Genomic DNA, 288358 nt, shown 5'->3' on the forward strand with positions numbered 1-288358 from the left:
GTATCTTTTCCCACTCTCTGACTTGCTTTGTCATACCCTTAATTGTCTTTGATGGAGGGACCTTTCTTTTTTCAACTTTTTACTTTGAAATAATTACAAATTCACAGGAAGTTGAAAAACAGGAACAGAGACAAGTGTACATTTGCAACTATCTTCCAACTACATATTTTTTTGTGGAATTTTATTATTTTTATTATTCTAATTTTTATTTAATTTTTTTTGGTATCATTAATATACACTTACACAAACAACATTGTGGTTACTAGATTTCCCCCATCAAGTCCCCACCACATACCCCATTACAGTCACTGTCCATCAGCGTAGTAAGATGCTGTAGAATCACTACTTGTCTTCTCTGTGCTATACTGCCTTCCCTGTGTTCCCTCCCCCAAAAAAATTATGTGTGATAATCATAATGCCCCTTTTTCCCCTCCCTTATCCCTACTTTCCCACAAATCCTCCCCAGTTCCTTTCCCTTTGGCAACTGTTAGTCCATTCTTGGGTTCTGTGAGTCTGCTACTGTTTTGTTCCTTCAGGTTTTTCTTTGTTCTTATACGCCACAGATGAGTGAAATCATTTGATACTCTTCTTTCTCTGCCTGGCTTATTTCACTGAGCATAATACCCTCTAGCTCCATCCTTGTTGTTGCAAATGGTAGGATCTGTTTTCTTCTAATGGCTGAATAATATTCCACTGTGTATATGTACCACATCTTCTTATCCATTCATCTACTGACGAACACTTGGGTTGCTTCCATATCATGGCTTTTGTAAATAGTGCTACGATAAACATAGGGGTGCATATGTCTTCTTCAAACTGGGCTCCTGCATTCTTAGGGTAAATTCCTAGGAGTGGAATTCCTGGGTCAAATGGTATTTCTATTTTCAGTTTTTTGAGGAACCTCTATACTGCTTTCCACAATGGTTAAATTAATTTACATTCCCACTAGCAGTGTAGGAGGGTTCCCCTTTCTCCACATCCTCCCCAACATTTCTTATTGCTTGTCTTTTGGATGTTGGCCATCCTTACTGGTGTGAGGTGATATCTCATTGTGGTTTTAATTTACATTTCTCTGATGGTTAGCGATGTGGAGCATCTTTTCATGTGTCTGTTGGCCATCTGAATTTCTTCTTTAGAGAAGTATCTGTTCAGCTCCTCTGCCCATCTTTTAATTGGGTTATTTGCTTTTTGTTTGTTGAGGTGCATGAGCTCTTAATATATTTTGAATGTCAACCCTTTATCGAATATGTCATTTATGAATATTCTCCCATACTGTAGGATACCTTTTTGTTCTACTGATGGTGTCCTTTGCTGTACAGAAGCTTTTTAGTTTGATATAGTCTCACTTGTTCATTTTTGCTTTTGTTTCCCTTGCCTGGAGAGGTATGTTCATGAAAAAGTTGCTCATGTTTATATTCAAGACAGTTTTGCCTATGTTTTCGTCTAAGAGTTTTAAGATTTCATGACTTACATTTCAGGTGTTTGATCCATTTTGAGTTTACTTTTGTGTATGCAGTTAGAGAGTAATCCAGTTTCATTCTCTTACATGTAGCTGTCCAGTTTTGCCAACACCAGCTGTTGAAGAGGCACTCATTTGCCCATTGTATGTCAATGGCTCCTTTATCATATTTTAATTGACCATATATGCTTGGGTTAATATCTGGACTCTATTCTGTTTCACGGGTCTATGGGTCTGTTCTTGTGCCAAACTCTCTTGATTACTTTGGCTTTGTAGTAGAGTTTGAAGTTGGGAAGCAAGATCCCCCCCTGCTTTATTCTTCCTTCTCAGGATTGCTTTGGCTGTTTGGGGTCTTTTGTAGATCCATATGAATTTTAGAACTGTTTGTTCCAGTTCGTTGAAGAATGCTGTCATCATTTTGATAGAGATTGCATTGAATCTGTAGATTGCTTTAGGAAGGATGGCCATTTTGACAATATTAATACTTCCTAGCCAAGAGCATCGGATGAATTTCCATTTGTTAGTATCCTCTTTAATTTCTCTTAGGAATGTCTTGTAGTTTTCAGGGTATAGGTCTGTCACTTCCTTGGTTAGGTTTATTCCTAGGTATTTTATTCTTTTTGATGCAATTGTGAACGGAATTGTTTCCCTGATTTCTCTTTTCTGCTAGTTCATCATTAGTGTATAGGAATGCAGCAGATTTCTGTGTATTAATTTTGTATCCTGCAACTTTGCTGAATTCAGATATTAGTTCTAGTAGTTTGGGAGTGGAGTCTTTAGGGTTTTTTATGTACAATATCATGTCATCTGCAAACTGACAGTTTGGCTTCTTCCTTAACAATCTGGATGCCTTTTATTTCTTTGTGTTGTCTGATTGCTGTGGCTAGGACATCCAATACTATGTTGAATAAAAGCTGGGAGAGTGGGCATCCTTGTCTTGTTCCTGATCTTAGAGGAAATGCTTTCAGCTTCTCACTGTTAATTAAGTATAATGTTGGCTGTGGCCTTTATTATGTTGAGGTACTTGCCCTCTATACCCATTTTGTTGAGAGTTTTTATCATGAATGGATGTTGAATTTTGAATGCTTTTTCAGCATCTATGGAGATGATCATGTGGTTTTTGTCATTCTTTTCATTGATGTAGTGAATGATGTTGATGGATTTTCGAATCTTGTACCATCCTTGCATCCCTGAAAAGAATCCCACTTGGTCATGGTGTATGATCCTCTTGATGTATTTTTGAATTCTGTTTGCTAATATTTTGTTGAGTATTTTTGCATCTATATTTATCAGGGATATTGGTCTCTGATTTCTTTTTTTTTGGTATCTTTGTCTGGTTTTGATATTAGAATGATGCTGGCCTCATAGAATGAGTTTGTAAGTATTCCCTCCTCTTCTACTTTTTGGAAAACTTTGAGAGTAGTTATTATGTCTTCTCCAAATGTCTGATACAATTCCGTGGTGAATGCATCTGGCCCATGGGTTTTGTTCTTGGGTAGTTTTTTGATTACCGATTCAATTTTGTTGCTGCTAACTGGTCTGTTTAGATTTTCTGTTTCTTCCTGGGTCAGCCTTGGAAGGTTTTATTTTTCTAGAAAGTTGTCCATTTCTTCTAGTATATCCAGTTTGTTAGCATATTGTTTTTCATAGTATTCTCTAATAATTCTTTGTATTTCTGTGGTATCCATAGTGATTTTTCCTTTCTCTTTTCTGATTCTGTTTATGTGTGTAGATTCTCTTTTTTTCTTAATAAGTCTGGCCAGGGGTTTATCTATTTTGTTTATTTTCTCAAAGGACCAGCTCTTGGTTTCATTGATTTTTTTCTATTGTTTTATTCCTCTCAATTTTATTTATTTATTCTCTGATCTTTATTATGTCCCTCCTGCTGACTTTGGGCCTCATTTGTTCTTTTTCCAGTTTCAATAATTGTGACTTCAGATTATTCATTTGGGATTGTTCTTTCTTTAAGTAAGCCTGAATTGCTATGTAGTTTCCTCTTAAAGCTGCCTTTGCTGTGTCCCACAGAAGTTGGGGCATTGTGCTGTTGATTTCATTTGTCTCCATATATTGTTTGATCTCTGTTTTAGTTGGGTCATTGATCCATTGATTATTTAGAAGCATGTTCTTAAACCTCCATGTGTTTGTGAGCCTTTTTGTTTTCTTTGTACAATTTACTTCTAGTTTTATACCTTTGTGATCTAAGAAGTTAGTTGGTACAATTTCAATCTTTTTAAATTTACTGAGGTTCTTTTTGTGGTCTAGTATATGATCTATTCTTGAAAATGTTCCATGTGCAGTTGAGAAGAATGTGTATTCTGCTGCTTTTGGGTGTAGAGTTCTGTAGATGTCTGTGAGGTCCATCTGTTCTAATGTGTTGTTCAGTGCCTCTGTGTCCTTACTTATTTTTTGTATGTTTTATCTGTCCTTCAGAGTGAGTGGAGTATTGAAGTCTCCTAGAATGAATGCATTGCATTTTGTTTCCCCCTTTAATTCTGTTAGTTTTTGTTTCACATATGTAGGTGCTCCTGTGTTGGGCACACAGATATTTATAATGGTTATATCTTCTTGTTGGATTGTCCCCTTTATCATTATGTAATGTCCTTCTTTGTCTCTTGTGACTTTGTTTGTTTTGAAGTCTATTTTGTCTGATACAAGTACTGCAACTGCTGCTTTTTTTCTCCCAATTAGTTTTTTTTTTAATTTTTAATTTTTAATTTTGGTATCATTAATCTACAGTTACATGAAGGACGTTATGTTTACTACGCTCCCCCCTTCACCAAGTCTGCTGAGAAGTCTGATGATAGCCTGATGGGCTCTCCTTTGTATGTGATCTTATTTCTCTCTCTGGCTGCTTTTAATAGTCTGTCCTTATCCTTCACCTTTGCCATTTTAATTATTATATATCTTGGTGTTGTCCTCCTTGGGTCCCTTGTGTTGGGACATCTGTGCACCTCCATGGCCTGAGAAACTATCTCCTTCCCCAGATTGTGGAAGTTTTCAACAATTACTTCCTCAAAGACACTTTCTATCCCTTTTTCTCTCTTCTTCTTCTTCTTCTGGTAACCCTATAAGGCAAATATTGTTCCGTTTGGATTGGTCACACACACTTCTCTCAGTATTCATTTATTCTTAGAGATCCTTTTTTCTTTCTGTGCCTCAGCTTCTTTGTATTCCTCTTCCCTAATTTCTTTCATTTATTGTCTCCTCCGCCGTATCTAATCTGCTTTTAATACTCTCCATTGTGTTCTTCAACAAGTGGATCTCTGTTCTAAATTCATTCCTGAGTTCTTGAATATTTTTCTGTATCTCCATGAGCATGTTAATGATTTTTATTTTGAAATCTCAGGAAGATTCATGAGGTTGATTTCATTTGAATCTTTCTCAGGTGTATTCATAATTTTGCTTTGAACCAGGTTCTTTTGACATTTCATAATTTGTCTATGGTGCTCTCTAGTGCCCAGAAACTCCTGTCTCTGGAGCTGCTTAGCCCCTGTACCAATGCAGAGGTTGCTGGGGAGCAGTGTTATTGCTTTGGGGGAGGAAAGAGCTGTTTCCTGCTTTCTGGCTGCTATGCCTGTCTCCACTGCCAGAACCAGTGGGCTGAACACACCAGTGTAAGCCTCTATACTTTGTTTCTAGCTGCCATAGGCGGGGCTTCTCTCTGGCTGGCCTGACGCCAGGGCATGGGTTGCTGGTTTGGGAGCCTGAGCAAGGTGTAGGCTAGCCCGAAGGAAGGTACCGCAGGCTGCGTATCACGGTGGATGGCCTTGGAGCTGTGTAGCCAGCCAGGGGGATGGAGCTCCTAAAGTTGGTTTAAGCTCCCAACCTGCTGGGCAGAGTGCACCCGGACAGTTCTGTCCATCTTTCCTTTCTCCGGAAAGGAAAGTTCTCTGCAATCCTTACCCCTTTACCAGCCCTCTTGCTTTTAGGAAGTCTCTCAGACTGCCCACCCAGAGCAGCCAGAGATGAATCCCTGTTTTCCACAAGCAGCTGGAATCTCCATCTCTCCAGGTATTCCGCCTGTCTTCGCTTTCCAACCACACCAAATGACCAGAGCACCATGTAATGTAGGTTCATTCACCCAGAGCAAATCTGCAGGGCTAGGTGTTTAGCAGGCCCAAGCCTCCACTCCCTCCCCACTCTGTTTTCCCTCCTCTTGCTGGTGAGCTGGGGTGGGAAAGGGCTTGGACCCTGCTGGGTCACAGCTTTGGTTCGTTACCCTTTTCCATGAGGTCTGCCCCTCTCTCCAGGTGTATATAGTCTGGTGCAGCCCTCTGTCCTGTTGCTCTTTCAGGATTAGTTGTATTAAATTATATTTTCGTAGTATATGTGGTTTTAGGAGGAGGTCTCTGTCTCACCTCTCATGCCACCATCTTTAATCCAATCCTGAAGGGACCCTCTTAAAGTAGAGAAATTTATTCTTTTCCTCCATGTTAGTGCTTTTTTTGGTTATCTAAGAAGTCATTCACTACTCCAAGTTCATTAACATATTTGTGTTGTCTTTTAAATACTTCCATGTTTTGCCTTTCAGTTTCACTCTAAAACATAACTGGAATGAATTTTTGTGCATAAGGTTTCATACTCTCTCTATTGGTTGCTTCTGCACAATTTATTGAAAAGGTAAGTCCTGTGTTTCACTACATTCAGGTGCCATCTTTGCTTGTAAATTAACTTCATGTAGGTTAGAGTTTATTCTAGGTTCTGTATTCTGTTTTATTGGCCTATTTGTCCTTCCATTCCCCAACACCACCTTGTCTTAATTACTCTAGAATTATACCTATTGATGTCTGGTAGGGAAAGTTCTCTGATCCAGTTCTTTTTCAAGAATATGTTAGCTAAGCCAGGCGGAGAAAGACAAGTACCAAATGATTTCACTCATATGTGGAGTATAAGAACAAAAGAAAACTGAAGGAACAAAACAGCAGCAGAATCACAGAACTCAAGAATGGACTAACAGTTGCCAAAGGGAAAGGGACTGGGGAGGACGGGTGGGAAGGGAGGGATAAGGGTGGGAAAAAAAGAAAGGGGGCATTATGGTTAGCATGTATAGTGTGTGTGGGGGGCACGGGGAGGGCTGTGCAACACAGAGAAGACAAGTAGTGATTCTACAGCATCTTACTATGTTGATGGACAGTGACTGTGAACGGGATGTTGGGGGGACTTGGTGAAGGGGGGAGCCTAGTAAACATAATGTCCTTCATGTAATTGTAGATTAATGATACCAAAATAAAATAAAAGAAAATAAATAATATGTTAACTATTCTTGTACCATTGCATATCCAGATAAATTTTATAACCAGCATATCAACTTAAACCCATATGCACGAACAATCACAATTTTGAATAGATTTTCTTGAAGTAATATAATAATTCTGTTGCTCTTGATGTTTTGCTGTTTTGGTTTAAGAGCTTCCACAGTTTTTATGTAAATTTTATTTTAAAGTGTTTGATGTTTTTTATTTTTTTCCACTTCTTTTATTGAGGTACACTTAACAAATAAAAGCAGTGTATATGTAAGGCATACATTCTAGTCCATGTGGGCTGCTGGAGCAAAATGGGGTAGCCTAGGTGGCTTAGCAACAGTCCTGAAGGCTAGAAGTCCAAGATACAGACATGAGCAGATTTGGTGTCCTGTGAGGCCCATTTCCTGCTTCCTAAATGGTGCCTTCTCACAGAGGAGAAGGGGCAAAGGGTCTCTCTGGGGTCTCTTACAAGGGCTCCCCTGTCATGACCTAACCACTTCCTAAAAGCCTGCCTCCAAACACCAGGACCATTAGGAATTCTGGTCCGAAACTCACTCACCCATATAACTGAGTCTTTGTACCTAAAAAAACATCTCATTTCCCCCAACCCTCAAACCCTGGCAGCCACCAGATTCTACATCCCAGGGAGAAGATTCAGTATCTACCTTGCTGCGGCTGGTTGACTTCACATGGCATAGTGCCCTCCAGGTGCGTCCGTGGTGTCACAAGTGGGAGAATTTCCTTCCTTATTAAGGAATAATTGTGTGTGTGTGCATGCCCCACATTTTCTTTATCCATTCACCTGTCAGGTTGTTCCTAGGTCTTGACAATTGTGAATAACACTACAGTGAACATAGAGGTGCAGAAACTCTCAGCCAATAGTCAGCAAGAAGCTGGGGCTGTCGGCTGTCAGTTCTACAAGGATGAGTCTGCCAGTACCTGAGTGAGCTTGGAGTGAAGCCTGCAGATTAGAGCCCAGCCCAGCTGACATGCTGACCACGGCTTTGTGAGATCCTCCACAGGAGACCCAGCAAAGCTGGACCCAAACTCCTGGCCCACTGAAATTGAGCTGTTAAGCTGCTGAGTTTGTAGCCATTTACTCTGCAACAACAGGTAATTGGTGTGTCGCTTATTAGTCGTATGACCCTGGGGAAGTTGTGCGTGTTCCCTGTGCCTTAGTTCCCCCATCAAAGAGGTTGACACTGACCTACCTCATATTTATTGTTGCTCTGAGGAAGGCATGAGTGACTTCACATGTGATCCCGTGGCAGTGCCGAGCCACAGGGAAAGCATGCAGCAATAGCGACCACGACTGTGGCAGACGCTTTTTCTTCATTCTCTTTCTCCCTCTTTTCCCTCATCACACCTCTGTTCTTTCTACCTGAAATCTTCCATCTCCTCTCCTTTCCCAAAATGTCATTTCTTTGCCCAATATAGTCTTGGCTGGCCAACAACTCTAGGTGGTCATATATCCAACTTCCTTAACCACTCAAAGTATAAGCAAGACACCTCAAAAACTGAATGGACTCTTTGTAGAAAAGGCACTAAAGTTATATTCTTGACAAGATTGAGAGCTTGTTTCCTAAGTTAAAATATACTAGTCAAAATTTTAAATGTTGAGGAAGGCTCTTCACAGCAGTGAGAACAGGATCCTGGCTACCCCAGAGGGAAAGAGCCTAAAGCCAGGAACCCAGCGGCAGGTCGCAGCCAGTAGGCTGCCCGTGACGGGCCCTCGATGGTCTCACCAAACAAATAAGATGTCTCATTTATTGGACGAGACACTCCTAAATTTCAATTTCCAACATATGTTTATAGTGACAATATTGTCTTCAAGAGGGCCTCAAATGAAGTGCATTTACTCTTTGAGAACAGAGTGTATATTTTATGTTTTCATACTTGAAATATATATATATAACATTGGACATATAATTCAAAAAGATTTCTTAAAAATTATTAAAAGATCTCATGTTCAACAACATAACTACAACCCAGGTGAAAAATGGACAAAGGGTTTGAATAGACATTTCCAAAGTAGAGAAAGAAATGGCTGATAGGGATGTAAGAGGATGTTCAAGATCATTAGCCATGGGGAAAATACAACCAAACTGCAGAGATACCACGTCATACCTATTAGGATGGCTATTACCAAAAAAAGAAAAACAAAAGAAAACAACAAGTGTTGGTGAGGATGTGGAGTACCTGGGAATCCTGTACAATCCTGTCCACTGTTACTGGGAATATAAAATGGTTCAGCTGCCAGGGGCAACAATATGACAGTTCTCAAAAAACAAAAATTGTATCATTTGATCCAGCAATCCTGCTTCTGGGTATATATCCAAAAGAAAAGAGAGCAGAATCTCAGCTTTATGAGCAAGAATCTCAAAGATTTATACGCTCATGCATTATCGACAACAAGAGGTGGAAGCAACTCAAATGTCCTTCCATTGACAGCTGAATGGAAAAATAAAGTGTCATAATACAGTGGAATATTATTCAGCCTTTAAAAAGCAAGGCAGTTCTGACATGCGCTACAACATGAATCAACCTAGGGACATGTAAAGTGAAATAGGCCAGTCGCAGAAAGACAACAAATATTGACTGATTCTGCGTAGCTGCGGCCCCTGCAGGAGTCCGACTCAGACACAGGAGCAGAGTGACGGGGCCCAGGCCTGGGGGCAGGGGAGAGCGGAGCGTCATTCCTTGGAGGGTGTGGAATTTCAGTTTTGCAAAATGAAAAGGTTCTGGAGACTGGTTGCACGACAGTGTGAATGTGTGTGCCACTACTGAAGTGTACACTTAAAGATGGTTGTGTTTGTGTATTTTACATATTTTTTAAATGCCAAAAAAAAAAAAATCCAGCCCCAAACTAACAAATGAAGCACCTGTGGTGGGCTACAGCTAGAGAGGGCTAAGCGATGGTGGATTCGACCCCTTGGAAGCAGAAGCATGCTCCCGACAGCGCACACTCCTGACGACCCCGCCCTCTGGAGGCGTCACCTTTGCCTCGCCTCTGACCCCCCAGGGGACTGGTCGGTGCTGAGAGCGGGAATGCACAGAAAAATACCTTGGGTTTCACGTCCAGTGTGCTGAGTCAGTTCACGTAGCTGAACCCCTGGAGCTTCATCGTGCCGAGGACAAGCTTTAACAGCAGTTGTTTTTCTAATGTTAGCAAGGTTGGGCATTGAAGTCTGAGCCTACGGTTTCCTTTGAGAGGCAGAGTAGCAACGGGACGGGCCAGTGAGCTGTTCAGCTTTCTGGGTGGCTGTTTATTTTCTTCTCAGTGTTTTTTATTTTCCAATTTAAAACATACTTGGCATTGGTTCATTCCGAGCCATGCCCAGTCTGCACCTTCTGGTTTAAAGTGTAAAATGTCCTCCCCAGTCTCTAGGGTCCAGAGTGCGGTTGGGTCTTGGCCCCTCAGGGGCCAAGGGTTTTGGGCTTCGGGGGCAGGTGTCCCCTCGTCCAGGTGACAGGGAAGAAGCCCCTGGTCCAGCCCAGCAGCTCAGAGTCCTCCACTCCCTGCCGCCCTGCAGTCTTCCCTCTCATTTGGAAAACCCTGTCCCCTTTGAGGTAAGTGTTGGTGGCCGACAGATGAGGTGAGGATTTGCAAGCTTCAAGCTTCCTGTCCTCTTAAAACAACTCCCAAACTCCTTTCTCAGAGCAGCTATTTCTTCCCCAATCCACAGGGTGAAACTGAGACTTGGACTCACAGTGACCCACCCCTCCACACAGGAGTGTGTGTGTCCACGACGGCCCGTGTGAGGCTGTCCCTAGAATCCCTGGCCTGGAGGTCAAGGTCAGTTCCTGTGTGACCCCAGGACATTCCTCATAAACTGCAGGACTTATATGCCCAGTTATTAAGCTGTGAGACCTTGAGCAATTATCTACCTCTAACCATCTGTTTTGCCATTTGTGAAATTGGGGCGTACAGCACTTTAATAGGATGGTTGTGAGACTGCACACAGCCAGGCACAGGCACTGAGCGACCCTTCTCACTCTGCTGTTTGGCCAGGTCTGTAAAGTGCTTTGGAAGTCTGGCTCTTTATAAAGTCTAATGAATAAACCAATAATTGAAACTATACTGGAAGTTCTACCTTCTGTGTTAAGCCTGGAAAGAAAATGAAGATCATGATCGTGTTAGCGTTTCTACCGTCTGTTTCACCAGAAGCCTATGCTGCTGATTATCTCTTTCATGAGTCCTTGTAAATCCTTCATTTTTTGAAATACCGAGAGCCTAAGGAACTTGCCAAGAGGAGCCTTGAGGTAGACGGGACCACCTCTTCCCTTACTCATTAGATCTGGGAGCTCAAGAGACGCCTGGGAGGCAGGAGAGGGCCCCTCCCCGGAGCGCAAACTACCCCTCGGAGAAAGGAGGGCGCCACCCGCTGGCTTTCTAAAATCCAAGTCAAGGAGATCACTAAGCGGTTTGTTTAATCCTAGAGGGTGAATCGTCTTGCCACGCACTGGTTTCCTGGAATGACCGGCTGGGCCCTGCTGGGTTTTCCCCTCCTCAGTGCCCAGCATGCTGGGGAGGCCCCCCGGCCCCCCCCCCCCCCCCGGTGCTCACCACACGGGGCGCTGTGTCAAGGTCTGTCAGGCCACAGTGTGGTGCCTGCGGCTTTGTGAGTTGAGAACATCAAATGATTTTTCTATAACCGTTTGTGATTTGTTTAGGCATCGTCTTACTGGTGCTGTTGAGTACACAGGCCTTGTGGTGATGGTTTTTACAGCCTGTGTAAAAACCTGGGACTCCTGCTGCCTGAGGAAGGAGCGCAGCTCAGTCCCAAGGTACCGGGCAGCGGCCGAATGGCCTGAGCTGGGACATGGCCTGGGGAAACCTGGTGCCTGTGGCAGTCGTGTCCCATGTGCCTTTTTAACAAGGTCTCCACCCTGAAGGTGTCATGTCTGCTGGCACAGAGTGTTGGGCATAGGTCTCAGCTGGAGTTTTGTCTCAAGCATGCATTTAGACAGGAGAAGAGAAGAGGAAGGCAGGAGATTGTCAGTGGTTTGCATTTCTCAGCTGCACATACCGGTCTCTGAGGCAGTTGTCATCACAGAATCAGACTGAACGCCAAACTTCTCTTTGTGCTTCCCTTCCCTTTTCCACTCTGCTGCTGCCTTTGGGTGAGTTCACCTGACCTGCTTTTTTGTTTTGTCTTGATGAATTTGACTATAGATTAACTCATACTTTGGATCATCATTGTGTTTTTGTGACTGGCTTGTTTCCCTTAGGATAATGTCTGTCCTTAAGGCTCATCCATCCTGTAGCAGGTGTCGTATTCCTGTCTAAGGCTGAGTAATCCATTGTAGTACCACATTTTCCTGTCCAGCCAGCCACCAAAGGGCACCTGTGTTGCTTCTTCCCCTTGGTTACTGGAAATAATGCTGTTATGAATGGGGTGTACAAATGAGTATGTGGCACTCAGCCCTCGATTCTTTTGGGTAGACACCCCAAGGTGCATTTCTGGCCACATGGTGGTAGCGTTTGTAGTGTTTTGAGGAATCCCCATGTTATCGCTGGCAGTTGTACCACTTCACATTCCCGCCGGTGGTGCACAGCATTCATTTCTCCACATCCTCACCAGCACTTGTTTTCTGACAGTAGCCAACCTGATGGGTGAGAGGGGATCTCACTGTGGTTTGGGTTTGCATTCCCCTCATTAGGGATGTGGAGCATCTTTTCATGTGCTTATTGGCCATTTGTATCTCTTCTTTAGAGAAATGTCTATTCAAGTCCTTTGCCCATTTTTTAAAATTGTATAGTCGATACGCAGTATTATATCAGTTTCAAGTATACAACATAGTGATTCAACAGTTATTTACATTATTAAATGTTTGCCCCAACTAGTATCTGGCAACAAAGAAGACACTACAGTATTATTGACATTGTCCATTTGTAAAATCAGGTTTTATAGTTTATTGGGAGTTTTAATTTCAGGCCTTACATTTACATCTGATTCTTTAATTTTTGTATATTATGTAAGAAAAGGTCTGCTGCGGTCTGAATGTTTGTGCCCCTTCCCCCAAATTGGTGCATCAAAATCCTAATCTCCCTGTGATGTATTACTAGGTGGGGCTTCTGGGAGTTGCTTAAGTCAAGAGGGCAGAGCCCTCATGAGTGGAATTGGTGCCCTTTTGAAAAAAGGCTCCGGAGAGATCTCTTGCCCCTTCCACCGTTTGAGGACACAGCAAGAAGGCACAGGCTTGAACAAGGGAAAGGCCCCTCAGGAGAACACGGCCTTCCTTACTGCACCTTGTCCTCGGACTTCCCAGCCTTCCAAACTGTAAGCCAAACCTTCTATAGTTAATAGGCTATTCTGCTTGGGGTATTTTGTCATATCAGCCCAAAAAGACTAAGACAAGGTCCATCTTTATCTTTTGCATGTGAATATCCAATTTTCCCAGCACCATTTGTTGAAAAGACTGTTGGGTGGTCTTGGCAGCCTTATTAAGTCATCTGACTCCACGTGGGAGTTTATTTCTGGCTCTCTTCTTTTCCACTGGTCTGTGTGTCTGTGTTCATGCCAGTACCACACAGTTAACTTACTGTAAATCTATAGTAGTAAGTTTTGAAATCAAGTACAAGACTTCTAGCTTTGTTCTTTTTCAAGATTGTTTTGGCTCTTCAGGGACCCTTGAGATGCCATATGAATGTTAGGATGGATATTTCTATTTATGCAAAAACTGCCATTGGGATTTTGATAGAGTTTGCGTTAAATCTGTAGACCACCTTGGGGCAGTACTGACATCCATGAACATGGGAGACCTAGCCATGTACTTATGTCGTCTTTTACTAATGTTCTGTAGTTTTCAGTGTACAAGTCTTTTGCCTTCTTGGTTAGATTTATTCCTTAGTATTTATTTTTGATGCTATTGTTGGGTGGAATTGTTTTCCCAATTTCCTTTTTGTATTGCTTATTGTTAATATACAGAAAACAATTGCTTTGTGTGTTGATTCAGCTTTGCTGAATTCATTTATTCTAATAGTATTTTTTGTCTTGTGGAATCTTTAGGGCTTTCTGTATAACAGATCATGTCTGTGAACAGAGGTTAATTCTTTCTAATTTGGATGCCTTTTCTTTTTCTGGCCTAACTGCTCCAGCTAAGACTTCTATCTAGTATTTATTCAATAGAAGTGGTGAAAGCAGGCATCCAAGTCTTGTTCCTGATCTTAGAGGAAAAGCTTTCATGCTTTCAATATTCCACAATGAATACAGTGTTAGCTGTGGGCTTTTCATGTATGGCCTTAATGGTGTTGAATTTTCTCAAATGCTGCTTCTGTACTGAGGGGATCATCCTCCCCACCCCCACCCCTGGCCATTCTGTGAATGTATTACATGAATTGGTTTTCTTATGTCGAACTATTCTTGAAGTCTGGGACTAAATCCTACTTGGGCATCACTTATGATCCTAATCCTTTTGTCATTATGTATAATTCTTTTAAAGTGTTATTTAATTCTGCTAATATTTTATTTAGGATTTTTGCATGGCTTTCAAGATTGATTTTCAACTGTTCATAGCACTTTGCTCCTCCTTTCCTTCTCCCCACACACTCTTGTGAATTTTGTCAAATTTTCTATACATTATGTTCTATGACTCATTCTTTCATGCTTTGATTTTTAAAATATTTGATTATGTACTTAAAATCACTGTACAACCAAGATATATTATGGACTCCTGAAGAAATGCAATTATTTGTCACTAAAAATTTTCTTAAATTTCATTCAAAACATTTTATTGGCATGGCTAGCCCTGTTCTAGGAGCTTGGGGGTACATCCATCAGTAGATCAAAATTGTACCTTTGGACATATTTTTGCATTATATGAGGCTATTCAGAATTGTCTTTCCTTTTTGCTTGTTGGCAGTAAAACAGTGTCACTATATTACTAAGATTTTCAGTTTCAGTACCACTGCCTTGCTGTGGTGATATTTTAAACTGCAACTTCTTTCCTATATCACCCAGTGTTTGTCCAGAGTACTTAGCATTTTCTAATCTTTTATAAAATTTACTTATTTGGCTTAATGTGTGTCCCTCTGCCCACCCCCAGCACTGGAATGAAAGCTCCTGGAGGCAAAGGAATCTCTTGTTCCGTGAACGGCGTGCTCAAATCCTGAGCATGACTTCCAGCTGTCACATAGTGGCCGTTCAGTTATGCTCCTTGTAACTAGTTTTCTGTAAAAAAAAAAAAAAAATCTCACTCTTCTTTATTTGGATCGATTGTTTTCTAGGTCTGCTTCAAACATAGAAGTCCTGAGGAAAAAATTATCAACACTTTTTGAAATACTCAAATTTTAGGACCTTGTATGGCAGGATGTATGTGGTGAGTGTGCATGATCTTTTTCCTAAACAGGGTTTCTCAACTGTGACGTCTGGGGCTGGCCTCGTACCCCCCGTCCTGCTCAGTCAGCAGTATCTCCAGATGTTGCCCAACTGCTCGGTATGGTAGCTACAGCTACGTGGAGCCACTGAGCACTTGAAATGTGATTAGTGTGACTGAGGTACACAGTCTTCATGTCATTTAAATCTTACATGCACTGAGGACAAAATGCTCCAGTGTGGAAAATTGTATTATTTGTGATACTAACAAGGATGCTAACATATTTCCAAACCTTTAAGGTTCATTCTGACTAGGCAGTTGTTGTTAAATCATAAGGAGAAGTTAAAAGATTAGGTGCTCTGAGTTCTGGTAGGTAACTCTTTAAAATCGAACTAAAAGAAAGGAAAGCCAAGCCAGGATTGAAGGGAAACATTTATTGAATCAAAATCAAATACTTTTTTTTAATATCTACAAGCCAACACTTAACTCACCTTATTTAAGAATGAACACAATGTACAAAAAAAGTATGCTTATATTATAAAAATATGTCAATTTTATCTTCTGGGTGCTGAACAGAAGTCATTTGCTTTTCTCTAATGAAACTGCTATAATTTAATAACAAAGTAAAAGCTAATGTACTCACAAAGTATCTTTAAATAAGGCCCACTGCTTAACGCACCCAGTCACCATTTCCACTCTGCTACTGGCACCACTTCACGTTGACATCCCAGGAAAGCACCTATGGCATCAGCCCTTCCACTTCCCTTGCTTATTAGCAGCTGTTAGCATGTATTTCAGCAAAGTATTAACAGTCAATCCTATTTAATCAAACTTGGAAGGTCACTGGTTCCCTTTATCTCAAGTACATGTATTTACATAGATAAATGTGGGAACACAGCCTCCCTAAAAAAATTTGTTCAAGGTGTTTATCTTGGACTATTTTTTTCACTGAGTGTATTGGCACCTTCCTTGGCACATGGTCCCAACCCCTGGGAATTGGGGCCCTGGCTCCTCCCTGGGGTGGTGCTATAGGGGTTACAGGACAAGTACCCTAGACAGCCTCAGTGCTGACAATGCCAGGATGTCATCATTAAAGTGCTTGCACGCAGCAGGCGCCCTCACACAGGCAAGCTGTGGTTTTGCTGGTGCACTATCTTGGTTAATAAGCATAAATGTTTTCCCTTGACAGAGTCTCTGGGATGGACAGCAGTGAAGGCTCAAAATTGCAGAAATTCAAGGACCAGTCTAGTGCCCCACTACTGGGTGAATTCCAAAGAACTGGGGCAGAATGGAGTATTACTTCCAGTATCTAATTCTTTCATAAGTCTTCAATTAAGCCTCATTTGCTGCTGCATGAAATGTTAACATCTAAAATTCATAAAATTTGTCAAGAATAAACATTTTGTAACCTGAGCAAAGATTTCTCCCCATCATCCTCACGGCCAAGTTCAGCCAGATTGATGTGTTGCTCTTGATAACTTATGCCGTCGCCATCCCCCAAATCATAGAAATGCCAGTGACTCTACAGCCGGCAATACAGGCCAGAATTCCAACAGACTGTTACAGTAGCTGGTCCTCTGTTAGGTACCCATTTAAAGATGATGGTGTTTACAATCCTAAGTCCTTGCTCTCCAAATAAATATACTCAACATTTACATATGTATGAGTGCAAGCCACAAGCTGCCTTTTTGTGGAACTGTGACCTGGCTCCCCACATGAGGCAGCGCCATAGAACATGCAGGTGTCCACCTGCCCAGATGAATAAAAATCATTGTGCCTGTGGGTCTCATACCTTCCAAAATATACATAAATGGTAGCCAATTAACAAATATTAACAGGTCGTGCTTACCAAGAAACCGTAAGGCAGAAAGGGTTGGAAGAAAATGTTTAAAGTGGAAAATAAAGGATGCAAAGTGGTGTTAGCATTCACAGAAAAGATCATGCTGAGCTCAGATCCATACTGATGAACATTAAGCCACAATCCAAACAAGTCCGCAGGTCCAAAGGCAGGCGTGCCGGCAGGAGGGGACGCAGGGCCCGGCTGCTGCGGGCAGAACAGCAATGTCTCACTGGATAATCACAACAGGGCGAACAAGATGCCACCACATTTCTCTTTGCAATCGAAAAGAAAAGCAATCACACACAAAAATGAATGACCTATAAAACCAAAAGAGAAATCCAAATTATCTCTATATTTTAGAGGTTCACACTTTTTACAAGTTTATAATGAAAGATTTATCAGTAACACAGTGTCACATATACACTCACTTCCTACATGTGGGATGCCCTGCAGGACTATCTCAAAATAAGCCTCTTGTCACCATTTAAAGTTATTCATAATGAAAAGAACCCACAACTAATACTCAAAATGCAATGGCCTCTGACACAACCAAGAATATGTTTGCACCTTCCAGTAATTCAGTTCTTAAAAAAGAACAAAATATATCCATTTTGAAGCCCAAGCCTGCCGCACTCACCGGGGAAGGGACCAGGGCTATCCCGCCTTCGTGTCCACGAGCTGCAGCTGTGCGCTGGCGGACACCCCGCCCCCGTAGCCTCCCTTGGACTGCATCTGGTTCTGGATGGAGCTGACCTAAAATAAAGTGAAGCAAAGGTCTGCAATTCTGGTCTCAACATCTTTTTCCTAAACATCATCCTCCTAAAAAATGTAGATTTTTGCCGTTTTCATAGACTTAAAATTTTACTGATTATAGGAGCAAATAGGCTAGTAATGGAAACATTTTTTGCCACAGCTTCCCAATTATGAAAAACCTGTTCTGTAATTCACAAGGTGTACGTGGCAAAAACAGCCAAAATACGAATCAGCTCACCTTTCTGTTCTCAACCTCAAGTATCTCAATTTACAGACACGTCACATGTGTGATCACCTAAATTACTTAGAAGTATGAATGAAACTGGACCAAAGATAAATTTTTTAAAGTCCATGTGACAAAATTTACATACTTGACATTCTTAATTAACAAAAAGCATCAAGGCTTATTCAAAAAAACACATCTTCATAGTTTCACATGGTGCATTCACAATGTCATGCCAATTTTAAGAAGAAAACATTTTCCTCCAAAAGTCAATTCTTTCATTTCAAAATAAGCATTTGGATTTTTTATTAAGTAACCCATCAATGTTGAGACTGAATGTATGTACAGCTGTGGCTATGTGATATTTTAGTAAAATAAGGCTGTATTATTAAAAGAGTCAGGGAAAAGGAGACTACAAGTCATCTGACCACTCAGGAAGCCTGTGGGCCCTGGTGCTGCACCCATGTTCCTAATACAAGCTGCTCAGTGCTTTGGATAAACAGATACATGGTTTTGCCTCATTAACACTATTACTGTACAGAGAACAGAATTCTCTCACCAAATCTGGCTTATACCAGTTAGAACCATCCATGACACTCCAGTTAAAGTTAGGGACTCCACAATACTCAGTCTACACCCAGAGTGCAGGGGGCCACAGCTGCGCACCACCGTGCAGACAAGGACTAGTGCAGGCAGCCCCAGGAGGCACGCCTGGTTCTCGGTCGTGAAGACCCCACTTCCGCCAGCCTGGAGGGCGACCTGGAGCCCCCGCACTGGCCCTGCGCCCCAGCCGAGGCGTTGGCCCTGCCAGGACAGTCCGCCAGCTCTACCAGAACGCATGGCAGGCATGAGGCACCAGCATCAATGACAGGCTATTTGTAGAGCCCGAATGCCAGGCAGGAATCTTTCTGAAATGTGCAGAAACAAGATTTCAAAAGTTCAAGTAAATACCATGAGCCCAAAATTCAATTCATCCTATGTGGTTAGGTTTTTAAAAACCTGAAGTGGGGAAGAAGGAATAAAATTGAGAAATGAAAGTCACCATATAGAATAAATTTGAAACCATTCATTCTATTCATATATATTAAAATAACCATAATAACGAAAGTCAGAGAGTCCTGTGTGCCCTTTCGTTCCATGCTGGTCCAGGAAACAAAGCTACTGATTTGTATTTTGACAACAACCTGACACCTCTTACATTTCTACTAATGCAGAGGGTGAAACCAAGTACTTTTCCTACAGATTTAAAACAAAGAAGCTGTTTCCTTTACAGGAAGCCTCAAATGTCATTCCTCTGCTTACCTAGTAACTGACGTGACAAACTTGTTTGCTGTATCCAGGATACCCACCCACCTATTTTAAAAGTCTCTGTTCTCTTAGGTGTTTGTTCATGTTTCCAGGGAGCACCATGGATCATAATTCTGTGTTTACAAAAGCCCTACTGACTGTCTCTAAACACTGCAGGGACCACCCAGACACCGCTGTTTACTTTAGATTTGGGGGAAACACACTCTGAACACTTGGTGGCTCACGTCACAGACAAAATGAGGCAGAGCCCTGGTTAAAAAGTCCTCTCTCGGTAGTTCTTCCACCACACTGCACTGTTTTTCTTGTGGACAAAAAGTAAGGAATAAAAGAGTTCGGCTGAGTAAATCCAACGTCTGTTCTGAATTCACTAAACCTCTGTAAAAAGACAGCAAATATGTACAAATTCTAATCCTTGACCCTCTGCTTTGCACATGAGAACTTACAGTAATGAATAAATCAGATATTCTAATGTCCTCGGGTAAAGGCTAATGTTTGATGAAAGTAAATGCAATAAACATGTTTGCAAAAGAACCCAGTGAACCTTGGAGAACAAAAAGACATTACTAGAAGGCTGATTTCCAAGTCCCTTTGCGGGGGTGGTGGGGGCGGGCAGCAGATTTGATGGGATAGTAACTTCCATTCTGAACTCAAGCCCTTTGAAGTTAGCTTCAGGAGAAGGGCAGCTAGGAAGAGTTTAGTACAAGCAATAGAAACATGAATAATGGCAAATGAAGTGAGAGACTGATTTTTCACATTCACCTCTCGTCTATGCTTACATTATGTATTTATATTTCGTGTCTACAAAGTCGTTTAGAATAGTGCAATCACTAAGGGTGTCATGCATCCATCACACAGGACGCGTGCGTCTGCGCCCCAAACCCCATCAGCGCGTCCCGCCGACACCTACTGAGTTCATCCCACTGAACAGGTCTCCCGATCCCACATGGGCCGTGTGCACAAAGTTTGTCGGCTCTCCGATCATACTTCGGTCTATCCGCCGGCGTCTTTTCTAAAACAGAGGGAAAATGTATTGAGAGAAACGACCTTGTTAAACTCATTCTGATGGACTTATGACTTATTATGTCAATACTTACATCTTGGACTTCTGCAATTACCTCTTATACACAAAAAACGATTGGTAAAGCACAACCATGGGTTATTACTTAGACCTTAAAAAGAGATTATTTGGTCTCGTTTTGGCCCTCAACATATTTGTATAATAACCACTTAAGTTTTACTTTAAAAATAAGACATGTAAAATTGTCATCAGTCACCATTACCGTTAGCAAAGAATACAGCTGTGATTTGAGTACACTATTCTGATTTTTGACATCACTTTCTAGCTTTCATCATAAACTTATTATTCTTTGATGGTTACTTAGATCACATTACACCCAGCTACCCTTCCACACTGGAACAGATCCATCCGCTGCTCTATACAGGGAAGACTTGGTCCTACTCCATTCTATCACCACGGGGAACAAAACCCTGCCCAAACTCAGTCTACTAGGCAGTGGCTGACTGACTCCTCCCAACTTTTGACAACTGCTTCCAGGGCACGGGGCAGGTCTCCCAGTAGCTTCTCTGCCAGCCGGAGTCCCTACTCCACCTCATTATGGCTATTTCCTTACTCTGTTGCTGTTTCACTGATCATCTGAGATTTTTCCAGAGACAAAGGACAATCAGTCCCAGGTTTCCCACGACCCCTTAGACATCCTGATGTAACTGGAAGGAGACACGGATGCAGCTGGCTTCATGTCCTCATGCCAGCTCTGCTTAGCCCCATTTACTACCCCTGTCAAAAAGCATACTGCTGCGGTGCAGCGGGCCTCAAAACAGAGACCGGTCATGAACCTGTTGGGTTAGGTTGCCTCTGAACATGAGACTTATGTCTACATATACTGAAATGTTAGTAAGACGCTGATAAATCCTAAAAACTTGTCAGGACAGACCTAGTTAGTGACAGTGCCCCAAAATTGTAACATGGTTTTCTACAAAGTCACAAACGTGTATGTAGTTCATGCATTAATTTTAGAAACCAGTAAACATTTTTACTGTCCTCTAGCTTCTATTGCTACAGATTAGAATCCCAAAAGCAGCTTGATGTTTTCCTGTGAAATACTCACGTTCAGCCTCAGAGTTCAACAATGCCACTGGGCTATCTCTAAGACTGCTTCTTTCCTTCCAGTATTCTGTATGGCATGTGGCATCCCTCTCTGCGTGAACACAGGGTTTACTGTGTTTTAGGAAAGTTTTCTTCTTATATTTCTTTGATATTGCTGCTTGTATTCTCTTTTGCTATTTCTTGAGCTCCTGTTATGTAGACATTTTTATTTCTCTTCATAGCTTTGCAGTATTGGAAGACAACTCCACTTGATCCTCCTCAGAAATCTACAGATTTTTGCTTACAGGCCACATGGTAAATATTTTAAGTTTACAGGCCATACAGTCTCTGTCATAGCTTTGACTCCACTCTCACTGCAGGTATAGACAATGTGTAAATAAATGAATACAGCTGTGTTCCAGTAAACATTTGTTTACAAAAACAGGTTGGCAGGCTACATGTGGTCTGATGACCCCAGCCCTAGATCAATATTTTCTCAGTGGTAGATAACATTTTTCAATTATAGTTAAACTTTTCAGAAACTCTTTTTTATGAGATTGTGTCACTGTAATATTTTTTAATCTCTTTGAGAATTCATATTATAGGTTTTCATTTCTTCCTCTCAAAGTGCATGACAGTATGAATTAATAGTCTATAGCAATAGGGAGCAAAATACTTTCACATTCCTTCACTTCTCCAAATTTAGTTATGCCAAGCCCCTTTTTGAAGGGTTGATAAGAAAGTCAATCTTTTAGGGCCCTGCTCTGTAGGATTATAGACAAACAGTGCCTTTCTGCCAAGGGAAAGTCTCTCTCCTTTATGTTCTTCAGTTTTCCTGTTTCTCAGCACAATGTGATGACTTCTGCCATACAGGTGCCAAGTGCAGGTGTCTAAGGGGCCCCCACAGACCCCGGCCCCACAAAGCCTGACCCTCAGCCATCCTTCCGGCCAGGATGCCACAAGCCAGCAGCGCACCGGTCTCACCCAGCCACTTCCAATCCTTCTCCCAGACTCAGTTTGTTTTCCCATCCCAGTCAACACACTTCCCTTCATATTCTTGTCTGGGAAACACAGCATAAATGAGCCTTCAGAAGCAATGCTACCTTCTCTTCTCTAGGACTAAGGTAGGGAAAGATGCTAACTGCTGCTCTGAGCTCTGTTTCTACTTGTTATTAGCTACATTTCCATTACGTTTGTCTTGCTGGTGAGCAATTGGGTTGTTCAGGCACATCCGAGTGTATTGCTACCCATCAGAGAATGTGAATTTTCCAACAACTTATTGGGGTTTCCTCCCCCAAAAGCCCCTTGACAGGCAGAGGAGGCAGCTGACGGGTTCTTGGAACATGGATAAACACAGGAAAAGGCAGGCGTCGCCAGCGGGAGGGCGAGGGGAGCGGCAAGTTCCATGGGGAAGTGGCCTCTGCTGGACTTACCCAAGGCCTCGTGCAGCCAGCCTACAGGGACAACAGCTCCTGACGTGCACGGGTGCCACTTGGTGAGAGGGACAGGCCTCCTCCTGAGAGTGAGATCCACCCCCAGGCTCCTGGGAGCCCTCATCAGCCCTCACCCCATGAACGCATGGGAGCAGCTCGAACAGGTCTCCTCTGCGTCACTCCCTCCGAGGCTGAGTCGGGGGCTCACAGCTGCACTACTCCATTACTTTGCAGCTGAAGTACTGCGGGATGGTGCTGGGAGAGAAGAGTCACCGGGGACCCAACTCACCCAGAAATGTCTCCTGAAAGAATAAACTAGTGAGCGGATCTGCCTGTTAACTGATGTGCTTCTGAAAGAAGGGTATTAATACACAAGTCGTAAATAATACAACAAACATTCTGAAGACTGAGGATGTTCAAAAGTACACGACTAAACTGGTTCTAAGAGACTTCTCACACTGAAAGGCAAAGGACAGGAAGAGGCCAACTTACTTCCATCATAATGCTTATGTTAGTTGACTAATAAATCTGAAAACTAAGTACCTTTCAACTGAATTTGATGAACTCAGCAGTCAGCCTTTCCCGTTAGTACCTCACGCCATCTAATCCTGCCTTGATTTTTAAAGTGGAATCTAGGAGTCTGCCCTCTAAGGCTAGGAGCTCCTTGTAAAGCAGGGGAACGACACGATCAAGCTGGGTGTGAAAGACGATGCCCCCACAGCCACGGCAGGCGGCGGGCGGGAGACCGAGGCAGAGGCCATGCAGGCCACGGCGGGGCAGGACATTCCTCGGATCCAACGAACGCAGCGGAGACGGACAAAGTAGACAGATCCTAGGTGTTCGGGAGGTTAACACGGACAGCACTTGCTTGCTGGCTGTACGTGAGAACTGAGGAGGGGGAGAACGGAGCGGCAGGTCTCAGGTCCGAGGAGAAGGTGCACGTCCCCAGGGCCAGGCAGAGACTCAGCGGAAGACATGCTGGTTCTGACATGTCTACGAGACGTCTGAGTGGAGGTACCAAGAAGGCAAGCTGGACATACAGACAGAGGAATGTGAACAACACTAGACAAGAAGGAGTGAACCTAGGTCATCAAGCTGTTCGGTCAATGAGAACTGCCAGGAGGGAACACGCACAGAGGGACTCCCTGCCATCTCAGGAGGCCGAACACAAACTGCCTGAAAGTCAGAGGAGGAAAATCAGGAGTGTCTTCCTGAAAGGGTCAAGGGTTAGGCAACACAGCTGAAAACTGGTGAGAGGTCCAGTGGGGTGCTGTGTCCAGGCGGTGGGGAGATGGAGCAACGAACGGACAGGGAGAAGCCAGGGCTGCAGCTGAAGGGAAGCGGAAATGCGGACACACTGAAATTTTCCCTGTGATGCCTTGATGATGCATAATTTCTGATGAAAAAGATCCAGTAAGAGATACAAGGGAGTGAAAAGGATTAGCAGCCTTACTATGGTTCCAGAGAAGGCAGGAAGGATGGGATCCAGACAGGCTGAGCTGGCCCTTGGACTTCTAGTGTAACATTGTTAATAAATCAAAACCCTAGATTCTAAGTATATTTGCATACTTTCCAAATTTTACATGTAATATTTTTCAGGCACAATGGAGATACTTTTTGCTGTGCAGAGTTAACAATACAAGATAGAGCCAAGATCTAAGTCATGGGCAAACAAGGGGAGTTCCTGAGCCGGGCCTCCAAGAAAGGCAGGAAGCAGGCTGCTCCCGCTGCCGCGTGCTCACTGCTATTAGCAGCGGTCACTGCTTCTCCTGGAAATATGCTTTATTCTTCATAAGGACCTTTACTAAGACTGTCAACAATGTGAATAATTCTTCCCATCCTTAAAACATTAACTGTTACTCTGCCTAAGGTCAGGGACTGGAGGTGCACAGAAACGAGCACTGTCTTAGGACGGAGACCAGGAAAAGCATCTCTTGCCACTTACTGTCAATCACACCTTATCAAAGCTGTTTCGGTCTTGGAGATACACACTATGGTATGAAGGGTGATGTCCATGATCTCTTGTAAATTCTCCAAATGGGGCAGAGGGAGGGGAGATACAGGTGAAACAAGACAGTGCCCACTGGTAATTATAGCCCAGTGCTACCTACATGTGGGGTGTCTCATCTCTCTGTGTATATCTGATAATTTTCATAATCAGACACTTCAAAAAAGTTTTCAAAAGATGTTAATTCACTTAGTTTCCTCCTACTCTCACCTTTACAAAAATTTATGCATTGTGTACTAATGAAACTGTTGTGACACAAGTGTGAATAATAAACATACAATTTTACACCTGACTTTTATCAGAACTTAATCTTTCCTCATTCTTTCTGATGCCTTACAATTCTAAAATCATCCCCTACCCGCTTCCTGTCTTCTTCCCAAAATTATCAAAAGATATATTTTAAGTTTTTAAAAATATCCTACAGAGCCATGGATATACAATGGGGAAATGACAGCCTCTTCAACAGCTGGTGTTGGCAAAACTGGACAGCTACATGTAAGAGAATGAAACTGGATCACTGTCTAACTCCATACAAAAAAGTAAACTGGAAATGGATCAAAGACCTGAATGTAAGTCATGAAACCATAAAACTCTCAGAGGAAAACATAGGCAAAACTGTCTTGAATATAAACATGAGCAACATTTCATGAACGTATCTCCCCAGGCAAGGGAAACAAAAGCAAAAATGAACAAGTGCGACTATATCAAACTAAAAAGCTTCTGTACAGCAAAGGACACCATCAGCAGAACAAAAAGGCATCCTACAGTATGGGAGAATATATTCATAAATGACATATCCAATAAGGGGTTGACATCCAAAATATACAAAGAGCCCACGCACCTCAACAAACAAAAAGCAAATAATCCAATTAAAAAATGGGCAGAGGAGCTGAATAGAAAGTTCTCCAAAGAAGAAATTCACATGGCCAACAGGCACATGAAAAGATTCTCTGCATCGCTAATCATCAGAGAAATGCAAATTAAAACCACAATGAGCTATCACTTCACACCAGTAAGGATCACCACCATCCGAAAGACAAACAACAACAAATGTTGGTGAGGATTCGGAGAAAGGGGAACCCTCCTACACTGCTGGAGGGAGTGTAAATTAGTTCAACCATTGTGGAAAGCAGTATGGAGGTTCCTCAAAAAACTCAAAATAGAAATACCATTTGACCCAGGACTTCCACTCCTAGGAATTTACCCTAAGATTGCAGTAGCCCAGTTTTAAAAAGCACTATTTACAATAGCCACGAAATGGAAGCAACCGAAGTGTCCATCAGTAGATGAATGGATAAAGAAGCTGTGGTACATAAACACAATGGAGTATTATTCAGCCATAAGAAGAAAACAGATCCTACCATTTGCAACAACATGGATGGAGCTAGAGGGTATTATGCTCAGTGAAATAAGCCAAGCGGAGAAGGACAAGTACCAAATGATTTCACTCATATGTGGAGTATTAGAACAAAGAAAAAAACTAAAGGAGCAAATCAACAGCAGACTCACAGAACCCAAGAATGGACTAACAGTTACCAAAGGGAAAGGGACTGGGGAGGATGGGTGGGAAGGGAGGGAGAAGGGGAATAAGGGACATTACGATTAGCACACATAATGTAGGGGGAAGGGCATGGGGAAGGTACTATAGCATAGAGAAGTAATGACTCCACAGCATCTTACTTCACTGATGGACAGTGACTGTAATGGGGGATGTGGGGGGGGGACTTGATAATGGGGGGAATCTAGTAACCACAATGTCGCTCATGTAACTGTATATTAATGATACCAAAATTTAAAAAATGAAAAAAAATCCTAAAGAGCTATCACATACCATGGGTACATCAACCTAGTTTAACACCATTGTGCATATGCATCATTTGTGACTTACATCACACATTCCTTCTTTGAAAATAAAACCCAGAACAGCCATAAAATTGCCTTCAACCCTCAGGCTTGGCAACACATGCCCGGTGTGCCTGGAGCTCCCGCACCTGTCACGCGCCCTCAGCAGCGCCCTCCTTGCGTCAGGGAGACCCGGGCTGGGAGCACAGAGCCGCAGAAGCCTGGGCCTTGCACCTGTGGGGTGACATGGGGACAGCCCTTTGTTACCAACAGGCAGTCGCCCTAAGGTCTCCACAGCCTGCGTCTGGTGTCCCCCAGAGTTCTGGGCCCTGTCTTGAACCAACCACTCTCACCCACAGACCGTCTACTCGGACCCAGTGGTCAAAGCCAGTCAGTGCTGAAGGGAAGGAGGGGCACCAGGCCTGGCGGAGCTGCCTCGGGGGTCACACGAGCACGAGGGTCTGTGGCTTAAACTGTTGGCTCCTTTCCAACGGGTGTGTGTGGGGGCATGGATGCTGAGGTTATAACAATGGTGCCCATCAAGGCAACCTAAAAATTGAAACTTAAAAAGGTTATGAAACTTAAAAAATTACTTTAAAAACCTGGAATGCAAAATTCAGAGAAAAGAATTATTTCGGGCTGTCAGGCCTGTGCTCCTGCAGTGCCTGTGGGATGTTAAATGACGTTAACATTTACACTTCACACCACACCTAAGCTACCACTGGAAGGTGGGGTGTGTCTATACCTGCACATAACATGGGACCCCAAGGGCCAGTCATATGTAGCACACAGCAATTCATCAACTTTTTTAGAATGAGTGAATCTATGAATTTATAAACATTACATTCACACAATTTTTAAGGCTTAATTTTTCAAACACACTTTTTGTTGCAATGTAAGTATTCCACCTCCCTTACATTTCTAGAATATCAATCAAGTATATTTATAAACAATAGCGGTAACTTAATCACATAAAAGTTAAAGCTTCCTCTTGCTCTAAGACTATTCTCTGGGCAGCTTATCGCATGAACACATGTCATTAAGGAGCAAATTAAGGCAGGTGCCACAGGGAAACAGGCCCAACGTGTTCCTGCCTAGGAATGGTCACAGAGCAAATGAAGCATCAAGGTGCCCAACATCTGGGGCAGGAGCAAAAAGCTGGTATTTTCAGGCTATAAGGCAGCAGACACTTACACCAACATGACCTAAGTAAATGAAAAACTGAAAGAGAAAGATATGCTACTGAACCTACTTTGTGACCTAGAGAAAGTCAGCTGAGTTTTATAACTGAAACCCCCACCATGAATTCTATCAAATAAACCCCAGATTCCCAGCAAGCAACCAGGGTCCCACAGGGTAGCTCCGATTTGAGGAAAACACAAAGACACTCAGCACATGTGATAATATGAACTAACTGGAGACAACTCAAAACGTCAACATCACAGTATACACTCTTTCCAATGGCCTGTCTTTATACAGAAGAGTTTTCAGTTGTGCTGTGAGAAAAGCCCAAATGTTACACAGAAGGAAGAAGGAAGAGAGGGCAGTGGCATCTGCTTGGGGTCCACGGCTGAGGAGTGTGTGATGCTACCAGGGACACACATGCTGTAAGGTCCACAGCTGAGGAGTGTGTGATACTAACAGGGACACACATGCTGTAAGGTTCACGGCTGAGGAATGTGTGATGCTAACAGGGACACACATGCTCTAAGGTCCACGGCTGAGGAGTGTGTGATGTTAACAGGGACACATATGCTGTAAGTGTGGTTATTTAAGAATCGAATAAAACATTTTTTCTTTTAATTTGTAGGCATTATTTTTTTTAATGGCAGCTAAGTTGTTCAGTCATAAATATTCACTAAGTTGTTTCCTCCCAACTAGTTAGTAAATCTGTAAAGTGTTGCTCGGGCCAGGGGTGACACACAAAAAAATTAGGTGTCAAGGGCACTAAGAACAACATTTGGGAGCCTCTGAAGTTAGTTTTTGAAATGGTGACAGTGTAATTAGGCACCTGGCATTTGTAAAACAAACAGTAATTTTTCTTTGATGCCGCTGACACCGACTCCCTGAGTGCGGGACCTGCCTCAGAAGTGCCCGCTTTCTACTCATCCAGCTCAGATGGCAGAAAAAAGGAGACTAACCAAAGTTACAATAATATAAAAAGGGATCTGGCGTTTTTCTGCAGTAAAGGAAAGGGTTTTCCTAGTAGGTCTTTAATTACACAAAAAATGAAAACAATACTTTCTTGGTAGTATTGTCAACAAACTACACGACAGTTTTCTCACCCAAACGCCCGCACACATGGCAACTGCGCATTCATTCCTTGATCCTCAGCCCAAACACACCCTTCTGAGTTGAGGCTGCTTGGTATTCCTTGGTCTGAGCACTCACAGCACAAGGTTCATACTTCAAGTATAGCACTTAAAACACTGTATTATAATTTACCTACTTAGAGCCTGTTTATATTTCTATACTAAGAATTCTTCTATGACCATAGCTATGCCTGCCCCATTAGATGATAAACAGCTACTGAATGAATAAATAGCTATTAAAGAAACATCAGTTCAGTTCTCTAAAAACTACTTGTCTTATTCACATTATAACCAAATATTTCTCAAGGACTTATTATATATGGAAGATGTAAAAATATATATGTAATGCCAATTTGTTTGGAGCTTATATTTCTGCACAAAAATTACTTACTTGGCTTTATTTTTTCTGCTCCACAGTAATGCTGTGCCCCCTAGAGCGGATCAACCGTGGTCACCGCTTCTGTCTGAAGATTGGTTGAGCCTTGAAAGCCATGGCTCTCAGACTTCAGTGTGCGTCAGAGTCCCTGGGGGGCTGTCAGAACAGGCTGCTGAGCTCTGCTCGCAGAACTGAAAATCCAGCACATATGGGGGAGGGCTGGAAATCTGCATGTCTGATGAGACTCGAAATGGTGCGTATGGCTCAATGATTTAGAAACACTGGCTCTGAAGGTTTATAGCTGAATATTTAAAAAGGAATAGTGGGTAATACTTAAGAGTCTTACATGCCAGATACACTTTTAAGCATTTTAAATACAGGAACTCAATTACCAATACCTTGAAGAGCAGCATATGACTGTGGGGGAAATGAAAGTTCCATGGCCAGGATCCTCACCTGATCCTAATCTATTCACAGTGTACGTGAAATGAAAACTTAGCCTACTGCACAGGCTTACATACCCACTGGGAAGTGCTTTTTGTTCCATCTGGTGCTAAGGGCAGAGCAGAAGACAGCAGGAGAGCAGAGGCTGGGGGCAGAGACAGAGCCTGGAGCAGAGGCAGAGACGGGCTTGCTACTTGCAGACTACCAGGTGCTGATGTGATTCTAACACTTGACCTCCTGCTGTGAGAATAAAGCTCAGTATGAGCCCCTTTTTACCCTCAACATTCCATTGTCGTTACAATTGTCCGCCTCACTGAACCCACAGTGAACTTGCCCAGGGCTGAAACCCCCTCTGGCCTGGAGCTACAGTGATGTTTTCATATTCCCTCCAAATCTGAGAGCCTTTGGCAAACTCTCACTTGGTATCCCTTGACCTTTGCTCAAGTCCCTACAACATCCCATCCGTTCACCTGTTGTACTCACTTAATGAAATTTTACAATTTTTGTATGTGTATTTTGATTATTTGGAAAGCCATTAGGTTGAATATTTTTCTCATTAATAACAACTCTACAAAAGCCAGGCCACCAAACCACATTTTTAAATCAATATATATATATATTGTTTTATCAGAAAGAAGAGCCTATTCAGTGTGCAAACAAAAAACACTTCCAATCAGCTGTCCCTTAAGGGCTCAGCACAGAGGTGGACATGCCCATCTGCCAGCACTTCCATGGAAGAGGCCTGTTTGCCTGCTCAACAAGCTGCTGCCTGAGGGACAGGCTTCTAACTTAGCACCTATCTACGGACAGATTAAGATCCTTCCTGGAGACTAGGGAGGCCAGCAGGTGTCATCACGTTTCCCCTCCTGCCTACTCCCGCTCATGAGTGTCTCCCTGGAACAAGCATGTACACATCTGGAGCCCAGCTTTGGCTGCTGCTATCCAGAAGCCAGGCACACCTGCTGAGGGCTAGTGATGGTGGCCAGCTCCCACAGGAGATCTTATCCAGCAATAGCCCCAGGGCTCAGTTCAGAGGGAGTAAACTGACATCCATCTCCAGGGCCTTCCTTGAAAGGGGTCTTGCATAAATTTAAAATCTGCTTGCTGCCTAAGGGTCTGTCTGCCAAGCAGCCTGCATCTAGGTGCTTACAAGCTCCTCCCCTTTGGGGCACTAACAGGTCTTGGCACAACCTCAATAACTTGGAACTGTAACAACAAGGAAGGCAGCTTGGACAATCCCAAGGTTTGAGAGACAGCTGAGAAATTGGGCCAGGCTGATTGATAAGATTCACTTCCATGGGGCCAGTCATCATGACTATAAGAGGTGGCTGCTTTACATAATGCACAGAAAGCAACAGAGAGTCAAGGAAAATGAGACAGAGGAGTATGTTTCAAGGAAATGAACATCTCCACAGACCTTAATGAAATGGAGATTAGTGAGTTACCTGATGAAGAGTTCAAATAGTAGTCATAAACGAAGGGCCCCCACCCATAAGATGGCGAAATTCCTGCTTCTCTTCCGGGTCCTCGGTTCCCGCCGGTGCCACCTGGAGCCCAGTCACCCCTCGCCCCCCTAATCCCAGCATGTAGCCAATAGCCACCAGCCCCGTAGAAGTGACACCACAATCAGCGCATGCCCCTTCCTATATAACCCAGCACCTTTCCCTATAAAGCGGAAGTCTCCGGTGAATTGCTGCTGTGTGTCGCTCCCTTCCTTTCATTGGTGCTGAAACCCGGGAGACGGGACACCCCAACTGGGCCCCGTCTTCCCCCCGACAACAGCAGCAGCTTGCCCTCGTCCTCTTTTTCCGGCGCTGGCTCCTCACACTCACCACTCCTCTCTGGCCTTTGGGTAAGTTTTCCCCCGGAGTGGGCCGCTCTTCCCCAAGCTATCGCAGCGCCATTGACCGTGATCATCCGGCAAGGCCCTGACGCTCGGGGACGAGGAGGGAGCTCTCCCCGCCTTAGGCCTTCACGGCTGCGGAGGACCCTCAGGCCCCTCCTCCAACAGCCATAAACGAGGTGACTCCTTAGCTGATGAGAACGCTCCCTTCCCCCCTCCTCCTTCCGTTCCTTCCGCTGAAAACTCCTAGTACAGGTACCTCGGACTCCGGCACTCTGCCTTCTTAGAGAAGTCTGGGTGACGACCCACACTTCCTAAGAAACCGACTCGTATATGAGTTTCCGCAGACCCCCAAGGATCATCGGGGACGCCCTTTGTCTCCTTGCGGTCTGCTCCCAGTCCGAGGGTCTCCGTTCGTCTTCCCCTGTTTGTCTCCTTCTCTGTCCTTTAGCCATGGGAGCCTCCTCATCCCTCCCTGGAGGTTCACCTCTTGAATGCCTGCTCAAGTATCTAGCCACCCTCTCCCTGACGCCTGATATAAAACCAAAACTTCTCCGCAAATACTGCTCCCAAGATTGGCCGACATACCCCCTGGACAATAACAACCAATGGCCCGCAGGGGGAGCTCTTGATCCTGACATCACTCGCGATCTCTTTAACTACTGCCAGCGCCTGAAAAAATGGAAGGAGATTCCCTATACCGAAGCTTTCCCCCTCCTCCCCCCGCCTCCCCCCAAGTTCTCCTAGCCTGCAAGCCGTCTCTCCCATAGAAGCCTCCCGCCCACTCCCTTCCCCCTCCTCTCCTACAACAGCCCCTCCCCCTTCCTCCACCACCATCTCCTCCCCCACCTCACCCCCCTGCAGATCAAGCCTGAGACTTTCAGCCCCCCTCTAAGTCCCAGGAGCCTCCTCTGTCTTTGCCCCCATCACCTGTTTCTCCCCCACAGACTGAGCCAGAACCCTTCAGTCCCCCACTGCCGTGGGTCTCCGCTCTCGAGATATCTTCACCTGCTGCTTAAAAGCACGTCTGAAAAACACAGCTCGTAAAGTAGTCAATTTTCAAAAGCTCCAAGACATAATTCAAAGGAGTGAGGAGACTCCCTCTGAGTTCTTAGACAGACTCACTCAAGCCCTATTACAGTGTACCAGCCTGGACCCAGAAACGCCTGACGGGAGACATGTCCTTATGACATACTTCCTGGCTCAAAGCTACCCCGACATTAAAGCTAAACTCAAAAAGTTAGAACAGGGCCCCGCTACCCCACAGACTGAGATCCTAACAGTGGCCTTTAAAGTCTTCCATAACCAGGAGGAGGAGAAAGAATGCTGTAAACAAAAGGCTGATCAGGCCAATTTCCAAATGTTTGCCCAGCTGATAAAACCACAACCTGGGCGCCCCTTTACAAACAAGCCCCCCCCAGCAGCTTATTTCAAGTGCAGAAAAGAGGGACATTGGTCAAGGGCGTGCCCCTCCCCCAGATCTCCTACCACCCCATGCCCCAGATGCCACAAAAAGGGCCACTGGGGGTCTGATTGCCCAGCCCCCCGAAGGGGAGGCTGGACGAACAACCCCCATCCTAAGCCCGCCGTAGTGGGGCTGGCAGAAGAAGATTGACGGGGCCCGGGGGCTTCTCGCCCGACCATTTCCATCACCAAACAGGAGCCCAGGGTTACTTTAATAGTAGACGGTCGCCCCATCTCCTTCCTCCTAGATACAGGAGCCACCTTCTCAGTCTTGCGAGAATACCGGGGCCCTACCACGCCTGCCATTACTCCTATAGTCGGGGTAGGAGGTAAACAGATTTTCCCATTAAAAACCCCCCCCTTTTATGCACAATCCAAGACAATCCCATACCTTTCTCCCACTCCTTCCTAGTTATGCCCCAGTGTCCCATCCCTTTACTAGGACAGGACATCCTTTCTCTCCGCCATGTTTCCATAACTATATCCACTCCCACAGCCCCCAGTACTCCCTTTCTGATGGCCCTCATAGCCGACGACCCCCCTCTACCCAATGAAAGCTCCAGTTCCGCCCTCATACACCCTGTAAATCCCAAAGTTTGGGACATTACAAGCCCCTCCATGGCTCTATGTCCTCCTGCCTCTATCAAATTACGTGACCCCTCTCAGTATATCTGTCAGGCCCAATACCCCCTAACCACTTCAGCCCTCATAGGCCTCCAACCCATCATTCAAGATCTTTTAAACAAAAATTACCTCAGACCCACTCACTCCCCGTTTAATACCCCCATATTAGCTGTTAAAAAAACCAACGGATCTTTCCGTCTTGTCCAAGACCTTCGCCTCATCAACATGGCCATCGTCCCTATCCATCCCTTAGTCCCAAATCCATACACCCTTTTATCGCGGATCCCTGCCTCGGCCTCCCACTTCTCAGTCCTAGATCTCAAGGACGCTTTTTTTTTTTTCTATCCCTCCAGACCCCTCCTCCCAAGATTTTTTACAGAAAACGGCTCCTCTCTGACCTGCCCATTCCCAAAACCAAGACAGAAATCCTTTCCTTTCTAGGCCTGGCTGGATATTTTAGAGCATGGATCCCTAACTTCTCCCTGTTGGCAAGACCCCTAATACGACCTCAGCAAGGGCCTCCCTGAAGAACCATTATCCTCCTCACCCCGAAACTCCTTCATTAAGCTCCGTCAAGCCCTTGTGGAAGCCCAGCTCTCCATCTTCCTGATTTGTCGAAGCCCTTCTCATTATACATTCATGAGAGGTCCAGTCAAGCTCTAGGAGTCCTAGGCCAACATTATGGCCCATCCTTTGCCCCAGTAGCTTATCTTTCCAAGCAATTAGACCCCACAGTTCGGAGATGGGCCCCCTGCCTATGGGCATTAGCCACTGGACAGTTCTTGCAGAAGGAAGCTCATAAACTGACATTCGGGGCGCCCCTTACCATTCTGTCCCCACATCACCTAAAGGATCTCTTAACCTACAAAAGTTTACAGACTCTCCCTCCCACCAGACTCCTGACCTTACTGTCCTCTTTCCTCCAAAATCCCGTTCACCCCCTTTGCCATCCATACCCGAATCATGACTTTTTCCTCCTTTACTGCTCCCTCGCTCTCTCTCGCTTTTTTTCCTCATTCCTATTGTCTTCCCCGCCACCCCAGCCTCCTTTGTATGGCGATTCAAAGTCAGACAGACTTACACACAGCGTCAAACAAAAATTACTGCCCTCATTGCCACATCAGACTGCCCTCTGAAAGGCTGCTCTGAGCCTTTATACCTCCACTTTCCTCCCTCCACTGAAGTGTTCACTAGCAGCTACCCTTATTCTCCCTACCTCTGCTTCCTCTATGACCAAAAACAAGCCTGTTGCAGGCGATGGCCAGACACCTACGGGGATGTCCCTACTGGTCTTGCGCAATTCACTACATGGGTAACTCCCGGTACCCACAGTATTACTCCTCCAACCCATTCTCTTCAATACTAACAAACCCCTTCCTTACCTGGCTTTGGCCCATTGCAGGCCCTATAATAATCATTCTCCTCGCCTGTCTCTTCTTGCCTTGTGAAGTTTATCAAATCCCAAGCTGGTAAAATCTCTAATCAAACTTTCAACCAGCTTTTACTCAGGAACTACCAGCTTTTAGCCACAGAAGATCCCTCACCCTCACGTAACCTCCTCACCACACGCTGAGATGGACCCCTCTCTCCGCTGGAAACTGTTCCCGGAAACAATGGCCACAGACGCCTGGCTTCTGGCACCCGTATCCTCTTGGCACCATTAGAATCAACAAGTCCTCGACCTGTGGTTACAGGGAACCTTCATTGATTTCCAACCTGAAGAAGTCCACATCTACTCGTCCTTACTGTGGGGAGTCCTATCAACCCTTTCCTCCCAGTCCTCAAGCCCTCACTCCCTTCTCCACCCCCATTCAGCAGGAAGCAGTCAGAGAGAAAGCAACGTCCACAACCCCATAGAGGAGAAAGGGGGGAATGAAGGGCCCCCACCCATAAGATGGCGAAAGTCCTGCTTCTCTTCCGGGTCCTCGGTTCCCACCGGCGCCACCTGAAGCCCAATCACCCCTCACCCCCCGAATCCCAGCACCTAGCTAATAGCCACTAGCCCTGTAGAAGTGACACCTCAATCAGCTCATGCCCCTTCCTATATAACCCAGCACCTTTCCCTAATAAGGCGGAATCCTCCGTTGAATTGCTGTGTGTCGCACCCTTCCTTTCAATAAAGATGCTCATGAGGTCAGGAGGGTGATACATGACAAAAGTAAGAATTTTAAGAAGAAAACATTAGGAAGTACCAAACAAATCAGAGCCAAAGAATATAGTAACTAAACTGAAAAACTCAACACAAGTTCAACCAAAGGCTAGCTCAAGTGGAAGAAAGGATCAGTGAACTCAGGAAAGACATTCGAATTTATGTGATAAGAGGAGAAAAATGATGAAAGAGTTAAGACTGCTAAAGGGAGTTACAAGACAACATCAAAACAGACCAATATTCACATTATAGAAGTCTCAGAAGAACACAGACAGGGCAGAAAGCTTATCTGAAGAAATACTGGCTGAAAAATTCCCATCCCTGGTAAAAGAAAAAGATACCCAGATCCAGGAGGCCCGGGGAGTTCCAGACAAACTGAATACAAAGAGACCCTCCCCAAAACACATTGCAATTAAATCATCAAGAGTTAAAGACAAGGGAAGAATCTTAAAACCAGTAAGAGAAAAACATGTTACGTACAAGAGAGCCCCTGTCTCATAAAACCATAGGAAATTTTTAAAATAAAAATACTGCAGGCCAAACAGGCACATGAAAAAATGCTCCACACATCGCTAATTATCTGGGAAATGCAAATTAAATCCACAATGAGATATCACCTCACAGCAGTAACGATGGCCAACATCCAAAAGACAAGCAACAACAAATGCTGACAAGGATGCAGAGGAAGAGCAACCCTCCTACACTGCTGGTCGGAATATAAACTAGTTCAACCATTGTGGAAAGCAGTATAGAGGTTCCTCAAAGAAATAAAAATAGAAATACCATTTGACCCAGGAATTCCACTTCTTGGAATTTACCCAAGGAAAATAAGATCTCAGATTCAAAAAGACATGCACCCCTATTTACAATAGCTAAGATATGGAAGCAACCTAAATGTCCATCAGTACATGAATGGATAAAGAAGATGTGGTACATATACACAATGGAATATTATTTAGCTGTAAGAAGAAAGCAAATCCTACTGTTTACAACAACATGGATGGAACTAGAGGGTATTATGCTCAGTGAAATAAGCCAGGTGGAGAAAGACAAGTACCAAATGATTTCACTCACTTGTGGAGTATAACAACAAAGCAAAAACTGAAGGAGCAAAACAGCAGCAGACTCACAGACTCCAAGAAGGGACTAGCAGTTACCAAAGAGGAGGGGTGGGGAGGGAGGGAGAAGGGGACTGAAGGGCGTATGATTGGCACACATGGTGTGGGGGGCGCCACAGGGAAGACAGTGTAGCACGGAGAAAACAAGTAGTGACTCTGAAGCATCTTACTAAGCTGATGGACAGTGACTGCAATGGGGTGTGGGGAGGACTTGATAATATGGGTGAATGTAGTAACCACAATGTTGCTCATGTAAAACCTTCATAAGAGTGTATATCAATGATACCTTAATAAAAAAACAAAACAAGAACAAAGAAACAGGCCAGAAGGGAGTGGCACGATATATTCTAGTTGCTAAAAGAAAAAGAACTGTCAACCAAGAAAACTCCACCCAGTCTACCCAACAAAGTTGTCCCTTAGAATTCAAAGACAAAGATTTTCCAGACTAGCAAAAGCTGAAGCAGTTCATCACCACTACAACAATGTTCAAGGGATTTCAAGCTGAAGCAAATGATGCTGATAGTGACAAAATATGAACATATAAATCTCACTGGTAAAGGTTAAGTATAGTAAATTCAGAATACTCTACTGCTGTAATGGTGACAGGTAAATCAGGAGATGTATACTTATAATCTCCTATGAACGTTTAGAGAGAAAAGCAGTAAAAATATAATTTGTTAATGCATAATTACTGGTAGGTATGGACTTACTATTAAGTAAAGAGATGTAAAATGTGAAGTGGAGGGCAAAAATATAGAGCCGTAGTATACATTTAAACTTTCACCAGCTTAAAATAGACCATTATAACTATAACTTGGTATATTACCAAGATGCCTAATAGTAAACACAAAGCAAAAACCTATAGTAGATACACAAAAGATAAAGAGAAAGGAATCTAAGATACTATTACAGAAAATCATCAAATCACAAATGAAGAATCAAACAGAAGAAAGCAAAAAAGGAATTACAAAACAGCCAGAAAACAATTAACAATGACATAGTAAGTCCATACCTACCAATAATTAAATGTAAATAAGACCCATCTAAACAGTGCCGACAACAGACTCCATTCAGCTTAAGGACATGCACACTGAAAGTGAAGGAAAGGAAGAGGATAGTCCATACAACTGGAGACCAAGAAAAGCAGGGGTAGCTATACTCACATCAGACAAAATAAATCTTAAGAAAAGACTGTAATAATGGACAAAGAAGATTATGTAATGAGAAAGGGGTCAAATCCAACAAGAGAATATAACATTTGCCCATATTTATGCATTTAACAAGGGAGCACCTAAATATATAAAACAAATATTAATAGACATGAAGGGAGAACGAGACAGCAATACAATTCACCAATACCCCACTTTCAACAATGGGCAGATCATCCAGGTAGAAAATCAATTAAGGAAATACGGGACTTATATGACAAGGTAGATCAGATGGACTTAACATTTACAGAACACTCCATCCAACAGAAGAATACACATTCTTCTCAAGAATACACGGAACATTCTCTGGGATAGATAGTATGATAGGCCACAAATCAAGTCTTAATTAATGTAAAAAGACTGGAACAGTATCAAGCATCTTTTCTGACCACAATGGTCTAAAACAACACGTTACTGAACAACCAATGGGTCAAAGGAAATCAAATGTCAAAAAACATCTTGAGACAAATAAAAATGGATATCCAACATACCAAAACAATGGGATGCAGTAAAAGTAGTTCTAAGAAGGATGTTCACAGCAACGAACTCCTACATGAACAAAAACAAACAAGTTCAAATAAACAACATAACATTATACATCAAGGAACTAGAAAAAAAAAGCCCAAGTGAATAGAAGGAAATAAAGATCTAAGGAAAAGAGAAATAGAGACTAAAAGACAAACGATCAATGAAACTAAAAGCTACTTTTTGAAAGGATAAACAAAACAACAAACCTTGAGCTTTTCTTCCCATGAATAAGAGACAGAACTCAAATAAAAGCAGAAATAAAAGAGAAGACATTACAACTGATATCACAGAAATGAAAAGGATCATGATACTATGAAAAAGTATACATGAACTGGACAAACGAGAAGAATCCGATAAATTCTTAGAAAAATACAACCTATCAAGACTGAATCATGAGAAAACAGAAAATCTGAAAGGACTTATAACAAGTTGATTGACTCAGTTACCAAAACCTCCCAATAAAACCAAAGTACAGAACTAGATGGCTTCTCTGGTGATTTCTACCAAATACTTATAAAAGAATTAATACCAGTCCTTCTTAAACTTTTATAAAAAAATGTAAGAGGAGAGAACACTTCTAAGTCATTTTATAAGACCAGCATTACCTTAATACCAAAACCAGTACAAAAACACCACAAGAAAATTACAGGCTAACAACGCTGGTGAACACAGATGCAAAAATTCTCAACAAAACATTAGGAAACCAAATTCAAAAGACATGAAGAGAATCATACACCATGATGAAGTGGAATTTACTACAGAGGTAGGATGGTTCAACATCCACACTGCCCAAAATGTGGCATACCACATTAACAAAATAATGGATAAAAATCATATGATCATCTCAACAGATACAGAGACAGCATTTGACAATATTCAACATCAATTCATGATAAAACTCTCAATAATCCAGGTATAGAGGAAACATATTTCAACATAATAAAGGCCATATATGACAAGCCCAGAGCTAACATCATACTCAGTGGTGAAACACTGAAAGCTTTTCTTTAAGATCAGGAACAAGGCAAGGATGCACACTCTTCACCACTTCGTTCCAACAGGACAAGTCCCAGAGCAATTAGGCAAGAAAAAACAAAAGGCATCCAAGATGAAAAGTAAGAAATAAAATTGTCTCCACTTGCAGATGACATATATAGAAAACCCTGAAGATTCCACCACAAAACCTTAGAAAAACAAACTGGAGAATAAAACTGAAGAAGACACCAATGAATGGAAAGATAGCCCGTGTTTATTGATAGGAAGAATTAATATAGTTAAATGCCCATACCAATCAAGCTATTTACAGATTCACTTGCAAGCTCTCAAAATTCTACTGGCATTTAATAAGTAGAACAAACCATGTTAAAATTTGTATGGAACCACAAAAACCCAAATAGCCAAAGCAATAATGAAAAAGAAGAACAAAGCTGAAAGAATCGCACATCCTGATTTCACACTAAATTACAAAGCTATAGCACTCAAAACAGTATGATATTGGCATAAAAACAGACACATAGACCAATGGAACAGACCAGACAGTCCCCAAATAATCTCAATCATGTATGGTCAATTGATGTGTAACAAAGGAGACAAGAATATACAATGGGGAATGGATAGTTTCCACATTTCCACAAATAGTGCTGGGAAAACTGGACAGCCCACATGCAGAAGAATGAAACTAGACTCCTATCTTACACATTGGCTAAAAAAGTCAACTCAAAATGAATTAAAGACTTGAACATTAAGAACTGAATCCATAGAACTCCTATAAGAAAGCAAAGCGGGAAGAGGGGCGTAAGATGGCGGCGTGAGTAGAGCAGCGGAAATCTCCTCCCAAAACAACATATATCTATGAAAATATAACAAAGACAACCCTTCCTAGAATAAAGACCAAAGGACACAGGACAATATCCAGACCACATCCGCACCTGAGAGAACCCAGCGCCTCGCGAAGGGGGTAAGATACAAGCCCCGGTCCCGCGGGAGCCGAGCGCCCCTCCCCCCAGCTCCCGGCGGGAGAAGAGCAGGCAGAGCGGGAGGGAGACGGAGCCCAGGACTGCCGAACACCCAGCCCCCGACATCCGGGCCAGAGTGCAGGGCCCTCGATACTAGGGAAACAGGGCAGCAAGAACAGTGAGCGGGCACTGGAGGCCGGGCGCCGGAGGACATAAGAAAAGCATGTGACCATTTTTTTTTTTTGCTTTTTTGCTGTTTTGTTTTGGCGAGTGCCTTTTTAAAGTCTTAAAAGGGCAGGGCGGGACACTTAATCCAGAGGTAGGGAATCCGGGGATCTCTGGGCACCCTAACCCCTGGGCTGCAAGGAGCAGGGAGGCCCCTTACGGAGATAAATAGCCTCCCAGCCGCTCCTGCTCCAACGCGACTCCACCACTTTGGAGTAGCTGCCCGAGCCAGGCCACGCCCACAGCAACAGTGGAGATTAACTCCATACCAACCGAGCAGGAAGCACAAACCCTGTCTGCGCGCAGTTGCCCAGCACAAGCCACTAGAGGCCGCTGTTCTCCCAGGAGAGGAGGGCCACAAACCAACAAGAAAGGAAGTCCTTCCAGCCTTCACTCGTCCCAGCTCTACAAACTATTCCTATCACCATGAAAAGGCAAAGCTACAGGCAGACAAAGATCACAGAGACAACACCAGATAAGGAGACAGACCTAATCAGTCTTCCTGAAAAAGAATTCAAAATAAGAATCATAAACATGCTGACAGAGATGCAGCGAAATATGCAAGAGAAATGGGATGAAGTCCGGAGGGAGATCACAGATGCCAGAAAGGAGATCATAGAAATGAAACAAACTCTGGAAGGGTTTATAAACAGAATGGATAGAATGCAATAGGCCATTGATTGAACTGAAATCAGAGAACAGGAACGCATACAAGCTGACATAGAGAGAGACAAAAGGATCTCCAGGAATGAAACAATATTAAGAGAACTGTGTGACCAATCCAAAAGGAAAAATATCCGTATTATAGGGGTCCCAGAAGAAGAAGAGAGAGGAAAAGAGACGGAAAGTATCTTAGAAGAAATAATTGCTGAAAACTTCCCCAAACTCGGGGAGGAAATAATCGAACAGACCATGGAAATACACAGAACCCCCAACAGAAAGGATCCAAGAAGGACAACACCAAGACACATAATAATTAAAATGGCGAAGATCAAGGACAAGGAAAGAGTTTTAAAGGCAGCTAGAGAGAAAAAGGTCACCTATAAAGGGAAACCCATCAGGCTAACATCAGATTTCTCAACAGAAACCCTACAGGCCAGAAGAGAATGGCATGATATATTTAATACAATGAAACAGAAGGGCCTTGAACCAAGGATACTGTATCCAGCACGACTATCATTCAAATATGACAGTGGGATTAAACAATTCCCAGACAAACAAAAGCTGAGGGAATTTGCTTTCCACAAACCACCTCTACAGAGCATCTTACAGGGACTGCTCTAGATGGGAGCACTCCTAAAAAGAGCACACCACAAAACACCCAACATATGAAGAATCGAGGAGGAGGAACAAGAAGGGAGAGAAGAAAAGAATCTCCAGACAGTATATATAACAGCTCAATAAGCGAGCTAAGTTAGGCAGTAAGATACTAAAGAAGCTAACCTTGAACCTTTGGTAACCACGAATTTAAAGCCTGCAATGGCAATAAGTACATATCTTTCAATAGTCACCCTAAATATTATGCACCATTCAAAAGACACAGAGTAACAGAATGGATAAAAAAGCAAGACCCATCTATATGCTGCTTACAAGAAACTCACCTCAAACCCAAAGACATGTACAGAATAAAAGTCAAGGGATGGAAAAACATATTTCAAGCAAACAACAGTGAGAAGAAAGCAGGGGTTGCAGTACTAATATCAGACAAAATAGACTTCAAAACAAAGAAAGTAACAAGAGATAGAGAAGGACACTACATAATCATAAAGGGCTCAGTCAAACAAGAGGATATAACCATTCTAAATATATATGCACCCAACACAGGAGCACCAGCATATGTGAAACAAATACTAACAGAACTAAAGGGGGATATAGACTGCAATGCATTCATTCTAGGAGACTTCAACACACCACTCACCCCAAAGATAGATCCACTGGGCAGAAAATAAGTAAGGACACGGAAGCACTGAACAACACAGTAGAGCAGATGGACCTAATAGACATCTATAGAACTCTACATCCAAAAGCAACAGGATATACATTCTTCTCAAGTGCACATGGAACATTCTCCAGAATAGACCACATACTAGGCCACAAAAAGAGCCTCAGAAAATTCAAAAAGATTGAAATCCTACCAACCAACTTTTCAGACCACAAAGGCATAAAACTAGAATAAACTGTACAAAGAAAGCAAAGAGGCTCACAAACACATGGAGGCTTAACAACACGCTCCTAAATAATCAATGGATCAATGACCAAATCAAAATGGAGATCCAGCAATATATGGAAACAAATGACAACAACAACACTAAGCCCCAACTTCTGTGGGACACAGCAAAAGCAGTCTTAAGAGGAAAGTATATAGCAATCCAAGCATATTTAAAAAAGGAAGAGCAATCCCAAATGAATGGTCTAATGTCACAATTATCAAAATTGGAAACAGAAGAACAGATGAGGCCTAAGGTCAGCAGAAGGAGGGACATAATAAAGATCAGAGAAGAAATAAATAAAATTGAGAAGAATAAAACAATAGCAAAAATCAATGAAACCAAGAGCTGGTCCTTCGAGAAAATAAACAAAATAGATAAGCCTCTAGCCAGACTTATTAAGAAGAGAGTCAACACAAATCAACAGTATGAGAAACGAGAAAGGAAAAATCATGACGGATCCCACAGAAATACAAAGAATTAATAGAGAATACTATGAAAACCTATATGCTAACAAGCTGGGAAACCTAGGAGAAATGGACAACTTCCTAGAAAAATACAACCTTCCAAGACTGACCCAGAAAGAAACAGAAAATCTAAACAGACCAATTACCAGCAACAAAATTGAAGTAGTAATCAATAAACTACCAAAGAACAAAACCCCCGGGCCAGATGGATTTACCTCGGAATTTTATCAGACATACAGGGAAGACATAATACCCATTCTCCTTAAAGTTTTCCAAAAAATAGAGGAGGAGGGGATACTCCCAAACTCATTCTATGAAGCTAACATCACCCTAATACCAAAACCAGGCAAAGACCCCACCAAAAAAGAAAACTACAGACCAATATCCCTGATGAACGTAGATGCAAAAATACTCAACAAATTATTAGCAAACCGAATTCAAAAATACATCAAAAGGATCATACACCATGACCGAGTGGGATTCATCCCAGGGATGCAAGGATGGTACAACATTCGAAAGTCCATCAACATCATCCACCACATCAACAAAAAGAAAGACAAAAACCACATGATCATCTCCATAGATGCTGAAAAAGCATTTGACAAAGTTCAACATCCATTCATGATAAAAACTCTCAGCAAAATGGGAATAGAGGGCAAGTACCACAACATAATAAAGGCCATCTATGATAAACCCACAGCCAACATTATATTGAACAGCGAGAAGCTGAAAGCATTTCCTCTGAGATCGGGAACTAGACAGGGATGCCCACTCTCTCCACTGTTATTTAACATAGTACTGGAGGTCCTAGCCACGGCAATCAGACAAAATAAAGAAATACAAGGAATCCAGATTGGTAAAGAAGAAGTTAAACTGTCACTATTTGCAGATGGCATGATACTGTACATAAAAAACCCTAAAGACTCCACCCCAAAACTACTAGAACTGATATCGGAATACAGCAAAGTTGCAGGATACAAAATCAACACACAGAAATCTGTGGCTTTCCTATATACTAACAATGAACCAACAGAAAGAGAAATCAGGAAAACAACTCCATTCACAATTGCATCAAAAAAAATAAAATACCTAGGAATAAACCTAACCAAGGAAGTGAAAGACTTATACTCTGAAAACTACAAGTCACTCTTAAGAGAAATTAAAGGGGACACTAACAGATGGAAACTCATCCCATGCTCGTGGCTAGGAAGAATTAATAGCGTCAAAATGGCCATCCTGCCCAAAGCAATATACAGATTTGATGCAATCCCTATGAAACTACCAGCAACATTCTTCAATGAACTGGAACAAATTATTCAAAAATTCATATGGAAACACCAAAGACCCCGAATAGCCAAAGCAATCCTGAGAAAGAAGAATAAAGTAGGGGGGGATCTCACTCCCCAACTTCAAGCTCTACTATAAAGCCATAGTAATCAAGACAATTTGGTACTGGCACAAGAGCAGAGCCACAGACCAATGGAACAGACTAGAGAATCCAGACATTAACCCAGACATATATGGTCAATTAATATTTGATAAAGGAGCCATGGACATACAATGGCAAAATGACAGTCTCTTCAACAGGTGGTGCTGGCAAAACTGGACAGCTACATGTAGGAGAATGAAACTGGACCATTGTCTAACCCCATATGCAAAAGTAAACTCAAAATGGATCAAAGACCTGAATGTAAGCCATGAAACCATTAAACTCTTGGAAGAAAACATAGGCAAAAACCTCTTAGACATAAACATGAGTGACCTCTTCTTGAACATATCTCCCCGGGCAAGGAAAACAACAGCAAAAATGAGTAAGTGGGACTATATTAAGCTGAAAAGCTTCTGTCAAGCAAAAGACACCATCAATAGAACAAAAAGGATCCCTACAGTATGGGAGAATATATTTGAAAATGACACATCCGATAAAGGCTTGACGACCAGAATATATAAAGAGCTCACACGCCTCAACAAACAAAAAACAAATAACCCAATTAAAAAATGGGCAGAGGAACTGAACAGACAGTTCTCCAAAAAAAGAAATACAGATGGCCAACAGACACATGAAAATATGCTCCACATCGCTAATTATCAGAGAAATGCAAATTAAAACTACAATGAGGTATCACCTCACACCAGTAAGGATGGCTGCCATCCAAAAGACAAACAACAACAAATGTTGGCGAGGCTGTGGAGAAAGGAGAACCCTCCTACACTGCTGGTGGGAATGTAAGTTAGTTCAACCATTGTGGAAAGCAGTATGGAGGTACATCAAAATGCTCAAAACAGACTTACCATTTGACCCAGGAATTCCACTCCTAGGAATTTACCCTAAGAATGCAGCAATCAAGTTGAGAAAGACAGATGCACCCCTATGTTTATCGCAGCACTATTTACAATAGCCAAGAATTGGAAGCAACCTAAATGTCCATCGATAGATGAATGGATAAAGAAGATGTGGTACATATACACAATGGAATACTACTCAGCCATAAGAAAAGGGCAAATCCAATCATTTGCAGCAACATGGATGGAGCTGGAGGGTATTATGCTCAGTGAAACAAGCCAAGCGGAGAAAGAGAAATACCAAATGATTTCACTTCTCTGTGGAATATAAGAACAAAGGAAAAACTGAAGGAACAAAACAGCAGCAGAATCACAGAACTCAAGAATGGACTAACAGGTACCAAAGGGAAAGGGACTGGGGAGGATGGGTGGGTAGGGAGGGATAAGGGGGGGGGAGAAGTAGGGGGTTATTAAGATTAACATGCATGGGGGGGTAGGAGAAAAGGGAGGGCTGTACAACACAGAGAAGGCAAGTAGTGATTCTACAACATTTTGCTATGCTGATGGACAGTGACTGTAAAGGGGTTTATAGGGGAGACCTGGTATAGGGGAGAGCCTAGTAAACATAATATTCGTCATGTAAGTGTAGATTAGTGATACCAAAAACAAAACAAAACAAAACAAAAAAAAAGGGCAGTTCCTGTGTGGTAACCTCCAATGAGTTCTACACAAGGGTATAAAGGGCATATAAAAGTGTAGGCAAAGGGTCTCTTTGCGTTTATACAGAAGATCAAAGACTAATTGGGCTACCCCGAAAATGAACAGGATACGATATGAAAGAGAACTTCCAACATCAGCACTCTCTGGAAGACTCATGCCAGAAGATGATTATCAAAAGACCCCAACAAAGATCCACGCACTGCTACAGCTGTAGATGCACTCATCCCACCAGCTCCTGGTCTTGCAATGGGAATGAAGGAGATATCTAAGCTGGCCTGTGCATACAGTAAAACAACAAATTTGACTGGATCTATACTGTTGGAACTCAACCAAGAATTAGGAGAAGTGCAAATTGTAGCGCTCCAAAATCTTACAACTACAGACTATTTACTGTTAAAAGAACATAAGGGATGTGAACATTCCCCAGGAATGGGTTGTTTTAATTTGTCTGATTTCTCTCAGACTGTTCAGGTTCAGTTGGACAATATCCACCATATCATAGATAAGTTTTCACAAATGCCTAAGGTGCCTAACTGGTTTTCTTGGTTTCACTGGAGATGGCTGGTAATTACAGGTATGCTTTGGTTATGTAACTATACTCCTATTATGTTAATGTGTGTGTGCAATTTAAGTAGTAGTTTAAAACCTATACATGCTGAAGTTACTCTACAAGAAGATATGTCAAAGAAATAATCAATCTTCCCATGTTTTTTTCCACCTGCTACTTCTATAGCTTTTCTTCTTCCTTCCTAATTACAACCCTTAAATAGAATTCGTGCCTCATATCAAATTTACCGAGTATCATAATTCTTCCAAGTGGTAAAGATACCTCAAGACAAATGCTGGGCATAGAAGCCACAGGGCATAAATATGGAAAGAAGTAAAAAGCTAACCTTTTCAAACAGTAAGGCTTCTCTCTCACTTACCAACTTTACAATTCCCTGTATGGCCCCGGAAGATGACTGGTTAGCCAGAGACGGGTAAGATTCCTCAAGGGAGGAACAACCTAAGACAGGCACAGTCGCAGGGGGGCCATCAGGTGAGAAATTGGGGATCAACAGAGGTGAGGCTTAGAACCTCCCCCCTCATGTTCTGAGAGAAATCTTCTGCATACGTGGATGTTTTATTGCCCTTGTCTAGCTTGGATTAACACATAGTCTACAGGCACACACCTGATCATCTACATTTGCTCTCTTACAACACTAAACTATGTTTTCTACCTTTATCTTGTATCTACCTACCACTTCAGCATTTTATTAAAAATAATAATAATAAAGAGAGAAAGGTGGTATCCACATATAAATCAAGTATAAAAATTAAATGAGTATCCATATTTGAACTGACTGTTTATAGTTCATAATGCATGAGCAAAACCGAACGTTTCTGTGATGACTGCCCTTGTACTGTTCACTATGTAACTTATTCATTATGTAAGAATTTGTTCTCCATGTAAGAACTTGTTTGTTATGCCTCAGAAGATTGGAGAGTGACAAAAATTAGGCTTGGGGTGGATTAATGATTGTGCATTGAGCATTGACTCCCCTATACAGAATTTTATTGTCGTTAACAACCATTTGATCAATATATATGAGAGATGCCCTCACAAAAAAAAAAAAAAAAAGACAGACTTCCAATGGTAAAATAAATAAGTAACCAGGATGTAATGTATAGCATAAGGAATATAGTCAAGATATTGTAACAGCTTGGTAGGGTGATAGCTGGAACCTAGAATTATGTATATAAATGTTTTATCACTGTGTTGTACACTTGAAACTAATGTAATGTAATACTGTGCATCAACTACCCTTCAATAAAAAATAATTATCTAAAAAAAAAAAAAAAAGCAAGCAAAGCGGGTAAGCTCCTTGACATCAGTCTGGGACCACATTAAACTGACAGTTTTTTTCATAGGAAAGGAAACTATCAACAAAATGAAAAGGTAGCCTACAGAATAGGAGAAAATATTTGGAGATTGTATGTCTGATAAGGGGCTAATATCCAAAATAGAGAGAATGCATACTCAGCCAAAGAACAACCAACCTGATTAAAAGGTGGGCAGAAGAACTGACATACCAATGGCCAAGAGATACATGAAAAGGTGCTCAACATCACTAATCATTAAGGAAATGCAAGTCAAAGTCACAATAAGATTATCACCTCACACCTGTTAGAATTTCTATCATCAAAATGACAAGACATAACTAATGTTGGCAAGGATGTGGATAAAAAGGAATCTTGTACACTGTTAACTGGGAATATAAATTGGTATAGTTGCTATGGAAAACTGTATGGAGGTATGATACAGCAATTCCACTCCTAGGTATATATCCACAGGAAATGAAACCACTCTCTCAAAAAGAGAGCACTTCCTGGAGGGCATTATGCTAAGCAAAGTAAATTAAGACACAAGTACCATATCATCTCACCTGTATGTAGACTCTAAAACAATGAATTCCCAGAAAGGACTGATGGTTGCTAGAGGTGGGTGATGGGTTAAGGTGGTCAAAATACAAACTTATAAGTTCTGGGGATGTAATGTACACCATATAGCATGGTGACTCTGGTTAACAATGCTGTATTGTATTATTTGAATGTTGCAAAGAGAGTAGATCTTAAAAGTTCTCTTAAAATTCTCTTTAACAAGAAAAAAATTGTATAAACTTATGGTAATTATTTTGCAACATATACAGATATCAAATCATGACATTGTATACCTTGAACTAATACAGTTATATGCCAATTATATAATAAAATTGGTGAGGGAGAGAAGAAAAGCCTATTCTTACCTCAGACTGGACAAAGTGAATAACCTTTAACTTCATCGCTCTCATATGGCCTGCTTCTCACCACCCTCATGCCCTGCCTCTGGGCCCTAATCAAATTTTCTGCAACACACCTCAACTGTGCGTCATGATTTTATTCCAATAATGATTTGAGAAATCCTAAGCATACCAGTATGATTATACAGAGATCACACGTACTGCTCAGAGGTATCAGTGATGATTTGAGCTATTAAATCCACTATCTCCCATCTGTGCTCATGAACTTTACTGCTCAGTCAGACCAACTCTGAAGGTTAATATAGAAATTACAATATATTACATGCTACAAATAGTAAGCAAAACATATTAAAATATTGCCAGAAAAGTTTTCAAAGGTCATTAGACATAAAAAAGTAACCTTGAAGAAAAGGCATTAATTCCCATAACTTCAAGATCTACAAAAAGAAATGATTTGTCAGAAGATTTCATTATCTATTAATTAATCAACATGTATCTGAACAGTTCTGATACAGTGCTTAAAATGATGTAGCACTTATGATTTTGGGGGTAGAAGGATGAAAACCATATGAATAAACTGTGTAAGATAATATAGCAGTCCCTACCTTTTGTTCATTATCTTTCATACAGAATTTATTTAAAATGACCCAAAAGTCACCGATAACTGGGACTAAGAGTTACAGATCCTAAGCTCTCGCTGGAACCCTGCCAAAGGTACACAACTAGCACGAGGTCTTTAGTGATTCTACTTTTTCATTTTGGTTATTCTATCAATGTGGTGTGAAATAGCCTCAAAGATTATTTCAGAATTTGGTAGAGATTCAAGTTTATAACGTTTGAAACATTTACCAAAAGAAAAAAAGAGTTGCCTGTACAATTCATATATCCTTGTAGCTTTTATTTTACTGATTTAACTTTTTTAATACTGAAACAATAGCTTAGGGAATTCCTTACATAAAACAAGTAATAAATTCTTTATTGCTCTTCAAGAATTTGAGGCAGCTTTATAACATTTTTACCAGGGGGGTTAACAGGTATTCAAACTGACCAATTGAAAAATCTGCTTTTCAGTAATACTACTTTGGATCCAAATTTTCATTATTTAGGTGAAACTTCAGAAAACAATAAACTTTTCCAGTATACCAACTTGTACTCTGTCTTCTCCCACTCTGGGAACAATGATTAATCCCACTCTGGCTTCTAGAACCTGATGCACTCACTGGAAGGCCAGTGGTGGCCCTCAGGTAAGAGGACTTATATAAGGGGCCATTTCTGTAAAGAAAAGATGAGAGCCACACCATAGGTCAGCACAGAGAAATCCAAACGGCAGCTAGAGTTACAAGCAGGCAATTACCTAAATCAGTATAAACAAAGGCAAGACATTTCCTACTAGAAACATTTATAATTAGGTGGTTGCTGGAAATGCACTGAAAATTTGATCCCAAGTGCAGTGCTGTCTTTGTTTTGCCCTTTAGTAGATAACCAACCTTTTCCCATGCAGTATAAATTGCACAGCTGGTGACAGATGCAGGGGGCCCCCAAATCTCTTCTTAAAACGAATCTCTAAGTAAGTTTATAGTGACCTTTTCAACGGCAGAAATGCTAAAAGCAAAACTGAAGGAACTAGCTGTTCCCTCACAGTGAGAACCCTGGATGGGACACAGCCAGCTAGGCCTCTCCTGTTCAAAGTTAGCATCTGGTTTAAGTCACATTCAGCAAGTATGAAAACTGAAGTACAAAACAGGTTTGGAAAAGAGACTGCTCTGAATAACTTTCCTAAGTCTAATATATTTTTCAATGTTTTTGAGTGTTAAATGCTTTACAACACTAGAGATTTCTGCCACCACAGGTCTACCTGAGATTGTATACACACTACATGCAGTATATATGTGTGTGCACAGAACAGCTAACTTAAAAATAAATGACTGGTGAAATACCTGTTTACTGCACAAAGACAATGAGATGTAATTCCAAGGCCTACATTGATTTTAAGTACAGTGAGACCTGTACTGGGCATCTGACTGCTAGAACTTAAACAAAAGTTGTGTTGTTTTACACCACTAAGCTTGTGACAATGTCACCCAACAATAGGAAACTCTTGTACCTATGGAGATCACATTATTTGCCCAAATCCACAGCTAGCAAAAGCAGGTCTGAGGCTTTTCCTTCTCCACTATTCTTGCCTTTGTACCCCTGCATTGACAGCTGTTCTAAAATCAGCTTGTGTTTCAAAAATAGTCATGTAATACCCCCCAACATTTACTATGTCAAACAGAAAAAAAAAACCCAAATGTTTAACTTTTCATAAATACTGTTTACAACTAAGCCAAGCAGTGTTAGTAATTATTTTTCCTGTACTATATTTTCTGCTGAATTAAATCTTGTTTGCTTAACTTTCTATGAAACTATCATTACTGACCCAACACCATCCATACACAACTTGTAGTACAGTGATTAAACAGCTAAATGACTAGCCCACAGTCTGAAATTTCACTGAATGACATTCAACCCAGAAACTCATGTGCTTTTTTATTTTTAATTCTGGAAAATGTTCCTCTGTTGTTACTTTGATACTTTCTTCTACATTGTGGAACACTAAGCAGACTTTGAAGTTCTGAGGTTCTAACCTTATTTTCTTAACTTTTCCTTTCTGCTTTCCATCTCTGTTTGTTTTACTTTCTGGAAGATTTATTTATCCCCCAGCCATTCTACTGGACTTCATTATTTCATGTAATTTCCAAGCAATATTTACTATTCTCTCTCCTTTGTAGGCACACTGTTGTTGTTCAATGGGTTCAGTATCTTAATTATCTGAGGAATACACACATTTTTTGTTTCCTTTTAGTACTTTTCTATTCCCTGTATCATCTATTTCTGACAAGTTCTTTCAAACAATTGACTTCTTTCAGCTTTCGTCACATCTAATGATCACAGCCGATCCAAACTGGTCTCAGTATGCGGCTCAGGCACACTGAATGGTGGTTTCAGCGAAAGGCGCTAAGATGGTGAGCTTCCTCCTGTAGCCACAGCTACAGGGATCACCAGGCTTTTCTGTAGAGCCAGTCAGATCACTAGAGAAGGATCTGCTGAAGGCCAGAAGAATTCCAGCTGAGTTGTAGGCATTCTAAGGCAGTTAGAGTGCTGGCTTGCCTACTGCCAGTATTCTCCTCTGTAGGCAATTAGGTTGTGACTGCGTTCAGTAAAGTCCTACTCAATCACCCACCAGTTTTTATTATCTGTCACCCACGGTTATTTCTTTTCTCCATTCTCTTTTTCTTTGCGAGTTTTATCTTTTTACACCTTTTTCTTTTTGAAACTCCCTTAATGTCACGTAAGAGGGTTTCAGGAGGGAGGAGATTGTGTATGTATGCACACACGCACACACATGCCCAGTCCAACACCCTCTCTTAAGTTAGACAACTGGATCTCTCTTCCTGGTAACTGAAAACCAAACCAAACCAAAATACTTTTGGTTAAGAGACCAGGTCTTCAAACTTTAAAGGTTTTATTTCAAATAGAATATGCCTGAAAATAACCAATGGAGATAAAAACAAACCAAAGCAAAAAACCCCAATTATTTAAAATGAGAGGAAACTGCAATTTATCAACTCAACATCCATAATAAAAACACTTACTGTAAGCCAGGGACTATGCTAATAAGCACTTCACATAAATTATCTTATTTAGTATACTTAATCTCTTATCTACTTTAAGAGTCCTATGAGATAAGGCTAATATCCATATTTTGCATACCATTATTCCTATTTGCAAAGGTTTAATCTAATCTGCTCAAGGTCAAAAAGTAAGTAAGCATTGACATGGGACACAAACCCGTATCTGAACAACTCATATGCCCCAGATCTCCTATCAAGATGAAAAACAGGGCAGTGTCTTATTTGGTTTTTCATAACTACTCTTAACCTAGGGGCTCCTAAAAATGAGATCAATTCCCCACAGATAAACACTGCTGAAAGCACATTTACCTTATATTTCTTAGTAATTTTATTTGTTCTTCAGGCAGGCAAGAAAATGGCATCTTGTAATAGCTTCTCATTGTTTAATGTAGTAGAGGAGATTCTGTTTACCTCTCCTACATGTAGGATTCACAGACAGCTAACTGTTTCCACTATCGGAATGACTTTTGAATATAGGCATGTGTATGTAACAGACACACGGAGAAGTATTTGTGTATGTTAGGATCCCAATGACAATGTCATTCAACTGTTACCCAGGTGGATACTGAAAGGGTAAAGTGAAACCAAAGTCAAAACCACACAAAACGAAGAGTAATGAGGATAAAAGGCAAGAGGGAATTAAGATGACAGGCATGTATATCATTAAGTTAAAAAACATATAAAAGATTTTGAACTGAGAAGGTTTGCACAAAAATGGCGATAATATTAACAGTAGGTGGCAAGGGCAGCCTTCTACAATGTGAAAGTGCTGGTTTCACATTACTTATCAAACCAGTGATGGATATTTGCATAGTCTCATAATTCAATTTCATATCCAAAATGTGCATTCATTTCCGTCTGAGTAAAATTTAATGGAACACATACTAGAAAGAAAAGTAGTCTGAAAACACAAAAGCTCTGCCATTAATTCATTAGTCTTAACTTAGTTCACTAGCTAACTTAATGTGGTTTCCAAATCTGCAGGTGCACACACACACATGCACTCCACAGGATAAGAGAGAGAGATGTTTGCTTAGATGCCTCCCAGAGATGAAATTTTATGATTGGTCAAAAATTATTTTCAATTCACAAAAGAAATCAGAAAATAAATCACAAATAAAAACAAACTATGTAATGTTCCACCTGCTAAAATGGAAGAATATAAGCATAAGAAATAGCTTTTCAAGGAACTGAAATAAAGTTCTATCTACAAAAGTTAATGAAAATAAACACAAGAAATATCTAAAAAAGTCACAAGAATTTTTACTGTGTACAAAGGTAATAAGTGACCAAACTACTGGTGGAAATGTAAACTGGTAACATGAAATTTAAAACAATTTGTTCTTGCATGGTAAAGGTGAACAACATCCTTAGACTTCAGAAGAGCCAGTAATTTTATTCCCATATACACCCTAGAGAAACATCAAGCATGTGGTCGCACATACACGCAAAGGCACAAAAGAGGACTGTGCATACTAGTCCCATACTGGTAACAGTCAGATTTTCAAAAAAACTGTAATGGATAAATATATCATGGTATAATCATACCAAAAAATAGTTCAAGAAAAATGAAAATGACATTGCACTATCTTCATCAATATGGATTGATCTTATAAATTTATGTTGAAGAAAACAAAAGATTACATCCAGTAGAACTCCATTTAACATTAACTAAACTATACTATTAAGTATAAATTTAAGGTAAACCAAACTATACTTCTCAGGGACACACACAGAGCTGGTAATATCCTAACACACAACAAGGAAGTGGCTACCACAGGAACCGGGGCGGCAGCTCCTCAAGGGGCTGGGGCAGGGGTGTAAGTAGGTACCTAGGAGACTTCTGGGGTGTTGGCTATGCCCCATTTCTTAATTTGGGTAGTATTTGCTTTGTAATTATTATACTACAAACTTACATGTAAAACTAACATTAATTTTATGGTACAAGAAAAATATGTGGTTATTTTAAATAAGAGTCATTTTTTAGGGTGAAATACTGACATGGATAAAATGATATAAAGCTTGGGATTTATCTTCAAACAATATAGGAGAGGGGAAACTGGTGAAGTAAGATGAATAAGATCAGGTAAGAACTGAAACTGAGAGATGAGATTCAGTATACTATTGTCTTGGATCTGAGAGATGAGATTAATTATACTATTGTCTATTTTGAATTATTATTTTTGCTGATATAACATTTTAAGTAAACAAAAGGGTGGCAATCACACAGCTTACTGAGAAATCTGGTTTGCTTCATCTTGTGATATATAGTAAAATACATATGATGACTATGAATATATGTCTAATTAAACTAACACATTTCAGAGACAAACTGAATAAAGATCAATTTAAGAAAAGCATTAAGACAAAAATTTCCTGCATTTACCAACTTATAAAAAGCACTCTAGTTTATGAAAATAAATGGTTTTCTACTTTACTCCTTCCCCAATTCGAATTCATTAATTGTTATGGACACTAACTTATTTACCAGAGCTTCCTTATGGTGCACAGAACAACAGGTAGGAACACCCAAGTCCTTCCACTCCGCCCTATGCCAGGATCCCTTCCAGTCTGTCCTCAAGTACATAGGAGACAAATGCAAACCTTTCTCCACAGGCTGTGAAGACACAGGGAGGATGATGCATTGCACGCCAAAGCGGCAGACCATCTGTCCCGGAGGAGACACAGAAGCCATGCCTGAGGCAGCGCAGACAGTTCCTGAGCATAAAACCGTCTTAGGAATTTCTAAGTTTAGCAATACAGTGAAAGCATCTGAATCAGTCCTCTGCAATGCCTTTTTAAAAAGCAGGTGTATTTTTCATTTCTCAACTGATAATGATAATTCTCTGTTTTATTAAGCAAACTCATCTGTAAATGTTTGGAATGAATAAACAACCTTACTTCAGAACACACGTGATCAGGACTCATGGAGGAAAGAGAAGGTCACTCACTAGACTGGTACATACCACACGGCCAGTCCGTGCCAATTCTCAGGTTGGGCACACAGTGACATTGAAACTGGAAAAAGGGTATGTTCTCCCACTTAGCTTTTTGCTCAAAACCATTCAGATTTCCCATTTCACAAAGAAGAAACACCCAAGTTTTTTCATGGCCCAGAAGGCTGTTACCTGACCTGGCCCTTAGCTACCTCTCTGATTTCACAGCTTGGTTCACAGCTGCTCTGCCTTCTCTGATAATCCTCCTCTCGTACATACAACCTTTGCACTTCAGGACCCATGTGCTGTATAGAACCTCTGACCAAAAGGCTTTTCCCGAGGTTTGTGTATACCTCACTCCCTTAAATTCTTGCTTAAATACCACATGAGCAGAGAGGCCTTCCCTGTATACCCTAAAAACTCCCATTTCCCCTTCTCTATCTTCTTTTCCTGCTTTTTCCACAGAGCATTCAGCATCACCCAACACCATATACACTTACTTAAGTATCTCCTTCACCAAAGTGAGAGCCGTGATGGCAGGAAAAATGTGTTTTGCGCACTGTTATTTCATCAATACCTAACTTTGTAGAAATGCCAGTTTTATTATATGCTCTAATATATGACTATGAATATATATCTAATTAAACTAACACATTTCAGAGACAAACAGCACCATAAAATATCAGTACCATGTGACAAAACATTAAATGGTGAAGTCACATAATAGGAATAGAGAATGGGAGGATTGTGAATCAATACTCTGTTTCTGAGGATGCCTTAGAAGTTTATTACCTTGAATGTGGTGGCAGCAACACAAGTACAGACATATGTCCAAACTCACCAGATTGTATACATTATGTGCAGTTTTATACATTAATTATGTGCAGTGTCTCATAGATCTTTTCATTTAAAAAAAAAATTAAGTTGCCAGGCAGCAACTATCCAATTTTAAAATGCAACCTTAGCTGTATCAAGCAACAGCAACCACAGCATCAATACTAGTCAATTAAAAACGTTTGGATTGCCGTGGCTCAGAAAAAACTGGGACTCGATTGTGTTCTGTATTATACTATGCTAAATTGAGGAAGTAGGAAGAAAAAGTATGATTCTTAAGCTACTACATAGAAAATACATTCTATTTTCTTCCCAATACTGGACTGTTCCTTGACACATGGAATGTGCAAGAGCAGGGGGTGGTAAGAACTAGTGGGAGAGCGGGCATGCAGCACTTAATTTCAGTAAACACTTTAGAAAACTTTGGAGATGACCAAGCAGCTTTCAAAGAAGGCACTCAGGGTGGTGTCTAAAAGAACGGCAAGGATATGTTTTTTTAGGTTTTAAACATACATAAAATTATCAGTGCATTCTTTGAATTGGTGCTCGTGTTTTCTTCATACCAACAAGCAAGCTCTGCTTGCACTATAGTAACTTCATGGCCCTGTTAAGTTTGTGCCATTTTCCTCAAGTCAAAAAGACGAAGAAATCATAATTCCTATAGAATATATCAAACAAATATATATTAAGCAATAACATTATACTGACATGTTATATGTGTGCAAAAACTCAAGCTGAAAATCCTTTATGTAACAGTAAATGTATTCCTAATGTCTCATGTTTATAATTCCAAAGTTTTAAGCTCCTATTCAAATTCCTAATTAAAGTCTTTCTATTTTAGCTATTGGTGAGTACCTGTATCACACACTGGACAGGATTCACTTTTTTTTTTTACATTATGAATACTGGCAATAAATAAAGCAATTTTTAAAAACATGGCACTATGGATTTCTGTTTTACTGTCTGACATTGTTAGGAGCTTGGAAGGTGTCACTCCCCTCCACACAACAAGAAAAATGCTGAACAAACTGAAAACCTACCACTCCTCTTAGATCCACTCAAGAAGTGTGATCAGAGACAAGCACATACAAAACACAACAGCTTACTGGAGCAGAAACCCGTGAACAGAGATGTCCCCTCTGGTTGAAGTGACTTCCATGGATTTAAAAAGCCAGTGCCCTTTCTTCTCCTACCCCCACCTTCATTTCTCATTTTTAACTCTTCTGGGAACCAGAAATTAAAGACATGGACATTCAAAAAACAACTGCATATCTGAGGAAAATTAGAAAGTGCCTGTGCAGGCCCAGGGAAAGGCTCAGGAAAGACAGAAGACAAGATTACACCTCATTTTTCTTTACACGTTCTTACAAATGTAAACAGAACAATATCAACTTAATTCCTCTAACCATCCAGCCAAGCAGCCTGGGAGCATGTACAGCTACCTACATTCTCCTAGGTCTTAGATCTGATCCTGAAGAAACAAAGTAAACATGGTCAGGGACCCTAAGGAATTAAAAATGTGCTGGGAGAGACTGCAGAAAAGTTATTTACTATACGTGAAGTTCATGCCATAAAATAAAAACAAATTAAATTGCTGGTAGGAATACAGATATGGTATTAGCTAAGTTATGAGAAAGCTGGAGAAGATTTTGTAGAGGTGACAGCTGATCTGGACCAGGTTACAGGAAGCTGGAGGACAGGACTTTGGCAGAACTAACAGTATGTTCACAGGTTAGGAGACACAAAAGTGGAACATGTACCAAAAAGAGGTCTGCCACAACCACTTGCTATCTATATGATTCTGCGAAAAAAATGAAACTATCTTGAATGAAAAATAAGGATAATGGCATCAGAGGGCTGGGCTGCTGTGAGGAGAACAAGATGGTAAATCGAGAGGGACATGAGGACAGCCTGGCTGCCCCGTCTTCCATCCACAATCTGCCAGGCTAACTTAGCTGTTTCCCTCAGGCAGCCATCTCCTTCCTTCTCTCGCTGTTCTTCTAGAAGCTGTCTACTTAGCAGAAGAACACAACCTTCTCAGTCGTATAAATGGTTTAGCACAGTTCTTGCCACAAGGTATTTATTCAAAACACATTTTTTTAAAGCCATGTTTACAGTTCCACTTAAGTAGTCTCTGTGACTCCGTAAAACTGCCCGGCACTGGCTGCTATGGTCATGATTCTCTGCTTGAGAACCAGTGGTATGTACACAGAATACTTACAGGTTGAGGCTGCTCTGCAATACAGCAGTTGAAACACAACCAGAATTCACTCATGCTTACAGTCCAAGATGTAAATGAGCACCAATCAAGTTTCCAAATCTCAGCTTGGGAAGCTTCACAAAGCACACTCCTCAATATGATCAAGGTCCAATGATGCCAGAATAATAATTGTATTATTTCTCTGTGGTTTTCTTCCTGGAAGTATTTTATACAGTCAATTTAATGAAGAAAAAGTCAGACTCTTTCCTTTCTTTGCTTCTGGCTCTACAGAGACTCGTTTCTGAACCACCAAGAATATAAAAATTGTTGTCTTGGCTCAGGACCTATAACAGGTAATCTAGAAAAAAAAAGAAAACAAGTTATTTTACTTATTCTCAGAAGCTTTTATTTCTTAAGTCTCTGATAAAATTAAGACTATTTCCCCAAAAAGTAAACACTGAAAAAACTGAGATTGTAATAAGCTGATATTCAAATTCTTCAGTACTTTTTTGATTATCAAATCTTATGGATAGAGCAGCAAAAGAAGACAGAAATACTTGCCTTCACAGAGCATTGTAATTTATGACTATAAAAAAATATGAATTATTCTAATCCTAATTATTTTTCAAAATCACAAATTAGAACACTATGATTGCCATAGAAAGTCTCTAATTCCAGGAAGAAATACCAAGCATTTTCCTGTAAGCTTCTGCAGTTGAATCCTTTGTTCTTACAAACCACCCAGATACTAACTGGCATAGCAATCAACTCATTTTAGATAACCAGCTATAACTCATTACTAACTCTAAATAAAATTACCACCTTCTTCACTAAAATTAGAACTATACATGAAAGATAGATGGCGTTAAGTTGGGAATCATTTTGTTAATCAAAACATTAGATTCTTTCCCCAACCATCACCAGAGTAAGTGTCAGTCAAAATACTTTGTATCTTGTGGAGGCAAACCAAACTGAGTCAATCAGAATCTGGGTCAGGCAATTTTCTGTGTTGAGGAGGAACAGTGAATCTACCTATCCTTGTTGACTGCCACACTGCTGGCTTTAAGGTGGATCTCTGCCAACCATGTTCCAAGCTTCATGTAGAATATGGTTCTGAGAAAATAATACTGACAAGCTGAGTACAGAGAAAGGAGCAAGTCCAGATGACATCAATCTCTGGTTGCAGTCATCCCTAAGACCAGTTTGACTTGTGGGCCTAAGGTTGGTTCTGTGAGGCAATGTTTCTCTCTCTTTAGCCTGAAGCTACACGAAAGTGGGTTTATATCACCTGAAGCCTATTACAACCAAGAGGAGATGTCCAGTAAACATCTGGATATACAGCTCTATAGCCAAGAAATCTTGGAATTGTCAGCAGATTACATTATATGAAGTAATGAGTGGCAAATCCTAGGAAAAGCAGCATATAAGAAGCAAAGATAATCTAACAGAGAACTCTAGGGAACAGCAGTACTTAAATGATGGCTAGAGAAAAAGAAGTCTACAAAGGAGGGTTGGGTGTTAATCAGCAAGAGTGCGAGAAAAACCAGTTAATGTGGTGTCATGGATCCTGTTTCCAGGGGGAAGAGGGTAACAGTATTAACTGTACTGAGACAGCAAAGGTGGAGAACTGTTAATCAGAATGTGCACTGGACACTTGGAGGCCATGGCTACAGCAGTTTTAGTGAAACAGTGTGAGCACAAATCAGATTACAATGGGATAAGAGGGAGTAAGGAAAGTAGCAGTCAACAAGTGTAGAAAATGTTTGCAAGAAGAAGACTGGATATGAAGTTTAAAAAGACAGGGTGGTAGGTAGAGTTAAGAAAAAAGTCATCTTTGAAATGAAAAGATCAAAGACTAAAGATGTATTGTGTATTGAAAAAGATGTCAACATTTTTGTCCCAAGTGGTGAAATATAAGTCACATTTATACAGTTTTGAAAGAGATCTCATATTATTTATAAGCTATGCCAACTATAAATCAGTAACAGCTACATTACAGGCCACAGAACCCTGAAACCTAAGTGAAATAAAACCCCTCCCTTTTACTTTCCCCAAAGCTATGACTCTAAATGTTGTTAAGACAGGAATAACAGTTATTTTATATTTGTACAGATGAAGATCTTCGCTGAAGATAAATGCATATATGCTCAATGTCACAAATGTAGGTAGTACCCATGATTTTTGGGACCCTGATTCTACAAAGTCCAAAGGATGCATCCTTCAACATACCACACAGGAAAATGACATGATAAGATTTAAGCTGACATTCAAGGAGGGAGATTAGAAGGAAGAAAATTCTTGCCGCTGCTAAAATTCAGAAGCTGGAATGTTTATTTTCAAGTAGGGAAAACATTCCTTATCTCACCCAAATCCCATACAAAAAAGTGGCAGTCACAGTTGGCTTTATCCCCTGAATCGGACAAGGGCTGAGAAGGTTTACAAAGAACAGCATGTATCGCTTATTACCTCCTTAGGAAGAATATAAGGGCAAAGTGTTAAATTCACAACATTATGAACATTACTTGAGAGTTTCTATTAAACAAGTTTAATTCCACCATGAATCAAAGACCCTGGCCATCAAGAAGTCACTGTGCAGGAGATTCTCAAGATGGCAGCGTGAGGAGGATGGCAGAAATCTCCTCCCAAAACCATATATATTTTGAAAATACAGCAAATACAACTATTCCTAAAAGAGTGACCAGAAGATACAGTACAGCAGCGAGGCTACATCTGTAAGAACCCAACATCTCATGGAAAAGGGTAAGATACAAAGCCGTGACCTGGCGGGATCCGAGCACTCCCCCCACCCCAGCTCACCGTTCAGAGGTAAAGAATCAGAGTTGGGGGGGAGTGGAAGCACAGGACTGCTAAAGACCCAGCCCTAGTAATCTGCCTGGGAGCACAGACACACATTGCATGGTGTGTTGGATATTAGAGAAATGAAAAAGTAAAACCTGAGATTAAGACTGCAAACAGGTTCCCACAGCGGCTGCCCTCAGACAAAACAAAAGCAGGTGCTTTAAAAGTCTTAAAAGGGACAAGAGTTTAACAGGTGGACAAAATCATCCTGGCACACTCAGCCCAGCAGGCTGGGAACTTTAAGGAACTTCAGGCACCCTAATGCCATGGGTGGCAACACAGCTCTGAAGTTGCTCATGGCGATAAGCAGCCTGCCGTTCCTTCCCACCCACCGGCACTGCAAGCGAACCGACTGACCCACCACTGCTGCGGAATAACTGGGGAGCACCCCAGCCTACAGTAACCACACAGCTTAAGACAGAGGCTTCTTCCTGCGCGCAGCTAACCAGCCCAGATCCAGAGGCTGTTCCCTGCATGTGGTTGACTGGCACAGACACAGGAGACGGGCGCAGAGTCCAGGAAGCATGAAGGGGCTCTGTTCTCACGGCAGAACACACACCACTCGCTTGTGACCCCCACCAGTGTGCCCTGGGCCATCCCTACGGCCATCCCGCCCACAGCAGCTAGGGGATTAACCCATAGGCTGCTCCCTGCGTGTGGCTGACTGGCCCCGACAGTGGAGATGGGCACAAAGTCCAGGAAGCACGAAGGGGCTCTGTTCTTGCGGCAGAATGTATGCCGCTTGCCTGTGACCCCTGCCAGGGCCCTAGGCCATCTTGAGGGCCACCCTGCCAATGGCAGCTCAGGGAATCAACCCAGAGGATGCTCTCTGCAAGCAGTTAACTGGCACAGACAACAGAGACTGGCAAGGTGACCAGCAAACAGGAGGGGACTTTGTTCTCCCAGCTGACATGCACCACTCGCCAGTGACCACTCCGATTGCCATGAAAAGGCAGAAGAACCTTGCTCAGTCCAAATTCCATCAAATTCCAGAGACAGGGCTTCATGAAACTGACATCACCAATCTTCCTCAAAAAGAATTCAAAGTAAAAGTCATAAGCATGCTCATGGAGCTACAGAGAAATATGCAAGAGCTAAGAAATGAATTCTGGAGGGAGATATCAGAAATGAAACGAACAATGGAAGGATTTAAGAGCAGACTGGAAGAGGTGGAAGAGACTGTTAGTGGAATAGAAATCAGAGAACAGGAATACAGAGAAGCCGAGGCAGAGAGAGAAAAGGATCTCTAGGAATGAAAAAATATAAAGCGAACTGTGACCAATCCAAATGCAACAATACTCGCATTATAGGGGTACCCGAAGAAGAAGAGAGAGAAAAAGGGATAGAAAGTGTCTTTGAAGAAATAATTGCTGAAAACTTCCCCAAACTGGGAGAGGAAATAGTCTCTCAGACCATGGAAGCCGACAGATCTCCCAACACAAGGGACCAAAGGACAACAACACCAAGACATATAATAATTAAAATGACAAAGATAAAAGACAAGGACAGAGTATTAAAAGCAGTCACAGAGAGAAAAAGACCACCTACAAAGGAAAACTCATCAGTCTATCATCAGACTTCTCAGCAGAAACCTTACAGGCGAGAAGGGAATGGCATGATATATTCAATGCAATGAAACCGAAGGGCCTTGAACCAAAAATACTGTATCCAGCAAGATTATAATTTAAATTTGAAGGAGGAATTAAACAATTGCCGGATAAGCAAAATCTGAGGGAATTTTCCTCCCACAAACCAAGTGTACAATGTATTTTAAAGGGAATGCTCTACATGGAAGGATGCCTAAGGCTAAATAGCTGTCACCAGAGAAAATAAAACCAAAGCAAAGAAAGCACACCAACCAAATACGAACAAAATGCAAAATAAAATCAGCTATCCACAAAATCACTCAAGGGAAACACAATGAGTACAGAATAAAACACCTAACATATAAAGAGTGGCGGAGGAAGAAAAAGAAAGTGTGGACACAAATGAAAAATCATCAGACTGTTTATAATAGCGTAATAAGTGAGTTAACTTGGTTGGTTAGATAGTAAAGAATCTGCCCTTGAACCTTTGGTAACTATGAATCCAAAGCCTGCAATGGCAAAAAGTATATATCTATCAATAATCACCCTAAATGTAAATGGAATGAATGCACCAATCAAAAGACACAGAGTTACAGAATGGGTAAAAAAACAAGACCCATCTATGTGCTGCCTACAAGAGACTCACTTCAAATCCAAAGAAATACACAGACTACAAGTGAAGGAACAGAAAAAGATATTTCATGCAAACGATAGGGAGAAAAAAGTAGGTGTTGCAGTACTTGTATCAGACAAAGAGACAAAGAAGGACATTACATAATGATAAAGGGGGCAGCCCAATAAGAGGATATAACCATTATAAATACCTATGCACCCAACACAGGAGCACCTACATATGTGAAACAAATACTAACAGAATTAAAGGAGGAAACAGAATTCAATGCATTCATTTCAGGAGACTTAACACTCCACTCACTCCAAAGGACAGATCAACCAGACAGAAAATTAGTAAGGACACAGAGGCATTGAAAAACACATTAGAACAGATGGGCCTAATAGACATCTACGTAAATCCACACAAAAGCAGCAGAATACACATTCTTCTAAAGTACACTTGGAAAATTTTCAAGAATAGATCATATACTAGGCCACAAAAAGAGCCTCAGTGAATTGAAAAAGATTGAAATTCTACCAAGCGACTTCTCAGACCACAAAGGTATAAAACTAGAAATAAATTGTACAAAGAAAGCAAAAATGCTCACAAACACATGGAGGCTTAACAACAAGCTCCTAAATAATCAATGGATCAATGACCAAATTAAAACAGAGATCAAGCAATATATGGAGACAAATGAAAACAACAGCACAATGCCCCAACTTCTGTGGGACGCAGCCAAGGCAGTTTTAAGAGGGAAGTTTATAGCAATCCAGGCCTATTTTAAGAAGGAATAACAATCCTAAATGAACAGTCTAAATTCACAATTATTGAACCTGGAAAAAGAAGAACAAATGAGGCCCAAAGTCAGTAGGAGGGACATAATAAAGAATAGAGGAGAAACAAGTAAAATCAAGAAGAATAAAACAATAGAAAGAGTCAATGAAAGCAAGAGCTGCTTCTTTAAGAAAATAAACAAAATAGATAAACCCCTAGCCAGACTTATCAAGAAAAAAAGCGAGTCTACACACATTTACAGAATCAGAATTGAAAAAGGAAAAATCACTACAGACATCACAGAAATACAAAGAATTATTAGCGAATACTATGAAAAATTACATGCTAATGAACAGGATAACCTAGAACAAATGGACAACTTTCTAGAAAAATACAACCTTCCAAGAATGACCCAGGAAGAAACAGAAAATCTAAACAGACCAATTAGCAGCAATGAAACTGAATTGGTAATCAAAAACTACCCAAGAACAAAAAACCCCCAGACCAGATGGATTCACCGTTGAATTTTTTTTTATTTTGCTATCATTAATGTACAATTACATGAACATTATGGTTACTAGACTCCCCCTATTATCAAATCCCCACCACATACCCAATTACAGTCACTGTCCAACAGTGTACTAAAACGCTGTCACCGCTGAATTTTATCATTTAGAGAAGACATAATACACATTCTCTTTAAAGTTTTCCAAAAAATAAAAGAGGAGAGAATACTTCCAAACAAATTCTATGAGGCCAGCATCACTCTAATACCAAAACCTGGCAAAGACACTACAAAAAAAGAAAATTACAGACCAATATCCCTGATGAACATAGATGCAAAAATACTCAACAAAATATTAGCAAAATGAATTCAAAAATACATCAAGAGGATCATACACCATAATTAACTGGGATTCATCCCAGGGATGCAGGGATGGTACAACATTCAAAAATCCATCAACATCATCCACTACATCAATGAAAAAAAGGACAAAAATCACATGATCATCTCCATAGATGCTGAGAAAGCATTCGACAAAATTCAACATCCATGATAAAGCACTCAATATTCATGATAAAAACTCTCAACAAAATGGGTATAGAGGGCCAGTACCTCAACATAATAAAGGCCATATATGACAAACCCAAGCCAACATCATACTTAATAGCAAGAAACTGAAAGCTTTTCCCCTAAGATCGGAAACAAGACAAGGATGCCCACTCTCCCTACTTTTATTCAACATAGTACTGCAGATCCTAGCCACAGCAATTAGACAACACAAAGAAATAAAAGGCATCCAGATTGTTAAGGAAGAAGCCAAACTGTCACTGTTTGCAGATGCAATATGATATTCTACATAAAAAAACCCCTAAAGAATCCACTCTAAAACGACTAGAACTAATATCTGAATTCAGCAAAGTTGCAGGATACAAAATTAATACACAGAAATCTGTTGCATTCCTATATACTAACCACGAACTAGCAAAAAGAGAAATGAGGAAAACTATTCCATTCACAATTACATCAAAAAAAATAAAATACCTAGGAATAAACCTAACCAAGGAAGTGAAAGACCTATACCCTGAAAACTACAAGACATTGTTAAGAGAAATTAAAGAGGACACTAACAAATGGAAATTCATCCAATGCTCTTGAGTAGGAAGAATATTGTCAAAATGGCCATCCTGCCTAAAGCAATCTACAGATTCAATGCAATCCCTATCAAAATACCAATGAACTGGAACAAATAGTTCTAAAATTCACATGGAACCACCAAAGACCCTGAATAGCCAAAGCAATCCTGAAAAGGAAGAATAAAGCAGGGTGGATCTCACTTCCTGACTTCAAGCTCTACTACAAAACCACAGTAATCAAGACAATTTGGTACTGGCACAAGAACAGACCCACAGACCAGTGGAACAGAATAGAGTGTCCAGATATTAACCCAAGCATATATGGTCAATTAATATACAATAAAGGAGCCATGAAAATACAATGGGGAAATGAGAGCCTCTTCAATAGCTGGTGCTGGAAAAACTGGACAGCAACATGTAAAACAATGAAACTGGATCATTGTCTAACCCCATATACAAAAGTAAATTCAAAATGGATCAAAGATCTGAATGTAAGTCATGAATTCATAAGATTCTTCGAAGAAAACATAGGCAAAACTCTCTTGAATATAAACACGAACAACTTCTTCATGAACCTATCTCCATGGGCAAGGGAAACAATAGCAAAACTGAACAAGCGGGACTATATCAAACTAAAAAGCTTCTGTAGAGCAAAGGACACCATCAGTAGAACAAAAGGCATCCTACAGTATGGGAGAATATATTCATTAATGACATATCCAATAAGGTGTTGACATCCAAAATATACAAAGAGCTCATGCACCTCAACAAACCAAAAGCAAATAATCCAATTTAAAAAAGGGCAGAGGAGCTGAACAGACACTTCTCCAAAGAAGAAATTCAGATGGCCAACAGGCACATGAAAAGATGCTCTACATTACTAATCATCAGAGAAATGCAAATTAAAACCACAATGAGATATCATCTCACACCAGTTAGGATGGCCAACATCCAAAAGACAAACAACAAATGTTGGTGAGGATGTGGAGAAAGGGGAATGTCCTACACTGCTGGTGGGAATGTAAAGTAGTTCAACCATTGTGGAAAGCAGTATGGAAGTTCCTCAAAACCTCAAAATAGAAATACCATTTGACCCAGGAATTTCACTCCTAGGAATTTATCCTAAGAATGCAGGAGCTCAGTTTGAAAAAGACATATGCACCCCTATGTTTATCACAGCACTATTTACAATAGCCAAGAAACAGAAGCAACCTAAGTGTCCATCAGTAGATGAATGGATAAAGAAGAGGTGGTACATATACACAATGGAATATTATTCAGCCATAAGAAGAAAACAAATACTACTGTTTACAACAACATGGATGGAGCTAGAAGGTATTATGCTCAGTGAAATAAGCCAGGCGGAGAAAGACAAGTACCAAATGATTTCACTCAGTTGTGGAGTATAAGAACAAAGAAAAAAACCGAAGGAGCAAATCAACAGCAGACTCACAGAACTCAAGAATGGACTAAAAGTTACCAAAGGGAAAGGGACTGGGGAGGGTGGGTGGCAAGGGAGGGATAAGGGGGAAAAAGGGGCATTACGATTAGCACACACAATGTACAGGGGGCCACGGGGAAGGCAGTATAATACAGAGAAGTAGTGATTCTATAGCATCTTACTACGCTGATGGGCCATGACTGTAATGGGGTATATGGTGGGGACTTGATAATGGGGGGAGTCTAGTAACCATAATGATGCTCGTGTAATTGTACATTAATGATACCAAAATAAAAATAATAAAAAAATAAAGATTTTATGGCTACAATATTTCATAAAGTAAGATGTTATAGAACAATATGTGTACTACGATCTTACTGTTGTGAAGAAACATTTATTCATTGATTTGTATGGAAGGACATTCATCAAAATATCACCAGTGATTATCTTAGGATGGTAGGATTGTGGATTCATTTTTTGGTTTAGCTTATATGTATATTCTGATTTTCTGCAGTAACTACAAGTTATTTTTTAGTGCTTGTGCACAGAGAGAACTTGAGTTAAAGGATAAGAAATGGATGTACCATGTTTTAATTCAATGTCAACAATTCGAATCCACTTATTCAGAGTTAACATAATGCAAATGCTCCTCAAGAAATATTAGTGAAATCCCATGGCCAACAACGTTCAATTTTTAAACAATAAATTTCCTCATGTAGGAAAACAGACCTTAGAAGAGAGAAGTAAGTTTCTCTTTATAGAACTGGAAAGGTGAGTGGGAAATGGCTTGATATGTGCAGGTGATCACAGGAAAGACATTAGAGAAAAACTTGAGATGCAAGATAAAATCACTTCACTGATTTCTAGACAGTGATCCACATGAGTATGTGGTGGGGATTTGGCAGAAATAATCAGAATGTTGCTCATGTAATTGTATATTAATGATACCAAAAAAAAAAGAAGTAATATTACCATAGTAAGAATTTCCCTTAGAATTTTTTTAATTGAATATATTTGATATGTGTAAATTTAAGGTGTATAGTCTTCTTAGAATTAAAAAAAGAGAAGTTACTGTGCAATCTCTTTTATCCAATTCTATGAAAACAAATCTGCCTTTGCTTGAAACCAAAAATTCTTTATTTGCCCACTGTTGTACAGCACATACAGAAATAGAACTACTCTGGTGTTTTCAATCATACTGGATTTGAAATCTGGTTTTTAAAATATATTGTCTGATTTATTCGATCATGTTTTCTTATCTACATATAAAACGAGGCAATTTCCTTATTTATAAAGTAACTTTGTGAGAAACCACACTCAAATACTACATTGGGAGGTGTTGTATTTTCCTCTTTCTAACTGCTGACCCCTCTGCTTAATACTTAAAATAAATACATGGCTTCCTAATCCATAATATTGTAGCACTCCACATTTTCCCAAATTCCAATATCCTTCCCATTAAAAGTATTATTTATCTTGCAAATTTAAAATATAAACTTTTCCCCTTCCATGTACTACCTTGAAAATGACATTGTTTGATATTTTGATCTGAATGATGGTTCCATGAATATAACATATCAAAATTCATCAAGCTGCACATTAAGATTTGTGCACTTAATTGTATATACACCTTGATATAAAAAAATGTTTTTTAATTTAAAAAGAAAATGACATTTACATTTCCTCTTAATATTTAGTTGAAAAAAATGACCATTCAAAGTACAATAATTTGTGTTGTGGAAATAGGAAAGAATACATAGCTTTACTTAACTATTTCCACCTAGATACAAGATCTGCTGAAATGTACTTCTAAACCAAGGGGATATGCAACTCCACAGGTTTTTATATGTTAAGTAAAATCATAAATCTAAAAATGTTACAAACATGCCTAATGTCATACCAATATATTTTCAATCTTCTTATTTTTCTAAACTTTCTCTTTAGGATTATTTCACAAGTCTACATACTCAAAACACATTTACATAAAAACTTCAGAAAAGTATTAAATTCATCTCAAAAAATTTTAACATTGCCAAGGAAGGAGAGAAAAGATGTCCGAGTAGGAAGGCAAGGTGGGAACATCCTCCCCAACACACACCAAGGACATAACCACAGCAAATACAAGTGACCCTGAAAAGGACATGCAGACTGCCTACACCTGGGGGAGAAACCACACAAAGGGGTCTCAGTCCAGAGGGACTCAAGCCCTCCCTCATCCCAGCTCACAGGCAGAAGGAGGAGGAACAGAGCGGAGAGGGGAGAGGAGGTCAGGAGCCCTGCCCACTTGGCCCTGGAGATCTGACCCAGGAGCAAGAGTCCACACTGCACTGGTTTCTGGTGATTAGTGGGGCTGTACACCACAGACACTGGAGTACTCTGAGAGGCTGAGACTCCAGCTGTTTGTAGAAGACACACTTGCTCCACCAGTCCTGAGACCCAAAGCAGAGGCAGCAGCTTGAAAGATTTGCCAGCAGCAGGAGGGGTGCCAGAGAGGCGAGAGTTGGACGAGCTTTCTTACAGGAGAAAGGGCAAGTGGAGGATATCTTCCCAGCCCTCCCTTGGCCCAATAAGTTGGACACTCTTGAGAGTCCCAGGTGCTCCATCATCCTGCATGGCGGCTAAGCAAGATGATTCCAAGCACTGCAGGCACACTAGTCCGCTAGCCAAGCAGCATCAGGCTTTGCTGCCTGGTGGGCAGAGAGAGGCTCTCCAAGGTTTCTCAGCCCTGTTTCAGCCCGACTGCAGAGGTGTCTGCAGAAGTCAGCGCCGAGAGCTCCTTGCTTCACGCAGGCAGCCAGGCCTGGTGCTGAGCACCCCACCGTGCCCCAGAGTCACAGCAGATACCACAGAAATACAAAAAATAATTAGAGAATTCTATGAAAAATTATATGCCAAGAAATTGGACAGCCTAGATGAAAAGGACAACTTCCTAGAAAAATACAACCTTAGAAAATTGACCTAAGAAGAAAAAACAGACCAATTACCAGCAATGATATTGAACTGATAAATCAAAAACTCCCAAAAAAACATTAAGTACCAGATGGTTTCACAGCTGAATTATACCCAACATTTAAACAGAGCTAATACTCATCCTTCTTAAAGTATTCCAAAAATAGAAGAGGAGGAAATACTTTAAAAACTCATTCTCTGGGGATAGCATTACTCTAATACCAAAACCAGGCAAAGACACTACAAAAAAAGAACATTAAAACATTACAGACCAATATCCCAGTCTATAGATGCAACACACACAGAAATCCTCAACAAAATATTGGCAAACAATTAAAAAATACATCAAAAGGGTCATCCATCACGACCTAGTGGGATTTATTCCAGGGATGCAAGGATGGTATAATATTCGTAAATCAATCAATATAATACACCACATCAACAAAAAGGATAAAAATTACATGGTCATCTCAATAGATGCTGAAAAGCCATCTGGCAAAATTCAATAACCATTAATGATAAAAACTCTCAACAAAATGTGTATAGAGTATATGTACCTCAACATAATAAGACCTTATACAACCAAACCCACAGCTAACATCATGCTCAATGGCAAAAAGCTAATTTTTTTCTGACAGGTGTGAGGTCTTTGTCAAGGATGCCCACTCTCCCCACTTTTATTCAACATAGTACTGGAGGTCCTACCCACAACAATCAGACAACACAAAGAGATAAAACAAAAAGCATCCAAATTAGTATAGAAGAGGTTTAACTGTCACTATTTGCAGATGACATATATTATGTATAGAAAACCCTAAAGAATACACCAGTAAACTATTAGAACTAGTAACTAGATTCAGCAAAGTTGCAGGATACAAAATTAATACACAGAAATCTGTTGAGTGCTTATATACTGTGTAACAACATTCTAGCAGAACGAGAAATCAGGAAAACAATCCCATTTACAATTGCCACCAAAAGAATAAAATACCTAGGAATGAACCTAACCAAGGAGGTGAAAGACCTGTACTCTGAAAACTAAGACACTCAAGAGAGAAACTGAAGACACCATTAAATGGAAATATATCTCATGCTCATGGATAGGAAGAATTAATGTTGTCAAAATGGCCATCCTGCCTAAAGAAATCTACAGATTCAATGCAATCCCTATCAAAATTCCAACAGCATTCTTCAGTGAACTAGAGCAAAGAGTTCTAAAATTCATATGGAACCATAAAAGACCCTGAATAGCCAAAGCAATCCTGAGAAAGAACAAAGCTGGGGGAATTACGCTCCCTCACTTCAAGCTCTACTACAAAGCTACGATAATCAAAACAATTTGGTCCTATCACAAGAACAGACCCAGATATCAAAAGAACAGAACAGAGAACCCAGAATTAAACCCATGCATATATGGTCAATTAATAGATGATAAAGGAACCATGAATATACAATGGGGAAAAGACACCCTCTTCTGTAACTGCTGGGAAAACTGGACAACTACAGGTAAGAGAATGAAACAGGATTACTGTCTAACTCCATACACAAAAGTAAACTTGAAATGGAACAAAGCCCTGAATATAAGTCATGAAACCATAAAACACTTAGAAGAAAACATAGGCAAAAATCTCTTGAACATAAGTATGAGCAAGTTTTTCCTGGACACATCACCTTGGGCAAGAGAAACAAAATTAAAAATGAACAGGTGGGACTACATCAAACTATAAAGCTTCTGTACAGCAAAGGACGTATCAGCAGAACAGAGAGGCAATCTACAGTATGGGAGAATACATTCATAGATGACTCATCTGATAAGGGGTTGACATCATATAAAAAACTCACATGCATCAACAGCAAAAAAAAAACACCTGATTAAAAAACGGTAAGAGGACCTGAACAGAAATTTCACCAAAGAAGAAATACAAATGGCCAACAGGCACATGTTGAGACGCTCCATATCACTGATCATCAGGGAAATGCAAATCCAAACCACAATGAGATATGACCTCACACCTGTCAGAATGGCCACCATCCAAAAGGCAAGAAATAACAGGTGTTGGTGAAGAGGTGGAGAAATGGGAACCCTGCAGGCTACACTGTTGGTGGGAATGTAAACTGGTGCAACCTCTATGGAAAACAGTATGGAGGTTATGTCCCTCAAAAAACTCCATTAATCAGAAATTCAACCCAGTAATTCCACCTCTAGGAATTTACCTGAAGAAAACAAAGTCCCTGATTTGAAAAGTGTATGAGTTCCTATGTTTATTGCCACATCATTTACAATAGCCAAGATATGGAAGAACCTAAGTGTCCATCAATAGATGAATGGATAAAGACAAGATGGTACATATACACAATGGAGTATTATTCAGCCATAAAAGAAATCTTAGCATTTCCAACAACCCAGATGGATTGAGAGGGTATTATGCACAGTGAAATAAGCCAGGTGGAGAAAGGCAAATACCAAACGATTTCACTTACTTTCTGGACTATAAAAACAAAGCAAAACAGAAAGAAGAAAACAGCATTAGACTTACAAATCCTGAGAATTGACTCATGCTTACTATGGGGTAGGGGTTAGGGAGGATGAGGGGAATAAAGGGGCACAAAAATTCTCAATATAAGTTGGTCATGAGATGGTAGTAAAGCATGGAGAACACAGCCAGTGATTCTGTAACATCTTTTCAGGCTGACAGATAGTAACTGCACTAGTGGGGGGTGAGGATTTAATAATATGGGTAACTGTTGAACCACTGTGTGTACAGTATAAGACTGTGTATCAACAATACTTCAATAAAAAATTAAAAATTTTTTCAATGTTGCCACTAATAACAAATATACTAATTACTTTCACTTCTGAGCTGAAAACTGCTTAAAACATATCCTTTTTGAAAACCGTAATTTTTAAGAAAATGTTAAGATAACAAAAGAAGTGTCACTTTGCAACATCAACATCTGAACTTGTTTTTAAACACAGCTAAGCACATTCCACACATAAATAAGGGGTCAGACTGATGTACAGCACCAGAGAGTATTTCAGAAACTCAGATTCACAATACATAAGGTTTTAGAAAAGCATGAAGTTAATTACCAGGCCACTTGTGACTCACAGAGCTTCCTTGAAATAAAAGCTCAGTCTCTCGACTTTTCCAGAGATTGGCATGAGTGAAAAAACATAGTAGTATTCTCTGGTCAAAAAATTAAGCACCATCAGCTTCTTATCCTCACTTTCTGCACCTAAATCAAATGCTGTAGTACTAGCTGTATAACTGTAAAAACAGTTTTGCTGCTAACAATTTAAAGAATTTATTTATGTTCCCACATCCTGCCCACAATTTAACGAAACTGCATTTTAGGTCAACTTCCAAAGAAACAATGATAAAGCCTTGATTTGAACAATTTGATAACGAGGCATAGCTCCTGAAATACTTTAACTTAGTTGAAGTACACTCAACTACACAAACAGAGGCATGCTCAGTTTGTATAAAACAGCATCCATTGTTTAGAATTTAGACTTGGAAATAAAAGATCCATGGCAGTTGTCAGTACTTCACTAATTTTTAGAAATGTTACCTTGGGCAAGTGACAAGCTCCATCACTAGCTGTAAAATGGGATGCTGCACTGCCAATGTCACAGGGCTGAAATGAGGACTGAATCAGATGTGTATGAAGGCATCTACATGTATTATATTGTGAACTATACTGATAAAAGATGTAAGATATTCTTATTTGTTATCAAATAGCAGAATGAAATACCAAAAACAAGTAATATGTAATAGCTGTAAACCTTTAGGAAACAACCCAAAAGGTTAGCATGAAAAAAAAACTAGCAAAATGAAAATAAATGAATTGTGGTATATTAATAGAAAAGAATACTATACAAAATGAAAATGAATGGTAGCTTCGAGAAACACACTGGGTAATTCTCACTGACACGCTGAAGGAAAGAAGGCAAGAAGTAATATGCATGCAATGACTTCACTTGCATAAATTTCAAAAAAAGTTAAGCTATTTTGTTTAGATATGCATAGGCATACATAGGTATAAAAGTGAAGCAAGGAAACTGTAATAGGTCAGGAGAGTGGTCACCTCCAGGGCTGAGGGCAGAGTTGAGGACACAAAGAGATGTCTAAGGGCTCCTGGAACGCTGACAGTATTCCACCTCGTGATGTGGGTGGCAGTTACACAGGTAGTTGCTTTCTAGTTATTTATGACATAGTATATTTATGCTCTATGCAGTTTTCTATATGTTTTTAAATGATAACAATTTAAATGAAATATAAGTAAAAAGAGCAAATAACTTCCAGTGTTCACAGCAGAGTGATGAAGATTAGAAATAGGTAACATATCCAAGTAAAAATTAATATCCTTGCTAGATCTGAAGGACTTGGTTAAGCTACTGCACTTGGAGTTGGGATTGAGGTCTATCAGATGCCAAAGAGGTTTCTTTCTGCCAGTATACAAAAATTACTTATCACTGACCAAGTCTGAATTATCAGTGAGGCTTATTCATAGCTGCACTACCATTAATTCTGCCCTAGTACAGTTAAAAATGATTCTCTGGTATTTGTGGTACAAGATCCTTTCGAAAAAATAACCCATTCCCAGAAGAGCTTTCAAACTGTGTACTTATCATGTCTACTTTTCTGTGGCTAACTGAAATTCAAACAAACCATTGTTTGCTGAGCTCAGTTATAATAGGCATAGACAGGGCCGTGTGTGACTAATGATATAAGAGCAGTTAATTTTTTCTTATATTTGAAATGACCAATTATAGGCTAGTCTTTCTTAAGTTTCATGTAATCAGTGTTTACTTTTTTAAATATCTGGCTTCTTTCATTCAGCATGTTTTTGAGATTTATTCATATTGCCACTATTTTTTTTTTGTTTTTTTTTGCTAAATAGATTTCGAATATAAATATAGCACAGTTTTTTAGCCATTTATCTGTTGATGGGTATTACTATTCTTCCAGCTTTTTGGCTATTAAAAATAAAGCTGCTATGAACTTGTGTGTACAAGTAGTTGTGTGGACAGCTTTTATTTCTCCTGAGTAAATATTTAGAAAAACAACTGCTTGGTCAAATTTTAAGTTTTATAATTTTAAAAAAAGAAACTGTACGCCAGTTCTCCTAATCAGTTGTACCTTTTTGCACTTGTGCCAGCAATGTGTAAGAGTTTCACTTTCACATCCTATCAACACTTTCTATTTATATTTTAATTTTTAGTCTAGAAGAATTCTAGTGAGCATGAAGTACTATCTAACTGAGGTCTTCCTCTGCACTTCCCTGATAACTAACTTTCCTGATATTTACTCTTTTCATATACTTGCTGGCCATTCATTTATTTTCCTTGATTAGGTATATTCAAATCTTTTACCCATTTTTAAATTGAGTTATCTTATTCAGCTGTTCACATATTCTAGATCAAGTTCTTTGATATATGCATTGTGAATATTTTTTCCTGGTCTCTGCCTTTCCATTTTTTTAAATTCATCTTTCTGAGAGTCTAAGTTTTTTTTTTCTTAGTTCTTATTTTTTTTATTTTTTTATTTTTATTTTGATATCATTAATCTATAATTACAGGGACCATTATTTTTACTAGACTCCCCCCTTCACCAAGAACCCCCCCAAACCCCATTACAGTCACTGTCCATCAGCATAGTAAGATGCTGTGGACTCACTACTTGTCTTCTCTGTGTTGCACTGCCCTCCACGTGCCTCCCCTAACATTATACATGCTAATCTTAATGGCCCCTTTCTTTTTTCCCCCTCTTATCCCTCCCTTCCCACCCATCATCCCCAGTCCCTTTCACTTTGGTAATTGTTAGTCCATTCCTGGGTTCTGTGATTCTGCTGCTCTTTTGTTCCTTCAGTTTTTTTTTTTGTTCTTCTACTCCACATATGAGTGAAATCATTTGGTACTTGTCTTTTTCCGCCTGGCTTATTTCACTGAGCATAATACCCACTAGCTCCATCCATGTTGTTGCAAATAGTAGGATTTGTTTTCTTCTTATGGATGAATAATATTCCTGTGTATATGTATCACATCTTCTGTATCTATTCATCTACTGATGGACACTTAGGTTGCTTCTATTTCTTGGCTATTGTAAATAGTGCTGTGATAAACATAAGGGTGCATATGTCTTTTTCAAAATGGGCTGCTGTATTCTTAGGGTAAATGCCTAGGAGTGGAATTCCTGGGTGAAATGGTATGTCTATTTTGAGCTTTTTGAGGAACCTCCATACTGCTTTCCACAATGGTTGAACTAATTTACATTCCCACTAGCAGTGTAGGAGGGTTCCCCTTTCTCCACAACCTCGCCAACATTTGTTGTTGTCTTTTGGATGGTGGCGATCCTTACAGGTGTGAGGTGATATCTCATTGTGGTTTTAATTTGCATTTCCCTGATAAGTAGCAATGTGGAGCATCTTTGCATGGGTCTGTTGGCCATCTGAATTTCTTCTTTGGAGAACTGTCTCTTCAGCTCCTCTGCCAATTTCTTAATTGGATTATTTGGTTTTTGTTTGTTGAGGTGCGTGAGCTCTTTATATATTTTGGATGTCGACCGTTTATCGGATCTGTCACTTATGAATATACTCTCCCATACCATAGGATGCCTTTTTGTTCTACTGATGGTGTCCTTTGCTGTACAGAAGTTTTTCAGCTTGATATAGTCCCATTTGTTCATTTTTGCTTTAGTTTCCCTTGCCTGGGGAGATATGTTCATGAAGAAGTCACTCATGTTTATGTCCAAGAGATTTTTGTCTATGTTTTTTTCTAAGAGTTATATGGTTTCATGACTTACATTCAGGTCTGTGATCCATTTCAAATTTACTTTTGTGTATGGGGTTAGGCATGGATCCAGTTTCATTCTCTTACATGTAGCTGTCCAGTTTTGCCAATACCAAGTGTTGAAGAGGCTGTCATATCCCCATTGTATGTCCACAGCTCCTTTATCGTATATTAATTGACCATATATGTTTGGGTTAATGTCTGGAGTCTCTAGTCTGTTCCACTGGTCCGTGGCTCTGTTCTTGTGCCAGTACCAAATTGTCTTGATTACTGTGGTTTTGTAGTAGAGCTTGAAGTCAGGAAGTGAGATCCACCCTGCTTTATTCTTCCTTTTCAGGATTGCTTTGGCTATTCAGGGTCTTTGGTGGTTCCATGTGAATTTTAGAACTATTTGTTCCAGTTCGTTGAAGAAGGCTGTTGGTAATTTGATGGGGACTGACTTGAATCTGTAGACTCCTTTGGGCAGGATGGCCATTTAGACAATATTAATTCTTCCTATCCATGAGCATGAGATGTATTTCCATTTGTTAGTGTCCGCTTTAATTTATCTTGAGAGTGTCTTATAGTTTTCAGCGTATGTCTTTCATTTCCTTGGTTAGGTTTATTCCTAGGTATTTTATTCTTTTTGATGCAATTGTGAATGGAATTGTTTTCCTGATTTTTCTTTCTGTTAGTTCATTGTTAGTGTATAGGAAAGCCACAGATTTCTGTGTATTAATTTTGTATCCTGCAACTTTGCTGAATTCCAATATCAGTTCTAGTAGTTTTGGAGTGGAGTCTTTAGGGTTTTTTATGTACAATGTCATGTCATCTGCAAATAGTGACAGTTTGACTTCTTCTTTACTTATCTGGATTCCTTGTATTTATTTGTTTTGTCTAATTGCTGTGGCAAGGACCTCCAGTACTATGTTGAATAACAGTGGGGAGAGTGGGTATCACTGTCTAGTTCCCGATATCAGAGGAAAAGCTTTCAGCTTCTCGCTGTTAAGTATGATGCTGGCTGTGGGTTTATCACATATGGCCTTTATTATGTTGAGGTACTTGCCCTCTATACCCATTTTGTTGAGAATTTTGATCATGAATGGATGTTGAATTTTGTCAAATGCTTTTTCAGTGTCTATGGGGATGATCATGTGGTTTTTGTCTTTCTTTTTGTTGATGTGGTGGATGATGTTGATGGACTTTCGAATGCTGTACCATCCTTGCATCCCTGAGATGAATCCCACTTGGTCATGGTGTATGACCCTCTTGATGTATTTTTGAATTTGGTTTGCTAATATTTTGTTGAATATTTTTGCATCTATGTTCATCAGGGATATTGGTCTGTAATTTTCTTTTTTGGTGGGGTCTTTGCCTGGTTTTGGTATTAGGGTGATGCTGGCTTCATAGAACACGTCTGAGAGTATTCCCTCCTCTTCTGTTTTTTGGAAAACTTTAAGGAGAATGGGTATTATGTCATCTCTGTATATCTGATTAAATTCTGCAGTAAATCCATCTGGCCCAGGGGTTTTGTTCTTGGGTAGTTTTTTGATTACCACTTCAATTTTGTTGCTGGTAATTGATCTGTTTAGATTTTCTGTTTCTTCCTTGGTCAGTCTTGGAAGGTTGTATTTTTCTAGGAAGTTGTCCATTTCTTCTAGGTTTTCCAGCTTCTTAGCATATAGGTTTTCATAGTATTCTCTAATAATTCTTTGTATTTCTGTGGGGTCCATTGTGATCTTTCCTTTCTCGTTTCTGATTCTGTTGATGTGTGTTGATTCTCTTTTTCTCTTAGTAAGTCTGGCTAGGGGCTTATCTATTTTGTTTACTTTCTCAAAGAACCAGCTCTTGGTTTCATTGATTTTTTCTATTGTTTTATTCTTCTCAATTTTATTTATTTCTTCTCTGATCTTTATTATGTCCCTCCGTCTGCTTACTTTAGGCCTCATTTGTTCTTCTTTCTCCAATTTCAATAAATGTGACTTCATACTATTCATTTGGGATTCTTCTTCCTTCTTTAAATATGCCTGGATCGCTATATACTTTCCTCTTAAGACTGCTTTCACTGGGTCCCACAGAAGTTGGGGCTTTGTGTTGTTGTTGTCATTTGTTTCCTATATTGCTTGATCTCTATTTTAATTTGGTCGTTGATCCACTGATTATTTAGGAGCATGTTGTTAAGCCTCCATGTGTTTGTGAGCCTTTTTGCTTTTTTTTGTACAATTAATTCCTAGTTTTATCCCTTTGTGGTCCGAGAAGTTGGTTGGTAGAATTTCAATCTTTTTGAATTTACTGAGGCTCTTGCTGTGGCCTAGTATGTGGTCTATTCTGGAAAATGTTCCATGTGCACTTGAGAAGAATGTGTATCCTGCTGCTTTTGGGTGTAGAGTTCTGTAGACGTCTATTAGGTCCATCTGTTCAGTGCCTCTGTGTCCTTACTTATTTTCTGTCTGGTGGATCTGTCCTTTGGAGTGAGTGGTGTGTTGAATTCTCCCAAAATGAATGCATTGCATTCTATTTCCTCCTTTAATTCTCTTAGTATTTGTTTCACATATGTTGGTGCTCCTGTATTGGGTGCATATATATTTATAATGGTTACATCCTCTTGTTGGACTGACCCCTTTATCACTATGTAATGTCCTTTTTATCTCTTGTTACTTTCTTTGTTTTGAAGTCTATTTTGTCTGATACTAGTACTGTAACACCTGCTTTTTTCTCCCTGTTTTTCCATGAAATACCTTTTTCCATCCCTTCACTTTTAGTCTGTGCATGTCTTTGGGTTTGAGATGCGTCTCTTGTAAGCAGCATATAGATGGGTCTTGCTTTTTTATAAGTTCTATTACTCTGTGTCTTTTGATTGGTGCATTCAATCCATTTACATTTAGGGTGATTATTGAAAGATATACACTTACTGCCATTGCAGGCTTTAGATCTGTGGTTACCAAAAGTACAAGATTAGCTTCTTTACTATCTAAGTGTCTAACTTAACTCGCTTACTGAGCTATTATAAATACAGTCTGATGATTCTTTGTTTCTCTCCCTTCTTATTCCTCCTCCTCCATTCTTTATATGTTAGGTGTTTTATTCTGTGCTCTTTTGTGCTTCCTTTGACTGCTTTTGTGAATAGTTGATTTTATTTTTTGCCTTTGGTTAGTATTTGGTTGGTCTGCTTTCTTTGCTGTGATTTTATTTTCTCTGGTGACATTATTGAGCCTTAGGAGTGCTTCCATCCAGAGCAGCCCCTCTAGAACACTCTGTGGAGGTGGTTTGTGGGAGCGAAATTCCCTTAACTTTTGCTTGTCTGGAAATTGTTTAATCCCTCCTTCATATTTAAATGATAATCATGCTGGACACAGTATCCTTGGTTCAAGGCCCTTCTGTTTCATTGCATTAAATATATCATGCCATTCTCTTCTGCCCTTTAAGGTTTCTGTTGAGAAGTCTGATGATAACCTGATGGGTTTTCCTTTGTAGGTGACCTTTTTTCTCTCTCTGGCTGCCTTTAATACTCTGTCCTTGTCCTTGATCTTTGTCATTTTAATTATTATGTGTCTTGGTGTTGTCCTTCTTGGGTCCCTTCTGTTGGGAGTTCTGTGTACTTCCATGTCTGAGAGACTATTTCCTCCCACAGTTTGGGGAAGTTTTCAGCAATTATTTCTTCAAATACCCTTTCTATCTCTCTTTTTCTTCTGGTACCCCTATAATGCAGATATTGTTCCATTTGAATTGGTCACACAGTTCTCTTAATACTCTTTCATTCCTGGAGATCCGTTATATCTCTCTATGTGTCAGCTTTTCTGTGTTCCTGTTCTCTGATTTCTCTTCCATGAACAGCCTCTTGCACCTCATCCAGTCTGCTCTTAAGTCCTTCCAGAGATTGTTTTATTTCTGTATTCTCCCTCCCAACTTTATTCGTTAGCTCTTGCATATTTCTTTGCAGGTCCATCAGCATGGTTATGGCCTTTATTTTGAATTCTTTTTCAGGAAGATTGGTTAAATCTATCTCTGCAGGTTCCCTCTCAGGGGAGGATGTCTGTGTGATTCTGGTCTGGATCAAATTCTTCTGCCTTTTCATGGCAATAGAGATAGTCGTGGGCAGTTGTCGCATGTGTCAGCTGGGACAACAAAGTCCCTTCTTGCTTGTTGCTTGCCTTCCTCTCCTGTGAGAACAGATCCTCTAGCGGCTTGTGCTGGGCAGCTGTGCACCAACGGTGCCTCTGAGTCTGGCCCGGGCGGCTGCAGAGAAGGCTCTGTGCAGTTGCTGTGAGCGTGGCCACTCTCAGGCTGCTCTCCTGCTTTGGCGGGGCTGCACTGGAGGGGGAATGGCAGGAGGCTGCTTATCGCCGTGCAGGGCCTCAGAGCTGTGCTGCCTCCCAGAGGGTTGGGCACCCAGAGTTCCCCGGGATTCCCAGCTGCTGAGCTGAGTGTGCTGGGACGCTTCCATCCAGCTGTGAGGCTCCTGTCCCTTTAAGACTTTTGAAAAGCTCTCGCTTTTCTTTTGTCCCAGGGGCACTGGCTGTGGGGACCCGCTCACAGATTTTACTGTTCTGTTTCCCTAATATCCAGCACACCACGCACTGGGTGTCTGCGCTCCCGGTGCGGATGACTAGGGCTGGGTATTTAGCAGTCCTGGGCTCCCTTCTCTCCCCGCTCTGACTCCTTTCCTCCTGCCAGGGTGCTGGGGTGTGGGGCGCACTCAGGTTCCGCCGGGCCATGGCTTTTACCTTACCCCCTTTGTGAGGTGCTGAGTTCTTGCAGATGTAGATGTAGCCTGGCTGTTGTACTGTATCTTCTGGTCTGTCTTTTAGGAATAGTTGTATTTGTTGTGTTTTCAAAAATATATATGGTTTTCAGAGGAGATTTCTGCTGCCCTACTCACGCCACCATCTTGGCTCCTTAACGAGTGTAAGTTTTTTAATTTGATGAAGTCTAGTTTGTTAATTTTATCTTTTATGATTTGTGCTTTCTGTTCTAAGAAAGTTTTTCTTTCCCCAAAACAAAGATTTCCTCCAATTTCTTCTTCTAGAATTTTTAGTTCTTAGTTTCTATATTCCATTTTTAGTTATTTTAATATTTTGGTGTCAAAGATTATTTTTTGACATGAATATCCAGTCACTCCAGCTGACTAATTGAAGGATACCGTTTGTCTAGTGGAATGATTTGGAGTTTTCACTGAAAATCAAAAGACAGTTTAAGTTTAGGCCCTTTTCTGAGCCAATTATCATATTACTTTGGTCTTTTTGTTCATCTATGCAAGGACTACAACTGTCTTGTTGACTGCTGTACCTTACTACTAAGACTTGAAGTCAGGTGGTGACAAGTCTTTCTAATTAGTCTTTTTAAAGATTGCTTTGGATTGTCTAGGTTCTTTGCATTTTCATATACATTTTAAAATCAGTTTGTTAATTCCTATCAAAAAAGACTCCTGTGACTCTAGGATTGATTGCATTTACTCTTACATTGATTTGGAGGAAAATACATTTCAAATATTGTGTTCTAATCCATTAAAATAGCACATCATATATTTTGTAGTTTTCAGTGTACAGGTAGTTCTGAGTATTTTTTTCTATCACTTTCAGTTTTTCAACTTTGTTTATAACTTTCCTATGGAAGCACTAATGTCTTATGTAGTCAAATGTCAATTTTCATGAAGGATTAGGGGGTTTATCTTACTTAAAAAGGCTTCCCTTATCCCAGGATTACAAGCTTATGACTCCATAGTTTCATTTAGATTTACTTTTATAAATAGGCTCAGATATTAATATTTTATAGGGGTGGCTAGGTAATATTTTCTGTCTACTCAGGGTTTTTCTTTCTGACACATTCCTTTTCCCTCTTAAATTAAAACTCAAGTATTTAACACCAATGTATATCATTAGGGTAGGGGATATGAGAGGAATATTTTACTGGCTCAAAACTAAGAATTTGCAATAATACAACAAAGAGTCAAGTAATATAAGTGAAAACTACTCTCCCATTATCACTACCCACATTTCTTCTCTCCCTTTTATGAGAATGACTACCATGTTTATTTTGCCCTCTTTTTAATAAATTTCTTCCTTCTTTTCTTCAGTTCCTCTCTATTTTTCTCCCTTTTCCATCCCTTAAACCTTTCTTTAGCTGCCAAAAGTTAAAATAATGATTATGTGACACACATTAGCTTCTCACTATTTAGTCAGTAGACTGAAATCTGTATCACCACTCTGAATTTTTCTCCTGCATCTAGGTAGACATTTATAACCACCTGCAAATGAACATCTCATTTGGTCTCCTACTTATTTTCAATACAGTATTTTAAAAATGAATTGTCTTTTTCCCTGTTATTTGTTTCTATGCTCTCTTGGTGAGTGGCACCACCACACACTGTTTACAAAGCAATATATATTCAACTTCTATCTATACTACATCCAATTCTTCAATAAAACCATACTGTAAAATATTTTCTCACATTAAAATATTTAGTGATTCAAATTAACACAAGCATAGATTTTTAAAAATCATTGAGTAATGAAAAGCTATTAAAAAGGCATATCTCTGACCCATGCCTCTCCATCTTCCACCATTTTTAACTTACCTCAGTGTTTCTTCTAATATTTAGATTTATAAATAAGATGCCTATCCATTTCTTGTTACAGATTTTTAGATAATTTAAACTGACTTCCTATTAAAATTAATTAGTATATATTTTTTTACAGTATCACCTCCCACTCTCAAACCCCTTTTCACCATCGTCATCACCACGAGATAATCATTAGTTTTGGTTGAAGCAATATTCAATGTTTATGTCATTATAACTGCCACTGATGAAACAAGTAACAGAATTAGTTGTACCTTCTTAAATAATCTTGTTTTCCTAAGGTTAATAACTGCTGTTTTTTATTGCTTAGCTTTTCTATGTACCTACACCGGAACTGTAGACCACTTTAATTAGACCTGTAAAAGGCCTGTAATTTCCAAGTATCTGAAAAATATGCATAGGTGTACGGATTCGTATTTTCCTTTGGCTTCTTCACAGAACTACCAAGCCTCCTCAGTCTTGACTATCTTCTGGGCATGCTCCCTCAGAGCCTCTCCTGGGTTGATGTCCTGTTCCTGAGAATTATGTCTTATTCTTTGTCACCTCCTTAGCTTATTTTGTATAATGACATACTACAACAGCTTCTTAAGAAAGGGTACATGGAAGGAAAATGTCTTAAATCCTTGCATTTGACATCTGACTGATCAGCTGACTGAATATAGAACAAAAGTTAAAAATATCTTCCTCAGGGTTCCGAAGGCATTATTTCACTGTCTACTACCTTCCAGAGTTGATGCTAAGAATTCTGGCAACATTTTAGATTCCTCTGCATTGTAAAATGATGCATTTCTCCCTTCTCTGGAAAGTTTAAATTTTTTCTCTTTACTCTTGGGGTTCTTCTGTTTCACAGAAATGTAACTTGGTTTGGTCCTTTTTCATTTACTGTGCTGGCAACTGAATGAACTCTTTCACAATGGAGAACAGCCTCTTTTAGTTCAAATGTTAGTATCTATACCATAGTGCTGTTGTGAGAATTAAAATACACTGAGCACATGTAAGCGCACAATGATACTGGTAACTATTAATATTTATCTACATTTACTAATTTTGATCACCAGTTTCTTGCCTCTCAATCTTTAAAGTTTAACTTCCTTCTTCATGAAGTACATACTTTAAGAGTTTTTTCAATAATACCTGCTTTTTAATAGTTATCTGCAATCAGTAAGCTTCTCAATTGTTTCTCTAAAGTTGTGAGGTTTTCTCACTTTAATTTTGAAATAATTTACTTATAGAAGAGCTGCTAAAATAGAACAGTAGTCTCACATATATCCTTCACTTAGATACTCTGTTAACACAATGTCTGTTATTTTGCCCTTATTCTTCCATGACAGTTTAACTAGCCTAGAATTCTGGATTGACAGCACTTTTTCTTCAATGCCTTGCAGATGTTATTCTGACCTCTATTATTGCTGATGAGACACTGACTGTCAATCTACTTTATGGGTCTTTGAATGTAAACTGTTTTTTTCTCTATGAATGCTTTGAAGATTATCTTTGCATTTGGCTCCAATTTCACAGGATATCTAGTTTCAAGTTCTCTTCTATTTATTTCAAATTTTCACTTGTTTCTACTCGATTTAACTTTTGCTGTTAATATTTTCCCAATTACTGACTTTCACTTCAATACTCACATTTTCATTTTAATGAATTCTAGTGGGTTCTTTTGCAAATTCACTTCAGTGCCTCAGTCTTAGACACTTTAAATAACTTATTTTACAGTGTTTTCTCATTATTCTAATAAATTAATTCCTAGTCTTCTAAGTAAGCCTTATTGGATTGTTTGCTAACTATCCCTCATGTTGGACTATTACCTTTTATCTTATTATGAACTCATCTTGACTGGAAGGTTGTTTTTTCTGTGAAAGTCCAGTAGAGGAAGAATCCCTAAAGAGCAGTTAGCATTTGATAGAGCTTACATACCCACAAAGTGAAGTTCACAAATTCAAGCATAAGTTTTAATTTAATTCCTTGGGCTGGGATTCTCATACCACATGGATAGTACACATCCATACTGCAAACTGGTATGAAGGTGTAAGCTTGGGAAGGCAGAACGGTGTAGTAGTTTACAACTTAAAATTCCAAAACTAGACAGCTTAAGTTTTGTATCCTAGATTCCTCCACTCACTAGCTGTATGATCTTGGGCAAGTTACTTAACCTTTGTGGAGTTTGCTAATCTATAAAATGGAGTTAATAATTGTACCTACCTCAAAGGTTTATGTGAGGACTGCATGAGTAAATTTAAATTGCTTACACCTGGTACAACACAGTAAGTTTAAATAAATAAATGAACAATTTATTGTTGCTATTATCATCATCATTATGTCTTTTTTATTTTCTCTGCCCACAGAATTGAGCACACAAGCTTCCTGATGCTTCCCTGAGCAGGCAGGAAAATATTTTTCTAGTCACTATCCCTCTTTCTGTGTATGGAATAGCACACATACAAAATTACATGGATCTTGAAGCAGGAGTAATATTAAGGTACAGTAAAGAAGAACAAAATTTATTTGAGTTGATTAAATTAATCCCTTTGACAACAGCAGTGTATTTTCCTTTAAAACAAATTTAAATGTATGTATAATTTATATGTCTGGGGCATAAAAGAGATTAACAATATAGAGGAATTGTTACTGAGGAGTAATTACTCAACAATGAAGTTTAGTAAGTAATTCTACCTTAGTTAATCTATCAGGTATTAACTGTAAAAAAATTTCCTGTAATAAATTTTATTTAGTCAGGTTTTCTCTTTTTAATCAGGATATGGACTCTTTAGAATTAAACTTTCAGAAGGAAATACATGTTCAGAATAATTACTGTCTGAACTGGCTGCCAAGTCTGTTTTGCAAAAGAAAGGATGAGTAGGGGTAATTAAAAGGCTTAAAGAATTAGAAGTATGTGTAATTATGCTACCTGGTCAGCCAAGAAATCCCCTATTAATCCCTCAGAGATGTGAAAGCCAAATGAGCCACAAACTACAGTCATTTATCTGGGTGTGGAATCAAGTAAAGGGGAGACTAGGCTTTCATACTGTGTTTCAGATTTATTCCCGGAGTGTTAAAAAGATCACTATGAATTTACATTTCATTCCTACTTGCTTTGTGACAATTGTCTTAGGACTTTTTGTTAATTTAGTATTTTCCCCAAATAAATGAGGTATTTTCAGTAACACTGAATTTTAGGCTGGGAAAACTTTTACTGAAGATTCAGTGGCTATGACAACAGAACCACACCATACTCTTTAAGGAGCTCTCTTAGTTGTTGTGAATTTCTCCACCCAATACTGCCACAAAAATAACACCAAATTGTATTAGCATCTTACCTGGTACACAGTAAGCTGATTTATGTTACTAGCTTATCAAGATAAATATTAAACAATATCAACAGTGTTTACCATCTGACAAAATGTCTTCTAAGCTTAAAATGATTCAAAGATTTTTGTGTGAAGGACACTAATAATATCTAGAGAAAAACTTCTCTAAGAAATACACATGTAGATCATTTCTTTTGAGTTCCAGATGGAAGTGCTGAGCACAAGCTGCATGCATACATCACAGTTTACTTATATTTCTCATAATTAGTAACTGAAAGATAAACAATGACAAAAACTGTGACAAATGTATGCCCATTACTAAAGACTACCTTAGACTGTACAATTGATATACAGCTTTCAAACTCTCAAGCATCTCATAAATTATTTTTCCAACAGTTGCCTAGATCTCCATGTGGTTGTCCCTAAGGCTAAACAGGTTTTCCTACTCTCAGGGTGGACAGTGCGGAAAAAAGGAAACAAATGTAAAAAAAAAAATAAGCCCTATATAAAGTTATAAGGGGGTGGAGTGGGAAGTAGAGAAAAATCAACACACATAGTGCTATTAACTTTATTACAAAGAAAAACAAAATAATGAATTTTATTACAAATAAAAACCACTGGAACTCTTATAAAATAATGTGTAAGTGGACAATTGCTTCTGGTACTAAGAAGACAATTTACATTTTAAGCTTTGGTCAAAAAGAGATGATCATTCTCATCCTTACCAAAAAGATTTATTTCTTTAAGTCTACAAATGTACAGAACTATTTCCATAGGTTAAAAGGAAAAAATCCTAGAAAATATTAATCTGAACCCCTTTGGGAATTTTACAGAGGAAATGAGAAGACATAAAAATCTATACCATCAATTACCTACTTGGTATATTATATCCTGACCTGTGTTCTCAGGAGCACACAGAAGTAATACGCTGACTAGTTAGAATGAGTTTGTGTTTTCCAAAAGAATAATCATTAAGGTCTTTAGTAAAATATACATAAACATTAAACTCATTGGAATCTTAAAACCTAATGTCTTTGTACACTAAAACAATATAAAATTATTTTTATTATTAATTAAAAGCTATCAAATGAGAAAGCTTGCTGTTACCTTAATCTTTTTAAAAAGTTTTCATGTCAACAGTGTTTATACAATTTTTAAAAAACATAATGATATTCACAAGAGATTTTTGTATTTTAAACTGTCGAAATATCTTGAAAAGAATTATTCAAATAAATCTGCAATTTCCATTGCTTAGCCCACAGATAAACTTTGAGATGTTTTATTAAAATCAAGAAAGACTGTTATTTATATGAAATGATAATAATGTATCTATGCAGTATTCCAGTCAGTGGTTAAATAATTTTTGGATGCTTAGAGAAAAAAAGGAAAAAATACTTCTCTACCACCTTTTATCTTCCAGTGAAAGTTTGAAATATACTTCTATAGTGTTGGAAGTTTACTGGTAAACACAAAAAGGGGAATGAAGTTTTAAAGTAGATTATCTTATAGCATAACAATCTCAAATATAATAGTCAAATTCAATTTGGGAATGACACAAAGAATGCATAAACACAAATAAAATATAAAATACTGGTAGCGTTATATTATCAACTGAAAAAAAGTCTGATTGCTATATTAAATTTTAAGTGCAATGTTATCGGTGAGGAAATTAAAAAGTACACACACATTTAGCCTCCTTTTTTTGGTATTTCCTTTCTTAAGTTAAATCAGATAATCAATAACCCCCTCTAACACCCCCTCTTAACAGCATAACAGAAACAAACTTCAGAAGGCAGGAACAAGATTATCTTCTCCCACAAACACACCAAAATCTACACCTGAATACAGAAAAACATTCTCTGAGGACAAAGTAAAGACCAACAGAACAGTTCATACAGAACTAAGGATATAAAGGAAAGGCCACATGAGATGGGCAGGAGGGGCAGAGATGCGGTTCAGTCAGGACCCACACCCAGGCAGGAGATGCCACATCCACAGAGGCCCTTCCTGAGGAATGAGGGCTCTAAGCCTCCCAAGCAGGCTCCACTGCCTGGAGGTACTGCACCTGAAAGATGAGCACCCAGATCGTGGCTTTGAAAACCAACAGGACTTATTTCCAGGAGAGCTAAAGGGCAGTAGGAACCAAGCACTTACAAAACTCCCAACAAAAATCCAGAACCCAAAGGCTTCAGCAATGAATTCTACCAAACATTTAAAAGTAGAATACCTATCCTTCTCAAACTATTCCAAGTAACTGAAGAGAAAGAAATACTCCAAAACTCATTCAATGAGGCCAGCATTACCTTGACACCAAAACCAGGGTAGATAAAAAGAAAACTACAGGCCAATATTCCTGGTGAACACTGATGCAAAAATCCTGAACAAAATACTTGCAAACCAAAATCCAACAACACATTAAAAGGATTGTACACCATAGTAAAGTGGAATTTATTCCAGGGGTGCAAGGATGGCTCTATATTTGCAAATCTATCAACGTGATACACATTAACAATAAGGATAAAAATCTTATCACCATCTTAATGGATGCAACAAAAGCATCTGATAAAATCCAACATTCACTTATGATAAAACTCTCAACAAAGTGGGTATGTATACAGGGAACATATCTCAATATATAAAGGCCACATATAACAAACCCCCACTTAATATCATACTCAATGGTGAAAAGCTAAAAGCTTTTCCTTTAACATCAGGAACAAGAAAAGGATGTCTACTCTCACCACTTTTATTCAATATAGTACTGGAAGTCCTAGTCACAGCAATCAGAGAAGAAAAAGAAATAAAAGTGATCCACATTAGAAAAGAATTAAAATTGTAGCTATTTGCAGATGACATGATACTACGTAGGGAAAATCCTAAAGACCATGCCAAAATACTTCAGGATAAATGAACTCAGTAAAGTTGCAGAGTACAAAATATACATGAGTCTGTTACATTTCTGTACACAAATAATGACCTATCAGAAAAAGAAATTAAGAAACTATCCCATTTACAAGTGCATCGAAAAGATTAAAATACCTAAGAATAAAGTGAACCAAAGAGGTTAAAGACCTACACTCTGAATCTTAGGAGATACTTATGAAAGGCACTGAAGACAAATAAATGGAAAGAAATATCAAGCTCATGTATTAGAAGAAATAATACTGTTAAAATTTCCCTACTACAATGCTCAGATCACACAATTCCTACCAAAACACCAATGCATTTAATGACAAAAGACCCCAAAGGGTCAAAGCAATCTTGAGACAACAGAACTGATGTATCACTCCCTCTGATTTCAAACTATACTACAAAGATATAGCAATCAAAACACTATGAAATTGGCACAAAAACACACAGATAACCGAAACAGAACAGAGAGTCCAGAAATAAACCCATGCTTATATATCATCAATCAATCTTCAAGAAAGAAGACAAAAAAATACAAAAGGGAAAATACAGTCTCTTAAATAAATGGTGTTGGGAAAACTGAGAAGCTACATGCAAAAGAATGAAAGTGGATCACTTTCTTACAACATATTAAAAAAGAAAAACTACAAGATGGTTTAAAAACTTAAATATAAAACTAGAAACCATAAAACTCCTAGAGCAAAACAGGCAGTAAACTTGGACAATGGTCTGCGCAGTATTTTTTTTATTTGTCTCTTCAGGAAAGGGTAACAAAGTAAAAAATAAACAAATGGGACTACATTAAACTAAAAAGCTTTTGACAACAGAAGGAAAACACCAACAAAACAAAAAGAAGATGTACTGAATGAGAGACATTTGCAAATGATATAGCTGTCGTGGGATTAATATCCAAAATATATAAAGAACTCACACAATTCAACAAACAAAAATACATAAAAAATGGGGAGAGAACCTGATTAGACATTTTTCCAAAGAAGACATAGAGATGGCCAACAGACACATAGAAAGATGTTCAAAATCACTGAAAATCAGGAAAATGCAAAGCAAAATGACAATCACCTCACACCAGTCAGTATGGCTATTATAAAAAAGACAAGAAATACAGAAGGAAAAAGGCAGCCGAGTAGGAAGGCAAGGTGGAAACCTCCCAGACACACACACCAAGGAAGCAACCATAGCAAATACAAATGACAATGAAAATGACCTGAAAACTGCAGAACAGACCACCTACACCTGGGGAAGAAGAGAGGACCACACAGAGAAGGGTAAAGTGGCAAAGCCACGTCCAGTGGGACCCAAAAGATGGACCCTTTCTCCATCCCAGTCCACAGGCAGGAGGAAGAGGAACAGAGCAAGGAAGGGATAAGCACTCAGAAACTCTGCGAGAAAGGAGAAAGAGATACTGGTGAGTAAAGAGTCTTGAGCTTCTGGGCACCACAGGACACCTTCATAAAGTCATTATTCTCTAAACAAGGAGGCACAGCATATCTATCTAATACAAAGGAAGAAACACAGAAACCCTAACAAAATGAGGAGGCAGAAGAATATGTTCAAAACAAAAAGTACAGGATAAGATACCAGAAAGAGGGCTAAAAGAAATGGGGGTTACCAATCTTTTTGATAAGATTTCAAAGTACAAGTCATAAATATGCTCACTGATCTGCAGAAAAGTGTTGAGGATTTTCAGGGAGGACTTCAACAAAGAGATACATGAGCTGAAAAAAGAACCAGTCAGAGCAGAAGAATAAAGTAACTGAAATGAAAAATACACTAGAGGGATGAATTAATAGATTGCTCCAAGTACAGGAGATCATTTAATGGGATGAAAATTATAGAACAGAAAAGCAACAAAGCTGAGAAACAGAAAAAAAATTTATAGGACTGAAAGAAGGGTAAAAGAGCCATATGACCAATCCAAACAAAACAACAATTTGCATAATAGGGGTACCAAAAGGAGGAGAGAGAGAGAAAGGGATGGAAACTCTCTTTGAGGCAGTAATTGTTGCAAACTTCCCAATCTGGGGAAGAGAATAGACACTCAGGTCTTGGAATCACAGAGAACACCTAACAAAGGGAATCCCAGGAAGACAACATCAAAACACAGTAATTAAAATGACAAAGATGAAGAAAAGGAGAGAGTACTGAAAGCAGCCAGACAGAGAAAAAAAAGATTGCTTATATAGGAAACCACATCAGGCTATAAGTAGACTTCTCAGCAGAAATTTTACAGACCAGAAGGGAGTGACATGAAATATCTGATGTACTGAAACAGAAGAACTTTCAACCAAGAATCCTTAATCCAGCAAAATTATCATTCAAATTAGTAGGAAAGATTAAACACTTCCCAGATAAATGAAGGCTGAAGGAATTTAAAAACACACTAAGCCAGCATTACAGGATATGTTAAAGGGACTTCTGTAAAAGGAAATGTTTCAAAGCCTAAATAGTTTACAGAAAAAAAATATACCCACACTAAAGGTAGTAGACAGGAAACTTACCAAGCAAGTACGAAATAAAAACAAAAGTAGGAAAATCAACCATATGCAAAATCAGTCAAGGGATACAAAAAAGAGATTGTTATGACATCAAATACATAAAGTGTGGAGAAGGAGAAAGAAGAAAAAAATACTTTTAGACTGAGTTTGAAATAGAGCAATCAACTTTATATAGACTGTTACATAGGAAGGAATCCTTGAAACCTATTGTAACCACAAACCTAAAGCCTGTAATAGATACACAAAAAATAAAACAGAAATCCAACCGCAACACTAAGGAAAACCATCAATAGTAAAAGAAGAGTGTAAGAGAGGAATAAAAGAACAGGAGAAAACAATAAAATGGCAATACATACATACCTGAATGGCAATACGTACATACCTGTCAGTAATTACATTAAGTGTAAATGGACTGAATGCATCAATAAAAAGACACAGAGTGGCAGAATGGATAAAGAAACAAGACCCACCTATATCCTGCCTACATGAGACTCATTTCAGACCCAAAGACATACACAGGCTAAAAGTGAAGGACAGAAAAAGATACTTCATGCAAATAAGGAAACAGAGGCCCTGAACAATACATTAGATCAAATGGACTTAACAGGTATTTACAGAACACTCCACCCAAAAGCAGCAGGATACACATTTTTCTCAAGTATACATGGAACACTCCAGAATAGATCACATATTAGGGTACAAAAAGAATCACAACTCAAAGGATTGAAATTTTATCAAGCAGCTTCTCAGCCACAAACGTCTAAAACTAAATTACACAAATAAGCCTACAAACAAATGGAGGCTAAACAACATGCTTCTAAATAATCAAAGGATCAATGACAAATTAAAACAGAAATCAAGCAATACATGGGGACAAATGAAAACTTCAACACTTCAAAATTAGTGGGACTCCACAAGCAAAAGTGGTTCTAAGAGGGACGTACATAACAATAAAGGTCTACTGCGAGAAACAAGAAAATCCTAAATCAACAGTCTAAACTCATAATTAAACTAGGAAAAGAACAAATGAAACCTTAAATTAGTACAAGGAGTGACATGGTAAAGATCAGATCAGAAATACATGAAATAAATAAGAATAAATGACAAATAATCAATGAAATCAAGAGCTGGTTCTTTGAGAAAATAAACAAAACAGATAAACCACTAGCCAGACTTATCAAGAAGAGGAGAGTACACACATAAACAAGATCAGAAATGAAAAAGAAATAACCACAATGGATACCACAGAAATACAAATAATTATTAGAGAATTCTTTAAAAATTGTATGAAAATATATATGCCAATTTTATGTACACCACAGAAGAAATAGACAGATTCCTAGAAAAATACAACCTTTCAAGACTGACCCAAAAAGAAACAGAAAATCTGAACAGACCAATGACCAGCAATGAAATTGAATTGGTAATAAAAAAACTCCCAAAAAAACAAAACTCCAGGACTAGATGGCTTCACAGCTGAATTCTACCACACTTTTAAAGAGGAGCTAATATCCATCCTTCTAAAGTATTCCAAAGAGTAGAAGAGCAGGGAATACTTCCAAATGCCTTCTATGAGGCCAGCATCTCTTTAATACTAAAACCAGGCAAAGACACTACAAAAAAAGAACACTACAGGCTAATATCCCTGATGAACATAGACACAAAAATCCTCAACAAAATAATAGCAAACCAAACTCAAAAATACATCAAAAGGATCATCCATCACAACCAAGTGGAATTTATTCAAGGAATGCAAGGATGGTATAATATTCATTAATAAATCAATATCATACAGCACATTAACAAAAAAAATAATACAAAACATTTGATCATCTCAAAGGATGTGGAAAAAGCGTTTGACAAAATTCAACACCCATTCATGATAAAAACTTTCAACAAAATGGGTATAGAGGTGTATGTACCTCAACATAATAAAGGACATATAAGACAAACCCACAGCCAACAACATACTCAATGAAGAAACGCTGAAACTTTTCTTCCAAGATCAGGAACAATACAAGGATGCCCACTCTTACCATTTTTATTCAACATAGCACTGGAGGTCTTAGCTACAGCAATCAGACAAAACAGAGATAAAAGACATCCAAATTGGTAAGGAAAAAGTTAAACTCAACCATTTGCAGATGACATGATATTATACACAGAAAACCCTAAAGAATCTACCAGTAAACTATTAGAACTAATAACTGGATTCAGCAAAGATGCAGGATACAAAATTAATACACAGAAATCTGTTGCATTCCTATATGCTAATAACAGACTAGCAGAAAGATAAATGAGGAAAACAATCCCATTCATACTCTATCAAAAAGGATAAAACACCTAGGAATAAACCTAACCAAGGAGGTGAAAGACCTGTACTCTGAAAACTGTAAGACACTCATGAAAGAAACTGAAGAAGACACCAATAAATGGAAACATATCCCGTGCTCATGGATAGGAAGAATTAATCTTGTCAAAATGGCCATCCTGCCTAAAGCAAAATACAGATTCAATGTAATCCCTATCAATATCCCAACAGCATTTTTCAATGAACTAGAACAAACAGTTTTAAATTCATATGGAACCACAAAAGACCCCCAGTAACCAAAGCAATCCTAAGAAGAACAAAGCTGGGGTAGTACTATGCTCCTTGACTTCAAGCTATACTACAAAGCTATAGTAACAAAAACAGTATGGTACTTACACAAGAATAAACCCACAGATCAATGGACCAGAATAGAGAGCCCAGGTATAGACCTATGCATATACGGTCAGTTAATATATGATAAAGGAATGATGAATATACAGTGGGGAAAAGATAGCCTCTCTGATAACGAGTGTTGGCAAAACCAGTTACGTGCAACAGAATGAAACTGGATTACTGCCTACCTTCATACACAAATGTAAACTCAAAATGGATCAAAGACCTGAATATAAGTCATGAAACCATGAAAGTCTTAGAAGAAAACATTGACAAAAATATCTTGAACATAAGTATGAACAATTTTTCCCTGAACACATTTCCTTCGGTAAGGGACACAAAATAAAAAATGAACAGGTGGGACCACATTAAACTAAAAAGCTTCTGTATAGCTAAAGAAACCATCAGCAGAAAAAAAATGGCAACCATCAGCAGAAAAAAAAGGCAACCTGTAGTATACGAGAATATATTCATAAACAATTTATCCAATAAGGCATTAACAGCCAAAATATATAAAACCCCACATGCCTTAACACCAAAAAAAACAAATAACCTGATTAAAAAATAGGCAGAGGACCTGAGTACACATTTTTCAACAGGAATATGAAAAGATACTCCACATCACTATTCATCAAGGAAATGCAAATCAAAACTACAATGAGATATCACTCACACCAGTTAGAATGGCCATTAGCCAAAAGACAAAAATAACAAGTGTTGGGGAGGAGGTGGAGAAATGGAAACCCTCTTACACTGTCAGTGAGCATGCAAAATTGTACACCCACTACTGAAAACAGTATGGTAATTTCTCAAAAAATTAAAAATAGAACTATCATATAATCCAGCAACTCAACTGCTGGGTATCTATTTGAACAAAAACATTAATTAAAAAAAATATGTGCAACTCCCAACAGAAAGGATCCAAGGAGGACAACACCAAGACACATAATAATTGAAACGGCAAAGATCAAGGACAAGGAAAGAGTTTTAAAGGCAGCTAGAGAGAAAAAGGTCACCTATAAAGGAAAACCCATCAGGCTAACATCAGACTTCTCGACAGAAACCCTACAGGCCAGAAGAGAATGGCATGATATATTAAATGCAATGAAACAGAAGGGCCTTGAACCAAGGATACTGTATCCAGCACGACTATCATTCAAATATGATGGTGGGATTAAACAATTCCCAGACAAACAAAAGCTGAGGGAATTTGCTTCCCACAAACCACCTCTACAGGACATCTTACATGGACTGCTCTAGATGAGAGCACTCCTAGAAAGAGCACAGCACAAAACACCCAACATATGAAGAACTGAGGAGGAGGAATAAGAAGGGAGAGAAGAAAAGAATCTCCAGACAGTGTATATAACAGCTCAATAAGCGAGCTAAGTTAGGCAGTAAGATACTAAAGAGGCTAACCTTGAACCTTTGGTAACCACGAATTTAAAGCCAGCAATGGCAATAAGTACATATCTTTCAACAGTCACCCTAAATGTTAATGGACTGAATGCACCAATCAAAAGACACACAGTAATAGAACGGATAAAAAAGCAAGACCCATCTATATGCTGCTTACAAGAAACTCACCTCAAACCCAAAGACATGTACAGACTAAAAGTCAAGGGATGGAAAAACATATTTCAGGCAAACAATAGCAAAAAGAAAGCAGGGGTTACAGTACTAATATCAGACAAAATAGACTTCAAAACAAAGAAAGTAACAAGAGATAAAGAAGGACACTACATAATGATAAAGGGCTCAGTCAAACAAGAGGATATAACCATTCTAAATATATATGCAGCCAACACGGGAGCACCAGCATATGTGAAACAAATACTAACAGAACTAAAGGGGGATATAGACTGCAATGCATTCATTCTAGGAGACTTCAACACACCACTCACCCCAAAGGATAGATCCACTGGGCAGAAAATAAGTAAGGACACGGAAGCACTGAACAACACAGTAGAGCAGATGGACCTAATAGACATCTATAGAACTCTACATCCAAAAGCAGCGGGATATACATTCTTCTCAAGTGCACATGGAACATTCTCCAGAATTGACCACATACAAGGCCACAAAAAAAGCCTCAGAAAATTCCAAAAGATTGAAATCCTACCAACCAACTTTTCAGACCACAAAGGCATAAAACTAGAAATAAATTGTACAAAGAAAGCAAAGAGGCTCACAAACACATGGAGGCTTAACAACACGCTCCTAAATAATCAATGGATCAATGACCAAATCAAAATGGAGATCCAGCAATATATGGAAACAAATGACAACAACAACACTAAGCCCCAACTTCTGTGGGACACAGCAAAAGCAGTCTTAAGAGGAAAGTATATAGCAATCCAAGCATATTTAAAAAAGGAAGAGCAATCCCAAATGAATGGTCTAATGTCACAATTATCGAAATTGGAAAAAGAAGAACAGATGAGGCCTAAGGTCAGCAGAAGGAGGGACATAATAAAGATCAGAGAAGAAATAAATAAAATTGAGAAGAATAAAACAATAGCAAAAATCAATGAAACCAAGAGCTGGTTCTTTGAGAAAATAAACAAAATAGATAAGCCTCTAGCCAGACTCATTAAGAAGAAAAGAGAGTCAACACAAATCAACAGTATCAGAAACGAGAAAGGAAAAATCACGACGGACCCCACGGAAATGCAAAGAATTATTGGAGAATACTATGAAAACCTATATGCTAACAAGCTGGGAAACCTAGGAGAAATGGACAACTTCCTAGAAAAATACAACCTTCCAAGATTGACCCACGAAGAAACAGAAAATCTAAACAGACCAATTACCAGCAACGAAATTGAAGCGGTAATCAAAAAACTACCAAAGAACAAAACCCCCGGGCCAGATGGATTTACCTCGGAATTTTCTCAGACATACAGGGAAGACATAATACCCATTCTCCTTAAAGTTTTCCAAAAAATAGAGGAGGAGGGGATACTCCCAAACTCATTCTATGAAGCTAACATCACCCTAATACCAAAACCAGGCAAAGACCCCACCAAAAAAGAAAACTACAGACCAATATCCCTGATGAACGTAGATGCAAAAATACTCAACAAAATATTAGCAAAACGAATTAAAAATACATCAAAAGGATCGTACACCACGACCAAGTGGGATTCATCCCAGGGATGCAAGGATGGTGCAACATTCGAAAGTCCATCAACATCATCCACCACATCAACAAAAAGAAAGACAAAAACCACATGATCATCTCCATAGATGCTGAAAAAGCATTTGACAAAGTTCAACATCCATTCATGATAAAAACTCTCAGCAAAATGGGAATAGAGGGCAAGTACCTCAACATAATAAAGGCCATCTATGATAAACCCACAGCCAACATTATATTGAACAGCGAGAAGCTGAAAGCATTTCCTCTGAGATCGGGAAGTAGACAGCGATGCCCACTCTCCCCACTGTTATTCAACATAGTACTGGAGGTCCTGGCCACAGCAATCAGACAAAACAAAAACATACAAGGAATCCAGATTGGTAAAAAAGAAGTTAAACTGTCACTATTTGCAGATGACATGATACTGTACATAAAAAACCCTAAAGACTCCACCCCAAAAGTACTAGAACTGATATCGGAATTCAGCAAAGTTGCAGGATACAAAATCAACACACAGAAATCTGTGGCTTTCCTATATACTAACAATGAACCAACAGAAAGAGAAATCAGGAAAACAACTCCATTCACAATTGCATCAAAAAATAAAATACCTAGGAATAAACCTAACCAAGGAAGTGAAAGACTTATACTCTGAAAACTACAAGTCACTCTTAAGAGAAATTAAAGGGGACACTAACAGATGGAAACTCATCCCATGCTCGTGGCTAGGAAGAATTAATATCATCAAAATGGCCATCCTGCCCAAAGCAATATACAGATTTGATGCAATCCCTATGAAACTACCAGCAACATTCTTCAATGAACTGGAACAAATAATTCAAAAATTCATATGGAAACACCAAACACCCCGAATAGCCAAAGCAATCCTGAGAAAGAAGAATAAAGTAGGGGGGATCTCACTCCCCAACTTCAAGCTCTACTATAAAGCCATAGTAATCAAGACAATTTGGTACTGGCACAAGAGCAGAGCCACAGACCAATGGAACAGACTAGAGAATCCAGACATTAACCCAGACATATATGGTCAATTAATATTTGATAAAGGAGCCATGGACATACAATGGCAAAATGACAGTCTCTTCAACAGGTGGTGCTGGCAAAACTGGACAGCTACATGTAGGAGAATGAAACTGGACCATTGTCTAACCCCATATGCAAAAGTAAACTCAAAATGGATCAAAGACCTGAATGTAAGCCATGAAACCATTAAACTCTTGGAAGAAAACATAGGCAAAAACCTCTTAGACATAAACATGAGTGACCTCTTCTTGAACATATCTCCCCGGGCAAGGAAAACAACAGCAAAAATGAGTAAGTGGGACTATATTAAGCTGAAAAGCTTCTGTCAAGCAAAAGACACCATCAATAGAACAAAAAGGATCCCTACAGTATGGGAGAATATATTTGAAAATGACACATCCGATAAAGGCTTGACGTCCAGAATATATAAGGAGCTCTCACGCCTCAACAAACAAAAAACAAATAACCCAATTAAAAAATGGGCAGAGGAAATGAACAGACAGTTCTCCAAAAAAGAAATACAGATGGCCAACAGACACATGAAAAGATGCTCCACATCGCTAATTATCAGAGAAATGCAAATTAAAACTACAATGAGGTATCACCTCACACCAGTAAGGATGGCTGCCATCCAAAAGACAAACAACAACAAATGTTGGCGAGGCTGTGGAGAAAGGGGAACCCTCCTACACTGCTGGTGGGAATGTAAGTTAGTTCAGCCATTGTGGAAAGCAGTATGGAGGTACATCAAAATGCTCAAAACAGACTTACCATTTGACCCAGGAATTCCACTCCTAGGAATTTACCCTAAGAACGCAGCAATCAAGTTTGAGAAAGACAGATGCACCCCTATGTTTATTGCAGCACTATTTACAATAGCCAAGAATTGGAAGCAACCTAAATGTCCATAATAGATGAATGGATAAAGAAGATGTGGTACATATACACAATGGAATACTACTCAGCCATAAGAAAAGGGCAAATCCAATCATTTGCAGCAACATGGATGGAGCTGGAGAGTATTATGCTCAGTGAAACAAGCCAAGCGGAGAAAGAGAAATACCAACTGATTTCACTTATCTGTGGAATATAAGAACAAAGGAAAAACTGAAGGAACAAAACAGCACCAGAATCACAGAACTCAAGAATGGACTAACAGGTACCAAAGGGAAAGGGACTGGGGAGGATGGGTGGGTAGGGAGGAATAAGGGGGGGAGAAGTAGGGGGGTATTAAGATTAACATGCATGGGGGGGTAGGAGAAAAGGGAGGGCTGTACAACACAGTGAAGGCAAGTAGTGATTCTACAACATTTTGCTATGCTGATGGACAGTGACTGTAAAGGGGTTTATAGGGGAGACCTGGTATAGGGGAGAGCCTAGTAAACATAATATTCATCATGTAAGTGTAGATTAGTGATAGCAAAAAAAAAAAAAAAAAAAAGGGCAGTTCCTGTGTGGTAACCTCCAACGAGTTCTACACAAGGGTATAAAGGGCATATAAAAGTGTAGGCAAAGGGTCTCTTTGCGTTTATACAGAAGATCAAAGCCTAATTGGGCTACCCCGAAAATGAACTAAGATACGATATGAAAAAGAACTTCCAACATCTGCACTCTCTGGAAGACTCATGCCAGAAGATGATCATCAAAAAACCCCAACAAAGATCCACACACTGCTACAGCTGTAGATGCACTCATCCCACCAGTTCCTGGACTTGCCATGGGAATGAGAAAGGAGATATCTAAGCTGGCCTGTGCATACAGTAAAACAACAAAATTGGACTGGATCTATACTGTTGGAACTCAACCAAGAATTTGGAGAAGTGCAAATTGTAGCGCTCCAAAGTCTTACAACTACAAACTATTTACTGTTAAAAGAACATATGGCATGTGAACAGTCCCCAGGAATGGGTTGTTGTAATTTGTCTGATTTCTCTCAGACTGTTCAAGTTCAGTTGGACAATATCCACCATATCATAGATAAGTTTTCACAAATGCCTAAGGTGCCTAACTGGTTTTCTTGGTTTCACTGGAGATGGCTGGTAATTACAGGTATGCTTTGGTTATGTAACTATACTCCTATTATGTTAATGTGTGTGTGCAATTTAAGTAGTAGCTTAAAACCTATACATGCTGAAGTTACTCTACAAGAAGATATATCAAAGAAATAATCAATCTTCCCATGTTTTCTTCCGCCTGCTACTTCTATAGCTTTTCTTCTTCCTTCCTCATTACAACCCTTAAATAGAATTCGTGCCTCATATCAAATTTACCAAGTATCATAATTCTTCCAAGTGGTAAAGATACCTCAAGACAAATGCTGGGCATAGAAGCCACAGGGCATAAATATGCAAAGAAGTAAAAAGCTAACTTTTTCAAACAATAAGGCTTCTCTTTCACTTACCAACTTCACATTTCCCTGTATGGCCCCGGAAGATGACTGGTTAGCCAGAGACGGGTAAGATTCCTCAAGGGAGGAACAACCTAAGACAGGCACAGTCGCAGGGGGGCCATCAGGTGAGAAATTGGGGATCAACAGAGGTGAGGCTTAGAACCTCACCCCCCTGTTCTGAGAGAAATCTTCTGCATACGTGGATGTTTTATTGCCCTGGTCTAGCTTGGATTAACACATAGTCTACAGGCACACACCTGATCATCTACATTTGCTCTCTTACAACACTAAACTATGTTTTCTACCTTTATCTTGTATCTACCTACCACTTCAGCATTTTATTAAAAATAATAATAATAAAGAGAGAAATGTGGTATCCCCATATAAATCAAGTATAAAAACCAAATGAGTATTAATATTTGAACTGTTTAGAGTTCATAATGCATGAGTAAAACCAAAAGTTTCTGTGATGACTGCCCTTGTACTGTTCACTATGTAACTTATTCATTATGTAAGAATTTGTTCTACATGTAAAAACTTGTTTGTTATGCCTCAGAAGATTGGAGACTGACAAAAATTAGGCTTGGGGTGGATTAATGATTGTGCATTGAGCATTGACTCCCCTATACAGAATTTTATTGTCGTTAACAACCATTTGATCAATAAATATGAGAGATGCCCTCACAAAAAAAAAAAAAAAAAAAAAGGACAGACTTCCAATGGTAAAATAAATTAGTAACCGGGATGTAATGTATAGCATAAGGAATATAGTCAAGATATTTTAACAGCCTGTTAGGGTGATAGCTGGAACCTAGAATTATGTATATAAATGTTCTACCACTGTGTTGTACACTTGAAACTCATGTAATGTAATACTGTGTGTCAACTACCCTTCAATAAAAAATAATTAAAAAAAAAAAAAAAAAAAAAAAACTACAATGAGGTATCACCTCACACCAGTAAGGATGCCTGCCATCCAAAAGACAGAGAACAACAAATATTGGTGAGGCTGTGGAGAAAGGGGAACCCTCCTACACTGCTGGTGGGAATGTAAATTAGTTCAACCATTGTGGAAAGCAGTATGGAGGTACATCAAAATGCTCAAAACAAACTTATCATTTGACCCAGGAACTGCACTCCTAGGAATTTACCCTAAGAATGCAGCAATCAAGTATGAGAAAGAACAATGCACCCCTATGTTTATTGGAGCACTATTTACAATAGCCAAGAATTGGAAGCAACCTAAATGTCCATCGATAGATGAATGGATAAAGAAGATGTGGTACATATACACAATGGAATACTACTCAGCCATAAGAAAAGGGCAAATCCTACCATTTGCAGCAACATGGATGGAGCTGGAGGGTATTATGCTCAGTGAAACAAGCCAAGCGGAGAAAGAGAAATACCAAATGATTTCACTTCTCTGTGGAATATAAGAACAAAGGAAAAACTGAAGGAACAAAACAGCAGCAGAATCACAGAACTCAAGAATGGACTAACAGGTACCAAAGGGAAAGGGACTGGGGAGGATGGGTGGGTAGGGAGGGATAAGGGGGGGTGGAGAAGAAGGGGGGTATTAAGATTAACATGCATGGGGGGGTGGGAGAAAGGGGAGGGCTGTACAACACAGTGAAGGCAAGTAGTGATTCCACAACATTTGCTATGCTGATGGACAGTGACTGTAAAGGGGTTTATAGGGGAGACATGGTATAGGGGAGAGCCTAGTAAACATAATATTCGTCCTGTAAGTGTAGATTAATGATACCAAAAAAAAAAAAAAGGGCAGTTCCTATGTGGAGACCTCCAATGAGTCCTACACAAGGGTATAAAGGGCATATAAAAGTGTAGGCAAAGGGTCTGTTTGTGTTTATACAGAGGATCAAAGCCTAATTGGGCTACCCCGAAAATGAACTAAGATACGATATGAAAAAGAACTTCCAACATCAGCACTCTCTGGAAGACTCATGCCAGAAGATGATCATCAAAAAACCCCAACAAAGATCCACGCACTGCTACAGCTGTAGATGCACTCATCCCACCAGCTCCTGGACTTGCATGGGAATGAAGAAGGAGATATCTAAACTGGCCTGTGCATACAGTAAAACAACAAATTTGACTGGATCTATACTGTTGGAACTCAATCAAGTATTAGGAGAAGTGCAAATTGTAGCGCTCCAAAATCTTACAACTACAGACTGTTTACTGTTAAAAGAACATATGGGATGTGAACAGTCCCCAGGAATGGGTTGTTTTAATTTGTCTGATTTCTCTCAGACTGTTCAAGCTCAGTTGGACAATATCCACCATATCATAGATAAGTTTTCACAAATGCCTAAGGTGCCTAACTGGTTTTCTTGGTTTCACTGGAGATGGCTGGTAATTACAGGTATGCTTTGGTTATGTAACTATACTCCTATTATGTTAATGTGTGTGTGCAATTTAAGTAGTAGTTTAAAACCTATACATGCTGAAGTTACTCTACAAGAATATATGTCAAAGAAATAATCAATCTTCTCATGTTTTCTTCCACCTGCTACTTCTATAGCTTTTCTTCTTCCTTCCTAATTACAACCCTTAAATAGAATTCGTGCCTCATATCAAATTTACCGAGTATCATAATTCTTCCAAGTGGTAAAGATACCTCAAGACAAATGCTGGGCATAGAAGCCACAGGGCATAAATATGCAAAGAAGTAAAAAGCTAACTTTTTCAAACAATAAGGCTTCTCTCTCACTTACCAACTTCACATTTCCCTGTATGGCCCCAGAAGATGACTGGTTAGCCAGAGACGGGTAAGATTCCTCAAGGGAGGAACAACCTAAGACAGGCACAGTCGCAGGGGGGCCATCAGGTGAGAAACTGGGGATCAACAGAGGTGAGGCTTAGAACCTCACCCCCCCGTTCTGAGAGAAATCTTCTGCATACGTGGATGTTTTATTGCCCTTGTCTAGCTTGGATTAACACATAGTATACAGGCACACACCTGATCACCTACATTTGCTCTCTTACAACACTAAACTATGTTTTCTACCTTTATCTTGTATCTACCTACCACTTCAGCATTTTATTAAAAATAATAATAATGAGAGAAATGTGGTATCCACATATAAATCAAGTATAAAAATCAAATGAGTATTCATATTTGAACTGACTGTTTATAGTTCATAATGCATGAGCAATACCAAAAGTTTCTGTGATGACTGCCCTTGTACTGTTCACCATCTAACTTATTCACTATGTAACAATTTGTTCTCCATGTAAGAACTTGTTTGTTATGCCTCAGAAGATTGGAGACTGACGAAAATTAGGCTTGGGGTGGATTAATGATTGTGCATTGAGCATTGACTCCCCTATACAGAATTTTATTGTTGTTAACAACCATTTGATCAATAAATATGAGAGATGCCCTCACAACAACAACAACAACAAAGTACACACTTCCAATTGTAAAATAAATAAGTAACCAGGATGTAATGTATAGCATAAGGAATATAGTCAAAATATTGTAACAACTTGGTATGGTGAAAGCTGGTACCTAGAATTATCATGTATATAAATGTTGAATCACTGTGTTGTACACCTGAAACTAATGTAATGTAATACTGTGTGTCAACTACCCTTCAATAAAAAATAATTATCTACAAAAAAAATTTTAAAAATATGTGCAGCTCTATACTCAATGCAGCATTATTTACAATAGCCAAAATAAAGAAGTAACCTAAGCTTCCATGGATAGATGAATAGAGATGTGGTAAATATATATATACAAAGTGGAATCTTACTGAGCCATACAAAGGAATGAAATCTTGCCATTTGCAACAACATGGGTGGACCTAGAGGGTTTTATGCTAAGTGAAATGAGTAGAGAAGTAAGACACAGAAAGACACTCTACAATTCCACTTACATTTGTTAATTTGTTTTGTCTTTTTCAGATTCCAAACAAAAAGAGACTCATAGATACAGAGAACAAACTGGTTGCTGCCAGATCAGAGTGGTGTGTGGAGGCTGGGGAAACAGGGGAAGGGGATTAAAAGGTACAAACTTCCTTATAACTGGGGATATAATGTACAGCATAGAGAATATATTTAATAATATGTAGCAACTTTGTATCGTGACAGATAACTAAGTTTTTTTATTGCTTTGTAATGTATATATTGAATCACTATGTTGTACTCATAAAATATTGCATATCAACTACACTTCCAATATAAAAAAAAACTTCAGCATGTATTTTGAATGCAGGATTTCACTATATATCTATGTGTGTATACATGTATGTATTTGACAGATACTGTTGAGCAATTACTATGTACCAGGCCCTGGGAACACAGTGCACTCAACAGAGAGTGATTCAAATAGAATGAAACACTTTAAATTTTTTTTAACTCACTAACTCAGTTAAATGTAGGTATGTAGCACGCACCAAACTGTAGGGTCACCTTCTATTTTATTTTTCTGCTGAAGAGGTGATTCAATTTTGGGTTTTATTCAGTCAAGTCCCAGGTCTCTGACAAGTAGAACTAGGCTTCTGAGCTGTCCACAGTTTGGGGCATATTCAGAAATATTGCTAATTTGCATCTACTTCAGGCCCTGATGGATGCAGATAAGACAAAAATTTCAATTTTATGGATATTAAACCTAAGGAGCTTAAAGCTCAGTGAGAAAAACAAACTTTATTTCAAGGGAAAAATGAAATCACGAGAATGTCTCCATATGTGGGAATAAAAGCTAGTATATCGCAACTGAACATATAAGGAATTCACCCAAAGTCAATGATTTTGGCCATACCCTGGGTTTTCAATAAGTCTTTTTTGCGAAGAACCCAGTGACAAGAATCACCTATTTGGACATTCTCATGTAATGGTTTTTTTTTCCTACAACTATGGAAATCCACAACTTCATTTTCCAACATGCTGGGGCTCTGCCTCACTTTTATCAGAGTATAGAGCTCCTTTAATGAGTACCCATCATGGTGCTAGACAGGGCATTCTGATTGAGAATTTCAATGATCTCTGAAATAGTAGCCACCCATATTACCTGCTATCACACCACAACTATTTCTGGTGGGGATATGTAAAAAGAAAACTAGTTGGGACTACCAGTCCTTGCATACTGGAGGAACTAAAGGCATTCGACCTGGCTGCTGTTTCAACCGTCAATGATGATACACTTACAAAAGATCTGGGAGGAATTAGACCACAGTACTGCCATGTGCACTGTGTTACACAGAAGGTGCTCATTGAGCACTTTAGGAATAACTGTGGCTGTTTCTTTACAAATTGGACTACTTTCCAATTTAGTACATATGTAACTACTTTTTCATGATACTATTTTATTATCAGTGTAGATACTAAAATAATACATTTTTTAGATGTTCAAACCTTTTTGAATCTGCCTGTAAAGTCAGAATCTTGAATATTGAGGGAAATTTTTTTTTTAATGTGGTTTAGAGCAGGGTTTTGTTTTTTTAAATTAAGGTATCACTTATACACATCTTATGAAGGTTTCACATGAGCAACATTGTGGTTTCAACATTTACCCATATTTTCAAGTTCCTCTCCCACCCCATTGCAGTCACTGTCCATCAGCATAGTAAGATGCTACAGAGGAAAAAAATATTTGAGTGCTAGTCACACATTATACTATGTCCTTTGACAAATATGATCTCATTTAACTTTTATAATCCTAAGCTCTAAGAAGTATTATCCTTTGGAAATGAGGAAACTATGCTCAGACACATTAAGTAACTTGCAGACAGACAATTTTCTCTATATTCTTTTTTAAGGTCTAGTTCCATGCTATCTTAAATTACAATTATTTATGACATACTGCTTCTTGTAAGCTCCATTAAGGTAGACTGAATTATTATATCTCTTATAACACCTGACATGGTAACTTGTCCTAGTATTTGGGGGAAAAAAAACTTAGTAAGTTAAAATACATAGAGAGTGTTGTAATTTGGAGGGTGTCCATCAGGGTAGTAAGATGCTACAGAGTCATTACTTGCCTTCTCTGTGCTATACTGCCTTCCCAGTGCTGTACTGCCTTCCCCATGACCTACCTATATTGTGAGTGCTAATTATAATGCCCCTTAATCCCCTTCTCCCTCCCCAGCCCCCTTCCCTTTGGTAATGCTAGTCCCTTCTTGGAGTCTGTGAGTCTGCTGCTGCAGTGGGGAGAGGCTCTCCTGTGCTTCGTAGAATACTCAGCAGCACTCCAGGCCCCTATCCAGTAAATGTCAGTAGCAATCCCTCACCACCAGGGTGACAACCAAAAATGTCTCCAGTCCCTTGTCAAATCCCCCTGGATTTTGGTTGCCTCCAACTCCACCAAGAACCCCTGCTGTAGGGAAAAGTATTACTGTAAAAATAAACTGAAAAATAAGTATATGATTTCCTCTACTCCAAAGAATCCCCTTCAGAGGGGAGAAGTTAAGGAGAAGATTCCCTGAGCCAAGCTTCTAACTACATTTTCCTCAAAGGAACAATCAGCAACACAAAATTCTAAAAATCTTATGTGGTATTTTAAGATGCCTACAAATTCTTGGTTATTCCTCCAAATGAGAGATAGAGACAAATTCTCTATATTGAATTCAGGGGAACTTAGTGACTTCTTTGACCAATGAAACGAGGCTGAAGTCATGTTTTGGAACTGATGGAGTCTTAAAAAGCCTTGTACCTTCCACCCCGAAATCCAACTACCCTAAGACTGCCATGCTGGAAAGACCACACACAGGCTAGTGGCTCCCGTTGGGCCCAGCCTGTCAGTCTCCTCAGCCAGAGCACCAGCCAGGTGAATGCAGCTGCCCAGGATCCTCCAGCCTATCTGCTAGCTGAACACTACCCAATGACCTTTGTTGATGCCACATTTAAAGGAATTGCCAAGACCTGCTCAAATTTCTGACCCTCAAAATTGAGATATATAATAAATAATAGTTGTTTTAAGCCACTATGGTTTGAGTTAGTTTTCATACAGTTTGTATGTATTTTACATATATGTACTCTTCAATTAAAAAATTTCCTGTGTTTTAGAGGAAATCTTTGCATAACTATCTTTCTTGGCTCAAAAGAGGTCCTCCAGTTCCTATCAGAATGACAAACTACCACAAGGCTTCTGGTCCCTTCCTCCACAATAAAGCCTAGGGGGAAATAAAGTAAATCTGGATTCCAGGAACAGTAACAGCAGAACAGCAATAAAAGCAACAACAAAAACCAAATACTGATGGGAATTAAAAAAAAAAAAGTGGTACTGAGTATGTCTGAAAGGAAGCTAAGCTAGTGACCTATAGCCAGGAGCAAAAGCCATAGAAGTAAAAGTTAAAAGATTACCTAAAAGCTATTTTAGATTCTTTCCTTGCCCTTCCATTGACTGCCCCTTCACCACAGAAATGAGCAGGAACAGTCAAGATGTCTTTGTCAACAGGATAAAATCAGGGCGGCTTCCTCCTGGGAGTGGAGGGAAAACTTACGCTAACAGGTACAGAACTGACTAGACAGACTCTTCCTGTGAGCAGACACTCTTCCCAGCCCCTCTCCCCCCAAACCTGTACAAAGCTGGTGGTGAATTATAATCTAAGATAACTACCTCTTAGAATCAGTATTACTTATTTCTAAAAGTTTAAAAAATCAAACTCTGATCAGAAATTGCCTGATGCAGTAGCAGCCAATGGAAGAATTTAACAACTTAGTGGAGCCAGGTGGCTATTTGACATGATGCTCAAGCACTGGCTCTACTTAAATTCACCTAGACCACAACAAACTAAGACCTGGCTTTTGGTCACTCCTTATGATACATTAGTAGGTTAAATGGCCATTTAAATTAGCCCCTCCTCCTAAGGGATCATTAGCTTACTCACCAAAAGAAAGAGACATCAAGAGTATAAAACTACCATAAAAGAAAGACAACACATTAAACTACCTAAGTAGAATTACTGTATTGGACAATTCAAGAATGTACAGGAAGGAACTGTGAAAGTGAATAAAGGAAACTTCATTTAAAATGGAGTTGGAAGGAAGAGGATTAAAGATGGCAGCGTGACAGGTGAGACAGAGGCTTCCTCCTAAAACCGCATATAATACGAAAATATAATTAATACAACTAATCCTGAAAGAGCAACAGGAAAGAGGGCTGCACCAGACTGCATACACCTGGAGAAAAGAGCAGAACTCATGGAACAGGGTAACATACCAAAGCTGTGGCCCAGCAGGACCAAGCCCTGCCCCCACTCCAGCTCACTGGCTGGAGGAAGAGAAATGGAGCAGGGAGCGGGTAGAGGCCTGGGACTGCTGAATACCTAACTCTGGAGATCTGTTAAGGGAGCACAAACCTACATTTCATGGTGCTTTCATGATACTCTCATGATTAGGGGATCAGAAGATAAGACAGGCAGAATTCCTGGAGAGACTGAGATTCCAGCAGCTTGTGGAAAGCAGGGATCTATATCTGGCTGCTCTGGGACAAAAGAAAGGCAGGCAGTCTGACAGACTTCCTAACAAGGAAGCCCTTAGCAAGAGGGCCCCGACATTGCTTCAGGGGCTGAGCAGCTCCAGAGAGTAGAGCTTCTGGACACGAGAGTGCACCATATACTAATATGAAATGCGAAAGGAACCTGGTTCAGAGTAAAATTAATATAACTCCTGAGAAAGATGGCATGGACCTCATGACTCTTCCTGAAATGGAGTTCAAAATAAAAATCATTAACATACTAATGGAGGTACGGAAAGATATTCAAGAACTCAGGAATGAATTCCAGTCGGAGATCAAATTGTTGAAAAGCACAATGGAGGTATTAAAAGCAGATTGGATACAGTGGAGGAGATGATAAATGAAATAGAAACTACAGAAGTGGAATACAAAGAAGCTGAGGCAGAGAGAAAAAACGATCTCTAAGAATGAAATAATATTGAGAGAACTGTGTGACCAATCCAAACGGAACAATATTCACATTATAGGGGTACCAGAAGAAGAGAGAGAGAAAGGGATAGAAAGTGTCTTTGAGGAGGTAATTGCTGAAAACTTCCCCAATCTGGGGAAGGAGATAGTCTCTCAAGCCATGGAGATCCACAGATGTCCCAACACAAGGGACCCAAGGAAAACAACACCGAGACATATAGTAATGAAAATGGCAAATAACAAGGATAAGGACAGACTATTAAAAGCAGCCAGGGAGAGAAATAAGATCACATACAAAGGAAAGCCCATCAGGCTAACATCAGACTTCTCAGCAGAAACATTACAGGCCAGAAGGGAGTGGCATGATGTATTTAATGCAATGAAGCACAAGCACCTGGAACCAAGATTACTATATCCAGCAAGATTATCGTTTAAATTTGAAGGAGGGATTAAACAATTTCCAGATAAGCAAAAGCTGAGAGAATTTACCTCCCACAAACCATCTCTACAGTCTATTTTGGAGGGACTGCTATAGATGCAAGTGTTCCTAAGGTTTAAAAGCTGTCACCAGAGGTAATAAAACCACAGTAAAGAAAGTAGAACAGCTAATTACTAAGCAAATGCAAAATTAAATTAACTATCCCCAAAGTCAATCAAAGGACAAAGAGTACAGAATATGATACCTAATATATAAAGAATGGACGAGGAAGAAAAAGGAGGAGAAAAGGAAAATAACTTTTAGATTGTGTTTGTAATAGCATATTAAGTGAGTTAAGTTAGACTCATAGATAGTAAGGAAGTTAACCTTGAACCTTTGGTAACCACGAATCTAAAGCCTGCGATGGCAATAAGTACATGCCTATTGGTAATCACCCTAAATGTAAATGGACTGAATGCACCAATCAAAAGACATAGCGTCACTGAATGGATAAAAAAACAAGACCCATCTATATGCTGCCTACAAGAGACTCTCTTTAAACCCAAAGGCATACACAGACTAAAAGTTAAGGGATGGAAAAAGATATTTCATGCAACTAACAAAGAGAAAAAAGCAGGAGTTGCAATACTTGTATCAGACAAAATAGACTTCAAAACAAAGAAAGTCACAAGAGACAAAGAAGGACATTACATAATGATAAAGGGGTCAATCCAACAAGATGATTTAACCATTATAAGTATCTAGGCTCCCAACACAGGAGCACACCCACATATGTGAAACAAATACTAACAGAATTAAAAGGGGAAATAGAATGCAATGTATTCATTCTAGGAGACTTCAACACTCCACTCACTCTGAAGGACAGATCAACCAGACAGAAAATAAGTAAGGACACAGAGGCACTGAACAACCTATCAGAACAAATGGACCTAACAGACATCTACAGAACTCTACACCCAAAAGCAGCAGAATACACATTCTTCTCAAGTGCACATGGAACATTTTCAAGAATAGATCATATACTAGGCAACAGAAAGAGCCTCAGTAAATTCAAAAAGATTGAAATTGTACCAACCAGTTTCTCAGGCCACAAAAGTATGAAACTAGAAATAAATTACGCAAAGAAAATGAAAAATTCCACAAACACATGGAGGCTTCACAACATGCTCCTAAATAACCAATGGATCATTGACCAAATAAAAACAGAGATCAAACAATATATGGAGACAAATGACAACAATAATGCAACACTGCAAAACCTGTGGGTCACAGCGAAGGCCATGCTAAGAGGAAAGTATATAGCAATACAGGCCTACCTCAAGAAAGAACAATACCATATGAGCAGTCTAAACTCACAATTAACAAAACTAGAAGAACAACAAATGAGGCCCAAAGTCAGTAGATGGAGGGACATAATAAGGATTAGAGCAGAAATAAATAAAATCAAGAAGAATAAAACAATAGAAAGAATCAATGAAAGAGCTTGTTCTTCAAGAAAATAAACAAAATAGATAAACCCCTAGCCAGACTTATCAAGAAAAAAGAGAGTCTACACACACATACAGAATCAAAAATGAGAAAAGAAAAATCACTACGGACACCACAGAAATATAAAGAATTATTAGAGAATACCATGAAAAAGTAATATGCTAACAAACTGGATAACCTAGAAGAAATGGACAACTTTCTAGAAAAATACAACCTTCCAAGGGTGACCAAGAAACAGAAAATCTGAACAGACCAATTACTAGCAACGAAATTGAACTGGTAATCAAAAACCTACATAAGAACAAAATCCCTGGACCAGATAGCTTCACCGCTGAATTTTATCAAACATTTAGGGAAGACTTAATACCCATTCTCCTTAAAGTTTTCCAAAAAACAGCAGGAGGGAATATTTCCAAACTCATTCTATGAGGCCAGCATCACTCTAATACCAAAACCAGGCAAAGACATCACAGAAAAAAGAAAATTACAGACCAATATCTCTGATGAACAAAGATGCAAAAATACTCAACAAAATATTACAACTTTTTAGAAACCTGACAAACTTGGTAATGTGTATTTTGAAAAGGTCTAGACTTCAAGAACATTTTAGATATAATTCACAAAAATATTTTCTAGGAGTATTTTTTAATTTTTAGTATCTTTATACTGAAGGAGAATATACAGAAGCTAATCTTATTGAGTGAGCAGCTTATGACAACTTTCGAATTTTTTAAATAATAAAATATGGTGTGGATAATTTCAACATCCACTATGCCAAAAAAAGTACTAGTTTTCTTTCCACTAAGTGCTTTATATTTTTATCAGTTTCATCAGCTCAAATCCACAGGAAACCACTGCCTGCCTTGATTTTTGGAATGCTGCCCTAATTCTTCTCCCCTAGGCCTTGTTGTCAGGGTTGCAGCTGCACAACAAATTCTTATTAAAATGTAAGTCTTTAAAATGCAGTCTCTTGGAAGGGATATAAAGGATTTCATTATCTTTTCTGAAAACTCACAGGGAGGGTTAAGCCCCCACACTGCCCAAGCCATACCACCCCTTGCACCCTTCTCCACCAACTCACACAAAACACTGTAAATAGAGCAGCTCGGTCTTAAATATTCAAATAAAAGAGCCCAGAAGGAATAAACTACATAGTAATAAACCTTAAAGTCTAGCAAAAATTATTTTTAAATGACTTCTAATACTTTTGATATAATCATAGGTTATAGCTGGATAGACACAGACCAATGTGAATACTACTACTTCTAAATACTACTACTAAAATCTTTTAAAGAATAAACACTTCCAAGACAGAATAGGCATTTCTGCAATAATAATTTCAGAAACTTCAAGTCACAAAAATAAAAACTGCAATTAATTTACTCAAAACATAAAATATTTTATAAGCTGTCAATTTTTTGTTCTAGAACATTCATGCCCCCAAGTTTTCCTGGAAAAGGAGGAAAAAAGTGAATGATAATTTACACTCCTTTTCCATTTTTTACTGGGATCTCGTGTGCTTTTCTTCTCTGGATAAAATCCATAAACACTGCTTGTCCTTGCTCTTCATAGAAAATTTATGGCTAAATTCATCTTGTGAGAAAAGTTAACACAAACTGTCAAGACTGTAAAGGTAAAACTATTTTCAACTAAAAGTAGACAGTGGTCAAACAGTCTAGTGCAAAGTAAAAAGAGAATACAGTTTTTTATTAAAACATAGTATTTTTAATGTTGGCATACGGTTAGAATTCTTTTAACATGCAGAACCGTAGAATTGTCTATGGTAGGGAAAACAATTAAAGTTAGCAAAATTCACTGGGGTTAAGCATAGCCTACTCTGTTCCCTAGTAATTCATTAATAGTTAAATCTGGGGGAAATAAATTAGGGAGAGGTGCAGAGTGAAGGGTACTATTCCTTGAGGATCTTATTCAACACACACCTCAAGTTATAGCAAAAAAGCATGCTGAGAAACAGTTCTATTTTAGGAGCTCCAACTTAAATCATTAAGCTAAAAGTACTTGATAAAATTTTTTAAGTATACCAGAAATATTTAATTATAATGCTTCTTAAAAATGTAAATTGGGATCACCTCATATCCATTATGATGGCTACTATCAAAATAATAAAACAGACAGTAAGTGTTGGTGAGGATGTGAAGAAACTGGAATCCTTGTGCACTGTTGGTAAAATTGTAAAATAGTGCAATCCCAATGGTGAACAATTTAGAGCTTCTTCAAAGTTTTAATTGCTTCTACAACCCCACCTCTGAGTATATACTCACAAGAATTGAAGGCAGGGTCTCAAAAAATATTTGCACACCCATGTTTGTTCACAGCAGCATTATCTACAACAGTCAAGAGGGGGAAGCCAGATGAATCATCCATCATCAGTCACTGAATAAACAAAATGTGACATATCCATACAGTGGAGTATCATTCGCTCTTAAAAAGGAAGGAAATTCTGTCACATGCTACAACACAGATGAACCTTGAGGATCTAATGCACTGTATGTCCAATTAAAGAACCATGGTGAGTAAGGAAAAAGCAGGAACAGCCTGGCTATATCTAGCAAGGTGACTACAGCCTTTATGTTATATAATAATACAAATTTGTCATTGCTAGAGAGATCAATAAAAGCTCTCCCAGAGGCAGAACTGTTCTCTAAACCACTTTCTAAGACCCTGGTGTAGAAAACAACTAGAGCTGAAATAAGAGGTTCAGAATTCTATGCCATATAATAACTTAAAAATAAGTGGTTTCCCACAGACTCTTAGAGCACCAGGATGAAGTCTGGGGGGTAGGGTGGGGGAGATAAGACTCTGGATCTGGAAAAAAAATTAACAGTGGGGCTTGGAACGACCCTTCTCCCACCTTCCATTCCCAACCCATTTAAAAGACCAGTATTTCAGGTAAATACACCAAGTTGCATAAAATTAAAACCTGTATGTTTAAGTCCTAACTAAAAGGAATGGGCTCAAAAAGTCCTGTTCAGTGACAAGTGGAACTTTAGCCTAAGAAAAGCACCCATCCTAACAATGGCCAGCTCAGTCTGGACAGGCGCGTCTTAGTCCTAGGCCTCTATCGCTCTCAAACTTCTTTGCCCAGAACCCTATTCTCATTCTATAGTTTTTGACCCTAATACCTTTATTCACATCAGCCTTACAGTCAAGGTTTTTAACCAATTATCTCAACTGGACTAAGAAAGGACAGCTGATACTTGAACAAAGCAGTGGTTAGAGGTGCTAACCCCCAAACAGTCAAAAATATGCATGTAGCTTTGAATCCCCCAAAATGCAACTATTGATAATCTGTTGATCAGAAGCCTTATCAATCATTTAAAGTCAATTAACACATATTTTCTAAATTGCATTATAGACTATTCTTACAATAAGGCTAGAGATGTTTTTTCAAATTGTCACAAATCTCCAAAAAAGTTTCTAATCTATTTATTGAAAAAAATCTGCATTAAGTGGACTCATGTAGTTCAAGGGTCAACTGTAACTGTTTCCTTTTATGAGGATAAATCTTTAACTCTGGGAAAATATAGAAACTGTAAGTCCGGGGAGAGGAAATCCTGGGGCAAAATACCTCTAAAAACCGAAATCAGTCAAAGGGAGAAATAGTTTAAAATCCGTTTATTGCTCACAAACTGCAGTCCCAGACGGTCTCTTTCCTGCTCCAACAGAAGCAAAATCGGGCCTCCCCTCACCTCCCAGGTACAGATAAGCCCTCCCGTTGCCCCCCAGGTAATTACCCACTGATAGGGAGATGAACTTCTCTCCAATCCTGAGAAATGATGCAAATGCACTAAAGCCATACTCTCTCTCCACCCTTGAGTGCCTGTTCAGATATACAGATGTACTAAAGCCAAGAAACATATTCTAGAAATACTACAATTTTACCCACAGAAACAAATACAGAAATGATGAAGTGGACCAAAACCTACAACATAAGTATTTCTGAATTATTAGATATATTTGTAATAACTTGTATTATGCTACTTTACACTCTATTTACTAAGATATTTAAAAGACAAGAGAATTCGATAAGATAAATTTACAAGTTTAATTTATTGGACTTTTAAAAATTATTTAAGTTTCAGGAAGATGGGTTTTTACAGGTAAATCTGCCTTGTTAACTGCTTGAAATATCTGAGGGAAACAGAGAAATGTAACTGTAACTTAGAAATGTCTAAGAATGTAAGTAGTTAGGCACAAAAATGTTAGTCCAGTTTTAAGGATTAGTATTTATTCTTCCCTATCTAGCCTTAAAACCCTATGACAATATAAACAGAACTGAACTCTCCGTTAGTTTTATGGGTAGACCATATTTAAAGAGAAGTATAAAAGGGAGAGAGAACAATAGTAATATGGTCTTGGGTGGAAAATTTTTATACGCACCCTAAGATCAACACATTTTGCTTAATTAGTATCATCCTCTATAATATAAACATTTTTTAGTGAACATATTATATATTAAAGGTATTCACAAATATTATTTGATGGTAATGATCAGTGAAAATAAGTATCTTGCATGTGACTGCTTATTTTCAAAGAAGAAATGGCTTCTTTTATAAAAGTATGTCTTATGTCCATATAGCACAGAACAAGCAGAGCACTCTGCTATGCTGCCCAGAAAACACTCCTAATCAGAACCACAAAAGGGCTGCTTTTATGATCTCTTCACAGAAATCATGGCCTTTGCAGTGAGGACATACAGCAACAGCTACAATACACTTCAGCTGCTGTGTTAAGGATTTTTATACCATGGTTAGCTGCTAAGTGGGCTCAACATTAAGGCAACCAATTCTGTTTACATGAGCAGAGCAGAGCCCTCAGATGGCAATTATTTCCAGATATTTCTACACTGGACCATTAACCTAAAAACTGGTAATTTAGTATCAGTTTCCATTCCTTTAAACTATAAAAATATTATCAGACTTTCAAAAATATTTTCTAGCTATAGTTTAAAACAGTATTTTGGGTCATATTGCCAAAATAGAAAAGTTAGTACCAACAAACTATTCTAGTCTCTGGAAATCTCCCAAGCTTCTTCATTATAAATATTTGCAAGTTAGAATAGCAGTAACTCAAAACCATACAGGGGCACAAAATTTTAGTGAAAAACCTGTACTACCTATGCCTTCTAATAATTTTTTACAATGTGCAAATTCCTCATTCTCTCACATTTGGTGAAATTATTCCTCATGTTTGTGTGTGTGTGTGTGTGTGTTACATACCTAAACCCTCCAAGCAGCGTCTACAGCAAGATGCTATCAAGTCAGAATGGAAAATGGTAGGATCAGAAATTAGCCACATGACCATTAAACCAGGAAGTTACAACTTTTATTTAATGCTAAATACGTATTTTCTGCATTCTTTTCTATCTCTAAAATTGATATAGTATTTTCCTATGATTAACCAAAACATAGGTTATTAAGATGCCTCACTAATCAGATAATTATAAAAACTAACTTATTAATATATATCAATTGAGCTTCTATTACATGCTCGGCTCACATAAATATTTTTAAAATAAAACATAAAATTAAATAAAAGTCAGCAAAGTATAAGGTATAATAAACATTTTTTAATGCATAAAAATGAATTTGCCAAAGTGGTAAGAAGTTTATAAACTATTAGAGATTAAAATTAAAGTGCAGTAAAAGTAGATAGAAATAATTGAACAATTTTATTTGTAGTAATTATAACATGGCAAAAATTAACACTCTAAAGTCTGGCTTATGCAGATATCAAGGAGAATTTTTAAAAATTCTTAGTAAAGCAGAAGTAAATTCATCTCTTTCACCATTTTATTTATAAAGCATACTACAGGCTAGCTTATAATGCTCAACTGTGAAACATTATAAATGCTCCAATTAATGGAAGTATTAGACACATTAAATTCATGAACAAGACAAGATGTTCACTGTAATCACAATGCTCTAGAAGTTTTAGCCAATGCAGCTGGTAAGTGAACCAACACAAGATATAAAATCTGGAGAAGATAAATCAAAGTCATGTTTAGTTACAAACAAGGACTGCATTTGATGAAAAGCTAACTGAATCAACTTTAAGTCTATTAGAAATACTAAGTTATTTAGTTAATTAGTTGATTAAACTTAACAAAGAGCAAAAACCTTCCTAATGTTAACAGTAAGCAGATGAGTTTAAAGCAGTAGAGAACACTGAAAAAGCAGTACAGCGTTGGTTAAGGGCACAGACCTCAGAGTCGAACAAATATGGATCAGAATCTCAACTTTACGACATCCAGCTGCTTAAAACCACCTAATGTCTCTAAATTTTCTACAGTATAAAGATGAATATACTTTGTTAAATAGGATAATGTTGAAAAATATACAGAGCCCAGCATTTAGCAGTCAACTAATGTTAGGCACTATAATTTGTATTATTTGTAAAAGCCACTTGTCCCTTACATAAGTGAAAAGAGATTATTACATTAAAGTATAAGTATATATTAACCTTTCTAAAATACAAAGGTTTCTGAAGTTCCAAAACATACCTGGCCCCAAGAGTCTGAAAAAAGGATTGTGGTCCTTATCTTTCTAATGCTTACTTTCAGAAAAAACGATTACTAATAATTTATGTAATTTTTTAAAAAGTCAAACAGATTTCAGGTTCCCCACAACCATTTGCTTTACAGTTCTAGAAGAGCAAAGGTTGGTGCTGGAGTCTCCACCTTCGAGCTAATCACTATATATGATAGATGCTCCTTTTCTCCTAGACCCATAACCTCAGTTAACAAGAGCTTATTCACAAGTAGAATTACTCATGTAATGTCACAGGCTCTTCCGTTAGCAGTAAGCTCTACTCACAATGGCACGGACTGTGTTTACCACCTTAACTCTTGTAGTTAATACTTAAAATTCTTGAATAAATGAATGAATGGACTGCATTATCTGCCAGTCTGCACAATCTGTCAGAGACATACTTGCTCAATTCACAATTAAAGTTTTAGTAAGTCCCTTGAGTTATCATTATAGAGTGCAGAATGGGTTATGGCAAGGATATATCAGGGTGTTTTCACAGACATGTAACATACAATCCAAAGCCAACTGGATTAAATAAGAAATTTTACTGGTGCACATAACTGAAACATCTAGTGGTATACTATCTTCAGCAAAGACTTGATCCAGCAGCTCAATGAGGTGATCAGAGCGTGGTTTTTCTCTGCTCTACTCTTTCAGTTTTGGCTTCTTATTCAACTGACTTTCCTTTCATGGTTGGAATATAGCAGCCATAAGTTTAATGACTGTATATTTTCAGGTTGAAGTTCAACAGAAAAACGTAAGTGCCTTTATCCCAGGATTCCTAGCAAGGTCCTAAGACCATTCTGACTGATATGGTTTTGATCCCATGCCTGCTATGGGTTAAGACATACGTTTCTTAGGTTAGACGTATGTTAATGGAACATATGTCTTAAAAGTCTTAAAAGTTTCTAAGTTTTTCCTATAAATTTGTCTTAAAAGTTTGTATGTTCTGCCTATAAACTTTTCATAAGGTGACCTTAGTGATTTCAACTTATGTTACTAAATTACTTCGCATTACTGAATTAAAATTGATGGGTCAAGCACATCATACAACTTTCCCTATCTTCTTAAAAAGTTATTCCACCAGATTTTAATAACAACCCATCAACAAGGAAAAAGTAATTGTTTCCTCAGTGAAAACAACTTTTTGAAGGATTCATAATGTTTTACTAGATTACAACATAGATTTCTGATTTTCCTTCTTAACATAAGTGACAGCAACACCATAAATTTTCAGGAAGAAAAGGAGGTTCTTAACCCACTTTTTCAAGACAGTAACAGCATAATTTAAAGATAGAAGAGTACGTGGATATCTTCAGTTAGGCCAAGAAAAAAACAAGTGGTTTTGTTTCTCAGAGCTTTAAAGTAGAAACAACTAAATAATCCATTTTGTGACTCAACGACTCCTACTAGACACTAGATTCACCATGAAACCTCCCCCCACCACACACACAACTAGGTCCTCAGAACAGAGATGCATGCTTTAGAGAGCTTTTTAGTGAGTGCATTCCAAAACCAAATACAAATTATTCCTGAATTTATGCTTCTTAATATCCATGTCCCTCATTCCTGTAACTAGCACAGAAAACAGAAAGGAAACTATTCTGTTTTTAAAACAGAAAATAAAGCAAAATTTATTAGACTGAAAACGAATACTCAAATATATAGGAGAGGAGCTGATTTTGATGGTAAAGTTGAACAAAAACAAAAGGCAAAGTCCAAGCAACATTTTTAAAAGTAGAACCAACCACTTGAAAATGTGTTGCACACTAATCATCTTAAAAATCAAACTTCATTCACAATCTTAGAGGGTAGCAGTGTGATTAAAGGATGTGAATTAAAAGAAAATCTCTATAATTATTTCAATTCTGTAGATTGGCTTTTCAAATATTCTATTGTTCAAAGAATTCAGTTCAGAAAATACGCAGTGAGGGCTTTAATAAGATGATGACACTAGTGTTAGACACAGAAGGGATATAAACATAGCCCCTGACTTCACAAAGTTCATAATACATTACAAAGGCCTCTTGTACAAACAAACATTACTGGACAGCACAGAACATAATCAAGGGGAAACACATGAGACACTAAGGCTGGTTAATCAAAAAGGAGAGAAATTAAATGTATCAAGATGATTTCTGCAGCAGGTAACAAAATCTATGGGTAAAATGGCTTACACAATACAGAAATGAATTATTCCACATAAATACTCTGCAGCTGGGCTGGTTCTAGGCATAGCAAATTGGCTCCATTTCTTCTGCTCTACAATTCTCTTGCCTCTGCCCTTGTTTACATAAAGGCATCACATTCAGGCTAGTGGCAAGATGGCTGCAGCAGTTCTGGATGTCACATCCAGGTAAAACAAGGTCTAGGGAGAAGAAGGACCTTTTCTTTTTTCTTCTCAAAAGCAAGAAAACCTTTCCCAGAAGCCTCTTGCAGACCTCCCTTTTATTTCCCACTGGCAAAACAGGATCTATTCCTAAAACAATCATCTCTAAAGGCAATGAGACCTACCACAACCAAGACAAGAATGGATGCTGGTAATTATCATGACCATCACTTTGGTGTTGGCTGAGTATTTCAAGGAAGACAAGCCCTAGAGGATGGTATGATTTGTCTGAGGAAGAAATAAAAATGAAAAACACACAGGCAAAGGAAAGGATGTGCCCAACTGAAGAAAGTCAAACTGCAATCAAACATTAAACACACTGTTAGAAGGAATTTTCTGCACTGTTGTCATTCTCTGTAAATCAAAAATTAACTTAATATCAACAGTCAGTACACGCAAAAAATGTAGGGGGAGTAGTCCTCTTTTTAGGAAAGGGTTAGGTTAATTATTAGTGGAGACAGTCAGACTCACCACTCCTTGTCAACAGTCATCCACTCAGCTATCTCTGGGCTGAGAACATCCCATATTATGCACAGATGACCACAGACTCACTTGTCAATAGAAGTTGTCCTTTGATGGTATCTTCTCATTTGGGTTCCAGGTTTCACTCAAAAATCCACACACTCACAACTGGCCCTATTTGCGAATGAAAGCATGCAATTAGGAGGCAAAAAGCTGCAGGGAGCAATTTTCCCCTCCCCCCATCCATAATTAACTGATCCATGGGAAAACTAACTTAAACACCATGTTCAAACTAAGCAACCTTCATTTGAAAGGTTGTAATGTGCTTATGATAAGATTACCACCCTTTTCCCATCATATAAATTTATTGTAGTGTCCACAGTATACTAGGTTCAACTCACACCAAAGGTCATCCACTGGGCAAAATATCACAAACACACACACATATGTTTGGCAGACCCACAGAAGGCAGGCCTATGCAATGTGTTAAAGAATAGCTGCTTATGTTTACAAATCAGAAGACTTAATATAAATGTCCAGATTTCTGATCTCTTGAAAAATAAAGAAATTAGATCCAGCTATTCCCACATTCCCACATGCTAAGAACCTGTTTGAGCTTATTAGCAGTTAATCTTTCAACTGTGACCTAGCCTTTCAATCCTCCACAGATGTCATCAGCCCCTTATATTATAATCTGATTCACAGTTATCTGTCTGGATCCTGTCGATATCTGAGCTCACCAACTCTGCTATACACTTGTACTAGCTCATAGAGAACATGCAGTAATGTTGAAGCTAAGCATGTTTTACTGCTCTGAAGATACAATATAGCATAAGGATATACTGATTTACAAAACAAATGCTCAAAGATAAAAAAACATTTTAAAAATTATATTTCTAGTGCCATCAGAAAATATGAAATAGTTAATAATAAATTATCAAATGAGATTAAAGATGGCGGCATGAAAGGTGAGACAGAGACCTACTCCTAGAACCACATATAAGACAAAAAACATAACTAATACGACTAACACTGAAAGAGCAACAGGAAAGGAGGCTCCCCCGGTCTGCATAAACCTGGAGGAAAGAACAGACCTCACAAAAGAGAGCGCTCCATCCCCCTGGCTGGCTACACAGCTCCAATGCCCCCCACCATGATACGCAGACTGCCGCGCCTTCCTCCTGGCCAGCCCCCACCAGACCTGCAAACTGGGAAACCCTGCCCTGGCATCAGGCCAGTCAGAGAGAAACACTGCCTACAGCAGCTACAAACGCAAAGCATAGAGGCTTACACCTGTGGTTTGAACCACTGGTTCTGGCAGTGGAGACATGCACAGCAGCCCCAGGAAGCAGGAAACAACTCTATTCTTCCCCCAGGGACCAGCACCACTCCCCTGAAACCCCTGACATCACTCCAGGGGCTCAGCAGCTCCAGTGTAGAGCTTCTGGGCACTAGAGGGCACCAAAGGCAAATTATGAAACATCAAAGGAACTTGGTTCAAAGCAAAATTATGAATACACCTGAGAAAGAGTCAAATGAAATCGACCTCATGAATCTTCCTGGGATTTCAAAATAGAAATCATTAACATGCTCATGGAGGTACAGAAAAATACTCAAGAACTCAGGAATGAATTCTGGTCGGAGATCCAATTGTTGAAGAAATAATGGAGGGTATTAAAAGCAGAATAGATATGGTGGATGAGACAATAAACGAAATAGAAATTAGGGAAGAGGAATACAAAGAAGCTGAGGCACAGAGAGTAAAAAGGGTCTCTAAGAATGAAAGAATACTGAGAGAAGTGTGTGACCAATCCAAACAGAACAATATTCATATTATAGGGGTACCAGAAGAAGAACAGAGAGAGAAAGGGATAGAAAGTGTCTTTGAGGAGGTAACTGCTGAAAATTTCCCCAATCTGGGGAAGGAAATAGTCTCTCAGGCCATGAAGGTGCACAGATCTCCCAACACAAGGGACCCAAGAAGGACAACACCAAGACATATAATAATTAAAATGGCAAAGATCAGGGATAAGGAAAGACTATTAAAAGCAGCCAGAGAGAGAAATAAGATCACATACAAAGGAAATCCCATCAGGCTATCATCAGACTTCTCAGCAGAAATGATACAGGCCAGAAGGGAGTGGCATGATATATTTAATGCAATGAAGCAGAAGGGCTTCCAATCAAGAATACTTTATCTGACAAGATTATCATTTAAATTTGAAGGAGGGATTAAACAATTTCCAGATAAGCAAAAGCTGAGAGAATTTAGCTCCCATAAACCATCTCTACAGTGTATTTTGGAGAGACTGCTATAGATGGAAGTGTTCCTAAGATTAAATAGCTGTCACCACAGGTAATAAAAAGGGATAGACAAAGAGTACAGAATATGATACCTAATATGTAAAGAATGGAGGAGGAAGAAAAGAAGGGAGAAAAAAAAAAGAACCTTTAGATTCTGCTTGTAATAGCATATTAAGTAAGTTAAGTTAGACTCTTAGATAGTAAGGAAGTTAACCTTGAACCTTTGGTAACCACAAATCTAAAGCCTGCAATGGAAATAAGTACATACCTATTGATAATCACCCTAAATGTAAATAGTCTGAATGCACCAATCAAAAGACACAGAGTCACTAAATGGATAAAAAAAACAAGACCCATCTATACGCTGCCTACAAGAGACTCACTTCAAACCCAAAGACATACAGACATACACAGACTGTAAAAAGATATTTCATGCAACTAATAGGGACAAAAAAGCAGGTGTTCCAGTACTTGTATCAGACAAAATACTTTAAAACAAAGAAAATCACAAGAGACAAAGAAGGACATTACATAATGATAAAGGGATCAATCCAACAAGAGGATATAACCATTATAATATCTATGCACCCAAAACAGGAACACCCATATATGTGAAACAAATACTAACAGAATTAAAAGGGGAAATAGAATGCAATGTATTCATTCTAGGAGACTTCAACACTCCACTCACTCCAAAGGAAAGATCAACCAGACAGAAAATAAAAAAGACAGAGGCATTGAACAACACATTAGAACAGATGGACCTAACAGACATCTACAGAAGTCTCCACCCAAAAGCAGCAGGATACACATTCTTCTCAAGTGCACATGAACATTTTCAAGAGTAGATCATATACAATGCCACAAAAAGAGCCTCAGCAAATTCAAAAAGACTGAAATTATACCAACCAGCTTCTCAGACCACAAAGTTATGAAACTACAAATAAATTATGCAAAGAAAACAAAAAGCCTACAAACACATGGAGGCTTAACATGCTTCTAAATAATCAGTGGATCAATACCAAATAAAAACAGAGATCAAGCAATATATGGAGACAAATGACAAAAATAATTCAACACTGCAAAAATCTGTGGGACACAGCAAAGGCCATGCTAAGAGGGAAGTATATATTGCAATACAGGCCTACCTCAAGAAAAAGAACAATCCCATATGAACAGTCTAAACTCACAATTAACGAAACTAGAAAAAGAATAAATGAGCCTAAAGTCAGTGGAAGGAGGGACATAATAAAGATTAGAGCAGAAATAAATAAAATCGAGAAGAATAAAACAATGGAAACAATCAATGAAAGCAGGAGCTGGTTCTTCGAGAAAATAAACAAAATAGATAAACCCCTAGCCAGACTTATCAAGAAAAAAAGAGAGTCTACACACACAAACAGGATCAAAAATGAGAAAGGAAAAATCACTACAGACACCACAGAAATACAAAGAATTATTAGAGAATACTATGAAAAATTATATGCTAACAAACTGGATAACCTAGGAGAAATGGACAACTTTCTAGAAAAATACAACCTTCCAAGGCTGACCAAAGAAGAAACAGAAAATCTGAACAGACCAATTACTAGCAACGAAATTGAACTGATAATTAAAAAACTAACTAAGAACAAAATCCCTGGACCAGATGGCTTCACCACTGAATTTCATCAAAGATTTAGTGAAGACCTAATACCCACTCTCCTTAATGTTTTCCAAAAAGTAGAAGAGGGGGGAATACTTCCAAAATCATTCTATGAGGCCAGCATCACCTTAATATGAAAACCAGGCAAACACACGACAAAAAAAGAAATTACAGACCAATAGCCCTGATGGACATAAATGCAAAAATACTCAACAAAATACTAGAAAACCAAATTCAAAAAAACATCAAAAAGATCATCCTTCACGATCAAGCAGGATTTATTCCAGGGATGCAACAATGGTACAAAATTCAAAAATCCACCAACACCATCCACCACTTCAACAAAAATGACAAAAACCACATGATCATCTCCATAGATGCTGAAAAAGCATTCAACAAAATTCAACATCCATTCATGATAAAAACTCTCAACAAAATGAGTACAGAGGACCCATACCTCAACATAATAAAGCCATATACAACAAACCCACATCCAACATCACACTTAACAGCGAGAAGCTGAAAGCTTTTCCTTTAAGATCGGGAACAAGACTAGGATGCTCACTCTCCCCACATTTATTCAACATGGTTCTGGAGGTCCTGGCCACAGCAATCAGACAACACAAAGAAATAAAAGGCATCCAGACTGGTAAAAGAAGAAGCTAAACTGTCTCTGTTTGCAGATCACATGATATTGTACATAAAAAACCATAAAGAATCCACTCCAAAACTACTAGATCTAATATTTGAATTCAGCAAAGGTGCAGGATACAAAATTAACACACAGAAATCTGTTGCTTTCCTTTACACTTATGATGAACTAGCAGGAAAGAGAAATCAGGAAAACAACTCCATTCACAATTGCATCAAAAAGAATAAAATACCTAGGAATAAACCTAACCAAGGAAGTGAAAGACCTATACTCTGAAAACTACAAGACACTCATGAGAGAAATTAAAGAAGATACCAATAAATGGAAACACATCCCATGCTCATGGATAGGAAGAATTAACATTTTCAAAATGGCCATCCTGCCTAAAGCAATCTACAGATTAAAAGCAATCTCTATGAAAATAAAAACAGTATTCTTCAACGAACTAGAGAAAATAGTTCTAAAATTCATATGGAACCACCAAAGACCCCAAATAGCCGAAGCACTCCTGAGAAGGAAGAATAAAGCTAGGGGGATTACGCTCCCTGAGTTCAAGCTCTACTACAAAGCCACAGTGATCAAGACAATTTGGTACTGGCACAAGAACAGACCCATAGACCAATGGAACAGACTAGAGAGCCCAGATATAAACCAAAGCATATATGGTCATCTAAGATACAATAAAGAAGCCATGGACATACAATGGGGAAATGACAGCCTCTTCAACAGCTGGTGTTGGCAAAACTGGACAGCTACATGTAAGAGAATGAAACTGGATTATTGTCTATTCCCATACAGAAAAGTAAACTCAAAATGGTTCAAAGACCTGAATGTAAGTCATGAAACCACAAAACTCTTAGAAGACAACATATGCAAACATATCTCCTGAATAAAATAAGCATGAGCAACTTTTTTCTGAATGCATCTCCTTGAGCAAGGGAGACAAAAGCAAAAATGAACACATGGGACTACATCAACTAAAAAGCTTCTGTACAGCAAAGGACACTATCAACAGAACAAAAAGGCATCCTACTGTATGGGAGAACATATTTGTAAATGACATATCCGACAAGGGGTTAACATCCAAAATATGTAAAGAACTCACATGCCTCAACACCCAAAAAGCAAATAACCTGATTAAAAAATGGGTGGAGGATATGAACAGACACTTCTCCAAAGAAGAAATTCAGGTGGCCAACAGGCACATGAAAAGATGCTCCACTTTGCTAATCATCAAGGAAATGCAAATTTAAACCACAATGATATATCACCTCACACCAGTTAGGATGGCCAGTGTTCGAAAGACTAAGAAACAGCAGATGCTGGCGAGGATGTCAAGAAAGAGGAACCCTCCTACACTCTTGGTGGGAATGTATGCTAGTTCAACCACTGTGGAAAGCAATATGGAGGTTCCTCAAAAAACTAATAGTAGAAATACCATTTGATAAGGGAATTCCACTCCTAGGAATTTATCCAAAGAATATAATTTCTCAGATTCAAAAAGACATATGCACCCCTATGTTATCGCAGCACAATTTACAATAGCCAAGAAATGGAAGCAACCTAAATGTCCATTGGTAGATGAATGGATAAAGAAGCTGTGGTATATATACACAATGGAATATTATTCAGCCAGAAGAAGAAAACAAATCCTACCATTTGCAACAGCATGGATGGAGCTAGAGGGTATTATGCTCAGTGAAATAAGCCAGGCAGAGAAAGACAAGTATCAAATGATTTCACTCATATGTGGAGTATATAAGAACAAAGAAAAACTGAAGGAACAAAACAGCAGCAGAATCACAGAACCCAAGAATGGACTGACAGTTACCAAAGGGAAAGGGACTGGGGTGGATGGGTGGGAAGGGAGGGACAAGGGGGAAAAGGGGCATTATGATTAGCAGATATAATGTAGGGGTCGGGGGGCACGGGGAGGGCTATACAACACTGAGAAGGCAAGTAGTGATTCTACAGCATCTTACTACACTGATGGACAATGACTGTAATGGGGTATGTGCTGGGGACTTGATGATGGGGGGAGTCTAGTAACCATAATGTCAATCATGTAATTGTAGATTAATGATACAAAAATAAAAGAAAAACACCCCCCACCCAAAAACAATAATAATAATAATACACCAAAAACAACTTCAAGGAACAGTAATATTGGAAGCCTTATACCACCTGACTTAAAGATTTGTTAGGAAACTACAAAAATCAAGACAGTGTTGTACTAGCACTGAGACACAAATGGATCAATAAAACAAACCTGAGAGTCCAGAAACAGGTCTACAAAATAATGTCAAATGATTTTCCATGAAGGTGCAAAGGCAATTCTCAAAGGAAAGATAATCTTTCCAACAAATGGAGATGGAATGACTGGATATCCATACCTCATCACACAAAATTTAGCTCAAAATGGATCATAGATCTAAAACTACAAAATTTCCTGAAGAAAACATAGGGGAAAGGTTTTTCCTGTCCTGACTTAGGCAAAGATTTCTTAGATACAACACAATAAACATGACACATACAAAGGTGATAAACAGGACTTTATCAAAATTACTAATTTCTACTATTTGCAAGATGCTGTCAACAGAATGAAAGACAAGACACATACTGGAAAAAAAATATATGCTAATCTCATTATCTAAAAATGGACCTGTATCCAGAATACAGAAAAACTGACAACTAAGTAGTAAGAAAACCCAAATTTAAAAAGGGATAAAAAATCTGAGCATACTGTTTGCCAGTGATATAACACATAGCAAACATGCATATAGCTAACATCATTATTCATTAGGAAAATACAAGTGTTGACAAGCATTTGGAGCAACTGGAACACACATATGCCATTGGTGAGAATGTGAAATGGTGAAGCCACTGCAAAATATAGTTTGGCAGCTTCTTAAGAATTAAACACACACTTACGAATACAACCCAACCATTCTACTGCTAGGTAGTTGCCTAAGAGAAATTAAAGTGTATTTCTACAAAACACTGTTAAAGCAACTTCATTTGTGATAGCCAAAAACTGGAAGCAACCCAACTGTTCAGTAACAGGTGAATGGATACACCAAGCGTGGTATAGCCATCCAGGTATTACTTACTGCAAGCAGTAAAAAAATAACTATTTTACACTCATCAACATCTACAAATCGAAGAAGCCACACCAAGAGTATATACTGTACAGTTTTTTTATATAAAGTTCTAAAATCTATAATGAGAGAAAGCAGTTCAGCTGACTACCTGGGAATAAAGGTAGGTGGGCAAGAGGGAAGGCCTATAAATGGATGAAAAGAAACAAACTTTAGACAGATTTTCAATATCTTGAGTACAGGAATGGTTTTACAGGTACATATGACAAATTTTATCAAACATCAAACTGAACACTTTAAATATGTGCAACTAATTTTAAATTCAAAACAAAGTAATTCACTGCATATTAATAACTGGTAGCAAGATGAATTAACATGAAAAGCAGGAGCTTTTCAATGCATTGTTTGAAAATCATGGGCATGATCTTTCTCTTCAGAAAATAACTTTGAAAAGCATATCTCAGTGCTGAGGATAAAAAACATATCTAGGAGGGGCGGAAGATGGCGGCGTGAGTAGAGCAGTGGAAATCTCCTCCCAAAACAACATATATCTATGAAAATATAACAAAGACAACCCTTCCTAGAATAAAGACCAGAGGACACAGGACAATATCCAGACCACATCCGCACCTGAGAGAACCCAGCGCCTCGCGAAGGGGGTAAGATACAAGCCCCGGCCCCGCGGGAGCCGAGCGCCCCTCCCCCCAGCTCCCGGCGGGAGAAGAGCAGGCAGAGCGGGAGGGAGACGGAGCCCAGGACTGCCGAACACCCAGCCCCCGCCATCCGGGCCAGAGTGCAGGGCCCTCGATACTGGGAAAACAGGGCAGCAAGAACAGTGAGCAGGCACTGGAGGCTGGGCGCCGGAGGACATAAGAAAAGCATGCGACCATTTTTTTTTTTTTTTTTGCTGTTTTGTTTTGGCGAGCGCTTTTTGGAAGTCTTAAAGGAATAGGGACCCCAATACTAGGGAAACAGGGCAGAAAGACCGGTGAGCAGAGGCCTGAGGCTGGCACCGGAGAATAAAGAAAAACGAGCTACCACCTTTTTTTTTTTTTTTTTGGTGGTCGTTGTTTTGTTTTGGCAGGTGCTTTTTGGAAGTCTTAAAGGGCAGGGCGGGTCACTTAATCCAGAGGTAGGGAATCCGGGGATCTCTGGGCACCCTAACCCCTGGGCTGCAGGGAGCAGGGAGGCCCCTTACGGAGATAAATAGCCTCCCAGCAGCTCCTGCTCCAACGCGACTCCACCATTTTGGAGTAGCTGCCCGAGCCAGGCCACGCCCACAGCAACAGCAGAGATTAACTCCATACCAACCGGGCAGGAAGCACAAACCCTGTCTGCGCGCAGCTGCGCAGCACAAGCCACTAGAGGTCGCTGTTCTCCCAGGAGAGGAGGGCCACAAACCAATAAGAAGGGAAGTTCTTCCAGCTGTCACTCGTCCCAGCTCTGCACACTATTCCTATCACCATGAAAAGGCAAAGCTACAGTCAGACAAAGATCACAGAGACAACACCAGAGAAGGAGACAGACCTAACCAGTCTTCCTGAAAAAGAATTCAAAATAAGAATCATAAACATGCTGACAGAGATGCAGAGAAATACGCAAGAGATATGGGATGAAGTCCGGAGGGAGATCACACATGCCAGAAAGGAGATCACAGAAATGAAACAAACTCTGGAAGGGTTTATAAGCAGAATGGATAGAATGCAAGAGGCCACTGATGGAATTGAAATCAGAGAACAGGAACGCATAGAAGCTGACATAGAGAGAGACAAAAGGATCTCCAGGAATGAAACAATATTAAGAGAACTGTGTGACCAATCCAAAAGGAACAATATCCGTATTATACGGGTCCCAGAAGAAGAAGAGAGAGGAAAAGAGATGGAAAGTATCTTAGAAGAAATAATTGCTGAAAACTTCCCCACACTGGGGGAGGAAATAATCGAACACACCACGGAAATACACAGAACCCCCAACAGAAAGGATCCAAGAAGGACAACACCAAGACACATAATAATTAAAATGGCAAAGATCAAGGACAAGGAAAGAGTGTTAAAAGCAGCTAGAGAGAAAAAGGTCACCTCTAAAGGGAAACCCATCAGGCTAACATCAGACTTCTCAACAGAAACCCTACAGGCCAGAAGACAATGGCATGATATATTTAATACAATGAAACAGAAGGGCCTTGAACCAAGGATACTGTATCCAGCACGACTATCATTCAAATATGACGGTGGGATTAAACAATTCCCAGACAAACAAAAGCTGAGGGAATTTGCTTTCCACAAACCACCTCTACAGAACATCTTACAGGGACTGCTCTAGATGGGAGCACTCCTAGAAAGAGCACAGCACAAAACACCCAACATATGAAGAATCGAGGAGGAGGAACAAGAAGGGAGAGAAGAAAAGAATCTCCAGACAGTGTATATAACAGCTCAATAAGCGAGCTAAGTTAGGCAGTAAGATACTAAAGAGGCTAACCTTGAACCTTTGGTAACCACGAATTTAAAGCCTGCAATGGCAATAAGTACATATCTTTCAATAGTCACCCTAAATGTTAATGGATTGAATGCACCAATCAAAAGACACAGAGTAACAGAATGGATAAAAAAGCAAGAACCATCTATATGCTGCTTACAAGAAACTCACCTCAAACCCAAAGACATGTACAGACTAAAAGTCAAGGGATGGAAAAACACATTTCAAGCAAACAACAGCGAGAAGAAAGCAGGGGTTGCAGTACTAATATCAGACAAAATAGACTTCAAAACAAAGAAAGTAACAAGAGATAAAGAAGGACACTACATAATGATAAAGGGCTCAGTCAAACAAGGATATAACCATTCTAAATATATATGCACCCAACACTGGAGCACCAGCATATGTGAAACAAATACTAACAGAACTAAAGGGGGATATAGACTGCAATGCATTCATTCTAGGAGACTTCAACACACCACTCACCCCAAAGGATAGATCCACTGGGCAGAAAATAAGTAAGGACACGGAAGCACTGAACAACACAGTAGAGCAGATGGACCTAATAGACATCTATAGAACTCTACATACAAAAGCAGCGGGATATACATTCTTCTCAAGTGCACATGGAACATTCTCCAGAATAGACCACATACTAGGCCACAAAAAGAGCCTCAGAAAATTCCAAAAGATTGAAATCCTACCAACCAACTTTTCAGACCACAAAGGCATAAAACTAGAAATAAATTGTACAAAGAAAGCAAAGAGGCTCACAAACACATGGAGGCTTAACAACACGCTCCTAAATAATCAATGGATCAATGACCAAATCAAAATGGAGATCCAGCAATATATGGAAACAAATGACAACAACAACACTAAGCCCCAACTTCTGTGGGACACAGCAAAAGCAGTCTTAAGAGGAAAGTATATAGCAATCCAAGCATATTTAAAAAAGGAAGAGCAATCCCAAATGAATGGTCTAATGTCACAATTATCGAAATTGGAAAAAGAAGAACAGATGAGGCCTAAGGTCAGCAGAAGGAGGGACATAATAAAGATCAGAGAAGAAATAAATAAAATTGAGAAGAATAAAACAATAGCAAAAATCAATGAAACCAAGAGCTGGTCCTTCGAGAAAATAAACAAAATAGATAAGCCTCTAGCCAGACTCATTAAGAAGAAAAGAGAGTCAACACAAATCAACAGTATCAGAAACGAGAAAGGAAAAATCACGACGGAACCCACGGAAATGCAAAGAATTATTAGAGAATACTATGAAAACCTATATGCTAACAAGCTGGGAAACTTAGGAGAAATGGACAACTTCCTAGAAAAATACAACCTTCCAAGATTGACCCACGAAGAAACAGAAAATCTAAACAGACCAATTACCAGCAACGAAATTGAAGCGGTAATCAAAAAACTACCAAAGAACAAAACCCCCGGGCCAGATGGATTTACCTCGGAATTTTATCAGACATACAGGGAAGACATAATACCCATTCTCCTTAAAGTTTTCCAAAAAATAGAGGAGGAGGGGATACTCCCAAACTCATTCTATGAAGCTAACATCACCCTAATACTAAAACCAGGCAAAGACCCCACCAAAAAAGAAAACTACAGACCAATATCCCTGATGAACGTAGATGCAAAAATACTCAACAAATTATTAGCAAACCGAATTCAAAAATACATCAAAAGGATCATACACCATGACCGAGTGGGATTCATCCCAGGGATGCAAGGATGGTACAACATTCGAAAGTCCATCAACATCATCCACCACATCAACAAAAAGAAAGACAAAAACCACATGATCATCTCCATAGATGCTGAAAAAGCATTTGACAAAGTTCAACATCCATTCATGTTAAAAACTCTCAGCAAAATGGGAATAGAGGGCAAGTACCTCAACATAATAAAGGCCATCTATGATAAACCAACAGCCAACATTATATTGAACAGCGAGAAGCTGAAAGCACTTCCTCTGAGATCGGGAACGAGACAGGGATGCCCACTCTCTCCACTGTTATTTAACATAGTACTGGAGGTCCTAGCCACAGCAATCAGACAAAATAAAGAAATACAAGGAATCCAGATTGGTAAAGAAGAAGTTAAACTATCACTATTTGCAGATGACATGATACTGTACATAAAAAACCCTAAAGACTCCACCCCAAAACTACTAGAACTGATATCGGAATACAGCAAAGTTGCAGGATACAAAATCAACACACAGAAATCTGTGGCTTTCCTATATACTAACAATGAACCAACAGAAAGAGAAATCAGGAAAACAACTCCATTCACAATTGCATCAAAAAAAATAAAATACCTAGGAATAAACCTAACCAAAGAAGTGAAAGACTTATACTCTGAAAACTACAAGTCACTCTTAAGAGAAATTAAAGGGGACACTAACAGATGGAAACTCATCCCATGCTCGTGGTTAGGAAGAATTAATATCGTCAAAATGGCCATCCTGCCCAAAGCAATATACAGATTTGATGCAATCCCTATGAAACTACCAGCAACATTCTTCAGTGAACTGGAACAAATAATTCAAAAATTCATATGGAAACACCAAAGACCCCGAATAGCCAAAGCAATCCTGAGAAAGAAGAATAAAGTAGGGGGGATCTCACTCCCCAACTTCAAGCTCTACTATAAAGCCATAGTAATCAAGACAATTTGGTACTGGCACAAGAGCAGAGCCACAGACCAATGGAACAGACTAGAGAATCCAGACATTAACCCAGACATATATGGTCAATTAATATTTGATAAAGGAGCCTTGGACATACAATGGTGAAATGACAGTCTCTTCAACAGATGGTGCTGGCAAAACTGGACAGCTACATGTAGGAGAATGAAACTGGACCATTGTCTAACCCCATATACAAAAGTAAACTCAAAATGGATCAAAGACCTGAATGTAAGCCATGAAACCATTAAACTCTTGGAAGAAAACATAGGCAAAAATCTCTTAGACATAAACATGAGTGACCTCTTCTTGAACATATCTCCCCAGGCAAGGAAAACAACAGCAAAAATGAGTAAGTGGGACTATATTAAGCTGAAAAGCTTCTGTACAGCAAAAGACACCATCAATAGAACCAAAAGGATCCCTACAGTATGGGAGAATATATTTGAAAATGACACATCCGATAAAGGCTTGACATCCAGAATATATAAAGAGCTCACACGCCTCAACAAACAAAAAACAAATAACCGAATTAAAAAATGGGCAGAGGAACTGAACAGACAGTTCTCCAAAAAAGAAATATGGATGGCCAAAAGACACATGAAAAGATGCTCCACATTGCTAATTATCAGAGAAATGCAAATTAAAACTACAATGAGGTATCACCTCACACCAGTAAGGATGGCTGCCATCCAAAAGACAAACAACAACAAATGTTGGCGAGGCTGTGGAGAAACGGGAACCCTCCTACACTGCTGGTGGGAATGTAAGTTAGTTCAACCATTGTGGAAAGCAGTATGGAGGTACATCAAAATGCTCAAAACAGACTTACCATTTGACCCAGGAATTCCACTCCTAGGAATTTACCCTAAGAATGCAGCAATCAAGTTTGAGAAAGACAGATGCACCCCTATGTTTATCACAGCACTATTTACAATAGCCAAGAATTGGAAGCAACCTAAATGTCCATCGATAGATGAATGGATAAAGAAGATGTGGTACATATACACAATGGAATACTACTCAGCCATAAGAAAAGGGCAAATCCAATCATTTGCAGCAACATGGATGGAGCTGGAGGGTATTATGCTCAGTGAAACAAGCCAAGCGGAGAAAGAGAAATACCAAATGATTTCACTTCTCTGTGGAATATAAGAACAAAGGAAAAACTGAAGGAACAAAACAGCAGCAGAATCACAGAACTCAAGAATGGACTAACAGGTACCAAAGGGAAAGGGACTGGGGAGGATGGGTGGGTAGGGAGGGATAAGGGGGGGGGGAGAAGTAGGGGGGTATTAAGATTAACATGCATGGGGGGGTAGGAGAAAAGGGAGGGCTGCACAACACAGAGAAGGCAAGTAGTGATTCTACAACATTTTGCTATGCTGATGGACAGTGACTGTAAAGGGGTTTATAGGGGAGACATGGTATAGGGGAGAGCCTAGTAAACATAATATTCATCATGTAAGTGTAGATTAGTGATACCAAAAACAAAGCAAAACAAAACAAACAAACAAAAAAAAAGGGCAGTTCCTGTGTGGTAACCTCCAATGAGTTCTACACAAGGGTATAAAGGGCATATAAAAATGTAGGCAAAGGGTCTGTTTGTGTTTATACAGAGGATCAAAGCCTAATTGGGCTACCCCAAAAATGAACTAAGATACGATATGAAAGAGAACTTCCAACATCAGCACTCTCTGGAAGACTCATGCCAGAAGATGATCATCAAAAAACCCCAACAAAGATCCACGCACTGCTACGGCTGTAGATGCACTCATCCCACCCATTCCTGGACTTGCCATGGGAATGAGGAAGGAGATATCTAAGCTGGCCTGTGCATACAGTAAAACAACAAATTTGACTGGATCTCTACTGTTGGAACTCAACCAATAATTAGGAAAAGTGCAAATTGTAGCTCTCCAAAATCTTACAACTACAGACTATTTACTGTTAAAAGAACATAAGGGATGTGAACATTCCCCAGGAATGGGTTGTTTTAATTTGTCTGATTTCTCTCAGACTGTTCAAGTTCAGTTGGACAATATCCACCATATCATAGATAAGTTTTCACAAATGCCTAAGGTGCCTAACTGGTTTTCTTGGTTTCACTGGAGATGGCTGGTAATTACAGATAATGCTTTGGATATGTAACTATACTCCTATTATGTTAATGTGTCTACGCAATTTAAGTAGTAGCTTAAAACCTATACATGCTGAAGTTACTCTACACGAAGATATGTCAAAGAAATAATCAATCTTCCCAGGTTTTCTGCCGCCTGCTACTTCTATAGCTTTTCTTCTTCCTTCCTAATTACAACCCTTAAATAGAATTCGTGCCTCATATCGAATTTACCGAGTATCATAATTCTTCCAAGTGGTAAAGAGACCTCAAGACAAATGCTGGGCATAGAAGCTACAGGGCATAAATATGCAAAGAAGTAAAAAGCTAACCTTTTCAAACAATAAGGCTTCCCTCTCACTTACCAACTTTACATTTCCCTGTATGGCCCCGGAAGATGACTGGTTAGCCAGAGACGGGTAAGATTCCTCAAGGGAGGAACAACCTAAGACAGGCACAGTCGCAGGGGGGCCATCAGGTGAGAAATTGGGGATCAACAGAGGTGAGGCTTAGAACCTCACCCCCCCGCTCTGAGAGAAATCTTCTGCATACGTGGATGTTTTATTGCCCTGGTCTAGCTTGGATTAACACATAGTCTGCAGGCACACACCTGATCATCTACATGTGCTCTCTTACAACACTAAACTATGTTTTCTACCTTTATCTTGTATCTACCTACCACTTCAGCATTTTATTAAAAATAATAATAATAAAGAGAGAAATGTGGTATCCACATATAAATCAAGTATAAAAACCAAATGAGTATTCATATTTGAACTGACTGTTTATAGTTCATAATGCATGAGCAAAACCGAAAGTTTCTGTGATGACTGCCCTTGTACTGTTCACTATGTAACTTATTCATTATGTAAGAATTTGTTCTACATGTAAGAACTTGTTTGTTATGCCTCAGAAGATTGGAGACTGACAAAAATTAGGCTTGGGGTGGAATAATGATTGTGTATTGAGAATTGACTCCCCTATACAGAATTTTATTGTCGTTAACAACCATTTGATCAATAAATATGAGAGATGCCCTCACAAAAAAAAAAAAAAAAAAAAAGGACAGACTTCCAATGGTAAAATAAATTAGTAACCGGGATGTAATGTAGAGCATAAGGAATATAGTCAAGATATTGTAACAGCCTGGTAGGGTGATAGCTGGAACCTAGAATTATGTATATAAATGTTCTACCACTGTGTTGTACACTTGAAACTCATGTAATGTAATACTGTGTGTCAACTACCCTTCAATAAAAAATAATTATTAAAAAAAAAAAAAAAAAAAAAAAAAAAACCAAATGAGTATTCATATTTGAACTGTTTATAGTTCATAATGCATGAGCAAAACCGAAAGTTTCTGTGATGACTGCCCTCGTACTGTTCACTATGTAACTTATTCATTATGTAAGAATTTGTTCTACATGTAAGAACTTGTTTGTTATGCCTCAGAAGATTGGAGACTGACGAAAATTAGGCTTGGGGTGGATTAATGATTGTGCATTGAGCATTGACTCCCCTATACAGAATTTTATTGTCGTTAACAACCATTTGATCAATAAATATGAGAGATGCCCTCACAAAAAAAAAAAAGAAAAACGGGACAGACTTCCAATGGTAAAATAAATAAGTCACCGGGATGTAATGTATAGCATAAGGAATATAGTCAAGATATTGTAACAGCTTGGTAGGGTGATAGCTGGAACCTAGAATTATGTATATAAATGTTTTATCACTGTGTTTTACACTTGAAATTAATGTAATGTAATACTGTGCATCAACTACCCTTCAATAAAAAATAATTATTAAAAAAAAAAAAACGTATCTAATCATAAAGTGAATATACCAAAAACATCACTCTAACCTACTATAATTTGGCATGGGCAAAAAGGAAATTTGGTGGATTTCAGTGTTATTCATTCAGTTGTAGTCCACAAAGTTCCTCAGTCTTTCATTACATTTGGTAGGAATTAGATTAAAAATATTAAGATGTTTCATTTAAAAAGACATTTTAATGTAATCATTCAATTAGCATTCCTCTGGGTATCACTATTAAGATGTACATCAAAATCTGCTTAGAATTAATGAAGAAGTCATGAAATCTGATCAAATTAAATTGTTTAATGCTGGCATGGCTTGGTGCCTTCTACATCACATTAAGTGGCAATTATTCTCCATCTACCTGTTACTCACACTGAGGGATAGAGCCAACTGCAGTATTTCCTTAGCTGAACTTAATCACTAAATTTTATCTTAGTATCAAAAGCGTGAAAGAGTGTATGTACTCCCACTGTACCCATACATTTCTATTTTCCAAGTTAATCAGTCTCAGTTCCATCATATTGCTATGAAAAAAAAGGCCATTTTTAAAGACTACCTTCAAATACTTTCAGGGCAGTCATAGAAAAATTATGCTGGTTCTGCATCATCCCAAACGGCAGAACTAGACTGACTGAGGGGAGGCTGTGTGTTCCACACACTGGAACATCTCTCTGGGTCACTGCTGCCTAAAGGTAGAGTGTCTTGCCGCGGGATACCTAACAGCAGATAATGAGGATAACGATTCAGAAGTCCCACAGATAGTTGATTCATACCAACTTTGTGATTCCTTTCAATCCTTAGATCCTCTTATGAATATTTTTAAAAATCTGCTCCTTAATATGACTTCTAAGGGATTATCTGATTGCATCCCCACTTTTTTCTTCAACCCTATTTACTACCTCTTCCACTCAATGCCCCTTTAAGTGTACAACCCAACCATTCTCAATTTCTTTCTGCTCTTCACAAACACAAAGCATGCTCTCTCTCTCTTGCCTATAAGGCATCACACTCTGTTCACCTCTACACCTTGCATACTGTCCAGAACTCGATATGGCCTTCACTTCCTTCAGGGAACCTTCCCTAACACCCCAAAGCTGTCAGACACTCTTCCAATGTGTTGTGTGCCCTCTCTTCAGGACAGAGGTCATCAATCCTGGCGTCACCTCTGAATCACAGGCAGCAACTTAGGCCCAAAATTTCAGATTCAAAAGCTCAGGAATATGGCATCCTGATCTGGGTGCTCTATCTTGAGAGATTCATAAACTAAAATGTATCCAGAGAAGACTAAGCAGGATGGTGAGGAGACTTAAAATCATGTCACATAAGCACCATTCCAGAAACCAAAAAGATTTGGCTTAGCAAAAAGCACAGGGGAGAATATGACAGCCTTCAAATATGTGTAGGCTTCGGCATACAGCATGTGAAAGAGGAAGCAGATTTATTGTGGGTTGTTAAAGAGGGTGGAACCAGAGACACCACAGAGAAGCTTCAGGAAGGTACTTTTGGTTTAAAACAGGAAGAACCATCGAAAAGCACTAACTGATCCCCAAAAGACAGTGAGTTGTCTAGAGAAGTGGTGAATTCATAGTCACAAGAGGTTTTAAAGATCAGGGACACTACAAAGATTCCTACATTTGGGAGAATGTCAGACTAGACAACATCAACAGTACAAATCAATTCCAAGATTCTGACACCTAAATGTATAACATACTTTAATGCTGTAGAATGACTAGGTGGCAGCTGAACTAAAGCACATTACCCTAGCCTACCCTAATACAAAGCATAGTTTCCTAAGTTGTGAGATTTAACTGTATAAAGAAATTAGAGTAATTGTTAGAAAATAGCTGGATACTTTACATTTCTTCTGTACTTTCTATATTTCTATATGAAGCATTTTCAATGAGATTAAAGGTGGGGAGAGTTGCCTATTTTTTATTTAACCCTGTGTAAAAATCCAAAACGAAACCTAGATGCTAATTGGTCAGTTTATTCATATAGAATCCTTATTTTTCAAAGGGAAAATGACACCCAAAAAGCTTATTTAGGATGCAGTAACTTTTAAATAAAAGATTTTGCAGACTGATATTTGGTTTCTGATTTATACATGAGGAAACTGGAAAGACGAGCAAGAATTTAAAAAGATTTTCTGATGCTTTATAGAATTATAATTATATGCAAGAAGAAACACTACTGAAAAGAATGAAGTTTAAAAAAAGACTGCCCTCTGTCATTTCTGATTTTATCTTGAATTTAAAATGATCTGGAAAGAAGTCATTTTTGCATGAGTGAGAAAATGCAAAAAAAGACTATAAGGTAAACATTTTAAAAAACATAATGTCTAAATTAGTACTTCACTGTCATTTTTAACTCACTACTATTTACAATGTCCATACTTTTATTTTACAACAGAGAAAAAATATTCTTTCACTAAAACATTAGCTTTAATAAATATGACACACCCCTTAGATTTTATTCAGGGAGATGGGATGGTCTTTTCTCCCCTTAGGAAAAACTTTTCCAATAAGAGTCTTTAAAAATAAATTCAACATGCAAAGCATTATTTCTCTTTCCACACAACTTTCCAATAACACTTTTGCATATACGGAAGGCAGCTAACAGGGAAGCAACTTAATCAAACAGGAAAGCCTGTTTTAGGGTTGAATTGTGTCCCTTTCCTCCTACTACTGCCCAAGATGATGTCAAAGTCTCAACCCAGTACCTCTAATGTGACTTTATTTGGCAATAGGTTTGTTGCAGATGTAATTGTTAAAACGAAGTCACAATGGAGTAGGGTGGGCCCCCAATCCAGCATGATCAGTGCCCTCGTAAGAAGTTGACCATGTAAAGACATAGAGACAAACAAGGAGAATGCCACAGGATGATGAAGGCACAGACTAAAACAATGCAGCCACAAGCCCAGGAATGCCAAAGATTGCCAGCAGACCACCAGATGACAGGAAGGGGCCAAGGATTCCTCTACAGGTCTCAGGGGGGATATGGCCCTGCTGACAACTTGAATTTGGGTTTCAGCCTCCACTACAGTGAGACAACAAATTTCTGTTTGTGGTACTTCATTGTGGCAGCCCTGGGAAAAGAGTGCACTTCCATCTGATTAGAAGACTGAAAATAAGTCAAATAAATCTAAGCATTACAATCATGATCCCTTACATCCATTACCCAATCAAAACAGGATTTTGGTCTTGCTGTAGAATGGTGACTGTCAATGAGGTCTCCAGCTCATGAGAAGTGATTCCATTTTTATTTCAATACAGTACCGTACATATTCACTATCTGGCTAGACTGCTATCTAGGCCATCAGGCTTTATAACTTTGCTTTTTTTATTCTTTTCTAATTGTGCAGTCTTCACATCCCTACTTGACATCTTACTTACTCACTTACTCTAAGTACTAGGGAATATTCGTAAAATGGGATATAAAGTATTCACTTTCACTCTCCTGCCCACAAGTCACTCTGTTCTCCACTGCAAAGACATTATTAACAGTTTAAGTACCTGTCCACTTAGATACCACACATTTATAAAAATATCATATATACACATCCTGTGACAGACATTAAGTGGTAGCATACCCTATAGTTATCATTCTGCATCTTGTTTTTATCACTTCATGTATCTTGGGAGATCATTCTATATATGCAGGACTCATATTTTTATTTGCTATCCAGTATCCCACTATATAGATGCATCATAATACATTTAACCAATTCCCTAAGGATAGGTATTTTGGTTACTGCCAATATTTATCTCTACCATAAATGATGCTGAAATGTCTACCTTTTTTATTGTCTTTTCACCAAGCCCTTTGACATCCTATTTATAAACTGTAATCTCCTGTTCCCTACTTTGACAGTGTTCACCTTGCTCTCATGTTTTATTTTTCCTCATAGCACTTTAAGTTATTTGCCATTCTATATATTTTACTCATTGATCACTTGTCTTCACCAACCAGAATGTAGGCTTTTTGCTCTGGGAGGGGCTTCCCCATCTGGGGCAAGTTTCCTATGATTTTGCTAAGATTGAATAAAGGCAAAGGAAAGAAGTTGGGGGTTTTCCAAGGGGTAGCATGTTTATTCTCGCGGCAACAGGTCTCAGTCCCTCCTGGCTCCAATGCTGCTCCTTCCTGCTCCCCAGCGCTGGTTTAATCCTCTCCTAGCACCGGGGCTCCACGGCTTCCCTCTACCAGCCACTGTTCTCTCCTAGTTCTCCCTCTAGGCTTCCCTCCTCCACTCTCCAAGCTCTCTGCACCCACACTCACACCACTCTCCTGGCTCTTTTCTTCCCACCCCTAGCATCCAGAGGAACTCTATGTACAGATGTCTGGTGACTAGTACACACCTAACCAATTACATACCAAGAACTGAGCAGAAGAGAGAATGCGTGTTTCCTCTCCACCCCTCCCTCCCCTGGGCCAGTAATCCTGTGACTTACCAGCCAGTCTGTTCCCAGTAAACATCCCAGAGATGTGCAAACAGGCTCTTACATGGGCGCTATTAAGGCAAGGTGGGAATCCTGGTCAGAAATTTCCATTTTCTCCATAAGGCTCAATGAAAACAAAGATTTTTGTCCCTTTAGTTCACAGCTGAACCCCTAGAACCTGACTGTATGGCACACAGCTAGTGCTCATTAATATTTAATGGTAACTTAATGGTTTTACTTAATCCCACAAAAGAAAAACATACACAATAACTAAATGATGCAACATATCTTCCCTTCAAGGCAGAACAAGTCATAGTTCCCAAACTGATCAGTAATCTGTCTTCTCTTGTATTTTCTATATTGTGTCAAATGAAACTGTTATGTTTTAGTTTGATTCAGGTTTAATACACTTTGTGAACCCAGGAGTGTCTCAATTTAGCTTTGCCTATTTGACAAAGGATGTTTCCTGATCTTTCTGAATATTAACCCAAAAAGTAGTTACTTGATTGAGTCTCTTGTCTGTGTTGGCTCTCCTGCACTGACAGTATCATTAACATGAAATTTCTTCTACCAGCTGTGTGCATTTTCAATCACCAGAACAGTGACTCACTGTGGTATTATTTCTGGTAAATGCAGACTGATCTGAAATCTCAACTAATCTTGAGAAAGTCAATACACGTTTAATTTGTCCCAACTGCTTTCATAAGGATTTAAGATGTGGTAAGCTGCATCATTCTCTTGCAGAGGTATCAGAGTTTGCATTTCAATCAGGCCCTGGCACACTAGGGCCTTAAAGTAAAGTGGTCACTGACAAATTGTTCAATGGGGATAGGAGGCAGAATACTTTATTGAAAAATGAAGAATAAAAAAGTAAATTCCTACTCATTGTTAGGTTAAAATCTGACAAATCTGTCAACTTTACTATTTAAAAAATCTCTATGTTCGGCTATGTAACATTCAAATTAACAAGTATATATTACTATTCAGTACGAAGACCTCAATTTTAAAGAAGCTTAGTTATCAACACAGACTCGGACTTAGAATGGTTTGACTTACAATTTTTTTACTTTAAAATAACGCCAAAACAATACCCATTCAGCATAAACTGTAACTCGAATTTCAATCTTTCCCAGGGCTAGTGAGATACAGTATAATTTCTCATGATGCTGGGCAACTGCAGTGAGCCACAGCTCCCAGTCAGCTACATGATCACAAGGGTAAACAACCGGTAACACTTAAAATCATTCTGTACCCACACAGCCATTCCTTCACTTTCAGTGTAATATTCTAGAAATTACATGTGATATTCAATACTTCATTAAACAATAGGCTTTATGTCAGATGATTCTGCCCAACTGTACACTATGCAAGTATTCTGAGAATGTTTAAGGCAGGCTAGGCTAGGCTATGATGGTTATATAGGTTAGGGTGTGTTAAAATGAAACTACTACTTTACCAGCAAAATGGGTGTATTCAGGAATAGCAGAGGAATTGCAATTTGGGACAAGCAAGTTACAGCAAAAGCCCCAGGCAAGCCCAGAAAACAAAGGAGAGGAATACCCTTTTATAGAGGAAAGGGGAGAATATATAAAGGGAATATATGAGAATATACAAGGATTATATAAGGAAAGGGGGGAATATGTTAGGCAGGCTATTATAAACAAAATCCACAGAGTAAACTGGAAGTTCGAAATATAGTGGCTTTTCATTGGCTGAGTTGTGACAGCCTCTCCTTGGCTGGGCTGCTGCCAGGGGAGGAGGAAAACCCTCCCACTTCCTGGCGGAAAGTAGATTTTAAGGCTTATGGCCTTGCAAGGTCCTCACTTCTGGCTAGGTCTGCAACTGATAAATGGTGGTGCATGAGCTCTTCCTGTTGGCCTCCCAACTCCAAGTCAGTGAGGTTTTCCTCCATTAATTTTCACAGGTGCATTAAATGCTTCTTTGACCTACAATATTTACTATGGGTTTATTGGGACTTAACCCCATTGTAAATTAAAATCTGCAGCTCATTCCAAGAGAACATACCAGACTGTTCCCCTAAAAGCAATTCCACTCACTTCTGCGTATGTACAACCCTGTCTGTTACCAAGAGCCAAATAAGCCCTTAAACTCAGCAAAAGCATCATTAGGAAGGTTCATGGGTGCTGGGTTAAAACATCACTTTGTGCGTAAGAGCAGAAGGGAAAAGATAATACATAAAATACATAAAGATAACTTAGATGTAAATGACAATCTTCATCTTACATTTTTTAAATATTTCTGAAAAAGAATTTATGTTAAAAAAATATGACCATAAACAATAATCTGGAGATCAACTTTTGTAATGAGAAAAGGAGTTAAGAGTCCCTCCTCATGCACTGTTTCACTTCCTGCAGTTTCAGTTGCCCAGTCAACCACGGTCTGGGGCAGATATCAATCCTCTGCTGTTATCGTCAAAAGGTCAATAGTTGCCTAACACTACATTATGCCTACATCATTCACCTCACTTCATCTCATCATACAGTCATTTTATCATCTCACATCATCACAATAAGAAGGATGGGTAAAGTACAGTAAGATATTTGAGAGGACCACATTCACATAACTTTTTAGTATATGGTTATAATTGTTCTATTACTAGTTATTACTGATCTCCTACTGTGCCTAATTTATAAATTAAACTTTATCAAAGTTATGTATATATAGGGAAAAGCAGCATATACAGTTGGATACTATCTGTACTTTCAGGAATCCACTGGGGATCTTGGAACACATCCCCCATGGATAAGGGGCAACCTACTATATGCTCAACTGCTTGTTTTCTCTCCATTTGGGAGTTTTTATATTGATCCATGTTTTCTTCTAGCATTTTAAAGGTTTTCTTTTTTTATATTCAACTCTGGAAAATCAAGAATTTATCCTGGTATGAAATGTGAAGAAGACATATGGTCTGCTATTTTCTAATTTTTGTATTTTGGCAATCACTTCCATGAGGTTCTGCTTACTATGTTCACTGGTCTGTAAAGTACTGTAAAAACCACACTGGTTTCATCATAAAGGTTGTTTATATAATTTTTCAAAACAAAGCTTTCAAGACAAAATAAAAAAGTAAATGAGACAATTTACTTAAAAGGACAAATACACAATACCAATTAAAGCAGAAGACATGCTGCTCCCTTAACTCAAGGGACTTCAACCCAGTATACGGTTTGATATATTACAGAGAGTACACAGGTCTACAGTTTTAAGGAAATCAATTTCCAGATCTCCAACTTCCTTCTGTACTCTGCTAAAACTGATTTGCCCAGACATCATTTATTCTCTTTTCCCACCTTCCCTTTCTCAACAGCTTTTCCACGTTATAATTCTTACTCATCTCTAACCTTAATAGGGTACTGTGCTTCCGGAAATCTCCACAACAACAAAGACATAAAACTAGGAGAGACTGAAAAAGAGTTTCGTGTGCACAATTACTGAAGGAAACTCATGACAAGGCTCCCTGCTTAATCAATCGTTAGAATTAGAATCTGAAAGTGAAAGTAACTGTCCAGTGGCTGTTGTTGCCATGTTTATCAGAATTAAGAAAGACGACCATTTCTGACAAGAGAACATACCCAATTAGGCTGGCTCAACAATGAGGACTAACTAGTTTTATAGCAGTATTTCCCATTAAAATATTAAAAGCAGAGCCTATGCCATAAAGTTTTTGGCAATATATTCTTTAAAAACATACAGAACATACAATAGTGTGCTCATTTTGGCAGCACATATACTAAAACTGGAACAATATAAAGCAGCTCAGCCCAGCCCCTGCACAAGGATGACACGTCAAATCATGAAGCGTTCCATATTTTTATAATGTAAGTCGGTCATGGGGATGGTAGTACAGCATGGAGAATATAGCCAATTATTCTGTAACATCTTTCTATGTTCTAGATAGTGACTACCCTGGTGGGGGTGAGGATTTAATAATATGGGTAACTGCTGAACCACTGTGCTGTGTCCTTGAAACCAATGTAAGATTGCATATCAACTACACTTCAATCTTAAAAAAAAAGAAGATACAATATTCCAGAAATTACATCTTTTGCAACTTTTTAAAGTATACTTGATACACATTATTTTGGCTTCAGGTGTACAGTGATTTGACAATTATATACCTTACTAAATGCTCACTATAGTAAGTGTACTTAACATGTGTCATCAAAGATATTACAAATTATTGACTATACTCCCTATGCAGTACTTGAATCCCTGTGATTATTTTATAGCCAGAAGTTTGTGCCTCTTTATCTCTTTCACCTTTTTCGTCATGTCCTACCTCCTCCCACTACAGCAATCACCAGTATATTGTTTATGAGTCTATTTGTTTTGTTTATCATCTGTTTTTTAGATTCCACGTATAAGTGAAATCATGGTTGTCTTGCTCTGTCTGGCTTATTTCACTTAGCATAATACCCTCTAAGTTCAGCCACACTGTCACAAATGGCAAATTTGTACCACATCTTCATTATCTATTCATCTACTAATGGACACTTAGGTTGCTTCCCTACACTGGCTGTTGTAAATAATGCTGCAATAAACAGGAGGGCACACATCTTTTCAAATTAAGTGTTTGTGTTTTCTTTGGGTAAATTACCAAAAGAGCAATTATGGGGTCTATTTTTCTATTTTTAGATGTCTGAGGAACCTCCATTTTAGCAATATTTCTATTTTTAGATGTCTGAGGAACCTCCATACTGTTCTCCATAGTGGCTGCACCAATTTACATTCCCACCAACAGTGCACAAGGGTTCCCTTTTCTCTACATCCTTGTCAACATTTGTTATTTCTTGTCTTTTAACGGCCATTCTGACTGGGGTGAGATTGTATCTCATAGTGTGTTTGATTTGCATCTCCCTGATGATTGTGATGATGAACATCTTTTCATGAATCTGTTGGCCATCTGTATGTCTTCTTTGGAAAAATGTCTATTCAGATCCTCTGCCCATTTTTTAATTGGATAATTTGGGGTTTTCCTGGTGTTGAGTTGTTATTACTTCTTTATTTTACTTTGGATATTAACACCTTGTCAGATATATCATTTACAAGTAGGTTGCCTTCTTGTTTAGCTGGTGGTTTCCTTTGCAGTGTGCAGAAGGTTTTTAGTCTGATAGAACCCCACTTATTTTTGCTTTTGTTTCCCTATTCCAGGCAACTTTTGAAACTTAAGATGAAAATTTTAGAAGTCAGTTCTAGACTGCATGAGGAAGTATGAAGTTCTTCAAAAAAACTGTAGAGGGCACATGTACAAAAAAGTTTGAAGATTACATTAACTTGCTTAACACAGAGTAACAGTGCTCTAGAACTAACCAGAATAGCAACAGAGTATTACTAGCTCTTTAAAAAGAATCAATCTGTAAAGTAACTGGGAAAGAAAATGGGGATCAACTCTTCAATTTCAGGGGCCAAAAACAGTTAAATCAAAATCTAATTCCTTGCTGCTTTCAAGAAGTCAACAGGAATCTCTAAAGCAGAGTTAAGTTTCCAGGTTAATCTAACTCTCTCTCTTGCAAATACAGATGCCAGTAAAAGCTATGACCCCAACCTGCTCTCAAATATTTAACAGTGAACAACCTAGTTACAGTATTTACAAGTTATTTGGCATAAGGCTTTTTAATGATATGCTCACCATACTGAAACTACTCAACAGTTGGACATCTCAGGAAATATGGAAGGTATATTTTCTGATGGATAAGCATACTAACTTGTAGCACTCTCTTTCAAAATTTTATGAATAAGGAATTTTTTAGAAAGCTCAATATCAAAAGAACATACATCTTTTCATTCTAGATTATAAGGGAAAAAGCTACATTACTAGCTCACACGATTCTTTTAAAGATTATGACAGCTTCTCCTGTCAAAATAATCGAGTGAGGTAGCATGACTGAATGAAAAAAACAAGACAAATTATGTATTAATTCAATTCTATTTTAAAAATCCAACAATTAAGGGAAAAAGTAGGATTTTTATGTTTACATCCTTTGAAAATATCTCACCCATTCAAACCCAGAAACATCTGTAAAAGGAGTTTCCACAAACATAAGTTTGAGCTTATTTCCAACTGGAAATACTAGAACTTACATCCTGCTTTATGACAAAATTAGATAAGTAATGGCTCACATTAAAGAAAAATTTATGATCATGTCTAAGTCAGATTTTTTAATCATACCACCTTCAAAATACACTGCACATATTTATTACCATAAACAGAGGTTTCTGCCGAATGTTAGATATGTTGCATTAGTCAAGTAAGTAGCACTTTGCATTCATCTCTCCCACTACTCCCTATACATGCTTTCCTGTACCACAGGGACATAAAAGCTAAAATAAAACAAAAAAATTTCATTTCCCAGACTTTCCCAGAAAGCTGGCATTTGGAATGTAAATTAGGTTCCACCATCTGCCAGTAAGAAGACCTCCTACAAGATTTGGAAAGCAAAAGTGAGATTGAAGCTATCCTTCTAGGGCTATAAGCAATGACATAAAGAAATGCATGATTACAACCCTATTCATCAGATTTTATGGTATCTAGAAGCAGTCAAGGCACCAAATTCAGTATTCCTGTGACTGGTTCTTAGTTTCTAAGCTTCCTGACCTCTCAGCTACAGTCTTATGTTCTTAATCCACTTACGGTCCTCTGATTCAGGCTCCCCCAAACCATCCAATGATTTTTAAGGACTGAATTCCCTGTACAAAACATCTTTCTGCCTGAAAATCTTACAGTTTGTTTCTTGCAATGAACTCCAACATAGTATTGTTCATTCAGTTTAAAATATACATTGCTGACAAGTAGTGACTCTGTGGCATCTTACTATGCTGATGGGACAGTTACTGCAATGGAGTGTGGGGGGGACTTGATAACATGGGTGAATGTAGTAACCACAATGTTGATCATGTGAAACCTTCATAAGAGTGTGTATCAATGATACTTTAATAAAAAATAAAATATACACTGCCTATGTTTACCCTCCCTCTAACCATTTTATTAGTTAAATACACAAGATTTAGTGCTATTCTATACTACTATTATGAATTGAAAATGAGGTCAATATGAAGAATTAAAAGTTTTCTTAGCTATACTCTGAAATTTTATTTAAAATACATGATAGTTATTGGATCAACATAAGATAGCAACATTCCTAACACTGAATGATCCTGCTCTTCCTGGCTGAATAAGTTTATGTCAGTAACATACAAAGCCAAAGCTTTGGCTGTTTTTAAAAATGATTCTTTACTCTGATTACAAAAGAAATACATGCTTGTTGTTAGAAGTGAGAAAATAATGGAAATGTTTAAAAACCTTGATAATCACCATTCCCCAAAACTACTTACACTGAACAGTTGTACATGTACAACTCTGTGTCCTACTTTAGCACCCTAACAGTCATTTCCCCTTGAAACTCTCCATAATAAGTTACTAAGAGATGGTATAGGTAGATATATCTAATTTAACCATTCTTCTTTACTCAATTTAAGTACTTTTCAATTGCTCTTTAATATAAATAATGCTTCACATTTTTTGATAGAAAACTTTAAGGATAAACAAAACATGGTACATCCAATGGAGTATCATTTAGTTATAAAAAGGAGTACTGATACATGCTACAACATGGATGAACCTTGAAAAACATACACTAAGTGAAAGAAGCCAGTTACAAAAAGCCAATAATTGTATGATCTCATTTATATGAAATGTCCCAAAAGAGCATAACCAGAGAGGTGTATGACAAGGGATGGGAAAAGAGGAGCAAAGTTTCCATGCTCTTGGAACACACTCACCACTCTCCCAGCATCTCCACATGTTCACCAGCCTGGAAGCTCTCTGAACCACATCCTTTTGGGTTTGTACGGAAACTTCACTACATAGTCATGACTGATTAATCATTGGCCATTGCTGATTCAACCTCCAGCCTCTCTCCCTTCTCAAGGTCAGAGAGGTGAGACAAACGACCAAACCTCTATACACGTGGCCAGTTTCCCTGGCAACCAACCCCCATCCTTATGAACTTTCCAAGTCACCTCATTAACAAAAGACATCTTGAGGGCTCTCATCACATAGGAAATTCCAAGGGTTTAATAGAGCCAGAAAGAGGGATGAAAACCAAATATACATTTATAATAATTACAATCACATGAATTATCTCAATAAAGCTGTCATAAAAAATAATAATAATAATGGTAGCTTGCATATCCCAAACTGCAATTATCTGTTGTTCCTGAAAAAAAAAAAATACCTCCTTAAAAAAAAAAAAAGTTACTTCCTTAGGGTAAACTCTCAGAGGCAGAAATACTAGTCTCTGATACATGTCAAACTCCTTTTGAAAAGGGTTATACAGATTTACACTCCCTCCAGCAGTAGTGTATCTGTGTCACACTACTGATGTGAATCAGCTCCATTTCTTAAATCTTAGATCTTATAAAAGAATCTTACTGATTATTCAAGCTCAACACTTTTCCCAATATTTTAGCCAGTTTTCTTTTGCAAAGGGTCAGTTCTTAGCCTCCAAAATAGACATCTTTATGAACACAATTGTTACAGATACACAAATGCTTCAGTTACTCGGGAAACAAAGAAATTAGTTACTTTCTTACCATTTTGGTCAGCAATAATTAATTCATCCTAACTCAGTTCTACTTCAGCTGCTGACTTAAAACTTTCCTTCAAATCAAAATGCTTTTTTTAGAGTAGCAAGAACCACTCTACTAGGACAGGCAGATTAAAAGGACACTACAATATGAGTCTACCTGGGTTACATAAATTTCAAGTTTCCTGACTTCAAATCACTTTCAAGGGAAATGTCGAGGTGACTCCTGAGATATTCTAAAACAATAAGTAGTAGTAGAAAGAAAATGAAACATTTATTAACACTTTCTACAAACCAAGTACTTAATGTGTACCTCATTTCATCCTAACAAAGCTGTTACTCTCACTTAATAGAAGAGTTAAATAAAAAAATCAACAAAGGTAACTGCCTGCCATACAGCAAATGTGCAGCAAACTTTGGTGTGCCTAACAAAAGTTCATATTCTGCCACCTGACAGCACTTCCCAAGCTCAATGATTCTGCAAATCAGACAAGACTTAAAACAGTAGTTCTGCCACTTATTGTGTGACATACTTCTAATCTTCTTTAGCTTGTCTGTACCATTTCCACAAAAACAAAATTATTCACAAAATAGAAAAATGGGAAGCTAAAAAGTCACTGTAAAATGAAACTTTTTAAAAATACCATTTTTTACAAACAGCAGTGTATGGAATAATTCTAAATACTTTCACTGAATTTATATCAAGATTCGCTTTACCTTCCAGCAAGCAATTGCACTTGCATAGCCGCTTACAAACGTGATCACTCAGTGGAAAACTTTATTTTAGGGAATGTTTGCCAGCCTCCCCTTTCTCGGTAGAAAAGGCCACATCAGTTATATTACTTTTATTCTTCTTTACCAAGTGAGAAATGTTTTCAGCGTTTTATATGCAACCATCCAGGAAGTAGCATTGTGGGGTAAGAGAAATGGCTACTTAGCTGCTTAAGAAGAAAGACTGCAAGAGCTTGTGAAAAAGTAGTAATACAACACAGAAAAAGACAAGGTCAAGAATAAAAACAAATTAGTCAGAGTCTAATCTACTGTAGGTAATGTAATGAATACCCCTGTGGTAAAGGAAAGTCATTTGAATTATATATAACCCTTAAAGGACCCTTGGTTAACTTTAAAAACTGCTTCTTTAAACACAAACAACTACTTGACAGGATTGGGACTGATTTCCAAAGGAGCCATTCACCAATACAAATCAGTGATTCTTCCACAAGTATTTTCACTCATGAAAACAAAAATCAACTCCAACATTAATACAAGAATTCTCATACTAAAATTTTCTTTTTCCAAGAACTTCCACTCCTCATTCTGACATATAATGTGATATCTAATAAAACTGTCAGAATTGGGATAGATGAGGACCTTTACTGAGACATTTTTCTTCTAAAAACATTTTTTTGAATGAGAAGTTAGAAGTTTATTATATCATTGCTATATACAATTCAAATAGACTTTGAAAAACACAACTAAATAATTAATCCTTTTGAATCAGATATCTATAGAAATACCTACATTTCAATATAAAAGTAGACTTTCATTTATCTGCCTGTTTCACAAAAAGGTTAAAATAATTTTAATATTAAACCATCAGTAGGACTTGGGGCAAACAAAAAAATATTAAGTTGACTATAGCCCATATTTTACCCTAGGGTTATTACTGAAATAATTCTACTGTTCATAGAATCATGTACTGTTTTTCTTAGCTGGTATAATACAATCAGGCTATTGTGCAACGGTAAGAGAGCTCATAAGAAAAAAATTACTGAAGTAATTCTTGTCTAGAGGTCACTTGCCACATTCTACTCTCCACAAACACCACTGGTTTTTAACCACAGCTTTACTTACAGCTTTCTTTACCTTCTGTCAAAATTTTCATTTTGCAGTCAAGATCCTTTCAAAATGAAATAATAAAAGTAATGCTATTATGGTCACAATATTTCATAAAGTAAGATGTTACAGAACAATATGTGTACTAAGATCTTACTTTTGTGAAAAAACATTTATTCATGGATTTGTATGGAAGGACATTCATCAAAATATCACCAGTGATATCTTAGGATGGTAGGATTGTGGATTCATTTTTTGGTTTAGCTTAAATGTATGTTCTGATTTTCTAAATTAAATACAAGTTATTTTTTAGTGCTTGTGCAGAGAGAACGTGAGTTAAAGGATAAGAAACGGAGGTACCATATTTTAATTCAGTATCAACAATTCAAATCCACTTACTCAGAGTTAACATAATGCAAATGCTCCTCAAGAAATATTAGTGAAATCCCCTGAGCCAACAACGTTCAATTTTTAAATAATAAATTTCCTCAGGTAGGAAAACGGTACCTTAGAAGAGAGAAGTAACTTGTCTCTTTATATAACTGGGAAGGTAAGAGTGGGAAATTGCTTGAAATGTCCAGGTGATCACAGGAAAGACATTAGGGAAAACTTGAGAAGCAAGATAAAATCACTTCACTGATTTAGAGACACTGATTCACAGAAGAAATGACAGAATAGCAGAAAGTAAATGATCAAAGACAATAGGTAAGGACTTGGAGGAGGATAACAGGCAGAAAAAGGAAAGAAAAAAGCCCAGAAAAGAAAATGAACTCAGGTATATTTATGTAAATCATCCCAAAAAGCAAATGAAAAAAAAATTATCTAGTAATACAAGGTCAAACTGAATCAACTCTGCTCTTTCCCAAGAAAAACAATACCTTTCAATGGACTTGACACTCAGAAGCAAAACAGAGAACACCCAGGCATCTCAATATCTTTTGTGCCTGCTTTGCAATGAACTAGTTAAACAATTAGGTATACAGTTAAGCAATTAATATACAAACATATAAATACCCAATTTTTACACATTAAAAGAATCTAGGAGTACTAATCAGATGTGAATGAAATGCAACTTTGGAAAACAAACAAGGTAAACTGGTAATTCCACTGACTCCCACGAAGAAAATGTCTTTAAAACAAAATTACTACTAGGCTAAACTGTAAGAAATTGCCAAAACTCAAGCCTTTTTCATCTATTAAAACAGCAACTGCATATGGTCCCACCCAGTGAGATGATAAAAAGGTGGTTGTTACCCACCTCTCTGGAAAAGCCCTGATTTGAAGCTTTCGCTGATTCCCATGTTGTAAACAGTCCCACCATAGCCAGTTTTAAGCTGCCAACACAATGTCACTGAATAGGGAGCTGGAGAAATGCACCAACTCCAAAATACCCCTGGTTCCACCTAATACTATGATCTAAGGGTCAACAGACTGGTTCTCATCTTTTTCTAAAACAGGTTTTTGCCTGAATAATCCAGTTTCCTACTTACGTAGGTTAGAAGGAATACACTTTTAATACTTAAAAATATCATTACACTAAAACTCATTCACAAGAAACATGAGATCAGTACCTTGTTTTACTCATTCAACACTTTTTTACTAAACACTTATTTGGCACCAGGTATTGTTCTGCGCATTATAGACAGCAAGGAAGAAGACAAAGGAGGTCCCTGCTCTCATAAAGTTTATAATCTATTCAGGGACACAATAAAAAAAAATTAAAAACATTTATTTCAAGGACTGACAAAAGCTGTGAAGTAAAATAGCGAAGGTTGGGGGTGGGATGCTATTTTAAACTAAGTGGTAAAAAAAATGGAAAGGTATGTTTAAGCTGAGATTTTAAAGATAAGGGGCCAGTCTTGCAAAGATCTGGGTTAGACCAGTTCAGACGGAGGAAACAACTAGTGTTAAAAGCCCTACTGCAAGAATAAGCATGGCATGTTTGAGAAACTGAACAACTTTGCGGCAAGATGACAGCCAGCAAAGGCAAAATACTCTGAGAGGTTGTCAGGCCCACATCATTCAGACAGAGTGTGAGTTTGTACTCTCTAGGTGACTGTAGTTTGTACTTTATTCTGAGTGGATCAGGAAGAGTAGTTTGATAAATGTGCTGAATGAATGAATGCATTATCTTAATGACCCCTTAAGAAAATTAGGTCACAACCTAATAATTGTATTCACTTTTCTCAATATGATCATATTGGTTACTTCACTATCTACCTAAAACATTATGAAGTTAAAGAAATGTACTATAGCAGACATCCAACTCTGAATACAGCTAAAATAAACTTAATGCTAGGACTACACATCAGTTCAGAAATAAAGATTTTTTTAATCCAAGATGGTTATTTCATATGTGAAATGCTAACGTACAAATTCAGGGAGGTCACTGTCGAATTCTAATGAAGAGGACCTAACTGGTCTACAAAACAAAGATTAATTCAGAATGGTAGGCAAACATTTGCCAGTGTTATCCAAAATGACTTTACAATGTACATTAAGTCTTAAAAATTACAATGTTCATAGCTTTAATATGAATTTTTTTAATTTCCTATTTTAATGCAAAATAAAAATATAACACCAAATCTGACTTATAGATATTACTTAGGAGTTAAAAGTAAAAATACCAAGCATATACAAATTTAAATTATATTTGTGTATTACAAGAACTGTAAAGACACATACAGACACACACAGGTCCACACCTCCATGGCCAAGATAATATTAAGTCCACATTTTGGCCACATAAAAATCCATCAGACAAGTCAATCAAGACAAAAATAGGGAAATGTTTAGACTGGTTTGGAGATTGATTTATGCCTACACATAAAAAATTAGCCATTCAGGAACTTCTAAAAGCCACCTGTTCCAACCATTTATTTAAAGGATTTCTTCTTTCTACCAACAGGAGGAAGTAAGACGCAGAACTCAGAAAAGAGTTTTAAAAATATCTTGTCTCAGCAGAATGAAATACCAAGTTTGCATATCATTAATTTCTCTTGCACTCATTTTCTACCTAAACATCAGTTAAACTGCAGTTTTAAAACTGCCTTTAAATATATTAAAATATTTTTCATTTAAGAGCACAAAGATGCATATAATAAATGCATACCCCTGATAAGCGGTATAATATAGTACCACTTGAAGTGTCCAAATCGAAGTAAATCTCCGATACTCTGAATACAAGATGTGCAGCTAAAAGAAATAAAAGGTAAGCCAAAAATAGTCTTTTTAAAAAAGTGTTGTCATCCTACTTCCAAATCGGGCTTTCCTCTTCTTTATTCCATTACCTTACCTCTCTGTTGCTTTCCTCCAGCCTCTGTCCTGCGCATTTCACTTTCCATATGCAAAAACTGATTTGAAACTTACCTTGTCCTCTTTTATCTAAATTTGTTTTTACTTAATACTGTGGTTTTAGGAGAAATATTTTCAGTCAAAATACTTCTAGCTACAGAATGCATACACATAAGCTGCTATCAAAGATATGAATAACTTAAGTGGCCATTCATTTAGCAAATATGAATGCCCACCATGTGCCAACCAGTTTTGAATACCGAGGATTCTGCAGTGAATAAAATGAAGCTCCTTCACTAAGGACACTAAAGCAAGACAGTGCTTGGCAGATTCAAGAAGCTTCAAAAAGACTCATGTGCCTGGTGTGGAGTAAGCCAAGGAAAAACTCGTGGGACGTGTAATCTGAGGGGCTGGAGGCACGGATGATGTGTGATGCCTAGTAGGCACTGTTGTATTCTGGCTTGTACTCGAAGCGATATGAAAAGCCACTGAAGGGTTTTTTGACATAGCAGTAAAAAGAATCAGACTTTGATTTCAAAACGATCGCCCTGGTTGCTGTGTCAAGCAATGAAAAGAGCAGAAGCGGTAGAGAGACCAGAAAGACAACCACTAAAATAACCCAGGCCGGAGACGAAGGATGCTTAGAGAGGGTGGCTGCAGCTGAAGACAGCAAGCTGTGGTTATATTTATTCTTGAGGTGGATTAAGGTAAATAAAGGACATACTTTCATGATACATTATGCTGAATTAAATGTGGGAGTGTGAGAAAGGAATCAAGAGTGTCTACAAGGTGTTAGCCAGAGAAACTGAAAGATGGATTTAACATTTAACAAGATGAGGAAGACTGAAATGAACCAACCAATGGGGTGGGAGAGGGAAGGAGAATGAGTTCTGTTCTGACACGGCAAATACGGGATGTCTAACTGGAAATGTCGACTAGGCAGTTGGGTAGACAAGTCTGAAGTTAGGAAAGAGATCCAGACCAAAGATGACATTTTTAATTTAAAATAAATTATAATTCTTGTTAGAGGAGAGGATGAGATCACAAGAGACGATCTATAAATACAGAAGAGATCTAAATGCTGGGACACTACCTTATTTTTTAGAAGTTGGGGCAACAAAAAGGAAGCAGCAAAAGAAACTGAAAATAAGTGGCAGCATCCCAGAAGCAAAGGGAAGAAAGGTTTCAAAGAAGAAAAAATTATCAACGATGTCAAATGCTGCTATGTCCAGTGAGATGAGGATTGAGAACTGACTGGGGAATTTATCACCAAGGGCGTCACCAGTACTCTCAGTAAGAGCAGTTACAGCAGAATGGAAGAGGGAGGAAAAACCGGACTGCAGTGGGAATCAAAGAGACAGGGAGTCCGGGGACCACAAATAACCTTTCAGAGAGCAGTAGCTGAAGAAAAACATGGTGTTGGGGGAGGTTTGGTTTGTTTTTAAAGACGGGAGATATTTCAGCATATTTATATGCTGATAGGATTAATCCAGTAGAAATGAGAAACAGTGATGATGCAGCTCACTGGCAGGCAGCAGAACGGATGAATACTGAGGCACCGCAATGTCCTTGACAGGGGAAGGGCGACAGAACCAAGGGCAAGAGTGGAGGCAACAGGAAACACACAGGGCATGGGTACAGTCTTCATCTGGTTGATTTTGATTTCATTTTTAATATACAGAAAACAAGGTTGCCAGCTGAAAATCAAGAGAGAAGAGGTGCTAGAGGTTTGAGGAGAGCGGTATAAAATAGTCATTTAGGGGAAAAGGAGTGACTGAACTAGGGAAATGTACTAAGCCTACAGGACTGTAGGCAGCAGGAAGGTTCCTCCTGCGGGTCAGAGGTCATGAAATCTAAAGGAAGACCGGGTCAGCATGCCTAAGTTTTCCTGAGACATGCTCAACTGCCAGGTACAGACTAGACCAGATGGAGACTGGCTGGGTAGGGCACTGGGGGAGCAGGTTGCCAGGTGAATGCAACGACTGGAGAAGTGCTGCAGGGAACTGAAGATGTACGAAAGGGAGAAATTCTGACAGTGGACCATGGATTCAAACCATCTATATCGAAGAAGTGAGGCTTGGGACAGTTAAAAAGGGTGGTAGCAGCAACGGATTCTAGGTCCCAGATACAGATGTGCTGTTCAAGTGAGGGTACTGGACAGCAGGAGCTCGAAAGATGATAGGATGTTGAAGCCCTGGGGGAATGCTTGAAACTCAGTCTATGAAATAACCTTAAAGTATGGACAGGTCTGGTTAAAATGTTAAAGAACTACCATAAAAATAGAGCAAAATGTCTCCCAGGGCAAAGTAGCTGCAGATGAGGGACCCTGGAAGGTAAGGGACTGGAGCAGAAGAACTGTATCACAGGAATCATAGTGGAGGTCCCCAGACATAAAACACCCAGGAAAATCATTGTCTGCACTCCTGGAGAAAGAGTCAGCTTTGAAGAACCTGCCCCACTCAGATGGCACCAATGCCAGATCACAACAGGACGAGTCATATTAAAACCGTACCTTTCCCCAAGTCCTATTTCCCCACTGAGCTGGACCCTCGACAGGTGAATCCAGATAGCACCCTGGAGAGGAACTGGCACAATAAAAAGAGAAGTCTACTATGACTTCCTCCAAAGCAGGCTTCTAGGTCTGAAGCAGTTCTGAGTTGGGGAAGAGAAGTTCTAAATTGTGTTAGAGTTTTAACACTAATTATTATAATGAACTGCACCTTCTAATAACCAAAATTAGCCTATTACTGACAAGTAGCTGAAGACTTTTCATTACATAGAAGTAACTAGAAAAGTTATCTGATCCAAAGAACTCATTGAGAAGCTGGTAAAGACTCATCTATAAGGAGTGTTTGAAGGATCAGTGAAAGTTGTTTTCTGCTTAGACTTTCTTAACTCCCATCCATTCAACATACCAGTTCCACAAACATCCACTGGTTATAACAATATATCCAATGGGTTATAAACCCATCATAAAATCAGGTGCAAAATATACACAATGCCAAATATAGGAAAAATTCATTTTTGCTTTATTAAGCAAACAGTGATAGATTAAATCAAATGAAACAAAATGAGTATGTTTTAGTACAACATGCTTACAAAAATTCAATCATAATGATTTAGCGAGGAATCTTAGCATAAATGTCTAAGTGGGTAAGCTACAAAATAGAAACATCAGTTTCACCATTTAGTCATTTTCAAAGACACCTAACTTTAACATGGAGTTATTTAATGCTTTCTAGGGAAAAGAGGAGTTTTACTATAATCCATTTTGGTTAAAATACATTTGCAGGTATTTTACAGTGTCATGAAAAAGACAACTTATTATCAGGCCTTTTGGCTTTCAGTTCAGAAACTCCCCCTTTGGATGGGATCCCAGAGCACTTTCAGCTAAATCCTGCTCTGTTCATTATTAGTATTATAGAAAGGGTCAAGAATACTTAAGCTTTGAACTGAGGTACAAAGATGCTTACAGTTAATTATTAATAAGCTGAATTCCAAGTTTCTCCAGGTAGTATGGAAAAAAAAAAAATCAGACTAAATGCCCGTACCTAACTCGTAAGCAAATGTTAAGGATAACCACATTTTAGTTCATCTCAAGAATGTACAGGGAAGCCATAATATCCCCCTCTAAGAGATCAAAAGCATTACATTTAGCATTCAACAAAATACTTGTTAAAATTAATAAGTTAAAATACTTATTTCATAAGAGCTGAGATTGAGAATACTGTAACAGATGAAAAACAATTTGTAATTGTGAAAAAAATAAAGCCTTAACCTAAATATCCCAGGCATATCTTAAAACAGTTGAAAATCACACACTTTAATGATAAGAGACAACTGGGATATAAAAACAACAACCTATCCTAAAGTATAAACGTGAAATTTGTTTTAAAGCACTTTAAAAATGTTTTATACAAATACTAATTGATACTCTCTCATGACTTAAGCAAATATGGGCACAGCTGCAAAATGCCGTATTAGCATCATTCTTAATCACTTTATTAATTACATCTGATAAAGGAACCACTTTCTAATCATTCTAAAGGGTATTACAGGGGGAAAAAAAAGGTGAACTCCCCCAACCAAAAAAAAAAACCCACACACAGATGAAGAAAACATGAACATTTCATTCCAACTATTATAAAATGTAACGATCCTGGAATTTAGTTAGCCTCAAAACATTATGAACTACTCCAAGGTGGTAATAATACTTTGAAAACAATTATAGTATTTTTTTAAGGTACAAAAAAAAAAACAGTCATTCTGGGTTATTTCTTGGAAATACTATTTTAACATGTCTCAATGCTGCTGCTGACTGTCATAAACTCTAAAAAAAATGGTCTTATCCAAATAAAATATGCCAAGCATTTTTTATTCAACATATCACAACTTGTGTGTATTGTTCTTTATCAGCACTACTACAATCTATTCTTAGTTTTCTCATCAACACTAGACTATCAGGAGTATACTGTCATGTAACTCTTCCTACAAGAAATAGACATTTTAAGAAAAACTATCAGAATTCTCTACCGATAAAATTTAAAGGACAGCTTTCCTTATCATCCCCAGGAACAACCATAAACAGCTAATGCTAATAGCCATTAAGTCTGAAAATCTGAAAATTCTACTTGAATGTACATGCTATCTTCAAGAATATTAAGGTGTTAGTAAGTCAAAAGGGTCCACCTAAATTCAAAAACTATCTGTAAAAAAATTATTAATCTACAGTATCTTGTAATGAGCAAGACTGACTTTGGAGCACATTAATCTGGACTTCTGAAGAGGCCAAATAAGTACTTTCTTTTAATCATATGTAAATAAGAGACAATGCAACCTTTTATTCTGAATAAATACAATTATTACTAATCTCTTTCTCATTTTAGTAAGCAGTTCATCACAGTTTTAACAGTAGAGGGAAAGTCCAAACATGGAAACACTATTATTAATAGTCCTTCCCTCTTCAGCACTATCAAGTCAATACTGTATTTACTTGTAAATGGTGAATAAAAGGTCAAAATTTCTGAAAAGGTGCTGTATTTAAAGTCATTTCTTACAGAAAAGGAATCCATTGTTTCTCCTTGGATATTTTAAGAAATAGAAATGTTGTACAGCAAAGATTACTGACAGAAAACAGGACCAGAAGTATATTACTCTTTAATGTACTGTACCAAAATCATCTAATACAGGAGGGAATAAAAACTAGTTTCTTAAAGCTCCTCCTCCCTTCATTTTAAAATACAGACAGATTAAACTGACAATATGAAAATGTAACCCAATTTAGCCCTGTAAAGTTACTTATTAACCTTTAATTACTGTTCTGGAGCTACACGTTCTTCAGTTCACCTGCCATGTTTCCCAGTTAAAACACACATAATGAGGAAAGAACTTCACACTCAGGTTAAGAATAGAGTAACTGTGGGTTCTGTAGGCCCATAGAAACTCGCTTTCAGCACAGCTGCCAGTACCTAACAGGTGCTTAATGAGGATCTGTTGAATAAATGGTATAGTTTAATTATATTAGCGTGACATTAGTTTTCTTTTTCCCCTAAATTAAAGAGTTCTCCCTTGCTTAAAGAGTCAAGGGAGTCTTTAACTCAAGACCTTATAAAACCAAATAAACTTCTTTATTCATAACGAAATAGAAAGCTGGGTCTCGAAAGAACAAAACACAGTCCAACCACCTCTTCTCCATTCTTTTGAAAGAAAATTACTAATAAAGCTTATTTTTAGGAAACAAAACTATCCACCAACTTCCCTCAAAATGAAAAATTCAACATTTCAAACGTATATTCTACGCCCATAACATTAATAACTGATTATTCATCAACAGTATGCATATACTGGGTAAAACCAAACACACACATAAACACAAACTACACGTTGTTTGCCGTTGTTTTTCCCTTAATATGAGTCAAGATGTGCTAAATTTTACTGGAAGTCAGGTCCCCTTGAATGTTTGAAGACCCATTCGCTCCAAATTTTCATTGACCATCTACTTCATGCCAGGCCCTGCAACAAAACGTGTTCATTCTGTAACCTGAACATTTGCACAGAACTCCCCTAAAAAGCTTGTTATTTTAAATAACAGCAGCTAAAGAGGGGTCCCAACGTTGTTTCCGGTACGCGGGTACACAAGTCAGGCCACCCGGGCTCCTCGGCTGTTAATGCGGCATCAGCGAGCTGCTACTTACCACACCCGTTAACAAAAATCACAACCAAAGCAGCCCGAGCTGGGTAAACCAACCTGTAAGAGTAGCACGAGCTCCTCCGAGGCCGGTGGGGGTTTCCTCTCGGGGCTCGAGCACCGCGGTTAGAGCCGCGGAGGAACGCGCCGGACGCCCCCGGCGGAGTCCGCGCGGAGCGGGACCGTCGCCCCCGGAGCCCTCACCTTGGAGGAGCCGGGCCCTCCCCGCCCGCGCCGGGCCGCCCCCCGACTTCCAGACCGGCAAAGTTGGAGGGGGGGGGTCTCATTTCCATCCTGTACCGGACAGGCGGCAGGCTTCCTCAGCCGCCCTCCTGCCGGTAATGTGGCACTGAGCAAGGAACCGTTTCTCAGACGGAAATGAGGAAAGGCCAAAGGCAGGGTCCGCAGGACGACCTCGCCCAGACCTGAAATGGAGCTGCAGGCTCAGCCCGCTGCCCGCAGCGCGAGGCGGGCAGGGCCGAGCTGTGCTCGCCGGAGCCCTCGGCGTCGGGGGTCGCGGCTTCGGGTCCCCGAGGTGCAGCGAGGACGAGGTGTGGGGGACGGCGCCGCACTCACCGCCGCCTTTGTCTCGGCCGCTCGCCCCGGCCTCGGCCGTTCTCAGCACCGGCTTCGCGGCTCCTGCCGCCCCCTCGCCCGCAGCTGCGCTCCCCGGCGCGCTCACCGCTTCCTGGCCCCGCCCTCCCCGCCCAGGCTCGGGGGCGGACGGGCGGGCGGAGCGACAGGCCGCGCAGCTGCCGCCGCGCCGGCCCCGCCCCCGGCCCCGCCCGGGCGGCGGCCTCCGCTCGGGACGCCCCGGACGCGCGGACTGGGAAGTGCCGTCCCTGGCGAGCGGAGGTCTGGGAGCGGGCGCCGCTGCCGCGCCGGAAAGGACGCGCCAGAAGATGGCGGCCCGGCTGGGTGGAGGCACGCAGGGACACCCACTCCCGCACCCTCGGCGCGCGGCGGTCAGCGGCGGGAGGGGCGGTGCCGGTGCCTCAAGTGGGCCGCGGAGGCTCCCGGGCTGACGAGGTCCGCTCTGAGCCTTGGGACCACTTGTCTGTCTGTTGGTGGCGGTTGAGAGAGATGCCCAGAAATCATCTGACCGCCGCTTTTGTGTGTGAAAACGTCAGAACTGCTGAATCCGTCAGTAACGGACTTAGGGCCGAGAACATCCACCTGACATTTGAAATGTATGAAATTACTCGTCTAGTGGATCTGAGACTTCTTTGGCTGTGTATTTGACATTCTAGAAATTAGGAACACATAAGAGTGCCCCTATTCGAGCAGCCAACACTCCACCAAAATGTCTACAATAAATTTTCAAGCCTACAATACTTGGAATATGAGCTAGTAATGGACGTCTAACCCACCTCGATTGATTACGTTAGTGCAACTTTAGCTTTAAGTTTAGAATACTCCCTTGCTCAAAAAAGCAACTAAGACCATGCCACCATCCTTATAGTTAGTTGCCCGTGCCAAAAACAGTAATCTTTACCTCTTCACCTAGAAATCTGTTAAGCAAGCCTGCTGGTTGTACCTTCAGAATAAATCAGAATTACACCACCTCTCACCTTCATTAGTTCCATCTTCTCTGGCCTCAATTATAATTTAATGGCCTACTAAATGATCTCCCTGCCAATCATTAACTCAATCTACTGTCAAAACAACTACGAGATATCCTCTTACAAGAAATGTCAGCTCCCGTCTCACCTGGTTAAAACCCTCTAGTGGCTCCCTATTTCATTCATTGTAAAAGCTAAGGTCATTACACTGACCTCCAAAAGCCCTTGCCTTTTCCCTTTATCCCTCTGACTCCAGCTCCAGACCCTCATTGTTGCTTGAATACTCCAGACAACGTCTCAGGGTCTTTTCTAGAGCCGTTCCCTCCAGCGGGTGCTTATTCTTCCCCAGTGTCCACTTTCACCACTTTTAATTCCTTGCTCAAATCTCGCCTTAACAATACTGCCTAGCCTGACTACCCTACTTAAAATTGGATCTGACCCAACCTCAACCCGTAGTCCTTCCTAACTTGCTTTTTCTTTTCTTCCCATGACACTTCAAACACAGCAATGCTCTTTATCAGTTTATTTTGTATGTTTATTTTTTAATGTTGTCTTCCCCAGTAGAAAATGGGTATTGTTTTATTCAACTGATGTATCTCAACTGCCTAGAGTAAAAGAAAAAAAATTTAAATCCCCTGAGAGAATAAAAAGTGCAAAGCAACAAAAAATGGTTAATTTTTTAAAATTCCTCTTGGTTACAATTTCTATTGATTAACTCTAAGATCCTCATCTGCACCATAACATAAGCACTTTGATTTGCTAGTTACCCTGGGTATAATGATTAACTTGACATTTAACGCAGTTTTTCTGACCAATTATGTCCTTGTAGCCAATTCCACTGAATAGGAATCTGGTGATAAACTAAAGGAAACTTTCTAGTGTGAAAGTCAACTGCCTATTAATTCTAAAAATTTGCTAGGACCAAAAAAACCCCAGAAGATTCCTAAACTTGACTATGTATATAATCTTCCCTTTGAATTACAAAGGTAGTCCTCTTGTGTGAATGCCTTGAGTAAAACATTTGCTATCACTTATTCATAGATTATTATTCATTATTGTGGGTAAAATTGTAACATTTCCAGAATATCTCGCCTGGCTTTAGTACATCTGCATATCAATAAGCATTCAGTGGAAAGAAGTATGGCTTTAGTGCATCTGCATCATTCCTCAGGGGTGAAGAGAAGTTCATCTCCATATCAATGAGTAATTACCTGGGCAAGAAGGGCTTATCTGTACCTGACAGGTGAGGGAAGGGCCGGTTTTGATGCTGCTGGAGCAGTAGAGAGAGATGAGTCAGGCTGCAGTTTTGTAAGCAATAAACAGGTTTTAAACTTTATTTCTCCCTTTGACTCATTTCAGTTTTTAGAGGTATTTTGCCCCAGGATTTCCTCTCCCTGGACTTACAATTATGCAAACATGTATCTCCAGATTCATGTTTATAATACATCATATGTGATTGTGTATCTGATAACATATAATTTCTGTTGCCGTAGCTATTCATACACCCCTCTTATTAGTAGAAAATGTCAATTAAGACAATTCCAATCACTCCAAGGATACCTCGTGTATGAATCTGTGTTTAAAATTATTTCCTCAGTATTGTACTTATAGCAGTCTCTTTACATATTTAATTTATCCTTAATATAAAGCAATGTAAGGTTTCAGATTATCCCTTACAATTTGGATTTTTTATATAAAATAGACTGCTTTTGTTTAAAAAAACATTAACATTGTGTTTCATAAATATTACAATATGGTTTGCAATTACAATAATACCAAACAATAATTTTTCTGGAGTCAGTATTAGGATGTGTCTGCCCTGTTCTTAAAATTGTTACCAAGTAAAAATCTTATTCCAAAAGGACAGAGTAGAAAATAGACACTGTTGATAATTTAGTCACACTGAAAATATGGCTAAAACTAAATGCAACTGTTACAGTACAAAAGAAACTTTTGCACACTTACTAGTCCATAAATAAGAAAATGGTCTCAACAAAACTAACAGGGTATATTTGTGCCATAACAAATGGCAGTGTTAACACCAAGATAACATCAAGATAACAGCAAGCAGTATGTTAGTCTAATCAACTGCCATCACTACTCACAAGATGACACAGCTGCCACACCGGCCCGATTCTGCAGTCTTCTACTTAATAAATAAAATTAATTTTCCTTTAAAAGATTTTAAGCAAGTGGATTTTCCCTAAAAGTGTGCTATTAGTATTTTTAAAAACTACTTTCTAAAATCTGATTCTAGCTTTTTCTAATGTATAGGGGAGATGGTGTATAGAGTCAGAGTCCGGAGTTCAAACTCTGCTGATTAGCTGGGTGACCCTGAGTAAGGTTCTTAAGTCTTTCCAAAACCTCTTTTCTTCTATCTAATGGGACCAAAGTAATACCTCCAAGAATTGTTGTGAGAAATCAACCAACAGAACTCAAGGAAAGTTCTTACCCCTGGGCCTGCACATGCTAAGTGCTAGTAAATGCTAGCTATTATCATTACACAAGCATACAATTAAGCTCATTGCCATATATTTGTAATACTGAGAAAATAGCTCACAATAGGCCCCAGATGGGATGGTTGGAGTTCTACAAGACAGTATAATATATAATTAAATGAGCATTTTCAAAGCAGCTCAAATATTTATTCTCCCACACCATGTACCAGGCGCAGTTCTAGGCAACAAAGGAAGCTAAGAGAAAAAAGGTCACACCCAGAACAGCTTTAGTAAATAACTACTTTCAAAGGAGCATGACCATACTTCCCAGTTTGTCAGGGATGCCTCTTGTCATAGCCCAATAGTTATTTGTGCTCCCTTTCATTCTCAATGTGTCCAGGTTTGGATGACAAATTAGGTGGTCACCCCTAACTAGAAGTATGTGTAAACTGCTTGGGGTACAGAGAAGGAACCATCAGTTCTGTGCAAAGCTATTGCTCCTTGAAAGAAACATCTAAATTGGCCAAGTGGACCAAAAGAAAGAGGAAAGGCAAAATGAAGATTTCTTTTTTATTATTCTGAGTCAAAACTGAGTCAAAGCTTATCTATACTTGTTAATTAACTTAGTAAACGCCCTTGAACAATGCTATATGAATTAATTTGAGGATTTCTTATTTTTCCTGAAGATGTAAAGTGACACGCCAAGACACAAACAATACAACATGTATTCATTTATTTATACAACAAATTATCTATTGAGCATCTACCATGTATAAATAGCCTGTCTTCCTGTGAAAGAAGATAACAAAAAAATCTTACAAGATACAGGTAAGTAGCATAAAATCTAAGGGCAAGGACCAAATAGCTTAGCTAATTAGTAAACAAGATAATGAGATGAATATGAAGTGTGATTTGAGGAGATTGCGAAAATCAGGAAACATATCGAATTTACTGAGAAAGGAGAAAATGAACAACTCAGAGGAGAATCACAGTCCATGGCCCTTTGTAGGAAGGCGGAGTACCTAAGTCAAACTTTGCTTTACACTTTTAACCAGAGCTGACCCTTGCTGCTCATCAAACCACAAACATTCGTTGAATGCCTGCTGTTTGCCAGGCAGCATACCAGGTGCTGTGGGAAAACTTGGTATAAAGCATGGTCTTTGTCTTTAATGAAATGTCTCGTGGCAACATTTGGATAATTAGACACAGTAGCCTTATGAATGCAGGTGAGAGGATCACTGAGGTCTGTATGGTCAGAAAAAGTTTCTTAGAAGGAGAGGAATTTGAGGTAGGTCATGGCAGAAAAAGGAGACAGATTAGTGTTTTCTAACTGTAGATTGCACACCTTTGGTGGTATGAGAGATGATTTTAGGTAATATACTTAAAAAGGGTTGCAGGGGGTGGGGAGTGGCAGGGACTTGGAGAGGTAACATAGCTTGTCTAGTTACAACTAGCCTGTGATATGACTTGAATGATAATTCCTTGGCTCAAAAAAACAGTAAAAGAGTTAGGAATTTTAATTAAAATGTCCCTGGGGACAACCAGAAAAGAAGAAATAAGCCTTTGGAGAATCACATGGCTACATCATGTTAGAGACTACCAGTGACTAAGAATTTCTTTCTCCTTTTTTTTTTCTTCTACAGTTAACACCTATGTATGGCAGGTAATTCAGATTTTACACATATGATAGTGATAAAAGTTTTCTATATGCATTTGTTCAAGTTAAAATCGTAAGTCTAAAAGAAACCTCTCAAGTAAACAGTGGCAATAAAGAGTAAGAGGATGCACAAAGCTTGGCAAGCACATATTCCATAAATGGTGCATAAAAGGTGTGTTCCCAGGAAGAGCAAGAGCCACAGTGGATTCTGAGCTGAATACTGCAGACTGGCATACAAAAGTGGGGAATGAAAGAATGTAAAAGGCAGGTAACCAAGAGGGAGTGAAGTTTGCACCAGGCTGCAGGCAGTGGGGAGTACTCCTTCCTGCACCCTGAGGAAGCAAGCTCCTTGGCTCAGAAGAACGAGCAAAAGTGGCCCCAGTGGCCTGTTGGGAAGTCATTCAGCAGACACTAGCAAAAGTCCTATCTCCGTGATTTACCACAGCTCCATCGAGAGGGCACACAGAGGCTCCAACACACCTCAAAGTAACTGGACATTGCTGCCCTTAAAACAGATGGGACTGAATCAGAGGAGAAAAAAATAAAATTGAGAAGAATAAAACAACAGAAAGAATTAATGAAACCAAGAGCTGGTTCTTTAAGAAAATAAACAATATAGAAAAACCCCTAGCCAGACATACCAAGAAAAAAAGAGAGTCTACACACATAAACAGAATCAAAAATGAGAAAGGAAAAATCACTACAGACACCACCAAAATACAAAGAATTATTAGAGAATACTATGAAAAATTATATGCTAACAAATTGGATAACATAGAAGAAATGGACAACTTTCTAGAAAAATAAAACCTCCCAAGACTGATCCAGGAAGAAACAGAAATTCTGGACCAATTACCAGCAATGAAATTGAATCAGTAATCGAAAAGCACCCAAGAACAAAAATCCCTGGAGCAGATGGCTTCACTGCTGAATTTTATCAGACATTTAGAGAAGACATAATACCCATCCTCCTTAAAGTTTTCCATAAAGTAGAAGAGGAGGAAATACTTCCAAACACATTCTATGAGGCCAGCATCACTCTAATGCCAAAACCAGGCAAAGACACCACAAAAAAAGAAAACTACAGACCAATATCCCTGGTGAACATAGATGCAAAAATACTCAACAAAATATTAGCAAACACTATTCAAAAATACATCAAGAGGATCATACATCATGATCATGTGGGATTCATCCTAGGGATGCAAGGATGGTACAACATTCGAAAATCCATCGTTATCCACTCTAACAATAAAAAGAAAAACAAAAATCACATGATCATCTCCATAGATGCTGGAAAAGCATTTGACAAAATTCAATATCCATTCATGATAAAAGCACTCAACAAAATGGGAATAGAGAGCAAGTACCTCAACATAATAAAGGCCATATACAACAAACACACAGCCAACATTGTACTTAACAGTGAGAAGCTAAGGGCTTTCCCTCTAAGTTCGAGAACAAGACAAGGATGCCCACTCTCCCCCCTTTATTCAACATAATTCTGGAGGTCCTTGCCACAGCAATCAGACAACACAAAGAAATAAAAGGCATCCAGATTGGCAAGGAACAAGTTAAACTGTTACTGTTTGCAGATGACATGATATTGTACATAAAAAACCCTAAAGAATCCACTCCAAAACTACTAGAACTAATATCTGAAGAAATCTGTTGCATTCTTATACACTAATGATGAACTAGCAGAAAGAGAAATCAGGAAAGCAATTTCATTCACAATTGCATCAAAAAGAATAAAGTACATAGGAATAAACCTAACAAAGGAAGTGAAAGAGCTATACCCTGAAAACTACAAGACACTCATGAGAGAAATTAAAGAGGACACTAAAAGATGGAAATTCATCCCATTGTCTTGGGTAGGAAGAATTAATATTGTCAAAATGGCCATGCTGCCTAAAGCAATCTACAGGTTCAATGCAATCCCTATCAAAATACCAACAGCATTCTTCAACCAACTAGAACAATAGTTCTAAAATTCATATGGAACCACAAAAGACCACAAATAGCCAAACAATCCTGAGAAGGAAGAATAAAGCTGGGGGGGATTATACTCCCTAACTTCAAGCTCTACTACAAAACCACAGTAACCAAGACATTTTGGTACTGGCACAAGAAAAGACCCATAGACCAGTGGAACAGAATAGAGAGCCCAGATATAAACCCACACATACATGGGCATTTAAAATACAATAAAGGACCCATGGATGTACAATGAGGAAATGACAACCTCTTCAACAACTGGTTTTGGGAAAACTGGACAGCTACCTGTAAGATAATTAACCTGGATTACTGCCTAACTCCATACACAAAAGTAAACTCGAAATGGATCAAAGATATGAATGTAAGTCATGAAACCATAAAACTCTTAGAAGAAAACATAGGTAAAACTGTCTTGAATATAAACATGAGCAATTTTTTCATGAACCTATCAACTCAGGCAAGGGAAACAAAAGCAAAAATGAACAAGTGGAACTACATCAAACTAAAAAGCTTCTGTACAGCAAAGGACACCATCAGTAGAACAAAAAGGCATCCTACAGTATAGGAAAATATATTCATAACTTGCATATCAGATAAGAGGTTGACATTCAAAATGTGTAAAGAGCTCACATGCTTCAACAACCAAAAAGCAAATAACCTGATCAAAAAATGGGCAGAGGATCTGAACAGACACTTCTCCAAAGAAATTCAGATGGCCAACAGGCACATGAAAAGATGCTCCACATTGCTAATCATCAGAGTAATGCAAATTTAAACCACAATGATATATCACCTCACACAGTTAGGATGGCCAACATCCAAAAGATAAGCAACAACAAATGCTGGCAAGGATGTGGAGAAAGGGTAACCCTCTACACTGCTGGTGGGAATGTAAATTAGTTCAACCATTACAGAAAGCAACATGGAGGTTCCTCATAAAACTAAAAATAGACATATCATTTGACCTGGGAATCCCACTCCTAGGAGTTCACCCTAAGAATACAAGATCACAGATTCAAAAAGACATATGCACCCCTATGTTTATCGCAGCACTATTTACAATAGCCAAGAAATGGAAGCAACCTAAGTGTCCATCAGTAGATGAATGGATAAAGAAGATGTGGTACATATACAATTGAATATTATTTAGCCATAAGAAGAAAACAAATCCTACCATTTACAACAACATGAATGGAGCTAGAGGGTATTATGCTCAGTAAAATAAGCCAGGCAGAGAAAGACAAGTACCAAATGATTTCACTCATCTGTGGAGCATAAGAACAAAGCAAAAACTGAAGGAACAAAAGAGCAGCAGACTCACAGAACCCAAGAATGGACTAATGGTTACCAAAGGGAAATAGACTGGGGAGGGTTGGTGGGAAGGGAGGGATAAAAGGGGATTATGATTAGCACACAAAATATGGGGGTGTACAGGGAAGGCAGTACAACACAGAGAAGACAAGTAGTGATTCTAGGGCATCTTACTACACTGCTGGACAGTGACTGTAATGGGGTATGTGGGGGGGACTTGATAATAAGGGGGAATGTAGTAACCACAATGTTGCTCATGGGAAACCTGAGCATAAGACTGTATACCAATGATCCTTTACTTAAAAAAAAAAACAGATGGGACTGAAAAGTAACTTTCTCCTAGCCCAGAGGTCTACATGTTGTTCTCACAAAGTTTATAATGAGTAAAACATGAGGGAAAGTTGGAAGAAAGGGTAGATGTCAAACCAGGATCCTTTATATCCCATCCTCATTCCTGCCCCAGTGTTACTGCCTGAGAGTGATTTAACTGTTGCTTTTGTCCCCACAACTAGCTAAGCTGCATAGCTGGGAGGATTCTGATACTTGCTCCCTACCACGTCAACTGTGGTGGTGTACATGTTCCCTGTAATCCCCAGGGCCGTAGTGGGCAGATTGCTGAACATGCACTACCCATTGCCCATGCCCAATATTCCATGCCCTAATCCCTAGGCCAGGTGAATAGAATGAGGTATCATTCCCACAATTGTTATGGTATGTATCATAGTTGATCTTAAAATAAGATTAGCTGGGTGAACCTGATCTTATTACATAAACCCTTAAAGGTGGAGAGTTTTCCAGGCTGGTGGCAAAAGAAGTCAGAGATTCAAAGCATTAAAAGATTTGATGGGCCATTACTCGCTTGGAGATGGGGGATGGGGCACACAATGATACAGCTGGCCTCTAGAAGCACAGGGGTCTCTTGGCTGACACCCAGCAAGGAAACAGGGACCTAGGTCTTATACCCACATGGAACTGAATTCTGCCAACAAGAAGAATGCACTTGGAAGCAGATTTTTTCCCCCAGAGTCTCCAGATCATAAATCAGACTTTCAGGCACCTTGATTTCAGCCACATGATACTGTAAGCAGAGAATTCAGCAGTGCTATGCTGGACTTCTGGCCTGCAAATGACAGGAACTAATAAATGGGTGTTGTTTTAAGCCACTAATGTTTATTTGTTGCACAGTAATAGAAAACTAACACAACCATTGTCACTGAATTAACCCAATTAACCCTTCTCTAGACAGACTGTGAGGTGGCCCTACAGCCTATTTCTACTCTGTCAATCCACAGAGATAAATGGATCAATCTCAGGTATTAGTAAATGAGTCTTGGTCATTTATTAGTATATGGGTGGGGGAGAACCATGGGGAAAGATTGGAATTCCTTATAATTTGGCATATGAGGAGCTTATATGTTATTTTCATTTAAGTAAAAAAAGAAATAAGACCTTATTTTGAAGCAACAGGCTGGTAAGACCTCACAATTGCAGATGGTCATAGAATTTCTGGTAGCATATGGTGCCAGTCTTTGAAAAGGAAATGCAGTGTTCTCTAGTAAAAAGAAAATGATATCTAGGGTCAGGTGGATATGAGTTTGTCTTGGTGATTGCTAGATATCTGATCATGGGCTTGTGGGACATTTTTATTAACCTCTTTGAGCCCCAGTCTACTTCTCTTAAAATAGGAATAAAACCTATCTAAATAAGATTGGGGAGAATTAAAGGAAATATTTCAAGTAAAATCGCAGTGTCTGCAGTACAGTAGACTATCAACAGTTTGTCTTCATTATAGGGTGGAATTTTTTCCACAATTTATTTGCAATACTTTAAAAATAATTTTTATTAAGGTATTATTGATATACACTCTTATGAATGTTTCAAATGAAAAAGCAATGTGGTTACTACATTTATCCATATTATCAAGACCCCACCCATACTCCAATGCAGTCACTGTCCATCAGTGTAGTAAGATGCCACAGATTCACTATTTGCCTTCTCTGTGCTACACTGTTTTCCCCGTGATCTCCCACACCATGTGTACTAAACATAATACCCCTCAATCCACTTCTCCCTCCCTCCCCACCTGCCCTTCCACACCCCTCCCCTTTGGTAACCACTAGTCCTTTCTTGGAGTCTGCGAGTCTGCTGCTATTTTGTTCCTTCAGCTTCTTTACAACATTCTTATAGTAAAAGCAACTAAATTACAGCATCTACAAGACCAAAATTATCCTACAGAAATATAATGCATGCCACTCATGTCATTTTAAATTTTCTAGTAGCTACCTGAAAAAAAGCAAAAATATGGAATTAATTTTAACATATTTTATTTGACCCAATATATAAAAATTGTCATTGTAGCATACAGTCAATATAAAATATGTTAATAATGTATTTTCCTTTTTTTGTTTTAACTAAGCCCTCAAAGTTCAGTTTATATTATTTACACTTATGGTACATTCCAATTCAACACAGCCATGTTTCAAGTGCTCAACAGCAATATGTAGCTAGTGGCTATGGTATTGGACACTAGACCTCTAAATCAATATTTCATAAATTCTCTTTTACTCTTTTTTAATTCCAAAGTAAGCATGAAGAGGTGATAAACAGATAATTAGAGATGTGTGAGACACACATGCATAGACATCACACTCTGGCATATACCAAATCCAGATGGCTTTTTTTTTTAACCATCAGTTCTTAGTTTCAATGAGTCACACTTCAATTAGAGGATCAGGGTATAAGTGGTACATGGGTTTCTAATTTCAAATTCCAAAACATACTACAAGCCAGAGCTACACAGCCAAAGTAAACTAATACCAGGCAACTATCGCAGCTACGTTAAAACAAAATCTATCTTGCACAAAATATATCTTTTTTAAAGGAACTCTATTAGAGGATTATGCATTAGTTTCTTTTGCTTTTCCTTTGAAGACACTGGACTAGATTTTTGTATTCTACATAAGCTTGTGTTTTCTAAGTCGGTATCATCATTATTGAGAATGAGGACCTAAAGCACATTGGAAATGTTGGGAAATAGGAGCAATGCACAGCAACCACCCAGAGACTCACACAAACTTTGTGGCATTTCTACTGAGATCTTCAAAGATGATTCAGAAGCGATCTTGCCCCTAGGGTGAATACACTCAGAAAAAAACAGGACACATCCAAACATGTATAATACAAGGTAGAACATTGAAAGAGACTGAGAGATACTAAGAGCATACCATGAGTATTTGTAAGAACAGAATTTTTTCAGTGCGGATGAAGGAAGGCTTCCTAGAAAAGTATACTTTGGAAGAGGTCTTAAAAAATGATCTCTAAAGGATGGTTAGTTAACAGGACTCGATTCAATTCAACAGATATCTGCTGCCTACCTATTGTGTGGTAGACCCCGTAGTAAGCAGTGGAATTCAGTGATAGAAGTCTGCGCTTAAACTGTTGGGATGGGGATGGAGAATGGTGAAAGACACGTAAAACCAGCAATACAGCACTAGTTTGGATTCCAACAGCTCTTTGCACCTCATAACCATCTCTGACATCCCTCTGTCCCTAAGTCCTCCCAGGCTCCGCCTCTTGTGCCCACAAACAACTTCTTACCTCTTTATTTCCAACCCTCCATTTAGAATACAACTCTTGGTCTTTCCTTGTTTCAGGGCAGTGTGGCCATGGGATGAGAGTTGCATTCTCTGACCCTTGCCTTGCAGACACATGCAGACTCCACCCACCCATGCTCTGATTCCAGCTCTAGTCCGGAAGCTGCTGAATCAAGAGGCTGCCACCACAGCTTCCGGCTCCAGCATTACTCTAGTGCTAAGAGGAAGCTGGGCCCAGTTTGCTAAGTATTAGGATAGAGATAGTTCTAGTGGATGACATTTGATTCAGCCTGTGGAGATCCAGAAAGGATTACTAAGAGAGCAGATGCTTGAGAGAAATAATCCAAGAATGAAAAGAAGGGTGAAATTTTTTGACACAGGAGAGCAACATGCATAAAATCAAGGATGAGAGTGGGATGCCCTTAGGGAACTAGAGAATGAGTGCAGGGTCAGAGAGGAGCACCTGTGGGCATGAAGGGAACTGATGCTGGACCTGCAGAAAGAGACTAGGTCACACTAAGGAGTTGGCTATATTTGGAGATGATAATAAGTAGGGAAGAAAGACAAAATGTACTAATGACATTGCTTTAAAAATAACTTTATATATATGGACATATCACTAATGTATCATACATAACCTTTGAACTTCAAAATATTCTTTCTTCAATTACCTCCTTGATAAGCTCCATGTAGCTTCATTCATAAAGGGTAGTATATGAAAGCATGAAATGGAATTATAGTACCTTCAGGATTGTTTCATGCTTATCTGTTTATTTTTAATAAATCATCAGTATGTAGAGGTTGATTTCTTGGTGGTTTATTTTCCATTACTCTGAGCAGTTTTAATTGAGTTGGGTTATTTACTTAGGAACAGTAATTGCACACACAGGAGATTCACTGGGCAATGTTAATTCCATGAGTTATTCTGTAATTCATGTATTGTCTTCTAGACATTTTTTCTCTTCTCTCACAATATAGACTTACATATTCTACTCTACTAAAAAGTAGGTTGAATGAAAAGAGAAAGTTGTAAGACTCTCTTAAAGTAGCTGATGCCTTAAAAGACAAAGAAAATTAACTTATTTGGGGGGGTATAGCTCTGCACAAAAAGGGATTTCAGCCCCAGGCAAGTTCACTCTGGATTCAGGGGGGACTGAATAATGACAGTGGAATGGCAGGAGTAGAAGGGTTTATACCACGCTTTATTCTCATGGTGGCAGGTCAAGTACTAAAATCCCATCTACCTCCTGGGCAGTCTGCATACAGCAAGCCCATCTCTGTCTCTGCCTCTGCCTCAGGCACTGCTTCCACTCCAGGCTCTTCTCTCACCTTTAGCCTCTGCTCTCCTCTGCTCTTAGCACCAGGTGGAGCTTTTTTTTTTATAGCAACACAGGCAGTAATGTCTTGTTGCCAAGGGATATGCAAGCATATGCCTGCACAGTAGGCTAAGTATTACATCATTGCACATACACAGTGGGCGAGTAGATTAGGATCAAGTGAGGATCCTGGCCATGGAAATTTAATTGTCCCTACAGGGGGAATGTTAGCATTTTGACTATTTGATGAGTTCATGAGAATTTCTTAAAAGGGGAAAAAATGAAAGATATTTTTAAAATAGTTACCTTTAGTAAAAAGAATAACCTCCACAGTGGTTTCTTGGTTTAAAAAAGTAAAAAGTCCTAGCAGGGCTTATTACAGCTTCCTGCTCCAGGCAAGACCTACCCCAAATATTATTTTGCCAACCAAGAAATAATCTCAGTTCTGCTTTCATATTCCACTAAATGATAAACTCTAAATCAATAAGACAGTCATACAAAATGTTAAAATGTCATCTATTCAAGAATTCTGAGAAGCAGCTATATTATTATTTCTTCACTTTGTTTTTATATAGTTTTATTGCACCTATATATTTTTTTAAGTGAATTTTTTTAAATGAATGGACTTTAGCAGTTTTAGGTTTTCAGAAAAATTGGATGGAAAGTAAAAAAAGAGTTCCCATATTGTTGCAGGAACCGCAGGAACTATGAACAAGGATTTGGGACACCGAGACATTTGGTGAGGGGCAGTTTATTAGTGCCAGCACTGGCTCAGTGGATTCATATCCAAAGGCTGAGCCCCGAGTGCAGAGGGGCCATGCCTTTTATACATTCACTACAAAGGTAAAGGAGAGTCAGCCCTGAGGAATGTTGCAGTGAGAGCTGTTAATGTACTATAGGTTCAGCCAGAATGCTAGTTATGTTTTAATCCATCTCAATAAAGGTTACCCAGATACACTATAGTAATGGGCCTACATGACTGACTATGACCAACAAGCTGTTCCATATCACTGGGTCCCAGTGGGGGGGCAGGAGTACATGGTTACCTTGCTTCAAACTCAAGCATCCTGGTAATTCCTCTACATTCTTAAAGCCTTAAAGAAACATTATTCCTTTTCTTGTTGGCTTCCTACCACAAAATAATCCTCATTCCCCCAACCTTGCAGTATCCCCTATTACTAACATCTTGCATTAGTGTGGTATATTTGTCATGGGCTGATTTTTTTTTTTTAAACAAAGTTTTAAACTTTCCTCTAAAGATGTTTTGGATATCTTCTGTTAATTTTTTTTCCTAGAAACTTGATATTCTCTAATATACTATAAATAGTTTGCAATTGATTTTTGTCTACCATCAGATGTTTTATTAATTTGTAGATTATTTTGGGTTTTCTGGGTAAATATCAGCTGAAAATATTGACCATTTTATTTCCTTCTTGCCAAATCTATACCTCTACAATGGCTAGGACCTCCAGTGTACAATTTAATAGAAAAGATGAGAGGGTAATCTTTGTCTCCTTCCTGTTCTTAAAGGAAATGCTTCTAGTATCATCCCACTTAGAATAATGTTTGTTTAAGGTTATCTATAGATACTCTTAATCACATTAAGGAAGATTAGAAAGTAGATCCAACATGTATATAATTGGGGTCCTCAAATATATGAACCCTCCTTCCCCAAAAAGGACCATGGTAAGTATTCAAAGATGTGAGTCAAGGAAACTTTTTTTTCAGATAAAAGGTAACTTGACTGTACTATGAATCAACCAATATGAGACATATCTTAGCAAAAAAGTTACTAAGCATCAAAGATAAAAAATGAAAACTTTGGTTTGCCAAGCAAAAGTTTAAGTCACAACAACTATATTTCAGATTTCTCCATGGCCTGATTATAAGCCAGTAAAATTATGTCCTCAAAGAACTGAAAGTCCACAAGGAAAAAAGTGTGACTCAAGAACCTTATGCCCAATAAATTGCTTTTCAGGTATAAAAGCAACAGAAGTACAATTCTGAATATGGAAACTTCAGTGAATATGATACCCATAAGTTCTTCTTGAACAAACTCCTTGAGAATTTACTTTCAGCCAACTGAAAAATAATACAATTGAGTTCATTTAACATTAAGAATAGAACAAAATAAAAGTCAGGTTTGCAGTTAAAGAACAAAATATAAATGTCATAAAATCTGATGTTAAAGGAGTATTACTTTTAACAAAAGTTGGGGAAATCATTAAAAATGGTAAAGGCTCAAATAATATATGTAAGAACATTCATTTGGCACTGGGATTTTAAAAAATCCCTCCTGGATATTCTAATATGCAGCAAAATTTAGGAACCACTGCAGTATGGAGTAATAATAGTTACTTTCCTCTTCAAGCCTCAATTGTCCATGAAATCAGGGACAGATGAGAAGTCAAACACTGTTGACTTCTACCATTCTCAGGGCTGTTGAACAAAGAGATGGCAGTGTATTATAATCTGTCTGATTAAATCTGTATGAGAAAGCTAAGTATTTCTTTTCTTCTTGGTATGAAACATTGTTTTAACATACAATCTTGGCAAGAACGGGCTGTTCTCAACTCTGAATGTGGCCAATTCTTATGGAAGTCACCACAAGGGCTGCACTGAATAAGTCAAATCAGGGCTGCACTGAATAAGTACAAATTGTTTGTACTTGCAATATCCATATCAATCATGGAGAATGACATAACAGGAAGCACAGTACAGAGAAAAAAATTTTAAATTAGAAAAGAAACAGAAACAAACAGAAAACCAGAAATAACCACCTGTAAATTATGGTATCCAGCAAGTTCAAGAATGTTTGGGATCTCCTCCATGGCAAAGAGGAGTTGGGGACTAACATAGTCCTTGTCCTTTCTTTCCTGTTCCCATAATCTTATACCATTCTAGGTTTTCCTATCAGCCTACTTGCTTGTCTGTGGTTTTGTTCCACAAAAGCAGCAAAATCCACTCCAGATATTTGTATCAATCCATCAGCCTTCCTGCAATTTTGAGCCATTGGTAGCCAATGTGTGGCTCTTCTTTTACTTCTCTCTGTACTATAGGAACAGCTTCTGCTGTCCTCACCCATTCACCAACTGCTGTGATTATGAGTTCCCAGGCTTAGCCACAAAGAATACACATTCACATGTTTTTTCACTTGTTTTTCTGGTAGGAAAACTACCCAGTGTTTCCTTTTTGCAGTGAATCCACCTCTCTTCAGATTTATCTGCATATTTTCAGGTTTTTGAGGGTTAGTAGATCTTGCTACTGTGACCTAACCCTTCAGGATTTGGAGCAGATTCTTCATCAGCCACTCTTGCTCCTGGGATAATAGGAATCTCTGGCCACCTCACTCACTCCTGGATTAGCAAACACCATGGCCTTCTGCCTCCACCTGGCCTAGCCCATTTTTGATTTTTGAAAATGTTCTTTCAAGAGATTAAAGATGATGGTGTGAGAGGTGAGACAGAGGCTTCCTCCCAAAACCACATATAATATGGAAATATAATTAATACAACTAATCCTGAAAGAGCAGCAGGAAAGAAGTCTGCACCAGACTGTATACACCTGGAAAAAAAACAGACGTCCTGGAACAGGGTAACATACCAAAGACATGATCCAGTGGGACCCAAGCCCTTCCCCCACCCCAGCTCACTGGCAGGAGGAAGAGAAATGGAGCGAGGAGGGAGTGGAGGCCTAGGACTGCTGAACACCAAGCCCTGGAGATCTGCTCTGGGAGAACAAACCTCCATTCTATGGTGCTCTGGAGATTAGTAGGGTTGGAAAGCTAAGATAGATAGAATACCTGGAGAGACTGAGATTCCAGCCAGTTGTGGAAAACAGGAATCCACATCCGACTGCTCTGGACAACAGAAAGGCAGGCAGTCTGAGAGACTTCCTAACAGCAAGAGGGCTGCTAAAGGGGCAAGGATTGCACAGAGCTTACTGCTCAGGAGAAAGGATAGGTGGACAAAATTTTCTGGGCGCACTCTGCCTAGCAGGTTGGGAACTTTCAGGAGCTTCAGGCACTCCATCCCCCTGGCTGGCTATGCAGCTCTGAGGCCCCCCACCATGATATGCAGCCTGCTGAGACTTTCTCCCAGCCAGCCTGCACCAGCTTGCAAACTGGCAGCCCCTACCCTGGCGTAAGGCCAGCCAGAGGGAAGCCCTGCCTATAGCAGCTACAAACACAAAGCATAGAGGCTTACACCTGTGTGCTCAGCCCACTGGCTCTGGCAGTGGAGACAGGCATAGCAGCTGGGAAGCAGGAAACAGCTCTTTCCTCCCACCAGGTATTAGCGCCGCTCCCCTGTGACCTCCGACATTGCTCCAGGGACTGAGCAGCTCCAGAGAGTAGAGCTTCTGGGCACCAGAGGGTGCCAAATACAAATATGAAATGTCAAAGGAACCTGGTTCAAACCCAAATTCCACAAACACCAGAAAAAGGGTCAAGTGAAACTGAACTTGTCAATCTTCCTGAAAGAGATTTCAAAATAAAAATCATAAACATTCTCATGGAGGTACAGAAAAATATTCAAGACCTCAGGGAAGAATTCTGGACGGAGATTCAATCATTATGGAATACAATATCAGAAATGAATCATATAATGAAGGGATTTAAAAGCAGATTAGATATAGTGGAGATGATAAATGGAATAGAAATTAGAGAAGAGGAATACAAAGAAGCTGAGGCACAGAGAGGAAAAAAAATCTCTAGGAATGTGACTGGTTAGCCAGAGATGGGTAAGATTCCTCAAGGGAGGAACAACCTAAGACAGGCACAGTCGCAGCGGGGGCATCAGGTGAGAAATTGGAGATCAACAGAGGTGAGGCTTAGAACCTCAACCCCCCTGTTTTGAGAGAAATCTTCTGCATCCGTGGATGTTTTATTGCCTTTGTCTAGCTTGGATTAACACATAGCCTATAGGCACACACCTGATCATGTACATTTGCTCTCTTACAACACTAAACTATGTTTTCTACCTTTATCTTGCATCTACCTACCACTTCAGCATTTTATTTAAAAAAAAAATAATAATAATAATAAAGGGAGAAATGTGGGATCCACACACATATAAATCAAGTATAAAAATCAAACGAATATTCATATTTGACCTGATTGTTTATAGTTCATAATGCATGATCAAAACTGAAAGTTTCTGTGATGACTGCCCTTGTACTGTTCACCATGTAAGAACTTATTCACTATGTAAGAATTTGTTCACCATGTAAGAACTTGTTCATTATGCTTCAGAAGATTGGAGACTGACAAGAATTAGGCTTGGGGTGGATTAATGATTGTGCATTGAGCATTGACTCCCCTATACAGAATTTTATTGTTGTTAACAACCATTTGATCAATAAATATGAGAGATGCCCTCTCAAAAAAAAAAAAATCTCTAGGAATGAAAGAATATTGAGAGAACTGTGCAACCAATCCAAACTGAACAACAATATTTCCATTATAGGGGTATCAGAAGAAGAAGAAGAGAGAAAAAGGGATAGAAAGTGTCTTTGAGGAGGTTATTGCTGAAAACTTCCCCAATCTGGGGAAGGAGATAGTATGAAATTTTTTTCAAAGCCAAACTTCAAACAACAGTTAATTTCCAGAGAATTAAAAAGTAGGTTAAAGACACAAACTGGTTTCACTTTGATACAACATCACAAGAACAGAATGGAGGAAGCAAAATTAAAGGTCAATCCTGCTGATAAACATACATGAAAACTCTAAACAAAGCATTAGCAAATAAAATCTAGCATATATAGAAAACAGATGTGTTTTCATGTATGTGTGTGTCAGGGTATGTGTTTGTGTGTGTGTGTGTGTGCACAGGTGTGTGCATGTATGTGTGTGTGTGTGTGTGTGTGCGTGTGTTTATAAATACATCATGACCAAGTAGGTTTTATAGCAGGAATGCAAAACAAATGCAACAGTGAGAAAATCTTAAACATAATTCATTACTGTCTTCATTAAAAGATTAAGAAAGAAAAGCCATTTTATCATTTCATTAGGTGAAGAAAAAGCAAATGTGGAAAAACTCTTAGAAGACTATGAATTAATAGAAACTTTCCTAATCTGAAGGATCCTGTGCAGCTTTTTGGACTTTCAGCTTCAGTTTCACTTCTGCACTTACATTTTCTCTATCACAGGGGCTAGAAGCCTGACAAGTATATTTCTTGTGCTCACTCACTGTGGTTTGGTTAGACTCTGCCAATGGGAGACAATGGTAAGGATTTAAAAGAGGGTAATGGGAGAGAAGCTGTCTGTTTCCTTGTGCTTTGGGCACCAGCTGTTCCCCAGCTGCCCAGAAGCATAGCATTCCTGGGCTCTAAGTAATCACTTTCACCTTTTCTGCTTTTTCATCTTTCTACCATTTTGTAATTAGCTCCCTGTGTTAACTTCTCTCTGTTTCACATACCTAAAGTGGTTTGTTTTTCAAATACGTTAATAGCTAATAAAGGTATGCACCAGTCTCAACAAACATCACTATTAGCAGTGAAACATAAGAAGATTTTCCCATGAAGACAATATAGGACAAAGGTTCCCATTTACTGTTTCCCAGTGACTATTACCGTGGAAGCCTTAGTCTGGACAATAGGATAAGTAAAGGAAGAAAATTGCAAGGAATTAAAAGGAGGCAGCAGAAGTGTCATTAGAATGAATAGGATGTGTGATAACACTTCTGGGCACTAGATCATTAAACTAAGTGCTTATAAATGCTATATAAAAGGTTTTCAGAGAGAGCTCTCTGGTATCTCTTAGAACAAGGAAAACTGATCATACAGGATCAGGGCCATGCCCTTATGACCTCATTCATCTTCAGTTACTTCATTAGAGGGCTCCGTCCAAATACAGCCACACTAGGGATTTGGGGACCTCTATATGAATTTGGGGTGTGTACAAGCACGTTCAGTCCAAACCACGGATATACACCTTGAAAGAGGGTGAGGAGTTAGGCTGCTATGTTTGCACTCCAGAAAAATCGAGGTAATCTTAGTGACTTTTAGAGTCAAGTGTCTTTTATTGGAGATAATAGATCCTTTGAATAACTCAAATAAAGGGCAAAAGTCTCACAGAAACCAAAGACTGAAGCCAAAATTCCCGCGGGCTTCAAGGGAACTAGAAAGTCATTAGGGACCAAAGCTGCTCTGTTTATATTCTGTGAAACAGATTCTTTAAATGGTGTTATAGGATAGGCAGACAATGAAAGACATCTCTAAAATGGTTATTAACCATGAAGTTGGTTATGTACCTCTAACAAACACTCCACTTAAACGTACATTTACTACATATATCCATATGTTTACTACACATAGAAGAAAAGTTGCCAATAGAAACTGAAATACAAAAGTCCAAAACAAAATTCTGTAAGTTAATACTTAATTTTAGTTTTATAAAACAAATGTATTCAGTCTGACACTGACTTATGAGCTACCAACAATAGATGTTAGATTTTGTAACTACGAAGTCCTACTTCTTTATAGAAGACCATATCTCATAAATCCAGTAAAGGGATCCTCTTTTAAAATACCATGAATATTAGTGATGGTGATGGTATCCCCTCTGGATTGGCCAACTGCTGAAATAAGTTCAGTCTTCTTTATTTCATATTTCTGTCTAACAGCATGTAGCCAGAATCATGGCTATGTTAGTACCCCAGGTAAGCTTTAAAATGGCCTGAGTAATTGCAAGAGTCAGGATTTGATCAGAGAAGTAAACCAGTAAGAGTTATTTGGTAAGTAGACATGATGTTGTGGTGACTTCCATTTGGCCTTTTCTACTCTAATAATCTTTATTACAAGAGTCTGGAAACCAAAGTGAGTCAAATGCCAGCTGCTGAGTATGTTTATTCTGACTATGCATGCCAGACTGGAGAAGTAACAACAGGGTGAATTCAAGAACCTACACAACTTGCTGTGAGATGGACCAGAGCCCAAACTCCAAGGAACATCTGACCTTCATAACCCCTACTCTGCTGGTGGAGGGGGTAGGGTTTTAGTCCTCTAGGAATTAGTGGTAGTTTAGAGTGAGTATCCTATGATCTCCACAAAGTTTGGTTATTCCATCTTGCTCAATACACCTCACCCTGGCAAATGACTGCAAGTCTCTTTGTGAAGGTTAGGAGAAAGATTTCCAGTATATATTTTTGGTGGCGTATCAGGGTTGTTCCTTAGAGGAACCTGGTCTCTCCTTAATTTAAAAAGCTCTGGGTCTGTGAATTTGCTCAAGTCTGGTAATTGGTTCAGTGACCAAGACTCTTTGTTGTGTAATTCAAGTCAGACTTCTGCTCATCAGACAAAGGGTTTTCTGCTTATTCAAATCACAGTAAACACAAATGACACTAAGTTATTACACTAAAACAAGACTTCAGTAGACAGCCTGTTTAATTCAGACCTAGAGACACCATGAAGAATTAGCCAACACCAAAGACCTCTATGGGTCAAGGACCAAGTTTCATTTAAATCTGCCCATGGATCCCATTACTAATTTTCAAAGTCCATCTTTTTTCCAATCAATGCCCTAACTTGAACAAAAGAGACCCTGTGGAGTTGTAAATTTAATCTGCCTTATAATTTAATCATCTACAGGATTAGCCATTTTCAGTAATTGTTCAGAAACTTTGCTACTACAGGAGATAGAGTTTCTTTTAGGATACTCATAAACAAGCTTATAATTCTGAATGTCCCTAGAACTCTCTGGTTTATGGATGCAAATAAAATCAGCTGAGTATTGAGGACCAATTCCACTAATTTGAACCTCCTTACGTACTTAACTATGAACCTCCTTTGAGGTTCTCACTGACAGACATATCCCTGGGGTTTTGGAGGTCATCACATCTGGTCACAAACCACACAAGGCCCCTGCGTGGGCACTGCTGCTTTCACTGTGCTCTGGGCCACCAGCCCCGACCCACTGCAGGCTGCTGCCAAGCGACACCGTGGCTCTGCTCGCGCGGCTGCTCAGTGTTCCACCTATGCCGTTCCTCACACAGGGCCACTGCTGCACGCGCTTTGCCTACTGTGCCCACCATGGCTGTTTCCCCGGGACCTCCATTCCCTCTCCCTCAGGCTGCTGCCTGTGCTGCCACGGCTGCCCAAGGCACCCCCTCCTGCCCTCCACATGGGCTGCTGCTGGCCCAGGGGATGTCACTCTACCAGACGCTGCTTCTCGGTGCCCTGCTGCTCTGCCCTACTTCGCTGCAAGACCTTCTGCTTTGGCTCCTGGTTCTATTGCAGTCACCCTGCCCTTTGTGACAAGTTGGCATGCTTCCCTGTCACTGCCACTTGGCCCCAGGTGGTCAGCACTCACCTTTTGCTTCTAAAATGGGTAGGAAAACATCCCACCCCACTCCATGTTGTCCTCTTAACAGAATCTCACATTGGGGCCCAAAGCATTACACAGTTGTTTAAGAAGTTGTTAGAATTATCCACACACTTTCCTGCCCTTGTACATCCATGCTGACCATTCAGACAGCAAAAGAACTTGTGGGGAGGTTGATATGGAGGTAGTGCACTATACCCAGAAATCCTCTTGAAATCTCAGACCTTATTACTGAGCTTGGTTTCTCATGCCAGGCCTGTTTCCCTGAGATCATGCCAGACTTCCCCCAGGAGCTGCATGATCAACTTTTCTTTTACCCAGTTTTCCTCTCACTTAGAATTCCTATCAGGAACAGAGTTCAAATGCTTGTCCTAGAAGATGTCTTAACTCATGGCTCAATCAGTGCATACAAACTGATCTGGGGTGGGTGTGGGCCTCACTCCACACTAGAATTATTTATATAATACATATATGTTTATATGATAAATATATAATTATACTAGAATCAGTATGTATACTATATAGTATATAGCAAATATACTAGAATTAGTATATAGAAAATAATATTAAAGTAACTCATATATCCAGTTTTCTGCCTTCCCACTCTTTCTTGATCCTACTCCAGTCAGGCTTTGCCCACACCACTGCACCAAAACCATTGTCAAGGCCATCAGGTGACCTCACACTGGTCATTCCAATGGTCAATTCTGTCCTCAACTTACCTGACCAGCAGCACTTTATGATCTTGATCGCTCCCTCAACAACTATTTATCAAATATATATATTACGACAGAAGCTTCAAGTACATCCATGGACAAAATAATTATCTTTGCCCTTGAGGAGCTTACATTTTAGTGGGGAGACAGACAATAAATAACAAGTATTATTAATTTATAAGTGAGTACTATATGACCAGGTGATGACTGCAGAAAAACAGGAACTGTAGAACAGGGTAAGGGTAATCAGAAGTGCTGGTTGCGTGCGTGTGTGTGTGTGTGCGCGTGCGTGCGTGCGTGTGTGTGTGTGTGTGCATGATGCATGGGCACAGTGGTAGTAGTAAAGCAGGTGCTTAGGGCAAGTCTCATTGAGAAGCTTCCCTCAATGAGCGTGGACATGAAGGATGTAAGAAAGTTACCTAAGGGAAGAACATTCAAGCAGAGGGCTCAGCCAGAGCAAAGTCCTCATACCACAGTATGTTGGGGATAATAGAGTAATAGCAAGGAGCCCAGAGAGTGTAGGGGAAAGTAGGAAAAAGTAAGTTCAGACAGATAATGGGATGCCAGGTTAAGCAGGACCTTGAGCCTTTTTAAAGAGTTTTGCTTTTACTCTGAGTAAAATGGGAAATTATTGGAGGCTTTCAAACAAATGATATGATCTGTCTTACATTTTTAAAGCTAACTCCAGCTACTAACTACAGGGTTTAGGTTATAGGAAGAGGGCTAGTGAGGAGGTTATTGGGCTGGTCCAGGTGAGAAAGGATGGTGGCCAGACCAGGGTAGTAACCAAGGAGGTGATAAGTACATTATTCTGGTAATATTTGATGGGATAGCCAAATAGAATTTCCTGATAAACTGGATGTGACAGATTGAGAGCAGTCAAAGCTAACTCTAGGATTTCTTTCTTTTTTTTTTTCCACCTGAGCAGATGGAAGGATGGAGTTGTTATGAACTTCCAAGATGCCAAGAAGGGGAAGGCAACACCTGTAAGGTATGAGATTTCCATTAGACATTCAAGCAGAGATGCTGAATAGGCTGTTAGATATCTTAGTCAGGAATTCAAGGGGGAGATCTGAGTTGGAGAGTTACGTCAGGGAGTTGTCAGGTTAGAGGTGACATTTATACCCAGAGACCAGATGAGATCATCAAGGGAATGAATGTAGACAGAGAAGAGAGAGCACAGGACTGAGCCAGGGGCCCTCCAACCCAAAGAAGCTAAAGAGAGAAGAGGCCAAGTCAGGGGGATACTGAGAAGAAAAGGCCAGGGAGTTTAGGGGTAGGAGGAAAACCAAAAGAATGTGGTATCCTGGAAACCACATGAACAAAGGATATCAAGAAGGGAGCATCGGTGTCATAAAATGCTGCTGGTCAGGTAAGATGAGGACTAAAAAATGACCATCGGAATGATCAATATGAGGTCACTTGATGGCCTTGACAAGAATGGTTTTGGTGTAGTGGTGTGGGCAAAAGCGTAATTGCAGTAGGATCAAGAAAGAGTAGGGAGAAATTGGTAACAGAATTTATAGATGGTTCTTAAGGAATTTAACTGTAAAGCAATTGGGCATAGATGGAGGGTAAAGTAGGTCAAAAGGAGTTTTTTGTTTGTTATTAAAAATGGCAGAAATAACAACATGCTAGGAGGCTGATGGCAATGATTTCATGGAGAGTGAGGCAACTTGATAACATGGGCCAGGGAGCAGGAACTCTGGGAGCACTGTCCTTTATTGGGATAGAAGGGATGGGATCTAGGGTATACATTGAGGGACTGGCTTTAAACAGAACATGAATCGTTCATCTATGGTAACAGGCCATTTTAGGGGAGTTTTTGTTTTACATAGAAAATTACATTTTAAAAATCTGATTTATAATCCTGATGAGAAGAAAGCAGAGTGTTTATTAGAGCCATGAAAAGTCAGCTTTCCAAATTGGCAGATGTGCCCTCAGACACCACCCAGCCTCCTGCCCATGTACTCTGTCCTATCCTGAGAGGGGAGGTCAATGACTCAGGGATATTTAGGGAAGGACAAGGAAGGGGTGGGCTGTCTTTCTGATGGTCATTGACATTCAGTTCTGCTTTGAAGATGTTCCAGATTAGATTAAAAGGTCAGATGGGAATAGAGGAAAGAAAGAAACAACTATGTTTTACAGTCAGTTGAGTTCTGTTTAGGACTAGAAAGAAGAAACAATTTTCTATTTTAAGTATATGGATAGGGTGATGATGAACCAATTAAATTAGCTAAGAAATGGAGCTAGGAAGGAGAGAAAATAATCTGCTATTTTAAGAAAATGGATGGGGTGACAATGATTTAATTACACTGGTTAAGACACCAGTCAGCATTTATTGTACCTTGCAGGGGCAGAGGCCTGAAGACTTGAATCTAGGACAAGTCTGGAAGCCTGGCAGCAAGCAACCTAAGCAGCAAAGACTGGCTAAGTAGTAGGATGAAGGTAGAAAATGATATTGTCTTCTGTATCTGTCTTTCTGAGGGAATCTCTGAGAATGGTACACAGACATTAAGGGTGCCGTGTCCCACACTCATGTCCTCCAGCATCCATGTCAGAGCACACACAGCACTGCTACAGAAGCCTCCTGAGAGAAAAACTGGGTAAGAACCAGACAGTGTGTCATTTGAAGCCAAAATAGGATTGCAGGATATTCATCTGCAATAGACAAGCTGCATAAATAGAAAGGCAAGTACAGTGATGCATTGTCACCTCCATTCAAATGGTGTCTTTGACTGTCATCAGATAATGCAAATAACAGCAAGCATATTAAGAACTTACAATGTGCCAGGAACTCTTCTAAGTAGTTAAAATGCATTAAGTAATTTCAAATAGGGATTAGTGTTCCCTCTTTATAGATGAGAAAACTAAGGCACAGAGAGGTTCAGTAACCTGATCTTGCACACAAAGCTAGTTGGGAAGCTGGGAGTCAACCCAGGCAATCTTGTGGCAAAAGCTTATGTTCTTACCTACTCTGTAACACTCGATCTCAGGAGTCAGGGAGTTTCAGACTGCTAAGAACGTCTGACTTCGTGTTTGTGAAAAATTTGTTTTATCTTTGCATTATGAGAAATTTCTTATCTTAACAGAGATATTAAAGTAGGAAAACTTAGCCACTCTTTCTTATGAATTTGAACTCATCCATGTGAGTAATGAGGAGTTAGACCTATTTGAAAGGTTTGGGGAGTGATATATTATACATATTGCTAACTGTCTTAGCATACTCAACTTCTAACTTAATACAATGCTTATTGGGTGTGAATATTTTTCATGTAGAGTTTAGTTACTTAAAAGATTTCAGACTTTTATGTATACAAGAGTCAATGGTAGCTTACTGTGTTCTTTTGAATACCAATACTTAACAATTGATAAAATATTATATTTACACAATTCACCTATGGGAGCTGAGATGGAAAGTAGGGGGAAAAAGCTGCAAAAAGAAAAAAAAAGGAAATTCACTTTTGCAATTACGTTGAAACATTTCCTATTTACTTTAGAAATTGTAGAGGAGGAAATCTGAAACAAAGAAGGCTGAAGATACTCTGTCAGGCATCAAGCTTTTCCATCCTGTAATAGCAGTCCACAAAAGCCTCATGGTCTGGAAAAAGAGGGTGGATATTCAGGGTTGACTGTGTTTTTTCCCCACTGATGGTATGCTCACACAAGAGCATGTTACTTTGTAAACTCTGAGGGTGGGGTCACACTTCTCACTTCTTTTGTATTTTGCGGAGTATCTAGTGCTGTGCTTTTGCATAGTGGAGAGCGTTAAATATTGATTTGGCTGGGTGTGATGGTTAATTTTATGTGTCAGCTTGACTGGGCTAAGGGAGATCCAGAGCTGGTGAAACATTGCTGGGTGTGTCTGTGAGGCCGTCGCCAGGAGAGATTAGCATTTGAATCAGCTGCTGGAGTTAAGATCTCCTTTACCAGTGGGGTTGGGCATCATCCAAGCCATCCAGGGCCTGAATAGAACAAGAGGCGAAGGAAGGGCGAATTTGCTCTGCTTGAGCTGAGACATCCATCTTCTGCCCTTGGACCTCAGGCTTTCAGACTCAAACATCAGGCTCTCCCTCCTCCACCCCCAGGCTCAAATCTTTATCCTGGGACTGGATCACACCACCAGCTTTCCTGGTTTTCCAGCTTGGAAATGGCAGACTGTGGGATTTTGAGGGACTTTGTGGTCCCCGTAACCAGCATGAGCCAATTCCTATAATAAATATATTTTTATATGTATTAGTTGTGTTTCCTGGAGAACCTTAACTGATACACTGGGTGACAAAATGGATAAGCAGAACACTTAGTCTCAAGTGAGGTACTTCTGAAAACATTTTGGCCTTGGAGAATGACAAACAAGTGCATGGAACTTGGAGATTAGAGTAGAACACAGGCACTGATAAAGCAGAACTGCACTCTGGTAATCAGGTCACAGCACACACTTCATGAAAATGCCACTTGGCAAATGGCTTATCCTGAGCAAAATTCCAGTAATAGTTCTGCCCTGATTTCCTTTGTGATCTTAAATAATTTATTTTCTTGTCATTATCTCATTTTCTACATCTATAATAGGATAGTCTACCAAGGTGCCACAGAGTCACATTAGCTTAATGTGCTACTGCAGATGGAAATTAAGTGTAGGTGCTTCTTGCTGAGAAATATTTTCTGAGAAACAAGTCAAAAGTATTTTTAGAACAGGGTTATTCCTAAAATAAATGCCATAATTAAATGCAAATATATGACCATGTTATATGCTGACAGCTTACATTTATAGAAATTCAATATTTCTAAGTAATTCCTGTATCAACCATTACTCAGCTGTGCTGAAATAAAATAAAGTTAGAGTGGTCATAAGCAGAACTAATTGAAATCTTATTCCAATAGATACCTACCTTACAGTTACTGTGGCAACCCACAACTTTTCTTTTCCTGCATGTGTATCACAGCCACAACATGATGTGTTTGTAAATCATATTATAGCAGCCCAAGTTCTGAGTACAACAGTTAATAACCCAGCTCACAGAATTGTATTTTTCAGCCTTATTTGTTCACTATTGTGGAGGGAAGTAATAAAGTGTATGGTCCCTGGAAAGAATGGCCAGGTTTTATTTTCAGTGTAAAGGGTGAGAATTTTTTTCTTCTGAAAGGATATTAAGGCACATTCAGAATAAGCAACAAATGTGGGCTTATATAGGAGCTGCTATCAGGGAGCTTCCTGGTGCCAGACTTAATTAAATGGTAATTAAATGGTAATTGATGAATTTTACATCTTGAACTATAGTAGGATTCTGTGCTTCTCACTTACTGGTATAATCCACACAATTATCAATAGCAAAAATGTTTTCCTCTGTTTTTCAAATATGTGTTGTGTTCAAGACATTATGCAAAAATCACAGGAACTAACAATCTCACATCAACTGTCCTAAGTAAAAATTTCTCTTGTAGCATAATATACATATTTACCAAAAGGCACAAAAATCACAAGTGTGTCAACTCAAATGAATTTCTGCAAAGTGAACAGTTAGTCCCCACTTAGATAAAATGTAGAACATTACAGATACCTTACTAATTTGTTTCCAGTTTGGGTTATTACAAATTGTCATGCTGTGACCATTTCTGTACCTGCCTTCTGATAACAGTTCCATACCTCAAGAGGCAAATGCTGGGTCGTAGGACATGCATTATGTCCAGCGTTAGTAGATACTGCCAAACAGGTTTCCAGAACTGTACCAATCTGCATTAGTGTCAGCAATGTATGCAAGTTCCAGATGTTCCAGGGTCTTGAAAATTCTTATTATCTGTCATTTACATTTTAGTCATTCTTGTGGGCAGATAGTGATAGTGCCTTCCACTTTAATTTTTCATTTCCACAATGAGTGACATAGTTGAACACCTTTTTCACAGGTTTATTGGCTAATCAGATATCCCCTTTTGGAGATGTCAATTCAAGTCTTATGCCCATTTTTCTAATGTATGCCTTTTGTATACTGACTTAGAGGAATTCTTTATGTAAATTCTGGATATGAATCCAATACATGTATTACAAGTATATGCTTCTACTCTGTTCACTTTCTCAATATGTCTTTGGCAAACAGAGGATCTTTAGTTTAATGTGTCCAATTAACCACTTTTTTCTTCATGGTTAATGCTTCTTTGTGTCCTAAGAGATTCTGGCCCATTCCAAGGTCATGAAGATATTCTCCTGTTTTCTTCCAAAGGTTTTATTGCTTTCTCTTTTACATTTAGATCTATGCAACATTTGGAATGGACATTTTTAGTATGAGATATGGTGCAAGATTTTTTTTCATGTTGATACCCTATTTACCCACTACTGTTTATTGAAAGTGTCTTTTCTACATCCTGCTTTTGAGACAAGCCTTTATGAAAAAGCAAATTCAGAAAACATTAGGTCTTTAAAAGCAGAATTGTATATAATTATGTGGCAAATTTAAAAAGCTCTAGGTTGCCAATATAGATAATATGAGAAAAGTAATGCATCTCGACTAGTTGGCAAACTTCTTATATAAAGAACTAGACAGTAAATCTTATAGGTTTTGTGGGTCTTAAAGTTTCCATTCCAGTGCTCACTGTTGTTACAGTTTGCTGTTGGAGCAAGAAAGTAGCCAAAGACAACACAGAAATTAATGGTCTGGTTGTATTCAAATCAAACTTTATTTACAAAAACAGGTAGAGGGCTAGATTTGGCCTAATGGCCATAGTTTGCCAACTCTGTTCTAGATTGTCACAAATTACCAGGTGACATGCATTCTTTACTGCCTTGCCTCAATGAAAATCTGATCTAGGAATAGATGTTAGGCAGACTGGTGGTCTGATCCTGCTTGAGGATTGTTCACAGGAATAGATATTGACTCAGCCATTCTAATGTACCTTAGTTCTTTCCTGAGTATCTATGGTAAGACTGTGTGAACCATTATCAACTTTTCCAGTAAATCATCCCCAGGCAGTCACGTAATGAGAGTCTCCAGAACGGTGTGGGAAGATTAATGTAGTAGAAAGTTCCCTGAAATGAGAGGTAATGGACTTCTTGAGGACCTGTTTGGATCACTTAACTGGCAGCTTGATATCTTTGTGGGAACTTGAAGATCTGGGAAGTTTACATCTAGAGCTGGAAACAATGCGGTGTCCCCTGCTCTAAGTGCAGATGAGCTGTGCCCTCTAACTAAATCAAAGGAGGCTGAATCCTTATCCTGTGTCAACAGCCTGTTTCTGTCAATCACTTTACAAACCCTTATGACAGTTACACTCGTTATAGAATATGACCCTCACTGTAAATCAATATCAAAAATTGGTCTAAGCCACACCAATCATGAATTAAGAAAAAAACATCTGTAGTTCAAGTGGCTTAAACAACTCAACATTTTCCTTCTCTGAAAACAGTGTTTGTGTACTTCTTGATATGTTATCACCAGGTAAACACTGTCAGTTTTGTATGGGTCTAAATGAAAAGTGAAGCTGTCAGTTCATCTTGCTGAGGGATTTTAGTTTCAGCCTCCCTCATTTAATTGTCAAATTTCCATTTGCGATTTATTTATTTATTTTAATTAATCATCATATTTTTAAATTCAAGTACAGTTGCTTTATAATCTTATTATACTTGTTTCAAGTATACAACACAGTGGTTCAACAGTTACACATGTTATTAAATCCTCACTCCCACAGTGAGAAGTGAATCAAATTTTACTTAGGTAGTTGCTCATTTAAATCATAGGATTTTAGGGATAATGGCAATGGACATCTTGACTGCTGTGCAACATGCTCCTATATCTTTTATGGAAGTTCTACCTGCCCCACTCAGTTCCTCACCTAAACACAGCTGTTAGAATCATAGGTTATTCCCTTCCTACACACAAAGCCAACAAACTCTGTTTCAGACCAAGGCATTTTAGCCTGACTGTGATTGCTCTCTTGAACAAAGGATACGAAAATTCTTTGTAGTTATTTTCCTCATGTGAACTTAAAGGGGTGAGCTGGACTGCAGCAATCGTGAAGAATGCAAGGGCAGAGGAGGGGCAGAGGGCATCCATGCATTGCCTGTAGTACTCCAGCCTGTTCCTGAAGCCCACTTCCAACCCAGCCAGTCTGGGAGACACAAATTTATTCTTCAAATCAATTCCCTTTTGCTTTCTTTCTCTCTCAAGCTAGCTAAATGGAGTTTCTGTTACTCACAACTAAAATATTTCTAACTAATACATTATCTATTCCATTCTTCTCACTGTACAGGAAAAGAAACAGAAGTCCAAGGATGATAAATGATTTGCTCCAAGACTCCATTGTCAATGACAGAAATGTGACTAGAACCCAGTCTCCTACTCTCTCTTTTGGTGGGCTTTTCTCACATTTGTTGGATTAATCTATAACCCCATGCATTAACTCACTTTGAATCCCAGCTTCTAATGAGCTCTTTTCTAATGTGCTTGCCCTCTAATTTTGGTCTAAAGAGATGACAATTTGTCCTTGGGGTACTTGTTTCCCAAAAGAGCAACACTCAGCTTTACAGTTGTGCTTTTCCTGCTCATACAGACTGAGCTCATTACAGAAAGGCCTTATTTGGTGTACTGCATTCTGTGCACTGCCCCACATGTCCCCCTCAGAAGGAAGCATTCACTTCTTTAGCTCCTGGGAGTATTGGCTGCTGAAGTTTTACAACTACTGCTATTTCTAGGAGTAGTCCCATTGAAGGGAATTGCCCCACCAAGGTTATGCCTCTTCTGTGGGGAAGGCCTGCCTTTAATGGCTGTTGATGCCAGGGAACAAGAGCCTGGTCCCCTTGCCAAAGTTCGCCTTATTCCTGAGTGCACTCCCTAATTTAAATTTCCTGCATTCAAATTCAAATCTCTTATCTCAAAGTCTGTATCACTGGGAATCTTATCTAAGACAGTAGTCCTTTCACTCTGTTGCCACAGTAAAACATAAGAGGAGGAAAAAAGATATATGAAGTAGTTTGTGGCAGAAAGCTTAAGATCTCCCAAATTTTTCCTGCCTCACAAACAAAATTGTTTTTAAAATTCCAATTTATATTTTAAAAATTGTTAGGTGTGAGTTTTTTTAATACCTCTTTACTTCTTTAAGAGATTGAAAGTACATTATCTTGCATATTTATTATATTTTTACAAACCACTTTCTAATGGATTACTTTTAAGTTCTTAAAACTCTGTTTAATCCCTGTGTAGCACTAGTTATACTACAGTTGCTGCTTTCTTGCTGGTCTTCCCCACTAGACTGTCTTGTCTTTGAATCTCCAGTACCTGTCTTTGAGAATGACCCTGGACAATTCAGTTAATGCTGGTTGAATAAATGCAGAGATGCACTCAGTTGCAATTACAAAAAGATGATAGCAGGAAAAAGAATCCCCAATTGAAGGCTTGAATTACATTTCATTTAATAAGATTTCTTACACTCAGAAGCTTTGAGATATTAACATTGGATTGCCAGAAAGACATTTTAGAAACTTGTGCTTTTCTAGGAGAATCAGAATCTGGAATTCTGAGTTTGGCAACATGTGGGTTAAGTTAAAATAGAACCATTCCCTCAACAAAATGCTGAATGAGATTCAATTTTAATTTCCTCTAATTTTTATTCTGAAAAATCTCAAAGCTAAAGAAAAGGTGAAAATCTGAGAAAAGCAGACTTTTCCTTTTTCTGAGCATTTTTATACTATTTTGTTATTTAATGTGTTAGCTCACTATAATCATTACTATTTTTGATGCATTAAGTCATCCCAAATTTGACCAGCAAGAGATCCTTCAATCTGGTTCCTGTGTCCTTTTAAAATGACCCCATTTGTCTTTCAGCACTTCTTTGAATTCTGGTTCATATTACATGGCTTAGCTCACAAGAAAGGAAATTCCCATATACCAGAAAGAAAAGAGACCTAAGAGCCAAAGAAGAATGTAACTGAACACTAACATTCAGGTATCCCTGGGGGCTGTGAGGGGATTGGGAAATAGACACTAATAGTTAGGAGCTTAGATTTTAGTTCTTACATATCAACAGGGGATGAGTCCATGGACTTGGGTTTAGTAATATAGATTACTGTAAAAAGTTAGGGCCCTTCAAAAAACTGCAAGTGCCAAGAAGGGGAACTGAAAAACTACCCATAATCCCAGGGAGAGAGCAAGATTCCAGGGACTCTGAGTAGGAGAAAAATTACCGGTAAGAGAAGAAAATCATCAAACCGTGTGGTGATTCAAGGATCAGTTTCAAATTACCTGAGTGATATGGAAATCCCCAAGGTATACTTGGGTGCCTGGCAAACACAAGCACGCACAAGATCCCTTGGAGGGACATTCCCACATTCCAAACTCCACATGGGATCCTCAGAAAATTAACAATTGCCATTCAAGATATACACACAATCAAAAATTACAAAACACATGAGGAAATTCTGAGCCATGAACAAAGAGTACTGACAATCTAGACACTTGATAGAACAGAATATTTTGAGAGGGATTAGAAAATCAGTATTTTTAAATGATGAAAGATATAAAGAAATATAGAGAACAAATCATTATGAAAAAGGAATAGTGTATTTGATATAAAACTCAAATATAATGACAAGAAATAAAAAACAGTCTCTGAAATTCAAAGAGAAATACATGGGGGTGGTTAAACAACAGATTAGACACAGCTGATATAGTAAATTAGACCATATACTAAATGATTGAAATTGAGCAGAGTAACGAGAATGAAGCACAATGAGAGATGACTAACAGGAGTTCCAGTAGGAAAAAATGGACAGAATGTTTGTGAGGCAGTATTTGAAAATATAATGGAAGATAAATTTCTGGAGTTAATGCATGACATGAATCCTCAGAAAGATGCAGTACACCAAGTGTCGATTAGGATAACAACAAAAAACTGAATGCCAGTGAAAACACAAAAATCTGAAAAGCAATTGTAAAGAAAGGACCACTGCTGGCAGACAGGCAGAAAGGTGGCATAGCCCATAGTCCACCAACAGCAACTGGGGCTCCACTGTGAAGGAAAACCAGGTAACAGTGGGTGAAGAGCCTTGAGCTGCTGGGCACCACAGGACACCTTCTTCATAAAGCCATTATACTCTAAAACAGGAGGCATAGCAGATCTAACTAACTCAAAAGAAGAAACACAGAAATCCAGACAAAATGAGGAGGCAGAGAAATTATATTCCAAACAAAAGTAGAGGATAAATCACCAGAAAGAGGGCCAAATTAAATGGAGATCACTAAACTTCTGGAAAAAGATTTCAAAGTAACAGTCATAAATAAACTTACTGATCTGTGGAAAACTATTGACGAACTCAGGGAAGCCTTCAACAAAGAGATAAAAGAGCTGAAAAAGAGCCACTCAGAGCTGAAGAATATAGTAACTGAAATGAAACATACAATGGAGGGAATGAATAAAAGATCACCATACATAGGGGAGACAATCAATGAGATGGAAATTAGGGAACAGGAAGACAATGAAGCTGAGGAACAGAGGGGACAAGAGAATCTCTAGAAATGAAAGTTTGCTAAGAGAGCTCTGTGCGAGACCCAAATGAAACAATACCCACATAAGAGTGATACCAAAAGAAGAGAGAGACAAAGGAGAAGAGTCTCCTTGAAGAAGTAACTGCTGAAAACGGCCCCAATCTGGGGAAGGAAATAGACACCCAGGTCCTGGAAGCATGGAGAGGCCCTAACAAAAGGAATTGCAGGAAGACAACATCAAGACATAATAATTAAAATAACAAAGATTAAGGATAAACAGAGGGTACTGAAAGCAGCAAGAGAGAGGCAAAAAATTTCTTATAAGAGAAACCACATCAGTCTATCAGCAGACTTCTCAGCAGAAACTTTACAGGCATGAAATATTTAATATACTGAAATAAAAGGAACTTCAACCAGGAATCCTCTACCAAACAAGGTTATTACTCAGAATTGAAGGTGAGATAAAAACTTTCCCAGGTAAATGAAGGCTAAAGGAATTTTATAAACACTAAACCAGCACTACAGGATATGTTAAAGGGACTTCTGTAGATAGAAGTATCCCTAAGGCTAAATAGTTTTTACCAGTGGAAGTAAATCCAGAGTGAAGATAGTAGACCAATTACTTATCAAGCAAGTATGAAGTTAAAAACAAAACAAAAGTAAAGCCATCTATACATAAAGTCAGTCAAGAGATACGTATAAAATGCAGATTATGGCATCTAATACATAAAGTGTGAAGGAGGAAGAAGAAAAAAGAAGTACTTTTAGATTGTGTTTGAAATAGAGAGACCTCAACTTAATATAGACTGTTCTTGAAACTATCCATGAACGTCATGGTAAATACAAACCTAAAACTTATAATAGATACACACACACACACACACACACACACACACACACAAAGAAATACAATCACAATCATAACAAGATTATGAGAGGAAGAAAGGAACAGAGAGGACCTTAGAAGGAACAAACAGAAAACAATCAACAAAATGGCAATAAGTACATTCCTCTCAATAATTAACTTAAATGTAAATGGACTTAATGCACCAATCAAAAGACCAGAGTAGAAGAATGGGTAAAGAAACAAGACCCATGTATACTGCCTACAAGATCCTTTCACTCCTAATGACATACATAGTCTGAAAGTGAGGGTGCAGCAAGAGAGATTTCATGCAATAGGAAGAAATAAGCAGGAGTACCAGTACTAAGATCAGACAAAATAGACTCCAAAACAAAGTAATGATACAACACAAGTTATAGAAGAGGCTGTCTTTTCCCCATTGTATATTCTTGTCAATAGATAGTGTTTGGGAAACTGGACAGCTACATGCAACAGAATGAAACAGGATTACTGTCTAACTCAATACACAAAAGTAAACTCAAATGGGTCAAAGACATGAGTATCAGACATGAAACTATAAAACTCTTAGAAGACAACATAGGGAAAAATCTCCTGAAAGCATGAGCAATTTTTCCTGATCACATCTCCTCAGGCAAGGGAAACAAAATAAAAAAGAACAAGTGAGACTATATCAAACCAGAAAGCTTCCATACAGCAAAGGATACCATCAAAAGGACAAAAAGACATACTACAGTATGGGAGAATATATTCATAAATGATTTACCCAGTAAGGGGTTAACATCAAAATATAAAAAGAAATCATATGCCTCAACACCCAAAAAACAAATAATCCAATTTAAAAAATAGGCAGAGGACCTGAATTGATATTTTTCCAAAGGAGAAATACAGATGGCCAACAGGCACATGAAGAGATGTTCCACATTGTTAACCATCAGGGAAATGCAATCAAAACAACAATGAGAATTCTCACACTAGTTAGAATGACCACTATCCAAAAGACAAGAAATAACAAGTGTTGGTGAGGATGTGGAGACATGGGAACCCTCCCACACTGTTGGTGGGAACGACAATTGGTGCAGCTACCATGGAAAGCAGTATGGCGGTTCCTCAAAAAACTAAAAATAGAAATACCATTCCATGCAGCCATTGCACTTTTAGGAATTTACTTGAAGAAAACAAAATCTCTGATTTGAAAAGATGTATGCACCCCTATGTTTACCGCCACATTATTTACCATAGCCAAGATATGGAAGCAACGTAAGTGTCCATTAACAGATGAATGGATAAAGAAGATGTGGTACATATACACAATGGAATATTATTCAGCCATAAAAAGAAATACTGCCATTTGCAACAAGTAGAGAGATCTAGAGTATATTATGCTCGATTAAATAAGCCCAGTATAACTGTTGAGCCACTGAGTTGTGTATTTGGAACAAACATGATTGTTTATCAATGATACTTTAATAAAAAAAAAAAAGAAAAAGAAAGAAGCCTGGCAGAGAAAGAAAAATACCATATGATTTTACTTATTTGTGGAATAGAAAAACAAAGCAAAACAGAATGAGCATAATGGCAGTAGATTCATAGACACTGAAAAGTGACCAGTGGTTACCACCATGGGGGAGGGGGTGTAGTGGGTGTTTGGGAAGGGTGAGGGGGTTAGAGGCACAAAAATTCTCAATCATAGTATGAGTTGGCCACAGGAACAGAAGTACAGTGTGGAGAATACAGCCAATGATTCTGTAACATCTTCTTATACTGACAGATAGTAACTGCACTAGTGGGGGTGAGGATTTAGTAATATGGATAACTGCTGAATCACTGTGTTGTATACTTGAAACCAATATAAGATTTTATCAACTATACTTCAGAAAAAAAAAAAAAAGACAATGAAATGGTATCTGTGAGATGCTAGGGAAATAATGCCAGTGTAGAATTCCATACCTGACTAAATTATTATTCAACAGAAAAGGTGAAAGTCAACATTGTCAGACACAGAGATTCACTGAAGGAACTATTTAGAATGTATAGAATATACATATACATATACATAAATACATATATATAAATAATCACAGTATATGGGTCTATCTCTCTGGTCAGCTGCTACCATTTTTCAGTGCTTTCACCAATACTATCCTTTAAAAATATAACCCTGGCTTTATCATATATTTTAACAGCTTTATTGCATTATAATTGGCATACTGTGAACTAAACATATTATAAGTGTACACAGCATTTTGTACATTTTTTTGACACGTGCATACACCTGTAAAACCATCACCATAATTGAGATAATGAACATATCCATCACCCTCCAAGAATTCATGTACCTTTTTAATTCCTCCCTCCAGCTGTCCCTGTCCTCATCCTCCGGCAACCCTTGATCTGCTTTCTGTTACTATGAAGCAGTTTGCAGTTTCTAGAATTTTATATAAACAGAATCATATAACATGTATTTGCTTTTGTCTGGTTTCCTTCACTAAGGATAAGTATTCTGAGACTGACCTATATTGTTGCATGTAATAATAGTTCCTTTCTTTTTGTTCCTTGGACATATTCCATTGTATAGAGATTATCACAATTTGTTAATTCATTCATCTGTTGATGGACATTTGGGCTGTTCCCAGTTTTGAGCCATTACAATTAAAGCTTCTATAAATTAAGCTTTTTCAAAAATTGAGATATAATTGATATTTCACATTATATTAGTTTCAGGTGTACAACAGTATATTTGTATATACTGTGAGGAGGATCACTGCAATAACTAGTTAATATTGATCACCACACATAGTTGCAATTGTCTTCCTGTGATGAGAGCTTTTAAGATGTACTCTCTTAGCATTGTTCAAATATGCAGTATTACTAACTATAGTCACCATGTGTACATTACATCTCCATGACTTACTTTACAACTGTAATTGTGCACCTTTCGACCACCTTCACCCATTTCGTCTACCCCCATACGCCACCTCTGGCAACCACCAATCTGTTCTTTGTATCTATGAGTTTGGTTTTTCAGTTTGTTTTTACATTCCACTTATGAGATCACACAGTATTTGTCTTTTTATGACTTATTTCACTTAGCATAAGTCTATTCAGATCCTCTGCACATTTTTTCATTGGAGTTTTTTTTTTTGGTGTTGTTGTATTTATTCTTTATGTATTTTGGATATTAGCCATTATCAATACATGATTTCCAAATATTCTCTCCTATTCTGTAGGTTGCCTTTTCATTTTGTTGATGGTTTCTTTTGCTGGACAATATAGAAAAATCTGTGTACAGATAAATGCTTTCATTCTTTTAGATATATACTGAGGGGTAGAAAGTCTAGGTAATATGAGATGTGTTTAACTTTTTAAGAAACTGAACAGTTTTTCAAAGCTTTTTTGCCATTTTACATTTCTACCAGCAATGTATAAGTATTTCAGTTCTTCCACATTCTTGCCAACACTTGGTATGTTCAGTCATATTTTAGCCATTCTAATTGGTATGTGGTAGTACATCATTGTGATTTTCATTTCCAATGACTACTGATGTTGAGCATTTTTCATATGCCTATTTCCATTTGTGTAACTTTTTATCAAGTATTCAAATATTTATCTGCTTTAAAAAGGGATTGTTTTCTTACTTTAAATGTTCTTTATATATTCTGAGTAAAAGTTCTTTATCAGTTTATGAGTTATAAATATTTTCTCCCAGTCTGTGGCTTGTTTTCATTCTTTTAACAACATTTTAAAGAGCAAAGGTTTTTCATTTTGATAAAGTCCAGTTTCTTTTGTGTATTGTGCTTTTGGTGTCATGTCTAAGAAATCATTACCTAACTCTAAGTCACAAAGATTTTCTTCTTTTACTTCAAGAAGTTTTCTAGTTTTAAGTTTTACATTTAGGTCCATGATTGATTCTCAGTTAATTTTTGTATAGTGTGTGAGGTATGAATTAAAGTTCCATTTTTCTGCACATGGATATCCAGTCTTATTCTCTTTCATCATAGCTGATTTAGCTATTTATGGAGCCTTATTATTTCTCATGAATTCTAATAGTTCCTCAAAAATATCCTACTGCAATTTTAGCTGTGATTACAATGAAGTTAGAGATTGATTTGGGGAGAATTAGCATGAACATAATGTTTCTTCAATTACTTCATTGAAACTCTTGCCAAAGTCACCAGTCATCACCATGCTGCTAAATCCTACTGGAATTTTAATTGCAATCACAATGCAATCAGTCTCACTTTAATGAAACACTTTTTTCACTTGGCTTCCAGGACTCTACACCAGGAGATCAAGAAACTTTTCCTGTAAGTGGACCAGAGAGCAATTTTAGGCCTTGTGTATCATGCAGTTTCTGTTCCAATCATTCAACCATGTCACTGTAGTATGAAAGCAGCCATAGACAAGACTTAAACGAGTAAGTGTGATAGTTTCCTATAAACCTTTATTTACAACAAGGGCAGTGGGTCAAATTTGGCCTCTGTGAGCCAAAGCCTGCCAACCTCTGCTCTAAATTATCCTTGTTTTCATTCTACCCTACTGGAAATTTTTCTAGCTCTTGTTGTTCATAATTATCTCTTTAACTTCTTCACATTGGAGTGCCCCAGGACTCAATGACTTTTCTTCTCTATCTAAAATTAATTTCCTGGTGATTTCATCCAACAGACGATTTTAAATACTTCATCTATATTAATGGCTCCCAAAGTTTTACACCAGCCCAGACCATTTCCTGAGCAGCATTTGTTATATCCAATCTCATTAACAACTCCAATTGGATAACTGATAGTCACTTCAATCAATGCATGTCCCAAACTAAACTTCTGATCTTCTTTCACAAACCTAGTTTGTTTACCATCACAGCTGATGGTAACTATGTCCTTTCAGTTGCTCAAGCCAAAAACCTTAGGAATCAACTGACTCCTTTCTTTTAATTTCACCTCACATTCAATCCATCAGGAAACCCAAGGGCTCTATCAAAATATATCCCAAATCTTGCCACTTCTCATAACAATCACTGCTGCCACGCTGGCCACTATCACCTCTTTCCTAGGTTAATGCAAGAGACTTCTGATTGGTATCCCTGCATTCACCCTTGCCCCATTGATCTATTCTCAGAACAATAGCCAGAGTGGTCTCTTTAAAACTTAAAGATCCTAACACTCCTCTTCTCAAAACAACCTTAAGATTATGTATTTTACTGAGTAAAAACCAGAGTTCTTGTAATAATCTGCAAAACCTGACATTTACTGCCTCCTTCTACCTTTTCATTTCTGTGACTTCATCTCCTACTACTTTCCTCCTAAATCACTTTGCTACTGACATTCAGTTCTTCTCAAACATAGCAGGCATGAGCCTGTTTCAGGAACACTGCACTTAGTTTTCTCTGGTTGGAAAGTTCTTCCCTAGTATCTGCATGGCTACATCCCTCACATTCTTCATCTTTACTCAACTATCACTTTCTTAGCAGACCTCCCTGATCAAATTATTTTAAACGGCAACACCCTGTTTTTCCTTGCTTCCCTACCTCCCTTTCCTGCTTTGCATTTCTCTAAAGCAATTATCACCTTCTAGTTTACTTTTTAATTCTGTTTATTGTCTGTCTCTCACATACAGAAAAATGCTGATCTTCTGCCAGCATTCCCCAGTGGCTGTACCAGCCAAAAGTCAGAGGGTATAGGACCCACTTTAGCTGGTTCATACAGGTCAGTCCTTCCAGAGAAGGCTGAAAGCAAGTCCAGAAGGGCTGAGAGTAGATCTGAAATGATAAACAGAAGACGTAGGCATTTTTATTACTTTGGTTCATGGCTATATCTTAGTAGATTTACAATAAATAAATGTCCAGGTATCTGTTTAAAAAAGAGGGAATGATCCATCATGCCAACTGCTACCAAGAGGATGAATAAAAAAAAGACTGAGAATTAACCTATGTACTTCCAAGTGGAGGTTACTGGTCGGGCACATTAAGTACAGAAACCTCTCAGTACAAAAAAAGAGTGGAGAAATGGTGCTGAAGCTTGAGGGCAGGGGAGTTTCAAGGAAGTTTTTTTAAAAATGGGAATATTTCAAAAAGTTGAATGCTGTTGAGAACAATCTAGTGGAGAGAAGGAAAAGAGATTTGGCAGCAGAAAGGGATAATTGTAGGGACAAAGGCATTGAATAGTTAAGAGGATTAGACTGATTCCAAAATATAATAACTTGGGATATCATCAAAATTGCTTGATATGCAATCAGAAAGAGGATGTGATACTCAATAAATGATGCTAAGGTAAAGTGTTTTACCATAAAAAAGGATAAAATTAGATCCCTCTTTCCTATCAAAAATAAATTTTAGATGGATCTACATGGCATAAAGGCCTGAACATAGAAAGTAAGACTTCATCATTCAGAGGAAAATGTATCTATATGACTTTGGAGTAGAAAAGAATTTCTCAAAAAGGTACAAAAGGAAAATTAATGAAGAAAAAAATTTTTTGAAATGCATACACTAAAATACACTCCAAAACTACAGGTTTATCATAAACAGAGAAGACAAGTCATATAATGGAAGACATTTGCATCACAGATAATGAATACAGGGTTAATATTCAGAATATATAAAGGATCATTAAGAAAAAGTCAGACAACCTCGCAGAGGAAAGTTCATAAAGGATAGGAACACAAATTCATAATGGAAAACTGTAATAGCCAATAAATATGACAAGATAATCTATATCATCAGTAATCCAGAAATGCAAATTAAAACAGTGTGCTACCATTTCATATCATTAGGTTGACAAAAAAGGGAAGTCATATATAACAACAGCAGTTAAGATATGGAGAAATGGGACCTCTCACACGGTGCTGACTGTAGAGTAAGCTGGCATGAGTACTTTTAAGAACAGTTTAAAAATTCCTCAAAGAGTTGAATATGTACCTAACCTACGACTCAACAGTTTTGCTTCTGGGTATATATATCCAGGTAAACATTTACATGGGTGCTGAATCCATGTGCTGGAGTTTTTAGTAAATTTGTTTGCAATATCAAAAAATGAAACAATACTATTATTTATCAAGAGACATGGATAAACAATGTAGTTTATTCTTACAAAGGAATAAAAGATAAAAGTGAAAGATCTAGATATTTCTGCAACAATACACATACATTTCTAAAACCTATTGTATGATGAAAACTAAGCTGCAGAATACATGGAGCATAACACCATTCACTTAACATTTGAAACTGCAAAACAGTACTATCTATTATATATATACGCTATTATATTGTACTATATAATATGTCATATATATATTACACTATATTTTTAATATCTATACATGCTATATATGTTACATATACTGTATAATGTTTTGAATAATATACATTTGGTAAAAGCATAAAAACAAGTATGGGGATAATATCCTCCAACTGTAAAACAGTGACTATCCCTGAAATGAGTGAGGAGAAAGAAAAGGGAGGTGGGACTTAAGCTTTATAAGATTTTTTGACTTAAAAGGAAGGAGATCTTTAAACAAATAATGCAAAATGTAACATCTGTCAAATGTGGGAATTCACTAGTGTCTGACATACTAATTGCTTATATTGAAATATTTCATAATTGAGAATTAAAAAAAAAAAGCACTAATAGCTTAAGAGTAGTCCTTTAAAATTTATATGTTGATATACTCACTGTAAAAAATATTTAAACATGCAGGAGTACCAGTTCTCAATTTACTTGTCTCCTTCCATAAATCTCATTTACCTCCCTGTCTACTAACATTTAGCACATATTATTTCTATGCCTTTGTACATATATATGCATATATATATGGTATGAGCAAAAATAGTTCTTTTGTATGTAAGTGAATTCATAGAGAACATATACTTTGTGACTTGCTTCTTTCTAGACTAGATATTTTGCCATTTTTTTCAATTCCTTCATAATATCCCACTGTACAGATGAGACACATTTTCTTTAACTGCTCCCCTATGTTTGGAAATTTAGGCTGTTATCAATTTCTAAAAATTATAACCAATGCTACAGAAATTTCTGTATATACATCTGAGTGTACATTTATTAGTATCCTTAGAGTTGTTGAAAATATAGACTGAACAGTATGTTTATTTCAAATTTTGATGTCAACTTTCCTTCAAAAAGGTCCTATAACTTACATTTCTTCCAGAAATACATGAGAGCACCTATTTCCACATTCTTCCACCTTTGCAAATACTGGACACAATCAATTTCTTTACTTCTATAAATTTGATGAACAAAAATGTTTCATTTTAATTTACATTTCTCTGATCATTACAGAAGTTTAATATTTCTTCTTTCTTATTTCTATCATTTGCCCATTTTCCTACTGCGTTATCTGTTGCTAAATGAGTCACAGGAGCACCTTATATATTAACTATTTTAATCATTACTTTAGTGGTAAGTATTTGCTCTGAACTATTTATAGTGGTTTTTACAGAAGACAGATGTTTTATTGTATTTTTTATACAGATGTATTTGTCAATCTGTTGGGATTTTGCTCGATTACGCTTAAGGAACTGTTATCTCCATAATTTTCAGCTGTCCCATCTAAGAACACAGTGCATTCTTAATATTTAAGTTTTTCAGGTTTTCTAAAAAAGTCCATTCCTATTTTATAGTTTACTATTATAAGCAGAATTTTTCTGTTTATTTTCTAATTGGTTATAGCTGATATATAGCAAAGTTATATTAATTTTGTATTCATTACTTTTGCTTTAGAAAACTCTACTTAAAAATTGGAATTTTCATTTCTTTGTTGACATATGGCATTGTGTTTACAACTAAATGGTTCATTTTGTCCATGAGCATAGAAGTTCCATTTATTCTCATTATTACGTGCTTTTTGGACACTGTACTAATATTAAGAAATGAAACTGCAGATAAAATAAGAACCAACTTAAATACTATTTGAGTTAAATCTTAATTTTAATGTTCCAAATTAGATGTTATGCAAACTATCTGTCATATATTCCCCCAGCTTCAAATCATCAGTGAAGGATTCTTCCCTCACACACTTGACAAATATGATTCTTCTGCCATTCACTCTTTCTAACTTCTGCCAAAAGATTGTTCACACAGCCATGCTGAGCCTCTGAGCCTAGATATCTGCACTTAGAATTTGTAAAACCCACTTTCACAAGATTTCAGTAGTCAAAATGAAATGTTAGAAGCGGGCAACTTCCTTGGGGAAATATGAGAAGCTTTGTTTTTAAACTAAATTAAAAATATTTAATTAAATGTTGACATGTACCAAAGAGAAGTTAGGTACTTAAGATAGTCATCATTCTTAAAATTCTGTAAGTGGGTTACAAAATAAACACTATATAGATGTAGTTTACCCAGTAGAATACTGACTATATGTCTAAATAATTTTGATAATTTTTTGATCACCTAAAATTAAATTACTTTAAAATATGACATTTTATATCCAGTATTGCTATACCAGTATGTCTGCCAACAAACAAAACTTGCCCTGAGAATCTTGTAAAAATGAAAAACTCTGTCAAGGTCTTAATCGAATGGGAGAAATGATCAGTGAAAAGGAGGGAACACACTGTTCACTGAGAAAACAGAATGGTAAAGATACAAAACAAAAGTGAAACAAGAAGAACATTAAATACAATTTTATGAGTTCCTACCATTAGATGGTAGAATGACAAGCTGTTTTGTAATACTGCCAATCTTCTCAGGAATGGGACATGAGGAAGAAGAAAAGACATTTAAGTTTAACTGGTTAAAATTAAAAGAATGCAGCCACATACTACATATTCACAATAAAGTCACAAAAAAAAAAAACAAATAAAAGGGTTAGGATTAGGGTTAGGGTTAGGGTTAGGGTTAGGGTTAGGGTTAGGGTTAGTGGTGTAAGTACAGCTAATCCTACTAAGGCTACAGAATATAGTTTGATCAAGGGCCACTATTTCCTAAAAAATTTAGAATTATTTTTTCACACAGTGATCCTAGGTAATTTTGATATTTTATTCATCTATCTTTAGAAGACTAATTTTAAAATGTTTTTATAGGAAGACAAAGATACTATTTTTAAAAGGAAACTGGATTATTATTTTTTAGCTACAAAAACAATTTCAGTGCTTTAGGAAACAAAAGCCACCTTCTATGGAGAGTTGGCACACACTGAAATTTTTTGACAGATTTAATGATTGGGGACATTATTTTAAGCCAGTAATTTTAATCTGACAGATTCACTTTACATGGGAGGAAAACCCACCAAATTGTCAAAATACTGCATTCTCAAATAGTTATGGTAAAACCAAAATACTCATCAAGGCCAAAGAGAACTGAATATGATATACATCCCTAAGCATATATTTAACTTCTTAAAGTTTGATTTTCAATGAAAATGAAATGTCTTATCTAATGCTCTTTAGAAACACTTTTAACTATGTTCTGCATTTTAAGCAATGTCCTAACCTGAAATTTGATTATAAAACTATACTTAAATTCATTCACTGCCAAAATGCCAGGTCAGAGAAAATATTACAAAGACTCGATTTCATCCTAGAAAATTCATTGCTTCTGAGTTGGTGCATCATAATATGGCACATTTTCTATAAGAAGGTCTTTCCTAGGGATCAATTCTGAAAGAAAGTCATAAAGAAAATAATATCATTAATATTATCCCCCTAAAACTTATAACAGCAAAATATCAAGTTTTAAGATATATCTTTAAGAGATATTTTATTTCAGTTAACTTCAAAGGTGAAATCTTTGAATTTAAACAGACAGTTAACAAAATTTTCATTTCAGATTATATAAAAACATATATGACCAATTTAACCATTTATCATTTATTCATTAAATATGACTAAATTAAATAACTGAACAGAATTCAGCCAAAGCATATTTTTAGCCATCAGTTACAGATTACTGATAATTAAAACCATTCATTGGAAAATTTGTTTGCATTACCTACTATATAAAAAACAAGATGACTGCTTTCCCAATCTAAAGATTCCAAGTTTTAAGGAACAGTGGTTCTCAACTGTAGGTATTTTGAGTGTCCACACCAACTGAAGAAGGCTACTGGAATTCAGTGGGCAGATGTCAGGGGTGTGTGGGACAATCTGTTCCAAATGCCAATACAGCCCCTTTGAGAAACAATGTTAAACAACAACAAAGTCCCTACAGACATCTTGCAGAGTTGATCGAGATAAAGTTAAGATACAAAATTTTGAAGAAACACATGATTTGTTTTTTCTAGGGAAGAGCTCACTCCAGGTGAACTGGCATTATCAAAAACTGCTCACATCACATTCTATGAAATGACTTGCTTATACTCTTCATAATCATGGTCATGAAAAATAAAGACTGAGGAACTTCTCCAGATCGAGGAAGACTAAAAAAACCCATGGTGACTAAATGCCATCTGTGTGATCCTCAACTGGATCCTAGACCAGACGGAAATGTTTTTTACTTCTGTTATAAAGGACAAGTTAGGACAAATGGAAAAATTTTCATAACAGAATTGTATTAATGTTAATACCCTGGTTTTGATAATTATACATGATAAATATAATTAATTTTACTATACTATACACTATATAGTTACGTAATTATACTACAGTTATCAAGTCATACTATAATTTGTTCTATTATAAATTGTTATAATTATCAAATTATACTGCATATATAAGAGAATGTCATTATAAATTGAGGAAACATACATTGAAGTATTTTCTAAAAATACACCCTAAGGTATTGCTCCAGACTTAAACCCAAGTGGGCTGTCATGATTTTTAAGAAGCCCATCTGGAGGTAAGAAGATAATGTCTGCAATTTACCCTCAGAAAGTTAATGGAAAAAATGAGGGAGGAAGGATAAATCAAATGTGGTCAAATGTTAGCATTTGTGGAATCTTGGTAAAGGAAGTTACCATGCCCTTAAACTTTTCTTGTATCCTTTCTGTAAATTTTCATCATTAAGCTAAAGTTTTTTTTTTTAAGTAGACATCACTAAAACAAATTCAATTCAGAAAACTGAAATGCTCACTTAAAAAAATAAGTGATCTGACTAAAAACAATGCTCTTAGAGCAAGATAGTAAATGGGGCTTACCAAAATAAAAACTAGTTAAATATGTATTGTTTAACCACTGTTTATATCTTATCTGCCTTTACCAAATCTTTGAAGATTTCACCAGGGAGCAAACCACAGTTTAGGTTTTATTAGCAATGGCAATACGTTGTTTCATTTATCAAACATTTATGTGTCTATTTAATACTGGACATTACATCAAATGAGGATACAGAAGTGAATACCTAGTCTCTTCAATATAGTTATTGAAGTTATTAATAATGGTGACTAGAGTTAATAATTCTGCACTGCATATTGAAAAGATGCTACGAGAGTAGATATTAAAAGTTCTTATCAAAAGAAAAAAAATTTTTAACTATGCATGGGCACAGATATTTAACGAGTCTTATTGTAGTGATCATTTTGCAATATATATATACATATACAATATTGAATCATTATGCAGTACACTGACAGTTATATAATGTTATATGTCAATTATACCTCAATTTATAAAAAAAGGTCTCTTTGACTTCAAAGAGTTCATAATCTAATGGAAAAGGCAGATTAACAAAAAGTCCAACAAACAATGGTTTAAATAAGTAAGAGATTTAATTTTCTAACATCCAAAGATACAGCTTAAGGCAGTCCTGAGCTACTGCAGGTCCTCAGTACCATTAAGAATCCAGGCTCTTTTTCTTCCTGCTCTGCTACCCTTCATGTGTGGTTTTTTTTTCTCATTGCTGCTGTTGTCTTGCATCTGCACTCCAGGTAGTGAGAGAGAGAGAGAAAGAGCAAAAGGAGAGTGCTAGCTGGACCCATGCCTTTTTTATTTTTATTTTTTATTTTGGTATCATTAATATACAATTACATGAGCAACATTACGGTTACTAGATTTCCCCCATTATCAAGTCTCCACCACATATCCCATTACAGTCACCGTCCATCAGCGTAGTAAGATGCTATAGAATCACTTCTTGTCTTCTCTGTGTTATACTGCCTTCTCCGTGCCCCCCCTACATTACGTGTGCTAATCGTAATGCCCCTTTCCCCCCCTTATCCCTCCGTTCCCACCCATCCTCCCCAGGCCCTTTCTCATTGGGAACTGTTAGTCCATTCCTGGGTTCTGTGAGTCTGATGCTCTTTTGTTCCTTCAGTTTTTGCTTTGTTCTTATACTCCACAGATGAATGAAATCATTTGATACTTGTCTTTCTCCACCTGGCTTATTTCACTGAGCATAATACCCTGTAGCTCCATCCATACTGTTGTAAATGGTAGGATTTGTTTTCTTCTCATGGCTGAATATAATATTCCATTGTGTATATGTACCACATCTTCTTTATCCATTCATCTACTGATGGACACTTAGGCTGCTTCCATTTCTTGGCTATTGTAAATAGTGCTGTGATAAACATAGAGGTGCATATGTTTTTTCAAACTGGGCTCCTGCACTCTTAGGGTAAATTCCTAGGAGTGGAATTCCTGGATTAAATGGTATTTCTATTTTGAGTTTTTTTTTTTTTTTATAAATAATTACTTTTTATTGAAGGGTAGTTGATGCACAGTATTATATTACATTAGTTTCAAGTGTACAACACAGTGATAAAACATTTATATACATAATTCTAGGTTCCAGCTATCACCCTACCAAGCTGTTACAATATCTTGACTATATTCCTTATGCTATACATTACATCCCGGTTACTTATTTATTTTACCATTGGAAGTCTGTCCGGTTTTTTTTTTTTTTTTTTTTTTTTGTGAGGGCATCTCTCATATTTATTGATCAAATGGTTGTTAACGACAATAAAATTCTGTATAGGGGAGTCAATGCTCAATGCACAATCATTAATCCACCCCAAGCCTAATTTTCGTCAGTCTCCAATCTTCTGAGGCATAACAAACAAGTTCTTACATGTAGAACAAATTCTTACATAATGAATAAGTTACATAGTGAACAGTACAAGGGCAGTCATCACAGAAACTTTTGGTTTTACTCATGCATTATGAACTCTAAACAGTTCAAATATGAATACTCATTTGGTTTTTATACTTGATTTATATGGGGATACCACATTTCTCTCTTTATTATTATTATTTTTAATAAAATGCTGAAGTGGTAGGTAGATACAAGATAAAGGTAGAAAACATAGTTTAGTGTTGTAAGAGAGCAAATGTAGATGATCAGGTGTGTGCCTGTACACTATGTGTTAATCCAAGCTAGACAAGGGCAATAAAACATCCACGTATGCAGAAGATTTCTCTCAGAACAGGGGGGGTGAGGTTCTAAACCTTACCTCTGTTGATCCCCAATTTCTCACCTGATGACACCCCTGCGACTGTGCCTGTCTTAGGTTGTTCCTCCCTTGAGGAATCTTACCCATCTCTGGCTAACCAGTCATCTTCTGGGGCCATACAGGGAAATGTGAAGTTGGTAAGTGAGAGGGAAGCCTTATTGTTTGAAAAGGTTAGCTTTTTACTTCTTTGCATATTTATGCCCTGTAGCTTCTATGCCCAGCATTTGTCTTGAGGTATTTTTACCACTTGGAAGAATTATGATACTCGGTAAATTTGATATGAGGCACGAATTCTATTTAAGGGTTGTAATTAGGAAGGAAGAAGAAAAGCTATAGAAGTAGCAGGCGGAAGAAAACATGGGAAGATTGATTATTTCTTTGACATATCTTCTTGTAGAGTAACTTCAGCATATATAGGTTTTAAGCTACTACTTAAATTGCGTAGACACATTAACATAATAGGAGTATAGTTACATAACCAAAGCATATCTGTAATTACCAGCCATCTCCAGTGAAACCAAGAAAACCAGTTAGGCACCTTAGGCATTTGTGAAAACTTATCTATGATATGGTGGATATTGTCCAACTGAACTTGAACAGTCTGAGAGAAATCAGACAAATTAAAACAACCCATTCCTGGGGAATGTTCACATCCCTTATGTTCTTTTAACAGTAAACAGTCTGTAGTTGTAAGATTTTGGAGCGCTACAACTTGCACTTTTCCTAATTCTTGGTTGAGTTCCAACAGTATAGATCCAGTCAAATTTGTTGTTTTACTGTATGCACAGGCCAGCTTAGATATCTCCTTCCTCATTCCCATGGCAAGTCCAGGAACTGGTGGGATGAGTGCATCTACAGCTGTAGCAGTGCGTGGATCTTTGTTGGGGTTTTTTGATGATCATCTTCTGGCATGAGTCTTCCAGAGAGTGCTGATGTTGGAAGTTCTCTTTCATATCGTATCTTAGTTCATTTTTGGGGTAGCCCAATTAGGCTTTGATTCTCTGTATAAACAGAAACAGACCCTTTGCCTACACTTTTATATGCCCTTTATACCCTTGTGTAGAACTCACTGAAGGTTACCACACAGGAACTGCCCTTTTATTTTTTTGTTTTGTTTTGTTTTGCTTTGTTTTTGGTATCACTAATCTACACTTACATGATGAATATTATGTTTACTAGGCTCTCCCCTATACCATGTCTCCCCTATAAACCCCTTTACAGTCACTGTCCATCAGCATAGCAAAATGTTATAGAATCACTACTTGCTTTCTCTGTGTTGTGCAGCCCTCCCTTTTCTCCTACCCCCCCAATTCATGTTAATCTTAATGCCCCCCCTACTTCTCCACCCCCCTTATCCCTCCCTACCCACCCATCCTCCCCAGTCCCTTTCCCTTTGGTACCTGTTAGTCCATTCTTGAGTTCTGTGATTCTGCTGCTGTTTTGTTCCTTCAGTTTTTCCTTTGTTCTTATATTCCACAGATAAGTGAAATCATTTGGTATTTGTCTTTCTCCGCTTGGCTTGTTTCACTGAGCATAATACCCTCCAGCTCCATCCATGTTGCTGCAAATGATTGGATTTGCCCTTTTCTGATGGCTGAGTAGTATTCCATTGTGTATATGTACCACATCTTCTTTATCCATTCATCTATCGATGGACATTTAGGTTGCTTCCAATTCTTGGCTATTGTAAATAGTGCTGTGATAAACATAGGGGTGCATCTGTCTTTCTCAAACTTGATTGCTGCATTCTTAGGGTAAATTCCTAGGAGTGGAATTCCTGGGTCAAATGGTAAGTCTGTTTTGAGCATTTTGATGTACCTCCATACTGCTTTCCACAATGGTTGAACTAACTTACATTCCCACCAGCAGTGTAGGAGGGTTCCCGTTTCTCCACAGCCTCGCCAACATTTGTTGTTGTTTGTCTTTTGGATGGCAGCCATCCTTACTGGTGTGAGGTGATACCTCATTGTAGTTTTAATTTGCATTTCTCTGATAATTAGCAATGTGGAGCATCTTTTCATGTGTCTGTTGGCCATCCATATTTCTTTTTTGGAGAACTGTCTGTTCAGTTCCTCTGCCCATTTTTTAATTCGGTTATTTGTTTTTTGTTTGTTGAGGCGTGTGAGCTCTTTATATATTCTGGATGTCAAGCCTTTATCGGATGTGTCATTTTCAAATATATTCTCCCATACTGTAGGGATCCTTTTGGTTCTATTGATGGTGTCTTTTGCTGTACAGAAGCTTTTCAGCTTAATATAGTCCCACTTACTCATTTTTGCTGTTGTTTTCCTTGCCTGGGGAGATATGTTCAAGAGGAGGTCACTCATGTTTATGTCTAAGAGATTTTTGCCTATGTTTTCTTCCAAGAGTTTAATGGTTTCATGGCTTACATTCAGGTCTTTGATCCATTTTGAGTTTACTTTTGTATATGGGGTTAGACAATGGTCCAGTTTCATTCTCCTACATGTAGCTGTCCAGTTTTGCCAGCACCATCTGTTGAAGAGACTGTCATTTCACCATTGTATGTCCAAGGCTCCTTTATCAAATATTAATTGACCATATATGTCTGGGTTAATGTCTGGATTCTCTAGTCTGTTCCATTGGTCTGTGGCTCTGCTCTTGTGCCAGTACCAAATTGTCTTGATTACTATGGCTTTATAGTAGAGCTTGAAGTTGGCGAGTGAGATCCCCCCTACTTTATTCTTCTTTCTCAGGATTGCTTTGGCTATTCGGGGTGTTTGGTGTTTCCATATGAATTTTTGAATTATTTGTTCCAGTTCATTGAAGAATGTTGCTGGTAGTTTCATAGGGATTGCATCAAATCTGTATATTGCTTTGGGCAGGATGGCCATTTTGACGATATTAATTCTTCCTAGCCATGAGCATGGGATGAGTTTCCATCTGTTAGTGTCCCCTTTAATTTCTCTTAAGAGTGACTTGTAGTTTTCAGAGTATAAGTCTTTCACTTCCTTGGTTAGGTTTATTCCTAGGTATTTTTTTTTTTTGATGCAATTGTGAATGGAGTTGTTTTCCTGATTTCTCTTTCTGTTGGTTCATTGTTAGTATATAGGAAAGCCACAGATTTCTGTGTGTTGATTTTGTATCCTGCAACTTTGCTGTATTCCGATATCAGTTCTAGCAGTTTTGGGGTGGAGTCTTTAGGGTTTTTTATGTACAGTATCATGTCATCTGCAAATAGTGACAGTTTAACTTCTTCTTTACCAATCTGGATTCCTTGTATTTCTTTATTTTGTCTGATTGCCGTGGCTAGGACCTCCAGTACTATGTTAAATAACAGTGGAGAGAGTGGGCATCCCTGTCTAGTTCCCGATCTCAGAGGAAATGCTTTCAGCTTCTCACTGTTCAATATAATGTTGGCTGTGGGTTTATCATAGATGGCCTTTATTATGTTGAGGTACTTGCTCTCTATTCCCATTTTGCTGAGAGTTTTTAACATGAATGGATGTTGAACTTTGTCAAATGCTTTTTCAGCATCTATGGAGATGATCATGTGGTTTTTGTCTTTCTTTTTGTTGATGTGGTGGATGATGTTGATGGACTTTCGAATGTTGTACCATCCTTGCATCCCTGGGATGAATCCCACTTGGTCATGGTGTATGATCCTTTTGATGTATTTTTGAATTCGGTTTGCTAATATTTTGTTGAGTATTTTTGCATCTACGTTCATCAGGGATATTGGTCTGTAGTTTTCTTTTTTGGTGGGGTCTTTGCCTGGTTTTGGTATTAGGGTGATGTTAGCTTCATAGAATGAGTTTAGGAGTATCCCCTCCTCCTCTATTTTTTGGAAAACTTTAAGGAGAATGGGTATTATGTCTTCCCTGTATGTCTGATAAAATTCCGAGGTAAATCCATCTGGCCCGGGGGTTTTGTTCTTTGGTAGTTTTTTTATTACCGCTTCAATTTCGTTGCTGGTAATTGGTCTGTTTAGATTTTCTGTTTCTTCGTGGGCCAATCCTGGAAGGTTGTATTTTTCTAGGAAGTTGTCCATTTCTCCTAGGTTTCCCAGCTTGTTAGCATATAGGTTTTCATAGTATTCTCCAATAATTCTTTGCATTTCCGTGGGGTCCGTCGTGATTTTTCCTTTCTCGTTTCTGATACTGTTGATTTGTGTTGACTCTCTTTTCTTCTTAATAAGTCTGGCTAGAGGCTTATCTATTTTGTTAATTTTCTCGAAGAACCAGCTCTTGGTTTCATTGATTTTTGCTATTGTTTTATTCTTCTCAATTTTATTTATTTCTTCTCTGATCTTTATTATGTCCCTCCTTCTGCTGACCTTAGGCCTCATCTGTTCTTCTTTTTCCAATTTCGATAATTGTGACATTAGACCATTCATTTGGGATTGCTCTTCCTTTTTTAAATATGCTTGGATTGCTATATACTTTCCTCTTAAGACTGCTTTTGCTGTGTCCCACAGAAGTTGGGGCTTAGTGTTGTTGTTGTCATTTGTTTCCATATATTGCTGGATCTCCATTTTGATTTGGTCATTGATCCATTGATTATTTAGGAGCGTGTTGTTAAGCCTCCATGTGTTTGTGAGCCTCTTTGCTTTCTTTGTACAATTTATTTCTAGTTTTATGCCTTTGTGGTCTGAAAAGTTGGTTGGTATGATTTCAATCTTTTGGAATCTTCTGAGGCTCTTTTTGTGGCCTAGTATGTGGTCTATTCTGGAGAATGTTCCATGTGCACTTGAGAAGAATGTATATCCCGCTGCTTTTGGATGTAGAGTTCTATAGATGTCTATTAGGTCCATCTGCTCTACTGTGTTGTTCAGTGCTTCCGTGTCCTTACTTATTTTCTGCCCAGTGGATCTATCCTTTGGGGTGAGTGGTGTGTTGAAGTCTCCTAGAATGAATGCATTGCAGTCTATATCCCCCTTTAGTTCTGTTAGTATTTGTTTCACATATGCTGGTGCTCCTGTGTTGGCTGCATATATATTTAGAATGGTTATATCCTCTTGTTTGACTGAGCCCTTTATCATTATGTAGTGTCCTTCTTTATCTCTTGTTACTTTCTTTGTTTTGAAGTCTATTTTGTCTGATATTAGTACTGCAACCCCTGCTTTCTTCTCACTGTTGTTTGCTTGAAATATGTTTTTCCATCCCTTGACTTTTAGTCTGTACATGTCTTTGGGTTTGAGGTGAGTTTCTTGTAAGCAGCATATAGATGGGTCTTGCTTTTTTATCCATTCTGTAACTCTGTGTCTTTTGATTGGTGCATTCAATCCATTAACATTTAGGGTGACTATTGAAAGATATGTACTTATTGCCATTGCAGGCTTTAAATTCGTGGTTACCAAAGGTTCAAGGTTAGCCTCTTTAGTATCTTACTGCCTAACTTAGCTCGCTTATTGAGCTGTTATATACACTGTCTGGAGATTCTTTTCTTCTCTCCCTTCTTGTTCCTCCTCCTCGATTCTTCATATGTTGGGTGTTTTGTGCTGTGCTCTTTCTAGGAGTGCTCCCATCTAGAGCAGTCCCTGTAAGATGTTCTGTAGAGGTGGTTTGTGGAAAGCAAATTCCCTCAGCTTTTGTTTGTCTGGGAATTGTTTAATCCCACCGTCATATTTGAATGATAGTCGTGCTGGATACAGTATCCTTGGTTCAAGGCCCTTCTGTTTCATTGTATTAAATATATCATGCCATTCTCTTCTGGCCTGTAGGGTTTCTGTTGAGAAGTCTGATGTTAGCCTGATGGGTTTCCCTTTAGAGGTGATCTTTTTCTCTCTAGCTGCTTTTAACACTCTTTCCTTGTCCTTGATCTTTGCCATTTTAATTATTATGTGTCTTGGTGTTGTCCTTCTTGGATCCTTTCTGTTGGGGGTTCTGTGTATTTCCGTGGTGTGTTCGATTATTTCCTCCCCCAGTGTGGGGAAGTTTTCAGCAATTATTTCTTCTAAGATACTTTCCATCTCTTTTCCTCTCTCTTCTTCTTCTGGGACCCGTATAATACGGATATTGTTCCTTTTGGATTGGTCACACAGTTCTCTTAATATTGTTTCATTCCTGGAGATCCTTTTGTCTCTCTCTATGTCAGCTTCTATGCGTTCCTGTTCTCTGATTTCAATTCCATCAATGGCCTCTTGCATTCCATCCATTCTGCTTATAAACCCTTCCAGAGTTTGTTTCATTTCTCCGATCTCCTTTCTGGCATCTGTGATCTCCTTCTGGACTTCATCCCATTTCTCTTGCGCATTTCTCTGCATCTCTGTCAGCATGTTTATGATTCTTATTTTGAATTCTTTTTCAGGAAGACTGGTTAGGTCTGTCTCCTTCTCTGGTGTTGTCTCTGTGATCTTTGTCTGCCTGTAGCTTTGCCTTTTCATGGTGATAGGAATAGTCTGCAGAGCTGGGATGAGTGATGGCTGGAAGGACTTCCTTTCTTGTTGGTTTGTGGCCCTCCTCTCCTGGGAGAACAGCGACCTCTAGTGGCTTGTGCTGCGCAGCTGCGCGCAGACAGGGTTTCTGCTTCCTGCCCGGCTGCTATGGAGTCAATCTCCGCTGTTGCTGTGGGCGTGGCCTGGCTCGGGCAGCTACTCCAAAGTGGTGGAGTCGCATTGGAGCAGGAGCTGCTGGGAGGCTATTTATCTCCGTAAGGGGCCTCCCTGCTCCCTGCAGCCCAGGGGTTAGGGTGCCCAGAGATCCCCGGATTCCCTACCTCTGGATTAAGTGACCCACCCTGCCCCTTTAAGACTTGCAAAAAGCACCCGCCAAAACAAAAGAACGACCACCAAAAAAAAAAAAAAAAAAAAATTTTAATTAAAAAAAAAAAAAAAAAAAGGTGGTCGCACGTTTTTCTTTATTCTCCGGTGCCAGCCTCAGGCCTCTGCTCACCGGTCTTTCTGCCCTGTTTCCCTAGTATTGGGGTCCCTATCCCTTTAAGACTTCCAAAAAGCGCTCGCGAAAACAAAACAGCAAAACAAAAAAAAGAAAAAATGGTCGTGCGCTTTTCTTATGTCCTCCGGCACCCGGCCTCCAGTGCCCGCTCACTGTTCTTGCTGCCCTGTTTTCCTAGTATCGAGGGCCCTGCACTCTGGCCCAGATGGCTGGGGCTGGGTGTTCGGCAGTCCTGGGCTCCGTCTCCCTCCCGCTCTGCCTATTCTTCTCCCGCCGCTAGTTGTGGGGATGGGCGCTCGGCTCCCGCTGGGCCGGGGCTTGTATCTTACCCCCTTCGCGAGGCGCTGGGTTCTCTCAGGTGCGGATGTGGTCTGGATATTGTCCTGTGTCCTCTGGTCTTTATTCTAGGAAGGGTTGTCTTTGTTATATTTTCATAGATATATGTGGTTTTGGGAGGAGATTTCCGCTGCTCTACTCACGCCGCCATCTTCCGCCCCTCTCTATTTTGAGTTTTTTTGAGGGACCTCAATACTGCTTTCCTCAATGGTTGAACTAATTTACATTCCCACCAGCAGTACAGGAGGGTTTCCCTTTCTCCACATCTTTGCCAACATTTGTTGTTTGTCTTTTGGATGTTGGCCATCCTAACTGATGTGAGGTGATATCTCATTGTTGTTTTAATTTGCATTTCTCTGATGTTTAGCAATGTGGAGCATCTTTTCATGTGCCTGTTGGCCATCTGAATTTCTTCTTTGGAGAAGTGTCTGTTCAGATCCTCTGCCCATTTTTTAATTGGATATTTGCTTTTTGTTTTGTTGAGGTGCGTGAGCTCTTTATATATTTTGGATGTCAACCCCTTATCGGATCTGTCACTTATGAATATATTCTCCCATACTGTAGGATGCCCTTTTGTTCTACTGATGGTGTCCTTTGCTGTACAGAAGCTTTTTAGTTTGATATAGTCCCACTTGTTCATTTTTGCTTTAGTTTCCCTTGCCTGGGAGATACGTTCATGAGGAAGTTGTTCATGTTTATGTTAAAGAGAGTTTTGCCTATGTTTTTTTCTAAGAGTTTTATGGTTTCATGACTTACATTCAGGTCTTTGATCCATTTTGTGTTTACTTTTGTGTATGGAGTTAGGCAGTAATCCAGTTTCATTCTCTTACATGTAGCTGTCCAGTTTTGCCAACACTAGTTGTTGAAGAGACTGTCCTTTCCCCATTGTATATCCATGGCTCCATTATTGTATATTAATTGACCATAAATGCTTGGGTTAATATCTGGACCCTCTATTCTGTTCCACTTGTCTATGGGCTTTGTAGTAGTGCTTGAAGTTCGGAAGTGAGATCCCCCTGATTTATTCTTCCTTCTCAGGATTGCTTTGGCTATTTGGGGTCTTTTGTGGTTCCATATGAATTTTAGAACTATTTGTTCCAGTTCATTGAAGAATGCTGTTGGTATTCTGATAGGGATTGTAGTCAATCTGTAGATTGCTTTAGGCAGGATGGTGGCCTATGCCTTTTTAACAGAAAAACAATAGCTTTCTTGGAAGCAACATCCAGTAGACAGCTGCTTACACTGGCCAGAAAGATGTCATTTGGTCTGGAAAATTATATCTTTTTTTTGCTTGGCACACTGCCACCAGAACACAATTTTTCAGTTAGTAAGAAGAGTGGATATTCAAGAGGCAGCAAATAGTTCAACCTTTTTGGCTACACATGATCATATATCTTTCTTCTCATATACAGAAATGTCCATTTACTACCTGACTCCTAAGGTCTCATCCAAATTCAAATAAAGGATTTCTAGCTGATGTCCTAATCTGTCCATTAGGTCCAACTGTGGCTCACACAGTAGATACCTACTACACTGCAGTAAAGAACAAACAGGATACAGCAATAAAAATTTGGAAATGGAAACACATGGTAGTCACTATTCCATAACAAATCCTAAATCCTGCTGGAAAGGAATGGTAAGGACTTCTTGCTCTTTGCAAAACAATAAATATCCAAGCCAGCCAATCTGGTAGCATCTAATTTTTTTTTCTGGGCAGCAAAAAGACTCTTGTCCACTGTCCTTCAAGGCTCCTGTTTCTGACCTCTGGGGGATCCTTTTTGTCCAGAGGTAGGGATATTAGGGAAGATACCCTTCTTTGAGGCTCTGAAGCTTTCACAGTCCACTTCCTGTAGATATGAGCTCAGGGGCCAAGGGATGGTCTTAAGAGTTGAAGAATGCTAGCCAGGCTTGGAGTTTCTTAGCATTACAGTTCCTTAAAAAACCTTATAAACTTCAAATCTATTTTTGAAGCATGAAGATTTTCATCCTTTAGTAATGGCCTCTATGTTCTGCCCATCCCCCTAACACTTAGTTTAATGAACACTTCTTAAAGCAATGGAAAACTAAAGATAGGCTCCAGTGAGTAAATGTATTCTACATCTGATCTTTGTCTGGCAACTGAGAAAGGCTTGGGGTATTGATCTTATTTCATGTTGGAGCTCAGAAGCGCCCTGCTTGTATTGGCTTTAGTATTAGTGGATAGGAGCAATTGGCATTTTCAACCCTGCAAGACTCTAAAGTATAGGACTGTCAATCAGTTAGACTTCAGAATGTAGATGGAAGAGTGTTCCTTAGCAAAGTAGTACTTCCTTCCATCTTTGCTTTGTAGACCAACTAGCTTAATCTGCATTCATCTTCTTTTTCAATATTTTGCTGAAAGAAGAAACAACCAGCACACACTGACATTCTCATCCCTCAACATAATAAAGGCTATATGTAACAGATGTTTCTCCAGGTGACAGAAACAAAAGCAAACACAGCTAACATCATACTCAATGGAGAAAAGCTGAAAGTTTTTCCTCTAAGATCAGGAATAAGACCAAGATGCCCACTCTCTCCATTTGTGTTCAACATAGTATTGGAAGTCCTAGCCATGGCAACCAGACAAGAAAAAGAAATAACAGGCATCTAATTTGGTAAGGAACAAGTAAAACTGTCATTATTAACAGATGACATGATACTATATATAGAACACCCTAAAGACTGCACCAAAAAACTATTAGAATTAATGAATTCACTAAAGTCACAGGATACAAAATCAATACACAGTAACAAACTAGAAGAGAAATTAAGAAAAGAATCCCATTTGCAACTGAATCAAAAAACATTAAATACCTAGGAATAAATTTAACCAAGGAGGTCAAAGATCTATGAAAGCTATAAGACATTGATAAGAGAAATTGGAAGGGTCAGAAATAAATGAAAAGGTATTTTATGCTCATAGTCAGGAAGGATTAGTATTGTTAAAGTGAACATATGGCCCAAAGCAATCTACAGATTCAATGCAACCCCTAAAAAAATTCTAATAGCATTCATTTTTTCATGGAACTAGAGCAAATAATCCTAAAATTTGTGTGGAACCACAGAAGACCCTAAAGAGCCAAAGAAATATTGAGAAAGAAGAGCAAAGCTAGGGGTATCACATGCCTTGATTTCAAACTATACTGCAAAGCCATAGTAATCAAAACAATATGGTACTGGCACAAGAATAGATACCTAGAGCAATGGAACAGAACAGAGAGCCCAGAAATAAACCCACACCTATATGGTTAATTAATCTAAGACAAAGGAGGCAAGAATATACAAAAAGGGAAAAGACAGTCTCTTCAATAAATGGTGATGGGAAAAGTAGACAGTTATATGCAGAAGAATGAAACTGTATCATTATCTTATACCATACACAAAAATAAACTCAGAATGGACTAAAGAGCTAAACATAAGGTCTGAAGCCATAAAACCCCTAGATAACACAGATAATAAAATCTTGAAGATCAGCATTAGTAATTCTTTTCCAGATGTTTCTCCAGGCAGGCGAGGGAAACAAAAGCAAAAACAAGCAAGTGGGACTACATCAAATTAAAAACCTTCTGCACAGCAAAAACAAAAACCACACCAATAAAAGGAAAAAGCAAACTACTGTATGGGAGAATATATTTAATAAGGAGCTAATATCCAAAATATAAAAAGAACTCACACAACTCAACACCAAAAAAGCCCAAATAAGCCTATTAAAAAATGGGCAGAGGAACTGAACATTTTTCCAAAGAAGACATAAACATGCTCAATAGACACAACATGCTCAACACTGCTAATCATCAGGGAAATGCAAATGAAAACAATAATGATATATCACCTCATACCATTCAGAGTGGCTGATATCAAAAAGATAAGAAATAACAAGTGTTGGTGGGGATGTAGAGAAAAAGGAATCCTTTTATACTGCTAGTAGGATTGAAAACTGGTACAGCACTATGGAAAGCAGTATGGAAGTTGCTCAAAAAGGAAAAATAGAAATACCGTAGAATCTAGCAATTCTACTTCTGAAAATTTATCTGATGAGAATAAAATCACTAATTCAAAAAGATACATACACCCCTATGTTTATCATGGCATTATTTACAACTGTCAAAATCTGAAAGCAATCTTAATGTCCACTGATAGACAAATGTAGAAAAAAGATGTGGTACATATACACAATGGAGTATTATCCAGCCATAAAAGAAAAAGAAATCTTGCTGTTTGCAACAACATGGATGAACCTAGACTGTATTATGCTAAATGAAATAAGCCACACAGAGAGACAAACACTATGATTTCACTTATATATGTGATCTAAAAAACAAAGTAAATGATCAAACAAATGAAACAGAAATAGACTCACAGACACAGAGAACAGGCTGGTGGTTTCCCTAGGGGAGTTGGGAGGTAGGGTATGGGTGAAATAGGTGAAGGAGTAAGAAAATGAGTGGGAGTGTTTGATATCTTGATCTGGGTGATGTTTACAGGAGTGTATATACATGTCAAAATTCAAGCTGAACACTAAGATTTATGCATTTTACTGTATGTTCCTCAATATAAAAAAATTTTAAAAAACTTAAACTACAATGAGATTATCATCTCACATCTGTTAGAATGGCTATTATGAAAAAGACAAGAAATAAAAAGTGTTAATGAGGATGTGGAGAAAAGGGAAACCTTGTTCATTATTGGTGGGTATATAAATTGGTGTGGCCACTATGGAAAACAGTGTGAAGGCCGCTCAAAAATTAAAAACAGAACTACCACATAATCAAGCAATTCTACTTCTGGATATTTATCCAAAGAAAATGAAGTCACTATCTTGAAAAGATATCTGTACTGTGTTCACTGCAACATTTACAAATAGCCAACACATGGAAACAACCTGTGTCCACTGACAGATGAATGGATAAAGAAAACGTACACACACACACATACATATATCCACAATGGAGTATTATTCAGACATATAAAAGAAGTCAGTCTTGCCATTTTTGATATGATGGACCTTGATGGCATTATGCTAAGTGAAATAAGTCAGAGAGAGAAAGATAAGTCCTGTATGATCTTACTTATATGTGGAATCTTAAAAAAACAAAACAAAACTGAACTCATAGATACAGATAACAGATTGATGGGGTTGCCAGAGGTAGGGGTTGGAAGAAGGGTGGATGAAATGGATGAAGGTGGTTAAAAGGTACAAACTTTCACTTTTAAGATAAATAAGTCCTGGGGATATAATATACATCATGGTCACCATAGTTAACAATACTGTATTATATATTTGACAGATGCTAAGTGACTAAATCTTAAAAGTTCTCATCATAAGAAAAAAAGCTGTAACTGTATGTGGTCACAGCTGTTACCTAAAAACTAACTGTGGTAATCATTTCACCATATATACATATATAAAATCATTATGTTGTATACCTATAATTAATACATTGTTACATGTCAATTATATCTCAATTTAAAAAAATCTATTGATGGCATGGTTTATGTGTGGCATGTAAGATTGTGAGGCACTCATAGAGGCACTTAGGATATAAATTATTTATGGGGCATTAAAATGTTTAACTGCAGTTCTGGAAACGTCTCTAAATATATCAAGCACATGAATATAAATAATTTGAACATAAAACGTTTCCTTTTAAGAACTTGTCCTTGACCCATGACATGTTAGATTTGGATTTTTACTGGTGTGCCTTAACACCTCTTTCTATCACGGTACCCAAAGGACTGTGACTGAACACTTGTCTGTCTTCCACACAGCACACAGAAATGATATATTCTAAGTTCTGTAAGGACAGGAACCAGGTTTGTCTTGTCCATTTTCTATCCTCGGAGCCTACCACAGTATGTATTCAATAAATGTTCGGTGAATCACATTAATCTGCTTTAGCATATAAACCATAAGATAGGTTTAAGCAAAGACAAATATAAAAACCAAGGAAGTTTAAAAATGCATCTGAAAAAAGTTTCCTAGAGCTTTTATTTAAAAAAATGTATCACACATGTTTAGAAGCATCTCTTCTGTCTTATATATATGCAAGAAGTTAAAAAATGTGGATAATGCTATTAAAAGACTAAACACTATTAATTTACATAATTGGTACTATCTTTACCCCTAAATTTGGTGACTTTATAGAATATATGTTTGATAAAGGTCAACACTGAAAGAAGCTGGCCAATGCCTATATTAGAAAAAGGGCTTTGACAAATGTCAGTTACCGATGAGAAAGCAAGTATAAAACAGTGAGATAATCTCAGTATTTTTCTAAGTCATAATTATTTATTTTCTATGCAATACCTAGGAAGGTCAGGCTTGACCAATAAGAATGGTATAAATAAAAAATTATGATTAATTTAAATTCATACACCTGAGATCATACAAAAAAAACACATAAAACTAAGGAACACTTGGAAAGAAAAATAGTTTCCCCAGTAATTTTTTACATATTTTCAAAATAAGGAGTTTCTCTCAAATGATGAAATTATTGTTTATAATAAAGAATCTTGAAATTATCTGCAAGGATAAGGGAAGTGATTTTTTTTAAAAGGAAAAAATTGAGAAATTCTTTAGGATAAAGAGTCCTAAATGGGAGTCAATATTTAATTTTCACTGTAAATATTATTTGGAAGGGAAAGAAAGGGATGGACTTAGAATTCATGAACACAAAGCAATTACTCTTGCAGATAAATTTTCATTTTATATTTCTAATTTCTATTATTTTTCATGTTGGGACATTATCTGATATTTTTTAGAAACAAGCATAATTCTCTATTTTTTAGTCAAGAAGCAGAATTTTAATTTCTCTCATTTCTTTATGCCAGTACAGACAATGCAATGTGGAGAAGTTTTGCTTAAAGTAGCTTTTTAAAACAGTTAAAGAATCAAATTTGTTCTATCTTGGACCATAGGTATAAGGTAGGAAAAACAGACCCATATCTATCTTAATAGAAAAAAATGAGGTCATTATTAAGGCAACATGGCATTTTATACTAATATTCATGCAAGGTCAAAATTTTTAATCCTGTTGCTAAATGAAATTACACAGAAAACCAAAAGATAAAAAGAAATTTAAACCAATATTGTCTTATCTAAAACCAGGCTTTTGAAATACAGATATCAGATTTGGTTATTTGAAATAGACTAAATTTTTATTCACATAAAAAAATTACATTTAGCTGTGATTACCTGTATAAAATGCTGGCTATAGTACATGGAAGCCCTAAAGATCATTATTAAGATGAAAGCTAATGACCACAAGTTTTCAATTTAGGATTAGCTATGTTTACTGCCCATATAACTCAAATCTAATACTTTCAGATAAAACCCCATGAACTAAAAATAACTTTAAAAGCCCTACAGGACTTACACTACTAGATACCAAGATTTATTATAACATTGTAATAATCAAGACATTATGGTATGTGCTTCAAAGGCAGAAAAACAAACTAATTGTGGAGATTATAAAGTCCAGAAATAGATGCACATGTATATAGTTATTTGATTTCATGACAAAGGTGACCCTGTAGTGTGGTGGAGAAAGAGTGGTCTTTTCAATAAATGATGCTGAGTCAAGTGAATATTCACATGTGAAAAATAAATCTTGACACCGTATCACACCATACAGAAAAAAAATCAACTCTAGCTGATACAAACAACCAAATGGAAAAGATCAAACAACAAAGCTTTTGGAAGGAAAGCATAGGAGAAGCTTTTCAGGACCTTACTTGAGATAGGCAAAGATTTCTTAAAGGGTATTCGAAAGTACTAACCATAAAGGAAAAAGTGGGTAAACTGGACTACATTAAAATAAAGAACTCTTTCAAAGACAACATTACCAAAACACAGAAATAAGCAACAAAGTAGAAGATTTCTTGTAACACATACATCCTTTGTTGGACATAAAAAAAATTCTTTTAAATTTATAATAAAAAGGCAGATAACCCCTTAGAAAAATGAGCAAATGATTTGAACAGCCACTTCATAAAAGAGAATATCCAAATGGCCACTTAACAATTGAAAAGGTGCTAATACTTCATTAGTTACCAGAGAAATGCAAATTAAAATCATAGTGCTATACCATTATACAACCACTGGAAAGGGTAAAATTAAAGAGATGCATAGAATCAAGTGTTGGTGAGGATGTAAAGTAACTGAAACTCTCAGATACCATTGTTGGAAGTGTAAATAGTCTAACCACTCTGGAAAACTATTTGGCAGTATTTATTAAAAGTGAATAAACATTCACCCTGTGACCTAGAAATTTCCCTGTTATACACAGACCCAAGAAAATGCATATGTGTGTATATATATGTACACACATGTATGTATATCCATACACATATATACATATACACACACACACATAACTTTAAAACAAAAGGCACATAGAAGAATGTTCACAAAATCATTATTTATTATAGTCCAAAATTAGGAACAACCCAAACAATACTAGATTGGATAAACTGTGGTATATTCAGACAATATTCATAAAATGTTACTATACACAATAACATGGATGAATCTTACAAATACAATGACAAGAGAAAGAACCAGACAGAATAGTAATCCTATATGATTTCATTTATGTATAGTTCAAACACTTTTTAAGTTAAAAATCCATAGTGTTAAAAGAATAGTGGTTATGCTTGTGGGGAGGTGTGTGAGAGGGACATGAGGGCATGACAGGGCTTTTGGGATACTGATAATATTATACAGCTTGATGGGGATGTTGGTTACACAGATATTTCACTTTGTGAAAATTTACTAGGTTGTACAGTTATAAACTGTACACTTTTCTGATTGTATGTTATACTTCAATAGTTTACTTTAAAGAAAAAGAAGACTTTCAAAAATTTTGAATGTCATCTTTGTTGTTGTTTGTCCCCAAAGGTACTTCTGGGAATGAAACAAAATATGATGTGAAATGACATTCACCTGAAGCCCTACAAGACATCTGGAGGTAATGGAGGACACTCAACTTTATTTCCATTTTCTATAATCCCAATTCTTCTGAATTAAAACAAGTCTCATCGTAAAATAAAAGCTAAAGAAACAGACTTAGTCTAGGTACATGGTAATAAATAAAATAATTAAGAACCTCAAGTAAATATGATAGTCATACTGTCCTTGCAACTGTAGTTTTATAATATAACCAATGGTTAAGATTAAAAAGAAAAAAGAAAAAGAGGAAAAGAAAAAATATGGTAAAACAAAGTTTCATAATTCAGTACTTTTAAATGGTAGCCTTATAAATGTATACAAGATACAATAGGCCACATTGTCTAGAAAAATCAAGCTGTTTTGCTAATCAATATTAAAAGCACTATAATTGTTCAATATCTTAAAACATATTGTGGTCAGAAAACATTTTTCTTTAATTTTACTTACTCAGTGTACTGTGGTCTGTATGAATACCTTGTATAACAGATGTTCTGAGTAACAATTCAACATCGGCACCTATTTTTATTAGCTGTTAAGAAAACCAAACAAATACAATGAATCCTTCAGGTGTTTTTTCAATAGGTCATATGAATATACTGCTTTTGAAAATTCTAGATTTCTTAGAATTTTTTAGGTAATACTGCCTTTAACTCTTTGTAACTATTCCAAGCATATAAAAAGCTCAGACAGTGCATATATTTTTAACTTTAATCCATCCATTCCATATTGTGTTCCACAATAGATTTAGTATATTGTTTTTGCTACATTTTTTTTTTGAAGGAGGTTTTGAATTGTCCTTTTATAGTGTTTTAAACTGTTGAAAGAATATTGGACCTGGAAACAGAGAACTTGGATTCTATCTCTTACTCTGTCATTTTAGTGTATGGCCTTGGGTTAATAACCTACCCTCTTTAAGTTTCAGAACTGATAATATGCAAAAGGAAGAACTGGAATAGAACAGTGATTCTCAAAGCTGTGGACCCCTGAGGGACCTTGAAATCCTTTCAGACCCAATGAAGTCAAAATTATTTTCCTAACACTAGAGCTTTCTGCATTGTCTGATTTTTGAACACAAGTAGAACTTTCCTGAAGGAACACCATTTTCACTTGAATTAACAACTAACATATAAACTATGATTATTCAGACTTGTGTGTTTGGCAGACATTTTCTTTTAAATGAGTAGTAAGTCAGTCACTTCAAGAAAACAACTGACAGTACTTTTTTACAATGCTAAAATTCAGTTTTCAAGTGAAAAATTGGAGTTCTGGAGAAAATGTATCAACCTCCATGAGCTTGACAGCTTTCTAATACTTAAAAGATTTTTCTGATGATGTGGATATTGATAAAAGCAGATGTAATTGTAAAATATTACATATTCAACTATACCAACATTTGGAAGATATGCATTACCTGATGAACCTGAATTTTCCAAATCATCAGTGGGTGATGTTACAAAATTGTGCCTGGGCAAAAGACCCATTCAAAGGGAAAAAGAGATTAAAATCTACTGGTCTACTAAATGAAGACCTGAGGGCATGTGAGAGAAGGATATTCTTGGGAGAAGCAATAAGCAAAAATGCTCTGAGAGTAAAGTTCTAGGCAAATTCAAGCACCCTCAAAGAAGGCACTGAAATTAGAAGAGTGAAAGGGAGATTAGGTGAGTTGAGGTGGGAAGTTAACAGGAGTCACATGATGTACAGTCTTATAGGTTACGGTAGGGACTTCAGATTTTACTTTTAATGGGATGAGGAGACATGGCCATTTTGAGTAGACGACTGATAGGATATGCCATTTATAAAAGGATCATTCTGCCTTTAAAATGATTGACAACAGGCTGTAGGTGGTTAGGATGGCAGCAGGGAGACCCACTATTAGGCTGTTCTCACATTCCTGTGACAGAGGATGGTGGCTTAAACCAGGAGGTAATGATGGGGAGGATGAGAAGTGGTTGAATTCTGGATGTATTTTGAATGACTGGAAGTGAAATAGAAGAAAAGGAGTCAAGAAAGCAAGCACCACTGAATTCAAAAATACATCAAGAGGATCATACGTCATGATCAAGTGGGATTCATCCCAGGGATAAAAGGATGGTACAACATTCGAAAATCCATCAGCATCATTTAGTATATCAATAAAAAGAAGGACAAAAATCATATGATCATCTCCATAGATGCTGAAAAAGCATTTGACAGAATTTAAAACCCATTTGTGATAAAAACTCTCAACAAAATGAGTATAGAGGGCAAGTACCTCAATACAATAAAAGCCATATATGACAAACACACAGCCAACATCATACTTAACAGCAAGAAGCTGAAAGCTTTTCCTTTAAGATTGGGAACAAGACAAGGATGCCCACCCTCCCCACTTTTATTCAACATAGTACTGGAAGTCCTAGCCACAGCAATCAGACAACACAAAGAAATAAAAGGCATCTAGATTGGTAAAGAAGAAGTTTAATTGTCACTGTTTGCAGATGACATGATGCTGTACCTAAAGAACCCTAAAGAATTTAGTCCAAAACTACTAGATCTAATATCTGAATTCAGCAAAGTTGCAGGATACAAAATTAATACACAGAAATCTGCTGCATTCCTATACACGAATGATGAACAAGTGGAAAGAGAAATCAGGAAAACAATTCCATTCACAATTGCATCAAAAAGAGTAAAATACCTAGGAATAAACCTAACGAAGGAAGTGAAAGACCTATACCCTGAAAAGTACAAGACACTCTTGAGAGAAATTAAAGATGACACTAATAAATGGAAATTCATCCCATGTTCTGGGTAGGAAAAATTAATGTTGTCAAAATGGCTATCCTGCCTAAAGCAATCTATAGATTCAATGCAATCCCTATCAAAATAACGACAGCATTCTTCAACCAACTAGAACAAATAGTTCTAAAATTCATATGGAACCACCAAAGACCCTGAATAGCCAAGGCAATCCTGAGAAGGAAGAATAAAGCAGGGGGGATTACACTCCCCAACTTCAAGCTCTACTACAAAACCACAGTAATCAAGACAATTTGATACTGGCACAAGTAAAGACCCATAGACCAATGGAACAGACTAGAGAGTCCAGATATAAACCCAAACATATATGGTTAATTAATATATGATAAAGGAGCCATGGATATACAATGGGGAAATGACAGCCTCTTCAACAACTGGTGCTGGCAAAACTGGACAGCTACATGTAAGAGAATGAAACTGGATCACTGTCTAATACCATACACAAAAGTAAACTTGAAATGGATCAAAGACCTGAATGTAAGTCATGAAACCATAAAACTCTTAGAAGAAAACATAGGCAAAATTCTCTTGAATATAAACATGAACAACTTTTTCATGAACATATCTCCCCAGGCAAGGGAAACTAAAGCAAAAATGAACAAGTGGGACTATATCAAACTAAAAAGCTTCTGTACAGCAAAGGACACCATCAGTAGAACAAAAGGGCATCCTACAGTATGGGAGAATATATTCAAAAATGACATATCCGATAAGGGGTTGACATCCAAATTATATAAAGAGTTCATGTGCCTCAACAACCAAAAAGCAAATAACCCAATTAAAAAATGGGCAGAGGATCTGAACAGACACTTCTCCAAAGAAGAAATTCAGATGGCCAACAGGCACATGAAAAGATGCTCCACATTGCTAATCACTGGAGAAATGCAAATTAAAACAACAATGAGATATCACCTCATACCAGTTAGAATGGCCAACATCCAAAAGATAAACAACAACAAATGCTGGCAAGGATGTGGAGAAAGGGGAACCCTCTTACACTGATGGTGGGAATGTAAATTAATTTAACCATTGTGGAAAGCAGTATAGAGGTTCCTCAAAAAACTCAAAATAGAAATACCATTTGATCCAGGAATTCCACTCCTAGGAATTTACCCTAAGAGTGCAGGAGCCCAGTTTGAAAAAACATATGCACCTCTATGTTTATCACAGCACTATTTACAATAGCCAAGAAATGGAAGCAGCCTAAGTGTCCATCAGTAGATGAATGGATAAAGAAGATGTGGTACATATACACAATGGAATATTATATTCAGCCATGAGAAGAAAACAAATCCTACCATTTACAACAGTATGGATGGAGCTACAGGGTATTATGCTCAGTGAAATAAGCCAGGTGGAGAAAGACAAGTATCAAATGATTTCATTCATCTGTGGAGTATAAGAACAAAGCAAAAACTGAAGGAACAAAAGAGCATCAGACTCACAGAACCCAGGAATGGACTAACAGTTCCCAACGAGAAAGGGCCTGGGGAGGACAGGTGGGAAGGGAGGGATAAGGGGATTAAGAGGCATTATGATTAGCACACATAATGCAGGGGGGCACAGGAAAGGAAGTATAGCACAGAGAGGACAAGTAGTGACTCTAGCATCTTACTATGCTGATGGACAGTGGCTGTAATAGGGTATGTGGTGGGGACTGATAATGGGGGGAATCTAGTAACCACACTGTTGCTCATGTGATTTTGTATTAATGATACCTTAAAAAAAAAAAAGCAAGCAGTAAGGTTTTTAGTCTGAGCACAAAAAGGAGAGGTGTCCCCAGCAGATGGAAAGAAGTCCGGTACCAGATGGCTTAGCAGATAAATTGTATCAAAGTTTTAAAGAAGACTTAATACCTATCCTTCTAAAACTATTCCAAAAAATTAAAGATGAAGAAATGCTTCCAAAGTCACTTAATGAGGTAGTTATACCATGATAGCAAAACCAGACAAAGACAAGGCAAAAAAAAATTTACAGACCAATATCCCTCAGTGAACACAGTTGTACAAATCCTTAATGAAATATTAGCAAATCAAATTCAACATAAATGAAAAGGACCATTCACCATGATCAAGTAGAATTTATTCTAGGGATGCAAAGATGGCTCAATATCTGCAAGTCAGTCAGTGTGATATATCACATTAACAAAAGGAAGATAATCATGTAATCATCTCAATAGCTTCAGAAAAAGCATATGACGATACTCAACATCCATTTATGATTAAAAAAGTAAAAATCTCAACAAAGTAGGTACAGAGGGAAACTACCTCAACATAATAAGACGGTATATCACAACCCACAGCCAGCATCATACTTAATGCCAAAAAGCTGAAAGCTTTTCCTTTAAGATCAGTAACAAGACAAGCATACCCACACTCACTCGTTTTATTTAACATAGTACCAGAAGTCCTAGCCACAGCAATCAGACAAGAAAAAGAAATAAAGGGCACTCAAACTGGTAAAGAAGTAAAATTGTCACTATTTGCAGTTGACATGATACTATACATAGAAAACCCTAGACACCACCAAAAAATAAAATCAGAATTAATAAATGACTTCAGTAAATTCACAGGATACAAAATTCATATATAGAAATCTGTTGCATTTCTATATGCAATAACTAAAAGAAAAGAGAAAATAAGAAAACAATCTCATTTGCAATTTCATCTAAAAGAATATATTACCTAAGAATAATCTAACCAAATAGGTAGAAGATTTGTACTCTGAAAACTATAAAACAATGATGAAAGAAACTGAAGATCACACAAATAAATGGAAAGATATTCTATGCTCATGAATAGGAAGAATTAATATTGTTAAAGTGGCTATACTACCCAAAGCAATCTATAGATTCAATGCAATCCCTATCAAAATAGCAATGGCATTTTTCATAAAATTAGAGCAAATAATCCTAAAATTCAATTGGAAACACAAAATACCCCAACTAGCCAAAGCAATGTTGAGAAAAAAGAACAAAGCTGGGGTATCATATGTCACATGATAGTATATACTACAAAGCTACAATAATCAAAATAGTGTGGTACTGGCACAAAAATAGATGCATGGATCAATGGAACAGAGCGCAAAAATAAACCCACACTTACATGGTCAATTAACACAGGACAAAGGTGGTAAAAATATACAATGGGAAAAGACAGTTTCTTCAGTAAATGTTACTGGGAAAACTGGACAGCTACATGCAAGAAAATGAAACTGGATCACTGTGTTACACATACACAAAAATAAACTCAAAATGGTTTTAAAGACTTGAGTGTAAGACCTGAAGTGATAAAACTCCTAAAAGAAAACATGCAGCAACCTTCTGGGCATCTGTCTGAGCAGTATTTTTTGGTTCTGTCTCCTTAGGCAAGGACAACAAAGGGAAAAACAAATCAAGTGGGACTACATCTAACTAAAAAGCTTTTGCACAGCAAAGGAAACCATCAACAAAATGCAAAGGCAAATTACTGAATGGGAGAAGATACCTGTAAATGATATATTCAATAAGGGGTTAATACCCAAAATACATAAAGAATTCACACAACTCAATACCAAAAAAGCAAATAATTCAATTAAAAAAATGGCAGAGTAACTTAAAAGACATTTTTCCAAAGACACAGAAATGGCCAAGAGACACATGAAAAGATGCTCAATAACAAATAATCATCAGGGAAATGCACATCAAAACTACAATGAGGTATCACCTCACACCAGTCAGAATAGCTGTTATCAAAAAGACAAGAAATAACAAATGTTGGCAAAGATGCAGAGAAAAGGGAACCTTTGTGCACTGTTGGTGGGAATGTAAACTGGTGCAACACTAAGGAAAACAGTATAGAGGTTCCTCAGAAAATGTAAACTAGAACTACTATATGACCCAGCAGTTCCATTTCTGGACATTTACCTGAAGAAAACAAAAACACAAAATTGAAAGATATATGCACTCCTATGTTCACTGCAATATTATTTACAATAGCTAGGATATGAAAGCAACTTAAGTGTCCACTGATAGATGAATGGATAAAGAAGATGTGGTGTGTCTGCACACACATATAATATTACTCAGACAAAAAAGAATGAAATCTTGCTATCTGCAACAACATGGATGGACCTGGGTATTGTTAAGTGAAATAAGCCAAAGAAAGACACCATATGATTTCACTTATTGGAATCCAAATAACAAATCAAAGAAAACAAAACAGAAGCGGACTCAAATATAGAAAATAAATCGGTGGGTGCCAGAGGGGAAGTGTGTAGGGGCATGGGTAAAATATGTGAAGGGGATTAAGTGGTATATACTTCCAGTTATAAAATAAATAGGTAAGGACAGCATAGGGAATATAGTTAATACTGTTGTAATAACTCTGTATGGTGACAGATGATAACTACACTTATTGTGGTGAGCATTTCATTATGCATATAAATGTCAAATCGCTATGATGTACACCTAAACTAAATTAATACTGTATGTCAACTAGAATCCAATCAAAAAAAAAAAAAAAAGAGGCAGTTGCCATTAACTGCCATGGAGAAGGCTGTGGAAGCAAAGCCTCACCTCCTGACAGACTCAAGTAGTGGTTTAGCTGGGTACAGAGAGGAAAAAAATGGCCCTCTTAACCCTTTGGAGGTACATAAATTGAACTAAGTCCTAGGTCTATGGCTGGAAACAAAGCTAGATGGAACAAGGAGTAAGGGGAGATCAGAGTGGGTAAGCAGGAGGTAGTAAATATCCAGGAGCAAAAAAAAAAAAGAAGGATATGTATATCCATTATGTATTGTATAGCAAATATACAAACTTCTGTATATACCTTTTAACTTTTCTTCATGACTTGATTATATGTCATCTTAATGCCTGCCATGAGTAAAAATAAAACAGTCCCTATTTGCCCCAACACATGCTTAAGTAAATCTTTCCTTTTTTTCCTTATATTATAGGGATAAAAATATTTAGGCTATCTCATTTTGTCTTACTAGCTTGACTATTACAGATATTTACTATTTCAAAAATAGTATTTTTCTCTACTAAAATGTAAATGCATTTTTATTAAAAACATTTTTTAACATTTGTAAATTCTATTAAACATGGTAGAATTTCTCTGATTTTTACCTTCCTCTTTATGAATCCAGTTATTGGAATTATAACTACCCCTGCAAATAATTTTCCATTTTTCATTCCTGTGGATTCTTTCCCCACTTTTATACAAAGTTAGACACAGGAACAAACAGGAAGCTCAAGACAGAGACAATATGCATGTATATGCCATATGATTTTATACAGGAAAATCACTGTGCGTTTTTTAAATGAACATGTATTGGGAGCACTAGGCAGCTCACTGACTAGTTTTAGTAGACTGTCTTCAACTACAGCAAGTGACCAAAATGCAAATATGGAAGACAAAGCAAGAATCAATTGTGGCTGGTTAATTTCCATCCCAAGATAAGAATTTAAAAAATAATCTGTCTAGTTGGGCTAAATGAATAGCAGTTCTCTCTGAAGTTCTGCCTTCCTATGACACTCATTCACCTTACTTTCAGTCACTTGCCTTAGGTGAAGATCGAATTTCTGTGGGTTTCTGAGTTGGTTCAGCTGCTCTTGCTTTGACCATGGCTACATCCATGTTCTTTTCACCAGGCAACCTGCTGTCTTACGGGTATACGCAGGTGACCCCAAGGAGGAGAGCCATACAAAACAAGTGAAGGTCACCTGTACTTGTGACAGCTTTAGCTATCTAGCAAGAGTTTTTATTTCATATAATTTCTCCATTTCCATCATTTCCTCTGGGTGCTAAGAAAATTCATGAGCTTTATCATAATTAACAAACTAAATTACTTTACCTTTTCTATTTTGTTAGGACAAGTTTCACTTTTATTACTTCTGAACTCTTCATTTATCTTTATTCTGGCTGCTAAAGAAAGAAAAATATATATATTCAGTTATTTACATTTCTATTTGTAATTCCTGTCTGAATTTATGTATTATTCATTATGAATGACAACTTCTCTATTACAGGAAATAGTTTTGTCCCATGTAAAATAAAGTATAAAAATAATAAATTTATTCACTCTTTTGGAGAGCTTTTGATAGGACGGCAAATTTATAATTTATAATTAAGCCTAATATAAACCTTTAGCACCCTAATAATTTTGTCTCCTGCTTTTTACTTCCAATTTCATTAGTGTGCCTATAGCTAATGGATTACAGTAAGTCCAATTTAATGCATTTTTCTATAAATATAAGGATTTAAATGAAAACGTTTTTTTAAGATGGCAAAACTCAATACATATAAGCTTGTTAAACCATATACAAACCCATGCATAATTAAAGATAGAGAGCAAAGAGGATAGATATGTATCTCCATGTATATATAAATAAATAGTTTGGAGGCCTGGGCTGACATGTAGAGTGAGTGATAAAGCTTTTGTTCATGTACACCATTGAGACTTTGGCATCATTACAGTAGCATAATTTAATCTAACTGGCAAACTGCCTAATTGTGTTGCTTTAAGCATTTAATGGAACCCATGTAGAGTGCTTAGGAAATGTGCAATGTTACTTGTTTTTATAATCATTTTATAGTCCCTTAAAAACATTTAAAGCAACAAAAATACGCTATGTTGATGGAGAACAGCCATAAAACCTTTCTTCTATGTTTGATACATTTCAATATGTAAGGTGGTTAAGAGTTTGGGCTGTAGAGCCAGACTGCTTAGGCTGAATCTCAGTTCTACCTCTTACTAAATATGATGTGGGACAAATCCTTTCATTTTGTCAGTTTTCTCATCTGAAAAAATAGAAATTATAATGGTAACTACCTCACAGGTCTGTTGTAGGAATTAAATGAGGAATTTGTGTGACATACATACAGTATCAGGAATATACTTTAATATTCAAGAAGTTATTTTTGGTGAATTATAAAAGCTTGAATTCCTAGGGATAGTGAGGACTGTTTACGTAGATGTCTTAAAGAAGTTTAGAAATGTGTAAGGATTGAATATGACCAACACAGAACTTAAACTTTAGAGCCCTGGCTTCCAGATAAGATAGAAACCACTTCAAACAGTGAAATACTGAGTTTGGGATAAAGTCTCTTTTATAACTGCTGACACTTCTAGAATGATACAATGCAAGAACAATATAGTAGTACCTGGTCTTAGAAAGTGTGCAGATTATATAACAGAGAAATGAGTTTAATGGCTTGAATTGACATAAGACAGGTAACAGAGCACATTGAAATTCTGATCCTTTTCTTTCCCTGATTCTTTATGAAAACTTGATCTTTGAAAAAAGATTTTTAAGTAGTTATTCCTCAAACAAATGTAACATAAATGAATCTTTACAAAACATAAGAACATTAGAGGAGAGATAGTGAAGGTCATATCTTGGCCATACAGGGTCTCTTGGATATATTCGCAGCCATTTGAAGAATGGACTTCTCCAAAGGGACAAAAGATAGACTTACCTTCTAATGCTCTAGAATCATTTTTAAAAACCTGTTGTCTGGTCCTGTGCAATGTTTTAAAGAGGTGTAAAACCTGTGAAGAAAATAAGAACTCAGACCTCAAAAGAAAAATTAATATTTTATGTAAATACAGGATTAAACAGTATTTCTTCTGTCATTTAGACTATTTTTCAAAGTGGCTGGTGAAAACTAGGGTATAATCAAAACAACTTCCCTTATTTATTTTTAAATTTAAAAACTTTATATCCAATTTAAAAATGGGCAGAGAATCTGAACAGACATTTTTCCAAAAAGACATATAGACAGATGCCAACAGGTACATGGAAAGGTGCCCAATATCACTAATTATCAGGGAAATGCAAATCAAACCACAATGAGATTACCATCTCACACCTACTACAATGGCTGCAATACAATGAGTCATAAGAAATACATATTTGGTCAATCATATGACCAAATATATATTTCCCAGGTATATTTGGTCTTCATTCACAGTTCCTGAAAAGACTGCAGTCTTACAGGTGAAATGGGTGTTTTTGTTAGGGTCCAGGACTCCGAGGTTTCCCCAGAGAGCAAACCACACGGACATGGAGATGTAAATCTAAGCAAAGTCTTTATTCAGCCAGCTAGCTGGGGCCGACAGCATCCCCCCTGACACGCAGGCCGAGTCTGAGCTGCCGACCCCTAGGCAACTTTAGGTAGGGATTATATAGGGTTTTCACAGCCGTTGCACCGAAGCCTGCGCATTTCTACAACCAATAATTTTAAAACACATTCTATATATTCTATATTTTAACCAATGGAGTTGAAACGAGAACGCCCCGGTTACCTAACCGCTTCCCGTAATCTCTAGCTCACACAAGCGTGTCTACGTGACTTATCACGGGTTATGTCCCGAGGCTACTGCCCACCTCTGGTTATCTAACTTAGGGCAGGCGTGTTAGCTTCAGGCAGTTTCTACGAAAACTGGGTGGCTCTTGCTCTAGGGTTTAGCTAGGTTTTATTAGTTCTTTTTCCTGACTTTTGCTGCTCTTTGCACTTCTTTACATTTTGTCATGTTAATGAGACTTTTGGACACCACCCAAGGGCAGGAGCTGGACTGAATCAGCCAATGGCTAATAATTCAGTCGATCATTACTATGCAATGAAGCCCACAGGACCCCTGAGATGAGCTTATTGCTTCCTTGGATCCTACTTCTTTTGTGGGAGAGAGCTTCTATGCTTGGGGAACCAGGACGTGTCCACGTGCCACAGAGCCAGGCCCGAAGCTCCAGGAGGATAGAAGCCCCTTTATTTGAGACCGAGCCCTATGTCTCTCTTTATCTGGCTGTTAACTTGTATCTTTTTGGTCTCCTTTCCTGTGTTCTGTGAACTGCTCTAGCAAATTAACTGAACCTAAGGGGGAGGTGTGGGAACCTCCAATCTGTAGCTGGTAGGTCAGAAGCACAGGTTAACTGCCTGGGGCTTGTGCCCCAGGGAATGGCGGGTGGAGGGCAGTCTTGTAGGATGGATCCCTTAACCTGGGGAATCTGGTGCTGTCTCCAGGCAGACAGCATAAGAATTGAGTTCTCAGACACCCTGCTGGTATTTGAGAACTGCCCAGTGGTAGGTGTGTGGGAAGAATCCCCACCCTGACCAACATATTGGAATTGGTCCAGGAACCCGAAAGGAGTTGAGAACATCACACAATGGCTATCATCAAAAAGATAAGAAGTAACAAGTGTTGGTGAGAATGTGGAGAAAAGAGAACCCTTGTGCACTCTTGGTGGGAACGCAAGTGGGTATAGCCACTATGGAAAACAGTATGGAGTCTTCTGAAAAAAATAAAGGAATAAAATCTCTTGGACATAAACACGAGCGACTTCTTCATGAACATATATCCCCGGGCAAGGGAAACAAAAGCAAAAATGAACAAGTGGGACTATATCAAGCTGAAAAGCTTCTGTACAGCAAAGGACACCATCAACAGAACAAAAAGGTACCCTATAGTATGGGAGAATATATTCATAAATGACAGATCTGATAGAGGGTTGACATCCAAAATATATAAAGAACTCATGCACCTCAACAAACAAAAACCAAATAATCCAATTAAGAAATGGGCAGAGGAGCTGAACAGACAGTTCTCCAAAGAAGAAATTCAGATGGCCAACAGACATATGAAAAGATGCTCCACATCGCTAGTCATCAGAGAAATGCAAATTAAAACCACAACGAGATATCACCTCACACCAGTAAGGATCGCCACCATCCAAAAGACAAACAACAACAAATGCTGGTGAGGTTGTGGAGAAAGGGGACCCTCGTACACTGCTGGTGGGAATGTAAATTAGTTCAACCATTGTGGAAAGCAGTATGGAAGTTCCTCAAAAAGCTCAAAAAGAAATACCATTTGACCCAGGAATTCCACTTCTAGGAATTTACCCTAAGAATGCAGGAGCCCAGTTTGAAAAAGACAGATGCACCCCTATGTTTATCGCAGCACTATTTACAATAGCCAAGAAATGGAAGCAACCCAAGTGTCCATCAGTAGATGAATAGATAAAGAAGATGTGGTACATATACACAATGGAATATTATATTCAGCCATGAGAAGAAAACAAATCCTACCATTTGCAACAACATGGATGGAGCTAGTGGGTATTATGCTCAGTGAAATAAGCCAGGCGGAGAAGACAAGTACCAAATGATTTCACTCATATGTGGAGTATAACAACAAAGAAAAACTGAAGGAACAAAACAGCAGCAGACTCACAGAACCCAAGAATGGATTAACAGTTACCAAAGGGAAGGGACTGGGGAGGATGGGTGGGAAGGGAGGGATAAGGGCAGGGAAAAAGAAAGGGGGCATTATGATTAGCATATATATTGTGGTGGTGGGGGCATGGGGAGGGCTGTACAATGCTGAGAAGACAAGTAGTGATTCTACAGCATCTTACTACGCTGATGGACAGTGACTGTAATGGGGATTGTTGGGGGGACTTGGTGAAGGGGGAGCCTAGTAAACATAATGTTCTGCATGTAATTGTAGATTAATGATAACAAAATAAAAAAATAAACAAAAAATAAAAAATAAATAAAATAAATGAACACACAAAAATAAAAAAGTAAATATGATGAAGCAATTCTCTTCTGACTATTTGAAGAAAAGGAAAACCCTAACCCAGAAAGATATATGCACCCTCTCACGTTCATTGCAAAGAGATGGAAACAACCTAAGTATCCATCAATGGATGAATGGATAAAGAGGTTATATGTACACAGTGGAATATTATTCAACCATAAAGAAAGAAATCCTGCCATTTGAGACAACATAGATGGATCTTAATGATATGTAAATCAGACAGAGAAAGACAAGTACTGTATGGTATCAGTTATATGTGGAATCTAAAAAAAACCGAAACAAGACAAAAAAACAACCCTCCAGGTTCACAGATACAAAGAATACAAAGAACACTGGTTGGGACAGAGCACAAAGTGGGTGAAGGGAGTTGAAAGATACAAACTTCTGGTTATAAAATAAATAGTCCTGGGACTGTAATGTACAGCATAACTATAATTAATAATACTGTATTAAATATTTGAAAGTCATTAAGAGTAAACTTAAAAGCAATTTTTTCTTGTGATGAGAACTTTTAACTACATATGGTGACATATGTTTAACTAGACTTGTGATCATTGCATGCTGTATATAAATCATGTTGTATTCCTGAAACTAATCTAATGTTATCTATCAATTATATTGTAATAAATAACCAACCAACCTCTAAAAAAAGATTTACAAAAATAGTATGAAGTTCTGTGAAGCGAAAAAAAAAAAGGATAACAAAAAAGTTAATAATCCCCCTGTCAAAAACCAGTCTGCCATGGTAACAAACTTTAACAGTCTGGTATGGATTTGTTCTCATTTTTCTTTTCATACTGAGGTGTTCACTGGCTCCTAAAACCATACATACATACACACAAACTCATGAACTTACTACATCTTAAAACAGTCCAGAAGGAAGATGTTTCAGGTAATTAAGGATACTTAATTGTGCTTTCTCAAAACAGAGGTGGAATGCAGAGACTTACGAATATTCTAAGGTTGTTTTGAAAAAATGAAGAGAAAAGACCCTGGCATTTTGGTAGAAGGCAGATTAATCTATGTAGAGGCTTTAGTGATAGGCATAGCTTACCTCACACTTCTCAAAGCCAAAAAGGTACTCAATATTGTCCCCCTAATATTGCCCTTTCTTTTATCTTCTCAATTTCAGTTGTGGGAGACGCTGAATTTCTCAAGCCAAAGATCTCTAGTTTATTCTTTAAATCTACCTTAGTCCTCATGTGGAAACTTTAGGACTGCCTCTCTAATCTTTTGTCTATCTCCATCCTCCATAACTATTTAAGTTCAGATCCTCCCCATCTCTTGCTTTACACTACTTATAATGATTTGTCACTCTACCCCCATTTTCTGGTTTCCTCCAGTCCACTCACCACATAATAACACCTAATATTTACTGAGTATATCCTGTGTCCAAGGCACTCTTTTAAGTATTTTACATATATGAGAAAACTTATAACATCAAAAGCAGACAGCAGAACAGAAACAGGAAATGGGGAGCAGAAAGAGTAAAAATAAAACAAAAACCAAACCACCACAATGAGCTTCCTCAGAAACTTAACTAGTTACTGCAAACATGGAATAATGACAAAAAGAAGTTACAGTAAATTAAAAAAGGAATTGTCAGAAAACTCCCAAAAGCTCTTGGACATCAAATGAGTGATAGCAAAGATTAAGTTGAGAAAAAATGCCCAGAAGTAGAATAAAAATTCAGAGACAGAAATTGACAGGAACAAAGAAAATTAAGGGAGTAGTCTGCATGGCCTGACAGTTACCTTAATAGGATCTTCAGCAAGAGAACAGAAGAAATTAAAAGGGAAAAAAAAAAATCAAGAAAATTTCACCAAGTAAGGCAAATGAGTTACTGGATTGAAAGGGTTCCACAAGTGCCCAAAACAAACCCCATAAAATAGCACATCATGATGTAAGGTCAGCACAGTGCTAGTAAAAAAGAAAATCTCAGAGATAAAATAACAGTTCACATATAAAGGACAGAAAATCAGGATGGTGCCTGACTTCTAAATAGCATCACTGTGAGAAGACAATGGTATATATCTTCAAGTTTTGAGGAAAAAAGTCTAGTTTAGAATACCATACATAGCCAAACTATCACCTAACTGTGTCAACAGACATTTTCAGAAATGCAGAGTTCCTTATCTGCCATACATCCTTTCTTGGAAAGCTATAGAAAAATATGCTCTACCAAAACAAGGGGATGAGCTATATACAAAAGAAAAAAATATGAGAACCAGAGGGACTGGTCATCCAACATAGGAGAGGCAGAGATGATGGTGAAGGACAAATACAGGTCACCATTTGTGCAGCCAGCTTGGGCTGAACTGCTCCAGAAAAGATGTTGCTAGGAAAAAAAATAAAACTGGTAGATTTCAGTTTTGGGAATAGATATGAAAGAAGCTAATCAATGATAATAAAAACAAAGTAGTTATTAATTTCAAGAAAAAATAAGAATTAGGAAAGAAAGGAAATATAATCATATTAGAGGGTTCAGCCATGGGTAAGTTTTTTGTAGTCATACTAGTATCAGAAATGAAACGTGACTCACCAAAATTTGTATATTGAGAGGAACAGAGTGTAACAGGGAGCTCAGTTCTCCATTTTCATGGTTAAAAGTCAGTGAGGTACTACTTCCAAAGAGGAAAAAGAATCAATAAACAGCAGTCTAAATATGTTATTTAGAAACTGGAGGTAAATATCAAAAGAAACAGGTAAAATGATTAAAAGAGCTTATCTTTGGGGAGCAGGAATTGGGAGTATGTAAAAGGAAGCAGAGAACCGCTGGTTTCTGTATAACACTATTTGACTTCTTAAACTTTACTTATGTATTTATTGCCTTTATAAAAACTATAAAAATTATTTTACTAAGAGAAAAGGAAAACACACTATCAAAAAAGAGAAAGACAACCTACAGAATGGAAGAAAATATTTGCAAAGTATGTATCTGATAAGGGGCTGCTATCCAGAACGTATGAACTTTTACAACTCAACAATTAAAAAAATAATTTAAAAAAAACAAAGGATTTGAGCAGACATTTCTCTAAAGAGGATAGACAGAAGAGAATTAAGGCCATGAAAAGATGCCCAAGATACTTTGCCATCTGGGAAACACAAATTTAAATCTCAGTGATACCACTTCACCCCACTAGGATGGCTTTAGTCATAAAAACAGTCAACAAGTGTTAGCAAGGATGTGGAAAAATTGGAACTCATACATTCTTGATGGGAATGTAAAGTGGTGCAGCTGCTTTGGAAAAAGTTATATGGAAAGTGGGCTGTTTACCAAGTTACTTTTTTACCTCAATTTTCTTGAGTAATGGGCTAATTTTAAGAGTGTATGGTGTAATTTCTGTACTAGGCTTCACTTTAGTCATTTCTTACCTATCCCTTCTAAGTCTGGGTTATGTGTGCCTCGTGAGCATATCCACAGCACTGGGCACTTACTACACCGCATGCTAGATGTTTACTTGCTGTTCTCCCCTATATTTCCTCCAAGGCTTTTTGGTCACTGTTGTCTCCACACTTAGCACAAGTATCTTCTATACACGGTAAGCCTCATCAAAAGTAGTTCTGGAATGAGTCTTATTTAATTTCACCTGTATCCAAGTTTTCCAAGCAACTTCCCACTTGAAGGACTTTCCATATGCTACTTCCTCTTTCTGGAATACTTTTTTCTCCGAATTTCCAATCAAACTTGAGGTCTCAACTATCACTTCCACGAGAGATTTTTTTTTTTTTTACATTCCCTCCACATAGGTTATATCTCAGTTATATACTCACAAAATACACTGTATTTTCCTTTCAAAACACTACAAACGAAGTAACTATTTTTAATTTCCCTGCCAGCTGGATAAGGCAAAGGTGGTCTGTTTATTGTTGTGTCCACTAAGCCTGTAAACGTTGGATATTAAGTATTATTAACAGCCACCGTGAATACTCAATAAAATGGTCTGAATGAATAACTACTTATAATTCTGTTTCTATTGGTGCTGTGACATACGTTAAAATGTACTGAGAACATCAGGTTTAGTACCTGGGGCACCGCTTGGCAGCTCCTTATTACTGACCAACCATAAGCATGGCTTTTCCTCATTATATTGCAAGCAGGCCATTTTGCCCTTGCCATGCCCACGTTTCAGCCAGTGACAAGAACAGGTCCCAGGTGGCCATGCTGATATTTAAGGTCAGGAATGGCTGGTCCCTGACAACTGTGCAATGCCCAGAAACGTGCATCACTCTCTGGAGAAAAGATTCTGAGACCAGGTCCTCAGGTGTGTGACCCTGGCGGGCCCGTTGCTTCCCCAGCGCAGTCATGGCACCCAGGTCTCAGCTGTTTCAACAGGAATTACTTTTGGCAGCTGACTTTGCCGGAACTCCCTTTCCTTGATTCCTAGCCTTCTGGGTATTTTCAGGTTACCCAACTAAACCGCTGACGTCATCGGACCTTTCACTTCATAGGATGGTTGTAGCGCGGCGTCTCCTACACTCCCCAGGGATGTGAAATCGGACCCTCAGACGAATACCCGGTGTGGAGATGGGACGGAGGCAGAACTAAAGTCGCAGGCTTGCATCACGGATAAACACTCGCTACCCGGTGGACTAAGGAATAGGAACCCTGGAGCCACTCCGCCTCCACTGCCCTCCGGGGATGGTCAACGGGGCGCCTCAGAGGCAACAGCCACATCCTCCACGGAGGGTCCTGACACCCAGCTACATAGGCTCCAGGCAACCTTGGCAAGGCCGCGTTCTTACCCTCCCCACCGACATCTCACCCAAGCCCTCCCCCGGTCCTGTCACCTTCACCGCTTGACCCATGGTTCTCCTCACCGCGGCGAATACCTCTCAAGCGACCGAGAACACCCCAACCCCCCGCCTCTCGACAACCAATCACTGCCTTACGTGGCCGGTCCGACTCCGTGCGGCACTCTCCTAAAGCACCGCAACCAATCATCACGCAGCATCTCTTTCGTAGTCCCGCCTTCCTCGGGGACGGAGCGGGGGAGTTTGCTACGCCTGTGCTGTCTGGAAAAACCGCGAGAAGCCGCCGAAGCTAATTGCTGGAGACAGGAGAACGGAAGTCACCTACACGCCATGTTAGGTAGGGGGCAGAGTCACTTTCGGCCTCTTCAGTGGCAAACTGACGGCGGAGAGCAGACTGACATTTAATGGACGGCTTGGGCACCATAAATCATTAACTCCTGTTTGGTGTTTGGGTTTATCTAATAACGAACCCTTATTTTAACGTTTCCCAGTTGGCAACTGTCTCTGCAAAATTGCATAAAAGTCAAGTCCTAGAAACTATAGCAGACATAATTGGAATCCTGATACCCAAATATGCTGTTTGTACATTCTATCATTAAATTACACCAGAAGGTGAGGTAGAGTTACTTGCTCAAGACCACATGGCTGGTAAAGAGAGGTATGGGATACAAATCCCTATGTCTGACCTGAAAGCCTGGTATACACATCATGCCTATTCACCTTGCTCTACTCTTTGGCTTGGCTGGTGAAAAGTTGCCAATAGTTTATTAGCAGCATCACAATCATTGAACAATCAAAAGCACTTATTTAAGTACATTTTAACTTATGACCGTGCAAGCACCATGAAAAATCTCAACTTTGTTCCCATTGAATAAACATTGTTTGCCTTCTCTACCCCCACAACCTTTCAAGTTAGCTTTTAGGTAAAACTGACTTTTTTTAGGGACCAAAGATTTGGACCAATGATCAAGACCCTTTCCTTCTCTGTAGTTTATACCATTATAAAGAATATTGGAAATCACCATAAGAATAGATATTTAATAGCTGGCTTTTAAAAATTACTAAAATGCATTAGATTTGCAGGAGGGAGTTTGATATAATCAAGCAATTAAACCAGATACACTGGATACTCTTTTATACAGGAAACAATAAATTAGAGGATACTGTGACACTGCACTGTACTGCCTTCTGATTGCCAATGAATGATTGAAAGATTCACATTTTCATTTCCAGTTTAGAATCATGGGTGATTTCCTGAAAATCTGTAACTTACTGTTTAATTTCTGGCTAAAAGTCTTTTCCATCAACCAAAACCCTTCATCTGCCAGTAGTTGAAAATACAGTTCCCACAGTGCCAAAATCATTTCAGTCCTGAAGCTTCTCCTCTCTTAAATTTGTATGGTTCCTTCAGCTATTTCAGAAAGAGGTGACTATTAGGGTCGCTCTGGGAATATGTCCTGGTTTGTTGACTGAGATCTCAAAGTGCAGGACTCAGAATTGAGCAAGAAATTCCAGCATGATCATCAATTAACTTCATGGTGCTACGTAGTAGGCAAAATAATGGCCTTTGAACTATGCTCCAGTTTAAGTCCTAGGAACTTCTGGATGTTAGCTTATATGACAAAGGGGACTTCAAAGATGTGATTAAGGATTTTTGAGATGAGAAGATTTTCCTGGATTGTTCTGGTGGGTCCAATGTAATCACAAGGATCCTCATAAGTTCAACAAGGAAGCAGAGTCAGGGATAGGTTTGAAGATGCCGTTTCTGGCTCTGAAGATGGAGAAAAGGGCCACAGTCTTTGACTCTCACCCTCCTTCTATCATATCTGTGTCTCTCTTACTATCCTGTGCCCCTCTTTTACTTAGAGCCCCTGTCATTACATTGGGCCCACTTGGATAATCCAGGAATCTCCCACCTCAAGATTCTTAATCACATCTGCAAATGTCCTTGACCATGTAAAGCAATATATTCACAGGCCCAGGGATTAGGACATGGGCATCTTCCCACTGACACCCATTTTGGGTGAAGTCAGTCAAGAAGGCTGGTATGGAAGGACTCCTATAAGCCCAAGTAAGGATTCTGGATATAATTCTGTGATGAACGTCTTACCAGCAGAAGAGTATCATCATGATTTATATTTTATAAAAACCATTTTGGGGTCTCCTACACCCAGGCATGCCACCCATAGGCCTAAACGAGCAGCTTTTAAGGTTAATGAGAATATGTGCAACTTAAAAAATGAATATATTGGCTCCAAATAAAAAAATAAAAGTGTGAATCCTGAGTTAATAAATATTTAAATGTCTAAAAATTGTAACCTCATGTCAAAAAGTCAAATGGGGTGACTGCTTAATGGGTACAAGTTGCCCTTTGGGGTGATAAAAAGGTCTAGAACTAGATGGAGGTGATGTGCATACTACACTGTGAATGTACTTGATGACACTGAATTGTATACTTTAAAATGTTTAAAATGACCAATTTTATGTGTGTTTGACCACCAGGAAAAGCAAAAACAAAAACAAACCTCAACAACAACAACAAAAAACATTTTGGGTGCTGCATGTCAAACTGACTATAGTGGAAGCAGAGAGGCAAACAAGGAGGCTCTTGAAATACTCCAGGCAAGACAACAGCAGCTGGGAATAGGGTGGTGGAGTAGAGAACGTGAGGTGATTAGATTCATGGTATGTGTTGCAAGTACAGAGCAAAGAGTTAAGGATGATTTCAAGGTTTTTGGCTTGAACAATTCCATGGTGTTAGAGTAAATGTAGAATGCTACAGGACAATGTTTTTGTTTGCTTGTTGTAAAGGAAGTAAAAGTAAATTTGAAATATCCAGTAGACATACAAGTGGAGGTGTTGAGGAGACAGTGATATACAACACAGACAAACCTGGAATTAAGGAGAGGTTGGTCAGAAGACAAATACTGGGAAGTCATTGCTCTGTAGATGATAAAGCCTCAGACTTAATGAAAGGGGACCTGAATATTTATTGTCTAAATTAGTACTTATTTTATTTTTTAACTTGACAATTGTCTTACCGAAAAGTTGCAAGATTAACAACGTGCATATTACCTTTCACTCAGAATCCCCAAATGTTAACATTTTACTACAGTTGCTTTATCCTATTTCTCTAATTTATCTGTATACAGGCATATATTTTTTTAATTAAGGTATGATTGATATACACTCTTACAAAGGTTTCACATGAAAAAACAATGTGGTTACTACATTTACCCATATTACCAAGTCCCCACCCATACCCCAATGCAGTCACTGTCCATCAGTGCAGCAAGTTGCCAGAGATCCACTATGTATGGACATATTTTTTTGTATCTCTCTACTGTTTGACAGTGAGTTGCAGATATATACCCCCATACTCTTAAATACTTCAGTGGGTATCAGTGACTCTCAAAGTATGGTTCCAGAGCTATCAGCAACTGCATCATGTGGAAATATGTCAGAAACCTCAATTATAGGGCCCTACCAGATCAACTGATTTTGACAGTTCTGCTGTGGTTGTATGAAAAAATTAGCATGACTTTCCAAACTATTATCTAATTTATAGGCATTATTTAGATTTTGCCAATTGTCCCAGTAAAGTCTTTGATAGCAGAAGTACCAAATGGGTTACTTTTGAGATTAGAGGGATCCACTATCAATAATTTTGCCAAAACAAAGTGGTGAAGTATAATTATATAGAGCAGTCCAGTAGGCGTACTTAGTTTTCCTTAATAAGGACACTCGGAGATTGTTAACTAGAGAAGCGGGCCAAGAATGGAACCCACTGAGAAGACTGGAACAGGAGGCTCACTGTGAAGGAGAAACAGCATTGAGAGAGAGGTAGAAGTGAGGAGTTAGGAGACTGAAAACTGCTGAGAAGAGGGAATGGTCAACAGTGGCAAATGGTGCCAAGAAGTCTAGTAGGATGAGAACTAGAACCACCTGTAGGATTTTATAAGTGAAGGTCCTTAGTGACCTTGACAAGAGAGAAATGGGTTCTAAAAAGAAAGATAAAGTGGATTTAACATATAGAAAACTTTTAAGAAGGTACAAAGATATGGAAGGGTATGCGGGGTTATGGAACCCAGACATGTATAGCTGAGAAACAAAGTGTTACGGCGTCTCAGTCAGCAAACACACCAGCACTGCTTGGATTATCAAATCTTTTCATTACAGTACCCAACTTTCCCTACAAGCGTTCCAGTGAGGAAGGTCTTCTACCAGCGACTCCACACCCCAAGAGACAAGAACGTTATAAAAATGACCTCGACGCGGCTCCTTGGAATCTTGAATGGGCGTCCCTCTCCCTCCGCGTCTCGCGCGCCCGCCGCCCCTCGCTCAGGTGGCCAGTGCGCACGCGCAGGCTCACCTCGGCCGTGCGAGCCGCGGTCCCCGCGCAGGCTTGGCCGCGCGCTCCCGCCCTCCGCCCTCCGCTCGCTCCCCCGGCTCCTCCCTCCTTCGAGCTGCTCCCCGGGCGGCCGCGTGGGAGGGAGGCCGAGATGGCAGATGAGATCGCCAAGGCGCAGACCGCCCGGCCTGGTGGCGATACGATCTTCGGGAAGATCATTCGCAAGGAAATCCCGGCCAAAATCATTTTTGAGGATGACCAGGTAGGCACTGGGCGCCACCTCGATCGACGGCTGAGGCGAGGCAGCCGCCTGTGGACTCGCCGGTTTCCTGCAGAGAGAAGGGAGGGGTCGGAGGGCGCGGCGACGACGCGGGGACCCGGCCGCCCAGCGCGGCCTCTCCGCGGGCCCCCAGCCAGCGGGCAGGGCCGCGGCCGCTCCGAGGCTGCCTGCCGGCGCGTGCCGGCGCTCCGGTTACCCGTTATCAGCCCCGGGCGCGGGCCAGGCCGCCGGGTGCCCGTGGGGCCCGCCCCGCAGGGTCTGGGCGCGTGTGGGGCGCGCCGGCTGCTCGCCGCCGGCTCCGCGGCTGCCTCGGCCCTCGCCTGTGCCAGGAATCTCACAATCTCGCCGGCGCTCTGCCTGGCAGAGAGAAACCCGATCGTGCCCCGCCTGGGGCCCAATCTCCGCGATCTCCCGCGCGCAGCCGGCCTGCTGCGGCGTCCCCGGGCACCTCTCCTCGCCGCGTGGCGCTAGGGGGCCGGGGGCCCTGCGACGCTGGGCCGGCAGCTGGCCTCCGCTGGGCGCGCTTGCCCGCCCCCCTCCCCTCTCGCCCGCACCCTACTCCCCGCACCCACACCCTTACCCCCCAGCTCCCCGCCCCCCACGCCCTGCTTGGTCTACAGACTCCAAGGTAAGAAATGGGCCTGCTTTCGAATTCGCTTTCCCTTGGCCCCTCCGGGGAAGAATGGATTCTTTTATGTTTGACCGGAAGCAATTTATGCCAGCGGACTAAGAATGTCGTTTCTGTTGACCTCGCTGTAGGTGAAATTCTGTTTTAGAAAAGCCGAGTTGATGAGACTTTGAGACCTCTTGCGTAAGGTATTTCGTGTGCAGTTGTATTTATGGGTTTCGATATCAGATAAAGCTGGGCAGGAGGTTGGCTGGCTGATTTAGATAGAAAAGCTTTCTGTTTTATGCTCCTAGTGGCGTTCTTAAGATTCAAAACATTATCTAAGATTTAGAGTCTTCGCGGTGGATTTTAGATACCTTTGTCACTAGTTAGGAAAGTTCTTCCGTTTTAAAAAATGCGTAGTTCTCTGAGTATTTTGTTGCTTTTTACGTCCCCACAGTATAACAGCATGAAGCAATCTGAATGGTACAGCATTTTGTATGGAGCACCGCATAAACTATTCCCGAGACAGCTTAGGCAGGGATGGGTTCTATTAAGCAGAATCCACCTTCAGTAGAGAGCAAGAAATAGAGAACATTCATGTGCTGCGTCATTTGTCTAAATGCTACTTATCCTCTTCCTTTCTTCAAAAAAAAGAACAGCTATACTTCCTAAATAGTTGAGTAAGGTGGGAACAATGAGGTATATTAGTCCAGTATCAGACGAGAAAGTTGTTACCACTGCAGAAAAGGAAAACCCGAAAATTGCACACACCAGGGCTCCTAACCTAGGGAAGGTCGGGGAGGGCGTGGTGGAATGCTCCTTCAGAAATTATAATGTGCTGGGATCTGAGGGATAAATAGCGTTTTAAGTTAGACAAAAGTTGGGGTTTGTGGGGGAAAGACGATGGTTGGGGTAGAGTGAACAGCAGTTGAACAAGCCTGACGGTGGAGAAAGTTGGAGGACACTGACTTGAGCAGGAACTGGTGCCTGAGTGAGACTGGAAAGGCAGACAAGGATTTAGCGTGCCTATTTCTTCTCATCCTTTGGATCTCAGTTTAAATGTGGCTACTACCTCACAGTGGTTATCCCTGACCAACCAATTCAAAATCAGTATTTCTGTGAAAGTTGTTTACTTCACCTTTTCCTTTTCCTTTGTAACACTAGGATCTGTGGTCAATTACTCCTTTGTTTAAGGTCAGACTTTAAATTAGACTGTAAGTTCCTTGAAAGGGACCAGGGGACCACATGTATTGTGTACACTTCTGATTCCCTAGCATCTCCTACAGTGTCTCCCATGGGGTTAGTGTGAAAGAATGGTAAGTTTAACCCAAAAGATACTAAAATTTGACTTTTTTCCCCCCCTAGTGTCTTGCTTTCCATGACATTTCCCCTCAAGCACCAACACATTTTCTGGTGATACCAAAGAAACATATATCCCAGATTTCTGTAGCAGAAGATGATGATGAAAGTGTAAGTACACTTTTACTAACATGATTTCTTTTCTTTTTAAATTAGGAAACTAAATTTTGACCTTGAAGTGATGTCAAATTTTTATCTCGCTAAGGGCATTTCTGAGGGAAAACCAGAAAATCATTAGGGCTGCAGTGCAATGTTCGATTTATAAAAATTAAGATATAATTAACATATAACATTAGTTTTAGGCATACAACATGCTTTGATATATGCATGTATTACAAAATGTTACCACAGTAAGTCTAGTTAATATACATCACCACAAATTCTTAAACAAAAAGGTTTGCAAGCAAGGATTAGTTGATGAGACTCATTTTTAAGAGTAAATAAATAGCATATGGTAGAGGGCTCAATAACAACTTCTATTAATGTTAAAGGAAAGAAAAATAATTGTTTGGTTTTGCCAGAAGGTATAGGCCTCAAATAAAAGTTTTCCTAATGCCCCCATGGCAGATTGTATAATTGTTGATAAATACTCACTATTATAAAGGGGGTATATTACACTTCCTGTCTCATTCATATCAGGCCTGGTTGTCTGGCGTGATTTGGTCAACAAATGCCAGCAGAAGTGCTATTATGTCTTTTGAGCAGAAACTAAGAGCACCTGGTTTGCCATGTTCTCCCCTCTGTCCTTATGATGGTACAGACTATCCATTTGTTTGGGTTGCAGAGTCAACTTAAGATGAACGTCTAGTGAGCACAAGAAATGTATCCTTGTTAAGCAGATTTTGGGGTGGTCTCTTACCACAGCATAATTAAACCTGTTCTGAGTGATACACTCCCCTACAACAAGCAAGCAAGATACCTTACTTTATTAAGAAAAATACTGTTTGGAATATGATTTCAGAATTGTTTTAATAGGCCCATAGATTTAAATCTCTTGTTTATTGAAATTAGTAATGAGTAAATAACCATAATGAGTTTTTAATTATCATTTATATTGTATTAGGATTGGAAGAGTTTTCAAATATCTGTCCAAAGGAGTATGTTTCAACTTGGCAGTTTTATAATATTTAACTTGGTAGTTTTGTTATTTAAATGGCAAGAGGTTATAGATTGCCTGGGCTTAAGAAACTTTTTTTTTCTTTCCCAGCTTCTTGGACATTTAATGATTGTTGGCAAGAAATGTGCTGCTGATTTGGGCCTGAAGAAGGGTTATCGAATGGTGGTGAATGAAGGTTCAGATGGGGGACAGTCTGTGTATCATGTTCATCTCCATGTTCTTGGAGGTCGGCAGATGAATTGGCCTCCTGGTTAAGCATGTTTTAGGGATAATTTCCCTTCTCTAGGCAGTTACCAAATTTGCCACTTCCAGTATGTTAAACAGTACACCTCTTTTTGCCTGTGTATGGAGAGATTGAGGAAATAGTTTAAAAAACTTATCCATAATAAAAGACAAAATGTTGCATGGTTTATTCTTGAGTCCTGTATTTGATTTATTATTTTAAAGAATATATTTGTTGAAATATATGAAGGTAGAGTTCATAATATGGGAGGTTTCTTTTCTTCCCCCCAAGTACAAGTCAACATATGTACACTGTTCACAGTGTGACTGGTTTTTGAGGACAAATCACAAGATTTCATAAATTTAGCTTTAGCTATGAAATATCATTTTAAGGTAAAAATACTAGGCCATAAGGTTCTCTAACCTAATTCTCTCATTTTCTAAGACTAAATGACTTTGTGATGTGATTGATCCAGAAAGTAACGGTTTCAAGTGTAGAAACAATGCTTTTTGTCCAGCCCACATGTTTACCCTAGACTGTTGGGAGTAATTTGGAAGGTATTAAAATAGATTGTCACAGAATCTTTGATGACCATGTGAAGCCATACGTTGGTGTTTGTTATCTAAACTCTGAATATTTATTATAAATCCTTGAAAACAAGTTACTTAAGAATTAACTAGCAAAATTGAAAATTTAGTTTTGAATGTGCATACTAGCTAAAGTATTTAAGTTGTACATGAATTTGGCTGTGTGGAACTGGGGAGGGAATCTTGGTCTGAATTCTTGTGTAGACTGACAGACCAGACCTTTTTTGTCTCACTGTGGACCTCAGCCTTTTTAAGATTAGTTTTGCTTCACTTTTTTTCACATAAGTACTTTTTCACTTCCAAAATTTGATCCTTTTTGTCTGCTTTTGTCTCTCATTCTTTTTTGTGCTTATGGGTTCCTTCCATTTCTAACCTTTATTAAGACCATTTTAGTAGGGTTTGACTCATTTAACTGAAAACTGGTTTTCTTTTACATTTTTTGGATTGTAAAATATTTTTTGGTGGGGGGAGATTAGGAAAATTCACTGTTTATGTCTTACAGATAATTTTTTCCCAGTTGTCATTTTTATACTTTATGGTGTTTAAAATATTTGGATAGCTAGCATATCAAGTTTTTGTTTATTTTTAAAATATTTCCTATCCCAGGAGGATTTTTGAAAGTCACTGATTTTTCCCTAATACTCACATCTTTAGGTAATTTTATGACCTTTTCTTTAATGGAGGGGAGGTCAGGAGTTTTGTAAGGTTATATGCCACTATAAAGAATGTAAATGAGAGGCATTTTCATTATGTGTATGAGGGTTAAGTCAGCTTTCTTTAGGTATATTATCTTTACCACTGATTTGTTGAAACCAGCTCTAATCAATCAGGCTAGTCAACTTGCTGGTTTAGTCTGAGACCCTTCTGCCTTAAACAGACTTGTAACTGACCAACAGATACTTTCTGTGAATAGTAGTAGTGAATGGGGCTTTAATTCCAAGTAAAGCTCCTTCCCTGTTGTGCTCTTTTGTGGTGCTCTCTTGTGCTGATGACAACTTGTACTATTCAGATTATGACTTTCAAAGAATTAAGTTTTACAAAGCTCTTTTCATATGGCATGGGTTTTAGTTAGAACAAAAAGTGGTTAAGCTTTTCTTAAATATGCACTGCAGGTAAACCTAGAGTTGATCCCAGCTGCATCAGTCCTTACACTCATCTGTAAAGCAAACTGTTTGAGAGCACCAACTGATGATAGTAATTGCTTCTTGAACTATGGCATACAGGATCATTTAATAAAAGATTTTTGCCCATGTGGGCATACCTTGGAGATACTGTAGGTTTGTGTCTCCACCAAAAAATTACCACCACAATAAAGCAAATATCACAAAGCAAGTCAAATGCATTTTTGGTTTCCTGGTACATAGAAAAGTTGTATTTTTACTATACCACAGTCTATTAAGTGTGCAATAAAATGTCTGAGAAAATACCTTGTACCTTAGCTAAAAAATGCTAAATATTGGTACAATATTTGAAAATCAACATACCACAACAAACAAGATAAAAAATGAAATGATCACCTCAATAGATGCTGAAAAAGCATTTGACAAAATTCAACATCCATTCTCAATAAAATGGGTATAGAGTGTATGTACCTTAGCATAAGGCCATATATGACAAACCCACAGCCAACATCATACTTAAAAGCGAAAAGCTTAATGCTTTTCCTCTAAGTTTGAGAACAAGACAAAGATGCCCACTCACACCACTTTTATTCAACATAGTACTGGAGGTCCTAGCCACAACAATCAGACAACACAACACAAAAAAGGCATCCAGATTGGTAAGTAAGAAGTTAAACTTTCACTGTTTTCAGATGACATGATATTAGAGAACCCTAAAGACTCCACCAAAATATTACTAGAAGTAATAACTGTATTCAGCAAAGTTGTAGGATACAAAATTAATACACAGAAGTCTGTTGCATTCCGATACACTAAATGAATTAACACAGAAATCAGGATAACTCCATTTACAATTGCATCAAAAACATACCTAGGAATAAACATAACCAAGGAGATGAAAGACCTATACTCTAAAAACTATAAGACACTCATGAGAGGAATTAAAGAAGATACCAATAAATGGAAATTGATCCTGTGCTCATGCATAGGAAGAATCAATATTGTCAAAATGGACATCCTGCCTAAAGCAATCTACAGATTAAATGCAATCCCTATCAGAGTACCAACAGCATTCTTCAACAAACTAGAACAAATAGCTCTAAAATTCATATGGAACCACAAAAGACTCCACATAGCCAAAACAATCCTGAGAAGGAAGAACAAAGGTGGGGGGATTATACTCCCTAACTTCAAGATCTACAAAGCCACAGTAATCAAAACAATTTGGTACTGGCACAAGAACAGACTCAGATCAATGGAACAGAATAGAGAGCCCAGATATAAACCCACACATATAGAGCCATTTAATATACAATAAAGTAGGCATGGATATACGATGGGGAATTGATAGCCTCTTTAACAAATGGTATTGGGAAAACTGTATAGCTACATGTAAGAGAATGAACTGGATTATTGTCTAATTCCTTACACAAAAGTGAACTCAAAATGGTTCAAAGACCTGAATTAAGTCATGAAACCATAGAACTCATAGAAGAAAACAAAGACAAAAATTTCTTTTTTTCTTACAGGGGCTCATGTAAACTGGATGGAATGGATTAGCTGGAAAAACATGGCTTGGCCTTCCCATGTTGCCTTCACTCCAAACTTCTTAACAACAGAATGTTCTCAGGAAAGCAGTTCAAGAGGGCAAAACGTGCTGCAATTCTGCTTGAGACCTACCTAGGTTTCCAAACCCAATTACATCACTTCCACTTTTGTTGGGCAAAGAAAATTAAAAGACCAGCCTAGATTCAAGGGTTTGAAGAAACAGACTTTGCTTATGCATGGGTGAAGCAAGAGAGTCACATTGGAAAGGAGCATGCACACTAGGATGGCAGGCCCATGTAGCCATTAGAAAGTTTACTGCATCACCATTACATTGATTCAGCTACTTCTTTGCTTCTGTTATTAAGACTAATTGGTTCTGTATCTTTGTGTAACTTGAGTTCGTACTTCCTAAGAGACAACAAGGACTCCCAAGGCATAAACCAGGGGCCAGATCACCTCATAAGCTGCAGTATAGCCTATAAAGGGCTGATCAGCTTCCTTTGTTCAGATAACCTGGTATCCACGGTAGCCAGTGTGTAAAGAACTCACAGACTTAGAGAAAGGGACAGTGCATGTGGTAAGTCCTCTGAAGTTGTCCTGAAGGATTCAGTATAGGCACCTTGCTTGACTGCTACAGTGTACCTGAAAAAAGATGTAGTGTGTACAAATACCAGCCTATAATTAAGTATGGAAGAAATACATGTCTTTTTGATCATCTATAACAACTTATTTTCTGTTTTGAGTTTCTGATCCATCATGGTGGAAGATTATGAATTGTAGTCAGTTTAGGGTTCTCTGATCCCTGGGGTGGAACCTAGTTTCTGGCTTCATGGCATCAGAAGGGGCCATCCAGGTCTCTGTCATTGGTTTTTACAATCTACCCCAGACTTTTGTTACCTCATTTAATCTATATTCAGTGATCCTTGTAGGTCGACACTGTGCAATAATGATGACCATGACTACGATAGTAATTATGATAGCTTTATGAGGGTATTAACAGCAAATACTATTTTATTTAGTGCCTGCTGTGAGACAGGCATTATGCTCTAGGTATTTAAGATAGCATTGCTAAAAAACAAACAATTCAGTGTACATCTATAATATCCCATGACATTTGCTCAGAGGATTACACATTATTTAATGTATAATGGACACTTAAAATTATTGATGCCCAGCATTTGAAACCCCTTTATCTTTGAGAAATTCTTTGTTTCCTAAGAGAGAAGTTGAAATGAACAGACACTTAACTATTCTAGCTCCTCTGCCAGCTGGGATGTAGGCCCTTGACTTAGGCTCTGCCAATCAGATGCACTTGCCTGAGATTCTGAATTTGAAACTAATGACACAAAGAAACAAGGACAGTGGAGATTCTCTCTGGTGTCAGTGTGCAGTTGGCAAGCACACAAGTGTCTGTGTTGCCAGCCAGTGGATGCAGTATTGAATACCAGGGGTGACAGCAGTGTCCCAAGTCCCTGCATTCAGCAGCAGTGCCCCAACAGACTAACTCTCTGGTTCTGCTTTGGCTGTGGCATTATCTGCATACTTCTCTTTATTCTTGTCTACTTCCCCAGGTAACCTGTGAGCTTAGCTGTTCAAGAAATTAGCTGCTGGGGAAATTTTACCCAGGAATAGTTGCAGGCAATAGATGTTCAGGGAAAGATAGGATGGGGTGGTGGAGAGCTGAGATTAGTTATTTGGCTTGGTTTGGGATAATAGGAAAATCCAGCTAACCTTAAGGAACTGGACTTTCTCAGTCCATTTAAGTAGTAGAAAATAGCTAATTAAACCATTCCATGGATCATTTGTACTGATATGCCAATTGAAGGCAAGGCTTTGGGCCTCCAAGTGCTACGGCTATAGGATGGCATGAAGGGTCGGCATTCAGGGACGGTGGAGGTATAGTGCTTCTAATATTGCTGAACATTTTAAAGGAAGAATGGCAAGCTAAGGTTTCTACATTGTTAGTTCAATTTAACAGTTTGAAATGCAAGGGCTATTTATGGCTCTGCTGTAAAAATCTGTATAAGAGATTTTTTAAAAGACATAAGCTCTTGGAGGAGAGGAGGAAAAAAAGATGGCAGAGTAGGAAGGCAAGGTGGATACCTACACACACACATACACACACACACACCATGGAAGCAAATATAGCTAACCATGAAAATGACCTGAAGACTGCAGAGCAGACAACTACACCTAGTAAAGAAGAGAAAACCATGCAGAAGAGGAAAAAGTGCCAGAGCTGTGATTGAATGGAACCCCAATCCTTACTCCATCCCAGCTCACAGGCTGGAAGAGGAGGAACAGAGCAGAGAGGGAGAGGCACGCAGAAGCTTGCATACCTGCATCTGGAGATCTGCTCTGGCAACACGAGTCCGCACTGGACTGGGTTCTGGAAATCAGCAGAGCTGGACACCAGGGACAGCTGGAGCACCACGGGAGGCTGAGACTCCTGCTGCTGGTGGATGATAGGCATGCTCTACTGGTCCTGCTGAGCTAAGACCCAAAACAGAGACAACAGTTTGAAAGTTTTGCCAGCAGTGGGAGGAGTGTTAGCGGGGTGAGGGTTGGATGGAGCTCTCTCTTCAGGAGAAGGGCGGGTGGACAATACTTCCCCAGCCCTCCTTTGGACCAACAGGCCAGGCACTCTTGGGAGCCCCAGAGGCTCCATCCCCCTCACTGGAGGTACAGACCCCAGGTGCTACCTTAGCACCGTCGTGTCCCAGTCCACTAGCCCAGTAGCATCAGACTTTGCTTCCTGGCAGGCGAACGGAGGCTTTTCCAGTTTTCTCAGCCTTGTCGAGCACCTACAGGAGCCCAGTCCAAGTACTCCTTCTACCTCAACAATGGCCCGCCACAGTGCCCTGTGCCCCACATCTGCCATCGTGCAGCTCAGGGCTGCTGTGTGCCTACCTCAGAGCTGTGCAACCTTCCTGCCCACCCTATTAACCCAGCAGCCCCACCATCACTGGGCAGGCGGAGGATGGCCCCACCCACAATGATCTCAGCAGAAGCCACTGCTCTGATCACAAAAGGCCAGCTGAGGCAAACTGCCAGCCACAGTGGACTGAGATAGACCACTGCTGGCAGACAGAAAGGTGACCCTGCTCACTGGCCACCAACTACGACTGAAGCTCTACCGCGAAGGAGAACCAGACACCAGAGAGTAGAGTCTTGATGTTCTGGGCACTACAGGATGCCTTCTTCATAAAACCATTAATCTCTAGAATAGGAAGCACAGCAGATCCATCTATTACAAATGAAGGAAACCAGAAACCCTGTCAAAATAAGAAGGCAGAGGAATATGTTTGTAACAAAACTACAGGATAAGGTACCAGAAAGAGGGTTAAATGAAATGGAGACTACCAATCATCCTGATAAAAAATTTAAAGTCAAATCATAAATATGCTCACTTACCTGACGAAAAATATTGATCTGTGGGAGGACTTCAACAAAGAGATACAAGAGCTGAAAAAAGAGACACTCAAGAGCTGCAGACTACAGTAACTGAAATGAAAAATAATGGATGAATTATAGGGATGAATTATAAGGGATGAATAATACATTGCTGCAGTAGAGGAGACAGTAAAAGACATGGAAATTAGAAAACACAATGAAGCTGAGGAACAGAGAGAAAAAAGAATTGAGCAACCATCAACAATGTAGACTATTATATATTTACTAACTATCCATGAAACTCATTATAGCCACAAACCTAAAGCCAATAAAAGATACACAGAATTTTTTAAAAAGGAAATCCAATCATAACACTAAAGAAAACCATAAAATAACAAGAGAAGAGTATAAGAGAGGAGGAAAGTAGCAGAGAAGAGCTATAGGAACAAACAGAATTAAACAATTAATAGAATGGCAGTAATTACAAACCTATCAATAACTATCTTAAATGTAAATAGATTGAATGTACCAATCAAAAGACACAGAATGGCAGACGGATAAAGAGACAAGACCCAACTATATGCTGCCTACAAGAGCCTAATTTCACTCCTAATGATATACACAGACTGAAAATGAAGGGATGGAAAAATAGATTTCATGCAAATAATGGAAAGAAATAGGAGTAGCAGTACTAATATCAGACAAAACAGACTTCAAAACAATGAAAGTAACAAGAGACAAAGAAAGACATTACATAATGATAAAGGGATCAGTCCAACAAAAGGATATAACAGATGTAAATATCTATGCAGCCAATACAGAAGCACCTAAGTATGTAAAACAAATACTAACAGAATTAAAGGGGGAAATAGATTGCAACACATTTATTTTAGGAGACTTTAACATACCACTCACATTGATAGATTATCCAGACAGAAAATAAATATGAAAACAGAGGCACTGAGCCACATGTTAGATCAGATGGGCTTAATGGATATCTACAGAATACTCCACCTAAAAGCAGCAGGACAATATTTTTTTCATGTGTACATGGAATGTTCTCCAGAATAGATCACATACCAGGCCACAAAAAGAGTCTCAGTAAATTAAAAAAGATTGAAAATGTATCAAGCAACTTCTCAGACTACAATGATATGAAACTAGAAGTAAATGAAAGAAAAAAAAGCCTACACACATGGAGGCTAAACAATATAATAATGGATCAATGAAAAAATCAAAACAAATAAAGCAATACATAGAGAAAAATTAAAAGAAAGATCAACAGACCAAAATTTATGAGATGCAGCAAGAGATTCTAAGAGGAAAGAACATAGCAATGTAGGCTTTCCTCAAGAAACTAGAACAATCCCAAATAAACAGTCCAAACTCACAATTAAAGAACCTAGAAAAAGAACAAATGAAGCAAGCCCAAAGTTAGTAGGAGTGACATGATAAAGATTAGAACAGAAGTAAATAAAATACAGAAAAATAAAACAATAGAAAAAAATCAATGAATACAAAGGCTGGTTCTTTGAGAAAAGAAACAAAATAGACACACATAAGTTAGACTTATGAAGAAAAAAAGAGAGTACACAAACAAAATCAGAAATGAAAAAGGAATAGTCAATGGATACCAAGGAAATGAATTATTAAAGAATTTTATGAAAAATTATATGCAAATAGACAACCTAGAAAATAGGGACAAATCCTAGAAATATACTACCTTCCAAGACTGTCCCAAGAAGAAACAGAAAATCTGAAAATACAGTTACCAGTAATGAAATTGAATTGGTAATGAAAATACTCCCAACAAACAAAAGTCCAGGACCGGATGGCTTCACAGCTGAATTCTGCCAAAGAAGAGATAATACCCATCCTTCTTAAAGTGTTCCAAAAAGTAGAAGAGGAGGGAATACTTACAAACTCACTCTATCAGGCCAGCATCACTCTAATACCAAAATCAGACAAAGACACCAAAAAAAAGAGAAAATTACAGAATATCCCTGATGAACATAGATGCAAAAATCTTCAACAAAATATTAGCAAACTGAATTCAAAAATACATCAAAAAGATCATACATTATGACTAAGTGGGATTTGCATCCAGGGATGCAAAAATGGTACAATATTCATAAATCAAAGTTATTCACCATGTTAACAACAACAAAAAAGGATATAAACCACATGATCGTAACAATAGATGATGAAAAAGCATTTGACATCAGCATCCATTTATGATAAAAACTGAACAAAACAGGTATAAAGGGTATGTACTTCAATACAATAAAGGCCATATATGGCAAACCCACAGCTGACATCATACTCAATGGCAAAAAGCTGAAAGCTTTTCCTTTAAGATCAGGAACAAGAAAAGGATTCCACTCTCACCACTTTATTTAACATAGTATTGGAGCCCCTAGGCCACAGCAATAAGACAAGATAAAGACATAAAAGGCATCCAAATTAGTAAGGAAGAAGTTAAACTGTCACTGTTTGTGGATGACATGATATTATATATAGAAAACCCTAAAGAATTCACCAAAATAATATTAGAACTAATAACTGGATTCAGCAAAGTTACAGGATATAAAATTAATGTACAGAAATCTGTCACATTCAGATATACTAATGATGAACTAGCAGAAAGAGAAATCAGGAAAACAACTTCATTTGCAATTTCATCAGAAAGAATAAAATACCTAGGAATAAACCTAACCAAGGATGTGAAAGACCTATATTCTGAAAACTACCAGACACTCATGAGAGAAATTAAAGAAGATACTAATAAATGGAAATACATCCCATGCTCTTGGGTAGGAAGAATTAATATTGTTAAAACGGCCGTCTTGCCCAAAGCAATCTACAGTTTCAATGCAATCCCTATCAAAATACCAACAGCATTCTTCAATGAACTAGAAGAAATAGTTCTAAAATTCATATGGAACCACAAAAGACCCCATAGCCAAAGCAATCCTGAGAAGGAAGAGCAAAGCTTGGAGGGGTTACACTCCCTAACTTCAAGCTCTACTACAAAGTCACAGTAATCAGAACAATTTGGTACTGGTAGAAGAACAGATCCATAGATCAATGGAACAGAGTAGAGAGCCCATATACAAACACACACGTATATGGCCAATTACTATACAATAAAGGAGCCATGAATAGACAATGGAGAAAAGAGAGTATCTTCAACAACTGGTGTTGGCAAAACTGGACAGCCACATGCAAGGGAATGAACTGGATTACTGTCTAACTCTATACACAGAAGTAAACTCAAATCAAAGACCTGAATGTAAGTCATGAAACCATACAACTCTTAGAAGATAATATAGGGAAAAATCTCTTGAACATAAGCATGAGCAATTTTTTCCTGGACACATCTCCCCAGGCAAGAGAAACAAAATAAAAAGTGAGTAAGTAGTACTACAAACTAAAAAGCTTCTGTACAGCAAAGGACACCATCAGCAGAACAAAAAGGCACCCTACAGTATGGGAGAATGTATTTGTAAATGACTCATCTGATAAGGAGTTAACATCCAAAATATATAAGGAACTCATATGCCTCAACACCCAAAAACATAACCCAATTAAAAAGTGGGTGGAGAATCTGAACAGACACTTATCCAAAGAGGAAATTCAGATGGCAGAAGACAAAGGAATGAATTTTCATCCTATTGGAAATAATGGAGCAGGTTCTACATGTAGTATAATTTTGCAGTTGATATTAATTTTATTCCAATGAATGTGGCTAAAAATGGTTCACAGAACGTAGATGGATATCAGACTATGTTTGTGCTCACTAAATGGAGGATATAATCCTTAAAGTTGAGATATTTTTTATGTCTTCAAGATTTATACAATGTATTTAGGATCCTGTGGTATCTTGTTATTTTCTCTTTTAAAATCTAATAAATAGCATTTCTCTTTGGAAAATATGAGCTACCTTGTACTGGGGTCCCCCAAAAGTCCCTCAATAAGTATCACCCTTCTTCCTTGTCTGAGTTCTGGACAAACTGAGAAAATAAAGAATAAAAATAGAGGTCAACAATTGGATTACATCTTTATTATCAGTAGAGATGAAGTGGTAGGATATACCACTAGATATCTGAGGACAGCTGGTTTATAAGAGGAAGAAATGAGCTGAGAATTCACAGATTTGCCAGTCAAATAAATCACTCCACCTACCTTGGGATGGAGTGAAAAAAGGGGAAGAACGTACTGAGGAGTAAGTGCTCCTCATGGAAGCCAGGAGTAGAAGAAAGGACTTGCATTCCTGAATCCTCCAGCTTTTTGTTCTTTTAATCCACTGACTTAGTTACTCAGCATATGGTCAACCACAAGCTGTTCTCAGTTTGTGTCCACTTCATAAACCTGCTCCTCCCAAACCAATCATTTCTCTTCTGTACATCATTCTGGGATTGTTGGTAGGAGCTGAGATTTTTGACCCCAGAAGGTGAGGAAATAGGTGAGAAAATATACTTATTAGTCAACATTAAAGATATTGCATTTCATAGTCTGAAAATTAATTCCCTATTTTTCATCCCAAATTATGCCCAGTCACATTGTCCAACATAGTATATCAGAGGTTCTGAATGAGACTGAATAAAAATATTAAGAGTCTGATAATAAAAACTATGAATATATGAAACTGGATGAGCCCTAGGGCAGAGAACTCCAAGCAGGAGAAAACCCAGTCTCACAATTACATGCAAAGGAATGAAAGTGGACCACTTCCTTATATAATATGCAAAGAGAAACTCAAAATGGATTAAAGGCCTCCATGTAAGACCTGAAACCATAAAACTAAAAGAAAACATAGGCAGCAGATTCTTAGACATTGATCTGAGCAGTACTTTTTGGATCCTCAGGCAAAGACAATAAAAACAAACAAATGAACTACATCAAACTAGAAAGCTTTTGCACAGCAAAGGACACCATCAATGAAACAAAAGGCAACCTACTGAATGTGAGAAGATACTTGCAAATGATACATCTCATAAGGCGTTATATCCAGTATATATAAAGAACACACAACTCAACACCAAAAAACCCCAAACAATCTGATTTGGGGACCCATCAGCTCTGATATCCCAAGGCAGGAGAAAACAGAATTCCAAGCTTCTAAACAAAGTTCTCCACCTTTTTGTCCTTCTGGGCCCTCAAAACAGATTGGATAATAGCTGCCCACATTTGTGAGGGTGGATATTGTTTACTTGGTCTACTGATTCAAATGCCAATCTCTCCCAGAAACATCCTCATGATGCATCCAGAAATGGCTCATCAGCTCTCTGGGCATCCCTTAGCTCAGTCAAGTTGACACATAAAATTAACTATCACAACCTCCTGGGGAAGCAGCACAAGATGACCCTCCTTGGTTATAATTCTCTTTGAAGTTTCTAAGCAATTGCTGGAGGTCAGTTAGTCCCCACTAAACTTGTCTTTTCCTCTCATAAGCACAGGACTTCAGCGCTAAACCTAAATTTAATCTGGGGGACACCTGGACCACAAGCTGCTCTAAGGGCTTAGAACCAGCTGAGGGAGGCGGTATGAGGGGGAAGGCCTGATTTGTAGTGTTTTCTGGCTGTCATAAGTGCTCCCACCAAGGCTGATTGCAAGCTGCTAGCTGGAAGTGGAGTTGAGAGACCTGTAGTAGCACAGGATCTTAATAGCGCTTCCACCACACAAGTAAAGAATAAAGTGTAATAATCACAGGAATAAAGATACTTGCAAACTGTAATAAAATAATTAGGAGTGATGACTTTTGAGTATTTATTGTTTAAAAAAACACTTTAAAGTAATTACAAACACCCAAGAAGTTGCAAGATAACACAGGGAGGTTCTGTGTACCCATCACCCAGGTTCCCCCAGTGGTAGTATTTTACATAGTTATCAGTTTTATGAAAGCCAGGAAATTGAGATTGTATTGCCTTTGCTTTAAACAATTTTAAGAAATTTTTTTTACCTTTAATTGTGGTAAAATACACAACATAATACTAGCTTAGTGACTTTAAGTGTTCAGTTCAGTATTACTAAGTTTATTCACATTATTGTGCAACCAACCTACAGAATTTTTTTTTGCAAATGAACCTCTACACCCATTACATAACTCCCCATTCCTCCTCCCCCTAACCCCTGGCAACCACCATTTTACTGTCTGTGTCTACAAATTAGACATAGACTACTTTAGGTACCTCAGAATAAAGGGAACCATATGCTTTTCATCTTTTTATATCTGGCTTATTTCACTTACCATAATGTCCTCAAGGTTGATTCATGTTGCAGCATGTGTCAGAAATTCCTTCCTTTTTAAGGCTGAAAAATACTCCATTGTATATACACATTTTGTTTACCCATTTATCTGCTGATGGACACTTGAGTTGCTCCTACCTTGGCTATCGTGAATAATGCCATTATTAATGTAAGTGTTGCCTTTACTTTTAATATAACTTATTAATTGTAAGTTTGTACAATTTAATTTTAATAATGACTGGATTTTCTATTTTTTTTATTGAGGTATAGTTGATATACAATATTACATTGATTCAAGTATACAATATAGTGATTTGCAGTTACCTACATTACTGAGAGATTTGTACCTCAAGTAGTGTAGTTCGGTTAAAATAGTATGTTACAGAACTATTGACTATATTCTCTATACTGTCATCCTTTTGACTAATTTATATTATGATTGAGATTTTGTGCTTTACTCCTTTCACCTATTTCACCCACTCACCTCAGCCCCTTCCCCATGGTAACTACCAGTCATTCTTCAGTGTCCGAATCTATTTCTGTTTGAATAAAATTTATTTTGTTTTGCTTTGTTTATATTCCACATGTAAGTGAAATCATACGGTATTTGTCTTTCTCTGCCTGGCTTTTTCACTTAGCATAGTACGTTCAAGGTGCATCCATTTTGTTGCAAATGGCAAGATTTCTTTTCCTTTGTATGGCTCAGTAATGTTCCATTGCATATATATATACGACATCTTTATCCATTCATCTACTGATGGACACTTGGTTCCTTTTATATCTTGGATATGATAAATAATGCTGCAATAAACATAGGAGTGCCTTTTAATGACTGTATTTAAAAACTGCTTGCAAACTTCTTAAAAACTTAACAATGGACTACTGATCTCCTACACCAGCTCCATCACACCTGTGGATCTGAGTCACGTCAGGCATGGGAATGAGCACTCTTTGTTCCAAGACAGCGGCAGAGGAGAAGCAAAAACAGAAGTCCAGTAGTTCCACCTTTAATCTTCCATCTCCTGTTGGGCTGCTTCCTCCAGGCCAAAGCCACCATACCCTACGCATACCAGCTCAAAGCACTTCCCCGACTCAGCTTTCCTTCTCTACACACTTGAGGTTGATCTTGGGGAAGGAAGCTGGTGCTCCTGACAGTTCAGCATCTCATCCTGTTATCTCTACCTTTTGCAAGGATGTTTCAATATGTGAAGTATGACAACAGAATGTCTCTCTCCTGTTATAGGAGTGTGATTTGCAGGTGTGCTGCTCCATGCTAACTGGAGCCCCCAAACCCCCTTGGAAGAGAGGGTCTGTCTGTGCCTTGAGGGCATGTCTTTCTTGTTATATCAATGGTATTTTCCAGGAGATGGATGTGTTCTCACTTGTCAAGAGTGATTTTCCCCTTTCAGACAACTGCCAATCTCTGGTTGGAGGAAACATCCCAGGAGACTTCATGACTGCTTTAGTTTCCCTGAATGTCTAATGAGGTTACATCATTTCTGCCTCCATTGCAAGAAGGGGGATTAGGTCTTAGGAAGTAACATAGTAACAACTCAAGAAGAGTTAAGAAGGCTCTATCTTATTCATAATTTGTAGAAGAGTATTCATTTTCAAGAAGTGTATTTTCTTTCAAGGGCAGCATATAATCAGAGAAGGTCTAGTAAGGCCACTTGCATGACACTTCTGGTGAGTGCCATTCATAAAGGTTAGTCAGGCACTTTGGGGACTCATTAAATTCCATTTAGGTGACATTTAAAAATTCATGGATCTGATAGGAAGTTGTGATTCATCTGTACTTTTCTGCAGGGAGGAAGCTGAGAAATGTAACATCCTATGAGGTATAAGTGAGAGACTACATAGAGGGGAAAACCTGAGGAAGGCAGGTGTGCAGGACCAGGTTGCCTGCCTGTGTGACCCTGGACAGTGGGGAGATTTGCTGCATGGCCCCATCCACATAGGCTCACTGGAGGCTGCACACACCTCCATCCTCTTCTTCTTTAGGAGTTCTGTGGCAGTTTGGGACAGTCTCGTTTGCTGATTATACAGCATGCATCCTTCAATAACATTTGACCATTTATTTAATGAATACATTATCTCAAGATTCCCACTATTTAGTCTACCAATGTGTTATGGCTCTTAGAAAACAGATACTGTTTCCTGTTCTATAAGCACTGAGTAGGTCTTGGGCAAGAAGTCCTATGTGCAAGAATATTACTTCGTTGCATTAGAAAAATACCTGGAGACAAATTTCAGCAATAAGTAAAGTTTTTTGTTTTTCCCTTGCATTATTTGCAAAGGAGTCCAGCTTTCAGACATATTGGCTCATTAAATTAAGAGAACAAACTGTATTTATAGCTCAACATATGGTAGTCAACAGTTCTAATTAGATGGCATTTAAGTCAGTTTTGATTAAAAAATAAAGATGTTCCTATGTTTTGCTAAAGGAAACTGGGACATTCCTATTTTTCATGGCTTATCTTGGAATGCAAGGCCTCTAGGAATCTCTTTTTTCAGACACGGTATGGGACCCTTGACCACACTTAGTCAGAATTGGAACTCTCTTCTCAACTGGTCCTGACATTTGGACTTCTGTGTCCTTCTCTTCATTGTTCAGTTTTAGCCGGAATTGTCCCACCTTCCATATCTGATTCCCCATCCTCCACAACCCCACAAGTGATGTCTAATCACTCTGGCCTGCCTTCAGCAAGAATCCTGTTAGGTCCATGTAGCCAGAATCCGCTCTTACTACTGATCCTAGGAATTAATAATCCTCCTTTTAGTAATTTTTCATTCGCTGACCCTCTATCCCCACTCCAACCCTGCTCACTGGCTATAATTTCCCACTTTTCCTCCTTGTGTTCAGAGTTGAGCCTGAACTCTCCCCCAGCTGCAAAACTCCATTTTAATACACTGCTGAATAAATTCTTCCCTATCATCTTTAAAAAGTGATTGCATATATTTTTCCTCTAACATATGCAAACTTGCTTAGCTGAATGGTGGACAGAATTAGGCTAAGGGCAGGATGTGAGTATTTTCTTTCTCAGATGGCCAAAACTTAGCTTAACTTTGGAGGAAAGTGTTGATTCTAACTGATTTTGTAAGTGTTTTATAAAGACATGCATGTGCACATGCACCTCCCACCATTCCCCATTATGAGAATGTTCTTATGACCTGTGGTGAACGTGACATGTTAGGCAATCTCTGGGCTCATAAGAGTCACAGTTGGGAAAAGCAGGAGACTGAGAGAGTTAAACCTTGAGAGAGGCTCTTGGCCTCATGCATACCTCTATCTACTCTTACTTCCCTCCACTGCCTCCACAAATGTCCCATTCTTCCTCAGTGTTTTATTTCATCTTTTTTTTAAACTGAATGAAATTCCACCAAATGAAAATCCATTTGGTTAAAATCAGTGTCATCATGAGAAATACAAAAAATCTATAGGGTTAAACAATGACTCAGTCACTCACGGGATGAGTGAGTTCTTTTGCTCATTCCTCCTGGACCACAAAGAGTTCTGCTCCTGGGATAATCTATTCAGCTACATCAAAGATTATATAGGAAACTCATGAATTAATGCACATTATAAACATGTCAAACAATTTGGAGACATATGGAGTAAAAATGCAGCCCACTTTCTTATTTCCTCAATTCCTTCTCCCTCCATAGGTCTAAGCATATATATATGTATACACACACACACACACACACACACAAATGTTTTCCACTTAACAATATGTCTTGAAGATCTTTTCCATATCAGTGTACACTGATTAGTTAAAACTTAAACAAATTGTTGCATGGTGTCACCATTGGGAAATCATCACATGTAATTCTAGAACCTTGCACCCATTAGTAGTCACTCCCCATCTCCCCATACTCCTGGTCTTCCAGCCCTAGGCAGCCATGAATCCACTCTGTCTCTGTCCGTCTGCCTATTCTGGAGTGGGATCATACAATATACGATCTTTCTGTCTGGCTTTTTTCACTTAGTGTAATGTTTTCAAGGCTCATCTTTGTTGTAGCGTGTGCCAGCACTGCATGTCTTTTTAGGGTTAAATAAATTCCATTGAATGGCTACACCACATTTTGCTTATTCATCAGTTGATGGACATTTGGGTTGTTTGCACTTTTTGGTTATTGTGAATATAAGGCTGCTATGAACATTTGTGGACAAGTCTTTTTGAGAACATATGCTTTTGTTTTTCTTAGATATATATATCTAGGAGTGGAATTGCTGGGTTATATGGTTACTATATGTTTAGCTTTCTGAGAAACAGCCAAACTGCTTTCCAAAGTGGCTGCACCATTTTACATTCCCTTCAGCAATGCATGCGGGTTCTGATTTTCCCCATCTTCAACACTTGTTTTTGTCTGACTTTTTGACTCCAGCTATCCCAATAGGTACAAAGTAGTATTTTGTTATGATGTTGATGTTGCTTTTCTTAATGAATAATGATTTCACTATGTCCTTTTAGGCCATTTGCTTATCTTCTTTGGAGAAATGACTCTTTAGATCATTTACTCATTTTTAATTGGGTGATCTTTTTACTATTGAGTTGTATGCATTTTTAAAAATATATTCTGGATACAAATCCCTTATCAGATAAATGATTTGCAAATATTTTTTTTCCTATTCTGTGTGTGCTGTTTTCACTCCATTATATTTATTGATCTTTCAATTACTATCAATCTAATAGAAAAGGTATCTCACTGACTGATGTGAATTGCATTTTCCCAGGTTGAACACATTTTTATATATTTATTAGTTAGTATTAGTCTTTCTAATATATGATGCCTGGTTGTGTACTTTACCAAATGTTGTTTGTTTGCTCTTTGTTTAGAAAAAAATCTAGCTAACAGACCTTTGAATAACATATTCTATTCTGGCTTCCTTCTTTGCTGGTACATTTTTTGCAAGGATCTGGAGTGCTAGATTCAATTTTTTTAGACTCTTAGGGGATTTCCCTAGAATGTGGCACCGCAAGGAGGGCTGGTCCCCAGCCCAGCTCAAGATCCGCTAGCCACCCACCTCTTTCCTTTATACCCCTTGAGGCAGTACACAGGGTACCCACACCCTGGCTCTCCCAATCACACTCCTTCTATCTCCCCGCAAAAGACCCCTATACTCCCCCTGCCCCCAGTGAGCAGGGGAACCCAGGTACCAGTAGAAGGGGGCAGACTCTGGGTGCATGTGTCCCTGTTGCTCTGTGGACTCCTTGCTTTATGCACCATGAAGAAAAGGGAGCCAAGGGAAGATTCAGAGCTGGCACAGGGGCCCTTCTTGTAAAGATCTAATGATAAACAATTGTGTAACAAGAAAATGAATTCTACACTAAAAATAAGTGCTATTAACATTAACTTTTATATGGGAAAACCCATCACAATTTCCATACAATTAATCTGCAAATAAACCTTTGCAACCCACTTATAAGTTTGGAACTGTGTTCTGTCAAGTCCATGTTCATTTGATCCTAGTCCTTGCATTTGTTAATTCCTGTTTATGGTTGCAAACTGTCATATGAGCATAGTCTGAAGTTGGTATTTTATTTTTGAAAATATAGAAGTATATAAAATATCTTGATGTGAGGAAATTGATGGGGAAATCAAGCTAAATTTAGAATGCAGTTTTCAAATACAATCTACTACAAGACTAAGGGTTACAAATCTAAATGATGGTCATTATTAATCCCAAAGCAACCAAAAACTAAACCAAAACAAGAAAACAAAAACATAAACAAACAGAAAAACAAACAAAACCAGACTGAAAGTGGATAGTCAAGACAAAGCTGTAATATCTCCTTAAGAAGACTCATGTAAATGTCTAGGTTTTAGGAACAGGATTTAATTAAGTAGGTCAAATCAAGGAAGGACAGCTGGGAAATTTCAAGTTCATTTTGGGCCTTCAGATGGGACTTAATGCTAATTAACTTACCTTAAACCAACCCTGCTTAATATGTAATACAATAAATAATTATGCCTTATTCTTTTCATAATCTAGTCAGCATCCTTTTTCTTCCAATGTTAACATCAGCATGCATCAAAAAAGAGTAAAATACCTAGGAATACACATTTATCCAAGGAGGTAAATGACCTGTACTGTGAGAACTATAAGGCACTGATGAAAGAAATTGAAGACAACACAAATAAATGGAAAGATATTTTGTGTTCATGGATTGGAAGAAGTAATATTGCTAAAATGTCCATACTTTCCAAAGCAATCTGAAGATTCAGTGCAAAATTTTCATGGCATTTTCACAGAACTAGAGCAAATAATCTTAAAATTTGTATGTAACCTCAAAAGACTCCAAATAGCCAAAGCAATCTCGAGAAAGAACAAAGCTGAAGGTATCAGGCTCCCTGATTTCAAACTATACTACAAAGCTGCAGTAATGAAAACAGTATGGTACTGGCACAAAAACAGACACAGAGATCAATGGAAGAGACTAGAGAGCCCACGCTGATGTGGTCAATTCATCTACAACAAAGGAGGCAAGACTATACAATGGGGAAAGGGTCATCTCTTCAATAAATGATGCTGGGAAAACTGGATGGCTATATGCAAAAGAATGAAACTGGGCCACTTCTCGCACCATATACAAAAATAAACTCAAAATGGATCAAATATCTAAATGTAAAACCTGAGTCCATAAAACTCTCAGAAGAAAACATAGGCAGTAAAGTCTTTGACACTGGTCTTAGTGATATTTTTTTGATCTATTTCCTCAGGCAAGGACAACAAAAGCAAAACAAACAAATGGGACTGCATCAAACTAAGAAGCTTTTGCACATTGAAGGAAGCCATCAGCAAAACATTTGCCAAGGCAACCGACAGAGTGAGAGAAGATATTCACAAATGATATATCCAATAAGGGGTTAGCATCCAATATAAATGAAGAACTCATAAAACATCATATCAAAAAATAAAGAATCCAATTAAAAAATGGGCAGAGGACCTGAATAGACACTTTCCAAAGGAGACATACAGATGACCAATAGGCACACAAAAGGTTGGTCAAAATCACTAATCATCAGGGAAATACAAATTAAAACCACAATGAGATACCACCTCACCTGTCAGATGGCTATTTTCAAAAAGACAAGAAATAACAAGTATTGGCAAAGGTGTAAAGGAAAGGGAACCCTTGTGCACTGTTGGTGGGAATGTAAAATGGTGTAGGAATTTACAGTATGGAAAAGAGTATGAAGGTTCCCATAAAAATTAAAAATACAACTACCACATAATCAAGCAATTCCACTTCTAGGCATCTGAAGAAAAGGAAAACACATATGAATTCCTATGTTCATTGCAACATTATTTATAATAGCCAAGATATCAAAGCTACCTAAATGCCTATCAATAAATGAATGGATACAGAAGATATGGGAAATATATACAGTTGAATATTACTCAGCCATAAAAAAGTATGAAATCTTGTCATTTGTGACAGCATGCATGGATATAGAGACTATTATGCTATATAAAGTAAGTCAGACAGAGAGAAACTGAAGTCATATGGTATGACTTCACTTATATGTAGTATCTAGAAAACAAAATAAGCAAACAGACATAGATACAGAGAATAAATTGATGGTTGCCAGAGGGGAGGGACTAGGGAGATGGATGAATTAAGTGAAGGTACAGTATTCCAGGTATGAAATAATAAGACAGGGGGATGTAATGTACAGCATAGGGAGTATAGTCAGTAATAGTTTAACAACTTTGTGTGGTGACAGATGGTAACTTAGACTTACTGTGGTGACCATTTCATAAAATACATGTAAATATTGAATCACTATATTGCACACTGAAACTAATATGTCAATAATTCCTCATTAAAAAACAGTTGAGAGAAAACATGTAATTGTCAGATGCAGTCATAATACTTTTGGCTTCTTCAGTTTTGATAAGCATTTCTTAATCAAGATTAGCCTGGCAGATGATTTTTCTTTAGGCTTTTGGGCAGCAAACCAAACATCTTTCTATAAGTGAAATAAATGCTGCTCTGGGAGTTAGGGCACTTGGACACATATGCTGACTCTCACCTGAGGAGTGGTCTGGGTCCTACCCATTCGCCTCAAGGTCTTCAAGGTGTGTTATAGACCATGAGGTTTCCTGTCTCCCTCACAGCATTGTGTAAGGAGCAACATAACTTATTTGTGTGAAAGCACTTTGGAAAGCATAGAGCTAGTGCTCGTCTCACTGGTTTGTTGTGACAATTAAGTGGATTAATATTAGCCTGGTGCATGAATTGCTCGATTAATATGAATTATTACTAATGTTATCCCTGCTTTTCACATTTAAACCCATGCCATGTCTCCTACACCATCAAACATTTCATCTTGGAAAAATTAGAAGGTAATATACAGGAACACTAAATTCAATTTTATAAGAGGATGGATTAGAAATGATTTGATATCACAAGTCACTTCCCTGCAAGTCATTTGTATCTTATACTTTTGCATCCTGTTAACACTAAACTGTGAAAAATATGAATATTTAATGTGGATTTCTTACTAAAAGAGAAACCTTTGTTTCTTATTTGTGCTCCTTTTCTCTAATGGCATTTACATGAGCTGATTCTGAGTTCTGGCCACTGTCTCTTCATGCACTTCTCAGTGTTTCCACAGCAGGGCAGAGCAGCACCATAAAATGAACACTAGTCAAGCTGAGCTATTGGAAGGCCAGGTCTGTCAGCCTTCACCTTACTGGATCCTGCAGTCTAATATGAAACCCAGTGAATGCTTTGTTTGACATTGTACTTATTAAATTTACAGGTCCCTATGCAACAGAGGGGGTGAGGACTTGATAATATGGGTGAACGTTGAAACTACAGTGATGGTGATGTGAAACTATCATAAGAATGTATGTCAATGATACTTGAATAAAAAAAATTTACAGGTCCTTCCTGAAGCACTGGCATGCTCCCTGAGCATCCGTGTGTGCATGTTCAGTATAATCAGGAAGAGAACCTAATGTTGGCCCTGTAAAACTGGCCTTCATTTTGTCTGATGCATTCCTCTGCAGAGCTAGGGGAAACCTAGCCTTGTGCTTGAGACAGACCATGGTGTTGCTGTTGTGACTGAGCATCCCTTTGAGAAACCAACAACTTGATGCTGCTGCTGGTCTTTTCTCTTACGTGCAGAAGTGAGATTACAAAAGGATGCATCTGAGGCTTTGGCATTGTTTTTACAGCTCCTGTTTGACCCTGCATGGGATTTAGACATTTTGTTGATTTCCATACAGCCTAACTTCCAGAGAAATCTGTACATAAGTCTCTGTATAGACACCAGTAAATTAAAAAAATATGCATAGTAAATGAGCACATATGGACAAAATGTTTCAATGAATATTTAGTTGTAAATCTAATAACTTACTATTAACTTTTCTTTTCCATCCTGGCAACACTTTCAGAAAAGTTCCCATGAGGAAGAGATGGTGACGGTAAGGTGAAAACCGCCTCCCACACGCACATCAAGGAAGCAACTACAGCAACTACAGCTAAACCTGGAAATGACCTGAAGACTGCAGAGCAGACACCTACACCTGGGGGAGAAGAGAGGACCACACAGAAAAGGGTAAAGGAGCAGAGGTATGATCCATCAGGACCCAAGCCCTCTTCCCCCATCCCAGCCCACAAGCAGGAGACAGAAATGGAGTGGGGAGGGACGGGATAAGCACACAGGAGTCCTGCACACCTGGCCCTGGCAATCTGCTCCTGGAACATGAGTCCATGTTGCACTGGGCTTTGGTGATTCATGGCGCTGGGCACCAGGGAGAGTTGGAGCACTCTGGGGGGCTGACTCTTGTCGGTTGTGGAGGACAGGCATGCTCTGTCAGTCCTGCTGAGACCCAATACAGAGAAGGCAGTTTGAAAGGCTTACCAGCTGTGGGAAATGTACCAGCAGGGCAGGGGTCAGAGGGAGCTCTCTCCAGAGGAGAAATGGCAGGTGGATGACATTTTCCCAGCCTTCCCTCAGGCCAACTGGTAGGGCATTCATGGGAGCCGGCTATACAATGCTCAGTCTCTCCCACACTGGTGGCTCAGCCTCATGGTGCTGCTTCCTTGCATACCTGCCCACCCGGCTGGTTGGGTCCAGTGGCAGTCTGATTTTGCTGACTGGTAGGAAGAGGGTAGACTACACATTCCCAGCTCTCCTGGCCCTCCCTCAGCCCAACAGGCCAGATACTTGCAGGAGCCAGCTCTGAAACACTTGATGTGCCCCAATCTCTTAACCCCAGGGCTGCATGGTGTGCCTGCCCCAATGGCACACTCAGCCCAGCAGCAGGCCACCATTGCTGACAAGCAGGCAGCGGATGGTCTCAGTCACAAGTAACCCAGGAGAAGTGCCTGACAACATACCAAGGGCACACAGAGCTGGTCTGTGGGGACCAGCCACCACTGGAAGACAAGTAGAAAGGCACTCCTGCCCACAGCCCAACAACAGCAATGGCAGCTTAGCTGCAAAAGAGAACTGGGCACTGCAGAGCAGAGTCTCGAGCTTCAGGGCACCACAGATGCCCACTTCATAAAGCCATTACTTTCAAGACTAGGGGACATAGCTGATCTATCTAATACGAAGGAAGAACAGAGAAACCCAGACAAATTGAGGAGGCAGAGAAATATGGTCCAAACAAAAGAACAAGATAAAACACCAGAAAAGGATCTAAATGCAATGGAGGTTAGCAATCTTCCTGATAAACAATTCAAAGTAACAGTCATACAGATTCTCACTGAATTGGGAAAAAAATTGATGACCTCAGAGAGAACCTCAGATAGAAAATATGGCAAAGAGTCCCTCAGAGCTGGAAAATATAGTAACCGAAATATAAAGTACAATAAAGGGAATGAATTGCAGGCTGCTGGAAGTAGAGGGAACAATCAGTGTGATGGAAGATAGAGAACAGCAGGGTAACTAAACTGAGAAACACAGAGAAAAAAATATTTCTAAAAATGGGATGTTAAGAGAGCTGTGTGACAACTCCAAATGAAACAATAACTCATAATAGGGGTACCAGAAAAAGAGGGAGACAAAGGAGTAGGAAGTCTCTCTGAAGAAATTATAGGTAAAAACTTCCACAATCTGGGGAAGGAAATAGACACCCAGGCTCTGGAAGCACAGAAAGCCCCTAACAAGAGGAACCACAGGAAGACAACACCAAGACATATAGTAATTAAAATGACAAAGATTAAAGATAAAGAGAATCATAAAAGCAGCAAGAGAGAGGCAGACAGTTACATGTAAGGGAAACTCCGTAAGGCTAGGAGCAGTTTTTCAGCAGAAACTTTACTGGCCAGAAGGGAGTGGCATGAAATGTTTAATGTATTGAAAAGGAAGAAATTTCAACCAAGAATCCTCTATCCAGCAAGGTCATAATTCAGAAATGAAGGAGAGATTAAAAGTTTTACAGATAAATGAAGTTTAAAAGAATTCACCACCACAAAACTAGCCTTACAGGATATGTTAAAGGGACTTAGATGAAAACATTCTAAAGTCTAAGTATTTTTCTTTTTTTTTTTAAGCAAAGACGAACATGTTTACTACTTGAAAATCATTTGTCAATTGTGAAGGAAGGATTAACTCTTAAAATGAAGCAGTTTATTAAAGATGTACACTTATGGTGATGATAAAATACAGAATTATCATAGAAAACATAACACATACAACACATCAAACTTTTAACAATAGCTATCGATCATGAGTAAGACTTCCTGTGATTTAAGTTTTGTTTTGAACTTTTCCTCTAAGCACTCTACCACAGAGTATGCTGACCTGGACACTACTACATTTTGGGTCAGATGCTTTTTTGTTGCAGGAGGCCACCTTGTGTTTCCAGGGAGTTTGAAGCAGCATCCTTAGCTTTGATCCACTGCATGCCAGTAGCGCCTCCCCTTTTCCACAGTCATGGCAAACGAAAATGTCTTGAAACATTGTCAGGTGTCCCCTGGATAGCAAAATGCCCCTGGATGAGCACCACTGCTCTACAGTGAATGACATTTTAATATATATACAATGCTAGGTATATATAAAGATAGACATAGATAGATTGATAAGTAGATGTAAATATACATCAGTACACTCGCTATGTAATTTTTCATTTGTAAACATAGCCATTTTCCAGTAGCATTAAAAATTCTTCAGAAACATAAAATTTACATAAGTTTATTCCATAGACATCCAGTATCCTGCTGGAAATGTAGGTGGTTCCAAATTTTTAAAAATAAATGACACTAAAATAATGATTTTGATCATGTGCTATTGTTTATGTATGTGTATATATAAAATCATAAATATATGTGTGTATACACATACACATGTATAATTAGAATCAATAGAAGAGGAATTGTAGCATCAAATGGGTTTCATGTTCACAAGAGCAGCTGTGAATGTATAACCCCATCCAGTAGCACATATGAGAGAGCCCAGTTTCTTACAACAGCTTAAATCATAATTAGACATTAAAAATTCATTGCTTTCCAAACTGCAAATAGCTGTATTTTTCTGAATGTAAGAGTAATCTATGCTCATTGAAAACATTCAGAATGTAAAGTAGGAGGCAAACAAAACTTAACTCTTCCAGAAACTTTTTTTTTTCATGAGAATCACCGATTTCCCCATGTCCCCAGTCTGCAAGTCTTCCTGATTCCAGGAAGTGGCACCACCATCCACCCAAATACTGTGACCAAAACCCAAAACCTAAGAGTCATCACTGATTGCTGTCTCCTTCCCTCATGACCTTACAGGCATTCAAGTTTTCCCAGCTGAGGTCCCAGATAGCGACATGGTAGAGCAGAGCCAAGCCATCCCCACTCTGCCCTGTCTGAGTTCTATCTCTACAGAATGATCAAATGGTCACTGTTGCATGACACTCACTCACAGAGTGGTAGATGAACAGGGTGCATTCTATTCGTTTTCTCTTTAAGTACATCCTTTACATCGTCAGTATTTTATTTTCCATATTCCATTCCATTTCAGTTTTGCTCTTTGTCTATTCCATTCTTCATAACTTTGTTTCTATATTGCATTCCAGATTTCATTCCGTTTTGGTACTTCTAAATCTATACTGCAAATTTTATAGTCCATCGCTTTCATGACATTGCATGTTCTGTTCCAGTCTATGATTCCTTCCTCAATTTTTTTTATTTCCTCCTATTTTCTTTAATATTTTATTTCTCTGTATATTCCATTCCTTCCCTTTTCTCATGTGACATTACATAAATATTGTTTTTACTCCACAGGCCATTATATATTTATTTCCATTCCACTTTCCCATCGTACTCCATTCAGTTTCCATTCCACTCGATTTGCCACTCCATATCCTGTTCAGGTCTGTATTCCTTTCTCCATGTCATTCCAGTTTCTGCAACAATCAGGCTCCACTTCATCCCGTTCTGCATGCCTTCTTCAATCCATTTTCCATGCCATATTGTTTAACACTCCAAATACCGGACCATGCTCTTTTCACTCTAGTTACTCATCCCGCCCGGTAAACACTACCCACTCCATTCGGCCAAAATTGTTACAGCCGTGACTTTCAAGAGGATATCTTGCTAATATTTTAAAGAAATAATCACAAATGTGCAGGGCCCGTACCAAGAATTTCTTCTTCTGGGAATTTATCTGTGAGAAGGGCATGAGTGAGGATGTGAACAAGTTTTAGTAAAGAGGATATACCTCACAGTGATGAGTTATAGTGAGAAGTTGGAAACAGTGTAAATAGTGGTCAGTATTGTGAAATACTGTAAGCTTGCATGAAAGTGTAAGTTTCTTCTATAAGTGGAATATTCTGCACGTAAAAATGGCCTTGTGGAAATGTATTTACTGACATGGAAAGAGTGTTTTCTGGACCCCCAAAGCAGGTTATCAAACAGTATCTATGGACACATGAAGAGTTTCATAAAATAAAATCAACTATGACATGTGTATGAATGGCTCTTCTGCCAACATGTAGGTAAAGATTCCCAGCACGTATCTATGGGTATGTGAGAATTTAGGAGCTAGCTTTCTTACATTTGCTTTTTCTGTTGTGGGTACTGAAAATGCAGCCCTATTGTAATAATGACTGAAGAGCAGGGTCCAAATACTGAACTTCCATCCTGTGCATCTCAGCATATTCATACCAACAGAAACTAGACAATAGGTCACACAAACTAATGCACGTTCATCTACACAGCCCGTACAGATGCTGCTGCACACTTAAGGACAGTACCGCCCTGAATCCCAGGCAACCCCAGTCTGTGTTCATGGGGCAAGGCAGGGAGAAGCATCTTACTGGAACGGTCTAAATACCTCTATGTTGCCTGGCAGCAGTGCCGAACATCCTGAGCCAAGACAGTGAGGGCCTGCATCCTTTTCTTGCCTTCAAGACACTTTCCTATTGGACCCCCCCCTCCCCTAACCTGTGTGGGTCTAGATGGCCGGAGGAGTTCTGGGACCGTCCCTTCTGGGGTCACACATGGGCCCAGTGACTTGACCAGATCCCAGGAGGGATGTCTGGTTCGGGGATATTTCCTGTTGGCCAGCATGGTGTTTCTTTCAAGCCACTGCTTGAGGCTGAGCCAGCAGAGTGGTGCTGGCAAGCTAAGCAGATTTGGGGTGACTCAAATTGTTTATATAGGCAGCCTCGCTGCCACCCTGGAAACAAGTACACAAAGCACACACACAGACACACACTACCACGCATCCCCTCTCCCCTCACCACGCTCACAGGGGCCAAGGTGAGGTCGGGAAATTCACAACATTGACTCAGGCGACCACAGTCGCATGGAGCGCAGCCTCCTTCTCCGCGCCAAATGGACCTACGTTGGCGGGCTCTGGAAAGATGTGTCACGTGACCCCAACCCACTAATCATGAGCGACAGGGCCTGCCCACCATCCTTGCTCCTCCAGCCCGGGCTTCACCCACGCAGAGTCCGCCAGGGTGCTCCCGTCTGGGAGCGAGAACTTGCAGTGACGGCCTCGCAGCCCTGCTGGAAGGAGCTGAAGGAAGAGCTGGGTGAGGTGTCCGCGGGGCCGAAGAACAGGTGAGCAAGGTCGCCCCTACCCCTGGCGATGCCCACAGGACCCACAGCCTCGATCTGGGGGCCTCGGCTCCCATAGTCTTGAGCGACGTGCCTCCGCTGGGTGGTGGTGCCACAGCGGGTTCCTCCGCCGGTGCCATTTCGGCTGCGGGACTGCTGCCCACGGGCTGGGTGCCGTGGAGGGGGCGTCGTGAGCTCTGGGGTGGCAGGTGTGCCCACGCAGAGCCGTACTGTGTGGTGCCTGGGCCAGGCCGAGGGATCCAGACGGTGCACGCGGGCAGCGCGGCCACCAGAGGGCAGGCTTCGAGGGGCATCGGCCAGGCTTGTGGGCGTCCAAGCCAGACCACGAGGCCAGGGAACGGTCATGGGAGGAAGCAGCCCGGCTGTGAGGAGCCTGCCCAGCCTCAGAAGCCTGCACAGCGCTGCCCGTTTCCTGGGCCTCCCAGGCCGCAGGGCTGCGTGACTTTGCCACCATCTTCTCCAAGGTCTCAGCCCAGCGGCAGCGGCTGTTCTCGAACTTCTCCGTGGAGTCATGTCGTCCGAAGCCAGGACAACGCACCAGGCCCTGCTCTCCTTGGTCAAGCAGCCTGTCCCTGCCCTGTTCCCATGGCCACCCCAGCGTGCCTGGCCCTGCGCCCCGTGGCTACACCACCCCGCCAGGCCCTGCTCTCTGCAGCTATGCGTCCAGGTCTGATGCTGTTCTCCAGAGCCGTGCGTCGGAAGCAGGCTCTGTTCGCCACCACAACCGCACACCCTCTTCAGTACCTGCTCTCTGCTGCGGTGCACCCGCACCAGGCTCTGCTCTCCATGACCGTGATATCGCGCTAGGCCTTGCTCTTCACTATCGTCGTGCATCCGAGCCAGGTCTTGCTCACGCAGTTGTGCATCTACAGAAGTTCCTGCCCTCCTTGATTGCACCACGTCACCAGGTTCCATTCTCCACAGACTTCCAGGCCAAGCCCTCCTGCCATCCGAAGCTGCACTACTCTGCCAGGCACTGCTCTCAGTAGCCACACATCCCTGTGGGGGACTGCTGTCCCCCATGGTGCCCCGGCTCCAGGCCCCACCGCCCTCCGCCGTGGTGCATTGGCGCCAGACCTGTGCCCTGGTTTCAGTCACCGTGTGCTACGGCCTGGCCCAGCTCTCCACCACTTTGCTAAAGTCTATTTTTCATTAGTGAAAATAAACCTACAGTAAAAGTAATAGGCCAATTACTAAGAAAGTATGATGTTGGTGGGGAAGACTTGATAATATGGGTGAATGTAGTAACCACAATGTTGCTCATGTGAAACCTTCAAATGTATATCGATACCCTAATAAAATAAATAAATAAAAAGTTTATGCTAAAAAAATAAATAAAAGCAAAAGAAAATGAAGCTAAGAAGCTATCAAGCCCCTAAAAACACAAGAGGTACAATTAGGCAAGCAGCCAGCTTCCAACTGGGAGAAGCCCTCCGCCTCTTGGTTCTATTTCCTCATTGTCCTCTCTCATAGTCAGCCTGGAAAGGCCAGCTTTATATCAGTGGGCTGCCAAGCCTTCCAGCACTTTGCACGTGTAAGAGAAAAGCAGTGAATCCAACGCAGTGCAGTGGCCAGTGGAAATGGGTGAGGTCAGGGGCTCCAATGGCATCATTTGTCTACCTGCAACCTCTTAACCTAGATATCTGTCTCACGAAGGGGTCCAGGTGTGGTGCCAGGACAGACTTCTAGCACTGAGATGCTGCTTTAAAGGACAAAGCTGAGCTCCACTGGTCAGTGCTCACTATCAGACAGCAGAGGGCGCTATTTCCCCTGTGTAATCCTTTGAATGCTTGTCCAGCCAGGCTGCCCAGAGGGTGGGTTCACCCATCTCCAGGGGTAAGATTAAGGAGGGGTGAACAAGGCAGGGTTGTGATAGTGCAGGGTTAGGTCCTGTCTTTAGTTAACTTGATACTTCGTTCATCATGAGGATTTTTCTGCATGCCTCACTGCCTCACCGTAGTCCCACCTTGGCAATCTAAACCATAAATTGCGCCACCAGCTCAGAGTTTGCCATTGGTGAGATAAGGTCTGGATGTAACAGGCTCTTTGTACCTATAAAGAGACGGATGGCAAAGGGAATTAATCCTGAATTCCTGCCTTTGATGTCACTTTAGTCAGTGCTGGGTCTCAATTTTCTCCTCTGTAAAATGAGGTTAGCAATCCCTTTGTACAGTTTATTCTGAAGACAGAATGTCACCTGAATGGAGTACCCGCTAAGAGCCAGAACTGTGCGGAGTTGACCTTTTAGTTATAAAAAAAAAGAAAGTATGATGTTAAAACACCAAAACTAGTAAAATCAACTCTATACAAAATTGATGTAGGATATGACATCTTATAAATAAAGTGTGGAGAAGGATGAAGAATACAAAAGTAATACTTTATGTACTTGAAATAGACTGCTACATACTTTAGAAACTATCTATGAACCTTATGGTAACCACAAATCTAAAGTCTATAAAAGATATACAAAAAAAAATCCAAGCATAGTTAAAACCATCAAATCACAGAGTATAAGAGAGGAAGAAAGAACAGAGAGGAATGACAGATAAAACCAGAAAACAATAAAATGGCAAAGTACAGACTTATCAGTAACTGCCTTAAATGTAAATGGATTGAATGCACCAAACAAAAGATGAAAAGTGGCAGATTGGATATAGAAAAAAGACCCATCTATTTGCTGCCTACAAGCCATGTTTCAGACCCAAAGACACACACAGACTGAAAATGAAGGGATGGAAAAAGATATTCCTGTAAATAATAGGGAGAAAAAAAAACAGGAGTAGCAGTACTTATATCAGACAAAATAGACTTTAAAACAATGAAAATAATAAGTAACAAAGACATTATATAATAATAAATGGATCAGTCCAACAAGAAGATATAACTATTGTAAATATCTAGTCACTCAACATAGGAGAACCTAAAAAATAAAACAAATACTAAGAGACCTAAAGGGAAAAATAGACAGCAACATAATAATATAGGGGATTTTAACATCCCACTTACATCAATGGATAGTCATCCAGACAGAAAATAAATATGGAAAAAGACATTGGATGACACATTAGACCAGATGGACTTAACAGATACATACAGAACATTCCATCCCAAAGCAGCAGAATACATTTTTCTCAAGTACACATATGGAACATTCTCCAGAACTGATCACATATTAGGGCACAAAAAGGGCCTCAACAAATTCAAAATGATTGAAATTGTACCAAGCATCTTTTCAGACCACAATAGTATGAAATTGAAAGTCAATTACATGAAGAAAACCAAAAAAACCCCACACAAACAGATGGAGGCTAAACAACATGCTTCTAAGTAATCAAAAAGTCAATGAACAAATCAAAGAGGAAATCAAATAATACATGGAGACAAATGAAAACAGAAGAACAGTGATTCAGAATAAATGGGATGCAGCAAAAGTGGTTCTACAAGGGAAGTACATAGCAATACAAGCCTACCTCAAGAAACAAGAATAATCACAAATAATCTAACTTCACAACTAAAGGAACTAGAAAAAAAAGAACAAACAAAACCCAAAGTTAGTAGAAAGAGGGACATAGTCAAGGTCAAAGCATAAATAAATGAAAGAGAATAATAAAACAATAGGAAAAAAAATCAATGAAATGAAGAGCTGGTTCTTCAAGAAGATAAACATAATAGATGAACCCCTAGCCAGACTTATCAAGAAAAAAAGGGAGGACACAAATAAACAAAATCAGAAACAAAAAAGAAGTTACAACTGACACCACATAAATTCAAAGAATTAAAAGAGAATTCTGTGAAAAATTATATGCCAATAAATTGGACAGCTAGAAGAAATGGACAAATTCCTAGAAACGTACTATCTTCCAAGACAGACTGAGGAACAGAAAAATCTGAACAGACCTATTACCAGCAATGAAACAGAATTGGAATAAAAAATCTAAAAAAACAGAAGTTCATTATCAGATGGCTGCACAGCTGAATTATACAAACATTTAAGGAAGAGCTAATGCCCATCCTTTTTTTTTTTTAGATAATAATTTTTTTATTGAAGGGTAGTTGACACACAGTATTACATTAGTTTCAGGTGT

General features: G+C 38.6%; 3 protein-coding genes and 1 non-coding gene across 8 annotated transcripts; 2 read left to right on the plus strand and 2 right to left on the minus strand.

Annotated features, from left to right (window-relative positions):
- Window positions 1–15440: 15440 nt before the first annotated feature.
- Window positions 15441–164225, minus strand: CDC42SE2 (CDC42 small effector 2). Of its 5 annotated transcripts, XM_057491168.1 has the most exons (7): window positions 164089–164225; window positions 122420–122503; window positions 115210–115272; window positions 58901–59237; window positions 20053–20154; window positions 17499–17614; window positions 15441–17133 (listed from the first exon to the last, which is right to left on the minus strand). In XM_057491168.1, the coding sequence occupies exons 4-6, from the start codon at window positions 58952–58954 to the stop codon at window positions 17516–17518; spliced, it is 255 nt and encodes an 84-aa protein (XP_057347151.1). In that variant the 5' UTR covers window positions 58955–59237; window positions 115210–115272; window positions 122420–122503; window positions 164089–164225; the 3' UTR covers window positions 15441–17133; window positions 17499–17515. The 5 variants fall into 5 exon arrangements, with proteins under 5 accessions (XP_057347151.1, XP_057347150.1, XP_057347152.1 ...); XM_057491167.1 differs by lacking the exon at window positions 115210–115272; XM_057491169.1 differs by lacking the exon at window positions 115210–115272 and having other exon boundaries at window positions 122339–122503.
- LOC118921035 (U6 spliceosomal RNA) lies at window positions 147317–147423 on the plus strand. Its single transcript, XR_005028174.1, has one exon. It is a non-coding gene; the product is annotated as a U6 spliceosomal RNA (small nuclear RNA).
- Window positions 164226–206793: 42568 nt separating the features above from the next.
- On the minus strand, window positions 206794–248523 carry LYRM7 (LYR motif containing 7). Its single transcript, XM_036902602.2, has 5 exons — window positions 248431–248523; window positions 240516–240588; window positions 238891–238961; window positions 230704–230785; window positions 206794–210364 (listed from the first exon to the last, which is right to left on the minus strand). The coding sequence occupies exons 1-5, from the start codon at window positions 248446–248448 to the stop codon at window positions 210294–210296; spliced, it is 315 nt and encodes a 104-aa protein (XP_036758497.2). The 5' UTR covers window positions 248449–248523; the 3' UTR covers window positions 206794–210293.
- Window positions 248524–252810: 4287 nt separating this feature from the next.
- HINT1 (histidine triad nucleotide binding protein 1) lies at window positions 252811–256521 on the plus strand. Its single transcript, XM_036902600.2, has 3 exons — window positions 252811–253007; window positions 255001–255105; window positions 256202–256521. The coding sequence occupies exons 1-3, from the start codon at window positions 252897–252899 to the stop codon at window positions 256364–256366; spliced, it is 381 nt and encodes a 126-aa protein (XP_036758495.1). The 5' UTR covers window positions 252811–252896; the 3' UTR covers window positions 256367–256521.
- Window positions 256522–288358: the final 31837 nt, after the last annotated feature.

This window comes from Manis pentadactyla, chromosome 13 (assembly GCF_030020395.1).
Source record: "Manis pentadactyla isolate mManPen7 chromosome 13, mManPen7.hap1, whole genome shotgun sequence".
Lineage (NCBI taxonomy): Eukaryota > Metazoa > Chordata > Mammalia > Pholidota > Manidae > Manis > Manis pentadactyla.

Coding starts and splice junctions, on each gene's coding strand:
- CDC42SE2 (XM_057491167.1), bottom strand. CDS start 58,954: ATGAGTGAATTCTGGTTGTGTTTCAACTGCTGTATTGCAGAGCAGCCT. Junction 20,155..58,900: donor TTGCAGAGCAGCCTCAACCT/GTAAGTATTCTG, acceptor CCTCTGTTTTAG/AAAAGACGCCGGCGGATAGA. Junction 17,615..20,052: donor TGTTCAGTGGGATGAACTCA/GTAGGTGTCGGC, acceptor ACTTTATTTTAG/GTCAGCTCCATCCAGAACCA.
- LYRM7 (XM_036902602.2), bottom strand. Junction 238,962..240,515: donor TGATTCTAGAGCATTAGAAG/GTAAGTCTATCT, acceptor TTCTTTCTTTAG/CAGCCAGAATAAAGATAAAT. Junction 210,365..230,703: donor TACAGACCACAGTACACTGA/GTAAGTAAAATT, acceptor ACTTTCTTTCAG/AATTGATCCCTAGGAAAGAC.
- HINT1 (XM_036902600.2), top strand. CDS start 252,897: ATGGCAGATGAGATCGCCAAGGCGCAGACCGCCCGGCCTGGTGGCGAT. Junction 253,008..255,000: donor TCATTTTTGAGGATGACCAG/GTAGGCACTGGG, acceptor TTCCCCCCCTAG/TGTCTTGCTTTCCATGACAT. Junction 255,106..256,201: donor CAGAAGATGATGATGAAAGT/GTAAGTACACTT, acceptor TTTCTTTCCCAG/CTTCTTGGACATTTAATGAT.